General features: G+C 45.5%; 3 protein-coding genes and 1 long non-coding RNA gene across 8 annotated transcripts; 2 read left to right on the forward strand and 2 right to left on the reverse strand.

The window, feature by feature from the left end:
* The first annotated feature begins 1996 nt into the window (after positions 1-1996).
* runx1 (RUNX family transcription factor 1) lies at positions 1997-60627 on the forward strand. 3 transcript variants are annotated; one of them, XM_086007097.1, is made up of 7 exons: positions 1997-3404; positions 4058-4214; positions 5364-5468; positions 27706-27897; positions 48154-48315; positions 56321-56383; positions 57768-60627. In XM_086007097.1, the coding sequence occupies exons 1-7, from the start codon at positions 3144-3146 to the stop codon at positions 58274-58276; spliced, it is 1449 nt and encodes a 482-aa protein (XP_085863223.1). In that variant the 5' UTR covers positions 1997-3143; the 3' UTR covers positions 58277-60627. The 3 variants fall into 3 exon arrangements, with proteins under 3 accessions (XP_085863223.1, XP_085863224.1, XP_085863225.1); XM_086007098.1 differs by lacking the exon at positions 56321-56383 and having other exon boundaries at positions 1998-3404; XM_086007099.1 differs by lacking the exon at positions 27706-27897 and having other exon boundaries at positions 1999-3404.
* On the reverse strand, positions 48265-62167 carry LOC147107790 (uncharacterized). Of its 2 annotated transcripts, none has more exons than XR_015080872.1 (3): positions 61650-62167; positions 58672-58795; positions 48265-48351 (listed from the first exon to the last, which is right to left on the reverse strand). It is a non-coding gene; the product is annotated as an uncharacterized LOC147107790 (long non-coding RNA). The 2 variants fall into 2 exon arrangements; XR_015080871.1 differs by lacking the exons at positions 48265-48351; positions 61650-62167 and adding exons at positions 51664-52349; positions 59460-59535.
* A 55404-nt stretch (positions 62168-117571) lies between these two features.
* urp2 (urotensin II-related peptide) lies at positions 117572-127144 on the forward strand. Its single transcript, XM_086007100.1, has 5 exons — positions 117572-117790; positions 118034-118168; positions 120472-120506; positions 123196-123340; positions 126885-127144. The coding sequence occupies exons 1-5, from the start codon at positions 117688-117690 to the stop codon at positions 126908-126910; spliced, it is 444 nt and encodes a 147-aa protein (XP_085863226.1). The 5' UTR covers positions 117572-117687; the 3' UTR covers positions 126911-127144.
* A 12295-nt stretch (positions 127145-139439) lies between these two features.
* Positions 139440-240312, reverse strand: LOC147107792 (chloride intracellular channel protein 4). Of its 2 annotated transcripts, none has more exons than XM_086007101.1 (6): positions 240050-240312; positions 157797-157906; positions 153846-153971; positions 145521-145627; positions 143312-143493; positions 139440-140076 (listed from the first exon to the last, which is right to left on the reverse strand). In XM_086007101.1, exons 1-6 carry the CDS (start codon positions 240281-240283, stop codon positions 139915-139917), a joined length of 921 nt encoding a protein of 306 aa, XP_085863227.1. In that variant the 5' UTR covers positions 240284-240312; the 3' UTR covers positions 139440-139914. The 2 variants fall into 2 exon arrangements, with proteins under 2 accessions (XP_085863227.1, XP_085863229.1); XM_086007103.1 differs by lacking the exon at positions 240050-240312 and adding an exon at positions 160382-161254 and having other exon boundaries at positions 139442-140076.
* Between the last annotated feature and the right edge of the window lie 48046 nt (positions 240313-288358).

A 288358-nucleotide genomic window follows, 5' to 3' on the forward strand; every position in this document is an offset into this window, starting at 1 on the left:
GCATTTTGCCAAATAATAATTCAATCTTATGAACATAATTTAATTCATGTGAATCTCCGAAGTTAAATAAAATCAATAATTCTAATTGTCTTGTTATTTTTGGACGTTCAGCAATGTAGCCTTCAAAGAGTTATATTCTGTGAAATCGACTGGAAAGATCTTTTTTTTAAAAGGCTGTCGCTGCATTTTTCTTAATACTCATATCTTTATTGAGACTCTTCCTGTTTAGTTACAGAAACTAAATTGTACTGCCAAGACATGCAGACATCGCGCAGGAGGTGGCTCGCTCACATGATATGTATGACACGTGGAATACAAAATATACAGTTAATGTACAATCTGTCAGGAGATAAAGTCGCCCACGACGTGGATGGGGTTAAAGCACATTCTGTTTTTTTTTAAAAAGGTATTGCTTGCCCTGCAAAAAACAATAATTCAACAGCCAAAACCAGAACTCCAGTTATTATGGAGTTGCCAGGCCTCATTGCAGTCTAAATAGCTCCTCTTGAAGGTCCATTGCTGCCCCCTGGAGCTCATCAGTCGGCACTGCTGCTCCTGCACAGCAGCCTTTCCATGACTGTGCGCCTGACCTGAAGAAAACTGGACATGTGTATTTTTTTTCTCATCTGGTTTATTTATTAAATTCTCCTCCACGTCAGAAAAGGAGTGCGATTTCAGCCCAGTGCCCCATGAATCGGTTGTCATTCGCGTCTCACGCTGTCTTAACCTCCCACTCTTGCTACACTGTCGCTGTTCGTGGTGCAGACAGTAGTTGGATTCCTGCGGTTTCCAAAGGGTCACAAACCACTGCCTGTGTGGGATTGAAATCATACCTGTTTGATTATCAATCAGCGCCCAGACCATTAATATCACAATCAAAAATAAACAGCGACCAGGAAGTGGCTGCAACCTCAGTGGGGAATCGGTGGGAAAATGCTTTAGAGCTCTGTGTTTTGCAGACTGGGACCCCTAAAATAGTTGAAACTTTAAACTAATGTGCGAGAATTAATCACTTTTGATCTTTAAGTCACATCTGATCTATTTTAGGGCATGTGTGCTGATGCCATGCACGTCTGGGAAAATATTTTACAATATATATAAAGTTGCATTCATTCGGCGTAGATTTTATAAATGACGGTTTCTACAGCTTAAAAAAAATGATATTTATGCTAGGCACAAATTTATGTAAACTAATGCCTAGAGACTGTAGTCCAGAAGGCGCGCCCGCGCTCTGAATTGCATGTCTGTCTGTCTGTGTGTGTAAGACTGACAGTTGTGGAGTTAAAATTAAAAACCTGAAATTCCAAATAGCATAATATTTAGAAATAAAAAGAGCTAAAATCACTGATATAAACTCCTAATCGAATTAATGTGTAAATATTTAGCCGTCTGTATATAAACAGCACCGTCAGAAAAAAAGAGGTCACCAATAGGGGCTGAATAAACTAAATATGTCCCTGTTTATTGACCAAGGGTAATTGAAACATATTTCATATTTTAGAGGTGGGGGGGGGGGGAAACATGAACTGAAGGGACATTCTCACTCCTGGATTCAGTTTTTCTAGGGTTTTTTTGTCAATCAATAATGGACGAGGAAAAAGGGATATTAAATAGATTTGCTATTTTTAAGTGATTTAAAAAAAATCATAATAGCGTAAGAAGTTAAAGGCGCTTGCAACGCTTTTGCAGTGCGGGGCGCGAGGTGTAGGTGGTGGTGGCGGCGGCGGGAGCGAGCGCGGTGGAATCCCATTGACGGAAGCATGGCTCGCTCGTGCACGCGCTCTGCCGCTGCGGCTCAGGCTCGCGCCCGGCTCGTTCCAAAAGCACAAAAAGGCGCGCGCGCTGACTTTTTTATTGTCCGGCCTCTTTGATTGGCTGGCAACGGACCAAAGCTCCGCCCCCCCCCCGCTTTTCACTCCCTTCCTGCCCGGGCCCGGATTCTAGAACGCGCCGCGGATTGGTTCGGAACATGCGATATGCAAATGAGCTGGGTTCCTGCGGACAGAAAGAATCGCCGGGGCTTTTTGTGTGGCGAAATTCCGAGACATTCACCTTAAATCATAGAGGAGAGTGAGTGAGAGAGGCTCATTCATAAAGGGGCTGAAGTGCTCCTGCTTATGTCTGGGAGTGTGCTTGTCTGTTCAACTATATATATATATATACTTTTTAAAAAAAAGACAGGGCGTTAAGAGGAGGAATGCCGTTGCAGAGAAGAGAAACAAATTATTTATGAGTCAAAAAAAACATTTTAATTTCTTCTTCAGCCTGAGAGGTTTTCTGCAGCTTTTTTACTTTGCACGAAAAAAAGTTGCTCCAGGTTTTTTTTTAAAACTTGCAAGATTTTTTTTTTGGAAGTTATTTGGCACAGAGTCATCTTCAGGGCGGGTGTCTCTTGTGTGAAGTTCACGTTGAGCTCAAGTCTCTCTCTGTGCGCTTTGAATTTCGGTCAGGAGATTATATATATGTGGTGTTTGCACGTCTCCGACCACAGAAGAGCCGCAAGTCTAACCGAGCTGCGAAAACCACGCTGCAGTGCACCCAAAATAAAGATCTCGAAAGCGAAAGCTGCAAACTGTGACTGAAACCGTAAGAGAGGAGGAAAGTCTCTTGGATTTTTGAATTCTGTTTTCCAAAGTCATCTCTATCTGATCGCTGGATAAAACTACCTTGCAACTTCTTTTTTTCTAAAGTCGCCTCTTGGTTCTTTTTTTTTTCAAATCGTTCTTCCGCACGATCGCGGGGACAGTTTCAGATAACTATCTCCTGTGCAAACTGTAGGATCATGCAAAGCAGCCGGCTGTCAGAAGCGTGCTATGAGACTGAAAAGTGAAAAGGGGGTCCAACAGCAGAAACTCTACAGGTGGACAGCTCGTTATTTTAACCCGTGACTGACCCGCACCCAGCAAAAGCCCCACGGCTGGCACTTGTATTTTTGTGTGTGTGTGGGGAGGGAAGCCGCTGAAAGTCTCGAGTTAAAAGTGAATTTATCCCGATCCAAGGTGGTCTGCGCTCGATTGCAGGTGGATTGAGGGAGAGAGGGGGAAAAGAAACGATCCGACAAGACCTGAAGTTTGTTGCAGCCCGCCTGTTGTTGTTGTTGCTCTTTTTTTCTCTTTCTCTTGAGATTGTTAAGTTGTGTTGTGATGCGTATCCCTGTAGACACGAACACCAGCCGCCGGTTCACGCCGCCTTCCACCACGCTGTCCACGGGGAAGATGAGCGATTCTCTCCCGCTGGCGCCGCCGGAGAGCGCCCTCAGCAAACTCCGACCCGCCGACCGCAGCATGGTCGACGTTTTAGCCGATCATCCCGGAGAGCTGGTCCGGACGGACAGTCCCAACTTCCTCTGCTCCGTCCTCCCCACTCACTGGAGGTGCAACAAAACCCTCCCCATCGCCTTTAAGGTAAATCCCGCGTGTGTCGGCGGCTTCTCTTCATGGAACTCTCTCCTGTCCTAAAACCTGCCTTTCACTGCTTGCACTGGGAGCCTTCGGTAGTCCCACTTAAAGTGGGAGCATTTTGCATAGCTACATATTTGTTTTATTAATTATATTAGTGGAGAGACTAAAAAGGAGTCAAGTGATTAAAAGTGATGTGGCATGTGTTGGTCCAGTTTCCACAGTCATGCAGAGGTCGCTGGTGAGGCTGACCTGTAGTTGAGGGATAAACTGTTTCTGACTAATGCACATTCAGACTAGAATTAATATTTGACCTCGCAAGCCGGACTGTCCCCTCCTCGACCTGCCCCACAGTCAGGAGAACCAATAGTTTCACACAGAAAATGATATACAAAGCAGTCTTATTATCATCATATAGGTCAGTTGATTTAATAGACAGCACAGTGCCGGTGTGGGAAACAGTTAATAAAGTGGGGGGACATTGATTTCTGTAAAGGGAATGGGAGATATTTGGAAGAATCGACTTGCTGAGGGATTGGGATTGAAGTTGCTTGGAGGTTCAGAGGGGCTTCCCTATTTCTCCCGCGTCCCCTCCTCGCTCTGCTCTGCTCTTGTCTGTGTGCTGCTCTGTCTGACCTGTGTTCCTCTGCCGGGTGCAGGTGGTGGCCCTGGGGGATGTTCCTGACGGGACCCTGGTCACGGTCTTGGCCGGCAACGACGAGAACTACTCGGCCGAGCTGCGCAACGCCACCGCCGTCATGAAGAACCAAGTCGCTCGCTTCAACGACCTGCGATTCGTGGGACGGAGCGGACGAGGTACTGCACAGCACAGCACAGAAACTAATCTTTCAGAACTTTTTCTTTTTTTGCAGATTGTCTCACCGCCCCCACGCCCTGATCATGCTGGGTTTTTTAAAAACCCTCCTTCAAAGTAAATACCCGCACTGAAAGTATCAAGTTAGCAAAGCGATCTAGGCTGATAAGTACATTCACAAATATTCTTCCAAGTATAGATTACATCAGATTTTGTTGATTCTATATAGAGTCAAATGGAGCTGCCTGTTTAATATCTGGGTTGTTGACTCTCTGCTGAGGGTCCTGGTGACTGATGGTGTTATTTTGCACAAAGGTTGTTTTTGATTTTTTGTGGGGGGTGACGGGGGATCGCTCAGATCAATACAGCGATGTTTGGGAAAAAAAACAAAGTGGCGGTTTAGTCTGCGAGGTTACATCCTTTCAGCAGATCCGTTTGCCTTTTGGCTCCCTCTCCTCTTACCCGCTTGGAGGACTCACAAGTGGCTCCGACCTGCCTTGGAAACAACATACAAACTGAAGGCGGTTACTCCAAATATTTATATCATCTTTATAGGTCACACTAGGCCTGTAAGATCAAGCCCCACTATTAACAAATTCATTTCTACCAATTGCAAATCAATTTAAACCACTCAAAGTAGCCAGATATTCAGTACTACAGTTTACTATTACATTTAAATGGCATCAAAACATTTTACACACCATATGTTAAAATGTGCTTTAAAAAAAGGAGTGCAAACACTGTTTACTGTAAGATTCAAGTTATCTTTTAAAAACACATTGGCATCTCTTGAGTATAAATTCTATGAATTCTAGGCAGCCTGTGCCGTTATTGTAAATTAGAATTCAGTCTTCTAAACCCACAGAAAATATACACCGATTGGGCTCTGCTTGTACTAATAGAAAAATGTACAAATATAAAGAAACTAATCGAAAACGTGATGATAACATGCCGTAACAATCGGTCTTAACTCCGAAGTAATTCAGATACCAGTTGTAGCTGTTTAATAGTCAATAGTGACCCGTGTGGATTAATGTGTTTCCTTTCTGCCACATTTGTGAATCAATTGTAACAAAAAAAATGTTTTCATTATTTCTTATCTCCCATTCGTCTCTGGGACATGCTCATTTGTTGTTGTGCCCTGGTTGCAGGGAAAAGTTTTACGCTGACCATCACAGTGTTTACAAACCCGCCTCAAGTAGCCACTTACCACAGAGCCATCAAGATCACGGTGGACGGTCCCAGGGAGCCCCGAAGTGAGTACTCCAGTTGTCATTTCTTTAATGCGAACGGGCGGGAAGTAGTCACTCTGTCCTGCAGCACCTTTCCACCCCATCATCTTTAATATTATGAGCTGTATAATCTCATTAGCTGAACTCCTTATTTTCTATTTGTGTTTTTTTTGTCCTGGAACCGCTAATCGTTCAAATGTAGCAGCCCCACGCTTGCTGCAATTGTTCCGGCAATATAAATACACTGGAAAGCAACCGCTGCTTCGGTACAGCTGGTAAACTCTAGAAACAGGTGATTTTGGGTTTTTTTGCAGACAGATAAACGGAATGTTTTGTTAAGCCAAATAGCTTCTTGATTCACACTGGTAGTTTTGCAATGCATTGCTGGAACGCATATAGTCGTGGAAGCAAAAAATAAAATCCATACATTATACAGAAAACGTTCAAGTGAATTAGTGTTACTTTCAGCAAACAATAATCCCATTTATACTGAATAAGTAATTTCCCCATCAAAACAATAAAACCCTTTTGCTGCCGAGAGATTTGCAACATACTGACGATTGGCGCGTTCTGCATGATTCTATGGGACTGTCAGTTTAATACATAGATGTTAAAATATTTTTATTTATTATTTACTGAAAAGAAACATTAATGGCATTAGTATTTAAACCATACGTGTAGCAATACTTTAAAAAATAATTTGAAACCCGAACATTTATTAAATCAATTTCATACTTCATTTGGCATTTAAAGCAAATACACACATAGACACATATATATATATATATAAATAAAAGACAAACACATTCTTTCTATTTAAGTAATCAAATATTGATGGGGAATTATTTGTGGGTACTTAGCTATTTTAAGGAAAGATATCAGACCAGAACTCTTAATGTAAATTTGGTTACTGGAAGATTCTGTGCTACTTTATAAATGGGGTTACATTCAGGATTTGTTACTTGACTATTTCAAGTGCATTAGTAAGACAGGATCCAGTAATATAATATTAAGGTAATTAGACCTGTTAACAACAAACAGCCTAATGTCTGGTACAATCAAAACACCTCTAGCCCACTTGGCTCAATTCTGGAGTAGTTGCAGTTATTTGGGAAATGTACTGTATAGGTTAGTCACAAAGAATTAATAATATTGTGTCAAATAAACATTGCGAGGATGTAGTATTATTACACATTAATTATAGCAATTACATTTATCAATATTTTACAAAAATACCAACCATTATTGCTTGAAAAGGTAAATAAAAGTATTAAGATCAATATAAATTAATGTAGTCGGACTTATTTGCACACATATCTAATTATCCTCACAAAATACTGGTTCTAGTTAATAACAAAACATGATATATTCAGCTGTTGTGAGTCAATAGTAATATACAAAAGCAGTATATCAAAAAGACTAGTTATTTTCTTTTCCCACAGTTATCTGATAAAGAGCTAAGATCTATCGGATTCTTCCACAGTTTCCATGGAGTAGTTATTACACTACAACGTGGATATAAAAACTGAATGGCACTGAGGTGATTGTGCAGATTCAGTAAATGCATGAATGAGATTAGGTGTTGAACACCAAATTAAACGCATCTTTTCTATTTTAATCATTAAATACTGATTGGAATTATTTGTGGGTTTTTAGTTATTTTCAATGAAAGATATAACACTGTAACTTTTAATGTAGACTTAGTTACAAGTATTTCACAAAGGTGTTACATTCAAAATTCGTCACAAGTGACAATTTTGAGTGCCTTAGTAATAAAGTAGTAAAATCATAAGGAAGGTATAGTTATGAGGGACTACACAGCAACAGCCATCACTGTACTTTCATTGTTTTGTGATGATTTAATGTGATAAGTCTATTTAAAATGCAAGTGTTATTATTGATTTTGCTATGTGTCTTTATACATTCTGCTTTTAAAATGCATATCTGGCACAAATATAATTTTATATTTAGTAGTTTTGACCATTGCAATTTTTTTTTTAAACAGTCATCTGTTTTGTTCTGACTTTTAAAGCCAATCTTTGGCCATGCTTATTGTACCTAACAAAACTAATCATTACAAAACTGATGTGAGCTGGAATACTCAGGCTATTTTTGGTTTAAAAAAAAGACATACTATTCATTCCCAGTAGATCGTCCCTTTCCCCTCAACTTCATAACTTAGTTCCTCTTCTATTTGTCTCTTTACCAGCCTATTATATTTAGTTAGAAGTATTTAATCCTGCATATTGAAATGTTTTGCATTTAGTTGTGTAGGATGGAGATAAAATGGGTGGCGGTGTTGTTTTCACAATCAAAAGAATATACAAATACCTGTCTCTGGGAGTATCAAAATTAAAATTTGAAACTAATTATCATAATTTGTTATTGTAGTGTTTGATTATTAAAATAATTTAGTTGCCTTTCCAGTTACACTTGTTAGTGGTATTTGTTGAGTAAACAATCAATAATTTATTTTCTGTGCTTAGATTATTCATCTGAATTGGACTTGTAGATTCTGTTTCACAAAATATAAACTAGTCTTTAATCTGAAAATAATCTCTTTAAGAATAAAAAGCACTCCAACATTATCTGACTGTAAAGTTTTTGTATCTACAGGGAATTACAATAAATTCCGAGGCAGTGGAGGGGGGAGTGGAATTAGTCTCCTTATTTGTGAATAGCAGAAGATTATCTTTTCACCCATTCATCCAAACCACAAAATTACCTTTGATCTCGTGTTTGGTGAACATCAGAGAAACCAACAGATTTCAGATAAAGATTCAGCTCACCTCCCAGCCAAACCACAGCGCTGAGTCAAAGTAATCTCAATAAACTGCATGGGGCTGTGGCCGATTCAGCAACAAGGCAGCTTCAGCTTGTGTACCTGATTAGCTAAACTGGCTCTTATTACATGAGGAAATTATGATTTGATCGTCAATATTATAATCCACGATTTGCGCCTTTCAATTTGAAAATGTTACCCTTTACTGGATATTTTAAAGATAGAGTATATATATATATTACATCCTGTAGGAAGATACAGAATCCTTATGCATTTTCAACAATTTTGCTCACTGGGTGATTGTTTTATCTTCAAAATACTTTCATTACAATGAAAACAGAAGTAACAAAAACAGTAGTTAGAGCAAGTAACTTGTTACCATTCAAATCTGCTCAAAAACTGGCATTTTCACTGCCTCTGGGTCTTTTTATGTAAAATTGCATTACTTGGGCAGCAACCTGCAGTAGACAGGTAAGTGTAGAAATTTGCAGAATGTCATATCACACCAAATGACTTGCTCTAACAGCAGGACAAGTTGTAATTACTTGGAGCTTTTTGCTATGGCTTGCAGGATCTTACAGGGCGATTTCTTAATGCTGTGATAAAGAATAATACTGGGAATCAGGCAGTCACAGTATCGAGTGTAACTCAATGTGAAACATCGAGATATTTTAGCAGAAATTATTACTAAAACTCAGTATGAGGAAATTCATCAAAATTGACATTCAAATATTCTAAAACATAATGGAATTTTTTTTTAAAGAATAACAATAGTATTTTACTTATTTTGTAATTGCCCACCTGAAATTGCTCCTGTTGATCACAGAAGCCGATTTCGAACAGAAAATGCATATTAACTCTGGTCCCGTGAATATGGAGTGTTAATATTAAACTTTTCGGGCTGGAATATGTGAGATGCACCAGAATAACCATTCAGTTTAAAGGCATTTCAACAATTTTTTTCATTTCGGTGTTTAAATCACAACTTTTGCCACATTCAACATTAATATTAATACTTACAACTACCAGAAATGATAATATTTAGCTCTTGATTCCTGCTATTTTATTAGATTTTCAGCAGTGTGAGATGTAAGCAGTCCACTGATGTTATATTTCTGCTACACAAGCATATGTACAAATTTGAACTGATTTATGGATTAGGTCAGTGTTTGACACTTTTACACAAGACAAAATCTGTCAAACTGTTTAACTCCCATTGCCATTGGTTGATTTATGGGACTCATTAACTCAAGCTCTGTGAATTATTTAATGTTGTTCAGTCAAATTTCTATTTGCAATTTTTTAAAATAATTACACAGCTCTAGAGATACTGTACTGAGGTACTTGCAACTGCTATTTGTTTCTTTATTCTTTATTCTCCCTTCCTCCCCTGACGATATTAACTGCTCACTGGGGTGTGGTTCCATGGGTGCCATTTAGCCTCAGGTAGCTCACCCAAGTGGTAATTTTTCACATGTGAGTTTTCATAGTGAGTATTTGGCAAGGTATTTGTCTATAGCTGAGCTTAATCCTGTCCTCACCCTACACACGCACGCACGCACAAACACACACATGCATGCACATACACACAAGCACACATCCAACAGTGACCTAGCAGATTTTTCCCCCATAGTCCAAAGAACACTGAGATCACTTGTAAGGCCCAGTCAGCTCCCTGACTGAGATCAGGTAACTTGGCATGGACTGGAGATTGAACCTAGGACCTTCAGCAACTCGCTGGATAAACTTGATGCACTTTCAGGACTTTCACAAACATGCTATTTCAAGTTTCAATTTCTTCTAGCTTTATGAATGAATAGTTCATAAACATTTCAAGCAGAGGAAGATACACGGCTGTGAGGAGAGAGCAAGGCAGTGGGATTAGTTTAGGATTTCAGTAGCAAAGAGGCAGCATGGACACAGTGGGCCAAAGGGCCTCCTGTGCTTAAACGACTGTGGTTCAGTGTCTTTGCTTGGTCACTGACAACAGGCAGTGCAGTAGTTAGGTATTTTAATTGCATGAACTTTGACTTCTATGAAGTGTTAAATAAGCAAGATATAAGGAACATTTGACTCTTGTCCCTTTTCTTCCTATGAATGACATTTTTGGCGATTGAAATTTTACTTATCTCTTTACATTTCAAAAAACCTACTTTTGGCTCACAAATGTTATGCTTGCTGAGCAAACTATAATAAAGATGTGCAGCTCAAACATTTACATTAAAATGTTGATTCCAAGATGAAACGGAGAACTATCTTTAAGGGGAAGATTTCCTTTCTCCATGTGTAACAAGTCATCATCCTGTTCTTAGAAAGGGCTTTTGTGATTTAGTTGCACATGGGGTGGGGGGTGGGGGCGGAATCCACTTTCGATAATTTCTTTAAAAAGTAGACGGACGAATACACTGAGCATGTAAATTTGCCTGTAGCAGGACAATTCTTTCAAAGTAATATTAGCACCATCTATTGTGTCACATCAGTTCCTAATGTCTTGGAGCAACAGGGGTAGAAGTTCGCCGGGCGGTAGTGCAGAAACGGACGGTAACACGTCGACCGCCTGTTATATGCTCCACCCGATATTCAGTCCCATTTACTTCAATAGAATCGAATATCTGACGGAGTGTATAACAGGCGGCTGACAGGATACCGTCCATTTTTGCGCTACCGCCCAGCGAATTTCTACCCCGTAACATGTGATAGCATTTTATCTTGCATTAAAGCCCAAGGACTCGTACCTGTAAAAAAAAAAGTGCATGCTTTCATACTTTAATGGTTGCATAGAAAGATTTTAATGTATGTATTAAATAAGTTTGATAATTAAATCATGTGCAATCCAATATGTAGCATGTTACTGCTCAAGTATGCAGCAATATGAAGTGTTAAAGACATATAAGCTCATGACCAAGGCCCCCCACATGCAGACACTCATGCAATATTCCTAATTCCACAGCAGGGGCAGAGCAGAGGGTAGTGGACCCTTCCTCACCAGGGGCAGTGAGAAACTTGGAGGACAAATAAGCCTCACCAATCAAATGCACTTTGGAGGGTCAATATTAAGAGCAATTTGTGGTGGTCTGGGACATAGCACAGGCCTGTGCTCTCAGCTGTGAAACAGTGCATGTCCCAAGGTAATCTGGGGCCAAAGGGATAATAGAAAAATAATAATTTTACATTAAGAAATTAATATGAAAAATGGGTCCAAGAAAAAGTAAAAATAACCTTACACTGTAGAACTGGATTCAGGCTGTAGTGATGATTCCACTTTAACAATGGAGGTAATTTTACTCTCTGAAAATTAATAACATATATTACATATTACTATTACTTACAAAGATTTTTGTACCTTTGAACACAGCAAAATTCAAACCTTTCATAGAAACTGTAAGAGCCCCAGTAAACCTGAAGTCAGTGGCTGGAGTCATACCAGTCACAAAAGAAAATGGTTGTGGTTGTTCAAGGCCAATCATCTCAGTCCCCAGGACATTGCTGCAGAAGTTCCTGAGGGCAGCATCCTTGGCCCAACTCCCCTTGACATTCAATGGTATTACCATTGCCAAGTCCCCCACCATCAACACCCTGGGGGGTCACCATTGACCAGAACTCAACTGGACCAGACACATAAATGCTGTGGCTACTACAGCAGGTCAGAGGCTGGATTTTCTGTGGTGAGTGGTTCACCTCCTGACTCGTCAAAGCCTCGCTACCAGCTACAAAGCACAAGTTAGGAGTGTAATGAAATGCTCTCCACGTGCCTGGATGTGTGCAGCTGCAACAACACTCAACACTAAAGTGGGAAAAGCAATCCCCTTGATCTGCACTTCATCCACTAGCCTAAACATCCACCCCTATCACCACCCACATGCCGTGGCTGCAGCGTGTACTATCACAGCGGCAACTTGCCAAGGCTTCTTCAGCAGCATCTACCAAACCCTCGACCTCTACCACCTAGAAGGACAAGGGCAGCAGGCGCATGGGAACACCACCACCTCCATGTTCCCCTCTTAAGTCACACACCATCCTGACTTGGAAATATATCACCGTTCCTTCATCCTGGAACTCCTCCCCAACAGCACTGTGGGAGCGCCTTCACCACAAGGACTGCAGTGGTTCAAGAAGAAGGCCCGTAACTATCATTTTGAGGGCAACAAGGGATGGGCAATAAATGCTGGCCTTGCAGTACCATACGTTGGTGACACTTACACAATTAATCATAATAACTAGAAAATTAGAGTTATTTAACAGGAGCGTTCATTTGTTAAAAACAGTTTTTACTTAATAAGGGGCTATTAGGCAGAAAAATATTACGTCACAGATTTTTTGGCAAGTTATGTTCTGCAGAATTGCTGGGCAGTATCTTGAAAAATTGTTTTTCAGCACTGTGAAAGCACTGCTTTAAAATTGGTTGTATTCTCATGCTCACACCTGGATAGCGCAGCAACAGTCTACAGTCCACTCAGACGAGGATGTCAGAGGGGGCAGGGGTATTTTTTATCTAGAATCTTTAGCAACTATCAAAGAGGCTGAATTCAAAACAAGCTTCCAGAAGGAGAAAGGACACCTTACTAATCCACTCCCTCCATTGTCCCTCCCCACTTCCTCACCTATTGCCTCATTTTCAGAGTGAAACAGTTCTTACTTTCCTTATACGGTATGTTAGCTGAACCATCTGGAAGGATTACTTGTTCACCACATAATTCATTATAGCGCACCGCAGAGCAGGATGCTTTAATGCCCTCCAGACTAAGTGATAAACATTGATTCGTTTATAGCCCTTCTTGTACTTCTAAGCTAAGCTTGTAATTTTGCATAAAAGCATAATTGCAAACTACAATATGCGATCATTAAAGGACACCCTGACCAAAGTGAGTAATTTTACTAACTCTTAAAACAGTCAGTGTTAGCTACACTCCGTACTTACCCCTCTCTTGTATTGTATGGTTCACGTCTTTATAGCACTGATTATAAAGCCGCTCCTTTTGAACTTTACTGCTAAGCTTTCATAAACCCCAAACATTTTTTCCCGTATCTGATTTTTTTGCAATTCTTTTAGAAATGACAAATAACTTTGAAACAAATTGGATTTGGATTTAAGACCCATTCTGTGATTGTAACCACCATGAAATTGACATATTAGAGTGTGGTCCATTGCATTTTGCTTGGAGAGCACTACACTATGTGTATATCACTTGAAGGAGCCAGTCAACATTAGTTAAATGTACGAACATATTTATAGTGTCAGGGGTATTATTCATTTCTGTACAAACTGTCAGGCACATCACTGCCAAAAAAGCATCAATGAATGAGATAATATTAGGCAGCTTGTTTCAGTATGCTCTGCATGAACAATACTATTGGTTATCGTAAGTGACAGAGAATAGCTTTCTCTTTTAAATAAGGTTTGATTGATTGTGATTGCATTGAAACAAATAATCTACCAGGAGGTTTTGCCTCTACCTTTATTGAGTTGAAACTCCTAGAAGAATTTCCACACAGTATTAATGACTGACCTGGTTTACTTATGCACAGATAGATAACATAAGCCTAGAAATGACTGTTTGTGATATTGGCATACAGATACTTAACACATTCATAAGGCATTCCTCTGTCTGCTATAAAACAATTTGAAATTTAAAAAAAGGTCTCTGTTAAAATAGTAGACAAGGGAATGGCAAACATTAAACACCTTGGCCCACAATTTGCAGTTGTAACGACGGCAAAACTGTCATCATTTGCCATCATTATTGGGTAAAACTGACAGCAACTTCTGTCATCCGCACATGTGCAGTTAAACGCGGAAAGATGGAAGTTGCTGTCCGTGATACCCTGCTCCTCCACAGGGTGCGCTGTTGCAGTCTTCGCAGATACAGAATCCACGATTTGACGTGAACTTCAACTTTTTACGCACTATTCTTGCTGTAAAAAACAATGAATATGTTAAAAATAACAACAGAAAATGCTGGAAAAACTCAGCAGGCCAGGCAAAATCCGTGGAGAGAAATTAGAGTCGACGTTTCGGGTCTAACCCTTTTTCAAAACTGGAAAGGAAATGAAATAGATCGAAAGGCAGGGCTGGGAGAGAACAAAAGAAGTGAAGAGACATTAAGAGGTATTCAAAACGAGACGAGATGGTGATAGGACTAGTGGAGACAAAAGACGGCTCAGATTAGGTGTGAAATGTTCTGGCAGAATGGGAGACAGCTGCCATGTGGGAGAGAGAAAAAAAAGGAAAGGGGGGGAAGGGAAAAACCAAAACAAAGGGGTGGATAAAAAATATAAGTAAAAATGTAATAGGGGTCGAGGTTATGATCTGAAATTGTTGAACTCGATATTGAGTCCGGAAGGCTGTAAAGTGCCTAATCGGAAGATGAGGTGCTGTTCCTCGAGTTTACGTTGAGCTTCCGTGGAACAGTGCAAGAGGCCAAGGACGGTGAGGTCCAAGTGGGAATGGGGCGGTGAATTAAAATGACAGGCGACCGGAAGCTCGGGGTCACCCTTACAGACTGAACGGAGGTGTTCCGCAAAGCGGTCACCCAATCTGCATTTGGTCTCCCCAATGTAGAGGAGACCGCATCGTGAGCAGCGAATACAGTATACTAGATTGCAAGAAGTACAAGTAAATCGCTGTTTCACCTGGAAGGGGTGTTTGGGGCCCTGGACAGTGGGAAGGGGGGAGGTATAGGGGCAGGTGTTACATCTCCTACGCTTGCACGGGAAGGTGCCAGGCGAAAGGGAAGGGGTGCTGGGGGTGATAGAGGAGTGGACTAGGGTGTCTCGGAGGGAGTGGTCCCTACGGAATGCTGAAAGGGGAGGGGAGGGGAAGATGCGTTTGGTGGTGGGATCACTTTGGAGGTAGCGGAAATGGCGGAGGATAATCCGTTGAATGTGGAGGCTGGTGGGGTGAAAGGTGAGGACAAGGGGAACCCTATCGTGGTTCCGGGAGGGAGGAGCAGGGGTGAGGGCAGAAGTGCAGGAGATAGAACGGACACGGACACGGTCGAGGGCCGAATATGTTAAGCCTTGTTCGATCAGGAGTAACTTGAGTTTTTAATGGCGTACTAAGTCATAATTACTGTTGAACAACTTCACTGGCCCTGAAAAGCTAATTTTACAAGTGTGGAGTCTTATTCCTGCAGAATAACATTTAAAAATCGCATGATTTTTAAAATCATAAATAATTTTTATTTTATTTTTGGCAGTTTTTAAATTATATTTCAGCTCCTCCCTTAATCCCATGTATGTGTCCCAATCTTTATTTTGCTTTCTGTACAATGATTACATTGTGTATTATAATCCTTGCTTTTTACTTCCTGCTTTGCTTTCTGTGAGAATTCTTCAATCTGGTTATCTGCTCAGCTTGCTTGATGATTTCACTGTTCCTGGATGCCGCAGATCCCCTATAGATGGTGCCAGATTGAAACTCGCGTCGGAATAGGGGAAATCGACCCTCTAGAGCCCGCTAAATCTTTGTGGGCAGCTTTTTTCGAGGTCACCGGCGAGCGCTGTCCCTTCGCCGCTGACCGCAAAATCTTGGCCAATGGAAATACTGTATAGCCTAGAATTTACTGTTGCTGATATTGGCTAATAAAACATTCTTTTGCCATTCTGGTGGAGGCATTCAGCTATTGGAAATAGATGGGGAAATGCTTGCATTAAAATAGTGAACTGAGAAATGTTTTACAGACATTACTGCTTATATTACTGCTTGGCTGTTTGTCTGCCACTATCAGCAACAGTAAATTATAGGTTTGTAAGTATAGAGTGGAAATTACTGATTGCCATATTGCAAATATCTTAAATGTGTTAATATCACAATAATTTCTAGGGTCAAGAGGCTTGTATAGTATTTTTGGTGTGTGTTAATGTAGTTCATGGTCTGAGAAAACACTAATAGCGGCTTGTAACAATTGATACCGAGGGCAAAGTACTGTATTACTGCTTGACTGTTTGGCATTAACACATAAAACAGTCTTTATGAAAAAAAATGTTATATTTAGGGGTTGTGCATGTTACTCAGGGTTTACAGCTCATTATTAGTTAGTCTGCCTCATTTGTAGTGTCATTGTTCCCTGGCTTCACCACCCTTGTGTGAATGGGAGAGTAATTCTGTTCATATTATAATATATATTCAGATTGTCTGTTTTTATGTATGTGTGTGTATATATATGTGTGTGTGTGGGGTGTGTGCGCAGTTGTGGCTGTGTGTGTATATGTATATATGTGTGTGTGTGTGTGTGGCTTGGCTGTATGTGTGGGCAGATGTGGCCGTGTGTGTGTATGTATATGTGTGTGTGTATGTTTATGTGTGTGTGGCGTGGCTGTATGTGTGGGCAGATGTGGCTGTGTGTGTGTATGTATATATGTGTGTGTATGTGTATGTGGCGTGGCTGTATGTGTGGGCTGATGTGGCTGTGTGTGTGTATGTATATGTGTGTGTGTGTGTGTGTGGCGTGGCTGTATGTGTGGGCAGATGTGGCTGTGTGTGTGTATGTATATGTGTGTGTGGCGTGGCTGTATGTGTGGGCAGATGTGGCTGTGTGTGTGTATGTATATGTGTGTGTGTGTATGTGTGTGTGGCGTGGCTGTATGTGTGGGCAGATGTGGCTGTGTGTGTGTATGTATATGTGTGTGTGTATGTGTGTGTGGCGTGGCTGTATGTGTGGGCAGATGTGGCTGTGTGTGTGTATGTATATGTGTGTATGTATGTGTATGTGTGTGTGGCGTGGCTGTATGTGTGGGCAGATGTGGCTGTGTGTGTGTATGTATATGTGTGTGTGGCGTGGCTGTATGTGTGGGCAGATGTGGCTGTGTGTGTGTATGTATATGTGTGTATGTGTGTGTGGCGTGGCTGTATGTGTGGGCAGATGTGGCTGTGTGTGTGTATGTATATGTGTGTGTGTATGTGTGTGTGGCGTGGCTGTATGTGTGGGCAGATGCGGCTGTGTGTGTGTATGTATATGTGTGTATGTATGTGTATGTGTGTGTGGCGTGGCTGTATGTGTGGGCAGATGTGGCTGTGTGTGTATGTATATGTGTGTGTGTATGTGTATGTGTGTGTGGCGTGGCTGTATGTGTGGGCAGATGTGGCTGTGTGTGTGTGTATGTGTGTGTATGTATGTGGCGTGGCTGTATGTGTGGGCAGATGTGGCTGTGTGTGGTGTGTGGGTGTTTATGAAAGCAGAAAGGGTAAACAAACAGATGACGAGTAATGTTTGGTTCTCACAAACTTTAAAAAAAAAACTTGTTCAGTTCTCACAAGGTTAATGTTGAGATTTATACAGCAACAAAGATTCATCTGGATCTAGTTGCAAAGCCAACTGGAGCCCATCCAAGCAATATGATACATTCTTACTAAATTGATGAGCATCATTATCCTTTAGTAATTTAAACATATTTCCTTCTCTATCTTGAAAAAGATCACTACTGCAATAATGGCTAACTTTTTCTCTCAAAAGCCACCCTCTTTACTTTGGTCATATCTGCACAAATGCCTTGAATTGAGATTTTGGACAAAAAGGTCTTCATTATGTGCACAGCTTGCATGACATAACTATGTTTGTTTTTAAACTGGTTGTTGTGCTCCAAAGATCTGTTGGCATTAACTACATTTTACATACATCTGAGACTATAAGTCACACTATCCTTGCTTTGGAGTTGCCTGAGCATCTGCTTCAGGCTTATTCTGGAGTTATACCACAGGTTTAGGATTTTTTTTAAATATTCGTTCCTGGGATGTGGGCGTCACTGGCATGGCCAGCATTTATTGCCCATCCCTAATTGCCCTTGAGAAGGTGGTGGCAATTAGGGATGGGCAATAAATGCTGGCCATGCCAGTGACGCCCACATCCCAGGAACGAATAATTTAAAAAAAATTCTTAAACCTGTGGTATAACTCCAGAATAAGATTGGGCAGTACTGAGCTATACCACCAGCTCTGCACTGCTCTCCAGTCAGGGGAAAGCAGTGCTCTTTGTCTGCATCTATCAACGTGCACACAGACTGCTGCTAACCGGCTAACAGCACTGTTGAAAATTCTAACGTTAGGAAAGTGCCAACAGGACAGTTGGTTCTGTTCTAGCATCGGCAGTGTAAAGGTGGACTGCCTGGGAACTTTTGAAAGTCTAGTTTTATCCTTGAAAAGCTGGCTTTGCACCAGTTGCAGCTACGCTACAGCTGGTGTGAAGCCTATGTTGTGTGAGACTGCTTCCTCGAGGTGGTCTTAGAACTGATGTTAAATTCTGAACTGACACAAGTTTGGCTACAGCGAGTTATGCTGCTCATTGGTGTTGACACAAAGCCAACATCGCTTTGCAGCCATGCAGAACGTTCAGCAAAACCCTGCTGCCCGTATCCCAACTCGCACCAAGTCCCATTCATTCATCTCCCCCGTGCTCGCTGACCTGCATTTGCTCCCAGTCCAGCAGCGCCTCGATTTCAAAATTCTCGCCCTTGTTTTCAAATCCCTCCATGGCCTCACCCCTCCCTATCTCTGTAACCTCCTCCAGCCCCCTACAACCCACCAAGTTCTCTGTGTTCCTCCAATTCTGTCCTCTTGTACATCCTCGATTTTAATCGCACCGTCATTGCCGGCTGTACATTCAGCTACCCAGGCCCTAGGCTCTGGAATTCCCTCCTTAAGTCTCTCCGCCTCTCTGCGTCTCTCTTCTCCTTTGAGACGCTCCTTAAAACCTACCTCTTTCACCTGTCCTTATGTGGCACATTGTCAAATTTTGTTTGATAATGCTCCTGTGAAACGCCTTGGGACATTGTGCTACGTTAAAGGTGCTACATAAATACAAGTTATTGTTGATTTAGTAATCGTATTTCAGATCTCAATACTATCTAAAAATAACTCGGATAATGTTCGAGCATTGAATCTGTGCGCTGGGGGCTGAGACGTTTCAGACTTCAGGCTATTATTAATCTTTCAGTTGCAAGTATAGAAATGGTCTCAAGCTCTTTGGATTTCTTTAAGCTAATTGCTTTAGGAATTTTCAGGGATTGTCCCATTTTTTCAGCTTTTCTCCTGAAGCTGCAGAATTATTATATGGTGCAGTTCTGCTGGGGCGAACAACCCTTTGGTATCTCACCTATGTGGTCGTCCCTCTTTTGAGTATCAGCAGCCTATTTGACTGCAGGATGTATCATAGCAAAACTCAATCCTATCTTCACCCAACATGTACAAACACGCACGTTCTAGTAGAGGGCCACTGGATAGCAGTCAGGAGCAGAAACCATGGATGATTCTTGTCCTCTCCCTAATGCAGTTGTCCTGATACTTGAGCACATAATCTAGGTTGTACTGAGGGATTGCTGCATTGTCTGAGGTGCCCTGTTTCAGATGAGAGATTAAACCAGGGACTCGCCTGCCTACTCAGTAGACTCAAAAAGATGCCACGGCATTAGTCGAAGAAGATTGAGAAGTTCTCTTGGTATCTTGGCCAACGTTCCTACCTGAGCCAACACCAGCAAAAACAGATTAACTGGTCATTCTTTCATTTGCTGTTTATTATTGAGAGAAAGTTATTGGGTTAACTGAGCTGCAAATTGCTTAATGTAGAAGCAGGAACCTGTTAAGTGATATAAACGATCATCTCAGTGATGCAATGACAGGCATTAGAAAAACAAGATTATGCAAATAACTAAGATGATGAAAAACACAGGAAAGGCACCAAGTCTGAAATGAAAACAGGATATGGTGAAATCACCTGGTAGATCCACCAGTCGTGAAAAGCAAAAATAAACAGGACAACGCCCCAGGCAGAGAACCCCCTGCCGGAGCTGGGCTCTGACATCAGTTCCACACCCAACGTATCAACTTAGCTTCACTCCCCTCGGACACCAGTGCACCCATTCCATATCCACTTTGCCAAATCCCCTCTGTTCTGCCCACAAGTGTGGCCCAAACCTCCATGTTTGGTGGTTAGCACTGTTGCCTCACAGCGCCAGAGACCCGGGTTCGAATCCGGCCTCGGGTGACTGTCTGTGTGGAGTTTGCACATTCTCCCCGTGTTTGCGTGGGTTTCCTCCGGGTGCTCCGGTTTCCTCCCACAGTCCAAAGATGTGCGGGTTAGGTTGATTGGCTATGATAAATTGACCCTTAGTGTTAGGGGGATTAAATACGTGGGGTTACGGGGATAGGGTGGGATATGTGTTGGTGTAGGGGTTACGGGGATCGGGTGGGATATGTGTCGGTGCAGGCTCGATGGGCCGAAATGGCCTCTATCTGCACTGTGGGGTTTCTGTGATTCTGTGATGTGACTCACACTTTACCTTCTCTTCCCATTTCCTATTCTGACTCCTCCTATCTTTGGCCAACCAAGCTCAGTGCAAGCTTCAGGAACGATATTTTTTATTTATCATGGGCACTTTGCAAATACCTCACCTTGTGAGGAATCTGAAAATAGATAAAACCGTTGTAACTGCCCTCTGGTGACCTCTTGCATGTTAGTTTGACGTCAACAAAAATTTTTAGAAGTAGAGTTGAATTTGCAATGAGCAACATCTGTAACACATTTTTGTGTTATTTTAAGTACGTTAAAGGCCTTTGTTGAAATAGTGAACAGACAAATTTCGGACTTGATGCATAGGTGTAGGCTCAGTAAAGCGAATTACCGTTTATAATCATTGCTGCATCAATGTGAATGACCTATCGTGATACCATCGCCTTAGTAATCACACCGGCCTCACTGAAGACCATTTTAGAGGTTACATACCAAGCAACCCGTGGATAAGTAAACTACTATTTAAGGGGTAATTTTCTGTTCCTGTGCTCCCAGCATTGAGTAGCGCATGCTGAGCGTGCATATCAGAATATTAGGCACAGAGGATCGTATCTCTGTTATGCAATTTTCTGTTCATTAATTGAAATGGATGGAAGATTCAGTGGGCTGTGTAATAGGCATGCTATCTTCCATACCCAATATTCGGACACAGGCTCCTCACATGTACTGCTCTGTGCCAAGTGCGCAAAAGTGGGTAATTTGCCCTCTTGAACCAAAAGTGTCATTATATCAATTCATTCCTTTCAACAAGCACAAACGTTTATTTCTTCAGTTGATACCCAAAAGAGCTCAAAGCACAAATTAATGCAAGGCAAGCCTTGGATAGTTTAGCTAAGAAAACTGAACCTTAAACTTATTAGTATTTTAGGAAAAGCTGAACCTAGTCCCAATCTAGTTCCAGATTGCCAAATACCAATGCAGCCATTTCCTGTTGCCATGTGTGCAGATCCTTTTATAAGTCACTACATATATATCACATATAACTGGTAAGTGACTTGTTTGCATAGTGTTGAGACTTCCATGCATCACTGCTCAAATCCAGTGATGGATATGGGCCAAAGTAAAGACTGTTGCACATTGGGGAGGAAATATTCTGGGTATTTCTGTGAAAAAAACACTAACTCTATGGCATTCATAATGATCAGCTAATAAAAACTATTTGCAAAAGCAGAAGGCCTGTAAAGCGTTGTTTTATATACAGGATGTTCATTCTGAAAATGAACTGCGTTCTTATCCATGTACCATGCAGTTGTCAGTGAATACCCTGATACTCTGTTGCCTCATGGAGTTTTATGAATTACTCGCGTGTGCTGTTCTTTTCCCCTCACTGTAATGTGAGGAGAGAGTAACTTTGCACAATTTAAACTGTTTGTAAACTAATTTGAAACAGATTCAAGCTCAAAGCTAGGCTAGAATATAGAGCCAATCTGCATCCGCAGCATTTTGCTTCAGTAGAGCTGATCTGAGCCTGGTTTGCCCGATTGCACAGGCCCTGCTAGATTTCGCCCATTTTGAGCTCATGTTTGCTCTTTGATGGTGAAATTTGAACTTTGCTTTCCCTGGAAATGTGCTTTTCCCACAGAGAAAGCCCGTGAAAATGAGTAACAGAAATAGGAAGTTGGTCTAACACCAGACCACTGTGAGACTTGCTTCTATATCTCTGTCTCTCTCTGTCTCCCTCATACACGCACAAATATTTTTCTTTTATTTTCATTTCACTATTTATTCTTTTCATATATTATTTAGCTCCTTATTTCGATCTCTTTATTCTTCACTTTCTCTTTAATTTTCTTTCCGTGACCATTCCCCCCCCCCCACACCCCCACCCCCAGCCGTTACATTTTCTCGTTATTTGTCTATCTTTATTTCCCTGCTAATTTTCTTTCTCCACCATTGCTGTTTCTTTTTTATTGAACTGTTCCTGTTTTTTTCACTCCCCACACCCACTCCTGGCTGTGTCATCATTCACTATCTTTGGGCTCCACCCTTCAATCGGGTAACTCACCAACAAGGTTAGCCTTGTTACATTGAGAGCATCTGCTGGTCCCAGCACTACAACACTCCTGCGCACAGACGTTAGGCTTTGTAACTGCTTCAGAGAAGAGTGAGGCAGCCAAATTGCTATTGAAATAGTCATTTTTACCAGCAGCGATGATGTAAGATTCGAGATCAGCTATCTGCGTAACGTACAAGCCATTGGTTTAAAACTGTTACAGACTGAGTTGGGAAGAATTTCACCAGCTTGGGCCTGACTTTGGGGGAAAAAAATTACACAGATCATTTACTGTAGTAACATAAGGTTAGGGAGAGACCTGTAGAGCCTCACAGCATTGGGGGAAGAGCGAGTGACTGCAGAGTGAGCGACAACTTGCCGTAGAATATTATTTAACAACTAAAGATCTCCTAGGTTGACTGAGGAAACTGTTAAAAACAAAATTACTTTTTCAAATCTGAGGTTTATTTAGGCTGACGGAACAAACTCAGGTGATCTCACTACCCTAAGAAAAAATCAGACTGGTGCAAGGTAGTATTCTCGGAGAAGATCTCACACCACTTGGGTTTAGTGCGCTCAGGGGTCAGGTTAGAACCGATTGTACTGCCAGTTTGTACATCACGGGCGCTTAAAAAACAATCCCATCAATGCAAAAGTAACAGCATTATTAGACCCTTGGATACAAGTGACATCAAAAAAATCATTAAAAAATATACGGCACAGAAGGAGGCCATTTGGCCCATCGTGTCTGTGCCGTCATTGCGCTTTCTTTCTACTGATAGCCCATCAGATGTACATTTTGCTACAATAGGCAGCATTGATTCACCTCTGGCCTGACTGGTTCCTCAAAGTCTGCATTCTAGCTGCAAGAAAAACATGTCTGTTCAGGATTGTGAGTTGGTGGACTGAGCCACAACTTTTGGTGACTCATCATACCTCATGAAAGGGCAGGTCTTGCACAATTATCTCAGTTGGCTTTAGCAAATAGCATCTCTGTGATTGAGTAATGCAGGAAATCTGTTAGGGACTTCCAGTTTCTGGTTGTAGTTTTCTACAATCACACACACCCACACCAGCGCACCCACACACACGCACACAACAAAGCACTTTTATGGTCTAAGGTGCCACACTTCTTGCTGTTTCCACACTCCCTCCTTCATCTAGGAGAGGAGGATGAGCTCTGGGCCATGGGCTTCTCCATGGCCAACGTCATCTGCTGTTGACCAAAAAGGAGGACTTCTTTGTGGCCTGTGAATGATGTGCGTTGTCTAACTGGGCAGCACGGTGGCATAGTGGTTAGCACTGTTGCCTCACAGCGCCAGGGACCCGGGTTCGAATCCGGCCTCGGGTGACTGTCTGTGTGGAGTTTGCACATTCTCCCCGTGTTTGTGTGGGTTTCCTCCGGGTGCTCCGGTTTCCTCCCACAGTCCAAAGATGTGCGGGTCAGGTTGATTGGCTATGATAAATTGACCCTTAGTGTTAGGGGGATTAAATACGTGGGGTTACGGGGATAGGGTGGGATATGTGTTGGTGTAGGGGTTACGGGGATCGGGTGGGATATGTGTCGGTGCAGGCTCGATGGGCCGAAATGGCCTCTATCTGCACTGTGGGGTTTCTGTGATTCTGTGATTGTCTAACTGCAAAGTGAGGAAAAATACTCCTGATGAGGGTGGCTGAGTTTGAACATCAGTTGCGTTTGGAATTTCAACTTATGCGACTCTGGTGCGCAGTTCAGCACACTACATGTAGAAACATCATGGCCCGGATTTTGCAGTCAGCACCGTTCATTGCGCTTACAGCTTCCCACAGACTTTTTGTGGGCGTTTGAGTGGCAACTTACGGTATTTAGAGATCCTTTTCAGCACTGCACCCTCTACAGGGGATCTGTGGCATGTATAAGCAGGGACAGCAACAGCATGTCTCTTCAACCAATCAAATTTAAGAATCCTCATTGAGACACGCAGAATTTAAACCAGGAAGTGTAAGCTAGAATATTTAATTCAATGTAAAATCATGTACAGAAAGCAAAATAAAGCGAGGGAAAGAAAGATGTGATTAAGAGAGAGAGATAAAAGAGACAGAAAGAAAAAATAAAACAAATTTAAGTTTAATTTTTAATTTTTTTAAAATCTCCAACAATAATTAAATTCTGAAGGAATGAGACTCCACGCTTGTAAAATTAAGTTTTCTGGGCCAGAGAGGTTTTTTGGCAGTAATCAAGACTTAGCACGCTGTTAAAAATTCACTTACACCTGAATGCACCAGCCCTAACATTTTCTGGTGTGTTTAGTGGGTAATTAGTGGGTAGGTACTGCAACTTCACACCATCAGTGATGTACCGGTGTAGCAAAGCCTGTGGAGGAGCAGGGCAAATCGGAAAACAATGTTCGGATTTTCACGTTTAACTGCGCATGTGCGGACGCTGGAAGTTGTTGTCCGATTTTCTCCATAATAACGGTGAGCACTGATAGCCTCACCATTATTCCTACCACAAAATCCGGGCCATTATTTTTTCTTTTAACATTTGTCATTACTGCTGTAATAAACATGTAGAGTAAATAACACTGGGTAAAACAGGGCACATGGCAAAGGGAAACTGGAGTGAACACAGGGAGCTGCTACTTTAACAGAAGCTACGTGACAGCTAACAAATTGAGAGAAAGGCACTTAAAAAAGATATGACTAAGATATGGCCCAGTGGATAAATCCACCACCAAGTAGGGCACTGAACCTTCCAGCCAGGAAGATCTCCTGTTTGCTCACTGACTTGCTGTGGCTCATTGGGTAGCATGCTTGCCACTGAGTCAGAAGGTTGTGGGTTCAAGTCTCACTCCAAGAGACTGCAGCATAAAAATCTAGATGGACACTCCAGTACTGAGGGAGTGCTGCACTGTCGAAGGTGCTGTCTTTTAGATGAGACGGTAAACCGAGGCCCCGTCGGCTCTCTCAGGTGGATGTAAAAGATCCCCTGGCACTATTTCAAAGAGCGGGGGCGGCGTCCTTGGTGTCCTGGCCAATATTTATCCCTCAATCAACATAACAAAAACAGATTATCTTGTCATTATCACATTGCTGCTTGTGGGAGCTTGCTGTGTGCAAATTGGCTGCTGCATTTGCTACATTACAATAGTGACCACAGTTCAAAAGTACTTCATTGGCTGTAAAGTGCTTTGGGGTGTCCAGTGGTCGTGAAAGACGCTATATAAATGCAAGTCTTTCTTTATAGTGAATTAGCTGATCTAAACCAAGGCAGTGATAGCGCCACTATGGTTAGCCTCAGTGAGCTTGAGTTAGGTAAAAGAAAATAAATCAGCCAGTTTTCTCGCTCCATAATGTGGCCCAGTTAAATCCTGCAGAATACATCTGTGTGTGGAAGTCTTCTGATAACCGGCCTGGGTCAGCTGTGATGCCCTCTATGGTCAAACAGCCAGCCAATCCTCAATGCCAAAGCTCACGCAAGAAGAATGCTCACTTAAACGAGGAACTGAAGGACTGCCAAGCATATGTTATTAGTTCATGTCTTCAGGAAAGGAAAGGAGAAAATTAACGAAGAAGAAAGAAAGTATCAAATAAATAAGCAGAGAATAAGGTGCTATCATAAAAAACAGTATAAGCAACAGTATATACTTGATCATGTTCCAAGGAAGCAATAGTCTGTTTCTATAACATCACTATCATGGCTCTCCTGTGGCATTATCATAGTAAGCTGCAAGATGTGATGTTTTATAAGCAGAGGAGCATTACACCATGCAATGCACAGCATATTATTCTGCTGCAACGGTGAATCTGTGTCACTTTAACGCTACAAAGTCTAATTTACATTAGGTAAACATTGGGCGAGTTGATTGAAAGGTTAGATGCTATTCAGGCCGGTGATAAGAATCCTGGCCTTGTTTTGGGGAAGGTCAATTAAGAGGCTGCAGATATTGTGGATGTGATAGTCTCTGTTCCTGCAAAGCGTCTCTGCACCATCCAAATGACTACCTTTACTTCTTTATACTTTTTTTTTGAAGTGTAACACCGAAATTTGTGATTGACAGTGAGTGACGTCTGGAATGTGGTGGACAGGAAGTGCATGCTCGAAGTATTGGGCTAGCTTTTCCTCTCACGTTTCACTGGCCTCCTTAACATTACTTGGTGAGCAGAGGCAGAGAGTTCTTTCAAAGTCATCTTGCTATCACCCCACTACTACAGGGATTGCCCGCTATAGGGAGGGGCCTATTGGAATGCTATGCAAGCGACAGAAATAAGGCATCAGACGTTTTTTCCATCCTCCGTGCCATAGCAATGCTGGGCAAAAGGGATGCCTATTTGGCGGAAAGGCCCAAAGGTCCTTTGCAATTCATCAGTTTGTTTCCAAATTGCAACAAGCTATAGCAGCTCTGCCGTAGCCAATCTCCAACACCTTCCCACCCCAGGTGGACTCACCGGCTTCAGCTGGGCAGCCCACCTAATAAATACAAGTGACCCTAACCGCAGAAAAGTAGACCGGCAAAAGTCATTCACCACCGAGAATGCACCTGGATTCAGCAGTAGCAGAAAATCCAGTTTTTATGATATTGATACAGAAAGATAAGAATATCTGACAAACTTATACCTCGCTCTTGACTGGGAAGCTGATGTTAAGTGAGTCAGTTCTGAATCTGGACTCCGATTTGGATCAAGCCAGACTAAATACCTGAACGGAGGTTGTTTTTTTGCTCATTGCTGCTTTGGAGGTTGTCCAGAAGAACACCTGAATTCTGGCACCTGTGTAAGCTGTCTGGGCCATGAATCAGTGCACTCCCCTTTTCATCTCATGACACTATCCTGTCTCCATGGCTTTAGGCAACAAACAAAAGGAATCGGGAGCTGCAGCAAGGTGGTTTATGATCTAACTTTTACCACAAAACATCCTGATATGAAAATTAGGTTTAATGTTATCTTTTAAGTTTTAAAAGTCAGGCAGCTATTTAGTGCAATGTTCGCCAACTCAGGCAACAAAAAAGTCATAAAACAAAGGAGGCAAATTCACAGGAGGTGAAAAAAAAAATCCTTTCTTGTGAGTGTTGAGAGAATCAAAGAAAGCTACAGAGTGAAAAGAAAAATGGAACTAATTTTTCAGCAAAATCTTTGTTTGAAGTTCTAATCCTGCAGCACAAATGATCGAGACGTTATTTTCCTTTTCCTTTAAAGTAAGACCGAATGTTTTCCTGTGTCCTGCAGGACATAGACAGAAGTTGGAAGAGCAGAGTAAAAGTGCCGGCCTGGCCTTCTCAGAACGGCTCAGTGAATTAGAGCAGCTACGTCGCTCGGCCATGAGGCTCAGCCCTCATCACCCCACTACCGCTCCCAACCCGCGGCCCTCACTGAATCCCACAACCGCCTTTAACCCTCAGGCACAGAGCCAAATTCAAGGTAGGTACACGAGAGCTCCGCAGACTGAGGCACGGGAAGACTAGATTCTCTGATAAAAAATTTTGAGTACTATGTTGAACTAAATTTTTTTAAGTAGCTTTTCAATCTGTTATAATATCTGCAGCTTTTGTGATGTATCTAGTCTATTTTATCTCCCGAAAGGCAATGGGTAGAAATTACTGTCAATGATTTTATCATACAAGTACTCCTACCAAGTTCCTCTCTCCGCTATTTAAGGGCTAGCAGAGAGAGGAATTTGGTAGGAGTATGTTAAATGTTACTACAACAACATTGTCAAATGTAATTTCTATCCTCAAGTCTCAATTACTCTTCTCTATCATAACATTTCAATGTAATCTGTCACGAGATGTTTGCCCCAACGCTGTTGCTTTTGGTATCATGGTGTGCGATAAATGAGCTGTAACATTTGCACCAAATCTTGCACCAGTGTGTAATTTGCACTCTTAGATGCACAAAATTTAAAACTCTGTATAAGCTTTCAGCTTTCAAACTAGAGAGTAGAAACTAAGTGAGCTGTTATCAAATTTCTCCTCACTATTTTAATGGAGGAATGAAGCCATTAATATACCAGGGAGAAGAATTCATCACAAACATTTCTACAGTATTGATACCAACAGTTGTTTCTAGCCATAGATTTTTTTTTCTGCTGTATTTTAGAATCCACCAAGCTGAGATTATAGTTCTCGCAGTATCAGCGTCAGACTCTCAGATATGATATTGCTCAGCTAGATTCAGAGTACAGCTCCCGCTTCTTGTCCCAACAATGTGCCTCAGCTCCAACTGAGCATTCCTTACCACATCAGTGTGATATTGGCCCGGATATTCCTGTTAGCAGCAAAGGAATGGCGCTCACCGTTCACCTCATGATAGCTGCGCACAAAGTTTTGGCGGGCTTTAGAGCGCAGACATCAGGCATCATCTTCAGGGGATCTGTGGCGTCTGTGGACAGGGCAAGAAGCAGCAAGGCTCTTCAACCAATCAGATTAAAGAATCCTCACTGAGACACGCAGGGCACGATTTTCATTGGGCCATAGAGTCGGGATTGGAGGCGTGTGGGGGTTTAAAATCCCGAAATCGGGGGGTCCCGACCCCAACCCGCCAGTTTCAAAGGAGGCGGATACCCGACCTATGCTGGGACTCGCCTCCCCAAGGCGGGAAGGGGATTAGTGCCAATTAACTGCCTGTTAACAGGTAGTTAAAAGCCAGTTTTTAGCCTAATCCCTATTTTCATTGTTGAAATGTGGGATTCCCGACGGCTCCAAACCACGCCAAGTTAGCAAGGCGGTCGGGATGAAGGGCTTGGAGGGGTCGAGATGTCCGGTGTCCAGATGAATGATGGGTACATGAGTGCAGAGGTAAGTGTGTTTGGTGTGTGTAAAGTGTTTAAAGAAGTTCTATTAACCTTTATTTACCTTTACAGCCTTCCATCCTTCAGGTCTCGGGAGTCCCTCATCTCACCGGCACAGAAAGCAGAATGGCCGCCAGCTGTCGAAATCTGCAGCCTCTGCTTTCTGTTCCAGGGAGATCTCTAAATCATCCTGAGAGGAAGGAATTAACCTGGAGTACAGATTGTCAGTGTTTGACAGCTTCAAACAGCTGTGAAACACTGATATTTCATCTGTCAAAAGGTCTTGACAGATGAAATTTCAATCTGTGACGTCACCTGTTGCCGGGTGGCCCTTAATTGGCCTGCTGAGCCAGCTGGGCGGGCTCAACAAGGTCAATCAAGTCAAAATCGCGTGGGTTGGCTAGAACTCGATGGAGGCGGGACTACAACCCCAAAAGTTGTAGTCCCGCCTCCTCAATGAAAATCCAGCCCAAAGAGTCCAAACCAGGAAGTGTAAAGTAGGAAATATAAATTAGATTTAAATGATGTAGCGAAAGCAAAATAAAGATTGGGAAATACAGCTGGGATTAAGGGAGAGAGATAAAAGAGACAAACAGAAAAAGTAAAAAAATATAATATTTAAAAAAAATCTGCAACATCCATTTTCTTCTGAGGGAATGAGACTCCACACTTGTAAAATTAATTTGTTCAGCAGTATTTATCACTTATTACACCATTAAAAACTCACTTATTCCTGATTCTACAAGCCCTAACTTTTTGAGCTGACTTTAGTGGGGAACTAGTGGACAAGTACCCCAAGTTCACACCATTACAGTGATTTCAATGCTGAGTCCATTGGCGAGGACTGCAATAGCGCACCTTGTGGAGGAGTAGGGTATCTCTGACAGCAACTTCTGGATTTCCACTTTTAACTGCGCATGTGCGTACGCCGGAAGTTGCAGTCAGATTTGTCCCGTAATAACGGTGAGTGCTGATAGCCTCGCCGTTATTATTACAGCAAAATATGGACCATTTTCTATTCCTCACACCTGCCATCTTCCACATGAGTTTGATGATTATAGGGACATCTTTGTAGCAGTCTTCTGCTATGAGCACATGCCCACCAGAAGCTGGTTTGAGACTGCTCAACAAAATGTCACAGCGGGTTTGACAGTGTACAAAAACATAGCCTGGTAAATTCCTCGGAGCCACTTCCGCTCCACTGGCGTTACTCAGTCAAAAGTGCAGCGGATGTGTGTAAATGAGATTTCTGACGCACTTCCAGCAAAATGACGTCAGCAGAGCAGAGGCAGCTCTAAGGAATTTCCCAGCCATAATCTGCTGTTGACTGGCAGAAACCAGAATTAATTTAATGAAGTGACACATGGCTCAGAGTTCTGCCAAGCATTCAAACATGCTCCCTTGAATGCCATATGTGTAACTGGCTGCCAGCTAATAGGTGTAATCCCAATATCAATGTAAATCCTCACTTGTGCCTTGAGCCAGTACTAAGTAGTTTCCTGCAGCATAAAAGAGCGATTTCTTTATGTAAGTTCAATGCAAATATCAAATATATGAAGAAATAAGTTAAAAACTACAAATAAGGGTGACTGAATCACAGGTTAATGTAGTTTTGCTGCTGTATTCAAATCTCAGTGGAAAACATTCAATCCTATCTGTAGGAAATTGAATGTTCCACTTGGCTCCAGACTATCCTTCCACACTTGACTGTGGATAGACTGTGGCAAGATTGGGGGATACCCTCATGAGACAGACTTGTACTGTGCCATTACTAATCACAGATAAAACTGCTGTCGTTTTCAAATAACAATATAGGCATAGCTTCTTCAGCTTATCCATTCTTTCCATCATATCAAAGGTATGATTGAACAGTCGGAACATGATTGCACATGTCCTTGTAGTGGGAAGCTGAGGCTCAGCTGGCAGATTGATGGGTTCTGTTCCACAACCTGTACACACTTTACTATACACAGTAGTATATGGCTGCTTAACTATCAGATTCATTGTCCAACATCCAGTCTTATATATATATAAAATTCAATCTTTAATATATAAGATTATACATCTATGTGGAAGAGAGAAAAACATGGCAGTATGGATGTTAATGGTTTTGTAATCTATATTCAATACCAACATTTGTTCTCCACCCGAAAACCATTTATCAATATATAACTAAACCATTGCTTTTATTACTCTAATAAAGTGATGCGGAGTAAATGCTGGACAAAGCTTACATGCAAAGCCAAGTCTCTTTGATTGATACGTGCTCAGGCAAGTGAACCCTGCACTAAATGCCAGCCCTGTGTTTCTGTTAATCTGTTGAAGCGAAAGCACCTGTTCATTCAATAACTCAACCAAACAAGTTGTTACCTGGTTGTGGCACCGATTGTCCACCACATCACACAAGCTGGCAGATGAAAGGTCGCCTTTGTCTCAAAACTCTTTCTTTTCATCATATTTATGCAGTTTAATTTGATACCTCGTTTTGATGGATTAAATTGGGCATTTTCCTATGAAGCTTTGTGTCACACTGCAGAGGCTGAGTTCAATATTTCTTCCATTTGCCCCCATTTCCATTCAAGTGTGTCCATGACCAGGAAGACTGTTTTCTTTTCTGAATCTGACTGCTACCCCAATTCCAAAAGTGTTATATTCACTGGAATTGTACATGTTTTCAGTCATTTTTGTCTCATTTGGGCTCCAATTTTATCGCGGGGCAGGATCGGTCTGTGCGAGGACATGCTTGCATGTCGAGGCCTGGAGTGGGTGGGTAAGTCCCCCACTCCATTTTAACTGCCCTGCCCTGGTTTCCATCAGGTGGGGGTGGGGGGGGTTAAAATCAGAGCCTTGGTTTTGCTTCCACAGTTAATGTAACAGATGTCTCTCAGAGGGTCGTAAATCTGTGGAATTCTCTGCCCCAGAGCGCCGTGGAGGCTGGGTCATTAAATACATTTAAGGTGGAGATAGACAAATTTTTGCAAGATAAGGGAGTGAAGGGTTATGGGGAGCGGGCGGGGAAGTGGCTTTGAGCCCAAGATCAGCCATGATTTTATTGAATGGCGGAGCAGGCTCGAGGGGCCAAGTGGCCTATTCCTGCTCCTATTTCTTATGTTCTTATATGTATTATTATCTATCAGTGGATTTTGACTGACAGGCATTTGTTGTTCAGTTGCCTGCCTTCTGTGTGTACTAGGATGTTGGGAATTCCAGAATGTGTTCATAATTTATGATCCAGTGATTATTGTTGAGAGATCTTTCAAAGATATAAAAAAAAACAGTTGATGGCACCTCAGATTTAACTATGGGCTACAACTTGTGTGTCCATATGTGTGTAGGCACGAATCTTCAGAAAAATGCATTCTGAAAAATTGTCTTCAATACGAGAATAGTTGAAAATACAGGGGCTAGAATTTCGTCTCGGGCGGTGGCACAGAACGGGCGGTATCGGATTGGCCGCTCGTTATTCACAGCGCCTGATGTTCAGGTCCAATGGAACTGAATATCACGCGCTGCGTATAACGGACAGAGTTTTAATAGAGGTTTTTAAAGTCATGAAGGGTTTAGCTGGGTAAATAGGAAAAGATTATTTCCTCTCATTCAGAAGTCAGTAAGGAGCAGTCATCAATTTATAACTGTCACTAAGAGAGTGAGGAGCGAGGTTAGGAGAAAGTTCTTTCGGCAGCGATTTGTTGGCGTGTTGGATGCTTTGCCCCAGTTTGAAGTTAAGGCAGAAACCTTTGCATCTTTTAAGGGAAGGGTCGCTAAGCGGAAGCAGAGGAAGATACAGGACTATGGGGAGTAAACAGGACAGCGGGGTTCATTTTAGTTTGTTCTAGCAAAGAGCCGGCATTGACACAAACACAATGGGCCAAATGGTCTCCTTCTATGCTGTAAAGATCTATGGTTCTATTGATGCTGTGTTGGGGGTGAGAACGGTAGGTTTCTTTCAAGATGAATGAGCTAAGATGGGCCAAATGGACTTTCTCATCCGTATTTATCATGATCGCGTGACATATAAAGAATGGCCACTTGGGCGTGGTACCACAGGGCTGCTGGCACCCAGCGAATCATAAACCAACAAGAGTCCGCACTTTTAGGAGAGGAGGGAAAAGTTGGAAATAACATTTTTTTTTAATGTTAACAAGGAAAAGTTCACACCATTTTTTCTTTTACTTATTCAGCCTCAATATGTTTTGAGTTTTAAAAAATATTTTAAAAATGTCTTAATAAAAACACTCAGATTTTATCTGTAGGGATTTTTTTCTGCTTGAACCAGAAAAGCAGTTTTTGAAGCAAAGTTTTTCACTGTACTGACTTCAAATTGGATAATTTAAATCATATGTAAAAAGACTAAAGGAAACAGATTTATTGTCAAACTGCTATTGTCTTTTATGAATGGACTTGCAACAGCGAGCGAAACTAAAGCAAGCTACTTCTACCAGTCATGCAAATTAATTTATGGATGAAAAATAATCACATCCTAATATTGTAGCACATCGTAACTTCAGAGTTACGGGAAATTCAGCATTTTGTCTTTCAGTAAGTTTTTATAGCAATGTGCCGTATTGCACTGTATTTTAATGCTTACTGCAGTGCTGTGTATATTGTTCCTTTGATAGGTTTGGACATTTACTGTATATGAAAGCATGCTGGCTTCAGAAATAGTTTTCTTCCCAATTTTTTTCTCCCCTTATCTCCTCAAGGAGCCGACCCTTGCCGGGGTGCGGTTCCACTGGTTCTGGCAGTCCCCTGACACCACTCCCAAGTCTTCATTCCTCAGTATCAGTGAGTGTTGGCAGGCTCTCTTGACATGGAGGACACTGTAGTCGAGCCCAATCCTGTCCACACGCACACTTCCCAGCAAACATTTGGATGGTGATCAGGGCTGGGAATGCTGGCTAATTTTGTTCCCCCTTCCAACACAGGAGTGTTGAGGCTAAGTTGTAGCACGCCATAACTGTTCAGACTGTATGTAGCTAACTCAGCACAGCACCAGGAATTGAAACTGGGATCTTATGGTCTACATGACTCAGTACCAAACCATACAGTTCATTTATCCACTGAACCATGAAGGCAGCTTGGAAATCCTTTCTCTGTGCCATATATACTGACACTTCAACCTGTGTATCCGTGGTTCACTTGGTACATAAGAACTAGGAACAGGAGTAGGCCATACGGCCCCTTGTGCCTGCTCCGCCATTTAATAAGATCATGGCTGATCTTCGACCTCAACTCCACTTTCCTGCCCGATCCCCATATCCCTTAATTCCCCATGAGTCCAAAAATCTATCTATCTCAGCCTTGAATATACTCAACGACTGAGCATCCACAGCACTTTGGGGAAGAGAATTCCAAAGATTCACAACCCCGAGTGAAGAAATTCCTCCTCATCTCAGTCTTAAAAGGCCGACCCCTTATCCTGAGACTATGCCCCCTAGTTCTAGACTCTCCAGCCAGGGGAAAACAATCTCTCAGCATCTAGTTGGTAGCACTCTCGCCTCTGAGTCAGAAGGTTGTAAGTTGAAGTCCCACTCCAGAAACCTGAGCAAATAATCCATAGTGACACTTCAGCGAGGCCGGATTCGAACCCGGGTCTCTAGCACTGTTGCCTCACAGCACCAGAGACCCGGGTTCGAATCCGGCCTCGGGTGACTGTGTGGAGTTTGCACATTCTCCCCGTGTTTGCGTGGGTTTCCTCCGGGTGCTCCGGTTTCCTCCCACAGTCCAAAGATGTGCGGGTTAGGTTGATTGGCTATGATAAATTGACCCTTAGTGTTAGGGGGATTAAATACGTGGGATTACGGGGATAGGGTGGGATGTGTGTTGGTGTAGGGGTTACGGGGATCGGGTGGGATATGTGTCGGTGCAGGCTCGATGGGCCGAAATGGCCTCTATCTGCACTGTGGGGTTTCTGTGATTCTGTGACTGAGGGAGTGCGCACAGTTGGAGGTGCCGTCTTTCGGATGAGACGTTAAATATGAGGCCACGTCTGCCCTCTCAAGTGGATGTAAAAAATCTCTATGGCACTATTTTGAAGAAGAGCAGGAGAGTTCTCCCCGGTGTCCTGGCCAATATTTATCCCTCAACCAACACCTAAAAACAGATTATCTGGTCATTATCTCATTGATATTCATGGGACCTTGCTGTGGGCAGATTGGCTGCCCCATTTCCCTATATTACAACAGTGGCTACACTTCAAGAGTACTTAATTGGCTGTAAAGCGCTTTGGGACACCCTGAGATTGTGTAGTGTTTGGATAACTGAGGATCTACTGTAACCAACTTCTCCACTCCCAATAGTTTCAGGGTTCATTTTCGCTTGCAAAGTTTATATTTAAATGTGTTTGACATTTACAAATTCTGCTGTGATCATAAACCAAAGATTCAAACAAAAACAGGCCCTAAAATTACACACGCAATTCTAGTGCACAAATATTTAATATGTTCCTCTGCAATTCCTCTCCACTATTTCACCAGAGTCATTAACCAATTTATTTTAAATGGATTAACACCTCCACTAAAATAGCAGAGAGAGGAATTTCTGACAAACAAGTTAGATCATTCCATGCCGGTATCCCAGGGTGTACTTTCAGGGCCGCAATCTTTAGACTGTTTAGTTTTTAATTATGAAGACAATTTGTTTAGTTAATAATGTTTACTTATTTTAGCTTACAATCTAAGCTTTATAGAAAGATTGGGAGCAAAACGCCTATCCATGTGATTTAAAAAAAGATAATGTTTTAAATCAGAAATTTAGAAAAGCCTTATGTGTAGATGCAGTCTCTTATTACATTCAGTATAATTTACTATTAGGCCTCATTTAGGAGGGGGTTCATTTAACTTGGTAGGAGGAGTAGCCAAACAGGCATGGTCTGACTTTTACAGACAGTCTGCAGGCATTTGCCCAAGAAGCTGGCTGTTGGCTGGTACCATCTCTGTCTGATTGATGTGTGTGTGTTAAGCTTTAAATTGTTGAGTCTCTGGCTGGCTGCAGCAACAGCACCGGATGGTTGGTGCATGTTTTAGCTCAGAGATTTGGCTGAGATCTGTGTCTTGGCTCCGAATCAACTCAAACTTAACACCTGTCTGAGACAATGAGCGTCTTGTTAGCTGTCTGTGTTGTTGGGGGTCATATTTGTACCGTCCGGAAAAAGGGAAAAAAAAATAAAGGAAAAGGGGATAAAAAGAATTATAAGGTAACTGGCGCTAAATTTTGAGGTAAACTTCTTAACATGGTGTAATATCTGAAACCTGCAACAAACGGGCTGAATTAAAGTTACAGCGGGGGGGAAAAAACACCTCAATTATGAATGCAACAGGCGGTTTCCCTTTTGTGATTGTAAATGAGATGGATTTGAAAACCAATTATAAAGGTATACTGTGAATCCAAGCATTTCACCATCAAATTGTTCTTTTAGTCACTGCATTTAGTAGAAGCTGATAGCAGTGAGGTGGCGATCAGTCCTTGGCTTTCTTCACGGGCCTGTGAAAAGAGTGAGCATGAGGCAAACCATGGGCTATATTCTGCTGTCTGCCCTGGGGTGGGTAGGGGCATCACGTGCGTGAATCCTACCCCACTTTTGCATTGAGAGAGTGCTGTTGATGGCAGGTGTGTGGTACGCCTACCAGCGAAAATACTCTTTAAAGAATCCAACTTCTGCCTTCCAAAACGGCATCTGAGATACACATTTTAGTGGGCCCTGCAGGCTGCCGCTGAATTCTGTACTTCCTTTGCCTATAGGAATAAAGACGCAGAGTCTATTCCATGTCTACATGCTTCAGCATTTAAATAGCATCATGATGGGACGATTGTAAAGCCTGCCCTGAACTGGGCTCAAGTAGCAACCGAGAGCTGTGAGAACAGAGAGTGCAATTCTCATTAATTGACTTGTTTGGTAACATTGGTGCAGGTAGAGCTCTCAGAGGAGGGAGGTTTTAGAAGTTTGATGGGGTGTAGGAGATGCTGTGAGCAGACTGCTCCTCTTCCTTTTCCTAATTTTCACACTCTCTTGTACTTGAGCTTACATGAGGACTAATAATGAATGCCGCAGCCTTTAACATTTGATCCTATCTCAAAAGTGTTCACAAAACGCACAAGAGGTGAACTCGGGCTTAGGGGCTGGAGGCAGTGCCTTCTGGAGCAGGTCATCATGGTGCTTCCCAATTCATGCACGTGTTGTCACCAATATTGCAGACACGTGCAATGTCAGGTTTCTATTCAAAAACCGGCCCTCAATGAGCCTGTAACACGAACAGTGGCAGATCAGAAGGTAAATCTGGGCGACCAGCACTCAGAGGATGCAGGGCTCCTGTTGAGCACATCTTCTGGGACCAGAAAAGTTCTATAAGACCACTTTTAATTAAAAAGAAAGACATGCATTTATATAGCGCCTTTCACGACCACCGGACGTCCCAAAGCGCTTCACAGCCAATGAAGTACTTTTGAAGTGGCGTCACTGTTGTAATGTGGGAAACGCGGCAGCCAATTTGCGCACAGCAAGGTCCCACAAACAGCAATGTGATAATGACCAGATAATCTGTTTTTGTTATGTTGGTTGAGGGATAAATATGCGAAATAATTACCTTTACTGCCTTGATTTTCCACCGCCCGCCCCCCCCTCCCATTTTCTGTGGCAGTTTGTATTTTCTTCTCTCCCTTCCTGTTTCGAAGATGTTCACTCCTTGCTGGGATACAGTTTCACCGCCACCAGGCAGGCTCCAGTACTAGACCCAACTGCTCATTTCTCATGTGTGAGCCTTGACAGTAAACGTCAACAAGTTACTTCACTGCCAAGACATATCCTGTCTTCATCTAACATCCACACATGTGCACTTCCAGCAGGGTATGCAGGGGTCACTGGATAGTGAGAGCAGGCCCGACGTCCCCTCCTTAACCCAGCCATGGCACTGAGGTCAGTTAGCAAGAGACACCATATCATTTCCTCAGAATATCTCACAGAGACTTACAACCACAACCAATGAGTTCTTTTTGAAGCGCAATCACTGTTGTTATGTAAACAAGCACAGCCGCCAATTGTGTAGTCCTTTTTTTTTGGAGTGTTTGGTTACAGGGGTGGGGAATGTTGGCCAGGACATCAAGAGAACTTCCTGCTCTTCCTTGAATTGTGCCATTGAATCTTTTAAGTCCACCTTAAAAGAAAGAGGGGCACCTTGGACAATGCAGCACTTCCTCAGCCGCCTTAGATTACATGCTCAAATCCTGAAGTGGGAGTTTGAACCGAAGACCTTCTGACTCAAAGGTACGACTGCTACCAACTGAGCCAAGGTGACACTAAGAGTGCTCCAACCGCTCTCGTGGCTGGGGTCAGCTTTGCAGGGATCGAAACCAGGCTCTAGCTGATATCTATGGGTCAGCTGCCCATTAGGGTAAACAGCCATGGGGGAAGCCTCATGTTTTTTTTGCATTATGATTAGAATCTTTTCACAAGGCTGTTTTCATGTACTAAGGTAACATTTTCTGCAGTTCTTCCACAAGCAGTTGTACAGAAGAGGACCATTTGTAGAAAAATTGTGGAGAAGCTCCTGAAAAAGGAGCCTTGTGCCATGAGCCCTTAGGCCAGTGAACTCACAGCTCTAAGCAAATTTCAGTCCGTGCGTCTGGGTAAAGCGCGCTGTTATTTTCCATGAAATTCAGGGTGCCATTGCGCATGTGCCAGCCTGGTATCAAGCTACAGACAAGCAATAGTGCTGTGAAATTTGGAGGAAGCCACAAGAGCCTCATTACGAGTAGGCATGAGTAAAGTTAAGCAGTTTAATGCACCTTACTTACACCAGCACTGACATCACATCCATTACAATTGTAACAGCAGCGCCTTTACCTCCTACCTCTCGATTATATATAGAGATGATAAACTGCACGTCCCCGATAAGCTATTTTTCGATTAGAAGTAGTCGCTAATAATGAGCTATCTGAGCCATAGGGTATGTATCTAAAATGCTTGCGGAGTGATGTGTAAAGCTCCTCAGTATCATCCAATTGCTCTGGATAACAACACACCTTTTAAGAGGAGGCTTCAGGTGTTTGATCCAAACAATGAAAGCCAAGATGCAGCACATTTCCCCAGAGTTATAGGTGGTGGCAGAGGGAGGAGAGCAAAATCAGCAGTTCACACACTCAGAGGCTGTGAAAAGGGAACAGTAAAAAAGCAGCTGCCTTCCTTCAAAGCAGAAGATCAATAAGGAATGAAGAGCAGGTGAGATATATTCCTTCCCATGCCACACATCAATTCCCAGTCGAGCAAGACGATGAATGATTCACTGCCTATGGCACTGCTAACCCAGCTTCAGGACGGTAGATAAGAACCAGAGTAAGTTGGCTCACCTTCCAATTTATTCTCCCGTCCCGTGGGGAATTGCTTCAGTACTGCTCAGCACCACCCCGTGATGATGCAGCTGTGCATGGGAAGTCAGTATGTGAGGAATCCTGGACATGTACCCAACTCCTACCATCCACAGAACATGTTTCCGTACCAACATCAGCCATGTACAGATCAGCCATGATCTAACTGAATGGCGGAACAGGCTCAAGGGGCTGAATGGCCTACTGCTGTTTTTTTTTATTCGTTCATGGGATGTGGGCGTCGCTGACAAGGCCAGCATTTATTGCCCATCCCTAATTGCCCTTGAGAAGGTGGTGGTGAGCCGCCTTCTTGAACTGCTGCAGTCCATGTGGTGAAGGTACTCCCACAGTGCTGTTAGGGAGGGAGTTCCAGGATTTTGACCCAGCGACGATGGAGGAACGGCGATATATTTCCAAGTCAGGATGGTGTGTGACTGGAGGGGAACTTGGAGGTGGTGGTGTTCCCATGCACCTGCTGCCCTTGTCCTTCTAGGTGGAAGAGGTCGTGGGTTTGGGAGGTGCTGCCGAAGAAGCCTTGGCGAGTTGCTGCAGTGCATCTTGTGGATGGTACACACGGCAGCCACGGTACGCTATGTATCCTATGTAACATACTGTGCCACTCAACTGTAGAGTGAGTAAGGCTAGTGGGATGGTTCAATGCCAATCGATCTTTCAATGTTTGTTGTACAAATCGGAGAGGTTTTTTTTCAGATGTGAGAGTGTAGTTTGGAGAGTGTCTTGTATCCATAGAACTGAAAGTATGTTTGTGTGAGAGAGAGAGAGGACAGAGGGCAATTCTGTCAATCTACACCATAAACATTTTGGGTCTGAGATTGCCTTGTGGGATACTAGGGCATAAAACTTAACGCACTTGCCCAAAATTTCTGTCTCTATTTTAAGGGAGGCAGTCATCCATTAATTTTAATTGGGTTAATGACTACACTAAAATACTTAGGAGAGGAATTTCAGACAAACATATCCCACAGCATAATTTCGAGGCATTTGTCAATTGGCAGGAGATTTTTGTACATACACAGTGGACAACCTGCAGGATGGACTTAGTCTGATGTTTGTAGTGTGTTGGGCTCCTAGTAAAGGTTTAAATTCCAATTCACGGTCACTGTTGTGACTAACATAAGAAAGAAAGAACTTGCTTTAATATAGCCCCTCTCACATCATCAGGATGTACTAAAGGCCTCTCAGGTAATGAAATAGTCCTGAAATGTAGTCACTGTTGTAATGTAGGTAAATGCAGCAGCCAATTTGCACACAGCAAGCTCCCCCAAACAACAATGAGATAAATGAGCAGTTAATCTGTTCTGGTGATGATGGTTGAGAGACAAATGTTTGGCCAAGACACTGGGAGAACTCCCCTGTTCTTTTTCAAATAGTGGCATGGGATCTTTTACGTCTACCTGAGCAGATAGACAGGGTCTTACTTTAACGTCTCATCTGAAAGATGGGCGAGATCACTGTAGTGAAGTGATCTATCCATTGAGGAGTCCTGAACATTGGTTCTGCTGTATTTGTTTGCAACTATGGTGTTTTTCTCATGGCGCCATTAATCGCTAACTATGGCATTTATAAATGTCCTGATTCCTTTTCATTATTCTGGCCAACATTCTTTCTTGCCCCAGAAATAGATGAGTTGCTCATTCATTACTGCTGCCTGTGGACTCCTGCGCATAAAGTGTCTGCAACGGTCACTGTACTTCAAAGTCATTCATTGTACATGAAGCACTTTGAGATGTTTCTGAGATAAGGCACTATATAAATGCAAGATTTTCTTTTACCCCGACTACAAAGCTTCCAGGTTGTATACAGCTAAATCCAGGTTGTTTCCAATAGGCTTTCCCCTAAAATTGAAGACACAAATATGACTTGTTCTTCCAATATCATCAATGAGTCAGTCATAATCTTGTCTGTACCTGAAGCAATAGTTTGGTGATTTCTCTGCTGTTACCAAATGATCCTTTGAGATTACTACATTCTCTCATTAAAACTGTGGGTGCTGTCAAAAGAATTTTAACCACAAATGATGATCAAATATTTTTCATATTTCTTGGCGATTGCATCCTTGAGAATTGATGGCGCCACGAGGACATCAGTCTGCAGTGATATCACCCACACAGTGTCTGCAACCCACACAGTCTTGCTTAAAAAGAAAACATGTTCATTTTGATCTTAAAATTTTCAATATTTATCTAATATGTGCACAGATTCTCCTGTTTCTCACCCACCCTACCACTGGATAGAAGCGGCAGAGTTTCTTGTCCTGGACCATTGGTATGCCTGGGGCCTCCCTGGCAGGGCCTAGAGCCAGTTGTAAGGGCAGAAGAATGAGACACAGCTGCAGGCCACTCAGGCTGACATGTTGGCCCAAGCTGTGTGTCGGGGCCTCGGAGATCAGGACTTTCAAGGTGCCAATCTCCATCAGCACGCAAAGGTCCCAATAATACTTCAACATACGAACATATGTACGAACGAACAATGACGGACAGGTAAAGACCCTCTGGCCCATCCAGCCTGTCCCCAACCGAAACCATGTGATCTCCTGGGAGAGGTGAAAAACCAAATAAAAACCCGGGCCAATTTGGGGGGAAAAATCTGGGAAATTCCTCTCCGACCCATCTAGGTGATCGAAACTAGTCCAGGAGATCTCTCTGGCCCTGAATTCCCTGAAGTGCCTACTGACGTAAGAAAACTACTAGGCACTTGGTCTAAGCGTTAAACAAAGCTTTAATCAACTGTTTTACAACATGGAGGTCTAGTTGTGTCCTTCACTAGTTCCTGTTAAGAATGTCCTGCGCAAGCTGGGCCCGTGCCCGAGTATTTATACTCTCCCTGGACAGTGCCACCCGCAGGCCGCTCAGTATTATTTCATGTAAGTCTTTCTTTCATGAATGACTGATTCATGTCACCTACCTTTTGTTAAGAGGTGATGTCCGCCCCAACCAGAAACAGGTCCAGCTCTCGCTTGAAGGAACTCAGAGAATCAGCTTCCACCGCACGAGATGGCAGCCTGTTCCAGAGGTCCACTATTCTCTGGGAAAAGAACCACCTCCTGACATCTAACCGAGATCTGGCCTTACACAACTTAAAACGGTGACCCCCCTGGTCCTCCCTAACCTATTTATTTGGAACAAACTGTCAACTGGAACACATTCTGGGTTATGAAGGAGGAACTAACAAAATTACACACCCCTTAAGGTTTTTGGCCTGCCCCAGGATCCCCGGAGACACTGCAGTCGGTGGGGGTCTGGAGCAGGCCGCAGCGCCATGTTCCTTGCGTGTCCCTGCCATGGGGTGCTCAGCAAGCAGTCACACAGGGAAGGGAGGTGGGAGGCTGGAAACACTCCTACAGCCTCATTCACGTAGCTCTGTTGGGCCTGTGTCTGTTGCAAGTGCAGGCCAAGCTCGGCCCCTACAGGAAAGCCCCAGAAATCCTAGGGCAGTTTAAAAAGGGTGGCGATTTAGGCTTCCGTCCCTTGCAGTTGAGTTTTTCACCTGGGGAACTGGACATTTCCTAGGACAGAGGTCAGGAAAATCAGCACTACGTGCTTTAAACAGAACACCTGGCAAATGGTTCAGCAAGGATCTATATCCCGCTCCTAACAACGAACATAGCTCATAAATTCATTGGTTGTGAGTCATCAGATCGGTCCACTTGTGGGATCTAAATCATGTCCCTAAATCAGCCTGGATTTTCCAAGTGGTGTTATTTAAACGCCAGCTTTAGCCCTTTTATTTTAATCCATGACATTAAAATAATGGCAATCAGAAAATCTAGGCACGCTGCCTTCATTGTTAGCCTCAATTTATGCATCGACTCGAGGGATTGAGGAGGGAATCGAAGAAGAAACAACAAGCACTCGGAGAAATAGAGTACCGAGGTTAGGGCTAAACAAAAAAAATCCTGGGGGGTAATTTTGACTTTGGGCGATAGTGTAAAATGGGTGCTATGAACTCAGCCGTCCGTTAAACATCTCCCCCGAGTTTCATTTCCATTATCGTCCGTTTTACACTCAAATTCAAAATAACGCCCCACCCCATCCCACCCTCCCCCCTGTGTTTGTAAAGACATGCTTCCTTACAGCTGTGACTATCAAGTGACAAAGCCTGCGTAATTTCACCAGAGACAAATTTGAACAGAATCTGTTTTCTGATAAGCGGTTCTCTGACTTTTATTCTGTGCCCCGCATCAAAGACATATCTGAGAACTTTTCACACGGTATAACTGGTAATCTATCGAAAAAAAATCAGCGAAAACAATTAGCGCGAGACGGCTAGTCTTCATATTATTCCGCACTTAAAAAATAAAGTTTTTAATCCATATTTACTTTCCAAACACAGACAATAGACTCTGTTCACACTGCATTGAAAGAAAGAGACTTGCATTTATATAGCACCCTTCACAACCACCAGATGTCCCAAAGCGCTTTACAGCCAATGTAGTACTTTTTGAAGTGTAGGCAACGTGGCAGCCAATGTGCGCACAGCAAGCTCCCACAAACAGCAATGTGGTAATGACCAGATAATCTGTTATTTTTTGTATGTTGATTGAGGGATACATATTGGCCAGGACACCCAGGATAACTCCTCTCCTCTTATTCGAAGTAGTGGCCATGGGATCTTTTACATCCACCTGAGAGAGCAGACGGGGCCTTGGTTTAACGTCTCATCCGAAAGACGGCACCCCCGACAGTGCAGCACCCCCTCCCTGGAATGTCAGCCTAGATTTTTGTGCTCAAGTCTCTGGAGTGGGACTTGAACCCACAACCTTCAGGCTTCAGAGGCGAGGGTGCGACCCACTGAACCACCGCTGACAGCTTTATCACTAAAAGTATACGTATACCAGCTTAGGCACTTGTCGCCACTCCTTCTGATGAATCTGTTTGGCTGCAGCATTCAGGTGGCACGGTTTACTGTATCTGATCTCCTTCCTGTTCCACTTACTGATAAACCTGCTTAGACTCTCACTCTTTGAATGGCCATGTCTGGCAGATTGTAGGAGACGTTCCTTTTGTTAACACTGTCGACTCAGACACGGCTTCTGTTATTTGAGAGCAGTAAACCGCACTTTTGATTGGCCAAGAGTAGAATAAAAATACATACGTTCATTAAATAAAAACAAGCCTGCTGTCCTTACTTCTGAAAAACACATGTCTGGAAAAACAAAGCACCGAGAGATTTTTTTTTAGTGCTCTGTGAAATGGTTAAAGAACATCAGAACACACGCAGCCTACAAGTTGGGAAGGCTCAGGGCACCAGGCACTCCTGATTTTCTTTTTTTTAGCTCATTCTCTTAACGCTTCGAGAACTGAGCCCCTTTGATGCAAAATTGTACAAATTCTGAGTCTCGGCTGCTTAGCTTCAGGGTAAACTGTTAAAATATTCCCTGTGACTCCTGTATGCCTTTGGCGGGACGCTTGAGAATTTAGGTCAAGAGTCAAAATCCTGGACTTCTTTTGGCAACCAGAAGGTCTGATTGATGTATTTTGGTGCACACTCTGTACATTTGGCACAAGATTAATTCACCGTGCCAATGTATTTGAACAGAGCTCTGATAAGAGGCAATATTAGGAGGGATCATATATAGATAAATAGATATTCTCACACAGCTCATGAGAATGCTTTTTTTGGGCCAGTTCAGCCATTCTCTATGCCAGAATCTAGGTGTGGTACTTTACTGGATTACAAGCATTAAATTGTTTGCCCCGAGCAGATTTATGTATCCATTTTGGCAACAAGTGGTGTTTTTTAAAAAAATGTCAGTATTCTTTGCTTGGACGAGTATAGTGTCGTCATATAAAGTGACAGGATTCAGCGTATACTGGAAATGTGAATTGTAGTAAGGGATCCTGTACTTCATTCTGCATTTAGGTGTGAACCAAAGGGCGAGAGCAACCAGCCCGAAACTGTTCACTCAGCTAGAGACTCTGGCCTAGAAATCCGAAGGCGCCGCACCTGTATTTTGTGCGCTAAACAGGTGCCTAGGCCTCCAATATGGCGGGCAGGGAGCACAAGCTCCTTACAAGCCGGAAGTGCACACCCGCCGTATTAGTACAGGCAAAAAAATAGGTGTCTAGTTCCCGCACCTGAAACAGGTGTTAGACCCTTTGCATATGCAAATAAGGGGCCTATCGCCTGTTGGAGGCCCCCTTCTGCAATATTGGTTTGCCCTGAGGCAGACGGTGCCAAAATCAGCTGCATTTTCCCTTAAAGGGACCACTGCAGTCACCAAAAAGGTAAGTTTGTTAAAAATACTTAGCTGAATGTGGAACCGCCTGCCAGCCCCCCCCCCCCGATTATGATCTCGACCCTGCCCCACCATGATCGCCGCCATCGCCACCCTCCCCGATCCCAGCCACCACTACCCTCCCTCCCGATCATCCCCCTCCCAGTCACACCCCTCTCCTGGTTCTCTTTAAGGATTTAACTGGGGGGGGCCGCTGCCGGCAACGCAGCGGCGTGATTTTCCAGGCCTCTTCTCCGACGAGCTACCTGAGGATGCCCATTAGGTGTCCGCAGCTCACCAGTTCGATGATAATGAGGCCCCAAGGCCCGGTATTCAGTGCGCCTCCGGCCTATCCAGTCAGGCACAGGGACCGTTCCCTGCGTCCCCCTTGGTGCCCGTTTATGGCGCACACAAATCCCCCCCCCCGCCGTCTCCATTAACAAGAACTAGTAAGGTTTCATTACTATTTTTATAAATAGTGCAGGGCAATTTGCCCTCAAATTGGATGAGCGGCCCATTCAAATTTTGCACGTGTAGTTTTTACATTGCGAAAGCTGGTGAGCGTCCTGTGCTGGGACCTCATAGACACCGCGCGGCCGCACAGCTTTGAGGGAACACTGGCGCAGGGTGATAGAAGTATAATTAAATTGGACTTTTTACAATTGTCTTGATTTTTGTTCTTTCCCGATTTCATTGAAATCCGATAGACTATGTCAAACATGTATTGAACACGCAGGGTAACATCAGATCATCAAAAGAGGCGTTTCCTCTGAGGTGGCATAAGCTCAGTACAAGAACGCTGCGGTGCGATGGGCCGCCCCTGAGTGTCAGTTCGTTTCTGAAATAAACTCACTGTTGGATTGCACAGTGAGTTGGGGCATTGTCCTTTCAGCTCTGAATTTGAATCCAGTGGAAATCATTTTTCTCTGCTGGATATAAAGATCCTACATGAAATGTGCATTGGAGAAACCAAACGTATATCCTAGTGGGCAAAAAAAAAAACACCCACAGTACAAAAATGGCCCACAGCTTGGCACAAGAATGGTTGGTGTGGAAGGTAAATAAAGAGCAGTAGGGCATGTTCTTCTGGAGTTGGGATGAAGGCACATTTCTGGGGTGGAGTAGAGGAGCTATACCGCATATAATCATGATATACTTCATCTGAAAATGCCTACTGATGACACTGGTTTCCCACCACTGACAGCCCTTACCTGGACAAGCAGAAAACTTCATTAAAAGAGACATTTAGATATATATTTATATAAAAAAGAAAACTTCAATTCTTTCGGCTTAGGACAGGATGGGATAGTTTTTAACATAAAGCCTCACGTAGACTTTGTCAAAGTTTGGGAGTGAGGGGGTGGATGGGTGACTGCACCCCTTTCTCAAATGGGCCCAGCTTGTCTGCTCAGCCATTAGTTCCTTACCCCCACAGGCGGCAAAAGTACCATTACTGCAGGTGCTCGAGCAAATCAGACGTCTGTACCAACACGTGGGATTCTGTAACATGACATTTACTAGTTTAAGCTGGAAAACTGGCGACTTGTGCGTCCTCTTAAAAAGCAAAGTGCACATTTCCTGGTGTGCGTGAATAACTTTCCGCTAAGCCCACATCTGATTCATCTCTCCCTCTCTTTGTTAAGTACAAAGCACCCTTGGTCGCTTTCAGCTGGGTTATGTTAACAGCCAGTCGTGCTGCTGGCTGGGATAAATAGATCTAATCAGTGCCTTTTGGAATTTGTGAGGCTTTTGCAGTGGAATTGATGCAGTTTTGCTCATGCAGGTGCTCTTTTGCTGTGAAATGCATCGACCAGAACACCATGGGGGGAAAATTGGCTCGCGCCCCCTTTGGGGCGATGACTTTGCCGGGGCGCTACTTTTACCGCCCTGCTACTGGAAGCGCTCCCCCTCCCTCTTGGGGTGCTCCCGCTGAATATCGCAGTGCTACGTGCAACAGCGCCACGCGCGCCGGCACATAACGCCGCAGTACTGCAGGCCTTCCCCTGATTAAAGGGGAGGGGCCTAGCGCCCCGACACTAACAGGAATCACAAAGCAACCAAATTTCATGAAAGATGTACTTTACGTAACTTCTAAAAAATAACAAGGGCAGTACCTTTTCCGGCGTATCAAATGTCACACAAAACCTTTGATGTTTTCTCTGATGGTTGCTGCCATTCCTATGTTATAATTAAAGTGTTTTTTGTCCCTTGATTTTCTTTCTGCAAAGTTTCTGCTGCGGTCTCAGTTGTAAAGCAAGCCAACACTTTTGTTCTCCCCCTTTCTCCGCAGATACCAGGCACATACAGCCTTCTCCGCCCTGGACCTATGACCAGTCGTACCCCTATCTTGGGCAGATCTCAACACCCTCTGTTCATCCTGCGACACCCATCTCCCCCGGCCGAGCAAGTGGGATGCCGACAATCACAGCAGAAATTTCCAGCAGGCTTTCAGGTGAGCAGCAGGTCCTCGGAGATCAAACCAGGTCCGCTGGAATAAAAACCACAGAAGTTGCAAAATGTTCTGGGCAAGGTTGCCCCCATGAGCTTACTGCAGGTAGTGCAGGTTGCAGATTAAATTGGAGTGATGGCTAGCTAATGTACACCAGTTTAAATGTGTATACTTATTTAGAAAAATACAGAGGTACCATACTCATTCGTGCTAGCCTAATGAGCTGTGATCGTCGTGACACATTTCAGTATGTACCTGTTATAATATTTATGCTGCAGTTCCATTAAAAACAAATTAGTACCTTAATGATAAACTAAATTTAAAAGGCCTCGGAGTAGTCATTAAGTCTGAAACAGACTTTGACAAATAAATAATTAAAGAGGGTGAAATTCATCTTAATGAGGAACAGGAGAAAGCCTCTTTTTCCTCCTTAGTTGACAATCTACTAACAAAATGATAGGGCCGCGCAAATTCGAACTGTGTGACCTCTGAGAATGCTATATCTTTAGCAGCTTATTAATAATGGAGGAAAACAGGCATTTTATTGGCAGAAGAATTTCATCCATTACTAGATCAGTAACCGCAAAGAGCTGCCGTGATTTGGATCCTTCTTGTCTTAGTTTGTAAAGAGTCCTAAACAGGATTTATCACATGCAGAGTGTTGGATAGATACGCCAGTGAGGTGTGGGGCAGATGCTGCAAAAATCAAGTGTGTTTGAAGGCAGGTCGAGGCTGTGAAGTCGATTTCTGCACTGGAAGTTCTGTGCACTCTCAGGATTGCTGTCATTGAATATTCAGCCTTTAATGGAACTATTCTGGGGCAATGTGAATTTAAAAAATAATAAGCTATTTTAGGTACCAGGGGACAGTAGGATGTGGGTTTGTATCTGTAATTTCAGTGAAGTTAATAAAATGCAAGGAGAGAAAGCCAGCCAAGGAGAACAACAACAACAACTTGCATTTGTATTGCATCTTTAATGTAGGAAAATGTCCCATGGTGCTTTGCAGCAGCCTAGTCAGACAAAAATGGACGCCAAGCCAAAGAAGGAGATATTAGAAGGTGTGACCAAAAGCTTGGTCCAAGAGATGGGCCTTAAGGAGGGCTTAAAGGAGGTGGAGAGATGGAGGGGTTTAAGGAAGAAATTCCAGAGTGTACGGTTTAGACCACTGAAGGCACGGCGGCCAATGGTGAGGCACATGAGGCCAGAGTCGCAGGAACGGAGAGTCTGAGGAGGGTGGTTGTAGGTCTGAAGGAAGTTACAGAGATAGGAAGGGACAAAGCCATGATGGGATTTAAACACGAGGACAAGATTTTTAAATTGTAGGCCTTGAGGAACCGGAAGCCAATGTAGGTTAGCAAAGGCTGGAGTGATGGGTGAGCGGGAATTGTTGCGGGATAGGATACAGGCAGCAAAGTGAAGTTTACAGAGCGTGTTGAGGATAGACGGGCAGCCAAGAGAGCATTGGAATAGTTGACTCTGGAGGTGACAAAGGCATGGATGAGAGTTTCAGCAGCAGATAGGTTGAGCAGGGGCAGTGAAAGTAGGTGGTTCTTGTGATGGGGTACATGGGGTCGGAAGCTCAGCTTGAGGTCAAATAGGATGCCGTGGTTGTGAAGAGTCTGTTTCAACCTGAGACAGTGGCCAGGGAGGAGGATGGAAGCGGTGGCTAGGATATGGAATTTGTGATGGGATATGAAAGGCAATGAGGGAGAAATTGGGGAGCTACAGGAAACTCTCGATTTACCGGCACCCAAACAACCGGAAATCTCGGTTAACCGGCAAAATTCAGGAGTAGGTTCAGTTAAGTTTTTCTTCATATTAGTGGCCGTTTCTTGATTCTTGGCTGTGTAATCGGGGGTTTCTGCACTTGTTGCTAAGCAACAGGGACGCTTGGTCTGTGGCCGGGGTTTTTGCAGCTGTTGCTAAGCAACAGGGAAGCCTGGATCTGTTGCTGTGTACGGAGCTCTCGTACCTTTTAACTATAACTCTCTGTAATCCGGACTTTTTGATAAACCGGCACCACGCCGGTCCCGTCGGTGCCGGATAAAAAAGAGTTTCCTGTAATTTTTAAAAGTTTGAAAAGTTAGCACCAGGTGCTAACGATTTCAAACTTTTGAAAAATTCGCCGTTTCTGCTCCAGGAATGAAGTGGAGCATTAAATCAAGCGTTCCACTTCCTTCTTGGAGCACAGGCGGGGTGGAGACTTCAGCAGCGCTGCACACTGGACCGTGCCGCGCTGCCGCGCTCAAAGGCTCCTTCCCTCCCTTAAAGGGAAGGGCCATCACTGCAGGCTCTGCAATTTAAAAAGTACCTACCTGGACTACCAAGGCAGCCGCAATACCGCGCGATCAGCTGGCACTCAAGCAGTGTGCCAGGCTGATCGATCGCGGGCAGGAACCTGCAAAAACTGCAACAAGAAAGATAAGTTTTTTTTACTTACTCGGCCACCTCGCCTTTAATCATCGCCCCCGAAGCGGCCGGCCGCCCGATGCACGCCTCCTGCAGCTGTCGGTGTTTTCGACCAGCGCTACTGCAGGGGGCGGAAGCCAATTTCGAGTCCGGGGCGTTACCGGGGCGATGCACACGGCGATGACATCACGATCTCCGGGCGAACAACATCGGGCACAATGCCGTAGCGCCGTCACAAAACTCCCACCAAATATAGCGGGAGTCGATGTCAGTGCCGCGCCCGGTCGCAAAGCCATTTGCGCCGCATTAGCGCCCCCCCCGGGAGCACTAACTGGAGACACAAAGGCATCCAATTTCGCCCCCAATGACTTCAGTCTTCCCAGTGGTTAACTGGAGGAATGGCAGCTCATACAAGACCAAAGGTCAGATAAGTAGTCTGACAGCACAGAGACAGTAGAGGGGCCGAGAGAGGTGGTGGAGTGGTAGAACTGGTTGTCGTCCATATACATGTGGAAGCTGACCCTATGTCTTTGGATGATGTTGCCAAGGGGCAGCATGTAGATGAGGAAGAGGAGGGGGTCAAGAGGAGGGGTTCCTTGTGGGAACCCCAGTTAGGTAATGCTGCAGGGGAAGGAAGAGAAGCCATTGCTGGAGATGCTCTGGCTACAATTGGATAGCTAAGAGTCGAACCAAGGGAGGGCAGTCCCACTGAGCTGGACAACATAGGAGAGGTGTTGGAGAAGGATAATGTGGTTGACCACAGGCAGCAGTGCTCCAAATCCAGGCACTAAGAGATGTACAAGAGCAACTTGTAGTGACTCATTCTCCCATGTTTCTCCCTCTATACCTTTGCCACCTCCATACTCAACTATCCAAACAGTTCATCACTGCTTTGGGGACTCTTCCCCTACATAATGTGGGCAATCTCAAGAATTTATCGAGCCAAGAATTGTAAGATCATTTCCAAAGTTAGTCATTGGGAGGAAACTAACAACTTTAGAGGAATGGAGCACCTACAGGTTAGAGGAGGCAACAGGTTTGCCCCGTGAAATATGAGACATGAAAAACAAAAATAGGGTCTTTCCCAAGGGAGAAAAGAATTCTCATTGATAGCTGAGACTTGACGCAGGCCCAGAGGAGACGCTTATATTTAAGACAATCTTCACTTTTATTTCCAATTGTCATTAAAAGATAAAGCCTAGATTCATTAAAGTCCACAACTGTCTGCTAGACGTTGTTGAGGAAGTCATAACTTGGCTCGTTTCACCGTGTCTGTTTGAACAGTCTGGTTGCTTTCACAAAGCCGCCACACCTTGTCTGACAGACATCTCCAGGATTTGTCACCTGTGAAAAAAACATTTTCATCTTCCTGCCAAATCATAGTTACGGTGGATCACATTAATCTGAGTCATACTGGAGATTCTGTCCAACTGGCTGCTAAAAAAAAGTCTCTAGTTCCTTAAAAGGCATTCAATCCTTTGAGTGCAGGTAAACCAGTGCGAGTCATGTAGAGATGTGCAAGTTGATCTCTGTCAAACGTTGAGAGAATTCCTCATCGAAAGGTGCAGAGATCACCGAGGATCCAGCTGGAGTGAGCTCTGTCTACGCCACAGCTCTAAACAAGTGCTGTAATGGGATGGAGAATGTGGAGAATGACAAACCTTAAGTATGAACAACATGTATTTTAGATTCATTTACACTGCAATGTAGGTTATAACAGCTCTTCATTTGTTAGTTGCCAAGCCTGGCTGGAAGTTTTTATTTGGAATTTAGCATCAGATTTTCACATGGATACACACAGACCTCTCACCTGATTGCTCAGTTTCATAGTGCAGTCAATTGTCTCAAGATTGCATTGTCAGCATGGAAATATAAACTTCGAAAACATTGCAAATATACAAAGCGGCTCAGCCAGTTTAGTCACTTTGTACTTCAGTGCATTGTATAAAAAGAACTAAACTGAATGTTACCTGATTTAACTCTTTGCCGACTGGAGTAGCATTCCCGAAGCAAAATTTAAACTGTACCTAGATCGCAGTAGCATTTTTTAATGGGGAGGCGGATAAAGGTAATCGGTTGCTTGTAAAACACTGTGGCCTAGAAATTCGGTGGGCTGCGCCACCAGTTAGCGCCTAAAGAGGGCACTCAGTGGCTTTAGCGCCACTGGCCACGCCTCCCGCGATATTTAGCGGGGCGCTAATGGCGGCGTTAGCCTGTAGCGTTGCGCCGCCACCGATGACGTCATCGGTGTGCGCAGCGCCCCGCTCTCGCCCCGATCGCAATATTTGATCGTGCCCCCCGCTGTAACGTTGGTCGCAAATCGCGACCGGTTCATGGGGCCTACCTGTGGCGGTAGTGGCACAAATTAAGGTGGAGGTGCGGGGCAGCCATTTTTTTCGGTGGCCGCCTGCCAGCACCTCCTCGCGCCGCCATCCCCAGCCTCCTGATCCCCCGGGCAGTGCCGGCTGTGTCCCGAGGGCCCGGCACTTCTCCTCGGTGCCGGGCTCTTTTGCCGGCACTCACGATTGGTCATCGCGCTGGTGCAGGCACCTCCCCCTTAAGAAGGGGAGGAAGGCCTGCAGTACTGCAGTGCGCCGTGCCGCAGCGTGTGGTGCTGCGGCACTTTGCGCTGCGATATTCAGTTGGAGCGCCCCAAGAGGGACGCGGGGCGCCTCGAGCAGCGCCCCGCGTCCCTCTTGGGGCGCGCCAACTGAATTTCCGGTGGGCGCAAGCGGCTCCGTTCACAGCGTTAATTCCGGCGCCCAGGCGAGCCTGGCGCCCTGCCGAATTTCTAAGCCTGTGACTTTAGCAAGGTCTGCATTAGAATGTAGTTTGAGACCTACATTTGTCCTTCTACATAGTGCACGGTAGTCTAGTGCCTATTAGATATGGTCACATAGTGACTATTGGATATGGTCAATTAGTGACTATTGGATATGGTCACACAGTGACTATTGGATATGGTCACACAGTGACTATTGGATATGGTCACATAGTGACTATTGGATATGGTCACATAGTGACTATTGGATATGGTCACATAGTGACTATTGGATATGGTCACAGTGACGATTGGATATGGTCACATAGTGACTGTTGGATATGGTCACATAGTGACTATTGGATATGGTCACAGTGACGATTGGATATGGTCACATAGTGACTGTTGGATATGGTCACATAGTGACTATTGGATATGGTCACATAGTGACTATTGGATATGGTCACATAGTGACTATTGAATATGGTCACATAGTGACTATTGAATATGGTCACATAGTGACTATTGGATATGGTCACATAGTAACTATTGGATATGGTCACATAGTGACTATTGGATATGGTCACATAGTAACTATTGGATATGGTCACATAGTGACTGTTGAATATGGTCACATAGTGACTATTGAATATGGTCACATAGTGCCTATTGGATATGGTCACATAGTGACTATTGGATATAGTCACATAGTGACTATTGTTATATGGTCACATAGTGACTATTGTTATATGGTCACATAGTGACTATTGGATATGGTCACATAGTGACTATTGGATATGGTCACATAGTGACTATTGGATATGGTCACATAGTGACTATTGGATATGGTCACATAGTGACTATTGGATATGGTCACATAGTGACTATTGGATATGGTCACATAGTGACTATTGGATATGGTCACATAGTGACTATTGGATATGGTCACATAGTGACTATTGGATATGGTCACATAGTGACTATTGGATATGGTCACATAGTGACTATTGGATATGGTCACATAGTGACTATTGAATATGGTCACATAGTGACTATTGGATATGGTCACACAGTGACTATTGGATATGGTCACACAGTGACTATTGAATATGGTCACACAGTGACTATTGAATATGGTCACATAGTGACTATTGGATATGGTCACATAGTGACTATTGGATATGGTCACATAGTGACTATTGGATATGGTCACATAGTGACTATTGGATATGGTCACATAGTGACTATTGGATATGGTCACATAGTGACTATTGGATATGGTCACATAGTGACTATTGGATATGGTCACATAGTGACTATTGGATATGGTCACATAGTGCCTATTGGATATGGTCACATAGTAACTATTGGATATGGTCACATAGTAACTATTGGATATGGTCACATAGTAACTATTGGATATGGTCACATAGTGACTGTTGAATATGGTCACATAGTGACTATTGGATATGGTCACATAGTGAATATTGAATATGGTCACATAGTGACTATTGAATATGGTCACATAGTGCCTATTGGATATGGTCACATAGTGACTATTGTTATATGGTCACATAGTAACTATTGGATATGGTCACATAGTGACTATTGGATATAGTCACATAGTGACTATTGTTATATGGTCACATAGTGACTATTGTTATATGGTCACATAGTGACTATTGGATATGGTCACATAGTGACTATTGTTATATGGTCACATAGTGATTTGGATATGGTCACATAGTGACTATTGGATATGGTCACAGTGACTATTGGATATGGTCACACAGTGACTATTGGATATGGTCACACAGTGACTATTGGATATGGTCACACAGTGACTATTGGATATGGTCACACAGTGACTATTGGATATGGTCACACAGTGACTATTGAATATGGTCACACAGTGACTATTGAATATGGTCACATAGTGACTATTGGATATGGTCACATAGTGTCTATTGTATATGGTCACATAGTAACTATTGGATATGGTCACATAGTGACTGTTGAATATGGTCACATAGTGACTATTGGATATGGTCACATAGTGACTATTGGATATGGTCACATAGTGACTATTGGATATGGTCACATAGTAACTATTGGATATGGTCACATAGTGACTGTTGAATATGGTCACATAGTGACTATTGAATATGGTCACATAGTGCCTATTGTATCTGGTCACATAGTGTCTATTGTATATGGTCACATAGTGACTATTGATATATGGTAGTATATTGTTACTGTAGTGGACGAGCAACCCAGAAATGCTTCCTTTCTAACCCCACCATAAATTTAATAAATTCTAGACATTTGTGGGCTGGCGCCAGAAAAAATGACCTTGGAAACTGCCAGATTTTTGTAAAATTCCAACATTTTCACTAATCCCTACCTAGGGATGGCTAATAAATACTAGCTTGTCAGTGCTGCCCATGCCCCTAGAACAATTAAAAAATAGTCGCAGCCTCAGTAAGGCTGAGGGTCATGAAGTGTGAATCCACAACATTCACCAGCAGTCAGCAGGAGAGCTAAAAGTTTGTCACTTAGACTGGGAACTGTGCGCGGCATGCGGTGCACTGAGGGAGGATTCTTTTTTAAATTACTACCTTTAAATCACGCTGTGCAATATTAGTAAAGAATGCATTTGAATTAAACTCCTTTGTCCAGTAATTTTAACAAAACCCATAACATTCTTAAGATAACAGACGGGGGGATGGAGAGGGCGGGGATGATTTTTTTTCCAAATGTGTTAACATGCTTGTTACTAATATCACACATTTCAATATCAACCTCTGTGTTTTTCCTCACTTCTACTTAATAATAGAAATGCAGAGAAAATCCTTAATGCTGTGTTGCATGAGAGAAAACGTTTGCAAACTGAAAAAAGGTATTTGAGACTCGAGAGAGTTAAGCAGCCTTAACATTTCTTGCGCAAGTTCTTTGTTGTACCTCAGCTGATTCTGAGAGAAAGCAAACTGAATAGCTGATCTTTCTGCTTTATGCTGCTATAACAGGTTTGGATTTGTTTAAGAGAAGTAAACAGCACTATTAGAATCTTGCAGGCCTTTGCTCTTGCCTGTCCTTATTTCAAAGAATTTCTGGGATGAGTGCGGCACATTGAGAAAATAAATCAAAGGGCTTTTTGGTTTGATTTCTTCTATTTTTTTTAATGTGTTCTACTGTAGTTATTCAGTGTTTGTTTTTTTCCAAATCTGGGCAACCTTAAACATAAGATTGAACTCTCAAAGCCTTTAAGAACAACTCATCTCAGACACAGGTTGTAGGTTAAATGTTACTCAGTGTTATGGGATCCGAAATAAAATACTGTCTAGCAACCCAGAGAGTTCTTTTCCTTAGTCACACCTGTGCGGTCAGGGGGCGGGGAGATCTGTGTGTGCGGGTTTGTCTGATTGAGCATATGATTTAAATTCTGCCCTTGCGCATCTTATCCACTGTTGCTGAGGTGATTTCCACATTCAAATCGCTCCCATGCATGGTTTGGCTCTCTATATTCACAAATAATTCACTCTCCCCCCACCACCACCCCCTCCCCCGCCCCCGAGACAGCTGTAAAATGTTCAAACTTGATGGTAGGTTTGGTCAAGGAGGAAAAAAATCTCCTCCATGGTGTTTCTTAGCAACGTTTCAACCCGCTCTTCTTTTAAAGTAATTCCCCTTGGTCTCCTGGCACCACATGCCGTGTCCATGAGTGGATCACCTCCCCATGGGACTCTGCCCTTAACACTAAACTATACTAACCGAAGTCCAGGATTGTCTCTCCCCCCCCTTTGATTTTCCCTTGTCATACAATAGGGAAACACTTGGCCTCTATTGCCTTTTACTCTGGCAGTGATGTGGCTGAGATAGGGGCCATCGGTAGTGTAATCACAAGCTACCCTGGTGCACTGCGATGCTGTGCTGTCCTGGCCATTGCACATTTTCAGTGCAATAATCAGAATCCATAAGAGAGCATGAGCACAGTGGAGCCAACATTTAGTTGTGGATCAGACCCGCGTGTCAGCATTTCTTGGTCACATATCCACTGCTAATCCCTGTGCTGAGTGGTTAGTTGCAATATTTGTTCATTCTTGCACCTTATGAAAAAGTTTTGAGTCCTTAGAAGGTTAATCCGTGTATGTTGATGCCTGCTGTAAGAAGATATTTACACCAAATACAGTAGCAGGAAGACTCCCACAGTTAGGTCTCAGACACAGTGAATGTATGTAACTGATTGTTAGCAGTGAACTAACTGGGTCTATATTTCCTTGCAGGTGCCTCTGATCTAACAGCATTTGGCGACCCAAGAATGGGCATCGACCGTCAATTCTCAGCCCTTCCTTCTCTCTCTGATGGTCGCTTCCCAGATCCTCGAATGCACTACCCAGGAGCCTTTGCATACACGCCCACTCCAGTTACTACTGGCATAGGAATTGGCATGTCTGCCATGACAACAGCAGCGCGCTACCACACCTACCTGCCTCCCCCTTACCCGGGCTCTGCCCAAGGTCAAGCTGGACCCTTCCAGACCAGCTCCTCTCCTTACCATCTATACTATGGTGCCTCAGCTGGGTCCTACCAGTTTTCTATGATGACGGGGGGTGACCGGTCACCACCCCGGATTCTACCACCCTGCACTAATGCATCAACAGGATCCAGCCTGCTCAACCCAAACCTTCCCAATCAAAGCGATGTGGTGGACGCAGATGGGAGCCATAGCAACTCGCCAACAAATATGAGCACCACAGGAAGACTGGAGGAAGCTGTGTGGCGGCCATATTGACTATGAAGCATCTTCAACACAATCAGAAAGCCTAGAGACCCCTTCATCAATGACAAAGCAAGTGCAAAATTCCCATTAGATTTGAGAACATTGGGGACACTGCGAAAGCCTTGATCAGGATCATTCAGTGTAAAAGGAAAGTACTGCATTTCTTTGGTTACCCTTTGCCAAGTTTGCGTAGTCAAACAAAGTTTTTGTCGTCCTTTAAGGTTCATCTGAGTTGTTTTGCATCTACTGGCAAAAAATCTTTTTGTCTTGCACCTTACCTTGTATGAAGCAAAACAGTTTTTATTTTATTTTTTTTTTGCCTGATTTGTATTTTCCGTCCTGCTGTCGGCACTGAGAAAATACACTGATGTCGTTGCCTTCAGATCGAGAGAAAACAGCCAGCTTACCTTTTTGCTTGTCATCGTTTTCCTTTCTCATAAAGTTACAGCTCCAGTTTTCAGTCGAATTGATGACTGTGCAGCTAGTAATGCAGGCAGGGCAGATATTTTCTTTTTTTTTACATTGATTTGCCTTTTTGAAAAAAAAAAGCCAAAAAAAGAGACAGAAAACACTTTTGTGAATGAAATGGGGGCAAATTTACATTACAGCAAATATATGCAGCAAAGCTTGACATTATTTTGTGTTACATTTCGACATTGGTGTTAGTTACTTAACTTTCCTACTAGCACATTGCATCCAGACAGGCAGCGATTGCTTGAAAAGCGCCAGGAGCACTAACATTAAAAGTGTATTTTTGTATGTTTTCCAAACGTCTTTTTTTATAGTGAAATTATGGCTGCCTCCCACTGGGAGAGCATGGACAGATAGGACAACCAGCCTTCACTGCGTCTTTAGTAGCTCATTGGTTTTGGGCGAGGGTGGGATTCGTGCTTGATGCAGAATGAGACGCACCAATGCGTTTCCATCCTCGAGGCAAGCTGATGCACTCCTCGCCCAGGCATATTGTAGAATACAACGAAAATCACAAGCAAATTTTACCTATTTTCTGTGAACGGCTGTTCTTTGGTACAGAGCAAATTATCACAGTGACATCTACAGTGGAGGAAAATACATTGGTGGACCCGAGAGCCTTAAATCTTGCACGTGCATTTACAGGTTTTGGGTGGAGTTGACAGCTTGGACCTGAAAGGGTGTTGATGCAGAATGAAGAGACGGTGAAGTTGTCACATCTTACCTTATGTCAGTTGGTTTTCTTCCTTCTTCCAGAGTCAGACGTTTGTCCCCCCCAAGGAGGCATCTCACGTTATTAAGCTTGGTTTGCCCCAGCAGCCTGTTAGTAGTGCTAGTAGAAACGAGTAAGTAGCATTTCCAAGATGGTCGCCGGTTGGCACTTTAAACCGCAGTGGACCCGTTAAGCTTTGCGAACATATATTTGAACGAAGAAAGATGGTCAGCCAACACTGCAAAATCAAATGGCTCCAGGCGTGTCAGGCACCAGAGGAAGACAGGCACGGAGCGGGGTGGGTGGGGGTGGCAGTAGATCTCGGATCCATCTGCGTTCTGCTCTGGTTACTGGACCCAATTGCCAAACAAATCATGGGGTTTATAATAATTGGTTGAATGTTATTTAATTTACATTGTGAGTGTATTATTTCATTTGCTGGTCAACACAAAAGATCATGGGAAAGCAGGACTTTAAATCAACGTTCCAAAGACTGGAACATGATTCAACTGAGGAAGGTCTAGGGCTGCAGGCAGCAAAACAGCTGGATTTGTTATTTAAAGCTTTGGTTTCCAAGAGTTCCTTATTGATTCTTTAAAATATATAAGGGGCATATATGTCTATTTGCTACCTTACAATATTAAGATATGTCAGCTGTCTTAAATATGTATGCAGTGTGTTGACAAAAGACTGGATAATTTACATAATTCTGATGAGCTAAAAATGTTATCGGTTTCTTGAGTCAAGCTCATTATTGTATCTATATTTGTAAATAAGCAAGAGTTTTTTTTCTCAAATGAAATCTTCCAGCTAGTCGTTGCTAGTAAATGTACAGACACCACTCCGCTTCAGACTTTTTTTTCAGACTTTTTTTTGTCAAACAACTTCTCAATTGCATTCGCAAAAATCCTGTAGTTTTTGTTGCTGTTTTTCGAACCTAGATGTTGTAGGTGTAAAGTTACACGCATTAAGAAAGCACTTCCTGTTTACTGCAACCCAGCTATTAGACGCCTTCTTTCCAGCACAGCAGATAACTCCCGCGGTGAATGGTATCCAGAGCGGCTGGACTGCTGCAGGTTTTCTGATGAACATATTGACATTCATACTCTTTGTACCAAAGTTTGTTGAACAATTTCATAGTTATATTGTGGCTGGCTAATAAATTAGTTTGTTGGACAAGTATTGACTTGCATCCGTTTATTTTTCTGCTCCTTGATTTCCACCTCCCTCCTCTCTGCCTCCTCCTCACTCTCCGTCTCTTCCCCTCTTCCCTTTCTCCTCCCTCCCTCCCTTGCCCCTTACCCCTCCTCTCTCTCCCCATCTCCCTCTCTTCCCTTTCTCCTCTCTCTTTCCTCCCCTTTCCCCTCTCTCCTTCCCTCTCTAACACCTCCTCCCTCTACCCCCTCCTCCCTCTACCCCCTCCCCTCTTCCCTCTCCTCTTCCCTCTCCCCTTCCTTTTCTCCTCTCCCCCTCTTCTCCCCTCACTCCTCCCCACTCCTCCAAACATTCACCCTTCCCCTCCTAAGGGCGCTGGCTCACGTTGGAATGTGGATTCTCTCTGGCGCCTTGGCCATGGAGGTGACAGAGCTGAGCCCAATCCTCTTCTTACCCAATGCCCATACATATGCCCTTCCCAGCAGCGACCACGCGGCACTGTGAGATTTACAGTAAGCATTTACAATCTAACAAGAGTCCTACATGTGCTGCAAGTAACACTTTAAATGTGTCCATTCTACAAAAAAAATGTCACGTTTTTCTGGTTGGCTCAAATTTCAAACACACTCATTTCTCAGCACAGCTCTTACAAAATTATTTTCAAATCCCAGGTCTCCTTTCCATCACCGATCATTCTCTGAACTTACACAGGTATCCTGCAACTTATGTGCGCCTCACCATGGCCTAAATGTGATATTTTTCAAAGCATCCTGTCACTCAGGTAACAGTTATCAACTAACTGAACTGCAGTCTCATGGTTTAAGAATATCTGATAGAATTTCCATGTCTGCCGTAACTTCGGCGGAAGATCGACGCAGACCCCAGAGAAATGGCAGAAGCAACCTTTGATACCGTGTCGCTGGGGTTACTGCAGATCTTCCACCATGGTTACGGCAGAGGTGGAAATACTATCTGTGTCACTCCGCTTCCAATCAACCTTTCAGTACAACAATTTCTCTTTCATCTTCCTTCTGGCCAGGAGCTTACCAAATAAATAACAGCATTACTTCCAGAACAAGGCTCCCTCTCCTGGATACTTTCATACTAATGCAACATAAGGGCCGACTTTAATTCCCGGCGGGTACCTCACGTGGGAGTCGGTGGGCCGGCAGGTTTTAATTACTGGGCCGCATTTGAATGCCGCCGGTCAGCTGCTCGGCCATTTCTGGCGGAAAGCCAGAGCTGGCCGTTGGGGAAGGATGAAAATCGGGCAGCCCCGAGACCACCTACTGGTGTCAGTATTAGGCAACAAGGTAAGTCTGGGGATGGGGGTAAGCCTGCTGCTCTCCCCATATTATGAAACACCAGTTGCGAGCATGACGGCTTCGAGGCCAGCGAAAATCGTCTAGAAACTCCCTTAGTCCTCAGAGAAAAAGAAACATGAACTGGGGGAAGGAGAGAGTGAGAAACACAAAGTGGGGGAGCGAGAGAAAAACACAAACTGGGAAGGGAGAGAGAGAGAGAGAAACACAAACTGGGAAGGGAGAGAGAGAGAGAAACACAAACTGGAGAGAGAGAAAACACAATCTGGAGGGAGGGGGAGTTCATGTCAGTCTGTGATGTGCGCTATTGTATAATGTGTTTTGTTCTGGGAGTCAGGCAGCTTTGGTGCTTATCATTGAGGACTGAACCTCAACTCCCTGAAGCTGGGCTTCAGTGGTGGGATGTGGGAGTCAGTGAATTGAATTAGGGTTGGTTTTGGTTTTATTTATTGTTTTTATAACTTGCTGTGAATTATAAAAAGTCATGAAATTGTATGAAAACTTTAGTTAGAGATTACTTATATCGATGATGCTTTTGTTGGATCAGTGGTATTTGGTGTTTCTCATTGTGGTCAATACCGTAGAAACACCACAGAATTAGATTTTATTTAAACATTGATATCTTTCTGTTCTTTTGTGTTCTTTCTTTGATTTATAAATTATGTTATTCATCTCACTAAAATAAAAGGTCAAATATTTTATTCGGGGCTTGGTGATACAGAGACACTCAAACACAGGGGGGAAAGTCACGTGATCGAATGCCATGTGATCAAAAGTCAAATCTCCAGGAATACGTCACAGCAGAGTTGGTAACCCTATTCACATAACTTTCATATAGTGTTTCCTTTCATTTTGTTATCGTTAATTGTGGCTGTGACAGAACTCATGCAGAATATTGTGCAGCTGATGGCCGTAATATGCAATTTGGAGTTTGAAAAACCCCAAAATATTCATTAACAGGAGTTCACAGTGTACATTATGGTGTAAATAGAAATAGAAATCAAAACAATTCTTTACTGATCAGGCAATCCACTAAGTGGAATAAATGGCGATACAGGTAAACCTATCCATAATATTTAGTCATTTTTAAGAAGGACTCTATGCTAAGATAAACTAGTATGAAAAAGATGGATCCAAGCATCTTTTCGTGCCATGACTCGCAGATTAAATCACAGGCAAGCTGCCACCCTGCTTATACACCTAGCATAATATCTCTAAAATTGAACATATCCCCTCTTATCATACTAACCAACATACCTTAAAACAGAATATCTGGTCATTATCTCATTGCTATTTGTGGGAGCTTGCTGTACGCAAATTGGCTGCTACATTTTTTACATTACAACAGTGACTACACTTCGAAAGTACTTCATTGGCTGAAAAGGGGCTTGGGACGTCTTGAGGTCATGAATGGCGCTATATAAATGCAAGCTCTTTCTGTTCAGCCAACATCTACTCTGCATATTTTACAGCATTTACCCTTATATTCCATGAATGGGCTGCCTTTATAGCATTGCATGTGAGAGCTAGTCAGCACCACCTCTCCATCCAGTATTCCATCCATAGCCCATGATAGCATGCCAGTCTTAGCTCAGTTGTAGGGTGTCTTGCCTCTTAAGTTAAGAAGGTTGTGGGTTCAAGTCCCACTCCAGATATTTGACCACATAACCTAGACTGACACTTCAGTGCAGCACCAAGGGAGTGCTGGAGTGTCAAGCACAGTCTGTCCTTCAAATGAGAGATTGAACCAGGTCTCTGTCTATCCTCTCAGCTGGACGTAAAGGATCCCATAGCACCTTTTTTATGAAGAGCAGGGGAGTTGTCCTGGCCAATATTTATCCCCCAACCAACATCACTAAAACAGACAATCTGGTCATAGAGTCATATGGGCTCGATTTTGCCAATGGGGAGCTTTTGGAGGCGGGACTCCCATTTGTCAGGTTTTAGTCCCGCCTCCATTGACTTCTGGCCAACCCACGCTATTTTCCCTTGATTGACCTTGTTAAACCCGCTCAGCGGGCTTAGCAGGCCAATTAAGGGGAAGCCGGTTACAGAGAACGTCAGCGCATGACGTTTCATCTGTCACAGATGAATTGTCATCGTTTGACAGCTCTGTGAAGTGGTCAAGCACTGACATTCTCTGTAATTTAATGAGTTCTTGTATTCAAGACTCATCAAACCTCTTTAGCAGAAATTAGATAGTTGTTGTATTGGAGAATGCAGCGGCCATCTGTCATCTCTGCCGCGGAGATGCGAGAGTCTCCGCATCCCCAACGATTGAAGCCTGCAGGAAGAAACAAAGGTAAGTAAACTTTTTCTAACACTTTCCACTTAACTCACATACTTACCTCTCCACACTTGCACCCATCACTTACCTCCACAGCACACCTAAGCACCCCTCCGACCCCCGCAGACACACTGCTCGCCTCAGTGACCCTGGCCGGTTTTGCAGCCTTCGGGAAGCCCGCACTTGTGTGGGCAAAATGGGGATAATCCTCTTATCTGCCTGTTAACTACCTGTTAACAGGCAGTTAAGTGGCACTAATCCCCTTCCTGCCTCCAGGAGACGGGACCCAACGCTGGTCGGCTACCCACCTCCCGGAAAGATGGCACGCAGGCGGGTTGGGCTTGGGATGGGCACCCGCCCCCAGATTCTGCCATTTTCCCGGCAGTCCCGCCTCCCCAGGGCTGGCAAAATCATGCCCCTAGAGTCTTAACGGCACAGAAGGAGGCCATTCGGCCCATTGAGTCCGTGCCAGCTCTCTGTAGAGCAATCCAGTCAGTCCCATTCCCCCGCTCTAATAGACCATTATCTCAGTGCTGCTTGTGGGAGCTTGCTGTGCATAGAAACATAGAAGATAGGAGCAGGAGTAGGCCATTCGGCCCTTTGAGCCTGCTCCGCCATTCAATGAGATCATGGCTGATCATCCAAATTCAGTACCCTGCCCCTGCCTTCTCCCCATATCCCTTGATCCCTTTAGCCTCAAGAAATATATCCAACTCTTTCTTGAATATATTTAATGAACTGGCCTCCACCGCCCTCTGTGGCAGAGAATTCCACAGGTTCATCACTCTCTGGGTGAAGAAGTTCCTCCTCATTTCAGTCCTAAATGGCTTACCCCTTATCCTTAGACTATGACCACTGGTTCTGGACTCCCCAGCCATCCGAAACATCCTTCCTGCATCTTGTCTGTCCAGACCTGACAGAATTTTACAGGTTTCGATGAGATCCCCTCTCATTCTTCTAAACTCCAGTGAGTATAAGCCCAATCGACACAATCTCTCCTCATACGTCATTCCTGCCATCCCAGGTATCAGCCTGGTGAATCTTCGCTGTACTCCTTCCATGGCAAGAACATCCTTCCTCAGGTAAGGTGACCAAAACTGCCCACAATACTCAAGGTGCGGTCTCACCAAGGCCCTGTACAACTGTAGCAAGACATCCTTGTTCCTGTACTCGAACCCTCTTGCTACGAAGGCCAACATACCATTTGCCTTCTTAATCGCCTGCTGCACCTGCATGCTTACCTTCAGCGACTGGTGCACAATAACACCCAGGTCTCTCTGCACCTCCCCTTCTCCCAATCTATTACCATTCAAATAATAATCTGCCTTCCTGTTTTTGCCACCAAAGTGGATAACCTCACATTTATCCACATTATAGTGCATCTGCCATGTTTCTGCCCAATCACCCAACCTGTCCAAATCGTACTGGAGTTTCACGACATCCTCCTCACAGCTTACCCTCCCACCCAGCTTTGTGTCGTCTGCAAATTTGGAGATATTACATCCAATTCCCTCGTCCAGATCATTAATATATATTGTGTTGCAGAAATTGGCTGTTGCATTTTCCTACATTACAACAGTGGCTACACTTCTAAACATACGTCATTAGCTGTGGTCTGGAAGCCAGTATGCAGGGTGCTATCGATTCTCAGATTTTCCAGCACTTGTGACATTTTTCTAGCGTGAAGCACATACATTAGCTATAAAGTTGCTAATACTGAAAAACAACCCATTACATCTTAACATATATATACTTGAAAAGGAATCATTTGCAGGGCTATGGAGGAAAGAGCAGGGGAGTGGGACTAATTGGATCGCTCTTTCAAAGAGCCGGCACAGACACGATGGGCCGAATGGCCTCCTTCTGTGCTGTATCATTCTATGATTCAATGATATGGCCAGTGAGAAGATAAAACATGAAATTAGGTGGTAGTTGAAAGGTATGACTATCACGGAACTAATCTCTCCCTCCACTTGGTTATTAGTAATTAGGACACACTGCCTACCTGTCTCCCTTTCAATTACTTTGGCTGCAGTCTCACAAACTAGGGAGTCACTTCCTATCATTATAGCAGGAATATTTACAGAGATATTAGCAAATAGGCAACACTGGTGCTCATTTGATGCCCCTCATACGTCTGCTGCAGTTGTGTAAGGGGGCAAGTTACGTTAAGCGCAATATGGTCCAAAGTGGGGGAGAAAAATCAGGCTTTTGCAGAGAAATTTAATTAAATATTAGCTGAGGCATAGAATATAAGAGCAGGGAGGTTATACTTGAACTGTATGAAACACTAGTTAGACCACAGCTAGAGTACTGCATACAGTTCTGGTCACCACATTACAGGAAAGATGTGATTGCATTAGGGAGGGTACAGAGGAGATTTACAAGGGTGTTGCCAGGACTGGGGAATTTTAGCTATGAGGATAGATTGGATAGGCTGGGGTTGTTTTTCTTTGGAATACAAGAGGCTGGGGGGAAACTTGATTGAGATGTATAAAATTATGAGGGGCCTAGATAGAATGGATGGGAAGCAGAGAGGTCAATAACCAGGGGGCACAGATTTAAAGTAATTGGTGGAAGGACTAGAGGGGAGTCGAGAAGAACATTTTTCACCCAGAGGGTGGTGGAGGTCTGGAACTCACTGCCTGAAAGGGTGGTAGAGGCAGAAACCCTCATCACATTTAAAAAGTACTTGGATATGCACTTGAAGTGCTGTGAACTGCAAGGCTACGGACCAAGAGCTGGAAAGTGGGATGAGGCTGGCTTTTGCAGCCGGCACAGACACATTAGGCTGAATCGTCTCCTTCTGTGCCGTAAAATTTTATGATTCTATAAATGGAAATAAGACCAACTTGGAGCACTTCAGGGTTATGGCTCAGTTCAATAACGTGTATTTCTCCGATTGTTGATGTGTTACATTTGCTGCCTGAGGAACTATTTCTTATTAGTTTACAATGTTTTACTCTCCAATCCAATTTCTGGCAAAGTGCTGGAAGGTGTCATCGACAGTGCTATCAAGCGGCACTTACTCACCAATAACCTGCTCACTGATGCTCAGTTTGGGTTCTGCCAGGACCACTCAGCACCCGACCTCATTACAGCCTTGGTCCAAACATGGACAAAAGAGCTGAATTCCAGAGGTGAGGTCTGAGTGACTGCCCTTGACATCAAGGCAGCATTTGACCGAGTGCGGCATCAAGGAGCCCTAGTAAAACTGAAGTCAATGAGAATCAGGAGGGAACTCTTCACTGGCTGGAGACATACCTAGCACAAAGGAAAATGGTTGTAGTTGTTGGAGGTCAATCATCACAGCCCCAGGACATCGCTGCAGGGGTTCCTCAGGGCAGTGTCCTAGGCCCAACCATCTTCAGCTGCTTCATCAATGACCTTCACTCCATCATAAGGTCAGAAGTGGGGATGTTCGCTGATGACTGCACATTATTCAGCGCCATTCACAACTCCTCAGATAATGAAGCAGTCCATGCCCGCATGCAGCAAGACCTGGACAACATTCAGGCTTCGGCTGATAAGTGACAAGTAACATTTGCACCACAGAAGTGCCAGGCAATGACTATCCCCAACAAGCGAGAGTCTAACCACCTCCCCTTGACATTCAACGGCATTAGCATCGCCGAATCCCACACCAGCAACATCCTGGGGGTCACCATTCACTAGAAACTTCACTGGACCAGCCACATAAATACTGTAACAACAAGAGCGGGTCAGAGGCTGGGTATTCTGCAGCAAGTGTCTCACCTCCTGACTCCCCAAAGCCTTTCCACCATCTACAAGGCACAAGTCAGGAGTGTGATGGAATACTCTCCGCTTGTCTGGATGAGTGCAACTCCAACAACACTCAAGAAGCTCGACACCACCGCTTGATTGGCACCCCATCCACCACCTTAAACATTCACTCCCTCCGCCACCGGCGCACCGTAGCTTACAGTGTGTACCATCTACAAAATGCACTGCAGCAACTCGCCAAGGCTTCTTCGGCAGCACATCCCAAACCCACGGCCTCTTCCACCTAGAAGGACAAGGGCAGCAGGCGCATGGGAACACCACCACCTCCAAGTTACCCTCCAAGTCACACACCATCCTGACTTGGAAATATATTGCCGCTCCTTCATCGTCGATGGATTGTCCTGGAAGTCCCTCCCTAACAGCAGTGTGGGAGTACATAAGAACATAAGAAATAGGAGCAGGAGTAGGCCATTCAGCCCTTCAAGCCTGCTCCACCATTCAATGAGATCATGGCTGATCTTCTGCCTCAACTCCATTCACCGGCCCTATCGCCATATCCCTTGAAGCCTTTACTAGTCAGAAATCTATCGACTTCTGTTTTGAATATACCCAATGACTGAGCCTCCACAGCCCTCTGGGGTAAAGAATTCCAAAGATTCACCACCCTCTGTGTAAAGAAATTTCTTCTCATCTCAGTCCTGAATGGCCTTCCCTTTATCCTGAGACTGTGGCCCCTGGTTCTAGACTCCCCAGCCAAGGGAAACATTCTCCCAGCATCCACCCTATCAAGCCCTGTAATAATTTTGTATGCTTCAATGAGATCCCCTCTCATTCTTCTGAATTCAAGAGAATACAGGCCTAGTTTACTCAATCTCTTCTCATACGACAGTCCCGCCATCCCAGGAATCAATTTCGTGAACCTTCGTTGCACTCCCTCTATGGCAAGTATATCCTTCCTTAGGTAAGGAGCCCAAAAGTGTACACAGTACTCCAGGTGTGGTCTCACCAAGGCCCTATATAATTGGAGTAAGACTTCTTTACTCCTGTACTCAAATCCTCTTGTAATGAAGGCCAGCATACCATTTGCCTTCCTAATGGCTTGCTGCACCTGCACATTCACTTTCAGTGACTCATGTACAAGGACACCCAGGTCCCTTTGAGCATCTGCATTCCCCAATCTTTAGGAAATACTCTGCCTTTCTGTTTTTTCTACCAAAGTGGATAACTTCACATTTATCCACATTATATTCCACCTGCCATGTTCTCGCCCACTCACTGAGCCTGTCGAGATCCCCTTGAAGCCTGTTCACATCCTCTTCACAACTGACACTGCCACCTAGCTATGTATCATCAGCAAATTTGGAAATGTTACATTTAGTCCCCTCATCCAAATCATTGATATAGATTGTGAATAGCTGGGGCCTAAGCACCAATCCTTGCGGTACCCCACTCGTCACAGCCTGCCATCCTAAAAAAGACCCGTTTATCCCTACTCTTTGTTTTCTGTCTGTTAACCAATTCTCAATCCATGCTAGTATATTACTCCCAATTCCAGGTGCCCTAATTTTGTTCACCAACCTCTTGTGTGGGACCTTATCGAAGGCCTTCTGAAAATCCAGATACACCACATCTACTGGTTCCCCTTTGTCTACTCCACTAGTTACATCCTCAAAGAACGCCAATAGGTTTGTCAAACAGGATTCCCCTTTCATAAATCCATGGTGAGTCTGCCCAATCTTACTATTAGTTTCTAAGTGCCCAGTTATTGCATCCTTTATAATAGATTCCAGCATTTTCCCTTCACCACACAGACTGCAGCGGTTCAAGAAGTTGGCTCACCACCACCTTCTCAAGGGCAATTAGGGATGGGCAATAAATGCTGGCCCTGCCAGCGATGCCCAGATCCCATGGACGAATAAAAAAAAGATACAGTGTAATCCCCTTTAAAGGGCCACTACCTCTAAGAAAAAGGGTTTGCAAAAGACTTTTCTAAGAAAAAACTTTGCACTATTTTCATCACCTTATCACAACCAAATGGCACCATGTTGCATTTCAACACAATTTATTGATGTCTCACATGGTTGTAAGCCAAATAGCATCTGCCAAAAAAGCCGTTCATTAGGATAGTGTCGCTTTAATATTTCACCTGGCCTTAAAGTTCTACAGTCCGTAGGTGGCAGCAACATCCCAAAATACAGCATACGAACGTGCAAATAAAGGACAAGTAAGGGCCGGCTGGTCCATCGAACTGTCCTATCCAGGCATGGTGCAACCTCTGCACACCATCACCCCCATTGCCCCCTCCCCTCCCCCCACCCCCCACACACACGCAGCCTAACAATCTACTGGAAGAGAAAAAAAAACAAACCGGGGCCAAATTTAAGTCACCTCGTCCGGTGGGAATGAGACAGAGGGCGTTAAAATCGATCGATTTGGTTTACCACCCCACGCTGTAATCGCGCTGGCCGCCATTTTAACTGCTCACTTCGCTACCGTGGCTGAAATGGCCGCCTGAAGCAGGCAGAAGCCTCCTGAATGCAGGCAAAGCAGGCTTCCATGATGTAATTAGGACCCCGACGCAATTCTAACTGGGCGGATCTTCAGCCAAACCCCTGAGTAAAACCTTGCGGGGTTGGCTTCAGGCACTGACTGACTCACTGGAAGTACTATTTAAAGGGGCACTCAGATCATTGAGATTCGTGGATCTCCAAGGGATCTTTGAGCTTGGAGATTGCTTGTTTCGGTCTTTTACTGCCTAGTTTAAGCTCTCACACACTGGGCTAAGTAACAATGCTTCTTGATGCTAGATAACACCAGTAAACCACGCTCATATCCGTATCTCCCTGAAACCCTTTCACATTGATGCATAACTGAAAGTATAACTGGAGTCTAAAAGTACTCTAACCAGCTAAAGTACAACACACTGTTCAGGGATCATTGAGGGTAACGAACAGTCTCCTGCTGGGAAACTTATGCAGTATTTAATTATAATCCATTAAATGACATCGTACTGTCCAATGAACAGCTCAGAATATTTTTATTCAGAATGCTTCTTCTGAACAGTAAAAAAAAAAGTTGCTTCAGTTCTTGGAATGTAAATTTTTTAAATTGCAGTAATAATAAAAAGATCAAATGGTCGTTGTACGTCTTGGATTTAAATTCCAAATCAGTGTGGCACTTGTAGATTAGAGTCAGGCTGAATGTTGCAAGAGGGCCCTCATCTGGCTCAAAGTGGAATGATGTGCTGCCAAGATAAATAAACCATCAGAAAATGAAAGGGACGTTTATGTTTATTATTCTTTCTGTTTTTTAACCTGTTACTTTTCCTTTTGCCTACTTTATTGATTTTCCTTCTCCATTTTTTTGAAGTCCTCCGTGGCACATACTATACCCAGGAACCACTTCTCCACACAAAGGGTAGTGGAAATCTGGAACTCTCTTTCTCCAAAAAGCTTTTGAGGCAAGGGAATCAACTGAAAATGTCTAAATTGAGATTGATAGATTTTTGTTAGTCAAGAGTATTAAGGGATTATGGAACCAAGGCGGGTAGATGGAGTTAAGATACAGATCAGCCATGATCTCATTGAACGGCAGAACAGGCTCGAGGGGCTGAATGGCCTGCTCTTGTTCCTCCTGTAAAAAAGCTGAGAGGTTGAGCTGTTCTGTTAATGCCACTGTTCACTCTGGTGGTTAACCTGACTAGAGAGACTGAGCCTCTTGTTTTCCCTTTCTCTCTGCTTGGCTTCTGCTCAGTGCCTCCCCCAGCACCATGGCTGTGATCAGGGCATGTTGTGAACCCATGTCAGACTCAACCCATGGCACAGCACTCTGACACATCGACAGGCTACACCACCACCACCCTTACGCTCGACTGTATTGATTTGGTTAAATAAGCGTCAATGGCGCAGTGTGCCTGGAGAACGCAGTCTTTGTTAACTCTTCAACAACAGCATTGGTTTCTTCTGATATTTGTAGGTCGGAGCTAACAAAGACTCCCTAGTGCTGCCCATTGTGAACACCCTCAATTTTCACTACGGAGACCTGGCCTCAGGATCGCCCATTTTGTCAGCTCGCCCACTGACTTCTGGTCTCTCACCCACTTTTGAGATTAGCTGGGCTAAAGAGCAAAGGCAGCCATGTTGGTATATTGGAGCGGCCTACCTGGATGTCAGCTCTGCACTACAACTGGACTTAACATCTCTGTGCTAAGGTTCCATCTCCTGATGGCTACCTTGCGCGTGTGTGGACATCAGTTGAGGTCAGACTCGTGCAGAGCTAGGATACCCTCAGCCAAGTATCATGCTAGCGCCCACTCTTAAACACGAAGAATAGGCCACTTGGGCTAGGTTCTGGAGATCTGCCAATAACCATGGAACCACACAGCAGCAAGAGTCGGTGTCGATAGGAGAGGAAGAAAGAATATTGGGGGGAAAGTTAAACTGCTTCATACAGATGGTTTTGGAAGAAACTATTTTAGTGAGTTGGCCTTTCAGATCATATCTGTATACAAAGAATAAGCTGCTTTTGCCCTAAATGTTGGACGCTAAATCCAATCTTTCAAAAGCAGAATTCCAAAAAGGTGCTTCCAGCTACTGAATGTTTTACAGTTGTAACAATTAGAAAACATCCCTTTTATGTGGCATTCACCGTTTTTCAAATGTTTATTACTTTGATTTATTTAAAAATGCTATTAAACCACAGTTAAAATACAGCCATTTATGTACGTCATTCATCAAAGTGAACAGTAAACGATTTTATCAGTAAAAAGAAAATACTGTAGCCGCGGGAAACTGAAATAAAAGGAAAAAAATGCTAGAACCACTTAGCAGGTCAGTCCGCATTGCGCAGAGAACAGATGATTCCACGTTTTGGCTGCAGAACCTTGTTCAGAACTGAAAAATAAGAGGACAGGCAGATTAATACAGTCAGAAAAAAGAGAGGGGGAGACAAATAAATATCTCATTGAAAAAATCCAGCGAGAAACCATGAGTGGGATGATAGAACAGGTCACCTCAGGTAAGAAATGGATGGAAGTGTTAAGACATTAAAGAAACAAGGGAATTTGTAATAAGCTAAAGGAATGGAAGATCTGAGGAAATGGGAGAAAATGGGAGAGATGGAAAACATGGGAGGAGGGGGCAGGTATAAAATTGAAACAGGTTTGAAAATAAGGATATAGCTAAAGTTACTGAAGTCAGTATTCAGATCAGAGGGTTCCCATGTGCCTAAGAGAAAGATGCAATATTGTTCTTGATTCTCGTGTGTTGGAAGAGTTTATGAGGTCTATAACAGAGATGTGGGAGTGGGAATTGGGGGGCGAGTTAAGGTAGTGAGCCACAGGAAGCTCGGGGTCACACCTATGGACAGAACAGTGGTGTTCAGCATTTGGTTTCCGCGGTGTAGAGGAGACCGCACCATGAGCAGCAGATACATTACACTAGATTGGAGGAAGTGCACATAAATTGCTGTCTCACACAGAAGGAGTGTTTGGGGCTCATCTGTTTTCTAAATGAAAAAAAACAGCCTAATTTTCCTGAGTCCTATTATCTAAATCCAAAGCAAAAAAAGAGGTAACCAAGTTGTCGCTGGGCTAACCACCACAGGTCCAAGGCACAGAGATCATAATAAGAGCAATTGGGACAAGTGTTCTCAGCTGTCAGTGAAAGAGTAAACCACCCCTAGGCGGGACAAGCGCTGGAGTGGAGGGACCAGACTCTGATGTCCCAGATGGCCATAAGGTTGCCCTCTTTAGTGTTGCAGCCTCCCATAACTCCTCCAATTATGCATTCAAAGTTGGAACTGCAGGGGACACCCACCTATTAAGAATGGATCCTCCAGTCTATTGCCAAACCATACCGGAACAATCTAGCCCTGCTCTTTTTAATATGTTGTCCATGGTATCCCTCTCTTTCAGACACAGCGATTGTAGAGAACAGGTTGTTCATGGAAAAGGCAGAATCTAGGGCTCAGGAGGATGAGCATGCCAAATGTGTCTTAGCCACTCATATAAGGGCAAGCAGCATAAGCAGAGACCTGGGACCAATGGAACTGAGCGCCTGGGAGAGAAAAAAGGCAAAAGGAAAGATGTCACACTGTGCAATAAAACATGAGCAAGATCAATATTTCTTACATCACGTTAATGGCGTATTACAGGGCAGTATAATTGCAAACTAATGGTGATGCTTCATGTCCTCTCTAAGAGAAACATTAAACCAATCTAGGAGCATACTGAGGAGTGATTGAATGATAATGGCCAACGCTGCCATATTTGACATTTCCACCTTGTTTTTATGTCACTTAAATAGACCACAAATCTAATGAATTTTATTTGTTTTCTCAACCAATCCAAATGTCAGGTTTTGCAGGTTTATTGATTTCTCCTGTTAAGTGATTCTTTGATACTGAGTCTGTGGCTTTCCATCTTTGACAGAACAGCAATGTTGGCCAAGCAGAGAGAGAGAAAAACAGTTGTTGTCCTCAACACGTGCCAGCTTCCTTCCATGAAGTAACTCCTATAATCCCCTGTCTGGCAACGAATAATAGTCAGTGCATGTTGCTGACTATTGTGGATCAACGTCCAAATGGAAATGAACACTTTTAATCAGTGGATGCTGCACCATCTTAACAGCCAGTTTCAAAAAATATCAATCAGAACTAAAACATAACACATTCTGGCATTTCAATCTGCTTTGATATTCCAGTACAATTTTTTAATGCACTTAAAGCAACCTGGATCCTGACATTCGCCCTTACGCAGTGCACAGTGCGAAAGGTTGAGGTACGCCGCCTGCCTTTAGACTAGGTTTTGGACTGAATTCCTAAAGACGATGCGTGTAGGAAATTCGAATTGAAAAGGGCCAACCCTCAACAAATCAGGTTGATGCACATCCATGGTTATGTGTTCCTTTAGGGAATATGCTTCCAGAGAGTTAAAGTAATATAGGATTAGCTCAGGAATGTCCATTGCTCCCAGTCTGACATCAAAAAATGTGCGTTGACCATTCATACACATGCACAACTAATCCCAACATATTTTTTTCAATGTTATAATCCTGTTCGCCAGACCTGGCAAGAAAATAGTTTTTGCAGGTTATGGATAAATATTACTGGAAAAATGGAAAATACATGTCCTCTATAGACACGCACACTATGGTTTGCAATGGCTCAGTTCATCATGTGTTTTAGGAATGTTGATGAACATTCCCAGAACTGAGTGTTTGATCTATTTAGTCACATGTACCACACACATTAATGTGATTACAGGCCAGTAACTAACCAGAATACCAAGAAAAATGTGAATGGCTTTTTATAGTTATTGTCCATGTTGAAGTGCAAAAAGGCAGATTGTCTGTCGGTGCTTAATCTTCATATCCAGCCCTCTCCTTCGAAAGATGTCCAAAGAATTTCCATTTAATGCCAAAGTGAATTTCATTTCCTGAGTTTTCAGATGAGAGGCGGATGGAAGTTATAAAACAGCATTCAAGCACATCTGCAAACAATGAAAGCGCATCGTAATGTGCACTTGGACACAGCTAAGAAGGCTTGTCTAGTGCAACAGGAGTCAAGACTGAAGAATTCCCCTACAGGCACAGCAAAAGGTGCAAATTTAAGAAAAGTAAAATGATATAGCTGTGTCCTGATTTGTAGCCTCGTAAACCACGAAGAAATGTTGTCAAATTATTAATTAAGCAAAAAGATAGAATTAGCATCAATAAAACATACTGATCTTGAAGTGTATAACATTATTATGCCAATACATGCACACATGCTAAAAGACTCAATGCATCTGTGCAAAAATGGGCAATAACCAAAATGTAAACTAATGCAAAACTCTGATTATTTTTTAAAGTAGCACTGAATATAATTCATCAGACAATTCATCCCTCAACCAACATCTTTAAAACAGATTATCTGGTCATTATCACATTGCTGTTTGTGGGAGCTTGCTGTGCGCAAATTGGCTGCCGTGTTTCCCACATTACAACAGTGACTACACTTCAAAAAGTACTTCATTGGCTGTAAAGCGCTTTGGGACGTTCAGTGGTCGAGAAAGGCGCTATAGAAATGCAAGTCTTACTTTTTTCTTTTCCCTTCAAGCAGTTGGTTTTTATATACTAACAGTTCTTCTATGGTGTTGTTCACATTGCATCAGTGCTTTTAGAAAGCAGGGGCTGGAAAGGTTGCCACGGAATGGCTGTTCTCGGCTAGCAAGGCTGCATTTATTGCCCCATCTTTAGTTGCCCTCAGAAGGAGATGACGAGACTTCTCCTTGAACCGTTGCTGTCCTTGTGGTGATGATTCTTCCACAGTGGTGTTAGGTAGGGAATTCGAGGATATTGGCTCAGCAACAATGAAGGAACATCAATATATGTGCCAGGCAATGAAAATCTCCAACAAGAGAGAGACGAAGCACCTCCCTTTGACATTTAATTGCATTACCATCACCGAATCCCTCACCATCAACAACCTGTGGGCCACCATTGACCAGAAACTCAACTGGGCCAGCCACAAAAATGCAGTGGCTACAAGAGCAGGTCAGAGGCTGGATATTCAATGGCAAGTGGCTCACCTCCTGACTCCGCAAAGCATCTCACCACCTACAAGTCATCAGGAGTGTGATGGAATACACTCCTAGCTTAAGCCTTGTAGATGGTTAGAGGTCTTTGCGGGGTTAGGAGGTGAGCCACTCATCGCAGGTTAAAGTAAATCTTCCGTGGCAATGCTCACGGTGATTTAAAAGAAAATGGGGGACAAATTCCATGACTGTCCCCTTTTTTATAAAAAGCTGCAACTGAGTGACTTCAATTATTACTATATGTTTCCTTACCTATGTATTTAAATTTTAGTTCATTTTTAGAGTGGGGGAGGCTTGCGTAGAATAATAATACTGGAATAAACCATAGATTCTATGTAATTCTATGTAATAGATGGAGTAACAGCAACAATCAGTCCAACAAAGATCTGCTGTAGCACTTACTGCATCTGTCACAGTGCATATTTGCCACTGCTTGCCCACCTACATTGGCTCCTGGTCCACAAACATTTTGATTTGAAAATTCTCATCATTGTGTTCAAATTCCTCCATGGCATCGCCCCTCCCCATCTCTGTAGCCTCCTCCAGCCCTGCGACCCTCCAGGAACTCTATGTTCCTCCAACTCTGCGTGCCTCCAACTCTGGACTCTTGTGCATCCCCCACTTCCTTCACTCCACCTTTGGCACCCGTGCCTTCAGCCATCTAGGCCCTAAGCGCTGGAATTCCCTCCCTCTTTGCCTCTTCACCTTTCTCACTTCCATTAAGACCTCTTTGACCATGCATTTGGTCACCTGTCCTAAAGTTTCTTTGGCTCGGTGTTGAATCTTTGTTTGATTACGCTCCTGTAGGGCGTTTTACTACATTAAAGGAGCTATATAAATGCAAGTTGGTTATTGTTGTTGTTTTAGTGTCCAACGTGTTGGTGGCAGAGTTTAGGGAGCCTGTCATTCCAACTATTGAAGCTACCCCAACACAACCTAGCAAAAAGTTGCTGCCACTTTAACCAACATCATTAGTTAAATTCTCCTAAAATAGCCATGAAACATTTGCAGTGTTCCTCCGCAGCAGTTCTCTGTTTATATTCTCCCAAACAGACATTCTCGCTATAAGCTCTTAGGCCTGCCAGACACATCACAGCAATAATCTAGAATGTATTTCCTGTTTAAAAAAAACATTCCCTTTGGCTCTGATCCACAACATGCAATGAGGTCGTAATGGACAGACTGGATGGTGGAGCATCACAGAAGTAAAAAGAAACAGCGTGCAACTCAATATAGAAAACTTTCCATTTCAATATTTCAAACACTAAACAGATTTAGGCTGTGGTTTCTAGACGAGTGATGGATGAGTGGTGCCCTGTTGATTTGAACAAAAGTAATTGTAAGGGAACTGCAGTTATGAAGTTGTAGAAATGTGATAGCTGATTTGGTATCTTTATTTTTTTTTAAATTAAAAATGAAAATGCCATTAACCTGATCACAATGGAAATTAATGCAATTTGTTAGGCACACTTTAAAGCCTAGACACGTGAGATACTATCACCATCATTATATCTTTCTTGGTGTTGTTGAGAATGAATCAAATTATCTTTCTTTGCCCCCAATTTTCTCTGCTCACTAGATTGATGAGAGGGTTGTCCTATGAGGAGAGATTGAGTAGATTGTGCCAATACTCTCTGGAGTTTAGAAGAATGAGAGGTGATCTCATTGAAACATACAAGATTCTGAAGGGGATTGACAGGGTAGATGCTGAGAGGTTGTTTCCCCTGTCTGGAGAGTCTAGACTAGGGGGCATAGTCTCAGGATAAGGGGTCAGCCAATTAAAACTGAGATGAGGAGGAATTTCTTCACTCAGAGGGTTGTGAATCTTTGGAATTCTCTACCCCAAAGGGCTGTGGATGCTGAGTCATTGAGTATATTCAAGGCTGAGATAGATAGATTTTTGGACTCTAGGGGAATCAAGGGATATGGAGATCAGGCAGGAAAGTGAAGTTGAGGTCGATGATCAGCCACGATCTTATTGAATCGTGGAGCAGGCTCGAGGGGACGTATGGCCTGCTCCTGCTCCTAATTCTTATGTTCTTATGTCCACTGTCTTGTTCTGAATGTGGTGACTTGTGCTGGGGTACAGGTCCACAGGTGCTGGGGTACAGGTCCACAGGTGCTGGGGTACATGTCCACAGGTGCTGGGGTACGTGTCCACGGGTGTTGGGGTACAGGTCCACAGGTGCTGGGGTACAGGTCCACAGGTGCTGAGGTACAGGTCCACAGGTGCTGAGGTACAGGCCCAAAGGTGCTGGGGTACAGGTCAACAGGTGCTGGGGTACAGGTCCACAGGTGTTGGGGTACAGGTCCACAGGTACTGGGCTACAGGTCCACAGGTGTTGGGGTACAGGTCCACAGGTGTTGGGGTACAGGTCCACAGGTGCTGGGGTACAGGTCCACAGGTGCTGGGGTACAGGTCCACAGGTGCTGGGGTACAGGTCCACAGGTGCTGGGGTACAGGTCCACAGGGGCTGGGGTACATGTCCACAGGTGCTGGGGTACAGGTCCACAGGTGCTGGGGTACAGGTACACAGGAGCTGGGGTACAGGTCCACAGGTGCTGGGGTATTACTTGACAAATTCCTTCAAGAGCTTTGCAGGCTCAGCAAAGATGCTAACCTTAAAGCTGTCTCAGCTGAGCAGTACTGGGAGGAATTAATTTGTGACTCTTTTATTAACGGAATTGCTTCTCCCCTCATACGCCAGCGTCTCATAGAGTCATAGAGTCATAGAGTTTTACAGCACAGAAAGAGGCCCTTCGGCCCATCGTGTCTGCGCCGCCCATCCATCCCTGTCCAGTCTAATCCCATTTTCCAGCATTTGGTCCATAGCCTTGTATGCAATGGCATTTCAAGTGCTCATCCAAATGCTTCTTGAATGTTGTGAGGGTTCCTGCCTCTACCACCCTTTCAGGCATTGAGTTCCACATTCCAACCACCCTCTGGGTGAAAAAGTTCCTCCTCAAATCCCCTCTAAATCTCCTGCCCCTTACCCTGAATCTATGCCCCCTTGTTATTGACCCCCCTACTAAGGGGAAAAGTTCCTCTTTATCTACCCTATCTATGCCCCTCATCATTTTGTACACCTCAATCAGGTCCCCCCTCAGCCTTCTTTGCTCCAAGGAAAACAACCCCAGCCTGTCCAGCCTCTCTTCATAGCTGAGGCGCTCCATCCCAGGTAACATCCTGGTGAATCTTCTCTGCACCCTCTCCAAAGCAATCACATCCTTCCTATAGTGAGGCGACCAGAACTGCACACAGTACTCCAGCTGTGGCCTCACCAGCGTTTTGTACAGCTCCATCATAACCCCCCTGCTCTTATATTCTATGCCTCGGCTAATGAAGGCAAGTATCCCATATGCCTTTTTAACCACCTTATCTACCTGTTCCGCTGCCTTCAGGGATCTATGTACATGTACACCAAGGTCCCTCTGACCCTCTGTACTTCCTAGGGTCCTACCACTCATTGTGTATTCCCTTGCCTTATTTGTCCGTCCAAAATGCATCACCTCGCACTTTTCAGGGTTAAATTCCATTTGCCACTTTTCCGCCCATCTGACCAACCCGTTTATATCGTCCTGTAGCCTGAGGCTTTCCTCCTCACAATTTACCACCCCACCAATTTTCGTGTCATCTGCGAACTTACTGATCATACCTTTTACATTCTCATCCAAATCATTTATGTAGATCACAAACAACAAGGGACCCAGCACCGATCCCTGAGGTACCCCACTGGACACAGGCTTCCAGTCACAAAAGCAACCTTCGACCATCACCCTCTGCCTCCTGCCACTCAGCCAGTTTAGGATCCAACGCGCCAAGGCACCCTGGATCCCATGGGCTCTTACCTTCTTGACCAGTCTCCTATGCGGGACTTTGTCAAAAGCTTTACTGAAGTCCATGTAAACCACATCCACAGCATTTCCCTCATCCACCCCCCTAGTCACCCCCTCGAAAAATTCAATCAGATTTGTCAGACATGATTTACCCTTGACAAAGCCATGCTGACTATCCCCGATTAATCCTTGCCTCTCCAAGTGGAGACTAATTTTGTCCCTCAGAATTTTTTCCAATAATTTCCCTACCACAGATGTTAGGCTCACTGGCCTGTAATTCCCTGGTTTATCCCTGCTACCCTTTTTGAATAATGGTACTACGTTAGCTGTTCTCCAGTCCTCTGGTACATCCCCTGTGGCCAGAGAGGTTCTGAAAATTTGTGTCAGAGCCCCTGCAATCTCCTCCTTTGCCTCCCACAGCAGCCTGGGATACATCTCGTCCGGGCCTGGGGATTTATCCACTTTTTGGCCTGCTAAAACCGCTAGCACCTCCTCCCTCTCGATGCTAATATGTTCAAGTATGTCACAGCCCCCTTGCCAGATTTCTATGTCTGCATCGCCTTTCTCCATAGTGAACACAGATGCAAAAAATTCATTTAAAACCCCGCCTACATCATCTGGCTCTACACACAGATTGCCACTTTGGTCCCTAATGGGCCCTACCCTTTCCCTGGTTATCCTCTTGCCCTTAATATACTTATAAAACATCTTAGGATTTTCCTTTATTTTGCTCGCCAGTGTTATTTCATGGCCCCTCCTCGCCCTCCTAATTTCTTTTTTAAGTATGCCCCTGCATTTTTTATACTCCTCTAGGGCTTCTTCCGTCTTTAGTCTTTTGTAACTGCCAAAAGCCCCCCTTTTATTTCTAATGCATTTTTGTATATCCCTTGTCATCCAAGGTTCCCTTTGCTTGTTGGTCCCACCCTTGACCTTTACAGGAACATGTTGGCGTTGTACTCTCTCTATTTCCCTTCTGAAAGTCTCCCACTGTTTTGATGCGGATTTTCCTATAAGTAGCTGCTCCCAGTCCAATTTGGCCAGATCCTGCCTTATCATATTAAAATTGGCCTTCCCCCAATTTAGAACCCTTATTTCCGGGCCGTCTTTGTCTTTTTCCATGACCACCTTAAATCTCACCGAATTGTGGTCACTGTCGCCAAAATGCTCTCCTACTGACACTTCCACCACTTGCCCGGCTACATTCCCCAGAATTAGGTCCAGTACCGCCCCCTCTCTTGTAGGACTTTCTACATGTTGGCTCAAAAAGCTCTCCTGGATGCACTTTAAGAATTCTGCACCCTCTAACCCTTTCACACTCTGACTATCCCAATTTATATTGGGGAAGTTGAAATCCCCCACTATTATTACCCTATTATTTTCGCACTTTTCTGAGATTTGCCTACATATCTGTTCCTCTATCTCCCCCTGACTGTTTGGGGGCCTATAGTACACTCCCAGCAAAGTGCTTGCCCCCTTTTTGTTTTTAAGTTCTACCCATATGGCCTCATTAGAGGAACCCGCTAATATATCATCCCTCCTTACAGCAGTAATTGACTCCTTAATTAATATTGCAACACCCCCTCCCCTTTTACACCCCCCTCTGTCTCGCCTGAAGATTCTATACCCCGGAATATTGAGCTGCCAGTCCTGACCCTCCCTCAACCATGTCTCCGTGATAGCAACAATATCGTACTCCCATGTGTTCAACAACAACTTCAGTTCATCCACCTTATTTGCAAGACTCCTTGCATTAAAATAAATGCCTTCCAGCCCTGCCATATTCTCTTTTGCCTTCACATATTTGCTTTGCCTTCCCAGCTGACTTGTTTTTCCCTCTGTATTTGGCTGTAAATCACCCCCTACTATAGCTTCACTCTGTACCCCATCCCCCTGCCAAGTTAGTTTAAACCCCCCCCAGCAGTGCTAGCAAACCTCCCCGCAAGGATATTGGAGAATAAAACCCTCGGGTTACAAGCTGCCTATAACCAGGCATATTCTCTGGATTTCGCTCAAAAAAATTCAGATACCTATTTTTTACCATATGCACGGACTGCTGCTACCACCTTTAGTGACTCACCTGGTAAGCCTCAGGCAGAAGCCCTCACTGATGATGAACCTGCCCTAGCGGTTTCTTGGCAATCTAAAAAGAAGTGTTTCTTCTGTGGAGGTGCATTCCATTATAGGAAATTTTGTCCTGATCGTAATGCAACCTGCAATCATTGCAGTAAGAAAGGTCACTTTTCTAAAGTATGCCGGCCAAGAGCCTCTACTAGTGTTGCAGCTGCTATCTATAAAACTGCTCCTCCCCCAAGAGCCACTACTAATGTTACAGCTGTTTTTTCCCCAAAGCCTGTCCCATGCAGCCACGAGGGTTTCGGTAAATGGACACATTTTGAGTGCATTAATCGACTCATGTAGCTCTGACAGCTTCATCAGTGAGCGGGCTGTCAGTAAGTTAAAACTGTGTATTTAACCTTCAGACAGGGAAATTGCAATGGCTCTGACGACACTGACCACCAAATCTTCCGGCTTTTGTCTTGTCGCCCTTATTCTCAATGGCCGCACTTATTTTTCCACCCGGTTTGGGGTGCTCAAAAACCTATGCAGTGATGTGCTCCTGGGACAGGATTTCCAGAAACAACACAAAAGACTCACTTTTGAGTTTGGAGGGTCAAAGCTGGAGCTTACTATTTCCAAAGTACTGTTTTATGCACTTTTGGCAGCTTCACTCGACGAGCCCTCCTTGTTTACCAATCTTTCCCCCCCTGCACACCTCTGAGGATGACGCCCTACCCGGGACGTCAAGGGATCTGCCAGCTATTCCGCCAGATCAACCTGGGGAACAGAGCGCTCCCCGTAGGATGGCCACCCGAAGCCAGGACGCCGGTCAGTTACCGACTACTGAGCAGGGTGAAGCCAGCTCTGCACCTGTGGGTGCCCGCACCCGGAGCCATGATCTCCCCAGTCCTCCTCAGGTCGATCAAGGCAACACGGACTCTGCCAGCCCACCGGTACAAACCAAGCGACTCAGGAACCAAAACACGGTCCGAGGAGACATGCTTTCCGGCCTCCAACTGAGATCCAAACGACTGCATCTATTCTTAGTCTGATTAATTCGGTAGAAGGAAGCCGCCGGACTTCCAATCTTTCAGGCGGGAAGAATGACATGAATCTTGTCATTCGTGTGGAAATGACTTATGAAATAATACTGGGCGGCCTGCTGGTGGTGCTGTCCTGGGAGAGTATAAATACTCGGGCATGGGCCCAGTTTGCTCAGGACATTCTTTAACAGGAACTAGTGAAGGACACAACTAGATCTCCATGTTGAAAAACAGTTGATTAAAGCCTTGTTTAATACTCAGACCAAGTGCCTTGTAGTTTTCTTACGTCAGTTTAATCAACTGCAACCCGCTCCATGCTCTGAGTGATTCGGGAACAGACAGCTACGATTCAAACTGTAGAAGGGAACTCGGACGTAGTAATCAATCCATCATGGAGAATCTACTCAGACCCGCCCATCTCAACATGGACCCGAATTCACTTACAGCTGCTAAGGTATGGAAACACTGGTATCATACCTTCAGCCACTTCCTCGAGGAGTGTGGTGAGAATGTTCCTAATAAGTTACGAATGCTTGCCAATTATGTATCCCCTCATGTGTTTGACTTTATCGAAGACTGTGTAGACTATGACTCCGCTATCCAAACACTACAGCAACTATATGTTAAGGCCCCCCAAAAAATTTTTGCTCGGCACCTACTGGCCACAACTCAACAACAACCCGGGGTATCACTTGATGAATTCCTTCAAGAGCTTCGCAGGCTCAGCAAAGATTGTAACCTTAAATCTGTCTCAGCTGAGCAGTACCGGGAGGAATTAATTTGTGACTCTTTTATTAATGGTATTGCTTCTCCCCTCATATGCCAGCATCTGTTGGAGAATAAAACCCTTGGGTTACAAGCTGCCTATAACCAGGCATATTCTCTGGACTTAGCTCAAAAAAATTCAGATGCCTATTTTTTACCATATGCACAGACTGCTGCTACCACTTTTAGTGACTCACCCGGTAAGCCTCAGGCAGAAGCCCTCACTGATGACGACCCTACCCTAGCGGCATCTTGGCAATCTAAACAGAAGTGTTTCTTCTGTGGAGGTGCATTCCATTATAGGAAATTTTGTCCTGCTCGTAATGCAACCTGCAATCATTGCAGTAAGAAAGGTCACTTTTCTAAAGTATGCTGGTCAAGAGCCTCTACTATCTATAAAACTGCTCCTCCCCCAAGAGCCACTACTAGTGTTACAGCTGCTATTTATAAAACTGCTCCTCCCCCAAGAGCCACTACTAATGTTACAGCTGTTTTTCCCCAAAGCCTGTCCCATGCAGCCACGAGGGTTTCGGTAAATGGACACATTTTGATTGCATTAATCGACTCATGTAGCTCTGACAGCTTCATCAGTGAGCAGGCTGTCAGTAAGTTAAAGCTGCGTATTACCCCTCGGACAGAGAAATTGCAATGGCTCTGACGACACTGACCACCGACTCTTCCGGCTTTTGTCTTGTCGACCTTATTTGCAATGGCTGCACTTATTTTTCCACCCGGCTCCGGGTGCACAAAAACCTATGCAGTGATATGCTCCTGGGACAGGATTTCCAGAAACAACACAAAAGACTCACTTTCCAGTTTGGAGGGTCAAAGCCGGAGCTTACTATTTCCAAAGTACTGTTTTGTGTGCTTTCGGCAGCTTCGCTCGACGAGCCCTCCTTGTTTGCCAATCTTTCCCCTCCTGCGCTCCTCTGAGGATGACGCCCTACCCGGGACGTCAAGGGATCTGCCAGCTATTCCACCGGATCAACCCGGGGAACAGAGTGCTCCCCGCAGGATGGCCACCCGATGCCAGACGCCGGTCAGTCACCGACTACTGAGCAGGGTAAAGCCAGCTCTGCGCCTGTGGGGGCCCGCACCCGGAGCCACGATCAAGGCGACATGGACTCTGCCAGTCCGCCGGTACGAACCAAGCGATCCAGGGACCAAAACACGGCCTGAGGAGACGTGCTTTCTGACCTCCAACGGAGATCCAAATGACTGCGTCTATTCTTAGTCCAATTAATTCGGTAGAAGGAAGCCGCCGGACTTCCAATCTTTCAGGCGGGAAGAATGACATGAATCTTGTCATTCATGTGGAAATGACTTATGAAATAATACTGGGCGGCCTGCTGGTGGCGCTGTCCAGGGAGAGTATAAATACTCGGGCATGGGCCCAGCTTGCTCAGGACATTCTTTAACAGGAACTAGTGAAGGACACAACTAGATCTCCATGTTGAAAAACAGTTGATTAAAGCCTTGTTTAATACTCAGACCAAGTGCCTAGTAGTTTTCTTACGTCACTGGGCATCCATGAGGCACTCTGGGCCATCAGCAGCAGCAGAATTGTATTCCACCACAATCTGTAACCTCATGACCCGGCATATCCCTCACTCTACCATTGCCACCAAGCCAGGGGACCAACCCTGGTTCAATAAGGAGTGTAGAAGAACATGCCAGGAGCAGCACCAGGCATACCTAAAAATGCGGTGCCAGCCTGGGGAAGCTGCAACACAGAACTACATGCATGCTAAAAAGCGGAAGCAGCATGCAATAGACAGGGCTAAGCGATCCCACAATCAACGGATCAGATCAAAGCTCTGCAGTCCTGCCACATCCAGTCGTGAATGGCCGTGGACCATTAAACAACTAATGGGAGAAGGAGGCTCCATGAATATCCCCATCCGCAATGATGGTGGAGCCCAGCATGTGAGTGCAAAAGACAAGGCTGAAGCGTTTGCAACCATCTTCAGCCAGAAGTGCCGAGTGGATGATCCATATCGGCCTCCTCTTAGGCATTCCCTCAGAACCGAGGAAGACTTGCTTCCACATTAAAAATGAGTTCTCAGGTGACTGATGAGTCCAATGCGGGACCTACAGTCTCTGTCACAGGTGGGGCAGACGGTGGTTGAAGGGACGGGTGGGTGGGGTGCTTGGGTTGACGTGCGCTCCTTGCGCTTCCTGCACTTGGTTTCCACTTGCTCCCGGCGAAGAGACTCGAGGTGTTCGGCACCTTCCCGGATGCTTCTCCTCCACTTTGTGCGGTCTTGGGCCAGGGATTCCCAGGTGTTGGTGGGGATGTTACACTTTTTCAAGGAGGCTTTGAGGGTGTCCTTGAAGCATTTCCTCTGCCCACCTGGGGCTCTCTTGCTGTGCCGGAGCTCTGAGTAGAGTGCTTGTTTTGGGAGTCTTGTATCGGGCTTGCGGACAATGTGCCCGTCCATCAGAGCTGATCGAGCGTGGTCAAAGCTTCGATGCTGGGGATGTTGGCCTGAGCAAGAACACTGACGTTGGTGTGCCTATCCTGCCAATGGATTTGCAGGATCTTGCAGAGGCAGCGTTGGTGGTACCTCTCCAGTGCTTTGAGGTGCCTGCTGTACATGGTCCCTGTCTCTGAGGCATACAGCAGGGCGGGTATCACTGCTGCTATGTAGACTATGAGCTTAGTGCCGGGTTTGAGGTCCTGGTCTTCAAACACTCTCTTCCTCAGGCGACCGAAGGCTGCTCTGGCACACTGAAGGCGGTGTTGGACTTCGTCATCGACGTCTGCCCTTGTTGACAGTAGGCTCCCGAGGTATGGAAAGTGGTCCACGTTGTCAAAGGCCTTGTCGTGGATTTTGATAATCGGGGGCAGTATTGTGTGGCGGGGGCAGGTTGGTAGAGGACCTTTGTTTTACGGATGTTTGGTGTAAGGGCCATGCTCTCGTATGCTTCGGTGAAGGTGCTGACGATGGTTTGGAGTTTGACCTCCGAGTGAGCGCAAACGCAAGCGTCGTCTGCATGCTGTAATTCGGCGACAGAGGATGGGATGACCTTGGATCTAGACTGGAGGTGACGGAGGTTGAACAGTTTCCCGTTTGTTCTGTAAATTAGCTCCACTCCAGTGGGGAGCTTACTGAGGGTGAGATGGAGCATTGCAGCAAGGAAGATTGAGAAGAGCGCTCCTGAGGTCCCCACCATCACAGAAGCCAGTCTTCAGCCAATTCGATTCACTCCATACGATATCAAGAAATGGCTGAGCGCACTGGATACAGCAAAGGCTATGGGCCTGTTAGGGAACTACAGGGCCCCAACAACATCCCGGCTATCGTGCTGAAGACCTGTGCTCCAGAACTAGCCGTGCCTCTAGCCAAGATGTTCCAGTACAGCTACAACACTGGCATCTATCCGACAATGTGAAAAACTGCCCAGGTATGTCCTGTCCACAAAAAGGAGGACAAATCCAACCTGGCCAATTACTGCCCCATCAGTCTACTCTCAATCATCAGCAAAGTGATGGAAGGTGTCATCGAATGTGCCATCAAGCAGCACTTACTCACCAATAACCTGCTCACGGATGCCCAGTTTGGGTTCCGCCAAGACCACTCGGCTCCCGACCTCATTACAGCCTTGGCTAAACATGGACAAAGGAGCTGAATTCCAAAGGTGAGGTGAAAGTGACTGCCCTTGACATCAAGGCAGCATTTGACCGAGTGTGGCATTAAGGAGCCCTAGTAAAACTGAAATCAATGGGAATCAGGGGAAAAGTGCTCCACTGGCTGGAGTCATACCTAACACAAAGGAAGATGGTTGTGGTGGTTGAAGATCAATCATCACAGCCCCAGGACATCACTGCAGGAGTTCCTCAGGGCAGTGTCCTAGGCCCAACCATCTTCAGCTGCTTCATCAATGAACTTCCCTCCAACATAAGGTCAAAAATGGGGATGTTCGCTGATGACTGCACAGTGTTCAGTGCCATTCACAACTCCTCAGATAATGAAGCAGTCCATGCCCGCATGCAACAAGACCTGGACGATGTTCAGGCTTGGGCTGATAAGTGGCAGTTAATAATCGCGCCACAGAAGTGCCAGGCAATGACTATCTCCAACAAGCGAGAGTCTAACCACCTCCCCTTGACATTCAACGGTATTAGCATCGCCGAATCCACCACCATCAACATCCTGGGGGTCACCTTTAACCAGAAACTTAACTGGACCAGCCACATAAATACTGTGGCAACAGAGACTAGGTATTCTGCGGCGAGTGTCTCACCTCCTGACTCCCCAAAGCCTTTCTACTGGTAGAAAGGCACCAGTAAGGAGTGTGATGGAATACTCTCCATTTGCCTGGATGAGTGCAGCTCCAACAACACTCAAGAAGCTCAACGCCATCCAGGACAAAGCAACCCGCTTGATTGGCACCCCATCCACCACCTTAAACATTCGCTCCCTCCACCACCGGCGTACCGTGGCTGCAGTGTGTACTATCTGTAACCGGTTTTTGCGGTGGCCAATTTCCTATAGGCCCTGCTGCAATCGCCAATTACTGTAAGTGGTTTCGCCCCGCCCATAGCGAGTACGCAAACCCCCTTACTACAAGTTCTGGACGATAGGGATCACTGAGGACAGATTGAAACATGGACAATGTTTTCGGGCTCACCGGTACAGTGTTTATTAAGGTTGACAAAACCACTCCACTCACATACAGTACGAGCGGTGTGAACACGACAGTACAGTTTAAAACAGTACAACCCTGACTTGTCCAACAAGCCCTTGCCGTGCTGACTTACCATGGCCTAAAAATACCCTCCCGTGAACTAAACTATCACAGGACCCTTCCAACGCTAAACCCCCTCTGGTTTGGTAGGAACATACAGGCACCCCCTCACACAGCTAAGTGATCTTGTGGGTGTGCAGGCTTGGCAATGCTCGCCTAGATTGCCCTTGATCTTGCTTGCAGCTTCTTCCTGTATGTCTCGGCTACCTGGTTCCATACCGGCCTTGCGGCATGTGAGTCCCAGTCTGAGTCGAAGTCTGTCTCGGTTGGAAGAGCAGGGCTCAGCTCCTCTTGATGTTCCATTGTGGGGAGGGCAGGAGAGAGAGAGAGAACTATCTAAAACGGCTCTCTGATATACCCCTCCAATACACAGACTGCTGTCTGTGGTTTTAATGGACACATGGCCTCAGGGAAATGGTTTCCAGGCCTCCTCCCAGGTTTGGATGGTTTAGATCTCGTTTTGATCTCCCAGCCGATTTAACTTAACGAGCTCATCTTCTTCAGAAACAATGAGTCGCCAGCCTCGTTATTCATGACTTGGGAGTGGGCCTCTCAGGCCGTTGTTCCCAAGGACAGTCCGTTACCATACGAATGCAACCTGGTTACATCAGTCACCTTCAGCTTGAGTGGTTTTTGCACAGCTTCCCCCCCAAACTGCCTGTCTAGTTTTTAATAAGGGTATATGTTCATAACCTAAAAATCCATGGCGTCTGCGCCGACTGCTACATATCTACAAGATGCACTGCAGCAACTCACCAAGGCTTCTTCGGCAGCACCTCCCAAACCCGCGACCTCTTCCACCTAGAAGAACAAGGGCAGCAGGCACATGGGAGCACCACCACCTGCAAGTTCCCCTCCAAGTCACACACCATCCTGACTTGGAAATATATCGCTGTTCCTTCATCGTCACTGGGTCAAAATCTGACTTGGAAATATATCGCTGTTCCTTCATCGTCACTGGGTCAAAATCCTGGAACTCCCTCCCTAACAGCACTGTGGAAGTACCATCACCACACAGACTGCAGCGGTTCAAGAAGGCGGCTCACCACCACCTTCTCAAGGGCAATTAGGGATGGCCAATAAATGCTGGCCTTGCCAGCGATGCACACATCCCATAAACAAATAAGAAAAAAATTACTCTCTTTCCTAAACCAGGGATGATGAGGCCCATTGTAACATGCCCGAGGCCCCATCTGCCCTCTCAAGTGGACATAATCCCATGGCATTATTTCGAAGAAGCATAGGGGAGTTAACTCCGGTGTCCAGGCCAATATTTATCCCTCAATCAAGATCACTAAAACAGATTACCTGGCCATTATCGCATTACTGTTTGTGGGACCTTGCTGTGCGCAAATTGCCTGCTGCGTTTCCTACATTACAACAATGACTACACTTCAAATAAAAAAAGTTCTTCATTAGCTGTAAAACATTTTGGGACATCCTGAGGTCATGAAAGGCGTGATATAAATTCAAGCCTTTCTTTTTTCTTTCAATACTACCCTGAGGAACTAGTGTATATTCCCTTTTCAAAATGTATTTTTTTAATCCTTTGACTTTCAGCTGCCTGCTCTCCCTCTTCTGGGTGCCCATATGTCTCCATGTAAGCCGCTCACTCCCAGGCTTCTTCCAATGCTGTTTGATAACTAACTGCTGGTAGGTGCTCAAGAACATTCTGGGATGAGACACTTCCTCTCAGTCCCTCTGAGGAGGAGCCCAGCTTCTGCCTGTCGATGTTCCAATCGGAGCAGGAGAAAGCGGCACGGGGACAACAGAACAATGTACCTCATCTTGCTAGTCCATGGCACAAGTGTCCCTACACCAGGCCACTGTGACAACTTCACTGCATTTGCACACAAAGCAACAACCGCTCAATATTAAAACCTTATTAGGATCCGGATGCAGTAACACACAGCTATCCACATGAGGGCAGCAGAGAAACAGCACATCAGGAAAATAAGGCCTTCACTCTCTTATCTAATAATTAAAATAAAGAATGGGCTCCCATGCGAAAGGATTTACTCTGCACAGGAATCCAAGAGCTAAGCTATTTCAATCCAAAAATAAATCTTTTTTTTCTTAAAAAGAAACAGAAAATGCTGGAAACACTCAGCAGGTCAGGCAGCATCTGTGCGGCGAGAAACAGAGTTAACGTTTCAGGTCGATGACCTTTCATCAGAACTCTGGGGAAAGATCATCAAGCTGAATCATTAACCTTCTATTTCTCTCCCTACCGATGCTGCCTGACCTGTTGAGTGTATCCAGCATTTCCAGATTTCCAGCATCTGCAGTATTTTGCTTTTCATTTTCTTTTCTTAATAAACAAGTAAAACATTTCTTCTCCCATACAGACTTAAGGTGATTGGCAGAAGATCCAAAGGCAACATGGGGAAAACCTTTTTTACGCAGCGAGTGGTTATGTTCTGGAATGCACTGCCTGAAAGGGCGGTGGAGGCAGACTCAATCGTGGCTTTCAAAAGGGAATTGGATAAGTGCCTGAAGGGAAAAAAACTGCAGAGCTATGGGGAAAGGGCGGGGAGTGGGACTAGCTGAAGTGCTCTTGCAGAGAGCCGGCACGGGCTCGACGGGCCGAATGGCCTCCTTCTGTGCTGTAACCATTCTATGATTCTATTCTATGATAAGACTAGATCTTGTTAATGGTCACTATTCAATTAGCTTTGAGGTACTAAAGTTCTTGGGAGAATTTATTCCTGCTGGTTTATGCATGATTTTGTCTGAGGGCTAAAATATTTCCAATACGGCAGGCCAGTACACAATACTCAAGGTGCAGCTCTACCAGAGATTTCTCTCTACTGACTTGGTAACATAGGTCAGCATTCTGGTAGCTTTGTTGTATACTGTTCTGCAATGATCAGACACGGCCAGTTTTGCACCTCCTATCATTTCCAAATCTCTTTGAGCCTCTTCTAGCTAGTTCAACACCATCTTCATTGAAGAAGTATTGGGTAAGTTGAAACCCACCCGCACCCCACCCCACACCCCCCTCCCCCCAACCCCAACCCCCACCCCCACCCCCAATTAGCCTTTCTGGTTGTGCATACCTTCTTTATCTCTTCATAGGGTAACTTGCCCCCTTTACTTTAACATGGTGCTTTATAGAAAACCTCTTTGCATGACATTATTCTAGCTTATAAATGAAAAGGAAGAAGCAATCCTCATAGTTAGCTGTAAGCTGCAATTAGTTATTAAAATCAATCCAAAAGCCCAGGTACTGTCAGCACCACTACAAGAAAACATCAAGTGGAGGCACACACTTTATGGAATGGTGGTCACGTCCTGTACAATAATGTGAAGTAATACATTTTAGACGTAGAATTACAGAAAGAAAATACACTTTAAGTGGTAACCTTCAGAGGAGCAGAGGGACCTTGGTGTGCCGAAACACAGGTCTTTAAAAGTGGCAGCGCACATAGTTAAGGCCATAAAGAAAGGCAAATGGAATTCTTGGTTGCGTATCCAGAAGCATAAAATACGAAAGCGAGGAGATGATGTTGAACTTGGTTAGAGTCCAGTTGGAGTATTGTGTGCAGTTCTTGGGAACTACATGAAAGTAAGGATACAAATGCATTGGAAAGGGTGCAGTACAGTTTCACTAGGATGCTACCAAGAGTGAAAAGTTACAGTTATAAAATAGGACATGTGATGTTAAAGCTTTTTATCATTAGGCTGAGAAAATTAAGAGGTGACCTGATAAAGGTCTTTGTGATTATTTCGCTGCTCCAAGTTTTAGCCCTATGTTTATTTGGGTGGAAAGTGTAGTGTATGTACCTTTAAGGGGAGAACTACTTTTTACAGCTCCTGTATACTGTAGTACCGGCAGTGACCACACCTGTATATAAACCCTGACTAGGGATCTGTACAGTTAGTTTTAGAGTAACCCTCATCCAGTAAACACCTATTGATTGTTCCCTGCAGTCTCTTGTCTAATTATTGAAGGACACACAACATCAAGATACACGGATCTAACATTGGCGACGAGAAGATTCAAACCTACATGCAACTCTGCATCACCTCCCAGGGATTCGCTCCTGGAGAACAGTGAAAGAAGAAGGCCGAGTCCAGAAGCACGGGCTTCGACCATCCAGGGGAGACTTGAGCATCGCAGGGGAGGCTGTTGAGAGCTGGGCTTGGTTCTCCAGTCACGGTGGTCCAGCGAAACGGGCTGGCAACAGGTACAGCACAGACACTTCCCGGACAGCGGTGGCTAGAGCCGACCGACGGCACAGAAAAAGGCCGAGCAGCGTCGAAGGGAGAAGAGAGAGGGTAGAGCGCACAGGGCGCAGCCGGTGTTCAGGACCGAGCGGCGTTGACGGGAGAAGAGAGAGGGTAGAGCGCACAGGGCACAGCCGGTGTTCAGGACTGAGCGGCGTCAACGAGAGAGAGCAGAGCATAGCCGGTGTTCAAGGGCCGAGCAGCGTCAACGAGAGAAAGAGGCGCGCAGGAAAACGCGCAGAGCGCAGCCGGTGTTCAAGGGCTGAGCAGCGTCAGCGGGGAAGAAAGGAAAGCGCGGGAGACGCCATTTTGAGCCGCAGCGGAGAAGAAGGGAGAGCGCGGGAGACGCCATTTTGAGCCAGTCTAACCACACCCAGGGATGCCGAAGAGTGGCAGTATCACAGCGTTCGACAATGAAGTCGAAGATTGGACGACATATGTCGAACACATAGAAGTGTACTGCAAGGCGAATGAAGTGCCAGATGACAGGAAAGCGCTGGTATTGTTGAATTCAATGGGTGCAAAAACGTATGGCTTACTGCAAAACCTAGTAACCCCAGAGAAGCCAGTGGAAAAGGATTTTGAAAACATAGTGTCAATCCTACAGGACCACTTAGACCCCACACTGCTGCTGATAGCGGAAAGATTTAAATTTCACAAAAGGAACCAGCATAAAGATGAAAGTAATGCTGAGTTTTTAACGGAACTGCGCAAGCTATCGAAACACTGCCAGTTTGGAACGGGACTAGCAGATACTTTAAGGGTCAAGTTTGTGTGTGGGCTTCAAAGTGAAGGAACCCAGAAACGGCTTCTATCAGAAAAGGATCTTACGCTGGACAAGGCTTTCAGCATGGCAGTATCACATGAAGCAGCAGCACGGGGCGCGGCAGAGATACAACGGAGACCGCAAGAATATGGCACAAATGAAATGTCATACGGAACAGTGAAGTGCTATCGCTGCGGCAGAACAACACACGACCATAAGGATTGCTGGTTCAAGGACCAAGTGTGCAGACAGTGTGGAAAAGTAGGACACATAGCAAGAGTCTGCAGGTCGGAAAAGAAAACCAGCAGCAAGAAATCCCCACAGGAGAAGTACAAGAAGGTACATAAGGTGACGGAGTGTAGTGCAGACGAACAGAAAAGTGATACAGACTCTGGAAGCAAGGAGCTGGGTTGTCTGAAACTACATAATGTGATCAAAACGGAGGATCACCAAACTATCTGGGTCACGCTCAAGATAGCCGGAGTCCAAGTGAAAATGGAATTGGACACAGGAACAGCCCTAACAGTCATAAACCAAAGGGACTACAAGCGGCTATTCTCACATATACCCTTGAGAGATACAGAGATTGTCTTGAAGACGTACACGGGGCAAAAAGCCTACCCCAAAGGAAAAATAAGGGTGAACGTTATATATAACGGCAATGAAACACCAAAAATGGACCTATATGTATTGCCAGATGGAGGACCACCACTACTAGGACGTGAATGGATCCGGAAGATACAGCTAGATTGGCATTCCATACAAGCACTGACTGTAGATGCCAAAAAGGATGACGACGTCACACCTGGACGACTGTCAAAAATGCTAGCTGATGCACAAGAAGTGTTCCAGGAGGGACTCGGAACACTAAAAGGCATAACAGCGATGATCAAAATAGAGGAAAATGCAAGCCCAAAGTTTTTAAGGCCAGACCAGTACCTTATGCGATCCGCCCAGCCGTCAAAGCAGAGCTGCAAGGTTTGGAATGTTCAGGAGTACTGTCCAAAGTGGACTGGAGCGAGTGGGCTACACCCATCATTCCTGTAATGAAGAGGTCGTTGAGTAATACGCCTGGGGAACCAAAGAAGGTTCGCATCTGTGGGGACTTTAAGGTGACAGTGAACCCAGTCCTTCACACTGTACAATATCCGCTTCCGCGGATTGAAGATATTTTCGCCTCGCTATCTGGAGGGAAACGCTTCACTAAGATTGATCTGGCCCAGGCGTACCTGCAAATGGAGGTAGAAGAAGCCTCGAAACAGTACCTCACAACCAACACTCATAAAGGTCTCTACCAATACAACCGACTGGTGTTCGGGGTAGCATCAGCTCCGGCTATTTGGCAAAGGGCAATGGATCAAGTCCTGCAAGGGATTCCAGGGACCCAGTGTTATTTGGACGACATCCTGGTCACGGGCGAAAATGACAGTGATCACCTCGCCAACCTGGAGCAGGTGCTCACTAGATTGAAGGAATATGGGCTCCGAGCTAATCGCCACAAATGCGAGTTTTTCCAGAAGCAGATCTCGTATTGTGGCCACGTTATTGATGAAGAGGGGTTACATAAGTCCCCTGAAAAGATTGAGGCAGTAGTCAAGGCTCCAGCACCGGAAAATGTGTCACAACTGAGGTCGTTCCTTGGGCTGGTGAACTACTACCATAAGTTCTTGCCGAATTTGTCTACAGTACTACACCCACTGAACACCCTACTGCAAACGGGGGTACCATGGGAGTGGAATGACGAATGTAAACGAGCTTTCCAGAAGTGCAAAGAATTGATCACATCAAAAGAGGTGTTGGCTCACTTCAACCCAGCACTACCAATTCGGTTGGCCTGTGATGCATCACCCTATGGCATTGGAGCGGTGCTGTCGCACAAATTCCCAGACGGCTCAGAGAGGCCAGTAGCCTTTGCGTCTGGGTCACTAACCTCAGCCGAGCGTAACTATGCCCAGATTGACAGGGAGGCCCTCAGCCTAGTGTGGGGAGTGAAAAAGTTCAACCACTATCTGCACGGGCAGAAGTTCACCTTGCTGACTGACCACCAACCACTTGTCTCCATCTTTAATCCAAAGAAGGGCGTTCCGGTGATGACTGCGCAACGGCTACAAAGATGGTCCCTTTTTCTAGGGGCGAACCAATATGAAATCGAGTATAAGGGCACGAAACAGCATGGAAACGCTGATGGGCTATCACGTCTGCCACTGCCTACTGCAGAGGAAGCACCAGCAGTGGACCCTGTCGAAATATTTTATTCGACTATAATTGAACGCTTGCCAGTAACTAACGCTGATATAGAGAAAGAGGCCCGAAATGACCTGACACTGTCTCGGGTATATGACTTGACGGTGAAGGGATGGCCAACACATGGCGACTCACTGTTGCCAGCATTCTCATCCAGAAGAGAACAGCTGTCAGTATGCCAGGGGACCTTGATGTGTGGATCCCGAGTGGTAATTCCACCCAAGTTAAGGGAGAGAGTGCTCAATGAGCTTCACGAAGGCCACCTGGGAGGGGTGAAAATGAAAAGCCTTGCTAGGGCTTATGTGTGGTGGCCGCGGATTGATCAGCAAATCGAGGACCTGACAAAGAGCTGCTCAGGATGCCAGGAGGTCCAAAATGCACCACCACATGCCCGTCTACACCCATGGGAGTGGCCCTCATCTCCATGGCAACGGGTGCATATTGATTTTGCTGGTCCATTCATGGACTCAATGTTTTTAATAGCCGTGGATGCGCACTCGAAATGGCCTGATGTCATCAAAATGTCCTCCACCACCACGGAGAAAACTATTGCAGTCCTACGGACCATATTTGCCAGGAACGGCTTGCCAGAGCAGATTTGCTCTGATAACGGACCACAGTTTGTGTCCGAAGAGTTTCGAAGATTTATGAAAAGGAATGGGGTAAGGCATTACACATCCGCCCCGTATCATCCAGCCACAAATGGATTGGCTGAGAGGTTCGTACAAACCTTTAAAAAAGCAGTAAAGGCCATGTGCGATGATGACATTCTACTGCAGCATAAGGTGGACAATTTCCTGTTAGCCTACAGAAATGCGACAAATGCAGTCACCAACCAGACTCCGGCCATGATGTTCTTTAACCAAAGGTTGAGATCTCGTCTGGATTTGCTCAGACCAAATGTACGAAGAGATGTTGAGAATAAGCAATTCCAGCACATCAATGAGAAGCCGACAAGGAGCTTCAATGTAGGGCAACCAGTCTTGGCCCGCGACTACCGAACAGAGAAATGGCAACCAGGAACGATATGTACACGGCAGGGGCCACTAATGTACACAGTGGATGTTGGGGAGAACATTGTGAGACGCCATGTTGACCAGATCCTAGAGTCACAGGAACGAGTCAACCCCATGTCTCGCGTACCTGGTGATGAACCTGACATACAGGTAGCATCTACCCCAGAAACAGAAGCTGATGAACCAACCGACGACAGGGGGCCAGAATCACCTCCGCACCAAGAGCAAGACACTCAATAAAGGCGCTATCCAGAAAGGATCAGGAAGCCTCCCCAAAGACTGAATTTATAAATAGACTATTTTCAGTTAATGTTGCATGTTAAAAGTGTTAATTGTAATGAGTTGATATTTAATTGTTAAATGAATGTTATGGTACTGTTAGTCTAAAAGGGGAGGAATTGTAATGTATGTACCTTTAAGGGGAGAACTACTTTTTACAGCTCCTGTATACTGTAGTACCGGCAGTGACCACACCTGTATATAAACCCTGAGTAGGGATCTGTACAGTTAGTTTTAGAGTAACCCTCATCCAGTAAACACCTGTTGATTGTTCCCTGCAGTCTCTTGTCTAATTATTGAAGGACACACAACATCAAGATACACGGATCTAACAGAAAGGCTTTATGAACCATGCCTAAACTGCTAACTTCGCCATTTGTTAGGTGGCCGTGCCAGTCAAGTGTAGGCTGGAGGCAATTTTCTAATATAAATTAAACCTTCTGATGAGAGTGGAATTAAAAGCTACACAGTCTGTAAGACACAAGGAAAAGAAATTCTTTGACGTTTAGTTTAATATAATGCATTTCTCGTGTTATCTTTCCATTACAAATAATCATAGAGATAAACCAATAATAGAATGGTAGACAAATTATTATGGTGGAGAGAGACAAACTCAAGGTTCTTGTGACAGTTGGGAACCTTAATGTATTAGTAATCTCACAATCATGGTTAGCCCTCCAGTGATGGATGCTAGTACAGCCTACAAACAACGGAAGCAACATGCGATAGACAGAGCTAAGCGATCTCACAACCATCAGATCAAATCAAAGCTCTGCAGTCCTGCCACATCCAGTCGTGAGTGGTGGTGGACAATTAAACAGTTAACAGGAGGAGGAGGCTCCAAAAATATCCCCATCCTCAATGATGGTGGAGCCCAGCACGTGAGTGCAAAAGATAAGGCTGAAGCATTTGCAACTATCTTCAGCCAGAAGTGCCGAGTGGATGATCCATCTCGGCCTCCTCCTGAGGTCCCCAGCATCACAGATGCCAGCCTTCAGCCCATTCAATTCACTCCACGTGATGTCAAGAAACGGCTGAAGACACTGGATACTGCAAAGGCTATGGGCCCTGGCAACATTCCGGCAATAGTACTGAAGGCTTGTGCTCCAGAACTAGCTGCGCCCCTAGCCAAGCTGTTCCAGTACAGCTACAACACTGGCATCTACCCGGCAACGTGGAAAATTGCCCAAGTATGTCCTGTCTACAAAAAGCAGGACAAATCCGACCCGGCCAATTACCGTCCCATCAGTCTACTCTCAATCATCAGCAAAGTGATGGAAGGTGTCGTCGACAGTGCTATCAAGCGGCACTTACTCAGCAATAACCTGCTAACTGACACCCAGTTTGGGTTCCGCCAGGGCCACTCAGCTCCTGACCTCATTACAGCCTTGGTCGAAACATGGACAAAAGAGCTGAACTCAAGAGGTGAGGTGAGAGTGACTGCCCTTGACATCAAGGCAGCATTTGATCGAGTGTGGCATCAAGGAGCCCTAGCAAAACTGAAGTCAATGGGAATCAAGGGGAAAACTCTCCATTGGTTGGAATCATACCTAGCACAAAGGAAGTTGGCTGTGGTTGTTGGAGGTCATTCATCTCAATCACATGACATCACTGCAGGAGTTCCTCAGGGCAGTGTCCTAGGCCCAACCATCTTCAGCTGTTTCATCAATGAACTTCCCTCCATCATAAGGTCAGAAGTGGGGATGTTCGCTGATGATTGCACACTGTTCAGCACCATTCGATACTCGTCAGATACTGATGCAGTCCGTGTCCATATGCAGCAAGACCTGGACAACACTCAGACTTGGGCTGACAAGTGGCAAGTAACATTCGCACCACACAAGTGCCAGGCAATGACCATCTCCAACAAGCGAGACTCTAACCATCTCCCCTTGACATTCAATGGCATTACCATCACTGAATCCCCCACTATCAATATCCTGGGGGTTACCATTGATCAGAAACTGAACTGGACCAGCCATATAAATACTGTGGCTACAAGAGCAAGCCAGAGGCTGGGAATTCTGTGGCGAGTGTCTCACCTCCTGACTCCCCAAAGCCTTTCCACCATCTACAAGGCACAAGTCAGGAGTGTGATGGAATACTCTCCACTTGCCTGGATGAGTGCAGCTCCAACAATACTCAAGAAGCTCGACACCATTCAGGATAAAGCAGCCCGCTTGATTGGCACTCCATCCACCACCTTCAACATTCACTCCCTCCACCACCGGCGCACTGTGGCTGCAGTGTGTACCATCTACAAGATGCACTGCAGCAACTCGCCAAAGCTCCTTCAACAGCACCTTCCAAACCCGCGACCTCTACCACTTAGAAGGACAAGGGCAGCAGACGCATGGGAACATCACCACCTACAAGCTCCCCTCCAAGTCACACACCATCCTGACTTGGACCTGTATCGCCGTTCCTTCACTGTCGCTGGGCCAAAATCCTGGAATTCCCTTCCTAACAGCATTGTGGGTGTACCTACACCATATGGACTGCAGCGGTACAAGAAGGCGGCTCACCACCATCTTCGCAAGGGCAATTAGAGATGGGCACTAAACGCAGGCCTAGCCAGCGACGCCCACATCCCATCAATGAATTTTTAAAAAAGGGTTTAGAGCGTTCAGGAAGGACAATGAGACAGGAAGAAAGGCAGAATAACTGTGCAGGTAAAGAAAGTAGTCATTGATACAAGATAAGCTTTCCAACAAGCTGGAAGAATGTAGTGCAAAGAGGTTTGCTATAAAGTACCATGTTAAAACAAAGAGGGCAAGTTACTCTATGAAGAGATAAAGAAGGTATGTACAACCAGAAAGGTTAATAAGGGGTGGGTTTCAACTTACCCAATACTTACTCAATGAAGATGGTGTTGAACTAGATAGAAGAGGCTGAAAGTGATCTAGAAATGATAGGAGATACAAAACTGGCCATGTCCGGACATTGCAGAACAGTGAACAACAAAGCTACCAGAATGCTGACCTATGTTACCAAGTCAGTAGAGAAAAATCTCTGGTTGAGCTGCAACTTGAGTACTGTGTTCAGTTCTAGTGACAGAAGCACAAAAGAGACACCTAAGCCTGGAAGTGGTGTTAGGGGACTGAAATATGAGGAAGGGCTAGAAAAAATCAGTTCCTTCACTCTTGCAAGGAGCTAATGAAAGGAAACCTTATAGAGGTATATAAGATACTGCACAATGGTAGGACAAGAACCATAAGTACAAACTGGTAAAAAACAATTTCAGGACTGATGTCAGGAACACGTTCTTCACACGAAGAGTGTTTAATATCTCAAATGATCTTCTGGGTAGGGAAGTGGAGGTAAAACTTTGGAATCATTAGAGACAGTTAGATGCTGTGACAGGAGGATCATAGATTTTTAAGAACGGATAAGCTAGATGATCCCCCTCCCATCTATCTCTATTTCTTTTTGTGGTACCAGCTAACTACAGAAGGCATTTGATATGGTTCCGCACAAGAGATTATTAGCAAAAATTAAAGTGCATTGGAGGCAACCTTGTAACATGGGTTGGAAATTGGTTAGGAGGGAGGAGACAGAGAGTAGGGATGAAAGGAGCATAATCTGATTGGTGGGATGTGACAAGTGGTGTTCCCCAGGGATCTGTTCTGGGGCCTCAGCCTTTCACCATATTGGATGAAGGAATAGAGAGCTGTATATCCAAGTTTGCAGATGACACTAAGTTAGGAAGCACAGTAAGTTGTGCAGATGGGAGCAGGAATTTACAAAGAGGCATAGACAGATTAAGTGAGTGGGCAAAACTGTGACAGATGGGAGTTCAATGTGAGGTTTGTTTCTCATCAGCACAAACAGTGTAATGTCTCGCATCAATTTGGTTTCATACTTTTTGCGGTAATAACTGCAGCTACTGCACAGTTGAGAATGTTTTAAATTTCACTTTAAATCTTTTTAATGTTAGCAAAGAAGCAAAGAGCCTGTAAATGCAAAGTGCTGTTTGTGGGCCCTTGATGCATGTAAAATGGCTGCTGTGTTTGCCTATATAAAAACTACACTTTGAAGTAAACATGCTACTTTAGGTCGTTTCTGAGTGTTGCAAAGAGGTGCTGTATAAATGCAAGTTTTCTATATATTCAAGATAAATTTCAGTACTTTGGACACTAGAAAAGAAGTAGTACTGTTTATGTTAACATTTTGTTCTATTGAGAAGCCCCCTAGATACAGGATGTCACCAGGTTCAAGAGAAGACAGAGTAAATCATGAAGTAGAAAGAAAGACTTGCATTTATATAGCACCTCTCACATCTACGGGACATCCCACATTGCTTTACAGCCAATGATGTACTTTTGAAGTGTAGTCACTGCTGTAATGTAGGAAACGTGGCAGCCAATTTGCGCACAGCAAGCTCCCACAAACAGCAATGTGATAATGACCAGAAAACCTGTTTTAATGATGTTGGTTGAGGGATGAATTGTCTGATGAATTATATTCAGTGCTTCTTTAAAAAATTATCGGAGTTTTGTAATGGTTTATATTTTGGTGCAATTATTGCTCATTTCTGCACAGATGCATTGAGTCTTTTAGCATATGTGTATGTATTGCCATAATAATAACATAAGAACATAAGAAATAGGAGCAGGAGTAGGCCATTCGGCCCTTCGAGCCTGCTCCGCCATTCAATGAGTTCACGGCTGATCTTCTGCCTCAACTCCATTCACCGGCCCTATCGCCATATCCTTACTAATCAGAAATCTATCGACTTCTGTTTTGAATATACCCAATGACTGAGCCTCCACAGCCCTCTGGGGTAGAGAATTCCAAAGATTCACCACCCTCTGAGTGAAGAAATTTCTTCTCATCTCAGTCCTGAATGGCCTACCCTTTACCTTGAGGCTGTGGCCCCTGGTTCCAGACTCCCCAGATAAGGGAAACATTCTCCCAGCATCCATCCTCTCAAGCCCTGTAATAATTTTGTATGCTTCAATGAGATCCCCTCTCATTCTTCTGAATTCAAGAGAATACAGGCCTAGTTTACTCAATCTCTTCTCATACGGCAGTCCCGCCATCCCAGGAATCAATCTCGTGGACCTTTGTTACACTCCCTCTATGGCAAGTATATCCTTCCTTAGGTAAGGAGACCAAAATTGTACACAGTACTCCAGGTGTGGTCTCACCAAGGCCCTATATAATTGGAGTAAGACTTCTCTACTCCTGTACTCAAATCCTCTTGTAATGAAGGCCAGCATACCATTTGCCTTCCTAATGGCTTACTGCACCTGCACATTCACTTTCAGTGACTCATGTACAAGAACACCCAGGTCTCTTTGAGCATCTGCATTCCCCAATCTTTCACCATTTAGGATATACTCTGCTTTTCTGTTTTTTCTACCAAAGTGGATAACTTCACATTTATCCACATTATATTCCATCTGCCATGTTCTCACCCACTCACTGAGCCTGTCGAGATCCCCTTGAAGCCTGTTCACATCCTCTTCACAACTGACACTGCCACCTAGCTTTGTATCATCAGCAAATTTGGAAATGTTACATTTAGTCCCCTCATCCAAATCATTGATATAGATTGTGAATAGCTGGGGCCCAAGCACCGATCCTTGCGGTACCCCACTAGTCACAGCCTGCCATCCTAAAAAAGACCCGTTTATCCCTACTCTTTGTTTTCTGTCTGTTAACCAATTCTCAATCCATGCTAGTATATTACCCCCAATTCCATGTGCCCTAATTTTGTTCACCAACCTCTTATGTGGGACCTTATTGAAGGCCTTCTTAAAATCCAGATACACCACATCTACCGGTTCCCCTTTGTCTACTCCACTAGTTACATCCTCAAAGAACTCCATAGAAACATAGAAGATAGGAGCAGGAGTAGGCCATTCGGCCCCTCGAGCCTGCTCCACCATTCAATGAGTTCATGGCTGATCATCCAAACTCAGTACCCTGTCCCTGCCTTCTCCCCATATCCCTTGATCCCTTTAGCCTTAAGAAATATATCTAACTCCTTCTTGAATATATTTAATTAATTGGCCTCAACTGCCTTCTGTGGTAGAGAATTCCACAGGTTCACCACTCTCTGGGTGAAGAAATTCCTCCTCATCTCTGTCCTAAATGGCTTACCCCTTATCCTTAGACTGTGACCCCTGGTTCTGGACTCCCCCGCCATCGGGAACATCCTTCCTGCATCTAGTCTGTCTAGTCCTGTTAGAATTTTAGAAGTTTCAATGAGATCCCCTCTCATTCTTCTAAACTCCAGCGAGTATAAGCCCAATCGACCCAATCTCTCCTCATACGTCAATTCTTGCCATCCCAGGTATCAGTCTGGTGAATCTTTGCTGCACTCCCTCCATGGCAAGAACATCCTTCCTCAGATAAGGCGACCAAAACTGCACACAATACTCAAGGTGTGGTCTCACCAAGACCCTGTACAACTGCAGCAAGGCATCCTTGTTCCTGTACTCGAACCCTCTCGCTACGAAGGCCAACATACTATTTGCCTTCTTAACCGCCTGCTGCACCTGCATGCTTACCTTCAGCGACTGGTGCACAAGCCTTCTGAAAGTCCAAATATACCACATCCACTGGTTCTCCCTTATCTATTCTACCAGTTACATCCTCAAAAAATTCCAGTAGATTAGTCAAGCATGATTTACCTTTTGTAAATCCATGTTGACTTTGTCCGATCCTGTCACTGTTTTCCAAGTGCTCTGCTATTACATCTTTTATAATGGACTCTAGCATTTTCCCCACTACCGATGTCAGGCTTACCGGTCTGTAATTCCCTGTTTTCTCTCTAACACCTTTTTTGAATAGTGGGGTAACATTAGCTACCCTCCAATCCATGGGAACTGTTCCAGAATCTATAAAATTTTGGAAGATGACCAGCAATGCATCTACTATTTCTAGGGCCACTTCCTTAAGTACCCTAGGATGTAGATTATCAGGCCCTGGGGATTTATTGGCCTTCAATCCCGTCAATTTCCCTAACACCATTTCCCTACAAATACTGATTTCATTCAGTTCCTCCCTCTCATTAGACCCTATGTTCCCCGACATCTCTGGGAGGTTATTTGTGTCCTCATTTGTGAAGACAGAACCAAAGCATGTATTTAATTGGTCAGCCATTTCTTTGTTCCCCATTATAAATTCCCCTGATTCTGACTGCAAGGGACCAATAGGATTGTCAAGCAGGATTTCCCTTTCATAAATCCATGTTGATTCTGCCCAATCTTACTATTAGTTTCTAAGTGCCCAGTTACTGAATCCTTTATAATAGATTCCAGCATTTTCCCAACTCTCGTCACAACCTTGGTTTTCTTGTATTTCTGGGAGTTTTTTGTGTCTTCCTCCGTGAAGACAGAAACAAAGTATTTATTTAATTTCTCTGCCATTTCCTCATCCCCCATTATAAATTCTCCCGTCTCTGACTGTAAAGGACCTACATTTACCTTCGCCAGTCTTTTCCTTTTCATGTACCTATAGGAGCTTTTGCAATCTGTTTTTATATTTTTCTCTAGTTTGTGCTCATATTCCATTTTCCCTTTCTTTATCAATTTCTTGGTCCCCCTTTGCTGATTTCTAAAAAGATCCCAATCCTCAGGCTGACCGCTTTTTCTGGCAACTTTATAAGCTTCCTCCTTTGACTTAATACTAGCTTTAATTTCTTTTGTTAGCCATGGTTGGATCACTTTTCCTTTTGGGTTTTTATGCCCTAGAGGAAATAATGTTCTACACTTCAAGATCAGTATGTTTTATTGATGGTAATTCTATCTTTTTGCTTAATTAATAATTTGATAACATTTCTTCATGGTTTATGAGGCTACAAATAAGGACACAGCTATATGTTTTAGTGATTTTGGATGAGGGATAAACATTGGCCAGGTAACCAGGGATAACTCCCCTGCTCTTCTATGAAATAGTGCCAACTGAGAGAGCAGACAGGAGCCTTGGTTTAACATTTCATCTGAAAGATGACACCTCCCAACAGTGCAGCACTCCCTCAGTATGGCACTGGTGTGTCAACCTAGATGTTTGTGCTCAAGTCTCTGGAGTGGGACTTGAACCCACAACCTTCATGACCTAGTGGCAAGTGTGCTACCAACTGAGCCATGGCTGACATTAGATACCTGTAGTAGCAAACTTTAATTTAAAAAACTTACAGGCACTAATGGGACAAGTGCAACAATTAGGGAAATTACTTTTTTTATTTTATAAAATGTTGACATAGTTGAGTTTGACTGGAAGCTAGTCATCAAAGAGTGCTGTGAGTTTGGGTAAGTGTGAGAGTTCTTTAATTGTTATTTCTCTTTAAATCATTCTTGATAAGATTACTTAAGCAGTTTAAGTAAAGGGGAAATGTTAAATATTTGGGATTCTGTTGGTTTAAGAAGAGTAAAACAAGGTTACACTGCAGTAGGAGTAAATTGGCACAGCAGGCAGTGGAAACCAGTTTTCTAACCAATCAGCAGGGGTGCCTCATTTGGCTGTAAACAAACAAACAGTATAAAAAGACCAGTCCTAGTGCGAGTCATCAAAGAGTGCTGTGAGTTTGGGTAAGTGTGCGTTAGGGTAAGTGGGGTGTTAGATGCTCTTTTCAAACTTTAACTCTGTGGGTTGTAGTTAATAAGGCCTTTCTGGTGCAGAGTGACTGTTGGTAAACCATTTAACTGGTGTAACTAGAGGGATTGATTTAATTTAAATCCAATTAATTAAAGGGGATACAAGCATCTAAAATCGGGCAAAGGGTGTCCATAACTAACAATAAAAAATTTAATTAATTACATAGAATGGAGCAGGTGATATGTTACTGTTGCGAGATGTGGGAGCCGGTGAACCCCATTGAGGCTCACAGTGATTACGTCTGTGACAAGTGTCTGCTGCTACAGGAACTCCAGCTCCGTGTTGATGAGCTGGAGTCTGAGCTTCAGACACTGCGACACATCAGGGAGGGGGAGAAGTACCTGGACTCTGTGTATCAGGAGGTGGTCACACCTATGAAGTTAATTAATTCAGATGCAGCCCATGGTCAGGGACAGGACGGTGTGACTATGAGTGAGGCAGGTACGGGGATCCAGGAGGTAGAGCTGGAGGAGCCGCAGCCCTTGCTCTTGTCCAACAGGTTCGAGGTTCTTACTCCCTGTGGGGACAGGAGCAGGGACTGCAGGGAGGATGAGCAACCTGGCCACAGCACCATGGAACGGGGGCCATTTAAGAGGGGGGAGTAAATAGAAATGTTGTAGTGGTAGGGGATAGTATTATTAGGGGGATAGATAGAGTTCTCTGCAGCCGAGAGCGAGAGTCCCGAAGGCTGTGTTGCCTACCCGGTGCCAGGGTTAAGGACATCTCCTCTGGGCTGGAAAGAAACTTGCAGTGGGAGGGGGTGGATCCAGTTGTCGTGGTCCATGTTGGTACAAATGACGTAGATAGGACTAGGAAGCCGGTTCTGTTAAAGGAGTATGAGCAGCTAGGGGTCAAATTTAAAAACAGAACCTCAAGGGTAATAATCGGATTATTACCTGAGCCCTGAGCGAATTTGGCTAGTACAAATAAAATTAGAGAGTTAAATGCGTGACTCAAAGACTGGTGTGGGAGAAATGGGTTTTGCTTCCTGGGACACTGGCACCAGTACTGGGGCAGGAGGGAGCTGTTCTGTTGGGATGGGCTTCACTTGGCCAGTGCTGGGACTAGAGTCCTGGCGGATCATATAACTAGGGCTGTAGAGAGGGCTTTAAACTAACTAGTGGGGGGGAGGTTCCTGGAGAGCAAATAATAAAAATGACAACAGAGAAGGTCATAGACTTAGGTAGCAGTGGGGAAATTAAAAACCAGAGCATGTCGGGAAGGGGCAGAAGGTATGGAGTAAAAGGTAAAGTAATAAAAAGGGCAAAAGCAGGAACTAAGTGTCACAAAACATATTTGAAAGTTCTCTATCTGAATGCACGTAGCATTCGTAACAAAATAGACGAGTTAATGGCACAAATAACTACATATGGGTATGATCTTGTGGCCATTACAGAAACATGGCTGCAGGGTGACAATGCCTGGGAATTAAACATACCAGGTTATTTAACGATCAGGAAGGACAGGCAGGAAGGAAGGGGAGGTGGGGTGGCTATGTTAATAAAGGAAGGAATCACTGTAATACAGAGAAATTATATTGGGTCAAAAGATCAGGATAATGAAACAGTTTGGGTGGATGTAAGGAATAATAAGGGGGAAAAAACACTAGTGGGCGTAGTCTATAGGCCTCCGAACAGTTGCAACTCTGTTGGATGGAGTATCAATCAGGAAATAGTTGAGGCTTGTAATAAGGGAACATCTATAATTATGGGGGATTTTAACTATCATATTAATTGGACAAATCAAATTGGGCAGAGCTGCCTTGAGGATGAGTTCATTGAGTGTATTAGGGATGGGTTTCTTGAGCAGTATGTAACTGAACCAACCAGGGGGCAAGCAACCTTAGATCTGGTCCTGTGTAACGAGACAGGATTAATTAAAAATGTCCTAGTAAAGGATCCCCTTGGAATGAGTGACCATAACATGGTTGAATTCCATATTCAATTAGAGGGTTAGAAGGTTGGATCTCAAACAAGCATGCTAAGCTTGAATAAAGGAGACTATGAAGGTATGAGAGCAGAATTGAGTAGAGTGGATTGGGAAAATAGATTAAAGGGTAAGACGATACATGATCAGTGGTGTACATTTAAGGAGTTATTTTACAACTTCCAAAAAATATATATTCCACTGAGAAGAAAAGGGTGTAAAAGAAAAGACAGCCATCCATGGCTAAGTAAAGAAATTAAGGATAGTATTCAACTAAAAACAAGGGCATATAAGGTAGCTGATATACCTATCAATTCGTCCAATAAAAGGCGACGAGTTAGGAACGTAACTAAAGGTTTTTATTGACTAAATAACAGAGCCCACCCTCGTGGGTGATCGGGTCCAACAAGGAGGAATACCAGCCAGTCGACTACCTTTATACCTGGGCAGGTAGGTGGAGCCATGGGCGGAGTCAGAGGTGGTCAGCCCAGGTATAACAGCGCGACAAGAGGCGACCTCGTATCGTGATACAACAGTGATAACGGTGATAACAATACAACAGTGATAACTATAGTGTAACGATAAAAGTGGTTTACCACATTCACCCCTTGTTTAGATTTGAGTCCGGCGGGGTGAAGTGTACTACCAGTTCTGGTATGTCAGTCTGTCCGGAGGCCTCGTAAGCCTCTCCGATCGTCGCAGCGGCGGTGCTGCATTATCCGGTGTTAGTGCTGGTGTCTGCGTGGTCGGCGAAGGCTCGTGGGGTTCCGGCATGCCGTCTACCTGGGCTGGAATTGGGGGGGTGGTGGGGGGGGGTAAAGGTGGTGTCTCCGGAGTGCCCGAGGGTGCGAGGTCTCGTAAGGAGACAGTGTCCTCCCGCCCGTCTGGGTAAGCCACGTAGGCGTACTGGGGGTTGGCGTGCAGGAGGTTCACCCTTTCGACCAGGGGGTCTGTTTTATGGGCCCTCACGTGCTTTCGCAGCAAGACGGGCCCCGGAGAGGTCAGCCAGGTTGGTAGAGTGGTTCCCGTAGTCGACTTCCTGGGGAAAACAAACATTCGTTCATGGGGGGTGGCGTTAACGGCAGTGCAAAGTAGTGACCGGATGGAGTGCAGCGCTGTCGGGAGGACTTCCTGCCAGCGGGAGGTTGGGAGGCCCTTAGACTTTAAGGCTAAGAGGACGGCCTTCCATACCGTCGCGTTCTCTCTTTCCACCTGGCCGTTCCCTTGGGGGTTGTAGCTGGTGGTCCTACTTGCTGCAATACCTCTCGCTAGTAGGAACTGACGGAGTTCCTCGCTCATGAAAGAGGAGCCCCGGTCACTATGTATATAGTTTGGGAACCCGAACAAGGCGAAGAGGTCGTTCAGGCATTTAATGACCGTGGTACTGGTCATGTCTGGGCAGGGGAAGGCAAAGGGGAAACGGGAGTACTCATCAACAATGTTGAGGAAGTACACATTACGGTCAGAGGACGGGAGGGGCCCCTTAAAGTCGATGCTCAGGCGCTCGAAGGGGCGGGTGGCCTTGATCAGGCTTGCTCTGTCCGGCCTAAAGAAGTGCGGTTTGCACTCGGCGCAGGTCTGGCAGTTCCTGGTTATGGTCCTGACCTCCTCGATGGAGTAGGGCAGGTTGCGGGCCTTAATGAAGTGGTAAAGTCTGGTGACCCCGGGGTGGCAGAGGTCGTTGTGGAGGGTCTGAAGTCTATCACTTTGCGCGCTGGCGCATGTAATTCGTGACAGAGCATCGGGGGGTTCGTTCAGCTTACCTGGCCGGTACAAGATATCATAATCGTAGGTGGAGAGCTCGATTCTCCACCTCAAGATCTTGTCATTCTTGATTTTGCCCCTCAGCTTGTTATTAAACATAAAGGCGACCGAACGTTGGTCGGTAAGGAGGGTAAATCGTTTGCCTGCCAGGTAGTGCCTCCAGCGTCGTACCGCCTCCACAATCGCCTGGGCCTCCTTCTCGACCGACGAGTGTCGGATCTCGGCCCTGTAGGGTCCTTGAGAAGAAGGCCACCGGTCTCCCCTCCTGGTTAAGGGTGGCGGCTAGGGCGAAGTCGGATGCATCGCTCTCGACTTGGAAGGGGATGGACTCATCCACTGCGTGCATAGTGGCCTTGGCAATGTCTCCCTTAATGAGGGAGAAGGCTGCGCACGCTTCCTCCGTAAGGGGGAAGGATGTGGACTTCATGAGGGGTCTGGCTTTGTCCGCATAATTGGGCACCCATTGGGCATAGTAGGCGAAGAGCCCCAGGGTTCTCTTAAGTGCCTTAGGGCAGTGGGGGAGGGGTAGCTCCATGAGGGGGCGCATTCTTTCGGGGTCGGGGCCGATGAGTCCGTTCTCTACTACACAGCCAAGGATGGCAAGGCGCGAGGTGTTAAACACACATTTCTCCTTATTGTAGGTGAGGTTCAGCCGTTGGGCTGTACGGAGGAATTTCTCCAGATTCACGTCGTGGTCCTGCCGGTCGCGGCCGCAGATGGTGACGTTATCTAGGTAGGGGAATGTGGCCTGCAGTCCGTTCTGGTCAACCATCCGGTCCATCTCCCTTTGGAAGACCGAGACCCCGTTGGTGACACCGAAGGGGACCCTAAGGAAGTGGTATAGGCGCCCATTCGCCTCGAAGGCGGTGTACTGGCGGTCCTCGGGGTGGATAGGGAGTTGGTGGTAGGCCGACTTAAGGTCGATGGTCGAGAATACGCGGTATTGTGCAATCTGATTGACCATGTCAGATATGCGGGGAAGGGGGTATGCGTCCAGCTGGGTGTATCTGTTTATGGTCTGGCTGTAGTCGATGACCAGGCGATTTTTATCGCCGGTCTTAACGACCACGACCTGGGCACGCCAGGGGCTGTTGCTCCCCTCGATGATGCCCTCCTTCAGGAGACGCTGCACCTCCGAGCTAATGAAAGCTCTGTCCCCAGCGCTGTACCGCCTGCTCTTGGTAGCGACGGGTTTGCAGTCGGGGGTGAGGTTAGCGAACAGGGAAGGTGGCGGCACCTTGAGGGTGGATAGGCTGCAGGTGTTACGCGGTGGGCGGTTTAACCTTCGCTGGTTGTCGACTGTGAGTGGGGGGAGGGGTCCACCGTATGCTAGGGTTACACTTTGGAGGTGGGATTGGAAGTCCAGCCCTAGTAGGACGGCAGCGCAGAGCTGGGGGAGGACGAGGAGTTTAAAGTTTTTATACTCTGTACCCTTAACCGACAAGGTCACAGCACAGTAGCCGCTAATGTCCGTGGCGTGGGACCTCGATGCCATCGAGATTCGGTTGCGCGTTGGCAGGACAGGGAGGGAGTAGTGGCTCACCGTGTCTGGGTGGATGAAGCTCTCCGTGCTTCCGCTGTCGAACAGGCAGGTCGTGGCGTGGCCGTTTACTTTGATGTCCATCATCGACTTGGACAGGTGGTGTGGGCGGGCTTGATCCAGAGTGACGGAGGCTAGCGTGTAGGTAAGCGAGTCGTTGTCGTCTGCGGGCGAGGCGGTCGTCGGGTCCGGGGGCCCGGTGGCAGTCGGGCGTGGTGTGTAAAATGGCATCTCCCACGAGGTAGGACAAAATGGCGGAGAAGATGGCTGCCCCCATAACTCACATGAGGCACTATTGGGGTCGGTTGCCTTGATCAAAGATGGCCGCCCCCATGACTCACGTGTGGGGATACTGGCCTCAGTTGCCGTGAAAGAAGATGGCCGCCCCCACAGTTCGCATGAGGCACTGCTGGCCTCTGAAGATCCGCTCCTGCAGGCCTTAGAGAAGTGGCCTTTCTTCCTGCAGGTTGTGCAGGTAGAGTTCCTGGCTGGGCAGCGCGACCTCGGGTGCTTCTCCTGGCCGCAAAAGAAGCAGCCGGCGGCCCGATCGCGGGTGCCCGATGTCGGAGCCGGTACCGGGGGTGGCGGGCCCGGTCGGGTCCGGGACGCCAACGCTGAGGTAGGTCCCGGGGGCGGCGCTGCGAAGGGTATTGCGGTAGGGGTCGGGCCCGAGTCCCAGGGTCGCGAGCAGTACCTGGAAAACGCCTCCTGGTCCTGATGGGCCACCTCCAGGGAGAGAGCGAGGGCTTCAGCTTTGTCCAGGTCGAGGTCTTTAGCTTCAAGCAGTCTTTGCCGTGAGTAGTCGGACCGTAGGCCTTTCACAAAGGCATCGCGGATATTATCTTCCGTATTTTCAACAGCCGTCACCGCTTTAAAGTCACAGTTCCTGCCGAGTGCTCTTAGCGCCCGTAAAAATTCAGCTACAGACTCTCCTGGCTGTTGCGGGCGGGATCTTAGGAGGTGCCTGGTGTACATGTAATTTACCGGGCTGCGGTACTGCTGTTTCAGTAGGTTGATAGCGGCCTCGTACGTAGTCGTGTCCTGTATGAGTGCGTATACTCTCGGGCTCGCTTGGGCGTTCAGAAGTCTTAGTTTGGATCTCTGCGGGGCGCCGGATTCTTCCAGGTAGGATTCGAAGCAGTCCAGCCAGTGTTTGAAGTTGAGGGCTGTGTTTGCTGCCTGTGGGTTTAGATCCAGGTACGGTGGTTTGAGGGCTTGCAGCCAAGCCGGCTGGTGTGGCTGTGCTTCTGGGAGGGCTTCTGGCTGGCCAGTAGTAGACATCTTTAAAATTTAGTCAATAAAATTGATATACCTATCAATTCGTCCAATAAAAGGCGACGAGTTAGGAACGTAACTAAAGGTTTTTATTGACTAAATAACAGAGCCCACCCTCGTGGGTGATCGGGTCCAACAAGGAGGAATACCAGCCAGTCGACTACCTTTATACCTGGGCAGGTAGGTGGAGCCATGGGCGGAGTCAGAGGTGGTCAGCCCAGGTATAACAGCGCGACAAGAGGCGACCTCGTATCGTGATACAACAGTGATAACGGTGATAACAATACAACAGTGATAACTATAGTGTAACGATAAAAGTGGTTTACCACAGTAGCCAAATCTAGTGGGAGGATAGAGGATTGGGAAAACTTTAAAAGACAGCAAAAAATAACAAAAAGATTGATTAAGAAAGGGAAGATAGATTATGAAAGTAAATTAGCAAAAAATATAAAAACAGATAGTAAGAGTTTTTATAGTTATATAAAAGGAAAAAGGGTGGCTAAAGTAAATGTTGGTCCCTTAGAGGATGAGACTGGGAAATTAATGGTGGGAAATATGGAGATGGCAAAAACACTGAATGAATATTTTGTATCAGTCTTTACAGTAGAGGACATTAAGAATATCCCAACACTGGACAAACAGGGTGCTATGGGGGGGGGGGGGGGAGGAGCTAAACACGATCAAAATCACTAAGGAAGTGGTACTCGGTAAAATAATGGGACTCAAAGCGGATAAATCACCTGGACCTGATGGCTTACATCCTAGGGTCTTGAGGGAAGTAGCGGTAGGGATTGTGGATGCATTGGTAATAATTTTCCAAAACTCCCTGGGCTCAGCAAAGGTCCCAGCAGACTGGAAAACTGCTAATGTAACACCCTTATTTAAAAAGGGCAGTAGACAGAAGGCTGGAAACTATAGACCGGTTAGCCTAACATCTGTGGTAGGTAAAATTTTGGAGTCCATTATTAAGGAGACAGTAACAGGACATTTGGATAATCATAATTTAATAGGACAAAGTCAGCATGGTTTTATGAAGGGGAAGTCATGTTTGACAAATTTGCTGGAGTTCTTTGAGGAAGTAACATATAGGGTGGATAAAGGGGAACCAGTGGACATAGTGTATTTAGACTTCCAAAAGGCATTTGACAAGGTGCCACACAAAAGGTTATTGCTTAGGATAAAAAATCACGGGATTGGGGGTAATATTCTGGCATGGATAGAGGATTGGCTATCTAACAGAAGGCAGAGAGTTGGCATAAATGGTTCATTCTCAGACTGGCAATCAGTAACTAGTGGTGTTCCGCAGGGGTCAGTGCTGGGTCCCCAACTCTTTACAATCTATATTAACGATTTGGAGGAGGGGACCGAGTGTAACATATCAAAGTTTGCAGATGATACTAAGATGGGAGGGAAAGTAGTGAGTGAGGAGGACATAAAAAACCTGCAAGGGGACATAGACAGGCTAAGTAAGTGGGCAGAGATTTGGCAGATGGAATACAATACTGGAAAGTGTGAGGTTATGCACTTTGGCAGCAATAATCGTAGAGCAAGTTATTATCTTAATGGCAGGAAACTGGAAAGTACTGAAGTACAAAGGGATCTGGGGGTCCTGGTGCACGAAACTCAAAAGGTTAGTATGCAGGTGCAGCAAGTGATTAAGAAGGCCAATGGAATGTTGGCTTTCATTGCTAGGGGTATAGAATATAAAAATAGGGAGGTATTGCTTCAGTTGTACAAGGTATTGGTGAGACCGCACCTGGAATACTGCATACAGTTTTGGTGTCCATACTTAAGAAAAGACATACTTGCTCTCGAGTCAGTACAAAGAAGGTTCACTCAGTTAATCCCGGGGATGAGGGGATGGACATATGAGGAGAGGTTGAGTAGATTGGGACTCTACTCATTGGAGTTCAGAAGAATGAGAGGCAATCTTATTGAAACATATAAGATTGTGAAGGGGTTGGATCGGGTGGATGCGGGGAGGATGTTCCCGATGATGGGTGAAACTAGAACTAGGGGGCATAGTCTTAGAATAAGGGGCTGCTCTTTCAAAACTGAGATGAGGAGGAACTACTTCACTCAGAGGGTGGTAGGTCTATGGAATATGCTGCCCCAAAAAGCTGTAGAAGCTACATCATTACATAAATTTAAAACAGAAATAGACAGTTTCCTAGAAGTAAAGGGAATTAAGGGTTACGGGGAACGGGCAGGAATTTGGACATGAGTCTAGGTTCGGATCGGACATGGCCCTGTGGGTAGCAGAGCGGGCCCAGTGGCCGTGTAGCCTGCTCCTGCTCCTATTTCGTGTGTCTAATTCTGTTAGATTCAGGAGATGGTTCTGTGATAGTAGATTGGCGGTTAGGATCAGATCAGCCATGATCTTATTGAATGGCGGAGCAGGCTTGAGGGGCCGATTGGCCTACTCCTGCTCCTATTTCTTATGTTCTTATCTTTCCTCACCATGTTTCAAAATGATGGATAGGAGTCTGATTGTCTACGGAACCAGGCAAGGTTAAAGGCTCTTAGTTCTAGGTGCATTGTTAGGGCCTGAACAGATATTTGGGGCTCATTAACATTTCATGAAAAAATGCTCCTATTATTGTGTCATTTGATTGTGACTTAATAGGCTCTTCATGGACAAGAACTGGGGGTTTCTCCTGCAGTCTTTAGTTCTGGCATGAGTTTCAAACTCCATGGGTGAACTGGAATTCATGTCAAGTGCACACACCACTGCATCTTAAAAGGTTGTCTGTTTTGAAAAGGGCTCTGCCCAGATTGTTGGTCTGTCTAGTCGCCCCACAAATTCTGACTGACCTGCTATGTGTTTTCAGTATTTTCTATTTCCTTCATTGCATCTTGGTAATCTAAAAGTAGACAAAGCTGACTGTTTCATCCAAAAGTACAGCTACTTATCAAAATCTCTAATAAACCCATTCTGAAAATGACCTAATAATTCTTGTGGATAGATTCTATTTTTATTGGGACAAAAGCAAAATACTGCGGATGCTGGAAATCTGAATTAAAAACAGAAAATGCTGTAAATACTCAGCAGGTCAGGCAGCATCCGTGGAGAGAGAAACAGAGTTAACGTTTCAGGTCAATGACCCTTCGTTTCTATTTTTATTGGTGTTTTTTTTAAGTATTGTGCTGTTTCATTATCTTGCTATGTCTTACTGATCCTATATATTATTTAACCTTTTAAGAAATCTATCCGCATTGGTCTGACAGGATTTTTTTCCTACTTTGTGGAAGAGACAGGAGACCGTGGCGAGCACCCATTATTCTCCAGTGACCACAACCTCAAGACCTTTCAAAGCACTTCACAGTCAATGAAGCACTTTTGAAATGTGGCCATTGTTGTGAAGTAGGGAAACATGACCGCCAATTTACACACAGCAAGCTCCCACACACAGCAATGTGACAATGACCAGATAAAACTGCAACTGTCTCAAATTCGGTCCTTTTAGAACACAATCAGGAAAACGTCGGCTTCATCGGGGCAATAGGCTTTCCAAGACATTCACCACCAGTTAAGTCGCAACTTTTCATCCTTTGCCTGTGGTTCAATATAACCGCAACCAGCCAGAGCCTGTTGGGTTTAGTATCTGTCGCCTACAATGTTCAATGCAAAGCTTGTCCAACATGGTTCAACACATATAGTGCTCTATTCAGAAACCCGGCTTCTCTCATAAACACCCGTGTCCTTTCCCCCATGCCCATTCCCTATTCGTGTCTATCCACGTCCGCTTCAACTGTTTGCAAACCGGTATCTTTATTGTAATCCATTGATGACTTCTCGTACTCTTCGATCTCCCTTTTGGATGTTTGCCATCTCTTAAGTTAAGGATGAATCGACGGGGGTGGCGGTGACATATTCACGTCATTGCAAGCCAGCTGCTCCATGTTACACTGCAATCCCTATTTCCATGCAGATGTTGAAGGGCTTCTCACGTCCTTCTCTCTGACTGATCGAAGGGTTGACCTGAAACGAGCAGGTCCAGGCATAAGGAGTGTCTGACTTGAGAAACAAGCCATTCGTTCTGAGAAACAATCTCGCCCCAAAACACAACTAATGTCACAGGTTTGGGCATCAGAAGGTGGGCTCGTCCTTTACAACCATTACCAGAAATGGCAAACTTAAACTCACAATCCCATGGTTGCTAATGAATTAAGATCTCAATTCGTTATTCCGTTCACCTTTTCCCTTCTTATATCGAATTAATTCAGTCTTTCATGATTTTAAAATTCCCTTTCCCACCTTCTCCTCCCCCCCCAAAAAAAAACCTCTCCTCGTGTTTTATCACGAATTGCAGCAAAATTAATTTGAAAAGGACCACTTAGGGATGGAGTTTCAAATCCCATCACTCAAACATCATTCTTCACAATGGTGTGTCGCAGTGACGGGTTACTTTGGGTGACACACCTTTGATGATTCGTATCCCTTGTCTAGCCACTCGGTTCTCATCGTCAGTTCCAGTTTAATTGAGATTAGATGGGTAAACGGCTCCCATTCAGGCTTGCTATTTATTCTGCCGCCTTCCGCATTTGCTATGCCAACCGCTAACGTCACCCAAAAGTTGGAAGACAACTTTGTAATTAACATCATCATTAGCATGCAGGATGGAGACAATCCTCGCAGATAGCTCTGTAATTCTGAATGTGGATAAGGCTGATCTTCTTCCTTCAGTGTGTGAGTGAGAGTTTACCTAAATATTTGTAAGTTTGCCCTGTTCAAGCAGCGATAACGCACATTTAATGTGTTTGCTCTCGACTAGACAAGAGGTGTGACGCGGGAGTTACATCTCCAACCTGTTACAAAGCCAACCACAGAATTAGAAAAGACACGTCGCCAAATGTCAAGGTACAGATTTGTAGAGTGCGATTTGATTGAGTTTTTTTCTCTCTCTCTCTGTGAATGATGATCCACAGGGTTTAAATATGGGGACCTCGGTAAGTTAAAGGAGACGGAGACTAGACCAGAATCACTGACAAGTCTTGTTGAAAGGCGCGCACAGAGCTAGAGATTAAGCAAGTGGGAAAAAAGAGTTTGGTAGAATGAGTCCCAATGTCTTATTGAGTCTTCTCATCATTGCTGTTGCTGCAGCTCACCGCATTCAATCGATCCCCGTGCCTTCTGACCAAGTGCAGCGCCACCAGGGTAAGTTGGGTGTGGGAACATTCGGACTACCTGGTTCTGTTTTCATTCGAATTAGAAGTGATTTCAAATTCCTCAGTCTTAAAACGAAGGAGTCTCTGAGTGAACGAATTAGGTAGAAACACAAACACTGAGCAATATAATTATTCTCAAGGGATGCTGATTATTTACAAATATACAAATTGAATACTGTGTATCAGAGTTTAAATGTGTAACTTTTATTATATATATATTTGTGTCTGGAAGAGATTGCGAGGCCCGCGGCTGTTGGAGAACTAACTTCGGAAGGACGCGAGAACATTATGAGGTTCCTGACTATTTTTGACCAAGCGCGAAAAGATGGCATTGGTAGAATCCGAACTCAAATCACAAGAAGCAGAGGTAGGTATGGTGGAGCTGTGTGTGTGGGAGGGGGCAGGGAGGGAGAGAGGGAGTGTGAGGGAGGGAGAGAGGGAAGGAGGGAGGGAGTGTGAGGGAGGGAAGGAGGGAGGGAGGGTGGGAGTGTGAGGGAGGGAGGGAGAGGGAGTGGGAGTGTGAGGGAGGGAGTGGGAGTGTGAGAGCGGGAGGGAGTGGGAGTGTGAACGCGGGAGGGAGTGGGAGTGTGAGGGAGGGAGTGAGTGTGAGGGAGGGAGGGAGTGGGAGTGTGAGGGAGTGGGAGTGTGAGAGAGGGAGGGAGGGAGTGTGAGGGAGGGAAGGAGGGAGCGAGCGTGAGGGAGTGGGAGTGTGAGGGAGGGAGGGAGTGGGAGTGTGAGGGAGTGGGAGTGTGAGGGAGGGAGGGAGTGGGAGTGGGAGTGTGAGGGAGTGGGAGTGTGAGGGAGTGGGAGTGTGAGGGAGGGAGGGAGTGGGAGTGTGAGGGAGTGGGAGTGTGAGGGAGGGAGTGGGAGTGGGAGTGTGAGAGCGGGAGGGAGTGGGAGTGTGAGGGAGGGAGGGAGTGTGAGGGAGGGAGGGAGTGGGAGTGGGAGTGTGAGAGAGGGAGGGAGTAGGAGTGGGAGGGAGTGGGAGTGTGAGGGAGGGAGGGAGAGTGAGGGAGTGTGAGTGAGGGAGTGGGAGTGAGGGAGTGTGAGGGAGGGAGGGAGTGAGTGTGAAGGAGAGAGGGAGGTAGGGAGTGTGAGGGAGGGAGTGTGAGTGAGGGAGTGTGAGGAGGGAGGGAGTGAGTGTGAGGGAGAGAGGGAGGGAGTGTGAGTGAGGGAGTGTGAGGGAGGGAGTGGGAGTGAGAGAGTGTGAGGGAGGGAGGGAGTGAGTGTGAAGGAGAGAGGGAGGTAGGGAGTGTGAGGGAGGGAGTGTGAGTGAGGGAGTGTGAGGAGAGAGGGAGTGAGTGGGAGGGAGTGTGAGGGAGGGAGTGTGAGGGAGGGAGTGGGAGTGAGGGAGTGAGTGTGAGGGAGAGAAGGAGGTAGGGAGTGTGAGGGAGGGAGTGTGAGTGAGGGAGTGTGAGGAGGGAGTGAGTGTGAGGGAGAGAGGGAGGGAGTGTGAGGGAGGGAGTGTGAGTGAGGGAGTGTGAGGGAGAGAGGGAGTGAGTGTGAGGGAGTGAGTGTGAGGGAGAGAGGGAGGTAGGGAGTGTGAGGGAGGGAGTGTGAGGGAGGGAGTGTGAGGGAGGGAGGGAGTGAGTGTGAGGGAGTGAGTTTGAGGGAGAGAGGGAGGTAGGGAGTGTGAGGGAGGGAGTGTGAGGAGGGAGGGATGGGACAGCAAATGGAATCTTGACTGTGGTATTTATTGATTGGACATGAAGTTTAAGGTTAATTCGTTTTGTTTTTATTATTAAATAGCAACCATTTTCAGTTTGGAAGTAAACAAAAGTGATCTTACAATTGTGGGCACAAATGTATCTTGCTGGTGACAAAAAATAGCAATAAGGGAGAATTGACCTTCAAAGACATTCAAAATAAATAATTTTGGAAGGTTAAAAAGTCGAGTTGAAGAGGGGAAAGATGAAGGGATGTAAAAGGTTTCGAACCATCAGACTGGGAAAGGGGCAATCGATGCGATCGATCAAAAATCTAAGGCAGGGACCGAGTGAAAGATCGGGTGGAAGCCGCCCTAACTTCATTTGTCCCGAGATTTAGGAATAAGTAAACACTCGTGAAATAATGTTTTTGGTTTGAGTGTTTGAAATAACTCTACTGCTGCGATACAAGACCAAGTAAAAGAAGGAATGTGAAAACATACACAATAGACCCGAGACTGAATGGGGAGACACTGGCCGGCTCCTCTGCACCATTTCGCAAGGGATTCGATTTAGGGGCAAAGAAACGCTGGCCATTCTGAACCGCATGCCATTATTGTATTATTTTACTGTAATCCAGTGTGCTCCCACCGCACAAACACCATAGAATCACAACATTGTTAGTAGTTAGGTGCACGTACCCACCACCACTCTCCAAAGAAATGCGTTTGGATGTGAGGCGCTTTATGATGTTTCGGAGACACCTGTTAAGGCGCCACAGAAATCTTTCACACCGCTTGAGAGAAGTCCAACTTTAGAATTGAAATAAAACAAAAAGTTGCAGAAAGAGACGTGCCCAACGTGTTTGATGATATTAAAAATAAATCCAACATGAATAAGGTTGAAAGGAGGTCTCATGGGCGGACAGAGGTGATGACACTTTAGGCAATGGAGGCGTTTAAAATATATTTTATGCCCACAATGTTACTCAGTGAGATTTTATGTGTTTCTAACTTTATTTCAGCCGGCGGGAAGAGGGCTGAAAGAAGAGGTAACACGGTAAGAAATTTAACCCTGATCTGAATGGATGTGAGATCTGAAACTTACCCAGTATTAGCACAGTGAGTGCCGAGTTCTGGTTCACGTATGGCTCCAAAACAAACTCGGGCACCATCCAAATTTGGGGAACATTATGCATAAACGATTCGTAATATACACGTGTTAATATGTAATGTACTGTGTAGAATAGATAATGAACGATACAGAGAATGCGTAATATATAATGCCGAGTTTCTGAGTTTTCCGGTAAAACGCCATCCCTTATTCTTATTGCCACCTCTCACAGCCACTACAATGATTACAACAGAAACTATTTTGAACGAAAATGGACCAGGGTGTAGTGTTTCCCTGTATTGGTGGCGGTGAGGATGGCAACATTACATGAGTGATGAGACTTTGCCTTTGAGAGGCATTAAGAAACAAACAGTATTAGATTCTTTTATTTTTTGAATTTTTATTAATATCCAAAGTCCATGAAATATAGATACGCAGAGCAATGCCGACCATCGCTCTTTTCATTCTGTAAGAAGTTCGCAGGGAACCAGACAGCATTTGTCAATAATGTTAAAAAAACAGTGGGAAATAAAACTTGATGCAAGTGTAAAGTAACGATGGTGAAATGGGCTCCATGAATGGTGTGGTGATAGCCAAAGGCGGAGCTAAAAGAGATCGGAGGGTATTAGATGGATGCTCAATATATCCAATTACTGTAGAGCAGCGATCAACAAAGCAAGTAGAACGATAAATTATATGGCCAAAAGTAGAGTATGCACTGGAAGAAGTGTAAGTATGCCCTGGTGAAATCATAGCTTGAATGCTACGTCCAGCTCTGGTCACCAGACAAAAATCAGACAATAAAGCCCCGAATGTCATTTTATTCATTCTTGGATGGACCTCCTCAATTGTTGGTCCAGATGTCGCACCTGCACCAAGGCAGGAGCACTGCCAGCACAAGGAAAGCCACCTCGTGGTGACATACCGCCGACCCAAGCTTTGTGATGGGCTTGGAGATGTTCTCCAGGTCTTTCTGCTGATGCCCCCATTCATCTTTCCCAGCTGTCTGGTTCTTCTCTAGCGAGCTCATTGTAACTGTCCGAAAGTTTCTACTTGTCGCCGTCGTCAATGTTGGCCTTCCATTTCACCTTGCTGGTCCTTCTCAGATTCTCAGTTCTCTGTACCAAAGAGTCATGAAACTGATCCCTAGGGTCAGAACTGAAGTATTAGGTGACTGTAGACACCAGATGTTTCAGCCGTGAATGAAAGTAGCTGCAAAGTTACCTTACAGTATAAGAGAGATCCGGGTAGCATAGTGGAAACAAAAACCCTGGAATAATTTAAGAAGCAGTTGGATACCATGACACGTGGGACTGTCTAAGATCTTTCTAAATGGATGTGCTAAGAGGGACCAAATGACCTTCCTCATCTGTATCCTGTTAATATGTAATTATAATTGCCCCTTCCTATCTCTGTTATCTCCTCCAGCCCTACAATCCTCCCCTCAAACTCTCAGTTGCTCTGACTTTGGCCTCGTGTACCCACTCCCCCAAACCCCACCCAGCCCCCACCCTGCCCCCCTTCCCTCAGCATTGGCTCTCATGCCTTCAGCTGTCTATGCCCCACGCTCTGAAATTCCTTCCCTAAATTCCTATGCCTCGCCACCCCCTTTTTTCTTTCAAGGCTTTTATTATAACCCACCTCTTTGACCAAGCTTTTGGTCACCCTATCTAATAGCTCCTCCTTTGTCACAGTATCCAATTTTTATTGATTACAATTCTGTGAAGCGCCATGGACATTGGTCTACATTGAAGACACTATATAAATGCAAGTTGATGTTGTTGATATTCTGTGGTGTTGTTTATGGACAAATATAGGAATACAAGCTTACTCTCTTCCTATAACTGTTCCCGTTTGTATCCCACTCTCTAAGTCTGTCTGCCTTTTTGTTTGACAACCTCTCATTGTATGGATGTAACACAACTTCTGACTTTGTCATCTGTGCACTTCTATGTTTGCCTGATTCATTTTGTCACTTTTCTTCCTTCTTTCTATTAATCTCTCTTTTAAGCAGTGGGTTTGTGTCAGGAGGGAGCATGGGTTAGGAGGAAGCAGGGAGACTGTGACATCTTGAGGCTGAGCATGAGAAGCAGCAAGAGCTGGCCTTGGAGACAGCCAGCATGAGGCTGGGAGAGGCTTTCATGAACAATATTATAAATGATGTGGAGATGCCAGTGTTGGACTGGGGTGGACAATTGTGAGAAGTCACACAACACCAGGTTATAGTCCAACAGCTTTATCACAAGCTTTCCGAGCGCTGCTCCTTCATCAGGTGAAGTGAAGAGATGCATATAGGCACAGCATATATAGTCAGAGAACACTGCCAGATGACTTAATAGAGAGAGAGAGATTGCACTGCCCACTAATTTTAATTACAGCCTTATCACTTAAAAGGCTAAAGTTTAGTTTGCAAAGTTTCTTTGTGTCCTTTAAATATGGTCCCATAATTTGTATCAAATGCAAAATTGTGGCACTTGGATGTGATATCATTGATAAGTCAGGTTCATCACAGCTCTCCTTCCAAAAAACAGTGAGGATCCCCTTTGACGGAGCCTCTTCCCCCTCTTAAAATTGAATACTGAAGCCTAAGCATTTCTTACATTTCCAAACTTTGCTTGGCTTGATCATTCTGTAGGAATTTGAAGAAGGAATTCAAGATGGATCTCTGCTTCCTGACAAAGAAGGGGAAATGAAAGATGAACCATTTGCTGCAAATCCTTTGAAGGAGAAAGACCCCAAAAAAACAAAGAAGCAAGGCGGGAAGAAATCCAACAAGCGAGGTACGTGAGACAGGCAGTCGCTGCTAGATTTTATGGCAACTTTTATTTTCTCACAAATTGCTCCCCTCGCTCGACAGCAGTGACTTCTTGCTGGGATATGGTTCCATGGGCGCCCTATAGTATCTTGATCATTATTTCTTAATCATGCCTGTCCAGGCTATTTGACTGCAGGGAACATCACAGCAGAGCCATCATCAACGCATGTGCACTTCTAGCAGGGGGTCAATGGATAGAGTTCAGCAGGGAAACCTCGGCCAGTTTTTCCCTTCCCTGTTCCAGGGTGCCAAAGCCAAATTTTAGCAAATGCCAAGTCCTTTGCTATCCTGAGTAACCTCAAACCATGTTTCAGTCTCCTTACCTGTATCCCTAGTCATCCAGGTAATTTAGCTAATCTCATAGACCTCATCCTCAACTCTAACCCTTACATGTGTCTCGGCACCATTGGGTTCTTCTGGGCATATCTACTCAATATCTCATTTTAAACCAGCCCATGTCTTATTTGGCAACTATAAGTCAGTCAACAAGGCAGACATTGAAAATTCTTCACTACCTTTCCCTGGTCCAATTGCTGCTTTCTCCCTTTTCCCAATCAAAAATCTAGGCTGACACTCCAGTGCAGTACTGAGGGAGTGCTACACTGTTGGATGTGCCGTCTTTTGGATGGGACATTAAACCGAGGCCCCGTCTGCTCTCTCAGGTGGATGTAAAAGATCCCCTGGCACTATTTCAAAGTAGAGCAGGGGAGTTATCCCCGGTGTCCTGGTTAATATTTATCCCTCAATCAACATCACGGAAACAGATTATCTGATCATTATCATATTACTGTTTGTGGGAGCTTGCTGTGTGCAAATTGGCTGCTGCGTTTTCTACATTACAACAGTGACTACACTTCAAAAGCACTTCATCGGCTGTAAAGCGCTTTGAGATGTCCGGTGGCCGTGAAAGGCGCTATATAAATGCAAGTCTTTCTTTCTTTCTGACCTATCTGTGGCCACTGAAATAACTGATATTCTAGCTGGTATGGAGAGTTCTGTAACTCACTCTTTGCCTGCTGGATTGTAAAAATTCTGGCTCTCACTCGCGGTAGATTGATCTTTGGAGATTTGCTTGCGTTTCCCTTTCCTTTAGAATGATGTATTGTTACCCACCAAACTATCACTTTAACACCTTTGAATGGGTACTTTCTAAAGTTACAGAAGCCTTTGTTATCTTTCAAATTATTTGTCAGGTGCCTTTAGGCTTCAAGGTAAATGTGAAAAACTGTTTGTGTTCCATGTCTTTTGATCAAGGTTCTGGTACCAGTTGGAACACTTGAACATGAATTAGCTTGACTGAATACTTTGATAAGAATATAAGAAATAAGAGCAGGAGTCAGCCATATGGCCCCTCGAGCCTGCTCCGCCATTCACTAACATCATGGCTGATCATCAGCCACAACTCCACTTTCCCACCCGATCCCATATCCCTCGATTCCCCTAGAGTCCAAAAATCTATCTATCTCAGCCTTGAATATACTCAAAGACTCAGCATCCCCAGCCCTTTGGGGTAGAGAATTCCAAAGATTCACAACCCTCGGAGTGAAGAAATTCCTCCTCATCTCAGGCTTAAATGGCCGACCCCTTATCCTAAGACTGTGGCCCCTAGTTCTAGACTCTCCAGCCAGGGGAAACAACCTCTCAGCATCTACCCTGTCAATCCCCCTCAGAATCTTATACGTTTCAATGAGATCACCTCTCATTCTTCTAAACTCCAGAAAGTATAGAAACATAGAAGATAGGAGCAGGAGTAGGCCATTCGGCCCCTCGAGCCTGCTCCGCCATTCAATGAGATCATGGCTGATCATCCAAACTCAGTACCCTGTCCCTGCCTTCTCTCCATATCCTTTGATCCCTTTAGCCTTAAGAAATATATCCAACTCCTTCTTGAATATATTTAATGAATTGGCCTCAACTGCCTTCTGTGGTAGAGAATTCCACAGGTTCACCACTCTCTGGGTGAAGAAATCCCTCCTCATCTCTGTCCTAAATGGCTTGCCCCTTATCTTTAGACTATGACCCCTGCTTCTGGACTCCCCCGCCATCGGGAACATCCTTCCTGCATCTAGTCTGTCTAGTCTTGTTAGAATTTTATAAGTTTCAATGAGATCCCCTCTCATTCTTCTAAACTCCAGCAAGTATAAGCCCAATCAACCCAATCTCTCCTCATACATCATTCCTGCCATCCCAGGTATCAGCCTGGTGAATCTTCGCTGCACTCCCTCCATGGCAAGAACATCCTTCCTCAAATAGGGCGACCAAAACTGCACACAATACTCAAGGTGTGGTCTCACCAAGGCCCTGTACAACTGCAGCAAGACAACTGCAGTATAGGCCCAATCATCTACTGTAGGCTATACAGTTGGATAAATATGACATTATAAATAATGGGCAGAAACTATGCAGAATTTTCCCTTAAGAGATTAAATTAATTAAAAATCCATGGTAAGGCAAATTGTACATGTGTGAAAGGAGCAGGCTAGACAGGCTGAATGGCATTTCTTCATTCCATGATTTAGTATGTCTGTGCTACTGCTGGGCGAGACTATTTGCTGTTGTAAGATGGGGTTTCCTGTCAGCCAAAGTACATTCAATTTTCATTCACCAATACCAAATTGTTTGAGTCAAATTATTTTTTCTTTGTTTTTGTCAATTAATATTAAGCTTGACCCAAAGGTGTCTGTTTTAGACTAGCTCATTCCAGGGGTTGAATATCAGATATTGATATGGAGTTCAGTTTTATGGGGCCATCCTACATGCCATTTAGTCTCTTGAATAAAAAGTATATAAATCATATTGATGCTAGATGTAGTATACTTTTTGTAACCAATGTCCCCTGGAATTTCAACGTGATAGCATTTCCTTTGGCACATATGGAGAATAAGTTACTTTTTAGATAGATTGCAGTATCCTTTCATATTTCACATCCAATGTGGTTGCAGTGCATTCGAAGAAAATGGTAACTCGTTAAACTAGCCAGATAAGTTCATACAGATGAATGATTCGTATGTTCCCACTGCACTTCCAATATAGGCCCAATCTACTGTCGGCTATACAGTCTCTTTGTAAATTTGTAATTCAGATATCTGCTAAGAAAAGGTATCATTCTAAATTGTTCAGTTTTTTTTATTGTACATATAATCCACTGTCTTTGAACTTGGACTCTGTTATCACAGTAAACAAAGCTGTCCCTGTTGAGTTTATGATTTGGACTGAACATTTTCATCAACATTTTTGTTCCCATTCAAGTAAAGTAAAACCCTCCCTGTCAAAAGTCTACCTTCTACTATTTTCCCTCAGTCAACAAAACCCATGGGATATCTGGAGTTATGTTCCACAAATGTACACATATTTAATGTTAAAACACTTATGAAAAAACCATGAGGAACAAATGAGGACCTTTATTTTATTAATAATTTTTACATTTAGCTTTAAGAGTTTAAGCAATGAGTTTCTTACAACTTAATACGATGCTCAAACTATTCAAAAACTTTATCCTTATTTTTCAGCTTGTTTTTGGAAATACTGCATCTAGAAGACACCAGGTTAACTGCATTTTGGACGGACCAAATCGGCGACCAAGGAAATTAAAACATTTGACAATGGAAGTTTTACCTTTAAAACTTTCAACATTATCCTTTAAATAACAGAATAAAAATCTAATCAGAATACCTTTTTTGCCTTGTGTAAAAATTATATCGGAAGAATATAGTTAACGATGTGTATTTAAATTACCCTATTGAAATAAAAGTTTACTTTTTTTTACCAAGTTAGCTTAAGCACTTGGTTTTCAAAGCACTCTATACACTACATATAAACCTATATTAACATTTGGATTCCATTGTGGTTTCCTAGGTACAAAATCCTGACATTTACCTTTCAAACTAAAAGGACTCCCTTGTGAATACTTCCTGTAACACTTGAATTTACTTAGGCACAGAAATTTCAGTTTTTATATCGAAACTGAGCCAGATAGCGTGTGAAGGCAATTCTTCCATACAAGGGGATACAAGCTTCCAGGAACTATAAAACTGCTTTTTAAAAAAAAGCAAAGTATCGAGAGCCGGCTGAGTAAAACATCACTTCTTTATCCATTCGTTGCTATAGAAACCTGTTGCTGATGTGGCAAATTACAGCTGCACCTCCACATCTTTCTTCTGTCGATGTTATTTGGAGTTGCTATCGTTCCTTTCTTCCCCTTTTCAGATTTCCCTGATAAAACACCACTCTAGCTGACAGGAAGGGCAAGCAACCAGTTCCCTAGATTCTGCTCACAGGCGTGGCTTGAGGTAACCGGACCTCCCGTTCTCCCTCCTTCTGAGGAAAGCACATCAACTCCACGCACTGCCTCTCTCAACAGCAACTCAACATACCAGTCAACCCAGATAGCGTTCTGTGGCGCACATCTGTGCAGTTCTCACACAAAAGAAAAAGTAAAGCACAGGCAAATAGCTTTGTGAAATATAAAGCACTTCATGAAAGATTATGTAAACTTGACATATTGGTTTATTTGGGGCAATACGTTACAACAGTGATCACACTTCACAAAAAAAAGTACTTCGTTGGTTGTAAAGTGCTTTGGGACGTCCGGTGGTCGTGAAAGGCGCTATATAAATGCATGCCTTTCTTTCTTACTACTGAAGCAGTTATACAACTGTAATAATAAATATAATGTAGTAAATTATATGTTTAAAATGACATCATTGTCCAATTTCAGCATGAGAATGACTCAAAAGAATTCAATCTTAAATGATCATTGGTAGAAGCGCTACTGATGTATGTTCCACATTCAGAGAGTAAAATATACTGCAAGAGCCTCATGTATTATTAAAAACAAATCCAAAAGCTTTTTCTTTCCCCAAAGAAAAACTATACCAAAATGTGAAAAGTATGGACAACATTTCTGGTAAAATGCTCATTATAGATCAAGTAGCATCGTTCAGAAGATAAGATAAAAGCTATCAAATACCATATTTACTCACATATAAAGACCTCAAATCATGAAAAAGTAAGGGTTCTGCCCTTTTTCTAATCAAGAGCCACAGTTCCAGCCAATCATCGGCTACGTCTTCATTTTCCCCACTCTTGGCTTCAAACGTGGAGGGGGGGAGTGGGGAGGTATTAGTGCAGGCCCCATGGGAAAGGAAGGAGGAACTGTAGGGCCGAGAGTACCAATACAGTTCTATTTTAATAGCTATTTCACTGCATGGCAGCTCATGGGCATGAACTTGCATCCAACCAAACGGGAGAGGACCAAAGTGACAGAGCAAGAAAGGAAAGTGACATGTATACACCAAGGGTCAGGAGTTCGGTTGAATGAAGTCAAGGGAGTTGGTGGTAAACTTCATGGAGGAAGAGAGTATGAAGGCGACATGTGGAAGTGACAGCGGTGAAGCGCAAAATGGGGTAGGAATATGGGTGCTGTAATGGGAGGCTGCCTAAGAGGGGGAAAAAGGCAGGAGCAGCTTAGCAAACTCCCCAATTTTGGAGACAGAATTTATGATCTCCTCATATCTAATAGTGTGGGGGAAGGAGGTCGCAGGAGCTGGATACGGATGGAGAACTGGAGTTTGGGGTTAGTGCATTATTTCTCCTCAACTTTTCAGCAGCATTCAATACGATTAACCACACCATCCTCCTCCAATGCCTCTTTGTCACCAGGTTTGTGGGACTGCCGTTGCATGGTTTCAGCACTTCCTATTCAAATACAACCAAGAGTAGGTCATACGGCCCCTCGAGCCTGCTCCGCCATTCAATAAAATCTTGGCTGATCTTCGACCTCAACTCCACTTTCTCATCCGATCCCCATATCCCTTGATTCCCCTAGAGTCCAAAAATCTATTTATCTCAGCCTTGAATATACTCAATGACTGAGCATCCACAGCCCTTTGAAGTAGAGAATTCCAAAGATTCACAACCCTCTGAGTGAAGAAATTCCTCCTCATCTCAGTCTTAAATGGCCAACCTCTTATCCTGAGACTATGCCCCGAGTTCTAGATTCGCCAGCCAGGGGAAACAACCTCTCAGCATCTACCCTGTCAATCCCCCTCAGAATTGTATACGTTTCAATGAAATCACCTCTCATTCTTCTAAACTCTAGAGTATAGGCCCATTTTACTCAATCTCTCATTAAAGGACAACCCTCTTATCCCAGAAATCAATCTAGCGAACCTTTGTTGCATCGCCTCCAAGGCAAGTATATCCTTCCTTAGATAAGGAGACCAAAACTGTGCACAGTACTCCAGGTGTAGTCTCATCAAAGCCCTGTACAATTGTAGAAAGACTTCCTTACTCTTGTACTGCAACCCCCTTGTAATAAAGGCCAACATGCCATTTTTGCCTTCTTAATTGCTTGCTGTACCTGCATGCTAACTTTGTGTTTCTTGTACAAAGACACCCAAATCTCTCTGAACACCAGCATTTAAAAGTTTCTCACCATTTAAAATATATTCTGCTTTTCTATTCTTCCTACCAAAGTGAATAACGTCACATTTCCCCACATTATACTGCCACCTTATCGACCACTCACTTAACCTGTCTACATCCCTTTGCAGACTCTTTGGCCGCGATTATATCGGCACTGAGAGGGCGAGTTTGGAGGCGGGTCAAGGGTTAAAATCATTTTGATTGACGGCGGGTTGTGATCCCACCATCAACCCGCCTCCACGCCACTTTGCCAAATGCCAGCTCTGGGATTCCTGATTGGTCCCGCCACCAAGCAGCGGGAGAGGCCCTTAGGGCCTGGATAAGCCGATTTTAACAGCATTTTTCAATTTTTGCACATTTTCTGCATGTTCCATGCCGTTCCCAAACCACACCAGTTGATTGTGCCAGGTTCATCAAGTGCCTGACTTCTTGACAGCTGCAGCTCCAGCATAAAAACGGAGCTCTAACATGGCTGACTTACAGATGACAGAACTTTGTTTTTTCAGGTGTTGGAACACTTTTTGCAGGTCTACTGAGCTTGTAAGTGGTGAAGCTGAGATCCTTCTCCACTGTGACCTCTTGGGAAAACCCTCTCCCCACATTGACTGAGCGCGTATAACTTCTAGTCCTCAACGGAGATATCTACCAGCAGCATGGGAACCATTTATATCCTCTCATCCTGGTCCTCAGAATTGGAGGAAGAGCAGCCGCGGCAGCAGCAGAACCAGGCACAGCAGCAGCAGCAACAACAGGAGCGCCAACCTCCTCCTCACCCACCTGATGCTGCACAGGGCAGAGGGCATCAGCGCAGGCCTGCACCTAGCCACAGGAGATACCCCCAACACAGGGTTTACAGGCAGAGGATGAGCTTGCTCAACATGACTGAGCAGCAGTGCCAAAGGAGGCTGAGACTTTTGCGAGAGGTAGTCGCTGACACTGCTGCACCAATACCTGGAGCCCAGAGGAGCAGGTGGACACTCCTTACCAGTGGCTGTCAAAGTCATCACCGCCCTCAATTTTTTTGCTTCACGATGCTTCCAGGGATCAGCAGCAGACATCAGCAGCATCTCCCAGTCATCTGCACACACTTGCATCACGCAGGTTACCGATGCCCTCTTTGCAAAGGCGCACAATTACATCAACTTCTCCACGGATGAAGCAAGTGTAACCGCACGTGCGGTTGGCTTAGCAAAGCTGGCAGGTTTGCCAAGGGTGCAGGATGTCAAAGACTACATGCATGTGGCCATTAGGGCACCCCATCACAACCCAGCTGTATTTGTGAACCGCAAGGGCTTCCACTCCCTTAACGTCCAGCTGGTGTGTAACCACAGGAAGAACATTATGCATGCTTGTGCAAAGTACCCTGGCAGTTGCCATGACTCGTTCATCCTGTGGCAGTCTACTGTGCCTCAGCTCTTCAATCCACCAACCCAACTTTCCAGATGGCTCTTTGGAGACAAGGGCTATCCCCTGAAGACGTGGCTAATGACACCATTGAGGAGGCCATCAAACGAAGCTGAGGAGCACTACAATGCCAGCCACATTTCCACCAGAGCCATCATCGAACAAACCATCGGCTTGCTCAAAATGTGATTCAGATGCCTTGACAGATCAGGTGGAAACCTACAGTACTCAGCAGCCAGGGTCTCCAGAATCATCGTGGTCTGCTGTGCACTGCACAACATCGCACAGCATCGTGGCTTGCAGCTGCCTGAGGACCAAGTGGCTCAGCGCAGAGGAGGAGGAGAAGACCTTGTGGAGGCAGATGCGCCAGCTCCAGCAGCACGCGGGCACACTGCTGCCCGTAATGCAAGGGATGCACTAATCTTTGCCAGATTCGCTTAGGTAGTTGAATCAAACACATGTGGCTGGCACCTTCTTATCACACCACACAATGTACAAGAACCTGTGGGTTCCTACCACTCTCTCCACCATCATGACAAATGCAAGTCACCCTGAGCCCTCAATGTGCAACTTCCATTTCCAAGAATACATAGGCCAGAACTTCAACTGTTTGCCATCATTTTTGTTTAATACATGCACAAAAGGATGACAATGGCAAATATTAAACAGAACAAAAAAACAACAGAACACCCAAGTGACTACCCTTGTGACTAATTGTGCTTTATTTTCCTCTTACGCATGCTTCTATGTGATGCTTCCCCTATGGCTTCAGCAGATGTGGAGGCACCTTGCTCACTTTCATGCTGCTCCTGCTTCGACACCTTTGGCGGGAGTCCTCTGGGTTTGCGAGCCTGTGAGGGCTCGGCAACAGTCTGCTCCTCCTGTGGCTGTGCAGGGGCTGAGACGTCCATCTCAGTTGGGTGAGGACTCTGGTGGGGCTATGACCGAGGGCTCCGCAGTGGCATGGGAGTGTGAGCACTTGGAGAGGAGCCCCCACTTCCTTGTTGCCTGCCACCAACATCCCTCTCATGGGTCAGCCGCACTTCAGTGCTAGCAAGTGGTTGGACAGCACCTTCCTGCACATCAGTGGGGCCTTGAGGACCCGTATCTGCACTGGCAGTCCTCCTCAAAAGGACTTCCATGAGCTCTGGTTTCTCTGCTCAATAGCTGCCCATCACTCCTCCAGAGATGTCAATCTATTCTGAACATTCACCATGTTTTCCTAACTCGGGCGACTTATTTCCTCCATGACCATAGCCATCCTTTCCTTTGACGTAGCCATCCTTTCCATGGAGGTTGCCACCCTATCCATGGTGGTGCGTTCATGCACTATTGCCGCCACAAAGGCACTGCTCATGTTAGACATGGACTCCTCCATCCTCTCCACACTCGCAGTAACCCTGGATGGAAAACCTGCCAGAGACTCCTGCACCTGTTCCTGGAGTTCCAGCACCGCTCTCTTTCTGGATGGCCCCAGAGACACAGGGTCCACATGCAGCTGAGCAGAGCTGGGAGCGCCCTGTGGCCTCCGACGAGGGCTCTCCACTGCTGTCCCTGTCTCTGCCATCTGCTGATGCTCACTTGTGAGATGTAATACACCAGGTGACAACACTACTCTATCTCACGTAGGTCCCACCGAGGTGTGCCTATCTGCACAGGTGCAAGGTGCGCTTAATTCTGCTGACGCTGCACCCTCAGAGGTTGCAGCTTCCTCTGAGGAGTCTTCAGGCTCTTCCTCCTGGACAGTGGGGAGGGGAGCTCCCGATGGTCCTGTGGGGGAGTAAAGGCATGAGTTAGACATGTGATATTAACGTAGCATGCACATCGAATTGTGCAGATGATCAGAACTCAATCTGTAATGTAAATGAGAGAGGTGCAAATCTATTCTGTCACCAGCTTGCTCTGCTGTGCCCGTCTGACCGTCTCCCACTTCCAGATCCTTATCACCTCCGATGATTTCAAGTGCAGCCTCCTCAGCGGTGGTCATATGGGCAATGGAAGGTGGCCCGCCTCCTGTCCTGGCCCTCTCCCTCTTATTGTGGACTCTCTTTTCCTGCAATGAGGGACACAAATGGAGTTAGAGCGAGAATGATGGAGTGAGTGTAGAGAATCCATAGCATAGATGCTTAGAAGGAGACAAAGATGGAGTGAGGTGCCAATACCAAGGGCCCTCCCTGTGCGTTGTTAATTGTTGGCATTGCATAACAGTGAGAGTGAGTGTGAGGGATGCATAGTAGAATGGTGAAGTGATTCTGTACATAGAGAGGGATGGTTAAGGGTGCAAGGATAAAGTGAGATGTGCAGGAGTAGGTTGACAATGCAGAGTGTTGGTGATGAGAAGAGATGGGGAGCAGGTTGAGGGTAAGTGCGATGTTATACTCACTTTTCCTGAGCGTACCAGGTCATTAAACCATTTCCTGCACAGGACCCAGGAGCGAGCACACAACAATCTGGAGCTGACCTCCTCAGTAATTTGCAGCCAGGCTGCTTTGATTTGCTGAGGAGGCTTCCTCCATCCAGAGGATGGGAAGAGTACCTCCTTGCGTCCTCTCACTCCATCCACAAGAGCATGGAGGGAGTCATCATCAAAGCGCGGGGAGGTCTTGGCTTTTGCAGCAGTTATGGGTATAGTTGCCAACATGAAAACTAGCAGAAAAGGATGAGAATGAAACAAGGCTGCATGGGCCCGTTAAATGCAGCTGGCTAACAGACGTCAGCAGAAGTGAGCAGCAGACCCGAAACCACTAATTGGGCCAGGTAGCACGCACGCAGAGATTCAATAGGCCAATTAAGGTAACATTTCAATTTCGGACCAGCTGAAAGCGGAGGCAGAACCCACGACCACCTGATCCGCACCCAACCCGCCACCAATGATAAAATCGTGGCCCTTGCGTACTCCTCACAGCTTACTGTTCCACCTAGCTTTGTATTGTCTGCAAACCTGGATACATAACACTCAGTCCCTTCATCTAAGTCATTAATATAGATAGTAAATAGCTGAGGCCGCAGCACTGATCCTTGCAGCACCCCACTAGTAACAGCCTGCCAACCTGAAAATAACCCGTTTATCCCTAATCTCTTATTTCTGTCCGTTAATCAATCCTCAATCCATGCTAATATATTACCCCCAAGCCCATGAGCCCTTATCTTGCGTAACAACCTTTTATGTGACACCTTATCAAATGCCTTTTGGAAATCCAAATATACTACATCCACTGGTTCCCCTTTATCTACCCTGCTAGCTACATCCTCAAAAAACTCAAATAAATTTGTCAAACATGATTTTCCTTTCATACAACCATGTTGACTCTGCCTAACCATATTATGATTTTCTAAGTGCCCTGTTACCACTTCCTTAATAATAGATTCCAGCATTTTTCTGATGACTGATGTCAGGCTTTTGTTTTATGTCCAGCATTTTATGCTTTTATTTCAGATTTCCAGCATCCGCAGTATTTTACTTTTGTATTAGTCAAAGAATGGGGTATGGTCACTTCAAAATGAAAGGGCCAATTGAGAATGAGGGAATGGTAGAGATGCTTAATATATTGCCTCAGATTTTACAGAGAAATTTGGAAGTAGAACCATAGGACAATCTGAGGGGGGATGTGCAGATCCACTGCAGGAGATAAAGTTACTTAATTGGACTAAAAGTAGAAAGGCCACCAGGCCCAGATACTATGCATCCTTGAATACTGAAGAATACCAGGGAGGGGATAGGGAAGGGACTAATTCCAATTTTCCAAAAAAGTAGGAATTCTGCCAAAGGACTAGAGGGTGCCAATGTTACAGCCCTGTTCAAGAGCAGGTCAAGGGATCAGCCAGAAAATTATAGGCCAATTAGTATTAACTTAGTTGTAGGTAAGGTTCTAGAATCTTTAATACAAGATGAAATTAGGGAACACAGAGAGTCATGAACAAATCAGGAACAGTCAGCATGGATTGTGAAGGACAGGATGTACTCAATTAATTTAATTCACTTTATAAAGGAAACCTGTGTGCATGAAGTGAACACAGTGGGTATTGTATATAATGGATTTTCTGAAGATATTTGGACAGGGCTCCACAAAACTGATCACAATTAAGGCACATAGGCCTAGAAATTCAGTGGGCTTTGCGCCCAGTTACCGCCCAAAGAGGGCTTCTGCGCCAGTCTGCAAACTTCGGGTGAACTTCATTGACGCGCTAATTGCGGCGGTAGCCGTTAGCGCTGCGCCGCCACCGATGATGTCATCGGTGTGCGCAGCACCCCGGTACCGCCCCGACACCGGCCCGACCCCCATCTTCAGTAGCGGCCGCCTCTTCCGTGGCGGCCGCTAATAACATTCGGAGACCGGGTCCGTACAGCAGCCTTAGTGGGGCGCTTTAAGGTGGAGGTGCGGCCGGCCGCTTTTTCGGCGGCCGCCTGCCCGCACCTCCTTCCCGGCCTCCTCCACCCCCCCCCCCCCGCGGCATTGCCGGCTGGCTTCCGGGAGCCTGGCACTTCTCCGTTGTGCCGGGCTCTTTTGCTGGCACTCGCGATCGGGGCTCCGGCTGCTGCAGGCACCTCTCCCTTAAGAGAGGGAGGAAGGCCTGCAGTACCACAGCCTGCCGCTCCGCTGCGGGTGGTGCTGCGGCCACTAGCGCGCCGATATTCAGTTTCAGCGCCCCAAGCGGGGGCGGCCACACCCTTGAACAGCGGCCGTCCTCGACTTTGGGCGCTGAAACTGAATATCGGCTGGGCGCGAGTGGCTCCGCGCCCAACGGTAAATTCTGGCCGCCAGCGAGCTGGCGGGGCTATAGCTAATTTCTAGGCCATAGTATTTAAGCAAATGTAGCCACATGGATAGAGATGGCTAAGGACAAACAACAAAGAGTAGGAATAAATGGGTGTTCATCAGATTGGCAGGATAGGTTTAGGGATGTGCCCAGGGACATCTTCTGTTTTGTGTTTGTATAAAATCAATTGGACATGGTGACGTTAAGAAAACTACTAGTCACTTGGTCTGAGTATTAAACAAGGCTTTAATCAACTGTTTTTCAACATGGAGATCTAGCTGTGTCCTTCACTAGTTCCTGTTAAAGAATGTCCTGAGCAAGCTGGGCCCATGCCCGAGTATTTATACTCTCCCTGGACAACACCACCAGCAGGCTGCCCAGTATCATTATGTCATTTTCACATGAATGACAAGATTCATGTCACATGGCATAATAGGAATTATATTTAATTTACTGATGATACCAAATGAGGGGCCATGGCAAAGTGTGAGGAAGATTGCAAGAGGTCATAGACAATTAGCAAAGCGCGCAGATAAGAGGGAGATGCAGTTCAGTGCAGAGAAATGTATATAAAAGTAGGGAAGCAATATTGAATTTGCAAAAGATATTTTTTAGACCCCAGTTGAAGTACTGGGTGCAGTTCTAGACACTACTCAATAATAGGAAGGATATCAAAGTCATGGGAAAAGCACGTTGAAGATTCACTAGAATGATACCAATTGAAGTCAATGGAGAGTAAAACCCAGGGGCAGTACTGAACAGGTGGCTGATCCAAATCAGTCAGTTTCCCACCGGCCAGGTTAGGTTACACTTACCCCCCTCATTGATGTATATTATTCCCTGTTCTCACAGAACAGTAGGCTGTGCAAGGAAATGCCTCCCAAAAAAGAGCATGCATGGACTATCAAAGGAGCTGCCAGTTACTGCTTAAGTCGGCAACACTTCTGCGCCATCACAGATCTCCGTACAAGTGACATTAGATGCTGCATCAAAGCCAACAGCCCAAAGCAACTGCAACAAAGCAGACCATGGCGTTGTTGCAGGTACATCAGGCCGCTAGTTGGCTATGCAGTCATCCACCAGTAGTACTCGCTCAGCTTGGTGAGAACATCGAAGAAGTTGGGAAGATTACAGAAGTGGCGGGCGGGGTGGGGGGGATGGGGGGGATCAAAAACAAACGTGTGCTGTGAACTTCAGCAAGGAGAAGGTACAATTAAACACAAATACCAAAGTACTAAAAGCAAAATAAAATTTATTCACGTTCACGTCTGTCATGTTTTCATTGCACAGGGAATGAAAAGCAACAGTTGCTTAAAGTAAACCAAGCCAAGCATAGAAAAATAGGAGCAGGAGTAGGCCATTCGGCCCTTCGAGCCTGCTCCGCCATTCAATATCATGGCTGATCCTCTATCTCAATACCATATTCCTGCTCTCTCCCCATGCCCCTTGACGCCTTTTGTGTCGAGAAATCTATCTACTTCTTAAATATATTCAGTGACTTGGCCTCCACAGTCTTTTGTGGTAGAGAATTCCACAGGTTCACCACCCTCCGAGTGAAGAAATTTCTCCTCATCTCAGTCCTAAATGTCCTACCCCGTATCCTGAGACTGTGACCCCTCATTCTAGACCCCTCAGCCAGGGGAAACATCCTCCCTGCATCCAGTCTGTCTAGCCTCGTCAGAATTTTATACGTTTCAATGAGTCATGCAGTTCTCTACAACAGATGTACAGCTAAAGCGAATAGCATTTCCATCATTCTAAATATGTCCAATAGAAAGCATGATGTCCAACTGCATAGCTCACTGAATGACCTGCGCAACATGCTCCTCACACACCTAACTCCCAGCCTTCATTGATCTGCTGCTGGGAGGAGCTGCACCTCCTCCCACTCTTCCACAGCTTGCAGCTGCTCATCGTCCAAGTCCATGACGCTACCTCTGTCCATCGCAATGTTATGCAACATGCTGCTATCATTCTGCAGACTTTCTCTGGGGCATAATGTAAAGACCCCTGAGCTGCTTGCTCATGTGTTTGTTGTAGCTGCTGAGATAGGGGAGGGGTGGCTGGGGTTCAGAGCTATCAGCAGCCATAATCTAGTATCTCCAAGGATCCAGCTGCCTATAAGAACATAAGAAGTAGGAGCAGGAGTAGGCCATACGGCCCCTCGGGCCTGCTCCGCCATTCAATAGGATCATGGCTGATCCGAATCTAGACTCACGTCCACTTCCCTGCCCTCTCCCCGTAACCCCTAATTCCCTTATCAGCTAGGAAACTGTCTATCTCCGATTTAAATTTATTTAATGTTGCAGCTTCCACAGCTCTTTGGGGTAGCAAATTCCATAGATTTACTACCCTCCGAGTGAAGAAGTGTCTCCTCATCTCAGTTTTGAAAGGGCAGCCCCTTATTCTAAGATTATGCCCCCTAGTTCTAGTCTCACCCATCAGTGGAAACATCCTCACCGCATCCATCCGATCAAGCCCCCTCACAATCTTATATGTTTCGATAAGATCACCTCTCATTCTTCTGAACTCCAATGAGTAGAGGCCCAACCTACTCAACCTTTCCTCATACGCCAACCCCCTCATCTCTGGAATCAACCGAGTGAACCTTCTCTGAACCGCCTCGAGAGCAAGTATATCTTTTCTTAAATATGGAAACCAAAACTTCTTTTTGCAAAGAGCTGCAACACCTTTGATTGCCTCAGAATGAAAACATGTGCATCTCCTGGGATTTGAGCATCGACGTGCAGTATTCTTTTTGCGCCCTGGCCGCACACAATTTGCATATTTATGAAATAATAGCCCTTTTTATTTAATATGTAATAGATTTAACGGAGGGTGCATAAATGGCATACAGTCAGTGATACACTGTATCTTGGAGAACCCATCAATTTGGTAATGTTCGAGCTGCCTCTGCTGGTCAACACTGAAGACTATGTGGCTGGATGCTGGGTGGCTGGTGATCCAGGGCTTCAGTTCGTCCTTCAAACATGGCACCACAAAGCAACTGATGCCTAAGGTTCCCTATGAGCAACTAGAAGGACTTTGTTGCATAAATATTGAGGGTAATGGTAGGTTTCACTGCCGGCGTGTGTAGTAAAAGCAGGGACAAGTCTTCAATCAGATGGCATACCTCAATCAATCACAGACTCTCTGCTGATCTAGAGTCTACTCATGGACTGCTCCCTCATCATGCCCAAGTAGGTCACTCTATTGTGATAAACGGCTTCTGGCATAGTGCACACTCATGTTTTTGTTGCCACTTTCACTCTTTGCACTCCCAAGACAACAACTCCTCCTGCTGCAAGGTACACAGCAGTGGCTGCTATGCTCATGTTCTGGGGCAGAAAGCTTCTCTGTGCAATTCAATTCTATCACTGCTGTGGTGATACTTCAAGTTCATACTCCAAGGTCACCAACTACATGTAGAGTCTGGTGCTAAATACAGCGTATTCACTTTTAACTTATCGTTTTTCACGATTGGCTTTTAACAAGGCCTTAAGTAAAAATGTGCTTTTTAATCTCACTTTTCACAAACCCATTTTTGGATAGGAACAATCAGGGCAGTGCTACACATTCTGAATTACCTGTTTGCATTTCTGCCAATATTACACCTCTTCGGGATGGGCAATAAATGCCGGCCTTGCCAGCGACGCCCACATCCCATAAACGAATGAAAAAAAACGACTCCACATTTTCACTAAAATTAGAGAACAGAGGAAATATGGCCCCTCGAAACTAAAATGATCAACCACACGTTATTATAAACCAATATCGTTGCATTATGGTCATCTTTAATTATATTCCAAGTACAAAGAGTGAAAAATCTGCAGCATTGTTAAACATTTTGGAAACCGATGGATTTTGATTCATTATTTAGCAATAAGCCGCACTCTTACTCACTTTAACACGCGAGACTTCATATGTACATTCTGAGCTGTATACATGGGCTTATTTCATTCTCTTTGCAACATCTAAGTATGCGACCTGAATCTCACGATTAGCAGGGCACGTGTTTACAAATTCCTCCCTTTCATAAGCATTGTTCAGGTATCTCCAAATTCCAGTCATTTCCACTGGGATCTCAAAATTTCGGTATTTCATTGCTACGATCTAAATGAAGGAAAAGAGGTGAAACATTTATTTGATTGATATACTTGAACAGATGTGCATGCAGTGCAGCTTAACGTAACAAAAAACAACTTTTCTGTTAAAATGTAAATGACGTGAGGAGGATTGGATTGTACACACTGACCTTTCAAGTCAGTTCCAGCCCAAACTGATGGGATAACTCTCTTCAGACTGCAAAGGTACAACATGAAATGTCTTTGGATACATCTCAAAGCAGTTCCTCAATACATCTGGACCCACAGCATGAGATGTCCCCCTATTTAACAATTTCAGAAAGTCTGCAGGTATAACTGGTGTAGGAAATTAAGGTAGTCACGTTGGAGTATTGCATAGGAACAAGAGTGGGCCATTCAGCCCCTCAAGCCTGTTCCACCATTCAATTGGATCATGGCTGATCTGTATCTTAACTCCACTTCTTGCCTTGGTTCCGTAACCCTTCACACCCTTGGTTAACAAGAATCTATCAATCGCAGTTTTGAAATTTTCAATTGGCCTAGCCTCAATGTCTTTTTGAGGGTGAGTTCCAGCCTTCCACTACCCTTTGTGTGAAGAAGTGCTTCCTGACATCACCCCTGAACAATGTAGCTCTAATTTTAAGGTTATGCCCCTTTGTTCTGGACTCCCCCCACCAGAGGAAATAATTTCTTTCTCTTCATCCTATCAAATCCTTTAATTGAGGTATGGGGTGATCCTCTGATGTCAGAGTTGTTGGACATGGAGTGGAAGCAGTTATGTTTTGCTACTATGCTCTACCTGACCTGGGGTGTTGATGCCAATTGCTGGAGACCTTAAATAGAAAAAAACAGGGGCCTAGAAATTGAGTTTGCCTCCGCCAGGGCTGTAGCGCCCGAAATTTAGCGCCAGCGTTAATTGCCGCTGCGCCCGCCAAAAATTCAGCTGCGCCGCGCCCAGACGGCTGCGGGCGCTAATGGAGGGTGTCAGCGCCTCGCAATGGGCGCTGAATGCAGGATTGCGGCGCTAATCCCCCGCTGCGGCACCCGATGCAGTGCGGCAGGCTGGGGTACTGCAGGCCTCCTCCTTCTGCTAAGGAGGAGCTGCCTGCAGCCGACCGCTGGCCGGTGGAATTGCACGAAAAATGAGCCCGGCACCTCGGAGAAGTGCCGGGCTCGAGGCCCACACACGATGGGCCGAAGGGCCTCTTTCTGTGCTGTAAAACTCTATGACTCTATGACTCTATGACACATCTGTGCCGCGGTGGGGTGGTGGAGGAGTCCGGGGAGGGAGGTGCAGGCAGGCGGCCGCCGGGAAAGCGGCCGGCCGCCGCGCCACCTTAATGCGCCAGCGCTAAGTCCAGCAAGAAACTTTTGAAAAATCGTTGGTTGCGGCTGCCACGGGCGAGGCGGCCGCAACTGAATTTCGGCGTCCGGCCGCGTTACCACGGCAACCAGGACGCTGCGCACACCGATGACGTCATCGGTGCCGGCGCAGCACTACCGGCTAACGCCGATGGTAGGGCCCAAATCAATTTCCGAAGCGGCTATAATTCCGGTGCAAGGCCCTCTAGCACCTCTAATTGGGCGCTAACCCCACAATTTCTAGGCCAGGGTCTCATTCCCCATGTATGGAAACCTGGGGTGTGAATATGGGTAGAGAATAAGAATATTTCTTTACAAAAGCAAAATACTGCGGATGCTGGAAATCTGAAATAAAAACAGAAAATGCTGGAAGTACTCAGCAGGTCAGGCAGCATCTGTGGAGAGAGAAACAGAGTTAACGTTTCAGGTTGATGACCCTTCGTCAGGTTAAAAAAGCAGCACTGAAGGCTGATTGAGATTGACCATGGGTTGGTTGGCCTTAGCCTCTCCAAGTGATAATGTGGAGAATGTTGGGGAGGAAAAAAAACTGGGGCATAAGAGAGTCCAACAGTTTGAGTGTTTTTTGATGCTCATCAATGAAATATCTGAGACTGTGTTAGATCTTTTGTGCTTCTGAATTTCTAGCTCTTAATTGTTTGATATACAGTTAAATGAAATTGCCTTCACTTCAAAGATTCAACTTAGCCTATTTCAATCTCACACATAAATTGAAAAAACTCAGAGGTTACAGAAGAGATTTATTAGAATGGTTCCAGGAATGAGGGATTACAGTTATGTTGATAGAGTGGAGAAGCTGGGGTTGTTTTCCTTAGAGCAGAGAAGGCTAAGAGGAGATGTGATAGAGTTTAAAATCATGAAGGGTTTAGATAGGGTAAATAAAGAGAAACTGTTTCCAATAGCTGAAGGGTCAATAACCAAAGGGCACAGATTTAAGGTGATTGGTAAAATAACCAGAGGCGACATGAGGAAAAACTTTTTTACGCAATGAGTGGTTAGGGTTTGGAATGCACGGCTTGATAGGGTGGTGGATACAGATTCAATAGTAGCCTTCAAAAGGGAATTGGATAAATACTTGAAGGAGAAAAAAATGCAACGATAAGGGAAATGAGCGGGGGTGTGGAACTAACTGGATTGCTCTTCGAAACAGCTGGCGCAGACTCGATGGGCCAAATGGCCTCCTTCTGCACTGTACTATTCTACGATTCTATGTTCATAATTTATTTCTACAAAAATAAATCAGTGCCTTTGGTATAAGACACTATTATGTGTGCCTATGCACTTCTGTCTTTTTACTACCTATGAATGTCAATACAATAGCCCAACATTGAGAATGACTCTCTTTGCCCAAGTCCAATAAATGCTGGTAAATATATGAAGCGCTAGTGTTATAGAGTTTACTGAACACAGCAGACGGGACAGCCTGTGTGGATTAGAATGGTGGGAAAGTTTTAGATCAGAAGATATAAAAGCCACAAAAACATGGGGGTGCAAAATTTGACCTTGTGTCGCCCATGTTTTGGGCGTGAAACCAGGGCAAAGAGCACCAATTTCATGGGGCTATATTACATGCCTTAATGAATTTCTGCCCCATGATTCATGGCACAGTATACCCTGTCTCACTTTGTTCATAGTGACTGATATGACAGGGTGAGGCAGGCATTGATAATGGAAAAATGAAAGTGATGTGATGTTTAAGGTGCACCATTCATAAGAAATGTCAGACATCGGGTGAAAATTTGCACAGATGTCTGAATGTTCCAAAGTAGGATATCATTTGTTTGAGAAAATATGGCAATGCACACATTATACAAGACAATCTTAGGATCATAATTAAATATGAACTTAATCTCCATCCAGTGCTAATAGGAAACAAAACAAACCTTGATAATGTGAAGCTTTGGCAGGAGATTGCAATCCGCCAGAGTCAAGTCATCTCCATCTAGGTACTTTCTGTTAGAACAGATATCTTCCTCTGCGCTATTAGCGTCGATCTCTTCGGGTAAAGGTGTGTTTAAATAATCATCTAATTTCTTCAGAGCTTTCAATAAAGCCTTTTCCAAACCTGAAGAAGTGAGAGAAGTGATTGTAGGCATCAGAAAGAAAGAAATAGCAGTAAGTGGGAAACCTTGCTCATTTTTCAGCTACCTGACTCTGTGAAAAGGAGGCAAATTAATTCCTTTCCTCCTAATTTCAGATTTTACACTCCTTTCATCTTTCCTTTATTTTTCTCTGAAGTTCTGCCCACCTCTTTCGTTACCCCTTCTGGTTCTATTTGCTTATTCCCCCACCCACCACCCCCCCCCCCCACCCCAGCCTGACCTCCTCTTCACAATAATGCTCCTCCTAAACCAGCCAATAAAATCCTACTACACACACGGGTTGAAAGCTCCATTGGTCCAAGACCTGACTTTTTCCCCCCCACGATCGAGGAGCAACAGAAGATTCTACAGGACAGTAAACTTCCTCAAACTTAGTGAATTGGAAACACATTTCTGCAATATACTGAAATGTGGTTGTACAGTTCAGCCACTTGGTGGCACTATCCAAAACTCCGACATACTCTGAAGTCGTTCGGTGGAGCCATGCAGAAACAATCAAATTTTATGTACATCAGTCGACAGAGTTTTCTAAGGAAGTAGCGAAGAAGGGTAGAGCCATCATGTAATACTAGAGAAAAGCTTAATCAATAATCATCTCAACCCCGAGACATTCTGATGCCTTGTACTGTTACTCTGCAAAATAGGGATAAAATCAAGATTACTCATCATTGTTGTTCATCATCCAGGCTGGGCACCTCCAGGTAGAAAATACATTGCCGGATGCTAGATTATAGGATCAATAAAACATTCATCATAAGCAGGAGAGACTGAAAGATCAGATATTCGCTCACCCACCTTTTGCTTCTGCTTACCAACATTTGCCCCCTTTATCGACTATATAATAATAATAATAAAGTACAGTATCAGGGAGACCATGAGGATCGCAGGTGAGAGAAATAGGAAATAAGGGCAGTAGCAGTGCTTTGCTGAGGTTGGTGTTAAGGTACATTGATGGGGCAAAGCACAGGGTGCTTTCTTTTACATCTAATCCTCTTCTCTCCCTCTTATCTTAGGCAGTTCTCGGAACCGAGGATGACTTGCTTCCACATTAAAAATTAGTTCTCAGGTGACTGATGAGTCCAATGCGGGACCTACAGTCTCTGTCACAGGTGGGGCAGACGGTGGTTGAAGGGGCGGGTGGGTGGGGTGCTTGGGTTGACGTGTGCTCCTTGCGCTGCCTGCGCTTGGCTTCCGCTTGCTCCCGGCGAAGAGACTCGAGGTGTTCGGCGCCTTCCCGGATGCTTCTCCTCCACTTTGTGTGGTCTTGGGCCAGGGATTCCCAGGTGGTCGGTGGGGATGTTGCACTTTTTCAAGGAGGCTTTGAGGGTGTCCTTGAAGCGTTTCCTCTGCCCACCTGGGGCTCTCTTGCCGTGCCAGAGCTCCGAGTAGAGCGCTTGTTTTGGGAGTCTCGTATCGGGCATGCGGACAATGTGACCCATCCATCGGAGCTGATTGAGTGTGGTCAGAGCTTCGATGCTGGGGATGTTGGCCTGAGCAAGAACACTGACGTTGGTGCGCCTATCCTGCCAATGGATTTGCAGGATCTTGCATCTAATCCAAGCCATGTCTGACCTGCAAGCATGTCTCTCCCCCAAAAGGCTGTGGATGTTGGGACAATTGGAGCCTTCAAGGCGGAGGTCGATAGATTTTTGTTGGGTAAGGGTATCAAGGAATATGGAGCAAAGGTGGGTAAATGGAGTTGAGGTACAGATCAGCCATGATCTAATTGAATGGCAGAACAGGTTTGAGAGGTTGAATGGCCTCCTCCTGTTCCTATGATACTGATGGGCGTCGGAGGGCAGGGGGCGGGTAGTACCCCAAATTGGAAATGTGCTGCTGTAGTAAATTAAAAGCAAAATAACTCATGAAGGAGTACACACACCCAAAATATCGTACCCTGTTTTTCTCTTTACAGGTGCTGACTGACCTGCTTGCATATTTCCAGCACTTTGTTTTATTATTTCCCCAGAGTTGTAGTCACCTTACTTACTTTCATTTGTGTCTTTCCTGACGTTCTTAATGAAAGCTGAGAACTTGGCAAACAGGTCATTTCCTGCGGAGTTAGATTCTGGATGTCTGGCAGAAAGCTTTGGATACCTGGGAAATACAGTGTTGTTGTTACTACATGTCCTTCAGAACAAACAACTTTACGCAACATTTTTATTTACTGGTGGGATACTGCACCACGCTGGCTGAGAACTCACTTCACACAAGATCCGTAACAACTCAGCAGCCATCAGCAGCAGCAGAATTGTATTCCATCACAATCTGTAACTTCATGGCCCAGTGTATCCCTCACACTACCATTACCAGGGGACCAACCCTGGTTCAATGAGGAGTGTAGAAGAGCATGCCAGGAGCAGCACCAGGTGTACCTAAAAATGAGGTACCAACCTGGGGAAGCTGCAACACAGGACTGCATGCATGCTAAACAGCGGAAGCAGCATGTAATAGACAGGGCTAAGCGATCCCACAATCAATGGATCAGATCAAAGCTCTGCAGTCCTGCCACATCCAGTCGTGAATGGTGGTGGACCATTAAACAACTAACAGGAGGAGGAGGCTCCATGAATATCCCCATCCTCAATGATGGTGGAGCCCAGCATACGAGTGCAAAAGACAAGGCTGAAGCGTTTGCAACCATCTTCAGCCAGAAGTGCCGAGTGGATGATTCATAGCGGCCTCCTCCCGAGGTCCCCACCATCACAGAAGTCAGTCTTCAGCTAATTCGATTCACTCCACGTGATATCAAGAAATGACTGAGCGCACTGGATACAGCAAAGGCTATGGACCCCGACAACATCCCGACTGTCATGCTGAAGACTGGTGCCCCAGAACTAGCCGCGCCTCTAGCCAAGCTGTTCCAGTACAGCTAAAACACTGGCATCTATCCGACAATGTTGAAGACTGCCCAGGTATGTCCTGTCCACAAAAAGCAGGACAAATCCAATCTGGCCAATTACCGCCCCATCAATCTACTCTCAATCATCAGCAAAGTGATGGAAGGTGTCGTCGACAGTGCTATAAAGCGGCACTTACTCACCAATAACCTACTCACTGATGCCCAGTTTGGGTTCCGCCAGGACCACACGGCTCTAGACCTCATTACAGCCTTGGTCCAAACATGGACAAAGGAGCTGAATTCAAGATGAGGCGAGAGTGACTGCCCTTGACATCAAGGCAGCATTTGACCGAGTGTGGCATCAAGGAGCCCTAGTAAAACTGAAGTCAATGGGAATCGGGGGAAAAACTCTCCACTGGCTGGAGTCATACCTAGCACTAAGGAAGATGGTTGTGCTTGGAGGTCAATTATCACAGCCCCAGGATCGCTGCAGGAGTTTCTCAGGGCAGTGTCCTAGGCCCAACCATCTTCAGCTGCTTCATCAATAACCTTCCCTCCAACATAAGGTCTGAAATGGGAATGTTCGCTGATGACTGCACAGTGTTCAGTACCATTCGCAACTCTTCAGATAATAAAGCAGTCCATGCCCACATGCAACAAGACCTGGACGACATTTAGGCTTGGGCTGAAAAGTGGCAGGTAACATTCGCGCCACACAAGTGCCAGGCAATGTCTATCTCCAACAAGCGAGAGTCTAGCCACCACCCCTTGACATTCAACGGCATTACCATTGCCGAATCCCCCACCTTCAACATCCTGGTGGGGGGTCACCATTGACCAGAAACTTAACTGGACCAGCCACATAAATACTGCGGCAACAAGAGCAGGTTGGGTATTCTGCGGTGAATGTCTCATTTTCTGACGCCCCAAAACCTTTCCACCATCTACAAGGCACAAGTAAGGAGTGTGATGGAATACTCTCAACTTGCCTGGATGAGTGCAGCTCCAACAACACAAGAAGCTCGACACCATCCAGGACAAAGCAGCCCACTTGATTGGCACCCCATCCACCACCTTAAACATTCACTCCCTCCACTACCGGTGTACCGTGGCTGCAGTGTGCACCATCTACAAGATACACTGCAGCAACTCGCCAAGGCTTCTTCGGCAGCACCTCCCAAACCCGAGACCTCTACCACCTAGAAGAACAAGGGCAGTAGGTGTTGTGTCCATGTGTTAATGGAGACACGGAAGGCAGGAGTTGGTTTACAGGTGTTTACTGGACAAAGTCTGGAGGTGAACTAACAGATACAAGGCACTATACAGGCTTATATAGCCCGAGTGGCCACTACCGGCATTACAGTACACAGGGGCTCTTAAAGGCACATACACCACAATCCCTCCCCTTTTAGACAACCAGTACATAACATTTTAAGTAATTGTTATTAACATGTGTACAAGAACAATAATCTACACATTTGCTGCAGTTAATCAATTATAAGTCAGTCTCTCTGGAGGCTTCCTGACTCGGTCCGGATAACGCCTCGGTGGTGTAGTAGTTTTTGGTGGTGTAGTAGGTTCTTTTGGTAAGGTCGATTCGGCTTGAATGCCAGTGTCGGGTTCATCTGGTTCCAGTATCACCGGATCGGAGGTAGATACTATGGTATCTCTGCTTCATCATTAGGCATATAGAGTGGTGGTGTAGGTTGTCCCTTTTTGGATGACTCTATGATCTGGTCAGCATGGCACCTTATTATGCTTTCTTCAATGTCCACGGTATACATCAGCGGCCCTAGTCATGTGCAAATAGTTCCAGGCTGCCATTTCTCAGTACGGTAGTCCCGGGCCAAAACTTGTTGACCTATCTGGAAGGTTCTAGTTGGCCTTGCATTCATGCCTTGAAATTGCTGGTTCTCTACGTCCCTTCTGATGTTTGGCTTGATCAAATCCAGCCGGCATCTTAGTCTTCTATTGAAAAACATCATGGCGGGAGTTTGGTTTGTAACCACATGTGTTGCATTCCTGTAGGCAAACAAGAAGTTATCTACCTTATGCTGTAGATTAATGTCTTCATTACCCATAGCATTTATGGCCTTCTTGAAGGTCTGGACAAACCTTTCAGCCAATCCATTGGTGGCGGGATGGTATGGGGCGGACGTGTAGTGCTTAACCCCATTGTTTTTTAAGAACTTCCTGAATTCTTCGGACACAAATTGTGGTCCATTATCAAAACTGATCTGTTCAGGCAGCCCATTCCTGGCAAATATGGTCCTTAATACTGTGATGGTTTTTTCCGTGGTGGTGGAGGACATCTTTATTACCTCCGGCCACTTGGAGTGTGCATCAACCGCGATTAAGAACATTGAGTCCATAAATGGACCAGTAAAGTCGATGTGTACCCTTTGCCATGGAGTTGAGGGCCATTCCCATGGATGTAGAGGGGCTTGTGGTGGGGCGTTTTGGACCTTCTGGCATCCTAGACAGCCCTTGGTCATTTCTTCGATGTCTCCATCGATACCTGGCCACCACACAAACGCTCTGGCTAGGTTCTTCATTTTCACTCCACCCAGATGCCCCTCGTGAAGCTCCTTTAGCACTTTATCCTGGAGTTTGGGTGGAATCACCACTCTGGATCCACACATCAAGGTTCCTCAGCACACTGACAGCTGTTCTCTTCTTTGCGAGAATGCTGGCAACAGTGGTTCGCCATGTGCTGGCCATCCCTTCGCCGTTAAATCGTAGACTCGTGAGAGAGTCGGGTCATTTCTCGTTTCTTTTTCAATGGTAGAATTTGTTACTGGTAGACATTCCACTATGGTTGAGTGGAACATTTCCACTGGGTCCACTGTAGGTGCCTCTTCTACCGTTGGCAACGGTAGACGCGATAAACCGTCAGCATTTCCATGCTGTTTTGATCCTTTGTATTCTATGTCATATTGGTGTGCCCCTAGGAAAAGGGACCACCTCTGTAGCCTTTGCGCTGTCATAATGGGAACGCCCTTTTTAGGGTTGAATATGGAGACGAGGGGTTGATGGTCAGTCAACAAGGTAAATTTTTGTCCGTGTAGGTAATGGTTGAATTTCTTCACTCCCCATACCAGGCTGAGTGCTTCCCTGTCGATCTGGGCATAGTTACGCTCAGCTGAGTTCAATGAGCGTGATGCAAAAGCTATCGGCCGCTCTGAGCCATCAGGGAATCTATGCGATAATACCGCTCCTACGCCATAAGGGGATGCATCGCACGCCAGACTGATTGGCAGTGATGGGTTGTAATGAGCCAAAACTTCCTTGGACGTGATCAAGCCTTTACATTTATGGAAGGCATGTTTACAGTCTTCGCTCCATTTCCAAATTACTCCCGTTTGTAGCAGTTCGTTAAGAGGGTGCAGAATAATTGACAAGTTCGGTAAAAATTTATGATAGTAATTTATCAATCCCAGGAACGGCCTTAATTGTGAGACATTTTCAGGTGCTGGGGCTTTTATGACCGCTTCAATTTTTTCAGGTGACTTATGCAACCCTTCTTCGTTAATTATGTGGCCACAATATGATATTTGTTTCTGAAAAAAATCGCACTTGGGGCGATTTGCTCGTAGGCCCCGTTCTCTCAGCCTAGTGAGCACCTGCTCCAAATTGGCAAGGTGCTCGTTGTCGTTTTCTCCTGTTACAAGGATGTCGTCTAGGTAGCATTGAGTCCCCGGAATCCCTTGCAGGACTTGCTCCATAGCTCTTTGCCAGATAGCTGGAGCTGATGCTATTCCGAAAACCTGTCGATTGTACTGGTACAGGCCTTTGTGTGTGTTTATCGTGAGATACTTTTTAGAGGCCTCCTCAACCTCCATCTGTAGATATGCCTGTGCCAAGTCAATTTTGGTGAAACGTTTCCCTCCGGATAGTGAGGCGAAAATATCTTCTATCCTCGGAAGAGGATACTGTACTGTGTGAAGGACCGGGTTTACAGTCACCTTGAAGTCCCCAGAGATGCGAATTTTTCTCTGTTCTACAGATTTATCATTATTCAACGTTTTCTTCATGACCGGGACGATGGGTGTTGCCCACTCGCTCCAATCTATCTTGGATAACACGCCTGTCTTTTCTAAATTCTCCAGCTCTGCCTCGACTGCTGGACGAATTGCGTATGGCACCGGCCTTGCCTTAAAAAACTTGGGAATTGCCGCATCTTCCACTTTTATTGAGGCGGTGACGCCTTTCAAGGTTCCTAGTTCCTGTTGGAACACTTCTTTGGCGTTGGCCAAGGTGTCTTTTAATCGTTCAGGTATGACGTCATCATCATTTTTTTTCTTACTGGTCACCGTCAGTGCCTGAATGGAGTGCCAGTCTAAACGTATCTTCCTGATCCATTCATGTCCCAACAGCGGTGGACCACCATCTTGCAGAACGTATAAATACAACTTCTGTATTTCCTTGCCGTTGTATACAACAGGCACCCTTATTTTCCCTCTGGGGTATACTTTCTGCCCCGTATATGTTTTCAAGGTAATGGATGTGTCTTTCCAAGGTATATGCGGAAATAGCCGTTCGTAATCCCGTCGATTTATGACGGTCAGAGCTGATCCTGTATCTAGCTCCATTTTAACTGGGGACCCCGCTATCGTGAGGGTAACCCAAATGGTCTGGTAATCTTCTTTGGCAATTACATTATGTAATTTGAGACAGCTTAGTCTTTTGTTTCCGGAGTCGCTATCGCTCTTCTGGTCTTCGGAGCTACTGTCCGTCATCATTGGTACCTTTCTGTATTTTTCCTTATTGATTTTTTTTCTGTCAGTGGATTTTTTGTTTCCAGATCGGCATACACGTGCAATATGTGTCCCATCTTTCCGCATTGCCTGCATGCTTTGTCCTTGAACCAGCAGTCCCTCTGGTCATGGGTGGATCTGCCGCAGCGATAGCATCTCTCGAAACCCTGTGTAATTTCATGGCTTTTGCTGTATCTCTGCAGCTCCTCTTGCTGCTGCTTCGTATGATACAGCCACACTGAAAGCCTTGTCCAGTGTTAAATCTTTCTCAGAAAGTAGCCTTTTCTGTGTTCCATCACTTAGGAGACCGCAGATGAATTTGTCTCGAAGAGAATCTGACAGTCCTGCTCCGAATTGGCAGTGCTTTGACAGCTTCCTTAATTCAGTGAGGTAATCAGCGTTACTTTCATTCTTGTGCTGATTCCTCCTGAAGAATTTGAATCGTTCCGCTATCAGCAGCGGTGTTGGGTTTAAGTGCTCCTGTAGGGTATCAACAATCTCCTTAAAATTCTTGTCCATCGGTTTGGCTGGAGTGATTAAGTTTCGTAACAGCCCGTATGTCTTTGCGCCCATTAGATTTAGAAGTATCGATGCCTTTTTATCATCCTCTATTTCATTCGCTGTGCAATATACCTCCACTCTTTCCACATTTGTGGTCCAATCCTTTACATCATTATCGAAAGCAGTAATATTGCCAGTCTTAGGCATCCTGAAAAAAAAATGGCGCCTCCCGCACTTTCCTTTCTTCCCTGCCGAGAAAAAAATGGCGCCTCCTGCACTTTCCCGCCGCTGTCGCTGCTGACAATGCTGTTCTCCATGCTTTTTATTTATACAGATACTTTTACTAGTCGGAGACTCGTTCCCGCCGGACTCTCTGGGACTTTTCCCTCCCTCTGCTTGGTCCGAACGCCGACCTGTTTTGCAGAGCTGGCCATCTCCTGAGTGCTCGACCCCTCGTCTCTGTTTGCCTCCGCCTTCACTGCTCAGCCCCGCTGCAGAGCCAGCCAATCGAGCCCCAGCCCGCTGCCCAGGAAGGATTATTGCAGTACCTGCCACCAGCCTGGCTAGCTGGTGAAACCACAGTTTTTTCTTTTTTTTTCTTCTCTTCGACGTTCGTCTGAGGAATCAATCTCCTTGAGGTGCTGCCGAATTGCAGGTAAGTCCGTTTCCAATTCGTCGCCACTGTTGTGTCCATGTGTTAATGGAGACACGGAAGGCAGGAGTTGGTTTACAGGTGTTTACTGGACAAAGTCTGGAGGTGAACTAACAGATACAAGACAGTATACAGGCTTATATAGCCCGAGTGGCCACTACTGGCATTACAGTACACAGGGGCTCTTAAAGGCACATACACCACAGTAGGCACATGGGAACACCATCACCTCCAAATTCCCCTCCAAGTCACACACCATCCTGACTTGGAAGTATATCGCCGATCCTTCATCGTCGCTGGGTCAAAATCCTGGAACTCCCTCCCTAACAGCACTGTGGGAGCACCTTCACCACACGGACTGCAGCGGTTCAAGAGGTGGCTCACCACCACCTTCTCAAGGGCAATTAGGGATGGACAATAAATGCTGGCCTTGCCAGCGATGCCCACGTCCCATGAACGAATTTAAAAAAAACACTCGATGTCTTCATGTGAACTTCAAGTAAAGGGGTCACTGGACAGCAATCAGGACCAGATTGCTGGCTAATTCCTCTTAGCTCTGGGACTCTGAAGCCAATGGTAGCATCTCCAATATAAGCTCGACTAACAAGAGATTGACGCTGGGACATTGGCTGTGTGTGCGGATCAGTTCTGCACTAAGGAACTGCTTGGATGTCATTGGACCAAATCTTCCTGGAAAAATAATGGTGAGTTTACAATGCACGCCACTATTAATGTAAAAATCGGCTAGCAAGTTCAAGGGATGAAGAGATACACCGTGAGTTGCGAATCTCCATAACTTGTTGATTTACGCCACTCCACCGTTTGCTTCGCATAAGCGGCATCTCGTCCTTAGCCTCCCCGTTATTTTTAAGAGCTTGTTGGATTTGCACAATTGTCCATTAAACTTGCCACAGAAAGTTAAGGCTCATAGTTAATAGCACAAGTACCCTTTTAATGATGTGATAATTGTTAATGCAATGCAAATCAACCTCTCCGGCCCAGAAAGGGAACAATTTAAACTGCTGAGTCTCATTCCTGCATGTAGTAAATTCTTCTTGGAAATTTTAAAAAATGTCAAATTTTGCATTTTTAAATTATTTTCTTACTTTTCCTTTCTGTCTCTTTTTTCTCTCTCTTCATCCAATCTTTATTTCGCTCTTTCTCTTTCTGTACCTGATTTAACTCTAATTCACCCTCCTTCACTGTCGTTCCTCTGTTTCTTTCTCAATCCTTAAATCTCATTGGTTAAGGAGATAGGCAGCTGGTCCTCGCTGCCTTCACTGTGTCATTATCAGCTCACACTTCCAGCAACTCGCAGGGCAAAACATTTTGAGTTGGAGGGTGGGGGAAAGTCTAACTAATGGTGCACGCCTCTAGATGCCCTGTTCCAGCAAAACTTTGCCCCCTTATCTTTTTCTAATAAGGATTTTGCTTCATACAGCTCATCCTTAAATGTGCTGAGGGACCTTCCTTGAATTATTCAGTTGTATATTGAAAGGTTTTTCGCCACCGAGCCCTGCTAAAAGTTCAAATTGATTTTATGCACAATATGCAGAGACAGACCTTGGTGGTACCAACTTGTCTTCTAGGAATTCTTCTATCTTGTTAACATCTGTCCTGACCTCTCCATTGAAGGTCAAAAATGGAGGATTGGTGCCAGGGGCCAGATTTTGCAAGTCGGCAGGCTTCCTATAGGGATACAGTCGGATGCAAGATTTTTACTGTTGAAATAGCTTTATACTTACACAAAATATCAAACAACTACTGCTAGGACTGCTGTCATTAGGGTCAATGAAACTTGAGAAAAAGACCTTCCAAACATAATTGTCAATTTACAACAACAACACTCCTTTTACATAGAAAATTATCCCACAATGCTTCACAGAGGCATAATGAAAATTGATGCTGAGCGAAAGGAGGAGAAATTAGGACAGATGACGAGAAACTCGGTCAAAGTGGTGAGTTTTAAGGAGGGGGCACATGAGGACAGAGTTGGATGAATGGAAAGTTCGGGGGGGAAGAATAGATTGTGGGACTGCTGCACAGCTATCAGGATCCCAGTCGCAAAATAATTTCATTAAAATAAACCCCCATTTACTATTAGATGTCACTATTATCCTTTGTAAGCAGGCTACAGCAGAATGAGGTACTGCAAAGGCATGCTAGCGACATCTTACTTCTTTTTAGGTCACACATGTTTTGAGAACAACTGCCCTCAAGCTCTAATACGATAGCAAAATACTGCGGATGCTGGAAATCCGAAATAACAACAGCAAACGCTGGAAAAACTCAGCAGGCCAGGGCAGCATCCGTGGAGAGAGAAACAGAGTTAACGTTTCAGGTCGAAGACCTTTTGTCAGAACTGGAAAAAAGCAGGAAATGGAAAGCAAGTTTAGGGGCTGGGAAAAGGGGGAGGGGATGAAAGAACAAAAGGGAAGGTCAGTGATAGGATAGAAAGCAGGAGAGAGTAAGAGACATTAAGAGATATTCAAGGCAAGAGGAGGTGGTAATGGGACAGGTTAAGGAATAAAGGATGGCTCTAGATGAAGTGTGAATTGCGCTGGCAGAATGAAGGACAGCTGCCATGTGGGAGGGGGAAAAAAAGGCCAAACAAAAAGTGTGGATAAAAAAAAGGAAAATATATATATGTGATAGGGGCAGTGATTATGATCTGAAATTGTTGAACTCTATGTTGAGTCCAGAAGGCTGTAAAGTGCCGAATCGAAAGATGAGGTGCTGTTCCTCGAGCTTACGCTGAGCTTCCGTGGAACAATGCAAGAGGCCGAGGACGGTGAGGTCTGAGTGGGAATGGGGCGGTGAATTAAAGTGACAGGCCACCGGAAGCTCGGGGTCACCCTTACGAACTGAACAGAGGTGTTCCACAAAGCGGTCACCCAATCTGTGTTTGGTCTCCCCAATGTAGAGGAGGCCACATTGTGAGCAGCGAATACAGTATACTAGATTGCAAGAAGTACAAGTAAATCGCTGTTTCACCTGGATGGGGTGTTTGGGGCCCTGGACAGTGGGAAGGGGGGAGGTATAAGGGCATGTGTTGCATCTCCTGCGCTTGCACAGGAAGGTGGCGGGCGAAGGGGAAGGGGTGCTGGGGGTGGTAGAGGAGTGGACTAGGGTGTCGCGGAGGTTGCGGTCCCTATGGAATGCTGAAGGGGAGGGGAGGGGAAGATGCGTTTGGTGGTGGGATCACGCTGGAGGTGGCAGAAATGGCGGAGGATGATCCGTTGAATGTGGAGGCTGGTGGGGTGAAAGGTGAGGACAAGGGGAACTCTATCATGGTTCCGGGAGAGAGGGGCAGGGGTGAGGGCAGAAGTGCGGGAGATAGAACGGACATGGTTGACCGCTTTGCGGAACACCTCCGTTCAGTCCGTAAGGGGGACCCCGAGCTCCCGGTGGCCTGTCACTTTAATTCACCGCTCCATTCCCACTCAGACCTCACTGTCCTCGGCCTCTTGCATTGTTCCATGGAAGGTCAGCGTAAGCTCGAGGAACAGCACCTTATCTTTCGATTAGGCACTCTACAGCCCTCTGGACTCAACATAGAGTTCAACAATTTCAGATCATAACCTCGGCCCCTATCACATATATATATTTTCTTTTTTTTTATCCACACTTTTTGTTTGGCCTTTTTCTCTTCCCTCCCATATGGCAGCTGTCCTTCATTCTGCCAGCGCAATTTACACTTCATCTAGAGCCATCCTTTATTCCTTAACCTGTCCCATTACCACCTCCTCTTGCCTTGAATATCTCTTAATGTCTCTCAATGTCTCTTAATCTCTCCTGCTTTCTATCCTATCACTGACCTTCCCTTTTGTTCTTTCATCCCCTCCCCCTTTTCCCAGCCCCTAAACTTGCTTTAAAATCTGTTCCATTTCCTGCTTTTTTCCAGTTCTGACGAAAGGTCTTCGACTTGAAACATTAACTCTGTTTCTCCCTCCACAGATGCTGCCTGGCCTGCTGGGTATTTCCAGCATTTTCTGTTGCCCTTAAGCTCTGTTGACCTGCAACGGAAACTGTTAGAAGCGAGATTCAAGATCAAAAAGGCAAGACAGATTGTGAAACTATATAAACATACGGAGCTTTTTTAAAAAAAAGAATAAGGTACAGTCTACTCCTGATAAGTCAAAATCATTTCTGCCCTAAAAAAAATTCAAATGATCGAATAACTCAAAGTAAGCAACTTCAAATAACCTGGAGTAGACTGTACATCAGAACCGGTTTCACTTTAAAACCAGAATCAGTGAGACTTGACAAGCCTGGTTTGTCCGTGATTAAACTGGCTCAAGCTTCTATTTCAATAATGCAAATAGTGAAACATTCTGTGCCCAACAAGAAGCAACATATTTCCTGTAAACAATTTTGCAGAAAACGGGTAAAATGTAACTGCGGTTGTCTGAAAACATTAACAGAAATTGATGCCCCGCTCCCCAAGTGATATCAGCCAGCAGCACAGAGCGAGGATCAAACCTGGGACTTCCTTGGTCTATATGGTTCCATTCCACCACTGGGCAATGCACTTACCGCATGCATCATCTGGGGAGTTAGCTCCGCATCTTACCGCATTTTTACTTTGCACTTATGAACTGTGCCTTTGTGTGCTGCTCTCCTGCTTTTGCAATTGGGAGTTGGGAGCTGGTCCCTTGAGACACACTGGGCTCCACTGTTAATACCGAGACACATTGGACAGCAGATCAATGGGACCGGCTCTGGGTTTACAGACCAATCTTGTATCAAAAGGCAGACTCCTCATGGAACTACTTTGGAATTCTCTACCCCAAAGGGCTGCGGGGATGCTAAATTGTTGAGTATATTCAAGGCTGAGATAGATAGATTTTTGGACTCTAGGAGAATCAAGGGATATGGAGGTCGGGCGGGAAAGTGCAGTTGAGGTCGAAGGTCAGCCATGATCTTATTGAATGGCGGAGCAGGCTCGAGGGGCCGTATGGCCTACTCCTGCTCTTAATTCTTATGTTCTTATGATGACATCAGTTAGGAACATAGGAATTGCTAGACGAAAGAGAGACCATGGTCCATCTAGTTCGCCTTCTGCTATTCTGGTAGTCGCATGATACAATGATAATGGCGTTGTTGACTAATCATAGCAATCAATCTTTATCCATTAGTCTGCAACAGACCCAGAAACGACACGAAGAAAACCCCAGTGGTGGAAAGCTTTGGGAGCCAATTTTTCTTCCCAAGCATGCTTACACTTATCAATGTGCTTGAATTTGGGCTCGGTTACACTGCGAGTACAGCTGATGGAGCAAGACCCACACCATGCGGTCGGCTGCACACCTGTTGTGCAAGAGTGTCTTCAAACAGAGATTACATTAACCTCACAATACATAATTTTAGGAGCACCATTTCCAAGGTGGGAAAATTTAATACATCTCCACAAAGAACAATTTTTAATTTTAAACTAATTTCTAAAATCATGCTGTTAGTATTTAATTTCCATTCTAATAGGCAGAATAAAAGCAAAGGTCAGTCTAGGTTTACCTCTTTAGGTCAACGGTTGTGACATTAAATATCACGCCTTTTAGCCAAAGGATCATAAAGAGCCGCTGGGAAAATGGGCAGTTTCCAATGCTTTCCCCGTCACTACCAGCCTGTGCAACACAATATAAAGAAAGGTCATAAACTGGCCGCCATTTTGCTTTTCTGAACAGTTGTTAGTTGGGTGATTGACTGCAACATATTCAAGCCCTCGCAGAAAGCAACAAACAGTGCTTGAAATTTCTTACTACCCAGGAACCTTTTGGGCAGCACATATCTCTTCCAAAATAGGCACCTGTAGCGCTGTAAAGAAACTTTCTATAAATTCCTAATGGTTGAATATTGTGCAGCTGAATTAGAGAAACATATGGAAGAGGAAATGGTCACTTGTCAAATGAGTCACAGGGGCATTCTCAAATCAGCTCCAACTCCTGGCCGGCCTCTCATCTTTCACCCTCCGTAAACTTCAGCTCATGTCCTGGCCAACATTTATCCCTCAACCAGTATCACTAAAACAGTTTATCTGGTCATTATCTCATTGCTGTTTGTGGGAGCTTGCTGTACACAAATTGGCTGCCGCATTTCCCTACATTACAACAGCGACTACATGTCAAAAATACCGGATTGGCTGTAAAGCACTTCACATCCCAAGGTCATGAAAGGCGCTAAATAAATATGTGTTTTCCTTTTTCTTTCATCCAAAACTCTGCTGCCTAACTTGCACCAAGTCCTGTTCTCGCTGACCTACATTGAAATTCTCATCCTTATGTTGAAATCCCTCCATGGCCTTGCCCCTCCCCATCTCTGTAACCTCCTGCAATCCTACAACCCTCCGAGACCTCTGTGCGCCTCCAATTCTGGTCTCTTTCGCATCCCCGATTTTCATCGCTCCACCATTGGTGGCCGTGCCTTCAGCTGCCTGGGCCCTAAGCTCTGGAATTCCCTCCCTAAACCTCTCCGCCTCTCTACCTCTTTCCTCCTTTTAAGACGCTCCTTAAAACCTACCTCTTTGACCAAGCTTTTGGTCACCTGCCCCAATATCTCCTTTTGTGGCTTGGTGTCAAATTTTGTCTGATAATGCTCCTGTGACACGCCGCTAAAGGCACTTTACAAATGCAAGTTGTTGTTGTTGTAGTAATCAGGATGCAGCATTTCGAAGTAATTGAATGAATTTCACGCAATTGACGGATACAAAGTTTTAAAATAATTCTGATAAGCAGCAAGCCTCGTCAACGAAAATGGCGACACTACTTTAAAATAAAAGTTTGAAGGATTCAGTTGAACTTTTTTCCCCACAAGAAAAGTTTCATCAAATCATCATACATGAAGGTTTGTCCTTTCATAAAAAATGGAAAAATTTTGCAGGGGAGAAAAAAAAACAGTAACCGTTGGTTCAGCAAACTTTGGAAGTATTTCCACAGATAGAATTTACAGGCAATATTTGTACACTGATTGTGCCCGTGTTAACTGTGAACCCGTGTAACTAACCCTTTACCAGACACCTCTGCACACGTATTCCTGCTGTAGGCGAGAAGCACACCTGCAGCTAACAGGTCTCTCTGGGAAACTTCACCAACCACAATTCCGCACCAGTATGCTGCAAAATACAGGTCTGTGGAACATGAGATCCGTTTGCCAAATCCCTGCTTTCAAAGTTAGGCTGTCCTTATTCTGCAACAAATGCTGTCTTTACACAATCCAATGGTATTTCTAAAGAAAAATGGCACATCATTCCAGGAAATAATTTCATATTGTACCTTACTATACCATTACATCGGACTATTTCCTTTCTTTTTAAAAATGATTGCTGATTTATTGCAGTGTAGCCAAGGGAGACAAAAGTTTGTTTAACTAACTAACCAGCAAATGAGAATCTATTAGTGAACCTTCAATGATAATGTCATTATCCAGAGTCTTACCACTGGGAGCAGACTGTTTTAATAAAAGCAACAATTTGGCCAGATTATTTACATACATAACTGTAGGGCTCTTTCAAAATGCGAGGACCATTGTCAGTAAGTAGCATCATAATGCATGAACTTCAATATATGCCATGTACTGGCACCACTTTAGAACTCTTTGAAACTCATGTATAGACCTTGAAAAAGTCAGTGTTTCATCTGAGATGAAAAATCATGTTACAACAAAAGATTAACATAACTGCAAATTAAAAGGACTCCCGGTCAGATACTGCACAACAAACTGATTGGAGATCAAACAGAAGAGACAATTAACAGAAAAAGTACACGCAGTCACGTTTTCTATATGTAAACAGCACAAAGCTGATACTTCAGAATTTTAATATTAAACTGTTGCCCAACAACCAAGCAATGCTTTTCCTTTCTAGAAAGTCACTTGCTTCAGCAACTTAAGACCTGATGAACATTTCGAAGAGCAACTGTTTCATTTGCAAGTAAAGAATCACACAACTAATCTGGCGTGTACTTAAAGACAGACATTGTTCACATTTAAACAGAGCTCGACATTTAATGCACCCAAAGTGATGTCGGCGAGACATGCTTAAAATGCTGAAATAGTCTATGAATAAAAATGTCAATTTAAGTCTGCTTTTATTCATAAAATCTTACCTTGACAAACAATTCAATCTCTGGATACATGTGTTCACTTTCTGTTGAGTTAGTTGCAGCCATACTGGTGGCAAAGCACAGTTAGGTAAGCCAATTGCCAGGCTTCTCAAAGGTACAACAGCCCTTTTAGTTCAAATAGTGAGCACCATTACTCAAACTTCTTTCAACTTCCCCAACCGCCACCCCCACCCCTCGATGGAAGAATATGGAACTTGCTGTGTCTTTGTGTTTTCATTGTACCCGGAGACACACACACTTGTTGAAAGTACTGGCAGCGTTCACTGGATGTGACATGGAGCAAAGCCGCCAATAAATGCACAGCTGCTGTGAGTAGGCGTAAGTTCATAACTTAAAGCGGAGTACAAAGGGAGGAGGGTGACGTCAATAACTAATCTTTGGTCAAATTGATGCGATTTAATTTACAACTGTCTACATCTATAAGTTTCATAATGCTCAACGGGAGATTAAATACTTACTTAAACTCAGCGCACCAGGTAGTGAGTGGTCTAGGAGCTGTGTCGGTTGCTGCCCAACACCATGAGTTGGCCCAACATTCCATAACCCGATACATGCTAAAAAGATGTACCATCCATAAAGGATGTTCTTTGTACCGACCTATGCAAGCCCAACTCCTTAGGCTAACAGGTAGTATAGGGTGTGCAAAATAAGACATGTACCAGCCAGGTCATGCATGCAGGATACTCCAGTTTCTTCTGAAAAAGAGTACCACTGCTTATGTCCAAGCATATACTGGTGTCCATAGATACAAGGGCATGTACTGGTGCCCATAGATACAAGGGCATGTACTGGTGCCCATAGATACAAGGGCATGTACTGGTGCCCATAGATACAAGGGCATGTACTGGTGCCCATAGATACAAGGGCATGTACTGGTGCCCATAGATACAAGGGCATGTACTGGTGCCCATAGATACAAGGGCATGTACTGGTGCCCATAGATACAAGGGCATGTACTGGTGCCCATAGATACAAGGGCATGTACTGGTGCCCATAGATACAAGGGCATGTACTGGTGTCCATAGATACAAGGGCATGTACTGGTGCCCATAGATACAAGGGCATGTACTGGTGTCCATAGATACAAGGTGATGCTCCATAATTCAAAAGAAAGCTCAGGTGCTCAGTCCACACAAAAAGATATATTCTGGACAGCACAAAGAGGCCATTTTATTCAGCATGCCTCAGAAATTGGAACTCAATGCCTTATGAACATTAACTTATGCCCTTCACGCTGTCAGGCTTTGTAACTCTGTTTCCCCCTCCAGTTCCAACAACATTACCAGCAGTCAATAGTTAAAACAAACACCTAGGCTCCGATTTTACCTCCCCCCTCCCTGATGGAAACCGGGTGGGGTGGGCCGTTAAAATGAGGGTAGTGACTTAACACCCCCCCCCACTGCCTTCACGTCATGCCTCCCGATGTTAACCTGCTCTTTTGAGCAGGCAAGCGGGACACCCACAGGAAGGCAACAGGTCCTTCTTTAAATATCGAGACCCAATCTGCAATTATAATCGGAGGCCTGAGCAGAGGGGGTGCAGTGACGGGAGTGAGAAGTGCAGCAAGGAGTGATGTGGCATTGACTGCCGGCTCCCCTAATGAGGTCTGCTGATCTAGAAGGGAGATCCTATAAGCCAGATACGTACCTTGACCCAAATTCTCAAGGATAGAGCAAAAATAATCTTGGAACACAACGTTTACTGAAGGGAATGGGTAGAGTTCTACAGCATAGAGCTGAATGATGTCTCCACCCACCCCAGTGGTGCAGCAAGTTGAATTTAGTGAGTATACAATGCTACACAGAGCAGGAAGATCCCAGTTACCAAGCAGTCTGTGTGGAGTTAGCTGACCTCAGCTGGGGTGTTGGTGGAAGCGGAAGAGAGGGTTGAGGAGGGGAGGGGAGAAGACAATATAATTGGCACCACTGATTACTAATCACTAACCACTGTTAGAAAAGCACGAATGTGAAATTCTGGCGAAGCGAGGATCAGACTTGGCTTCGATTGTTGAGCTGCTCATCGACACTCACTGTTTAGGCTCGCACAGGCTATGACTAATGCCCATTTGGGTAAGAGCGAAGAGAGTGAAGGGCAACCACTGAACCGTACCTCAACAAGGAGTGAATGCCTTCAGGGCATGAGGAGAATGGAGAAAACTGGTGAGTAGAGAAAGAGAGTCAGTCCTTGGATGGTCTCCAGTAGCAACATTAAAAATATGAGCAGATAGAATACAAAAAAATCAAGAACTTCAAACTCTTGAGATCTGAGTTAGTAGAAATTCTTCAGGACAATTTGCTTTTTGACCTCCATCGTGCTGGATGTTCTTTTTCCAATTAAACATTTAACATGCACTCATACCTTAAATTAAAACAGAATCCATTCTCAATTATTCAGTTAATCTATATAAAAAAAAACACGCCGGAGTGGTAAATGCAATTGGTTGGCCAGCCTTTCCAAGCACTGCCCGAACAAATACATAAAGAATTCAAAAGGTCAAACAGAACAGCTCAAAGAACATATACGAGTTGTTAATAGGATTTGCAAAACTGTATGAGGAATAAGGGCAGGTTCAAGAATATTACAGTATGAATACATTCATGCAATGCTTTCCAGAAATATCTTTTGTAGAACAGCAGATGACTTATCACCGATGCTACATGTCTCCATTAAAGTGCTTCATATATTTATTAGTCCGAGACTAAATCTACATCAGGCCCTCTGCCCACGCACACAAAAACAGAACACCCATTATTTATGACTTCAGGCCTCACAACGTATGCTAATAACTTCAAGAAACAACTCTTTTGTTTACCTCATATTCAGCAGTTAAGAACCCTCCTGCCAACATAACTAGCTAATGGAATAATGCTATTTTGAACAATGCTATTCTTGCACATTCAGCAGTTGCACGCAGTTCTTTTTCAGCAAACATTAAACTACCCACCGATGCTGTGTGTACAATGCAGTCCTTCAGCCCAGTATGAAGAGAACATTAAAAACTGATGCTGTGACAGAATATTTTCAGATTAAAAAGTTAACAGGATTCCCTTTTTCATTAATATCTTGTTCAATTTCTGTTATTCCCTTCTCTCCTGAAGGTACAACCCTAGCTAGAGTATCGTTTCATGGGCTCTCCAGTGGCCTAGGAGCCATTCTTCACATGTGATGTAGATAGTGGGTGACAGCAGGCCATTCAACCATGGAAGTCAATACAACTGATCTGATCCTGTTCTAACCCAAGACCATACTCCCACGCCTTGCGGCAGAAGTTTACTGGATAGTGGGAACTCTGGTTGATTTATTCCCCTTCTCATACTAGGAATTCCAAGGTCAGTCATAGCATCGCTCAACTGTAGTCATCTAATTTGACACAGGGCAGTGATCAAACCAGGGAGTGTCTGAACTGTATGGCTTACTACAACAGTGGGCAGTGCCATTACCAACCGGAGCATCAAGGGAGCCGTCACGATATAGTCCTTTCAGACTAACACACTAATCTTTGGTTTGAAGAGAAGGCCTGAAAGAACAGATTACTCCGATAATGTTGATGCTTTAATTTCTGTCAAATAAATCCACAAATTCAAATACTAAGTTGCCTGCTTTTATTTTGGGCATCGCCGCAGGACATTCTCATCTACCCCTTGGCACTAATTACAGAGTGACATTGGTAGATGCTTCAGAACAGGGTCACGTGCTTGTTCTCCAAACCAAGAGGAGATGGTGGCACAAAAAAATAAAGTAACGCTACAGCCCTTGTTATGTATTATGTGTTCTCCTCCCACCTGCGGTGGCGCTGTCACAGCAGATGAATGGTTGGGTTTGTTCTCTTTTGTTCTGTACTTTTCTCCAGAACTTTCCTTTTGAATAAAGAAGCAGCATGTTTGCAATCTCGGGGTTCTGAGCACTAATTGTGTTTAGGTATAACGGCACAGGTACAGACACAACAAAGTGGCGACGAGGATGGGATGAATCTGCGTTGTGGGAACTTTCTTGTTTTCGACTACAAAACACTCGGAACAGAGATTGCAGCATTACATTAACGTTACGGGTGCAGTGAGTAAACAGAAATTAAAATTTGAAACGTGAGATGGCTGCTATATTCGGAAACATCGGTGATTTTGATGAAAATGTTGAGCAATGGAGCGCTTATACGGAACGTTTTTGACTATTTTGTTTTGGCGAATGCGGTGGCAAATGATAAGGTCGTGCCTACCTTTTTGAGTATAATGGGAGCAGAGACTGTTAAGTCTGTGTGTTCCAGTTATGGCTAATATGAATCACTGCACACAGACCACAAGAATAACTTTAACAGGTCTTTACTAGTCGAAGGTCAGAGCTGAACTGCCCAATAAATCATTACACAGCACTTATATACCGGTGTGGTCACCACCGGTATTACAGTATACAGCAGCCAAGATAAAGTAGTGCATCTCTTAAAATAGTTCTCTTAAAGGTGGAACGGTTACATACACCACAATCCTCCCTTTTTAGCTTAACAGTATATATTCCCCATTAACATAACATAATAACATATATACACAACTTCATGTAAAAACAGTTCACAGATTCAGTCTCTGAGGAGGCCTCCTGACTCGGTCCGGATAACGCCTCGGTGGTGTAGTAGTTTTCGGTGGTGTAGTAGGTTCTTTTGGCAAGGTCGATTCGGCTTGAATGCCAGTGTCGGGTTCATCTGGTTCCAGTATCACCGGATCGGAGGTAGATACTATGGGTATCTCTGCTTCATCATTAGGCGTATAGAGTTGTGGTGTAGGTTGTCCCTTTTCGGATGACTCTATGATCTGGTCAGCATGGCGCCTTATTATGCTTTCACCAATGTCCACGGTATACATCAGCGGTCCTAGTCGTGTGCAAATAGTTCCAGGCTGCCATTTCTCGGTACGGTAGTCCCGGGCCAAAACTTGTTGACCTATCTGGAAGGTTCTAGTTGGCCTTTCATTCATGCCTTGAAATTGCCGGTTCTCTACGTCCCTTCTGATGTTTGGCTTGATCAAATCCAGCCGGCATCTTAGTCTTCTATTGAAAAACATCATGGCGGGAGCTTGGTTTGTAACCACATGTGTTGCATTCCTGTACGCAAACAAGAAGTTATCTACCTTATGTTGTAGATTTATGTCTTCATTACCCATGGCCTTTATGGCCATCTTGAAGGTCTGGACAAACCTTTCAGCTAATCCATTGGTGGCGGGATGGTATGGGGCGGACGTGTAGTGCTTAACCCCATTGTTTTTTAAGAACTTCCTGAATTCTTCGGACACAAATTGCGGTCCATTATCAGAACAGATCTGTTCCGGCAGCCCATTCCTGGCAAATATGGTCCTTAATACTGTGATGGTTTTTTCCGTGGTGGTGGAGGACATCTTAATTACCTCCGGCCACTTGGAGTGTGCATCCACCGCGATTAAGAACATTGAGTCCATAAATGGACCAGCAAAGTCGATATGTACCCTTTGCCATGGAGATGAGGGCCACTCCCATGGATGTAGAGGGGCTTGTGGTGGGGCGTTTTGGACCTTCTGGCATCCTAGACAGCTCTTGGTCATTTCTTCGATGTCTCCATCGATACCTGGCCACCACACAAACGCTCTGGCTAGGTTCTTCATTTTCACTCCACCCAGATGCCCCTCGTGAAGCTCCTTTAGCACTTTATACTGGAGTTTGGGTGGAATCACCACTCTGGATCCACACATCAAGGTTCCTCGGCACACTGACAGCTGTTCTCTTCTTTGCGAGAATGCTGGCAACAGTGGTTCGCCATGTGCTGGCCATCCCTTCACCGTTAAATCGTAGACTCGTGAGAGAGTTGGGTCATTTCTCGTTTCCTTTTCAATGGTAGAATTTGTTACTGGTAGACATTCCACTATGGTTGAGTGGAACATCTCCACTGGGTCCACTGTAGGCGCCTCTTCTACCGTTGGCAACGGTAGGCGCGATAAACCGTCAGCATTCCCATGCTGTTTTGATCCTTTGTATTCTATGTCATATTGGTGTGCCCCTAGGAAAAGGGACCACCTCTGTAGCCTTTGCGCTGTCATAATGGGAACGCCCTTTTTAGGGTTGAATATGGATACCAACGGCTGGTGGTCTGTCAGCAGTGTAAACTTCTGGCCCTGCAGGTAATGATTAAACTTCTTAACTCCCCACACAAGGCTGAGAGCCTCCCTATCTATCTGAGCATAGTTGCGCTCAGCGGAGGTCAATGATCTAGATGCAAATGCGACTGGCCTTTCCAAGCCATTTGGCAACTTGTGTGAGAGTACTGCTCCAATACCATAAGGAGAAGCATCACAAGCTAAACGAATAGGTAGCGTTGGGTTGAAGTGAGCCAACACTTCCTCTGAGGTGATCAATGCCTTGCTTTTGCGAAAGGCCTTCTTACAGTCCTCGCTCCACTTCCATGGTACTTCTTTCTGCAAAAGAGCATTCAGCGGGTGCAGAACCGTGGATAGATTTGGCAGAAACTTATGGTAATAGTTAATCAACCCTAGGAACGACCTCAACTGGGATACATTTTCCGGAGCGGGAGCCTTCACAACAGCTTCGATCTTGTCAGGTGACTTGTGCAGCCCCTCCTGGTCAATGACATGACCACAGTACGAGATCCGTTTCTGAAAGAACTCACATTTCTGGCGATTAACTCGAAGTCCATATTCCTTCAATCTGGTGAGCACCAGTTTCAAATTTGCAAGGTGTTCCTCATCGTCATCTCCTGTAATCAGGATATCGTCCAAGTAACATTGAGTGCTTGGAATTCCCTGTAATACCTGCTCCATGGCCCTCTGCCAAATTGCTGGAGCCGAAGCCACTCCAAAAACCAGTCTATTATATCGATACAAGCCTCTGTGCGTGTTGATTGTGAGATACTGGCGCGACTCTTCCTCAACTTCCATCTGTAAGTACGCTTGCGCCAGGTCTATCTTGGTGAAGTGTTTCCCGCCAGACAATGAAGCAAAGATATCCTCAATCCGCGGAAGCGGATATTGCACCGTGTGAAGCACCAGATTAACTGTGATCTTGAAGTCTCCACAGATGCGGACCTTCCCCGGTTCCCCTGGCTTGTTACTCGATGAACGCTTCATGACGGGAACAATGGGCACGGCCCACTCACTCCAGTCCACCTTAGACAGTACTCCTGAACGTTCTAGCTCTTCCAGCTCAGCTTCCACAGCAGGTCGTATCGCATAAGGTACCGGTCTGGCTTTGAAAAATTTTGGGTTTGCATGTTCTGCAATCTTGATTTTTGCCTTAATTCCTCTCAGTGTTCCCAGTCCCTGTTGGAACACCTCTTTAGCCTCATCCAATATTCTGGACAATCGTTCAGGTTTGACATCTTTTTTTCCGGAATCTACCGTTATTGCTTTTAGGGAGTGCCAGTCCATATTTATTTTCCTGATCCACTCCCGTCCCAGAAGTGGTGGACCTCCCTCAGGTAGTACATATAAGTCCATTCCTTGGTGTTCTTTGCCCTTGTGTATCACCTTGACTTTTATCTTTCCGATGGGGTATACTCTTTGCCCCGTGTATGTCTGTAATACTATCTCCGTATCCTATAGGGGAATATGTGTGAATAACCTTTTGTAATCTTGCTTATTCATGACCATCAACGCCGATCCGGTGTCCAATTCCATCTTCACTTGGACTCCTGCTATCTGCAGTGTGACCCAGATAGTTTGTAGGTCAGCTTCCTTACTCACATTGTGAATTCTCAGACTACCCAGTTCCTTGCTGTTGGAGTCTGAATCCGAATTCTGTTCATCCGAACTCTTCTCAGCCACCTTATGTACCTTTCTGCACTTTTCCTGCGGTGACTTTTTGTTGCTGGTCTTCTTTCCTGACTGGCATACTTTAGCTATGTGCCCAAGCTTGCCACATTTTCTACATTCCTGGTTTTTAAACCAGCATTGGTTCTGATCGTATGTTGTCTTTCCACGACGATAACATTTCGCTGTACCCAAAGCCATTTGATCTACGCGGAGTACCGCTGCCTTCTGCTGCATTTCCGCAGTGCCTCTCGCTGCGGCTTCGTGCGATGCTGCAATAGTGACAGCCTTATCAAGTGTAAGATCATTCTCTTCAAGCAGCCGCTTTTGTGTTCCTTCTTTCGACAATCCACACACGAATTTGTCTCTCAGTGCCTCTGTCAGTCTTTCCCCAAACTGACAGTATTTCGCTAGCTTACGCAGTTCAATTAAATACTCCGCGTTGCTTTCCTCTTTCAGTTGCGTTCTCGCATAAAATTTAAATCGTTCTGCTAACATCAGCGGTGTAGGGTTCAAATGATTTCTCAGGACAGCAACAATATTAGCGAAAGCCTGATCCACCGGTTTAGCTGGTGATAGAAGATGCTTCAATAGCCCGTATGTCTTCGCACCCATTGAGTTTAGTAAGGTTAGTGCTTTATCTTCATCTGATATTTTATTTGCCTTACAATAAATCTCTATGCGTTCTACATACGTGGCCCAATCTTCAACATCGGGATCGAAATCGTTGATGTTACCACGCTTAGGCATCCTCGCAATCTTCTTGAGAAACAAAAAAGAATTTTTTTTTTTTTTTTTTTCAAAATGGCGGTTTCCCACGCTTGTCTTCTTCCCCCGCCTATGAAAATGGCGGCTTCTCGCGTTTGCCTTTCTCCCCCGCTGGCTGTAATGGTGATTGCCGTATTGCTGCGTTCGCCCTCCCCAGCGGTTCTCAAATCGTGCCTCCCAGCCCCTCTTGCAGTCCGGTCCTTTCCCCCGGCTGCGGCTGAGTTCTCCGCGTTTTTTTTATTTTTTTATTTTATCCCGCGCCTCGCGGCCTCGGTAGCTGCCCGGCCTTTTTCCCCGGTCGCGGTCGAGCTCTCTCTCGACGCTGTTGCGTCTCCCAGCCCGCTTGCAGCCCGGTCTTTTACACCGGCTGCGTTTGCATTCACCGCGGCTCCCATGCCTTACGCTGCCCCAGTCTCAGCGCCTCTGGCCCCGACTTCTGTCCGGCTCTTTTCCCTGGCCGTGGTCGAGTTCTCCGCCCTTATATCCTCCGTTTTTCCCTCCCCTACTTCACAGCCAACGTGGCCGACTTGCTGCTCGTCGCTGATCGGCTTACCCGCCACCATGATAGAAGGGATGATCACTGCCTGTTGCTGATGGAAGGCTTCGTGTCAGGATTCTTCTTTGCTCTTCAGACCCGAGTCTTTTCTCAGCAGGATGATGAGGGCGGATGCCTCTTCTCGACGCCCGTAAAACTGCCTTGGATATGTCTCTGCCGCAGGGTAAGATCGTCATCGTCGCCACTGTTAAGTCTGTGTGTTCCAGTTATGGTTAATATGAATCACTGCACACAGACCACAAGAATAACTTTAACAGGTCTTTACTAGTCGAAGGTCAGAGCTGAACTGCCCAATAAATCATTACACAGCACTTATATACCGGTGTGGTCACCACCGGTATTACAGTATACAGCAGCCAAGATAAAGTAGTGCATCTCTTAAAATAGTTCTCTTAAAGGTGGAAAGGTTACATACACCACAGAGACATTCAATTTACTGCGCAGCCTTGTACAGCCAGTTAAGCCAGGAACTAAAACATATAAACAACTAGTGGAAATTCTTGGAGCACATTTTTCACCGAAACCTCTGGTTATTGCTGAGAGATTTAGATTTCACAAACGGAATCAAGAGGGGGAAACAGTGACTATGTTTATTGCTGCTTTGAAAAGGTTGTCAGAACATTGTGAGTTCAAGGAGGTGCTGAATGACACCATTAGAGACAGACTTGTGTGTGGTCTGCAAAGTGCAGCCACACAGAAGCGCCTTCTTACTGAGGACAACCTTACTCTTGAAAAGGCCACTGAAGTTAGTGTCTCCACGGAGATGGCGGAAAAGGAGGCTCACCAGTTTAGTTCAACAGGGAGAGTTCACAAGGTGTCGTCTGAGCCTAAAGGTGCGCGGAACGGCACTTTACCATTGTGGAAAAACGGGCCATCATGCTAATGACTGCTGGTGTACGGAGCTGGAATGCCGAAACTGTGGCAAAAAGGGTCACATTGAACGTGCCTGTAGAGGTAAAAAAAGAACAGACAGAGCTGAGAAGCATGAAAACAAAATGTCTGTATTTGGACAAGAGAAGAAAAAGAGTGTTCATTCAGTGCAGTATGATGGAACAAGCAAAACAGAGGGGAGCGACACCTCTGAGGAGGAAGAGGTGCACATACTGACGGTTGCAGGTGATCCAAATGGCTACTGGGTGTCACCACTGGTGGAGGGACAATCAGTGCGGATGGAGGCGGACACAGGCGCGGCTGTATCCCTTGTTTCAGACACTGTCTACAACAAAATGCTAAAGCACCTTACCCTTCAGCCAACAAACATTGTGCTAAAGACGTATACCGGTGAACCTGTGGCCATGAGAGGCGCCATTGAGGTGACAGTTAAATTGAACGGACAGACTGCGAAACTGCCACTATATGTGGTAAAGGGAAATTACCCATCTCTACTGGGACGTGTGTGGCTAGAGAAAATCACGCTGAATTGGCCTGCAGTCTGCATGATGTCAAAAGGGGAGTCAAGTCACACTGCAGTTTTAAACAAACATGCAGAACTCTTCAATGGTGAACTTGGGAGCATGAAAAAGATCAGCGTGAGACTGGACATTAAACCTGACAGCAAGCCGAAGTTTCACAAAGCCCGACCTGTACCCTATGCAATTAGGCCAAAAGTTGAGGCTAACTTGGAGGCCTTAGTCGAGAATGGAGTCCTGGAGCCTGTGAGCGTGAGCAAATGGGCCACGCCCATTGTTCCTGTCCTGAAAAAGGATGGATCTGTTCGAATCTGCGGGGATTTTAAAATGACTATTAACCCGGTGCTGTCTGCAGAACAGTACCCTCTTCCCCTCATTGGTGATCTGTTTACGGGCCTGGCCAGAGGGCAAAAGTTCAGCAAAATCGACTTATGCCAGGCTTATCTACAAATGCATGTCGATGACAAATCAAAGGAGCTGCTGACAATTGTGACACACAAGGGGCTATACAGGTACTGCCGCCTTCTGTTTGGAATTACGTCGGCCCCTGCTCTATTCCAAAGGGCAATGGATCAGATTTTGAGTGGACTGCCAGGAGTCCAGTGCTACCTGGACAACATCCTTGTCACTGGGACAAATGAGGATCATCTTCTGAACTTGGATGTGACACTACAGCGACTGAAAAAGTACAGACTCAGAGTTCGTAAGGACAAATGTGAATTCTTTCAGTCTTCAGTTGAGTACCTGGGGCATGTGATTGACGCTACCGGCCTGCACAAGGCGCCGTCAAAGGTCAAGGCGATCGTGGAGGCCCCAGCACCCCAGAATGTGAGCCAGTTACGTTCATTCCTGAGGCTACTTAACTATGGAAAGTTTATTCCAGACTTAGCAACATTGCTGAAGCCGCTACATCAGTTGCTATGTCAAGGCAAAACATGGAAATGGACTGAACTGTGCAACGAAGCTTTCGCCCAAGCAAAGAAAGCATTGCTGAAGTCGGAGGTCCTGACACACTTCGACCCAAAGCTACCCATGCAGCTAGCATGTGATGCATCACCATATGGTGTGGGAGCAGTCATATCCCACATCATGCTTTCTGGTGAAGAGAAACCTATCGCCTTCGCATCACGCACCTTGAACAAGGCCAAGAGTAACTATGCACAGATTGAGCACGAGGCCTTGGGAATCGTTTTTGGAATTCGAAAATTTCATCAGTACCTGTTTGGGAGAAGGTTCACACTCCTGATGGACCACCGTCCATTGACTTCAATCTTCAGGCCCCACACAGGAATTCCGTCTCTTGCTGCAAGCAGGATGCAAAGGTGGGCTTTACTGTTGTCGGGACACATATACGACATCAAATATCGCAAATCAGACTTGCACGGCAATGCAGACCGTCTCTCGAGGCTACCCTTGCCTGTTACTCCCCCAGAGCCTCATCAGATAGACATCTTCTACTTCAGACAAGTGGAGGGAGCACCTGTCACTGCAGCTCAGGTGCGAAGTCACACCCGCAACGATCCAGTCCTGTCTGAGGTAATGGACAATGTCATTCGAGGGAGAGCTACAGGAGATTCTCCTAGTTTGAAACCTTACGTTTCAAAAAGAAATGAGCTCTCCGTCCAGGCAGGTTGTCTTCTCTGGGGACGCCGTGTCATCATTCTGCCACCTCTGAGGGAACCTGTACTGCAACAACTTCATACAGGCCACAGTGGGATGGTTCGGATGAAGGAAATGGCAAGAAGCTACTTCTGGTGGCCAGATTTCGATGGGAATATTGAGGAGAAAGCCAAAACATGTTCCCCGTGTCAATAGGTCCGGAATGTTCCACAGCTGGCAACCCTACACCCCTGGGATTGGCCTGAAGAAGTGTGGCAGTGCGTACATGTGGACTTCGCCGGTCCTTTCGAAGAGAAGATGTTTATGGTGGTTGTGGACGCTCGTAGCAAGTGGCCGGAGGTCGCTGTGATGAGGTCTACCATGGCAGAGAAAACAATTGAGAAAGTTGGTGAGATGTTCAGACGTTATGGCTCACCGGAACAACTCGTAAGTGACAACGGTCCACAATTTGTGTCACAGGAGTTTGCAACCTTCCTGCAAGTGAATGGTGTCCAACACATCAGGTCTGCGCCCTACCATCCCTCTACTAACGGCCTGGCAGAAAGGTTCATGCAAACTTTGAAGCACGCCTTGAAGGCATCGCAAGGTCAGGGCTCAATCCACCAACGTCTGAACAGCTTCCTGTTGTCCTACAGGAACGAGCCGCATGCCACAACCAAAACTTCCCCCGCTTCGCTCATGATGAAGAGGCAGTTGCGGACAAGTTTTGACTTACTCAAACCTCCAAGGGCAGAGCAGGTTGTCCAACGTCAACAACAAGCTCAAATTGAAAGAAGAGAGAAAAGAGCCAAGGAGAGATGGTTTCATCCTGGAGAGCACGTCCTAGCTCGAAACTACAACACTGGACCGAAATGGGTTCCTGCTACGGTGATCGCGCAGACGGGCCCTGTGTCTTACACAGTTGAGATTGCTGAGGACGTCATCTGGAGAAGACACACTGATCAACTGTTGCTAGGTGCAGAGACAGCCACAGAGGTTCCAATGGCTGGTTGGCCTGAACTGTTTCCGGATGATACCGCAAACCAGCATCCTTCGCTACAGTGCTCTTCTCCAACACAGGAAGTCAAAGAGACTGTTCCACCTGTGCAAACTCCTGACTTTTGACTGACACAGGCACCTTCTCCATCCAGGCCTGTGTCAATGCCTACTGCTGTGGAAGCCAGCGATGACTGCCGGTATCCTGTCAGAGAGCGGCGGCCTCCAAGACGCTTGGATCTGTAGGCTTAGCGACTTACCCACAAGACTGGGGCAGAATAAACCCCAAGGTAAAGTCAGGGTTTGATGCAGTCTACCTCTACCCTTGGTTAGTTGAGTGCATTGAAAGTAACTTACCTGTTGAGGAATAATGTGGACATTTCATTTAAGAGGGGAGGAATATGTTATGTATTATGTGTTCTCCTCCCACCTGCGGTGACGCTGTCACAGCAGATGAATGGTTGGGTTTGTTCTCTTTTGTTCTGTACTTTTCTCCAGAACTTTCCTTTTGAATAAAGAAGCAGCATGTTTGCAATCTCGGGGTTCTGAGCACTAATTGTGTTTAGGTATAACGGCACAGGTACAGACACAACAGCCCTTAGCCAAAGTGTCTGAGAATAAACCTGATCGTCATTTATTGATCGCCCGAGGGAGAGGAATTTTCCAGATTTTTTTTTGGCCTCTTTTTTTACCTCCCGCAAGAGATTACATGACTGCGGAGGATGGGGTGGGGGGGTGGTAGGAAGTGTCTAGTCATGATGCTCCAAGCACCATGAGTGTGGGGCAGGCTTGATGGGCCAGCTGGCTGTTTCTTCACCTTAAGTTTGGTTTGTTGAGCTGAGCTGGTGGCTCATCCAATGGTTCAGTTCCTAACTGAACCCGACAGACCAAGGAAGGCCCAGGTTTGATTCTTCAGTCAGTGCTGACTTGGCTGTTCTCAGCCTGGATTGTGACAGGGTTGCTGCAATTGAGCTGAACTAGGTAGGGGAGGGAAAATAAATGTTAGCCCAGGTTTGAATGATCTGCTAATTAGACTGTGGTTCGCAGTCTGCCATTGTACAAAAAGGAATTGGAATTTAAAAATTCAAACATCTCTAAACTTTGCTTTCCCTCCCCCTCCCTCTACTGTTATAGTGTTGTCTGAGCGAAGGAGTCCTTTCCTTATTCTCGGAGTTTGCTTAAAAGTCATCTAAACTACACATGGTTGGGTCAAGGGCTGTCTTCATTCGCATAAAAAGAACTGCTTCCCTGGAGCAGGGTTGGCGAGTCTTACAATGATGCAGCATATCACAGTCACGCTCCAGAAATACATGACCAGATAATTCGGACATTTCCTGTTTATCCGCCGTTGCCATGACAACAGCAAATTTCACGAGCCAGAACTACCAGCGCCGTAGAGTTCCACTGTGTAACTTTCCATCACATGGGTCATGAATAGAGATGAAGACAGACATGTTACCATGGTAGGACTAAACGAATAGCAGACAATGAGTCCATCAAAATCTTATTAAACCAGGATGACAAATTGGGCACTGCCGCCTCAGAAACCCTGCACATTGTGATGATTGTCTTCCCCTCTCCTTGGCACAGATTAAAAGTGCTGCTTAGGTATTATTTCTTGCTTGTACTAATAAGGGGCGATTTTCTGACTTTGTACTCCCAGTGAGGAGCAGTGGCCAGCCAAAATCGTATCGCAAATTCCTTAAACAAAGCTGCACACAATTTTGCTGCTATCATTTTAAACATAGGCAAGTTCAGATATGTTTTCCCAGTGGGCTGAAAACACATCGAAAAATTAGCCCCTTAGCAACACACTTTTAATCCAAAAATCAGCCACAAAATAAATTCATTGTGAAAATCAAAAACTTATTTTTTTTTTATTTGAACGTTCAACTACAAGGTTGTTGTGTCTTTCAACTTATGTCAAATCCTGGATCATTGAAATTTATTTCAGCTCAATGCTGGTAAAACTGGAGGCATCGGCTTCAGCACTGACCTCAACGTCATCAGTGAATTTCAACTTATCCAGGATTTGATATTGGAAAATATAGCAACAGCCTTCCAATTGATAGGGGTATGCAACTTAGGTATTCCATCTATTCCTCAAAATCAATAATCAGGTTCTTGAATGTTGATGTCACGCGTTCATAGATTTATTAACAATATATAGTACGTGCAATCATACTTGAAACCACACATACCAGGGATGGAGGCTGGGGACTCAGTGCATTACAGTTCGGAGCTCCGTATTCAGGTTGACCGAATGCTTTGAATCCAAATTCCCATTGCAATTTGCCACATCCTTTTACAGTATATCCTTACTTTTCAAATACTTATCCAATTCCATTTTAAATTAGGCTCTGCCTCAATAGGCATTCAATGTCCTAATAATGCTGTGTGGAACAAAAAGTCTGACTTCCTCCTCTGTTGCTCGAGTGATAACCCGGAGGTTATTGTTGTGTATGTACCTTTAAGGGAATAACTGGTCTCAGACTGAAGTACCGGCAGTGACCACCCCTGTATAAAAGGCCCTAGCAGGCTTCTGTAGTTTCAGTTTCCAGGTTGTCTCCATTCAGTAAAGACTTGTTATAATCAACTCCTGCAGTCCGTGTCTCAATTATACACGGACATAATAGTTATGCCCTCTTACTGATTCGCTAGAGACAATATTTCATGCTCCCATGTGGGATTAGGCTCAAGCACTCCAGGGATGAGATAATATAGTTAGAGAGAGAGACTGGTTTTCAAGTGCTTTGATTTAACTGCATCACAAAAGAATCTCAAGAAGATTTTGCCATATATGTGTGGTGCAACATTGCTACTTACTAGATTTCTCATCAATGAACATACAAAATGGTACCTCCACCACATTCTGGCCTAGAAATTGGATCACGCTGCGCTTGTTTTGCAGGCATAAAACGGGCGCCTAAGGTTCCAATATTCCATGCCAGATGTGGGCCGCCTGCCATATTGGTTAGGGCTCCTCCGTAGGTGTCTAGGACGCACACCTGAAACAGATGATAGGCCGAATGCATGCGCCTTGGATGCTGTGGTTATTTTCTTTAGGTGCTTAACAACCAAACCAGAGGTCCTTAAAGGGAGTGCCGGAGGCTAGAGCCCGAAAGGTGAGTTAAAAAAAAAAAGTACCTTGTTGTGGAGCACTCGCACCGCACCGCACCCCCACCCCCACATTCTCCTAAGGACCTCGGCCGGCGTCTGAGCTTGCCAATCTTGCTGCCCCTCACAACTGGCGAGCTGCCTCTGGGGCCACGAACGACGCCTGCAGCTCGCTGGTACTGTCCTAATGAGGCCAGCAAACCAATCTGCCGTGGTCTTGCCGCCAGCATCATTAAACGTGTGCAGGGTGCGCTGCAGCGAGATTGCGCCCCTGTTTGGGGGCAATCCTATTTCTAGGCCTCTTTCCTCCTGTCTCCCATCTTCCAGTTTATTCCCCATTTCCGGAAACTCCGGCTTACCATCCTAGCTTTGCACTTCACTGCAACTTCCCGTTTTTTAAAAAAAACAGGAAGCTCCTGTCCCTCCACTTGAAGCGAACCATGTAAAAGCACAGAGATCTCCTCCGTCACAACATCCCACAGACCTCACTCAGACAGATGCGTTGCCATCACTAACGTATTAAACAAGTCATTGCACGTCTACACAAATCAAGTTCTGTAAACACCCCATCATTCTAAATGAAAAGAAATCATTGTATTGTTTCAGAAACAAAAGGAATATTCACGTCATATGAATAAAGCACATGCTAGAACAGTAATGATCGACAGAAAACAAACTGTGACGTGACTGGCAATTCACTCAAGCCTGAGCTGCTTGTATTTTACACAGTCCTAGGTGCCCAAAAATTTTCACCACCCAAAGCTTTTTCTTCTTATCATGTCCACGGACAGTCTATACATAGCCCAGCCAGAACTGGACACATTTTTGCGCCTTGTTGTTGAATTCGGCAAGATCTGCAACAGTGCAGGGTTCCTCTAACGATGGGCATTGCAGGAGATGTTGCATAGTCTGTGCCTCAGTTCCACATTCACAAGTTGTCGGGCTGGTTGAATATCCCCATTTGCTTAGTGACACCTTTGAGCAACCTACACCGGTCCTAAGTCTGTTAAGGCACTTCCAGGTTGCCCAGTTGCAATTAGCTCCTGGGGGAAGGCTTTCATCAAGTAAAATTTCCATCGCTGGGGGTTGTTCAAGACTGGCGAGCCGGTCTTTCCACAAGGCGATGCGGGCTTCAGATGAGGTTGATTGTAATGGAACAACACTGTTCATGAAGCTCTTTCTTGACTTTAGGCGGCTGGGTGTAGGTGTATGACAATGCAGAGGTGTCTCTCATCTGATGTTTGACCGAGTCGCTCTTTCTCGCTGGCTATCTCCTATTTCTGATAGGTATCTGTTATTCAACAGTATAATGTCATTGTAGTTCTTCAGATAATATTCTTGTCAGAAATACATTCTTAAATCATATTTAATTGAAAAGTAAATTTCAATACAGTGCTGCTTGCCTAATAGGTGGTGTAAATTATAGTCAAGCATCTTGTTCTCTCTCTCTCTCTCTCCCTCTCTCTCCACTTTAGTCTACTGTCAGGTGAACAAGATGTAACAGGGATCATTTAAATCTGTTCTGTGCAGCATCAACATTTGTTAAAATGCAGGATCGGCATTGCGATTTAATTGGGAAGCAATTCATTTCAAAAGTATAATTAACATTTTACGGGAAATCCACTGATCCCAACCAACAGGACCATTAGTTTGTCAAAAGAAAAAAAGACTTGCATTTATATATCGCCTTTCACGGCCTCGAGACGTTCCAAAGCACTTTACTGCCAATGAAGTACTTTTGATGTGTAGTCACTGTTGTAATGTAAGAAATGCGGCAGTCAATTGCACACAGCAAGCTCCCATGAACAGCAATGACAATGACCAGATAATCTGTTTTGTTATGTTAATTGAGGGATAAATATTAGCCAGGACACCGGGGCCAACTCCCCTGCTCTTCGTCAAAGTAGCATCATGGGATCTTTAACTTCCACCTGAGAGAGCAGACAGGGCCTCAGTTTAACGTCTCATCCGAAAGACAGCACCTCTGACAGTGGCGCACTCCCTCAGCACTGTACTGGAGTGTTAGACTGGGTTGTGTGCTCAACTCTCTGGAGTGGGACTTGAACCCATAACCTTCTGACTCAGAGGCGAGAGTGCTACCGACTGAGCCACGGCTGACCTCTTATTTCTCCTCCCCATCCCCCAAACCTACTAAACCCTAGGGACAAAAACTGAAACAAATTGCGTCAGTCCTTGTATACATGGCATGTGCATTACCAGGCCAAGAAATCCAATACATTCTTCCTGGAAGCACTGTGTGAACAACATGTATAAAGGTATTAGGAATGCAATCCCCTGAAAATTCAATTAAAACAAAAGGCAATTCAGAGGAGAGCAAATTATCATTTTGCTTTTGTGGAGAAAACCAGGTGAAAAAAAATTGCCCAATGCTTATGGGTCCCACATTATCCCAACTAAACTTCCACCCTTCGTGTTTCGGATCCACCCAGGATTACAAATATCTCCAAGATATTCATCGTTCCTCGAACTACTGCTCTCGCCGCATCTTGAGATCCACGCTCAACGCCATGCGGCGCCACATGAACACTCTCGACCTCTCTCTTCAGCAACACCGGTGCACTCTATCTCAAAGCTGTCCGGGTCCACAGTTCCATTTCATCCTTCGACTCATCCGACGCTTCAACAAAAAACTTTTTTTCTTCCTTTCCGATGTCAAGGATCGCAAGCTTCATCAACTCTTAAACACCGACGCCCCTCCGGAACCTTCTTCCCTTTCACTTTCCTCTGACACCACTTCTCCCAATCTCACCCCCTGCTGCGTTTTCACTATCCCCTCTGACATTCCCCTCTCTGACCCTGAACGATCAGTCCTCAGCAAAGGCCTGAGCTTCATCCCCTTACGCCCCTACTTCAATGAATTTCGAGCTCGGCACGATGTTGAGCTCTTTTTCCGCCGCCTTCATCTCCGTGCCCACTTCTCTGGCCAGGAGTCTTCCCCCCGCACAACTGACCCTTTCTCCCGCTTTCAGAATTCTCGTTCTACCTGGACCCCTCCCCCGGCCTCTTACCCTCTCTAGATCTTTTCATTGCTAACTGCCGCCGTGACATCGGCCGTCTCCATTTCTCTGCTCCCCTCACTCCTCCAACCTACCTCCCTCTGAACTTGCAGCACTCCATTCTCTCAGATCCAACCCCGACATTGTCATTAAACCTGCTGACAAGGGTGGTGCTGTTGTTGTTTGGCGAACCGACCTCTACCTAGCGGAAGCTGAACGTCAACTCTCTGACACCTCCTCCTACCTCCACCTGGACCATGACCCCACTACCGAACATCAAACCACCGTTTCCAAGACTGTCACTGACCTCATCTCCTCTGGGGATCTTCCCCCCACGGCCACCAACCTCATAGTTCCCCAACCCCGCACAGCCCGCTTCTACCTCATTCCCAAGATCCACAAACAGGACTGCCCTGGTAGACCCATCGTTTCAGCCTCTTCTTGCCCCACGGAACTTATCTCTTCCTGGCCTAGAAATTCAGTCGCGTTTGCGCCCACTTATTGGCTATAAAGTGGTTTGCGCCTGAAGTTTTTTATCGCCCGAAATTCAGATGGACCCTAACATCGGCATTAGCCGGTAGCGCCGCGCCGGCACCGATGACGTCATCGGTGTGCGCAGCGCCCCGGTTGCAATGCTATTCCGGCCCGATGGCCAAATTCAGTTGCGGCCGCCTCGCCCGTGGCAGCCGCAAACAGCGTTTGTAAAACGGGGTCTTGCAGCTCTGAAAGGCTGGCGCATAAAGGTGGAGCGGCGGCCGGCCGCTTTCCCGGCGGCCGCCTGCCCGCACCTCCCTCCCCGGACTCCTGCACCACCCCCCCGCGGCATTGATGTCTGAGTCCCGCGAGCCCAGCACTTCTCCGTGGTGCCGGGCTCATTTGCCGGGGGAATCCACCGGTGATCTGACGGCTGCAGGCAGCTCCTCCTTAAGAGAAGGAGAAGGCCTGCAGTACCCCAGCCTGCCGCACCGCATCGGGTGCCGCAGCGGGAGCTGGACGCCTGAAAGTGACATTCATCGCCCCTAGCGAGGCGGCCAAACCCTGCAATAGCGCCCGCCACCGTCTTGGCCCGTCGCAACTGAATTTTAGGCGGGCGCTACGGGAATCCTGGCGGGCACAAAATTTCGGGCGCAAAAGACCTGGCGGGGCCATACCGAATTTCTAGGCCCCTATCTTTTCTCCCCTTGTCCAGTCTCTTCCCACCTACATCCACGGCTCTTCTGACGCCCTCCGCCACTTTAACAATTTCCAGTTTCCTGGCCCCAACCGCCTCCTTTTCACCATGGACATACAATCCCTCTACACCTCCACACCCCACCAGGATGGCCTGAGGGTGTTCTGCTTCTTCCTTGAACAGAGGCCCAACCAGTCCCCATCCACCACTACCCTCCTCCGCCTGGCTGAACTTGTTCTCACATTGAACAACTTCCCCTTTGACTCCACTCATTTCCTCCAAATTAAAGGTGTTGCTATGGGTACCCGCATGGGTCCTAGCTATGCCTGCCTTTTCGTGGGATATGTGGAACACTCTTTGTTCCAGTCCTACTCGGGTCCTCTCCCTCACCTCTTTTTCTGGTGCATTGATGACTGTATCGGTGCCGTTTCCTGCTCTCGCCCCGAATTAGACAATTTCATTCACTTTGCCTCCAATTTCCACCCTTCCCTCATCTTCACATGAGCCATCTCCGACTCTTCCCTTCCCTTCCTCGACTTCTCCGTCTCCATCTCTGGGGATAGGTTATTGACCAACATTCACTACAAGCCCACTGACTCCCACAGCTACCTGGACTACACTTCCTCCCACCCCGCCTCCTGTAAGGACTCTATTCCATTCTCCCAGTTTCTCCGTCTCCGCCGCATCTGCTCTGACGATGCCACCTTCCACACCAGTGCTTCCAACATGTCTTCCTTTTTCCTCAACCGAGGATTCCCCTCTGCCGTGGTTGACATGGCCCTCAACTGTGTCCGTTCTATCTCCTGCACTTCTGCCCTCACCCCTGCCCCTCCCTCCCGGAACCACGATAGGGTTGCCCTTGTCCTCACCTTTCACCCCACCAGCCTCCACATTCAACGGATCATCCTCCGCCATTTCCGCCACCTCCAACGTGATCCCACCACCAAACCCATCTTTGCCACCCCTTTCAGCATTCCGTAGGGACCGCTCCCTCCGAGACACCCTAGTCCACTCCTCTATCACCCCCAGCACCCCTTCCCCTTCGCCCGGCACCTTCCCGTGCAAGCGCAGGAGATGTAACACCTGCCCCTATACCTCCCCCCTTCCCACTGTCCAGGGCCCCAAACACCCCTTCCAGGTGAAACAGCGATTTACTTGTACTTCTTGCAATCTAGTATACTGTATTCACTGCTCACGATGTGGTCTCCTCCACATTGGGGAGACCAAACACAGATTGGGTGACCGCTTTGCAGAACACCTCCGTTCAGTCCGCAAGGGTGACCCTGAGCTTCTGGTCGCCTGTCATTTTAATTCACCGCCCCATTCCCACTCACACCTCACCGTCCTTGGGCTCTTGCATTGTTCCACAGAAGCTCAGCGTAAGCTCGAGGAACAGCACCTCATCTTCTGATTAGGCACTTAACAGCCTTCCGGACTCAATATCGAGTTCAACAATTTCAGATCATAACCTCGGCCCCTATTACATTTTTATATATATTTTTTATCCACACCTTTGTTTTGTGCCCTTCCCCCTTTTTTTCTCTCCCACATGGCAGCTGTCTCTCATTCTGCCAGCGCATTTCACACCTAATCTAGAGCCGTCTTTTGTCTCTTTACTGGTCCTATCACCATCTCGTCTCGTTTTGAATACCTCTTAATGTCTCTTCACTTCTCTTTCGTTCTTTCAACCCCATTTCCCAGCCCCCAAACTGCCTTTTAATGTTTCATTTCCTGTGTTTTCTCAGTCCTGACGAAGGGTTTCGACCTGAAACGTTGACTCTATTTCTCTCTCCACGGATGTTGCCTGGCCTGCTGAGTTTTTCCAGCATTTTCTGTTGTTATTTTACACAAAATAACTTCTCCACTCCTTCCCCTCAACACACGCTATTCCAGGATTCCTGATCCCACACAAATCAATGTTTCCTTCACTAAGAGGGAAACAATTCCAAGACTTTGGGGTAGATTTTCTGCGGGGGTTTCATGTCCCGTTGTAACTTTGGCAAGAACGCCAGGGAAATGACATCATCAGCCGTTTCTCCGGGGATTCCGCCGATCTTTCGCCCAAGTTACAGCGGGAGATCAGGAGGACTCCCGCAGAAATTACTAGCGTCTTTCTCCCAAACATCCTTGCAGTTTTTGCATGACCCCCACTGACAGTAAGGAAGGTCCTTTTTAAATAATTGCAATCAGAATTTATTCTTCTACTTCATTCCTATAAAGCCCTTTGATATTCAATTCAATCTGAATGTTTTGTCATTCAATTCAATTACAACTGTACAGATAGAATAACAGGAGGGGCCTATAGGATTAGTATTGATCAAGGATAAACCATGTGCAATTTATGCTGCAGGAAACTAGACCTTTACTACTTTTTCTGCTTTGAAGTGATTTATTCTTTGACATTAAATTGCTCAAAGTCAGCTGAAAAGGTAGCAGGTTCTTTTTCAAGCGCAAAACACAGATTTTCCTTCAGTCATGTTCGTGCAAGGAAATTAAACAGAGGGGCTAGAAATACATTGCCCTAGAAAGAATGGCAGACAAAAAAAAACGTAAAAACTGCCTCCCCTCAGAGAGAACGGATCTTCAAAGAAAACGAGTTTAGCTTTGAGAGATGCAGCCTCAAAAACAAAGCTGTGCTCTTTGGTTCTCCGCATCATGTTGCAGGAATGGAGACAGAGAGAACTGAAATTGGATATTATTCCTAGCCCTCCCCATCTCCAAGAGCCTGCTTAAAACCCACTTCGTTAACCAAGCTTTTAATCACCTCTTAATAGGGGATGGAGTATAAAAGGGAAGTCTTGCTACAACTGTACAGGGCGTTGGTGAGACCACACCTGGAGTACTGCGTACAGTTTTGGTCTCCTTATTTAAGGAAGGATATACTTGCATTTGGAGGCAGTTCAGAGAAGGGTTTCTAGGTTGATTCCTGGGATGGAAGACTAGTCTTATGTGGAAAAGTTGAGCTGGTTGGACCTATACACATTGGCGTTTAGAAGAATGAGAGGTGATCTTATTGAAACATATAATATTCTGAGGGGGCTTGACAGGGTAGATGCCGAGAGGATGTTTCCCCTCGTGGGGGTATCTAGAACTAGGGGGCATAGTTTCAGAATAAGGGGGTCACCCATTTAAGGCGGAGATAAGGAGGAATTTCTTCTCTCAGAGGGTCGTGAATCTTTGGAATTCTCTACCCCAGAGAGCTGTGGAGGCGGAGTCATTGAATATATTCAAGGTGGAGATAGACAGATTTTTGAAATATAGTGGACTCAAGGGATATGGGGACAGTGCAGGAAAGTGGAGTTGAGGCCAAGATCAGATCAGCCATGATCTTATTGAATGGCGGAGCAGGCTCGAAGGGCCGAATGGCCTACTCCTGCTCCCATTTCTTATGTTCTCCAGCTGAGCGTCCATTTTTGTCTGATCCTCCCATGAAGTGCACTGGGATGTTTTCCCACATTACAACCACTATATAAATGCAGTTTATTGTTGTTACAGATTAAAGAACATTTTTAATTTCCCCTCCCTCAAACCTTACAATCCACCAGGGAATCAATTTTGTCACCTCAGGGACAAGAGATATCCACCGCAAAATGTCGTAGCCACTGACATCAATCCCACTCCTTAATAAAACAATAAAAGCACCCACGTGCAGTGAAACAGGCTCCCATCCTAGGGATCGGCCTCCAATAGGCCCACAGGAAGAGTGGGATCAGAATGGGCTAGGGTATAAATCTAGGGAAGTGGTGGCGGCACGCAGAAGTAGTTTAAGCTTCACACCCTGAAAGAAATAAAGAAAGAAAGACTTGCATTTATATAGCGCCTTTCACAACCACTGGGCATCCCAAAGCGCTTTACAGCCAATTAAGTACTTTTGAAGTGTAGTCACTGTTGTCATGTGGGAAACACCTCAACCAATTTGCGCACAGCAAGCTCCCACAAACAGCAATGCGATAATGACCAGATAATGTTTTAGTGATGTTGGTTGAGGGATAAATATTGGCCAGGACACTGGGGATAATGTTAAATCCGTGAATCTTGATGTATGGTGTCCTTCAAGAAATAGACAGAGACTGCAGAGGAACAATCAACAGGTGTTTACTGGATGAGGGTTACTCTAAAACTAACAGTACAGATCCCTACTCAGGGTTTATATACAGGTGTGGTCACTGCCGGTACAACAGTATACAGGAGCTGTAAAAAGTAGTTCTCCCCTTAAAGGTACAGACACTACAATTCCTCCCCTTTTAGATTAACAGTACCATAACATTCATTTAACAATTAACACTTTTAACATGCAACATTAACTGAAAATAGTCCATTTATAAATTCAGTCTTTGGGGCGGCTTCCTGATCCTTTCTGGATAGCGCCTTTCCTGAGTGTCTTGCTCTTGGTGCGGAGGCGATTCTGGCCCCCTGTCGTCGGTTGGTTCACCAGCTTCCGATGCTACTGTTTCTGGGGTAGATGCTACCTGTATATCGGGTTCATCACCAGGTACGCGACACATGGGGTTGACTCGTTCCTGTGACTCTAGGATCTGGTCGACATGGTGTCTCACAATGTTCTCCCCAACATCCACTGTGTACATTAGTGGCCCCCGCCGTGTGCATATCGTTCCTGGTTGCCATTTCTCTGTTCGGTAGTCGCGGGCCAAGACTGGTTGCCCTACATTGAAGCTCCTTGTCGGCTTCTCATTGATGTGCTGGAATTGCTTATTCTCAACATCTCTTCGTACATTTGGTCTGAGCAAATCCAGATGAGATCTCAACCTTCGGTTAAAGAACATCATGGCCGGGGTCTGGCTGGTGACTGCATGTGTCGCATTTCTGTAGGCTAACAGGAAATTGTCCACCTTATGCTGCAGTGGAATGTCGTCATCGCATATGGCCCTTACTGCCTTTTTAAAGGTTTGTACGAACCTCTCAGCCAATCCATTTGTGGCTGGATGATACGGGACGGGTGTGTAATGCCTTACCCCATTCCTTTTCATAAATTTCCGAAACTCTTCGGACACAAACTGTGGTCCGTTATCAGAGCAAATCTGCTCTGGCAAGCCGTTCCTGGCAAATATGGTCCGTAGGACTGCAATCGTTTTCTCCGTGGTGGTGGAGGACATTTTGATCACCTCAGGCCATTTCGAGTGCGCATCCACGGCTATTAAAAACATTGAGTCCATGAATGGACCAGCAAAATCAATATGCACCCGTTGCCATGGAGAGGAGGGCCACTCCCATGGATGTAGAGGGGCATGTGGTGGTGCATTTTGGACCTTCTGGCATCCTGAGCAGCTCTTTGTCAGGTCCTCGATTTGCTTATCGATCCCCGGCCACCACACATAAGCCCTAGCAAGACTTTTCATTTTCACCCCTCCCAGATGGCCTTCGTGAAGCTCATTGAGCACTCTCTCCCTTAACTTGGGTGGAATTACCACTCGGGATCCATACATCAAGGTCCCCTGGCATACTGAAAGCTGTTCTCTTCTGGATGAGAATGCTGGCAACAGTGAGTCGCCATGTGTTGGCCATCCCTTCACCGTCAAGTCATATACCCGAGACAGTGTCGGGTCATTTCGGGTCTCCTTCTCCATATCCGCGTTAGTTACTGGCAAGCGTTCAATTACAGTCGAATAAAATATTTCGACAGGGTCCACTGCTGGAGCTTCCTCCGCCGTAGGCAGTGGCAGGCGTGATAGCCCATCAGCGTTTCCATGCTGTTTCGTGCCCTTATACTCTATTTCATATTGGTTCGCCCCTAGAAAAAGGGACCATCTTTGTAGCCGTTGCGCAGTCATCACCGGAACGCCCTTCTTTGGATTAAAGATGGAGACAAGTGGTTGGTGGTCAGTCAGCAAGGTGAACTTCTGCCCGTGCAGATAGTGGTTGAACTTTTTCACTCCCCACTCTAGGCTGAGGGCCTCCCTGTCAATCTGGACGTAGTTACGCTCGGCTGAGGTTAGTGACCGAGACTCAAAGGCTACTGACCTCTCCGAGCCGTCCGGGAATTTGTGCAACAGCACCGCTCCAATACCATAGGGTGATGCATCACACGCCAACCAAATTGGTAGTGCTGGGTTGAAATGAGCCAACACCTCTTTTGATGTGATCAATTCTTTGCACTTCTGGAAAGCTCGTTTACATTCGTCATTCCACTTCCATGGTACCCCCGTTTGCAGTAGGGTGTTCAGTGGGTGTAGTACTGTAGGCAAATTCAGCAAGAGCTTATGGTAGTAGTTCACCAGCCCGAGGAACGACCTCAGTTGTGACACATTTTCCGGTGCTGGAGCCTTGACTACTGCCTCAATCTTTTCAGGGGACTTATGTAACCCCTCTTTATCAATAACGTGCCCACAATACGAGATCTGCTTCTGGAAAAACTCGTATTTGTGGCGATTAGCTCGGAGCCCATATTCCTTTAATCTAGTGAGCACCTGCTCCAGGTTGGCGAAGTGATCACTGTCATTTTCGCCCGTGACCAGGATGTCGTCCAAATAACACTGGGTCCCTGGAATCCCTTGCAGGACTTGATCCATTGCCCTTTGCCAAATAGCCGGAGCTGATGCTACCCCGAACATCAGCCGGTTGTATTGGTAGAGACCATTATGAGTGTTGATCATGAGGTACTGTTTCGAGGCTTCTTCTACCTCCATTTGTAGGTACGCCTGGGCCAGATCAATCTTAGTGAAGCGTTTTCCTCCAGATAGCGAGGCGAAAATATCTTCAATCTGCGGAAGCAGATATTGTACCGTGTGAAGGACTGGGTTCACTGTCACCTTAAAGTCCCCACAGATGCGAACCTTCTTTGGTTCCCCAGGCGTATTACTCAACGACCTCTTCATTACAGGAATGATGGGTGTAGCCCACTCACTCCAGTCCACTTTGGACAGTACTCCAGAACATTCCAAACCTTGCAGCTCTGCTTCGACGGCTGGGCGGATCGCATAAGGCACCGGTCTGGCCTTAAAAAACTTTGGGCTTGCATTTTCCTCTATTTAGATCTTCGCTGTTTATGCCTTTTAGTGTTCCGAGTCCCTGCTGGAACACTTCTTGTGCATCAGTTAGCATTTTTGACAGTCGTCCAGGTGTGACGTCGTCATCCTTTTTGGCATCTACAGTCAGTGCTTGTATGGAATGCCAATCTAGCTGTATCTTCCGGATCCATTCACATCCTAGTAGTGGTGGTCCTCCATCTGGCAATACATATAGGTCCATTTTTGGTGTTTCCTTGCCGTTATATATAACGTTCACCCTTATTTTTCCTTTGGGGTAGACTTTTTGCCCCGTGTACGTCTTCAAGACAACCTCTGTATCTTTCAAGGGTATATATGAGAATAGCCGCTTGTAGTCCCTTTGGTTTATGACTGTTAGGGCTGATCCTGTGTCCAATTCCATTTTCACTGGGACTCCGTCTATCTTGAGCATGACCCAGATAGTTTGGTGATCCTCCATTTTGATTACATTATGTAGTTTCGACAACCCAGCTCCTTGCTTCCGGAGTCTGTATCACTTTTCTGTTCGTCTGAACTACTCTCCGTCACCTTATGTACCTTTTTGTACTTCTCCTGTGGAGATTTCTTGCTGCTGGTTTCCTTTCCCGACCTGCAGACACTTGCTATGTGTCCTACTTTTCCACACTGTCTACACACTTGGTCCTTGAACCAACAATCCTTATGGTCGTGTGTTGTTCTGCCGCAGCGATAACACTTCACTGCTCCATATGACATTTCATTTGTGCCATATTCTTGCGGTCTCCATTGTATCTCTGCAGCGCCCCGTGCGGCTGCTTCGTGTGATACTGCCATGCTGAAAGCCTTGTCCAGCGTAAGATCCTTTTCTGATAGAAGCCATTTCTGGGTTCCTTCACTTTGAAGCCCACACACAAACTTGTCCCTTAAGGTATCTGCTAGTCCCGTTCCAAACTGGCAGTGTTTCGATAGCTTGCGCAGTTCCGTTAAATACTCAGCATTACTTTCATCTTTATGCTGGTTCCTTTTGTGAAACTTAAATCTTTCTGCTATCAGCAGCGGTGTGGGGTTTAAGTGGTCCTGTAGGATTGCCACTATGCTTTCAAAATCCTTTTCCACTGGCTTCTCTGGGGTTACTAGGTTTCGCAGTAAGCCATACGTTTTTGCACCCATGGAATTCAACAATACCAGAGCTTTCCTAGCATCTGGCACTTCATTCGCCTTGCAGTACACTTCTATGCGTTCTACATATGTCGCCCAATCTTCGACTTCATTGTCGAACGCTGTGACACTGCCACTCTTCGGCATCCCTGGGTGTCGTTAGACTGGCTAAAAATGGCGTCTCCCGCGCTCTCCCTTCTTCTCCGCTGTGGCTAAAAATGGCGTCTCCCGCGCTCTCCCTTCTCCGCTGCGGCTCAAAAATGGCGTCTCCCGCGCTCTCCCTTCTTCTCCGCTGCGGCTCAAATGGCGTCTCCCGTGCTTTCCTTTCTTCCCCCGCGGACGCTGCTCAGCCCTTGAACACCGGCCGCGCTCTGCGCGTTTTCCTGCGCACCTCTCTCGTTGACGGCGCTCGGTCCTGAACCCCGGCTGCGCCCTGTGCGCTTTACCCTCTCTCTCTTACCCCGTCGACGCTGCTTGGCCTTTTCCTGTGCCGTCGGTCGGCTCTAGCCGCTGCTGTGCGGGAAGGGTCTGCGCCGTACCTGTTGCCAGCCCGCCTCGCTGGAGTCTCCGCCGGATGGTCGATGCCCGTGTCTCTGGAATCGGCCTTCCTCTGCAGAGTTGCAGGTAGGTTCAAATCGCCTCGTCGCCAATGTTAAATCCGTGAATCTTGATGTATGGTGTCCTTCAAGAAATAGACAGAGACTGCAGAGGAACAATCAACAGGTGTTTACTGGATGAGGGTTACTCTAAAACTAGCAGTACAGATCCCTACTCAGGGTTTATATACAGGTATGGTCACTGCCGGTACTATACAGTATACAGGAGCTGTAAAAAGTAGTTCTCCCCTTAAAGGTACATACACTACAGATAACTCCCCTGCTCTTCTTCAAAATAGTGCCATAGGATCTTTTACCTCCACCTGAAAGAGCAGACGGGGGCTTCGGTTTTAGCGTCTCATCCGAAAGATGGCACCTCCGGCAGTGCAGCACTCCCTCAGTACTTGCACTGGAGTGTCAGCCTAGATTTTTGTGCTCAAGTCTCTGGAGTGGGATTTGAACCCACAACCTTCATGACTCAGAAGGAGAGAGTGCTACCCACTGAGCCACAGCTGACAAATATAAGTACTGAGAGAAAAAGAGTGATGCACAATCCTAGAGATGTGGTGCTGTAATCAAGGATCAGTATATCAAAACTAGCAAAGGTGGATTAGCAGAGCTTTCAAAGTTGTACTGACTATTTCATTAAATGTGCTCTACTATAAAGGAAGGTTTCTTTATTCCAGACACAGGCAGTGCAGTTATATAGCGCATTTCAAGATCTCCGGGTGACCCAAACTGCTTTAGAGTCAATGAAGTACCTTTGAAGCACAGTCACTGTTGTAATGTAGGAAATGCGGCAGCCAATTTGCGCACAGCAAGCTCCCACAAACAGCAATGAGATAATGACCAGATAACCTGTTTTTTAGTGATGTTGGTTGAGGGATAAATATCGGCCAGGACACCGGGGAGAACTCCCATGCTCAAAAGAGTGCCACGGGACCTTTTACAACCGCCTGAGAGAGCAGACGGAGCCTCAGTTTAACGTCGCATCCAAAAGACGGCAGAGTTACACTCGACAACAGGCAAAGCATAGGACACAACGCAGGAAGTAACATGTGGGTACAAAGGCGCTCATTTTGCATGAAATGAGGTGTATTGATGGCATTTTACTCTTGCTTCTTTATGAGAAAGGGAATCATAAGCAAAATGCATTCAACCATATTTCAAATTTGTTATAGGGAAGATCTGTGTATATTCATAAATGGTGATGCAGTCCATCAATGGAAGCTGCTGCACTTCTGCCCTCTAGTGGCACCGAATGTGCACGTAGTCACTTAAATTCACAAAGACAAAACACCTCAATGGGCCAGAATTTGCAGTGGGTATGACAGTGTGCTCTCTGAGCATGCACTAAATCCTGAACTTGTGATCTGTAAAGTTGAAACGTGACAGATCATCCGCACCAACATTGAAAACCTAATTGCTGGCACAGAACTGGGCTACTTACCCACCAACTGCCCAGCAATTACGTAGGAAAATTTGACGTAAGGGGTATATAAAATCTTCGTCTGACGCTTTATTACTGTATTGGATGCTTTCTTTTCAAATTAGGTGACGTTGTAGAACCTGAGTATCTCATTTGGGATAGCACCCGGAGGAAATGTGGAATAGCACAAAATGACAGACACACACACAAAATCAAGTATTCAACTACACATTAACAATGAAAACTGCACTTCATATTTTGATAAACAAATATTTGGTCTTATCCCGGTATCACTCTCGCACCATCAATTATACAAGGAAAGGCAATGTTACAGGATTAGTAATCCAGAGGCAAGAGTTGAAATCCAACCACGGCAGCTGGGAAATTTAAATTCAGTTAATTAAATAAATCAGTAATGGTGAACATGAATCTATCGGATTGTCGTAAAAACCCATTTAGGGAAGGAACTCTGTCGTCCTTACCCGGTCTGGCCTATAATTGACTCCAGACCCACAGCAATGTGGTTGACTTTTAACAGCCCTCTGAAATGGTCCAGCAAACCACTCAAGGGCAATTAGCGAAGGGCAATAAATCTGGCCTTGGCAGCGGCGCCCACATCCCAGGAATGAATTTTTAAAAATTAATCAGACAAGAGGCATAATGCAAAACACACTTCGGACAAAGGCTTAAAAATCGGAATATCCTGGTTTAATTGAAAGTAAAATCGGAGCTATGTGTATCCGAAGTTTATTGCAATGTTTATTCTCCAAATATAAATGCTTCAAAGGTCAATTCTCAATGAGAGACCTTCTGCTTCCTGATTGGAGCACCAGGCCCACGTGATCTCAGGTACAATCCCGCGCACAATCCTGCGATCCGTGGGCCATTACGCTGCCCTCCAGTACGCAGCGTCAAACAGCAAGTTTGCGAAGGAGGGTCCCCATCAGGTAAGTGCGCATTCCATTCAGATGCCGGCGGCGCACTCCGGAGATACGCCGCCAACCGCAAAATCCAGGCCAATGTTTTTAAATAGAGATTCCCAAGAGAAATGTAATTTAGGGATCGTGGGCATTTCTGCAAAACGTGCAAGGTACCAAGACTTGGGCAGAGGTGATTGTGGATGTTTTACACAGTTGAGTGGTTTGTGAATTAATTCTGTTTGGTTGCATTTCTGGGACAAGAACCCTTGTTCATCTCGCTATTCAATTATGGAGGAGGCTCACACTGGTGCTTTCCTTATCCATTGCAAAGTAGTCTGACTGCGTGTACAAAACCTATTCTGCACAAGATAGTTAGCATTTCTCTAACACATCTACCATGCATATCCTATCACAGACCTTTCCTTTTGTTCTTTCATCCCCTCCCCCATTTCCCAGCCCCTAAACTTGCTTAAAAATCTGTTCCATTTCCTGCTTTTTTCCAGTTCTGATGAAAGGTCATCGACCTGAAACATTAACTCTGTTCCTCTTCACAGATGCTGCCTGACCTGCTGAGTTTCTCCAGCATTTTCTGTTTTTATTTCAGTTTCCAGCATCTGCAGTATTTTCTTTTTGTACCTTGCATATCTGGTTGATTTACACAGCAAAGCTCGTTTTGGAAGTGTTTTAGTTGATGAATTACAGCTCAGATTCAGCACATCATCCAATCATGTCCCCCTCAGTGCAAACTTGTGAAATAGCCTGGTCTTTCGCAATTTCCAAATTTCTATGTTTGAGCCAACTTGTCTCGGTTGGTGGTACTCTTACTGCTGGGTCATGTGATTGTGAAGTAGGAGTGTCTCTCTATAGAGGAAGGGCTGGCAGGGCAAGTTGGAGCAGACAGATGTGCAGGGGCAGTCCCTGCCAGCCAGAAACAGGAAGCTGGAAGGGACAGAAGCAGTTGAACTACTTTAGCCAGTCGCTTCATTCAGAGAACAGTATTCGGGGACAGAGGGGAGGTTGGGTGTGATGACCTCACCCATTATGCTGCTGGCACTCATTCTCCATCAAGCACTTCGAATCATAGAATGGTTACAGCACAGAAGGAGGCCATTCGGCCCATCGAGCACGTGCCGGCTCTCTGCAAGAGCACTTCAGCTAGTCCTACTCCCCCGCCCAATCCCCGTAGCCCTGCAAATCTTTTTCTTTCAGGTACTTATCCAATTCCCTTTTGAAAGCCACGATTGAGTCTGCCTCCACCACCCTTTCAGGCAGTGAATTCCAGATCCTAACCACTTGCTGCGTAAAAAAGTTTTTCCTCATGTCGCCTTTGGTCCTTTTGCCAATCACCTTAAATCTGTGTCCTCTGGTTCTCGACCCTTCCACCAATGGGAACAGTTCCTCTCTATCTACTCTGTCTAGACCCCTCATGATTTTGAAATCTCCTCTCAACCTTCTCTGCTCTAAGGAGAACAACCCCAGTATCTAGTCTATCCACGTAACTGAAGTCCCTCATCCCTGGAATCATTCTCGTAAATCTTTTCTGCACCCTCGCTAAGGCCTTCACATCCTTCCTAAAGTGTGGTGCCCAGAATTGGACCCAATACTCCAGTTGAAGCCGAACCAGTGTTTTATAAAGAGTCATCATAACTTCCTTGCTTTTGTACTCTATGCCTCTATTTATGAAGCCCAGGATCCTGTATACTTTTTTAACCGCTTTCTCAACCTGCCCTGCCACCTTCAACGATTTGTGCACATATACCCCCAGCTCTCTCTGTTCATTCATCCCCTTTAGAATTGTACCCTTTAGTTAATATTGCCTCTCCTCGTTCTTCCTACCAAAATGTATCACTTGCGAATAGTCAGTTCCTTTTCTATCGGTTGATAAAGTAGTCTCATAAATTTACCAGGAAGGTAATGAATACAACGGGGAGGGGGGCGCGGGGAGGAGAGAGGGGGGTCATTGCGACTCACTGGGTGCTGCATACACCAACAACAGGGCAGGCATTCCTAGTATAGGGAAAAAGGGGGTTGCTCATAATTCCACGACACAGTTGTAGGGTCTGCTCGAAGGTAAACGCCATGAACCAACACAAAAGACAACGGCAGATTAAGATCTTCCAGCTGCGCTTTACGATACTGAATTTGCTTGTTGCTTCCTCTTCCATCCTGATGCTTGCCATTTATTTCTCTCTACCCGCAGGTTTTTTGTTGCGAGGATGGCGGGGGGGGGGGGGGGAGAAGAGAGAAGAACAGCTCCTCCCCTCTCCCAGCGTGACAATTTGCATAAGCAGCTTCCATTATCTATATGGACAGAGGAATTTATAAAGGGAAAAAAACTGATAGAAAGTGCGTGCAGGCACAAGAGTTTTAATTTTGTACAGAATTATAGATTACCAATTGTGCTTTTCGGTTATGAACTGCTCACAGACAGACAACGCCCGTGGCCTCTCATTATGGCTCCTTTGTTAACAGTTAGAAAACAGAAATTGTTCTGAGAACGGAAGCCAGAAATTCCCAGGGAACTTCTCAAAGTGGATCTGGGACAGGGCGGCGCTTCTGCCCAGCCCATGGATGTGCCCAGAATCCCAGCCCAAAACCCAGGATCAGGCGCATTAGTATATAGTGGTCATGCGGTTGGAGCCATTTTCAGTGAATGGTGAGGGGAGATTATTGCTTTGAACTTGCCACTTTCCCAACTGCTAAAAAAAAGGATCGATCACTTTAGCCGTTTTCGCAAATGTGAGTACCTCTATGATCAGGTCCTGACAGGTTAGTACACCGGCTTCATGAAAGTGTACCTTGTTTGGGGGGGTGTTGACATGAGGCATAACTGACAGGAATCACCCTTCCAGTCATGCCTCTTAGTGACGTCCACACAGAAGGGGGTGGACACGAGTAGTACCTGACCCCTGGTCCAGCAGAATTTTAACACACTAGGAAAGAAAACCCACAGACACCCAGCAGTCCCATCCCAGATTCTGCCTCCACTCACCCAGGTAATAACATCTGTACATTCCAGGGACACGGAATTTCAGCCCATTTAGCCACCTACCTCTTTACTTTTATAGAAAATTCAGTTTAAAAAAAAAAAAATTCTGAACCACTTTTGAGGCTTAAGGATTTTTTTTTTTAAGACGAAAACTGTTGTGAACAATGAACCTTTTAGTATTTGAGACCATTTGTTTACAGAATTTCATGCTTAATGACTGCTTAAGTTGGCAAACCCACTAATAGTGCAATAAAGGGCAAGTCAATTTTAATGAAGGTATGTGGTTTCCCGTGGCGATATGGTGTTGGCATGAGCCACAAGCACAGACACAGAAATTCACTCTTAAACGCTTTCAAGCGCAAACGTTAAATCAGGAATCGTTGATGGTACCCGAGGACACAGAAGGGGCTGTGGAGGAGACTGATGAATGGTAACATAGTGGGGAGGTGGTGCCCAATGATCCAAAAGGGGCCAAAGGCTGACAGATTTTGCTTACTCCACCTCCACCATACTGCCAGACTCGATTCTGCCCCTCCCTAGCTCGCAACACCCCTCCCGACTGGACTACCAGACCTCAAACTAATGCTCCTGACTTCCAAATCCCAAGATCTCCTCCCCCCCACCCCTTCCTCCTCCATGCTCACAAAACTCTAGATCACATTCCCAGTGCTCCCTGACCCCAGGACCATCCCAATGGTCCCAGATGCTCAGGCCTCCCTCCGCAATTCTCCCAAATACCAGGACCCAGGCCTACCTCTCCAGGGCTCCCAGTCTCTATTCAACATATTGCTAGGCTTTCACATCACAGCCCGGTAATATAGAAACATAGAAGATAGGAGCAGGAGTAGGCCATTCAGCCCCTCGAGCCTGCGCCACCATTTAATGAGATCATGTGTAAGGAGTCACACAACACCAGGTTATAGTCCAACAGCTTTATTTGAAATCACAAGCTTTCAGAGCGCTGCTCCTTCATCAGGTGAAGTGGAGAAATGCATAAAGACACAGCTTATATAGTCAGAGAATCATATCAGATGTTTACAGGTAATGTTTCCAACTGCCATTTATCACACCTCGGCAGAGAGATAATCACAGCAATCAAAGGTGTGAATGGTGTCCAAACAGGTCAGTCAGGAAAACATTACATCAAAGAACAATGAGGTGGGGTCACAAGGGATCAAATATTGCAGATGCTGGGGTCTGTATGAAAAACAAAAAAAGACAAAAAACATTTTTTTTGCTGGAAATCACAGCAGGTCCAGCCACATCTGTGTAGAGAGAACAAGCCAATGTCGACACGAGTCTGGATGACCCTGCGTCAGGTGGGGTTACATGTAGCGTGACATGAACCCAAGATCTCGGTTGAGGCCGTCCTCATGGGTGCGGAACTTGGCTATCAGTTTCTGCTCGACGATTTTGCGTTGTCGTGTGTCTCGAAGGCCGCCTTGGAGAATGCTTACCCGAAGATTGGAGGCTGAATGTCCTTGACTGCTGAAGCGTTCCCCGACTGGGAGGGAACACTCCTGCCTGGTGATTGTTGCGCGGTGTCCGTTCATCCGTTGTCGCAGTGTCTGCATGGTCTCGCCGATGTACCATGCTCCAGGGCATCCTTTCCTGCAACGTATGAGGTAGACAACGTTGGCCGAGTCACATGAGTATGTACCATGTACCTGGTGGGTGGTGTCCTCACGTGTGATGATGGTATCTGTGTTGATGATCTGGCATGTCTTGCAGAGGTTGCTCTGGCAGGGTTGTGTGGTGTTGTGGTCGCTGTTCTCCTGAAAGCTGGGTAATTTGCTGCGAACAGTGGTCTGTTTGAGGTTAGGCGGCTGTTTGAAAGCGAGTAGTGGAGGCGTGGGGATGGCCTTAGCGAGGTGTTCGTCGTCATCAATGACATGTTGAAGGCTGCGAAGAACATGACATAGTTTCTCCGCTCCGGGGAAGTACTGGATGACGAAGGGTACTCTGTTTGTTGTGTCCCGTGTTTGTCTTCTGAGGAGGTCTATGCGATTTTTCGCTGTGGCCCATCGGAACTGTCGATCGACGAGTCGAGCGTCATATCCCGTTCTTACAAGGGCATCTTTCAGTGTCTGTAGGTGTCCATCGCGTTCCTCCTCGTCTGAGCAGATCCTGTGTATTCGCAGGGCTTGTCCATAGGGGATGGCTTCTTTAACGTGGTTGGGGTGGAAGCTGGAGAAGTGAAGCATCGTGAGGTTGTCCGTGGGCTTGCGGTAGAGTGGAGTGCTGAGGTGTCCGTCTTTGATGGAGATTCGTGTGTCCAGGAATGAAACCGATTCTGAGGAATAGTCCATGGTGAGTTTGATGGTGGGATGGAACTTGTTGATGTTATCGTGTAGTCTTTTCAGTGATTCTTCACCGTGGGTCCATAGGAAGAAAATGTCGTCGATGTATCTGGTGTACAGTGTTGGTTGGAGATCCTGTGCAGCGAAGAAGTCTTCCTCGAACTTGTGCATGAAGATGTTTGCGTATTGGGGTGCGAATTTGGTCCCCATGGCTGTTCCGTGTGTTTGGGTAAAGAACTGGTTGTCGAAGGTGAAGACATTGTGGTCAAGCATGAAGCGGATGAGTTGTAGGGTGGCGTCTGGAGATTGGCTGTTGTTGGTGTTGAGTACTGAGGCTGTCGCAGCGATGCCGTCATCGTGGGGGATACTGGTGTAGAGTGCCGAGACGTCCATCATGGCGAGGAGTGTTCCTGGTTCAACTGGTCCGTGGGTGCTGAGTTTCTGTAAGAAGTCTGTAGTGCCGCGACAGAAGCTGGGGTTTCCCTGTACAATGGGTTTCAGGATGCCCTCGACATATCCAGAGAGGTTCTCACACAGGGTTCCATTGCCTGATGCGATAGGACGTCCGGGTGTGTTGGCTTTGTGTATCTTTGGGAGGCAGTAGCAGTCTCCCACGCGGGGAGTACGTGGGATGAGAGCATGTAGGATGCTTTGAAGGTCTGGATCGAAGGTCTTGATCAGTCTGTTGAGTTGGCGGGTGTGTTCTTTGGTCGGATCTGCAGGTAACTGTCTGTAGTGTTCCTGGTTGTCCAGTTGTCGGTATACTTCTTTGCAATAGTCCGTTCTGTTCTGTATGACGATGGCGCCTCCTTTGTCTGCTGGTTTGATGACGATGTTGCGGTTAGTCTTGAGAGCGTGGATGGCGTTGCGTTGTTCTCGGGTGACATTCTGGACTGTCTTGTGAGTGCGGCTGATGAATCTGGCATTGATGCATCTCCTGACAGCTTGAGCATACATGTCAAGCTTAGGGCAGCGACCCTCCGGAGTGGTCCAATTTGACTCTTTCTTCTTCGGTTGCTGCACTGCAGATCCCTCTGTCTGCTGTTCCGGATCATTGATTGTCTCATTGGGTTCGCTGCTGACATCTTGGGATTTGTGGAAGAATTCCCGGAGCCTCATTCTCCTGATGAATTCCTCTGTGTCTGCCGCGAGACCGATGGGGTCCATTTTGGTGGTGGGGCAGAAATTGAGCCCTCGGCTGAGAACTTCAATTTCGTCTGGTTGAAGGGTGTGGTCGGACAGGTTGACGATGGATTTCCCTGTGGTTTCAACCGTGGTACTGGGGGAGGCTTGGTTGCTGCTGCTGGTGATGCCGAGTTTCTCAAGCTTCCTGTTCTTGGTGTGCATGTAGGTAGCGTAGTTCCGTTGCCTTGTTTGTTTGGCGGTGTCTCATAGCTGGTCTGCTGTGTCCTGAGCACAGGCTGAGAACATGGACTCCATCTCGGTATCGAGGTTGCGGCGTCTGCTGTAGAGCTGGTGTACGAGATGGTTGAGGAGTGTGCGAGAGGTACGACGGCAGAGTCTCCCTTATGACCCCACCTCATTGTTCTTTGATGTAATGTTTTCCTGACTGACCTGTTTGGACACCATTCACACCTTTGATTGCTGTGATTATCTCTCTGCCGAGGTGTGATAAATGGCAGTTGGAAACATTACCTGTAAACATCTGACATGATTCTCTGACTATATAAGTTGTGTCTTTATGCATTTCTCCACTTCACCTGATGAAGGAGCAGCGCTCCGAAAGCTTGTGATTTCAAATAAAGTTGTTGGACTATAACCTGGTGTTGTGTGACTTCTTACATTTGTCCACCCCAGTCCAACTCCGGCATCTCCACATAATGAGATCATGGCTGATCATCCAAATTCAGTACCCTGTCCCTGCTTTCTCCCCATACCCCTTGATCCCTTTAGCCTTAAGAAATATGTGATAAAAATAATAACTTCCGGGAAGTTATGTCATCACTTCCTGTGAACTGTGAACTGTGTACATACCTCACTTCCTGTCATGTGTCACTTCCTGTTGGACTGGTATAAATACTGGTCTGTTCAGTATTGTAAGAGGCTTCTACCAGAGGCATGGTAAAGACCTCTCTTGTATATAGTGTGTTTATAAGTTACTTAAAGCTTACTTTAAAGTTACTTGATGGTAAGCCTCCTTTTTCTTACATCAAAATATATCTAACTCCTTCTTGAATATATTTAATGAATTGGTCTCAACTGCCTTCTGTGGTAGAGAATTCCACAGGTTCACCACTCTCTGGGTGAAGAAATGCCTCCTCATCTCTGTCCTAAATGGCTTACCCCTTATCCATAGACTGTGACCCCTGGTTCTGGACTGAATCGCCATCGGGAACATCCTTCCTGCATTTAGTCTGTCTAGTCCTGTTAGAATTTTATAAGTTTCAATGAGATCCCCTCTCATTCTTCTAAACTCTAGCAAATACAAGCCCAATCAACCCAATCTCTCTTCATACGTCATTCCTGCCATCCCAGGTATCAGTCTGGTGAATCTTCGCTGCACTCCCTCCATGGCAAGAACATCCTTCCTCAGATAAGGTGACCAAAACTGCACACAATACTCCAGATGTGGTCTCATCAAGGCCCTGTACAACTGCAGCAAGACATCCTTGCTCCTGTACTCAAATCCTCTTGCTATGAAGGCCAACATACCATTTTCCTTCTTAACCACCTGCTGCACCTGCATGCTTACCTTCAGCGACTGGTGCACAAGGACACTCAGGTCTCGTTGCTCTTCCCCTTTTCCTAATCTATTGCCGTTCAGATAATAATCTGCCTTCCTGTTTTTGCCACCAAAGTGGATAACCTCGCATTTATCCACATTATACTGCATCTGCCATATCACCCAACCTGTCCAAATCATACTGGAGTTTCTCTGCATCCTCCTCACAGCATAAACACCCACCCAGCTTTGTGTCATCTGCAAACTTGGAGATATTACATCTAGTTCCCTCGTCTAGATCATTAATATATATTGTGAATAACTGGGGTCCTAGCACCGATCCCTGCGGTACCCACTAGTCACTGTCTGCCACTCGGAAAAAGACCCATTTATTCCAACTGTTTGCTTCCTGTCTGCCAACCAGTTCGCTATCCAAGTCAGTACCTTACCCCCAATCCCATGTGCTTTAACTTTGCACGCTAATCTCTTATGCGGGCCCTTATCGAAAGCCTTCTGAAAGTCCAAATACACCACATCCACTGGTTCTCCCTCATCTATTCTACCAGTTACATCCTCAAAAAATTCCAGTAGATTAGTCAAGCATGATTTACCTTTTGTAAATCCATGTTGACTTTGTCCGATCCTGTCACTGTTTTCCAAGTGCTCTGCTATTACATCTTTTATAGTGGACTCTAGCATTTTCCCCACTACCGATGTCAGGCTTGCCGGTCTATAATTCCCCGTTTTCTCTCTACCACCTTTTTTAAATAGTCGGGTTACATTAGCTACCCTCCAATCCATGGGAACTGTTCCAGAGTCTATAGAATTTTGGAAGATGACCAGCAATGCATCTATTATTTCTAGGGCCAGTTCCTTAAGTACCCTAGGATGTAGATTATCAGGCCCTGGGGATTTATCGGCCTTCAATCCCGTCAATTTCCCTAACACCATTTCCCTACAAATACTGATTTAATTCAGTTCCTCCCTCTCATTAGACCCTATGTTCCCCGACATCTCTGGGAGGTTATTTGTGAAGACAGAACCAAAGTATGTATTTAATTGGTCTGCCATTTCTTTGTTCCCCATTATAAATTCCCCTGATTCTGACTTCACCAATCTTTCTCTCTTCACATATCTATAGAAGCTTTTACAGTCAGTTTTTATGTTCCCTGCAAGCTTACTCTCATATTCTATTTTCCCCCTCTTAATTAATCCCTTTGCTCTCCTTTGCTGAATTCTAAACTGCTCCCAATCCTCAGGTTTGCTGCTTTTTCTGGCCAATTTATATGTCCTCTCCTTGGGTCTTATGCTATCCCTAATTTCCCTTGTTAGCTATGGTTGAGTCACCTTTTTGTTTTATTTTTATATCAAACAGGGATGAACAAATTCTGTAGTTAATCCATGCGATCTTTAAATGTTTGCCATTGCCTATCCACCGTCAACCCTTTAAGTAATGTTCCCCAATGCATCCTAGCCAACTCGCGCCTCATACCATCATAGTTTCCTTTATTTAAATTCAGGACCCTAGTCTCTGAGTCAAATACTTCACTCTCCATCTTAATTAAGAATTCTACCATATTATGATCGCTCCTCTCCAAGGGCCTTGCACAACAAGATTGCTAATTAATCCTTTCTCATTACATAATACCCAGTCTAACATGGCCTGATCTCTAGTTGGTTCCTCGACATATCGGTTCAGGAAACCATCCCGTATACACTCTAGGAATTCCTCCTCCACAGTATTGTTACTAATTTGGTTAGCCCAATCTATATGTAGATAAAGTACCCATGATAACTGCTGTGCCCTTATTGCACGCATCTCTAATTTCCCGTTTAATGCCATCCTCAACCTCAGCATTACTGTTTGGGGGTCTGTATACAACTCCCACTAACGTTTTCTGCCCCTTGGTATTTCTCAGCTCTACCCATACAGATTCCACATCATCAGAGCTAATATCCTTCATTACTATTGTGTTAATCTCCTCTTTAACCAGCAATGCTACCCCACCTCCTTTTCCTTTTTGCCTGTCTTTCCTGAATATTGAATACCCCTGGATGTTGAATTCCCAGCCTTGGTCGCCCTGGAGCCATGTCTCCATAATCCCAATTATATCATATCCGTTTACATCTATTTGCGCAGCTAATTCATCCACCTTATTACGAATGCTCCTCGCATTAAGACACAAAGCCTTCAGGCTTGTTTTTTTTTAACACTTAGACCTTTTAGAATTATTATTTACTGTGGCCATGTTTGATTTACACCCTTGATTTCTCTGACTGCTACTTTTGCTTTTCTCCTTCCTGTCTTTTGCTTCTATCCTTGCTACCCTTTCCTCTGTCTCCCTGCACAGGTTCCCAACCCCCTGCCATTCTAGTTTAAACCCTCCCCAACAGCACTAGCAAACACTCCCCCCCCCCAGGACATTGGTCCCAGCCCTGCCCAGGTGCAAACCATCCAGTTTGTACTGGTCCCAACTCCCCCAGAACCGATTCCAATGTCCCAGGAATTTGAATCCCTCCCCCTTGCACCATTCCTCTAGCCACGTATTCATCTGAAATATCCTTCTATTTCTACTCTGACTAGCACATGGCACTGGTAGCAATCCTGAGATTACTACCTTTGAGGTCCTATTTTTAAATTTACCTCCTAACTCCCTATATTCAGCTTTTAGGACCTCATCCCGGTTTTTACCTATATCGTTGGTACCTATATACACGACAACCAGCTGTTCACCCTTCCCCTCCAGAATGCCCTGCAGCCGCTCTGAGACATCCTTGACCCTTGCACCAGGGAGGCAACATACCATCCTGGAGTCTCGTTTGCGGCCGCAGAAATGCCTATCTATTCCCCTTACAATAGAATCCCCTATCACTATAGCTCTCCTGCTCGTTTTCCTCCCGTCCTGTGCAGCAGAACCACCCATGGTGCCAGGAAGTTGGCTACTGCTGCCTTCCCCCAATAAGCCATCTCCCTCAACAATATCCAAAGTGGTATATCTGCCAGACTGCAGTATTCCCAGATCCCAAGGCTTCCCCAGTGGCGAATGCCCTGGGAACACTACATGACAAAAGCACCCCTATTCTTATAAAACTTCCAATTCACCCAGACCAAAGCCACAGGAGATCTGCTAGTATCTATAAAAAATCATTAACCTCTCAGAATGCCAGCACTGGCTGAACTACCTGTACAAATACAAAACTTTTCCACGATCTTTATGCAGCTCACTAAACCTGGGATTTAGTTGTCAAATATTGAACATTGCCATAGGGGAGTTTTCAGATCAATTGTTTGGGTTACATTAACCTAGCAAATCTACCTCAGGACTATCATTCACCCACTAGCTCAAGAGAACATCCTCTCTGCCTGTGAATAGTCACCATTAGAAGTTCTGACAATGCAAACCCTCAAAGGTTTAAGTAATCTCTTTGTAACCTGCACTGAGAGGCCTATGAGTAGATTACAGGCCACGTGCTAGCATGCTTGCCGGAATAGGGATTAGAAGCAGCTGCAGGGAGTTTGTTTCGGAATTCAGACAGAATTAAATACTCAGATTAATTCAGTGATTAGTTTATACTTTGAGTTCGAAGTCAGTATCTTAGCCTAAATTCAAGTTTGTTCATGGCACAAATATAAATCCGCTGATTTCATAACTTTCTGCACCCCATGCTAGGAAGGGGAATAAAGTGATCTGGATCTAGTTATACGGAACACTTTTGCTGTCTCTCCTTCCCTTTACCCCCCACTCCAGTCAAGTTAATTTAACCAAAATGGAATGCGGATTTGAATCCTGTTCACACAGTATTGAGTATTTCATTCTGGTTTAATTGATGTAGATGTGGAGATAGTACGGCGCTCACATCTTCAATTTTTCTGACACAGGGGCAGGAAAATATTGAGCCCTGGTTGTTAATGATGCATGAAATTAAAATACAAGAAAAGAGACTTGTTAAAACGTCATTCACATTGGTCTCAGTTGACACTGCGCTGCACTGGGCATTAAACTGGATAACCGACTGGGCACTCAAAAAAAAAACCTAGAGCGGTTGAACTTGAAACTGCTTAGATACAGCTCTCTGGCCATCACCATACTTATGGTGGAGGAAAAACACAAGCTACACTTTATCTGAAGTGCAAACGGGAGCCAGTGTGCCTTCCAGTGAGACAGAACAAGGTCTCTGTCCCACAGTAGTGACAACAGCCAATGTTAGCCATGTGCGCTCCTCTGTTGAGATACCACAGAAGCACAAGCTTGGGGGTTTAATTGCAAACTCCGGCATGATGAGCTGCCCGAAAGCACTGCTCATCAGCACAACCTCCCCATCTCACTTACTGGTAAGGAATTCTTCTTCACCCCTCACCCAGGAAAAACAAGGAATTGAGAAAAGTAACAACTGATGAATGAAGCAGAAATGGATGCCTTCAGATTCAGGAGCACTGCTGTTACACAAGGAGAGAGAGTGGCTACAGTCCAGAGCTCTGGCTCAGAGGCACACAGCTTGGCACAGCCCTTGCACTCGCTGTCTCCCAACACTGGGCACAAATCCAGGTTTGAATGTTGCACACCCCTAACACCCATGCAACAGGGAGTCATTTTCTATCCGATGCTCCTGTATTAACACAGGCTCGTCAACTGCTTTAGACTTGGATTTTATCATTTGCTTTCCATCAGAGGAGAAGTTACTTTCCCAGTTTTATTCTGGCCAATTTAGCATGAACTCGGTGAGCACACGGCATCGGCAAACTGTTTGATGGTAGGGCAACTATTACCAGAATATAGTCCAAAAATCGAGACATCCAATCTAGAGCACGGACCTGGGCGGGAACGGCAGCAGCATAAAGGGAGCTGAGCGGCGAATCAAAAAACCCACAAGGGGTGACGTCACAGGATAAGCTGCTAACTGAAAGGTCACACCATTTTTTTCTCTTCAAGTTAGGGGCCGGGGTTAAATAGCTGGTTAGGGATAAAGCAGGAGCTTGCAGATTAGTAACTGTTAATACTATATTAAATTAGCAACTGTTAATACTATATTATATTAATAACTTGAATTAGATACATCTTTTTTTAAGTTTCTGTAAAGTTAGTTAATAGTCGAATAAATAAAGGCATGGCAGGGCACCTCAGTCCCGTGGAATACACATCCTGTGCCATGTGGGAACTCCAGGACGCTTCCAGTGTCCTGGACAGCCATGTGTGCAGGAGGTGTCGTCAGCTGGAGGAGCTCGAGCTCTGGGTTTTGGAGCTTCAACAGCAGCTGGCATCACTGCGGTGCACCCGCAAGGCTGAGAGCTACGTGGATAGCACGTATCAGGAGGTGGTCACCCCGCAGCTAAGGAGTGTGCAGGCAGAGAGTGAATGGGTGACCGCCAGACAGAAGAGGAGGGCCAGGCAGGTAGTGCAGGAGACCCCCGAGTACATCTCGCTTTCCAACCAGTATTCTGTTTTGAGTACTGGTGAGAGCGATGGTTCCTCTGGGGAGTACAGCCAGATCCAAGTCCACAGCACCACAGGTGGCTCAGCTGTACAGGGGAGAGAAGGAGGAAGATAGGGAAAGCAATAGTGCTAGCAGATTCGATAGTTAGCAGAGCACAGGCGTTTCTGCGACCGCAGATGTGACTCCAGGATGGTACATTGCCTCCCTGGTGCCAGGGCTAAGGATGTCACTGAGCAGCTGCAGAACATACTGAGGGTGGAGAGTGAACAGCCAGAGGTCGTGGTCCATATTGGTACCAACGGCATAGGTAGGGATGAGGTCCTGCAAACAGATTTCAGGGAGCTAGGAAAGAGATTAAAAAGCAGTAAAGGTAGTAATCTCTGGATTACTCCCAGTGCCACGTGCAAGTGAGTGAGTATAGAAATAGGAGGATAGAGCAGATGAATGTGTGGGTGGAGAGATGGTGCAGGAGGGAGGATTTCAGATTCCTCACAGAGCCGGTACCAATATCCTCGTGGGGAGGTTTGCTAGTGCTGTTGGGGAGGGTTTAAACTAAGTTGGCAAGGGGATGGGCACCAGGATGTAGCATTAGAAAGGAGAAACAAAGGGCACAAAGGATTGGGAGAGATGGATAGCACTAAAGTAAGAAATAGTAAGGTATTAGGTGAGATCAGACTAAGAGAGAACACAGGATGGACTTAGATAGGTTTACAGTGTATATGTATATAAACGCACAAAGCATAGTAAACAAGGTTGGTGAGTTGCAGGCACAAATAGCCACATGGGAATATGATGTTGTGGCAATAACGGAGACCTGGCTCAAAAAAGGGCAGGATTGGGTATTAAATATTCCTGGATATAGGTGTTCAGGAAAGATAGGGAAGGAAAGATAGGAGGTGGGGTGGCAGTATTGATTAAGGAGAATGTTACAGTGCTGGAGAGAGATGATGTCCTGGAGGGACCAAGGACAGCATCTATATGGCTAGAGTTAAGAAATAATAGAGGTGCCATTACACTACTAGGTTTATTCTATAGGCCATCAATTAGTGGGAGAAATATGGAGAAGCAAATTTGCAGAGAAATTACAGAGAGATGCAAGAACTATAGAGTAGTGATAATGAGAGACTTCAACTATCCTAATATAGACTGGGGTAGCAATAGTGTAAAGGGCAGAGAGGGGGCAGAATTTCTGAAGTGTGTTCAGGAGAACTTTCTTGATCAGTATGTTTCCGGCCCAATGAGGAAGGAGGCATTGCTGGATCTGGTTCTGGGGAATGAGGTGGGTCAGGTGGAGCAAGTGTCAGTAGGTGAACATTTAGGGAACAGTGATCATAGTATCATAAGGTTTAGATTAGCTATGGAAAAGGACAGGGAGCAATCTAGAGTAAAAATGTTTAACTGGGGGAAAGCCAATTTCAGTGGGATGAGAATGAATCTGGCCCGGGTAAACTGGAATCAAAGATTGGCAGGCAAAACTGTAACTGAACAATGGGCTGCCTTTAAAGAGGAAATAGTTTGGGTACAGTCGAGGTACATTCCCACGAGTGGGAAAGGTAGGGGAACTAAAGTCAGAGCTCCCTGGATGACGAAAGAGATAGAAAGTAAGATGAAGCAGAAAAAGAGCACGTATGACAGATGCCAGGTCGAGAATACATCTGAGAATCAGGCCAAATATAGAAAGTTCAGAGGAGAAGTGAAAAAGAAACTTCACTATGTCTATGGAGCAATGAGAGAGTATGAGAATAGATTGGCAGCTAACATAAAAGGTAATCTAAAAGTCATCTATAGGCATATAAATAGTAAATGGATAGTAAGAGGAGGGGTGGGGCTGATTAGGGACTATAAAGGAGACCTACGTATGGTGGCAGAGGGTATGGCTGAGGTGCTAAATGAGTACTTTGCATCTGTCTTCACCACGGAAGAAGATGCTGCCATAGACATAGTGAAGGAGGAGGTAGAGGATATACTGGATAGGCTAAAACTTGATAACGAGGAGGTATTAGAAAGGCTGGCTGTACTTAAAGTAGATAAGTCACCAGGACCAGATGGGATGCATCCTAGGACGCGGAGGGAAGTTAAGGAGGAAATCGCGGAGGTACTGGCCATAATCTTCCAATCCTCCTTAGAAAAGGGGATGGTGCCAGAGGACTGGAAAATTGCAAATGTTACACCCTTGTTCAAAAAAGGGTGTAAAGATAAACCCAGCAACTACAGACCAGTCAGTTTAACCTCGGTAGTGGGGGAGCTTTTAGAAACAATAATCAGGGACAAAATTAACAGTCACTTGGACTGCCATTAATTAAGGAAAGCCAGCATGGATTTGTTAAAGGCAAATGGTGTTTAACCAACTTGATCGAGTTTTTTGATGAGGTAACAGAAAGGGTTGATGAGGGCAATGCAGTTGACGTGGTATACGTGGATTTCCAAAAGGCGTTCGACAAAGTGCCACATAATAGGCTTACCAGCAAAGTTGAAGCCCATGGAATAAAAGGGACAGTGGCAGCATTGGTATGAAATTGGCTAAGTGACAGGAAACAGAGAGTAGTGATGAATGGTTGTTTTTCGGACTGGAGGAAGGTACACAGTGGTGTTCCCCAGGGGCCGGTACTAGGAACACTGCTTTTCTTGATATATATGAATGACTTGGATGTGGGTGTACAGGGCACAATTTCAACATTTGAAGATGGCACAAAACTTGGAAGTACAGGTAGACTATCCTTTATCTGAACTTCCGAAAACCGAAAACCTCTAAAAACCGAATGTTTTTTCGTTCAGCACAAGTCGTGCGCACGACATGACCAGAGTGGCGCACGACTTATGCTGAGCAGGGCAGAGGGTCACAGAGTTCCCTCCTGGGTAGGAGATTGCAGGCCGAGCCGGGCAGTGTGAAGGAGATACTGGGAGAGTGAACCCAACAATACAGCGGCCCGTCCGATATTCTTTTCTCCACCCCCGACCCGACCCGACCCGTCCGATATTCTTTTCTCCCCCCTCCCACCCGACCCAACACCCCCCGACCCGAACCGCGGCCCGTCAGATATTCTTTTCTCCCCCCCGACCCCCGACCGACCCCCACCCCCCGCCGACCCCCCGCCGACCCCCACCCCCAACCCCCCCCGCCGACCCCCACCCCCGACCCCCCCCGACCCCCCGCCGACCTCCACCCCCGACAAATTTCCCAGTCTTATAAAATACCTTCTGAAATCCGAAAAATTCCGAAAACCGAAACTCAGCTGGTCCCAAGGCTTTCGGATAAGGGATAGTGTACCTGTATAGTGATAGGGCTCAATTTTGCCAGTGTGGGCGGACTGGGGCATGTCAGGTGGGATTCATATCAGGACCCCAACTCCGAAGTGAAGTGTTGAAAAATTGCGATTTTCCCCTAATTAGGCAATTGATTTCCAGCGTGTGGGAACCCCTGGCCCAATTAGTCTTTCCATCCAGAAAGTGACCTCCGATGACGTCACCAGTGCTGCTGGATTTAAGGCCTGCAAGCAGCCTTGCTTCTTCTGGAGACTGGAATCACTTTGGACATTGTATGAAGGACTTCATTTACCGACCATGTCCACCAGCAAGCAAAAGTGTGCACCTCGCTTTGATGAGCACTCCCTCCAAGCTCTGATGCAGGGAGCAAGATCTAATAAGGAGGTGCTGTTCCCTTCATCAGGGAGAAAAAAGCCACCCTAGCAGGCTAAAGCTGTGTGGCTGCAAGTGGCCCAGGAAGTCAACTCTATATCAATGAGCCGCAGAACCTGGCTGCAGTGCAGGAAGAGGTTTCATGACCTTCTCCGCACAGGAAAAGTGAGTATGACTTTCCCATCACCCTCAATCTGATCCCCATTGCCTCTCCTCACCAGCACTCTGCTTTGCCAACCTCTTCCTCCACATCCCACTTGACACTTACATCCCTGCACCCTTACCCATTCCCTCTCTCTGTATGGTCACATTCATTTAACTATTCGACCATGCAGCCCTCACACTCTCTATCACTGTGATGCAATGACAACTTACAACACACAGGGAGGGCCCTTTGTCTCCTTCTAAGCATCTATGCTATGGATTCTCTGCACTCACTCCTTCATTCTCACTCAAACTCTACTTGTCTCTCTCACTGCAGGAAAAGAGAGCCCACAATAAGAGGGAAAGAGCGAGGACAGGAGGAGGGCCACCCTCAGTAGCCCAGCTCACCACCTCGGAGGAGGTGGCCCTGGAAATTGGCGGGACCGAGGAGGATTCCCAAGTGGGGGAAGGACAGGCGGGCGCATCACAGCAAGCTGGTGACAGAATAGTTTGGCATCTCTCTCATTGACATTGCATGAGTCACTGATAATGATTCTAATGCTCTAACAGATTGACTTTTGATCATCTGCACAATTCAATGTGCATGCAACCTTTACCTCACATCACTAACTCTTTCCTTTACTCCCCCACAGGACCATCGAAAGCCCCCGTCCCCACTGTCCAGGAGGAAGTGGGGGCTCCTCTCTAAGCGCTCACACAACCATGCCACTGCAGAGCCCTCAGTTAGAGCCCCACCAGAGTCCCCACCCAACTGAGTTCGGCGTCTCAATCCCTGCACAGCCGCAGTAGCAGCAGACTGTTGCCGAGCCCTCACAGGTTCGCAACCCCAGAGGACGCCCACCAAAGGTGTCGAGACAGGAGCAGCAAGAAAGTGAGCAAGGGGCCTCCACATCTGCTGAAGCCACAGGGGAAGCACCACGTAGGAGCACATGTAAGAGAAAGATAATGCACAAGTAGTCACAAGGGTAGTCACTTGGGTGTAATGTTGTGTTTAATTTTGAAAAGCCATCAGTTGATTTTTGTCATAAAAAATTCTGATGGCAAACTGTTGCAGTTGTGGCGTGTGTCATTTCGCTAATGGGACTCCCACACTGAGGGCTTAGGGCAACTTGCAATTGTCAGTATGGTGGTCAGAGTGATAGGAATCCGCAGGTTCTTGGCCATTGTTGATCATCTGATAAGCAGGTGCAAGGCCAAAGTGTAGGCTAAGCAAATCTGGCCAAGATGAGTGCGTTCCTTGCATCCCGGGCAGCAATGTGGTTGCGCGCTGGCGCCTTCTGGCCTGTGCAGTTTCAGGTGGGTGAGCAGCAGCTTGGCGCTCCTGTTGTTGGTGCTGTTCTTCATGGTTCTGCTGCTGCCACGGCTGGTCTTCGTCTGAATCTGATGTCCAGGAGGAAAGGAAATAAATCATTCCCATGCTTCTGGTATATGCCTCAGTTGAGGAAGCGCTCAGTCAAGGTGGCGAGAGGGGTTTCCCAGGAGGTCACACTGGAGATGGGTGTCAGGCTCCAAACTTCCACAACAATAGGTATGCCTTCTAAAAGCTCCCCCAGACCTGAGACAACAAAGTTCTGCCACCTGCAAATGATCATTGGTGAAAACTCCTTTTTAATGGTGGAGCTGCAGCTGTTAGTAAGCAATCCACTTGTGAGGCCGCCAGGATTCACTGGAGTGTTCCAGAGGAGACGTGCAGGCCTCTCAAAATGGGATTATAGAGGCAATTAAGTGGTTGTTAAGAGCCTTAAGGGCCTAGAAACATAGAAACATAGAAACTAGGAGCAGGAGTAGGCCATTCAGCCCTTCGAGCCTGCTCCGCCATTCAACGAGATCATGGCTGATCATCCAAACCCTAGCACCCGGTCCCTACACCGACAGCCATCCCACCCAAGCCCTATCCCCGTAACCCCGTAACCCCACGTATTTAATCCCCCCTAACACTAAGGGCCAATTTTTTTATTTTTTTTATCATGGCCAATCAACCTAACCCGCACATCTTTGGACTGTGGGAGGAAACCGGAGCACCCGGAGGAAACCCACGCAAACACAGGGAGAATGTGCAAACTCCACACAGACAGTCACCCGAGGCCGGATTTGAACCCGGGTCCCTGGCGCTGTGAGGCAACAGTGCTAACCACTATGCCACCGTGCTGCCCCTATTGGAGGCAGGATGGAAACGGGGTCAGAAAACACGCATTTGGGAAAATTGCTCGGAGGTGGGATGGAGGCGGGATCGAGCCCCCCCGCCATTTTTTGCGATTTTACCACTTCACACGCCTCCAATCCTGCCTCCTCTGGCCTGGCAAAATCGAGCCCATACTCTTCAAGAGGACATAGACAGGCTGGTGGAATGAGCGGACACATGGCAGATTAAATTTAATGCAGAAAAGTGTGAAGTGATACATTTTGGTAGAAAGAATGAAGAGAGGCAATATAAACTAAAGGGGACAATTCTAAAGGGGATGCATAAACAGAGAGAGCTGGGGGTATATGTGCATAAATCGCTAAAGGTGGCAGGGCAGGTTGAAAAAACAGTTAAAAAAATACAGGATACTGGGCTTCATAAATAGAGGCATAGAGTACAAAAGTGTGGAAGTTATGATGAACCTTTATAAAACATTGGTTTGGCCTCAACTGGTGTATTGTGGGCATTACTCCTTAGAAAGGATGTGAAGGCCTTAGAGAGGGCGCAGAAAAGATTTACGAGAATGATTCCAGGGATGAGCGACTTCAGTTACGTGGATAGACTGGAGAAGCTGGACTGTTCTCCTTAGAGCAGAGAAGGTTGAGAGGAGATTTGATAGAGGTATTCAAAATCATGAGGGGTCTAGACAGAGTAGATAGAGCGAAACTGTTCCCATTGGCAGAAGGGTCAAGAACCAGAGGACACAGATTCAAGGTGATTGGTTAAAGAATCAAAGGTGACAAGGCTTTCAAAAGAGAATTGGGGAAGTACCCGAGGGGAAAAAATTTGCAGGGCTACGGGGAAAGGGCGAGGAGTGGGACGAGCTGAAGTGCTCTTGCAGAGAGCCGGCACGGGCTGGACGGATCGAATGGCCACCTTCTATTTTTTACCCCTCTATGATTCTATTGTGTCTCTGCTGACCGAAAAAGAGCTATCTAGCCTAATCCCACTTTTCAGCTCTTGGTCCATAGCCTTGTAGTTTACAGTACTTCGCGTGCATATCCAACTATTTAAATGCGATGAGTGTTTCTGCCTCTACCATCCTTTTACCAATTACTTTAAATCTATGCCCCCTGGTTATTGACCACTCTGCTAAGAGAAATAGGTCCTTCCTATCCACTCTATCTAGGCCCCTCATAATTTTATACACCTCAAATCAAGTCTCCCCCCAGCCTCCTCTGTTCCAAAAGAAAACAACCCCAGCCTATCCAATATTTCCGCATAGCTAAAATTCTCCAGTCCTGGCAACATCTTCATAAATCTCCTCTGTACCCTCTCTAGTGCAATCACATCTTTCCTGTAATGTGGTGACCAGAACTGTATGCAGTATTCTAGCTGTGGCCTAACTAATGTTTTATACAGTTCAAGCATAACCTCCCTGCTCTTATATTCTATGCCTCGGCTAATAAAGGAAAGTATCCCGTATGCCTTCTTAACCACCAATGTCTTGCTACCTTCAGGGATCTGTGGACATGCACCCCAAAGTCCCTGTTCCTCTACACTTCTCAGTACCCTACCATTTATTGGCCCGTATTTTCCAATGCCTATGGGTGTGTACGAGCTATGTACACACCTGTAGGGACATCGGAAATGCCGATTTCAGGCATGCCAAGCGCATGCGCCGAAAACCAGCATTTCCGATCTGTCAAGAATGCTCTTGACAGATCGGACGTCTGCCCTGGAGAAGGGCCTCTGTGGGGGGAGAGTTCTGCCTTCTGGAGAACCTCCGCCTGCAGAAAACACTTAGAAATCTTACACCTGGTAAAAGCAGCGTAAGGCCTGCTTTTACCAGCATAAGAGTTGAAAAAAGAAAACAAAATAATTTTCACTCATTTAAAATTTAATAAAAATATTTTTTAAAAAGCTACGTTTATTTTTAGCCCCGTAAAAAAACTTTAATTATATTTTTCAATAAATTAAATTTGTTTAAAATATTATTTATTGTAATTTTAACTCATTTTAAAAATGTGATTTTTCCTTTAAAATGTATTTAATGTTTTACTGTGTTTTTGGGGTGATCTGCATTCATATATTTGACAGGTCTATCTATCAAAAGTCTGAAGGAAGATTCCCTTCTCCTATTGGCTGGCCTGGCCCACGTGATCCCAGGGACGCTTGCGAACCGCCTGCGCCCCAGGGATACGTGGGCCCTGCGCATTTCGACTGTGGCGAGGCCCAGGATCAGAAGTGTCCTGACCTCAGGAGCCCTCAGGTAAGTTCGTAGATTTTTTTCCCCCAATAGGAGGTAGCCGCACACAGGAAGCCTCCGATCGGAAATTACAGGCCATTGTGTATTCCCTTGCCTTGTTACCCATCCCCAAATACATTAGCTCACACTTCTCCAGATTGAATTCCATTTGCCACTTTTCTGCCTACCTGCCCAGTCCATTGATATCTTGCTGCAGTCTACAGCTTTCTTCCTCACCATCAACCACAGGGCCAATTTTTGTATCAACTGCAAACTTCTTAATCATGCCCCCTACATTGAAGTCTAAACCACTGATTGCCTCTGAATTATTCAACCACTGAGAAAAGAAGAAAAAAAACACAAGACGTCTACATTGTTCCTAAAACTTTTACTGCTTGCCAGCTCATCCAAACAGGAAGTTGCACAGCCAGCTCAAGGAGCACTGTATATACTGGAGTAAAGAACTAGAAACATCGTCACTGTACTGGAGTTGAAGTTAAGGAGGTGTCACCTTATAGCCAGGATATTGTGGTGAATGTTACTGGGTCTCACTTAGGGAAGCGCAATGTTCTATTCTTGGCCAGGTCCTGCTCTCCTGCCTATTCTAGAGATTCCAGCACTGCTCTGTGCTTACCAGCTTCCCCAACCTCTCCCTCCCCAACTCCTGGACTCCTACTCTGTGTGCACCAGCAATAGTGTGCAGAACAGTTATTCACATTAGAATCAATTTTCCTGGTCTCGAAAGAGCTGGGTGACTGATGGGTCACAGATTTATTTTCAGATGTCGCGCCTGGAAGGTGGCCTCATCTGAGGGGCGGATTACGTGAGAAAATATGGTACGCAAGAAGGTGAATTTTAAGGCAGAATAATTGAAAGAGAATTTTTAAAACAAAACTATACATATTAGCACCATTATTAGTTAATGCAGAGTAGGGTTCTCTGCAGTATTTGGGGGGTGGGGGGGGGGGCGATTTTCAGCTGCCGCCCACCCGTTTCTTGCCTGAACAAAGGCTGCTGTCAGAGGAAAATTGGGGGGGGGGGTGTTGGTAGGGGTGCATCCTTGGACTCCTTCGGTCAAGTTACGGCAACGGAGAGGGAGCTGCATTGAGGAAATTTCCATCTTAGATTATACCGCTAACAATCGGAAAATAGATTTCAATAAAAGTTCATGAAAAGCAAGAAGTGTGCTGTTCTATTTTGTACTGATCAAAGTAAAGGATATCAGTGATGGTAAATAGGATCTTCCAATTTAGGTTATGCACTGTCAGCGCTGGATGTTCTTGGGTCAGATACAGCATGGGTGGATAAAACTCCTTCTATGTCACCCCAAAAATCTGCCTCATTCCCAGCCTCTGAACAGCAGCCCCTACTGCACCAGTGTGGACTTTCCCATTTTTTACCATGAGTCATCCTTTTGGCCTGTGAGTGGGTTACATTTGTGCCAAATCAGGGACAGTTTTGTACCTAGATTAGTGCTCACAAGACTCCACAAATTCATTTCATATTGGATCCTTGCAGCAGCAGAGACAAGAGGTTTTCAGCTCATCAGCTGAGGGGATGGACTCAAACCCATGTTCAAGGGAATGCAGAGTGTACTAACCTGTCACACCACCATGTGCCCCATAGGGCTACTGTTTTCAATCTAAAATTTGAAATAATGGCCGAGCTTCGATTTCAACTCCACTTTCCTGCCCTATCCCCATATCCCTTAATTCCTCTGGAGTCCAAAAATCTATCTCTTAGCCTTGAATATACTCAACGACTAAGTATCCACAGCACTTTGGGGCAGAGAATTCCAAAGATTCACAACCCTCTGAGTGAAGAAATTCCTCCTCATCTCAGTCTTAAAAGGCCGACCCCTTATCCTGAGTCTATGACCCCTAGTTCTACACTCTCCAGCCAGGGAAAACAATCTTCCAGCATCTACCCTGACAATTCCCCTCAGAATCGTGTATATGTTTCAATGAGATCACCTCTCATTCTTCAAACTCCAGAGAGTATAGGCTCAATCTCTCCTCATAGGACAGCCCTCTCATCCCGGGAATCAATCTAGTGAGCCTTCGTTGTACCGCCTACAAAGCGAGTATAACCTTCCTTAAATACGGAGACCAAAGCTCTGCACAGTACTCCAGGTGTGGTCTCACCAAAGCCCTGTACAATTGTAGCAAGACTTCCTTACTCTTGTACTCCACCCCTCCAGCAATAAAGGCCAACATGCCATTTGCCTTTCTAATTGCTTGCTGTACCTGCATGCCTAACTCTCTGCGTTTCTTGCACGAGGACACCCAAATCTCTCTGAACACCAACATTTAATAGTTTCTCACCATTTAAAAAATATTTTGTTTTTCTATTCTTCCTACTAAAGTGAATAACCTCACATTTCCCCACATTATACTCCATCTGCCACCTTATTACCCACTCGCTTAACCTGTCTATATCCCTTTGCAGGCTCTTTACGTCCTCCTCACATCTTACTTTTCCACCTAGCTTTGTATCGTCAGTAAACTTCATCTAAATCATTAATATAGATTGTAAATAGCCGAGGCCCAAGTACTGATCCTTGTGGCACCGCACTAGTTACAGCGAGGCTAAGGAATTATTCTCGCCTTCTTTTAATTTTAGAGATGGTAAGTAGTAGAATTGAGTTGTTGAGCCATTCGATATAAATCTTCCCTACATAACATTGCTCCTTTGAATTTGAGATTAACAGGTTTTTCACTGTAACCCAATTAGGTTAGATACGGAAAGACACTTTATTTACATATTCATATAGTTGATACGTTATCATAACAAACCCTCTTATTTGCATATTTCTGAAAGGCAAATTTCTTCTTGTTCTGATGACAAGCCAAACAATATTCAGGATTTAGGTGGGGGTGAAATCAGTCTCGGGCCCTGGTTTCTTACAATGGTAGAAGCAAAATGGCTTCTCACTTATCCACATGTAGATGCTGGAGTTGTGATAGGGTACTGCTTACAATTAAAACAATGCTGCATCTGACGTTTGCCAGATTTCTTGATTAAAAGAACATGAAGTTGAGCTAAACTTTTACAAATCTTGTTATTTTTTTTTCTCTATTAAACCAGTAGACTAGAAGCAGGCTAATGTGATGCCAACATTCATGAAGGATGGGCAAAACTGACACAGGCAACTACAAACCCAGGTTAAAATGGAATTGATTATCAAGAGTAAACTCAACTATCTGTACAATAACAACCTGGGTTAACACTGAGTTAGAAAGGAAAAGACCCTGTCTGACCAACCTGCTCAACATTTTTGAGGAAACCACAACACAAGTGGACTGTAGGAAGCCCCACAATGCGGTGTATCTGGACTTGCAAAAGACATGTGAAAAAATTCCGCACAAAATGCTATTAGTTAAACTCAATGACGTAGAGATTTAGGGTAAAACCAGGGATTGGAGAAGAAGTTAGCTTGAAGGGTAGAAAACAACAAGTACTCATTAGAGGAGTATGTTGGGGTGCAGGGGGAAGAAGTGCTAAATCGGGTGCCCCCGCGGCTTGGTGTTGAGACTACTACTGTTTCCAATTTACTAAGTGACTTGGATTCAAAAACTCAATGCAAAATGGTCAAATTTGCACATGGTGTCAAACTAGGAGTGGCAGTGGATTCAGAAGGAACTCAGAAATTACAAAATGAGTTTAATAAAATATGTAAGTGAAACACTAATGGCATGGAGGATGACAAGAAGAGCACTGAAAGCAGTCCCCATAACTTACAAGAGTTTGGCAGAAAAAACTAAAACAAAGTACAGCTTTAAGCGATCAGTTCCCGACATGCAACAACCTTTCTTTCCCATTTGAGATGGGTGCGATTACGTCATAATGCACATTTACAGGGCCCATCAGCAAGCAGTATTTAGAAGGAGATTTACAGAGAAGAATTTCACGTGTAGCTTCGAGTGAGCAGGAAGCGAGGTTTTTCCCAATCTATGCCAAAAGGAATTTCCAGACTCGGAACTTAATCAATGTATGGCAATCAGTTGAGAAATCGGGAATTACTCCCACTTGTTTAACTAGACTCAAAACTCTTCGGCTAAAAAAGAAGCCAATGAGTGCCTGTGTAAATCTGGCTGATCATATGCTATTTTTCCCAGTCGCAGTGCTGAAGTGGCATCACTTGAGTATGGATAGCTTTTCACTCATGGGTCTGGAACTCTGCTGCATATTCTCGGATCAGCCCTCGTTTGAGAATGCAAGACCAGTTTTCAGAATGTATTGGGATGGGGAGCACAAAATTACATACATCACCTGCTTTTAATTGGCCACGGGCCAGAATTAAAGGGAAGTCGATCCATGTGATGCATGAGCAAAAACCATTTTCTTTTTATTGCTGGGGAATCTGGCATTTATTGCCCATCCATAATTGCCCTCGAGAAGGTGATGATGCCTTCTTGACAACTGGCTTGCTCGGCCATTTCAGAGAGCAGTTACGAGTCCACCACATTGCTGTGGGTCTGGAGTCACATATAGGCCAGACCGGGTAAGGACAGCAGATTTCCTTCCCTAAAGGACATTATTGAACCAGATGGGTTTATTACAACAATCCGGTAGTTTCATGGTCACCATTACTGATACAGGAAACTTTGTGATATCCGGCACCGACAGGACCGGCATGTTGCTGAACTATCAAAATTGCCGGACAAACCAGCGTTAATGTTGAAACATACGGAACTGAGAAGCTCCATGTGAATCAACAAACCCTGTTGCTTAGCAAGCGTCTGTGTTGCTTAGCAACAGCTTCTACGAGACCTTGCAGAACTTGACTGTTGAGAAAAAAGCAACGAAAACAAAAAAAAACTAACGAAACAGCTCCTGATTTTTGCCGTTAGAGCGAGCATTCCGGACAGTTGACCTCCGGATAAACCAAAGTTTCCTGTACTAGCTTTTTATTGTTTAAGGTGATTGGCAAAAGAACCAAAGGCGACATGAGGAAAAACTTTTTTACACAGCGAGTCACCATTACAAATACTAGCTTTTTTTAAATTCCAGATTTATTTAATTAACTGAATTTAAATTCTGCAGCTGCCATGGTGGGATTTGAACTCATGTCTCTGGATTACTCCATAACCACTATGTTACCATCCCCAGTCGCATTTAGAGTAGGAAACTGACATGTGAATCAAGTAGGGATCCCACAAAAGCGATTCTCTGCCCAGTTTCCTGCTCCCTGCTTACACATTCCACAGTCAGTGGGACCAAACCCACTGGCTGGAAAATAAGCCCTTATGTTTTATCCCGAATAGTCAGGCTCAATTCCTTTGTAGACTGGTGGGCTTTTTTTCTTCTTTAAATATAGTTGACTTAATACAAAAAAAAGTAGAGCATGGTAAGATTAGCACAACATTTAGATTAAATGTAAAATTCCATTCATCACTTTAATTCCAGTAGAGTTCTACTTTCAAACAAGCACCTGCACATAGAGCACCAGAATGCGGGGAGCCATTGTGCTTTTTACAGGAATTATATTCTGAAGGGGAAAAACGTGCAGTCCTTGTTTAATTACATGGCAAAGAGCCAATACAGGATTTTATAGAGAAATAGCCTGATTTAATAACTGTTTGAGTGTGACTTGGAACAATTATAACTCCTGTATTAAACTGAATGTGGAAAAAATTGTATTTTTAATTGATGTAAAAAAAAGTCACCTTTACACTAATAAGATTTTAAAAAATAATAGCCATTACAAAGTATTCACTCTTGCCCATGATTTAATGGTGAAGAAATATTTTTATTTTTGGACAGCCAGGTGTCCAACACCTCATGGGAGGCCATCATAGTCAAGTTTCCAAACCAAACTGAGAAATCCACGGAAACTGAGTTTCCAATTGCCTGACATGGAATGAACACCATCTCCCTGTAGGAACAAAGTCCATGGACCAAAGCCCAAACAAAATTTACAGCACAGAAATAGGTCATTTGGCCAAACTGGCTGAGCAGCAGGAGACAGAGAGTAGGGTTAATGGGCAGGTACTCAAATTGGCAGGAGGTGACTCGTGGTGTCCCATAGGGATGTGTTGGGGCTTCAACTATTCACAATATTTATTAATGACTTAGATGATGGCATAGAAATTCATATATCCAAATTTGCCAATGACACAAAGATAGTAGGCAGTGTAGATGAAAGCATAACATTACAAAGGGATATTGATAAAGTGAATGGGCAAAACTGTGGCAAATGGATTTCCAATGTTAGCAAATATGAGGTCATCCACTTTGGACCTAAAAATGATAGAACAGGGTACTTTCTAAATGGTGAAAAACTAAAAACAGTGGATGTCCAAAGAGATTTGGGGGTTCAGGTACAGAGACCATTAAAATATCAAGAACAGGTACAGAAAATAATCAAAAAGGCTAATGGAATGCTGGCCTTTATATCTAGAGGACTAGAGTACAAGGGGGTAGAAGTTATGCTGCAGCTATACAAAACCCTGGTTAGACCACACCTGGAGCACTGTGAGCAGTTCTGGGCACCACACCTTAGGAAGGATATATTGGCCTTGGAGGGCGTGCAGCGTAGGTTTACCAGAATGATACCTGGACTCCAAGGGTTAAGTTACGAGGAGAGATTACACAAATTAGGGTTGTATTCCCTAGAATTTAGAAGGTTATGGGGTGATCTGATCGAAGTTTTCAAGATATTAAGGGGAACAGATAAGGCAGATAGAGAGAAACTATTTCCACTGGTTGGAGATTCTAGGACTAGGGGGCATCGTCTAAAAATTAGAGCCAGACCTTTCAGGAGTGAAATTAGGAAACACTTCTACACACAAAGGGTGGTAGGAGTTTGGAACTCTCTTCCACAAACAGCAATTGATGCTGGATCAATTGTTAATTTTAAATCGGAGATTGATAGCTTGTATTAAGGGATATGGGCCAAAGGCAGATATATGGAGTAAGATCGCAGATCAGCTATGATCTCACAGGCTCAAGGGGCTGAATGGCCTACTCCCATTCCTATGTTCCTATGGTCCATGCTCCACAGGAACCTCCTTCCACCCTACTTCATCTAACCCTATCAGCATATCCTTCTACAACTACTGTTACCCTATGTAAACTTGAAGTCATCCAAAACTCAGCTGTCCGTGTCCTAACTCACACCAAGTCCCGCTCACCCATCACCCCTGTGCGCGCTGACCTACAAGGTTCCCGGTTAAGCAATGCCTCGATTTCAAAATTCTCATCCTTGTTTTCAAATCCCTCCATGGCCTCGCCCTTCCCTATCGCTGTAATCTCCTCCAGCCCCACAACCCCCACCCCACCCCTCGAGATATCTGTGCTCCTCTAATTCTGCCCTCTTGAGCATCCCTGATTATAATCACGCAACCATTGGTGGCCGTGCCTTCTGTTGCCTCGGCCCTAAGCTCTGGAATTCCCTGCCTAAACCTCTCCGTCTCTCTACCTGTCTTTCCTCCTTTAAGACACTCCTTAAAACCTACCTCTTTGACCAAGCACCTGCCCTAATTTCTCTTTATATGGCTCGGTGTCAATAGCCATCTTACTCTATGATATAAAAAGACTACTGAGCACTTGGTTTGAGTATAAAACAAGGCTTTAATCAACTGTTTCAAAACCATGAGATTTCTAGTTACATCACTAGTTCCTGGTTACAGAAACATCCTGAGCAAGCTGGGCCCACACCCGAGTATTTATACTCCTCGGACGGTGCCACCAGCTGGCCGCCCAGTGTTACTTCATGAGTCATGATAAGATTCATGACATCCTTCCCACCTGAAAGTTTTGGAAGTCCGACGACTTCCTTCTAGTGGATTAGGCGGACCACAAATAAGCGCAGTCTTTTAGATCTTCGCTTGTGGCTGGAAGATACGTCTCCTCGGATTGTGTCTTGGTCCCTGGGTCGCTTGGTACTGGTAGATCAACGGGGCCCGTGTCGCCTTGATCGACCTGCAGAAGACTGGGGAGATTGTGACTCCAGGTGCGGGTCCTCACGGGCGCAGAGCTGGCATCATCTTGGTTGGTCGCCGGGGATTGACCGGCATCCTGGCTTCAGGTAGCCATCCCATGGGAAGCGCTCGGCTCCCAGAGTTGATCCGGTGGAGTAACCGGCAGATCCCTTGATGTCCCAGGGAGGGCGTCATCCTCAAAGGAGCGCAGAGCGTTGGTATCATTACCATGGGTTCCTCTACCAGTTGAGTCCGTGGGACTGGTTGGACAGGGAGCCAGATCTCGGAGTGAAACGGTGGACTCCCGGCCATCAGGGTACCGCACGTGCGCGTAAGTGGGATTAACGTCCGTTAGTTCCACCTCGTCGACGCGTGGATCGTTTTTGGAAGATCGGACGAATCTTCGGAGCAGCACGGGGCCGGGAGCTGCCAACCATGATTGTAGGGACGTCCCATGAGTGGAGCAACGCTGGAACCTGAAGAATCACTCGTGAGGAGTGACATTGGTGGACGTAGAAAGAAGAGACCTGATGGAATGCAACATGTTAAGGAACATAGGGCTAGAAATTCAGTGGGCTTTGCGCCCAGTTTCCACCCAAATAGGGTTTCTGCGCCAGTGTAAGAGGGTGCGCTGATATTCAGCGCTGCGGTAATGGCGGCGGTAGCCAGTAGCGCTGCGCCGACACCGATGACGTCATCGGTGTGCGCAGTGCCCCGGTTCCGCCCCGCTTCCGGCCCAAACCCCATATTTAGTTGCGGCCACCTCTTCTGCAGCGGCTGCAAACAGCGATTGGAAAACGGGGCCGTACTGCTGCGCTACTGGGGCGTTTTAAGGTGGAGGTGCGGCCGGCCGCCTGCCCGCACCTCCTTCCCCGGCCTCCTCCACCCCCCCCCCCCCGCGGCATTGCCGGCTGCTTTCCGCGAGCCCGGCACTTCTCCGTGGTGCCGGGCTCATTTGCCGGCACAATCCAGCGGCGATCTCGCTGTTGCAGGCACCTCCCCCTTAAGAGAAGGAGGAGGCCTGCAGTACCGCAGCCTGCCGCTCCGCAGCGGGTGGCGCAGCGGGGCCTACAGCGCAGAAATTCAGTTTCAGCGCCCCAAGCGGGGGCGGGCACACCCTGGAATAGTGCCCGGTTCCGACTTGGGGCGCAAAAGCCGAATATCTGACAGGCGCACCTGGCTCCGCGCGCAGCGCTAACTTTTGGGCGTTAGCCTGCTGGCGGGCCTTAACTGAATTTCTAGGCCATAGTTTCCCACTGCTGGTCTGGTAGGTTGCGTGACCTCAGTGCAAGATGAACAGCGTTCCAAATGATAGCGTTATATCTCTCAACCTGTCCGTTACTGATGGGATGATACGGTGTCGTTTTGCTTGTGGCAATTCCCCGTTGGGAAAGATAACTTATGAGTTCGCTTGACATGAAGGAGGCACCCCGATCAGAGTGGATGAAATTGGCTGTACCGCAAAGGGAAAAGACCTGATCGAGGCATTTGATCACTGTGGAAGTAAGCATATTGGGACAGGGGAAAGCAAAGGGAAAGCATGAATATTCATCCAACATAGTAAGTAAGTAGGTGTTTTGTGTTGAGGGAGGCAATGGCCCTTTAAAGTCAATGCGGAGTCGCTGCATAGCGTGTATGAGTGAGCCATCCGATGGACGGAAGAATTGCGGTTTTAATTCCGCACAGATTCTACAGGTGGAGCAAGTTCTTTTCACATCTTCCGTAGAAAATGGGAGATTTTTAAGATCGCACAAAGTGCAACATACGGGTAACGCCAGGATGGCATAAGTCAGTATGAAGATCCGCAAGAGTCGAAGTTGACATAGAAGAGCAGAATGCATGCGTGAGGGTATCCGGGGCCACATTCTCTCTGCCGGGTCGATAATGTATGGTGTATCCAAAGGCGGCCAATTCCATCCTCCAGAGTTGTATTTTGTTATTCTTGATCTTAGTGCGTTTCCGGTTATCCAGCATAAAGGCCACGGAGCGCTGATCAGTTATAAGCGTGAAATGGCGACGAGCGAGAAAATTACTCCATTTACGTACTGCTTCGATGATGGCCGTAGCCTCCTTCTCGACAGGAGGATAATGGAGCTCACTACCCTGCAATGTTCTGGACAGAAATGCAATGGGTCGACCACCTTGATTCAAGGTAGCCGAGATCGCCACATCCGATGCATCGCACTCGACCAGAAAAGGGAGATTTTCATCGATGGAATGAAGTGTGGCTTTTTCCAGTTGTTGCTTGAGGAGGTTGAAAGCTGAAATAGCTGTTGCCTCCAACGGAAATAACTTTGCATGAAGCAGGGGCTGGATCTTGTCGGAGAAGTGGGGTATCCACTTCGCATAATAGGCGAACATGCCGAGTGCCCGACGAAGAGAGCCGAGATTCTGAAGCGGACGAAGTCGCTCCGGATACAGTTTGATGACACCGTTGCCCACCCAGTAGCCAAGGATGTTGACTGATGGTACTGATTAAGTTGTGACGACGGAGAACGTCAAGTCAAAAAATTTCTGGAGGTTGGCATCATGCTCCTTCTGGTCATGACCAGCAATGGTGATATTATCCAGATATGGAAAAGTGTCCGTTAAGTTCTCCTGTTTGACTAGGCTATCCATTGCCCGTTGAAAGACAGCCACCCCATTGGTGACCCCAAATGGAAGGCGACAAAACTGATAAAGCCGACCATTGGCCTCAAAGGCCATATACTTTTTGTCAGAGTTCTTTAATGGTACTTGATGGTATGCGCTCTTTAAATCAAAAGTTGAAAATACCTTGTAATTGGCAAGGTGATTGACCATGTCATCGATGTGTGGTAGTGGGTAGGCATCCAGGTCGGTATACTGGTTAATAGTTTGTGAGTAATCGATGCAAAGACATTTCTTGTGTTGCTTCAGAGGATTTTTAACAACAACGACTTGAGCCTGCCGGGAAGATGAACATGGCTCAATGATACCGTTAGCTAGAAGGCGAGAGATTTCCACCTCGATAAAGGATCGATCATCTTGGCTGAAACATCGTGATTTAGTGACTATGGGCTTACATCAGGGGGAAAGATTGGCAAACAAGGAGGGCTCATCGAGCGAAGCTGCCGAAAGCACACAAAACAGTACTTTGGAAATAGTAAGCTCTGGCTTTGACCCTCCAAACTCGAAAGTGAGTCTTTTGTGTTGTTTCTGGAAATCCTGTCCCAGGAGCACATCACTGCATAGGTTTTTGAGCACCCCGAGCCGGGTGGAGAAATAAGTGCGGCCATTGAGAATAAGATTGACAAGACAAAAGCCGGAAGAGTTGGTGGTCAGTGTCATCAGAGCCATTGCAATTTCCCTGTCCGAGGGGTAAATACACAGTTTTAACTTACTGACAGCCCGCTCACTAATGAAGCTGTCAGAGCTGCATGAGTTGATTAGTGCACTCAAAATGTGTCCATTTACCAAAACCTTCATGGCTGCATGGGACAGACTTTGGGGAAAAACAGCTGTGATGGGAGGAGGGGCAGTTTTACTCTTGACAGCTGTAACCTTAGTAGTGGTTCTTGGGGGAGGAGCAGTTTTATAGATTGCAGCTGTAACCTTAGTAGTGGCACTTGGGGGAGGAGCAGTTTTATAGATAGTAGCTGCAAAACTAACAGGGGCTCTTGACTGGCATACCTTAGAAAAGCGACCGTTCTTACTGCAATGATTGCAGGTTGCGTTACAAGCAAGACAAAATTTCCTATAGTGGAATGCACCTCCACAGAAGAAACACTCCCTTCCAGATTGCCAAGATGCCGCTAGGGCAGTGTCATCATCAGTGAAGGCTTCTAGGGTAGGGTTGTCATCCGCTAGTTTAGAGTCATCATCAGTGAGGGCTTCCGCCTGAGACCTATCGAAGGAGTCATTAAAAGTGATAGCAGCAGCCCATGCACGTGGTAAAAGATAGGTATCTGCATTCCTCTTTGCTAAGTCCAGGAAACATGCCTGGTCATAGGCAGCCTGTAACTCGAGGGTTTTATTCTCCAACAGATGCTGACGTATGAAGGGAGACGTCATTCCGTTAATAAAAGAATCACGAATTAGCTCCTTCTGGTACTGCTCAGCTGTGACAGCTTTAAGATTACAATCCTTGCTGAGCCTACAATCCTTGCTGAGCCTGCAAAGCTTTTGAAAGAATTCGTCAAGTGATTCCCCGGGTTGTTGTCGAGTAGTGGCCAGTAGATGCCGAGCAAAAATTTTGTTTGGGGCCTTAACATATAGTCGCTGTAATATTAGGATAACGGAGTCATAGTCTACACAGTCTTCGATATAGTCAAACACTTGAAGAGATACATAATTGGCAAGTATCTCTAATTTATCAGGAACATTCTCACCACACACCCTGAGGAAGTTGCTGAAGGTACGATATCAGTGTTTCCATACTTTAGCAGTTGTAGGTGAATTTGGGTCCAGGTCAAGACGGGCGGGTCTGAGTAGTTTGTCCATGATGGATTGATTACTACGCCGGAGTTCCCTTCTGCAGTTGAAGTCGTAGCTGTCTGTTCCCGAAATTACTCAGAGCGTGGAGCCGATACACAGTTGATTAAATTGATGTAAAAAGACTACTGAGCACTTGGTTTGAGTATAAAACAAAGCTTTAATCAACTGTTTCACAACCATGAGATTCTAGTTACATCACTAGTTCCTGGTTACAGAAACATCCTGAGCAAGCTGGGCCCACGCCCGAGTATTTATACTCCTTGGACGGCGCCACCAGCTGGCCGCCCAATGTTACTTCATGAGTCATGATAAGATTCATGGCACTCTAATTATTATTTTGCTATTTAAAAGCAGAAAAGGCAATTTGGCTCAACAACCCTACCCCTACTTAACTGATCTAAACCCCACTTTCCTGCCTTGTACTAAACTCTTCAATCCCCTCCGTCTCCACAACCATAACCAATTGTTTTATAAACTCATCTATTTATAATGTTAATATTCCTCTTTTTCATGGCTGGAAACTGTATTTCTTACTGTCATAATTTTTGATCAAGCTTTTTTTTGTCAATATTTCACATAAGCACAGGTTGGCAAGATTTAAGGCTGAGAGAGCTACAAACATATAGGGCTCGATTTTAATAGCCCTGAGGAGGCGGGTTGGGGGGCGGGTCAGCAGCAAAAATTGGGAAAAAATGGCTTCAGACACCCAACCCGCCTCCATCCTACCCCCACGCGATTTTCATGAGTGTCGGGTCAGCCGCTCCCAAACTGACCCGACTCCAACCAGTGGGACAGGTAGTTAGGAGCCTGTTAACTGCCTTGCTAATCCTATTTTGATATTGGGTTTCCCATTTTCATGCTTCTGGCTCCTGTTTCCCATCTTGCCAGAAACAGGCCAGCTGCAAGGAGACGAGTTGCTGGAGCACATGATCTGTAGTCATTGTTGCAGCACTTTAAAAGCGCCTCTGTAACATGGCTGACATTCAAATGCAACAATTTTGTTATTGGAGGTTTGGGATAAGATTTTGCAACTCTACTGACCTTGTGACTGGTCAAGCTGACACCCATCTGCAGAGTTACCTGACTGGAATATTCAGGCCACTTTGAGTGTGCGCTTGCAAGCTTCTCCTCTCAGCTGAAATCTATAGCAACGGGATGGGAACCATTTACATCCTCGCATCCTGGTCGTCAGATTCAGAGGAAGAGCAGCCACGGCAGTGCCACAACCAGCCACAACAGCAGCACCAACACTAGGAGCGCCAACCTCCTCCTCACCCACCTGATGCTGCACTGGACACAGGGCATCAGCCCCTGACAAACATTGCTGGCCAGGAGGCATCACCATGGCCAGATTTTCTTCACTTGATGCTGTAAACCCTGGCTGGCACATGAAGCGCTCAGTTGACACCATCCCACACCAGCACCTTGAAGCATCCCTTTAATGTCCAAGCCATTCTGTGCACACACATCGCTATAGCAGGGGGGTGGGGGTGGGGAGTTATGACTGAACAATCACTGGAACTCAGTAAGACACTTCTCAATGTGTGCTCAGATCTGTCCAATAAGGGGCACTTTTGGAAAAAGATATTTCACTGTATGACAACACATTACCAGAAACTTCACATGGACATTGGCTAAACCTCTCAAGTGCCCACACTTGTGTGTTAGTTGGTATGCTTGCAGTAGGATGAGAGTGAGTGTGAGGGGTTGCTAGTGAGATGGGGAAGTGATAAAATAGATAGAGAGGGTTGGGTGGAGGTTGGTGTCCTGGGGAGGTCTCTTCTGCCCTTGGAAGGGAAGAGAACCTCCCTGCGTGCTGTGACTCCCTCCATAAGGATATGGAGGGAGTCACTGGAGAGCCTGGGTGCAAGCGTTCACCTTTGTGCAGTGATTGTTAGTGTTTGCAGCACCTCAATGCTGTCAAACACCGACAGGTCAACTGTCAAAATAAAATAAAATTGAGAGTGGTGAACCTCTGGAATTCTCTACCACAGAAGGCCATTGAGGCCAATTCATTAAATATATTCAAGAAGGAGTTAGATATATTTCTTAAGGCTAAAGGGATCAAGGGATATGGGGAGAAAGCAGGGACAGGGTACTGAATTTGGATGATCAGCCATGATCTCATTGAATGGCGGAGCAGGCTCGAGGGGCCGAATGGCCTACTCCTGCTCCTATCTTCTATGTTTCTATGTCCCTTTAAGGAAACTGGCTGATGATGCGTCATCAAATTATGTCATCAGACCCACTTCCTGTTAATTGGCCAGTAGGTGGGCTTAACAAGGCCAATCAAGGGAAAATCACATCTGCAGAGCGGAGGCAGCTGGGGGCGGGACCGGAACCCGGAAACCAGCTGACCCGCCCCCATCCTGCCTCCAGAATTAAATTCGCAGCCTCAGTCACTTCTAGAGTTTAATTGATTAAAACCAGCACAGGGGCCTCTCAAGCTTCCTGCTACCTGTCCAGCTGGGCCGACCATGCCCATTAAGGACTTTGGGAATAATCCCAGTCCCCAGTGACTGATGGACTCCACCAGTCATGTTCAATAATCAACAGTACCTTGGAGTACGACAAGGCTGACGACCAGTCTGCAGTTTCTAACAAAAATAAACTTCAAATACAGCATTAGTAGTGCTCCACAAATCAGCTGATTCCAGACCCAACACTATATAATCTGAACAGCAACTTAAAACTCCCACTCCCTGAAACTAGCAGATCTGTTATTGCATTAAAAAAAAAGATATTTAGTCTTGGATATTAACCCTCCCATGACGTGCAGGACGAGGTTAAACCCTAAAACGCAAACCGGGACTGCCAACCCGACGCGTACAAGCCTGCCGCCATTTTAACTCCGATAGGTAGCAAGGCGTGTGTGTATCCCATCTCCAATGCAGTACTGAGGGAGTGCTGCACTGTTGGTGGTGCGGTCCTTCAGATGAGACGTTAAACCGAGGCATCATCTGCCCGTTTGTAGCTGTGCACTTTGGAGAGGAGATTTTCACGGGTCAGCACCAAGGATTTCCTGAGCACAGCGAATATCAGAGGAGAAAAGACAATTGAGTGGTAAGAGTGCGCATCTGTAAAGAAGCCCACCCAATTTTCCTTTCCTTTCCAGGCGTGCACTCCAAGTGCACTTGGGTACAGACCCACAGAAATCTCCACTTGAACTTTTCTGGGAACTTTTGGTGTGGTCTGGGAGCAGCACCATACCAGATTTACTCAAGGGCTGACGCTGCAAGTGATGTTAATTGCCTACTGGTCCAAATCCTCTTGCATAAGAACATAATAGGAGCAGGAGTAGGCCATTTAGCCCTTCAAACCTGCTCCACCATTCAATAAGATCATAGCTAATCTTCTACCTCATGTCCACTTTCCTGAACTATCCCCATAGAATCATACGGCACAGAAGGAGGCCATTCGGCCCATCGAGTCCATGCTGGCTCTCTGTAGAGCAATCCAGTCGGTACCATTCCCCCGCTCCATCCCCGTGGCCCAGCAAGTTTATTTCCCTCAAGTGCCTATCCAGTCTCCCCTTGAAAATATTGAGTGTCTCTGCTTCCACCACTTCCATCGGCAGCGAATTCCAGGTCATCACCACTCGCTGCGTAAAAAAGTTTTTCCTCACATCCCCCCTGTATCTCTTGCCCAAAACCTTAAATCTGTGTCCCCTGGTTCTTATTCCATCAACTAGTGGGAATAACCTTTCCCCGTCCAGCCTATCCAAACCCGCCATAATCTTGTACACCTCTATCAAATCACCCCTTAACCTCCTTTGCTCTAATGAAAACAAATCCAGCTTCTCCAACCTGTCCTTATAGCTAAGATCCCCCATCCCGGAACCATTCTAATAAATATCCCTTGATTCCCTTAATGTTCAAAATCTATCGATCTCTGTCTTGAATATACTCAACGACTGAGCCTCCACAGTCCTCTGGGGTAGAGAATTCCAAAGATTCACCACCTTCTGAGTGAAGAAATTTCTCCTCATCTCAGCCCTAAATGGCCGACCCCTTATTCGGAGAATGTGACCCCTGGTTCTAGACTTCCCCAGCCAGGGGAAACATCCTCCCTGCATCTACAGTTATCAAATTTAGAAGATACTTTGATGATTTGTTTTAAGTACTTTGTCCTCGGAATTGTCCAACATGCTTTTTTTTTTAAACTTTACAACAGCATTTGTTTTCCTTAAAATATGGAGTAACAGAAAGAAAAAAAAGATTGCGACAAGGATATAACCCAGCCAAGGATTCAGATTACACAATAAAACACAAGAGTGAAGCCCAAGTAATTCAGCGACTAATCTCAAAGATGCTAATATACCCTCGGGCATCTGTCTCACTCAAAGAGGAGCACAAGAAGAGATGGACATTCTCTGAAAAGCTTACTATCAAGTGACCATAAAACGGAGTGGCATGATGGTGCAAGAGCAGGAGATTAAGATTGAAGTACAAAAGTGGCAGATTACTTTTGTGGGTAATTTGCATAGATTCCTCTCAGGCCACAAGGTCCATATTAGTATGCATCACATAGTAAAATGAGGTGTGTTGGAATTGGGATCGGGAGGAAAGGCACATTTGATTGGAACCTCTGAATTGCTTTGTGCACAGACTACTTGTGCCATATACAAAGTCATTGATTTTGTTCCAGTTCATACATGTGTTTTTTTCCCATTCATTCTTGGAATGTGGGCATCATTGGCAAGACAAGCATTAATTCCCCATTGCTAGTTGCCGAGAAGGTGGTGATGGGCTTTCTAAACTCTGGAGGACAGTTAAGAGTCAAGTGGGACTGGAGTATACACACACACACACACTCCGACAGCAGGTTTCCTTCTATAAGGTACATTAGTGAACCAGTTAGGAGTTTACGACAATCCAACAGCTTCACGGTCACTTTTACTGCTACCAGATTTTTATTTCCAGATGTTATTTTTTTTTAAACTGAATTAAAATTCTCAAACTGCCATGGTGGGATTCAAACTTGCATTCTCTAGATTATTAGTCCAGGCCTCTGGATTATTTCTGATCAGTTTAATCTGCCTGAAAATGTCGTTGTACAACATATCTTAATTAGTGAAAGGGATACTATTGGGTAAAATCAGCTTTTGGAACAAACAGGAGAAGTAAACATAGAAAAATAGAAAAATAGGAGCAGGAGTAGGCCCTTCAGCCCCTCCTCGAGCCTGCTCCGCCATTCAATATGATCATGGCTGATCCTCTATCTCAATACCATATTCCTGCTCTCTCCCCATACCCCTTGATGCCTTTTGTGTCTAGAAATCTATCTATCTCCTTCTTAAATATATTCAGTGACTTGGCCTCCACAGCCTTCTGTGGTAGAGAATTCCACAGGTTCATCACCCTCTTGAGTGAAGAAATTTCTCCTCATCTCAGTCCTAAATGTCCTACCCCGTATCCTGAGACTGTGACACCTCGTTCTAGACCCCCCAGCCAGGGGAAACATCCTCCCTGCATCTAGTCTGTCTAGCACTGTCAGAGTTTTATACGTTTCAATGAGATCCCCTCTAAATGATGTCAGATGGCCATATCGGCAGCTGTGGAAAGTTTGCACCACAGACAACGAGACAGATCCTCAACTTGCCGCCCAGGTGTAAAACTGACGTTGCCATCCGTTAGATAAACTGCTCGCTTTTCATTCCCATCGATTTCAAATTTCTATAATGGCGGCTGATCTGCAATGGTAGGTTTACACACAGGCAACCTGAAGGTCTGTCCCACTGTATCTGTTTCTTTGAAGTTATTACAAGCCTCCAATGACTAAACCACAAAAAATCACCTTCTCGATCTGAAGCAGTCAGCAACGAAACGGCATTTTTACCATGCATTTCATAGGCTCTTGATATATTTTCAATTTGCACCATAGATATCAAAAAGAGCACCTTTAGACATGAGTTTTAACAAAATCAATAGAACTGAAAGCTGGTTTTTCCATGGATGCAGGTGATGCGCGGTCTTAATTGCCATCATTACAAAAATTGTATCATGGAATCAGAATCTACCAGATTGGCAGTGCAGGATTATTCTTCATTGTTATTGCCGCTGCGATTCCACATAATGCGTGAAAGCGGTTAGTTTTTGGTCTTCTGTCTTTACTGCTATCAGTGGCAGTGCAGTCACTGAAAATAAAACATTTTTAATTGTACGATTCTTTTTAATGTGTGGATTGAAGACAAATGGCCCATTTCAGTTTAATGGGCTGCCTAATTCTTTTGTGCCCAGCTGAAGAACAAAACTAATTCCAGAAAAAATCCTTCATGATGGGTGTTATCTCAGGGGGTTGTAGAATGCAGCCTCTGCTACAGAACGCAAGCAATGAAGATTATATTTGTAGTTAACGATCACATTTGTGCATACAAGTACACCCATCACTGTATTTGTCTTTTGCAAATGCAGAAATAATAGATCACGGAAAGTTGCAACCTTGAGGAATGAATGAATAGGCTTTTGAATTATTAATTTAGCTGTTCAATACGCATGGAATCCATTGCCCCGACTACATGAAGAAAGCACCGTGCCTCACAGTCGCAAGGCATATGTCCATCGCCAAGGTCCCAATCTTGACCTGCCCATCAGGCGAGCACAGAACGGAGGCTCAGCTAAGCGCCTCCCCAAAAGTGGTGAGAAAATATTAAGAGTGCAAGGCACTCAAGGCATCCCTTGTGCACCTCCTAAGAGTTGATCGCAGAGTGGTATTGGCAAAGGCATGGAAACAGGCTGCCCACCTGCTATCTCTAACCTGCAATGATGTCTGGTGCACCGAGGGAACTAAAGGAGTACTGAAATTAACTAAAGGAGTACTGAAATTAACTAAAGGAGTACTGAAATTAACTAAAGGAGTACTGAAATTAACTAAAGGAGTACTGAAATGAACTAAAGGAGTACTGAAATTAACTAAAGAGGGGGCAGGGGAGTAAATGCCAAGGGTCATAATTAAAAGGAAGACTGCAGTAACCTGATTGACCACCCCCGCTTCTTTAAGGTCAACAAGTAAATCGTGGCAAGACTTAAATGTGTGGACAGAATAGTGTGATTTGCAAAAGGTCTAAGAGTATCGATATACTGTAAAATGTTCTGGAGAGGAAATAAAGTACAGAATTTACTTTGGAGAAAGTACACACCATTGTCTCTATTTACCCCTATACTAAAGATCCCCTTTTAACAATTGCTCCTAATGTTTTTGAGAAACAAGTGAGATCAAAATATCCTTGGATTCCCTGCTTATTTTATTTTGCTTTTTTTAAAAAACTGCAGAAAATATTCCATTGGTATTAAGCTATTTCAAAACAACTAATTTTATATATTCAGGTTACAATTCAGTGAAATCAAAGTTTAAAAAAAATGGAAGCAGCAAGAAAGTTCTTAAATATTTACACACGTACGGTGAATTTGTGGCTGCTGTTTCATTCTCGACATGGAAACAGTGGCCCCGATTTTGCTGGAGTGGGGCATCTCGCATTGTGCCCCGATAGCTGTTTGTGCAAGTTTTGGTTATTTTGCCCACAAAGTTGAAGGAAGTGTGAGTTGATAACAGCGCAGCGAGGGCAACAGGGCATCTGGGACCTTGGCGAACAACAGGACTAACCCCAGTGTATCTCCTTAACCAATGGGATTAAAGGAGTGAAAAATAAACAGAGGAAGGACTGAGAAAGAGGGTGAATTAGACTCAGTGAATTCAATGTCAAATCAAGTACAGAAAGGGGAAGAGAGAGGGAAAGAAAGGTTGGATTGAGAAAGAGAGGGAGAGAGAGAGAAAAAAAGAGACAGAAAGGAAATTTGACATTTTTAAAAATCAGCGATTCACAACCTGAAGGAATGAGAGTCCACACTTTTGTGTGTTCACTTTCTAGGCAAAAGAGGTTAATTGGCAGGCATTAACAATTATCACATCGTTAAAAGGGTACTTATGCTGCGCAAATCATCCAGTAACTTGTGGCGATTCGCAATTTATGGGGTTTCTCTTCCTTGCCGTAAGTTTCTGGCTGATTTCAACATTAATAACGGCGTGTGTCATTCACATTCCGTTATTTTTTTCTGGGCCATTATTTCACAAATAATATAATAAGTCCGCTGCATCTTTTCTTCTGCACGTTGAACCTTTTCAAGAGTCATATATCTGTTGACTATAACAGTTAAATGATTGAAGTGCTGTACTAGTTTTGGAACAGAATTTATCATGCTATCTCTTGCATTTTAAGTTTTTTTTTTAAAAATTCGTTCACAGAATGTGTGCATCACTGGCAAGGCCAGTATTTATTGCCCACCCCTAATTGCCTCGAGAAGGTGGTGGTGAGCCACCTTCTTGAACCACTGCAGTCCGTGTGGTGAAGGTACTCACACAGTGCTGTTAGGGAGCGAGTTCAAAAGGAACGCAAAATAGTAATGCCACTAATTATAGTAAATGGTCTGTGCCTGCTAGAGTAAGGCCTTTAACTTTTAAAATACATTTATTTCTACTGCAGTTTTGGCTTCAATGTAATTAGGATCCATATCAACTGTATTTATCCTCTTAACATTTATCCTTGTTAAAGTGCAACAGGAAGCAATTCTAACAAGGATAAATGCCTCAGGAATTGACTAGAGTGGGAAGGCCAGAAAGGGACTGCTGACAGCAGAGAGGCCTGTTGGGTATGTACTCAGGTGACGGGCAAGCCAGCACTTTCCCATGGTTCAAACTTCAACTTTAAGAATACAGGTTTTTGAAGTATTCATACAATGCTATGACAAACCTCCACTCTGCTGTAGACAGATTTAGACTGTGTGGATGCCAAACTGTTTTGGTTGCACACAGGTGTGCAAAATAGTAATGCCACTAGTTATAGTAAATGGTCTGTGCCTGCTAGAGTAATGCCTTTAACTTTTAAAATACAATGGGCCAGTAATTCCGGTCCCAACGCGTGAGTACGGACGGGGTACTCGCGTGGGCCCGTTGGAAGTGCCGGATTTCAGCATGCACAGCACATGCGCAGGAAACCGGCATTTCCTCCAAGGGTTTCAGAGGTCCAACGCGTGCAGGACTCTGCGCGCGCACGCGTTGAACTTCCTTCTTTTGACAGGTTTGCCCGTGTGCAAGAGCCTGAACTTTTTACACATATAAAAAGGAGGCGTAAGGACTGGATTCTTGAAGGTAAGTGGTCTATTATTTAAAATTATTACATTTTTTCCACAGCTTCATTGTTTTTAAGGACTTTACAGTAAGGTAAGTTTATTTTTAGACCCGATTTCTTAAAAAATTATTTTTTTCAAAAATTTTATTAATTGTTTAAAATAGTTTTTAAAAGTTATTTATAGTTTATTTAACTATTGGGATGTTTTTTTAAATTTTATTTAAAGTTAAACTAATCTTTTGGGCGCCCGTACTTTTCATGAGTTTGACAGTTCTTACTGTCAAACTCATGAATGAAGTTTCCCCTCCCCTGATTGGCTGCACAGTGCTCACCTGATCCCAGCCGGCACATTGCACTAACTACGCCGCTGGATCAGGCAAGCACATCGCGCCGACATCTGAACCGGGCCAGTGACAGGAATTCCAAGCAGGCCCAGGCTTCGGATGTCGGCGCGCCGGGTGAGTGTACATCGGGGGCTTGCACGCGCGGCAAGCCCCCGAACCTAATTTCTGGCCCATTTATTTCTACTGCAGTTTTGGCTTCAATGTAATTAGGACCCATATCAACTGTATTTACTAAAGGAGTTAGGTCTTGATGCCACTCTCAAGTGTAAACTTGAAGCCAGCTTATTGATTAAATTAACTTTAAATGCATTAGAGTGGTTAGAATGTGGAACTCGCTACCACAAGGAGTAGCTGAGGTGAATAGCATAGATGCATTTGAGGGGAAGCTAGATAAACACACGAGGGAGAAAGGAATAGAAGGTTATGCTGATATGGTTCGATGAAGAGGGGTAGGAGGAGGCTTGTGTGGAGCATGAACACCAGCATGGACCAGTTGGGCCAAATGCCTGCTTCAGTGCTGTACATTCTATGTAAGGAGCGAGAGCGCCCTTCTGTTGAGGGTCAGTAAAACTCCAGCACTCACTAGAAGGAGACACCGTGGGACAGTAGGAGTATGTTTGATATATGAAATTAACTTCGTTTGGTGTAACATTTTGGAGAGCTGTAGTTTACATATAATAAAACATCAACTGCATTGCTTGTGTGCCACAGGCTGTATTCTATTCCCAAAGCAGATAATCAGATTTTCAAAAAAATGGTTCAATTACCTTCATTAACAAAAATTCCACCATTTTGGACAAACCTACTAACATGTGCTTAGCTGTAACAATCACTTCAATGGTTATTTAGACCTTGTGCTTATGGGATGCAATCCATGACTTGCCTCCAGTGAGAGACGACAGGACGACACCCCATATGGACTGATAAACAACCCAGAATAAGCAAAAAGGGGAAAATATTTGAAACAAAACATTTACAAACGCAAACATATTTTAAAAAGCCCATGCCAGGAGTAGCTGCATCAACTACAATACTTAAAATGATTCTAGTTCCAAAACCCCAATAGTTTCCTTTGGTGACTCAGTCTACAAATCTACACCAGATACACATCGAAAGTGTAAACAAATCAAGTCATGAGAAAAATGCAGATATTTCTGTTGTAAAGGAATGGTCAGCTCATTCCCAAATATTACTGGTCCTTTATACATTCCAGCATGAACTTCGTGGACAATTATGACCCTGTTAAAAGAGTCTTGCAGTTAACTAGATTTTCAAAACAGATTTTTTTTTTTTAATTCTCTTTTGCAAATTTTATTTTGGAATTGAAAAATGATACTTTCCAATCTCTTCCAGTGGGCGCCACAGGACATTTGATCCAAATTGTCAGACACACCTTTAATTTGGTAGGGCCATTTGACTGATGTGTGGTGCCTTCCTCGTAGGGACTTGTCCTGGAGGCATTTCAAACCCGAGGAAAAACAGGGGACTTTGCAACTTCCAAGGAGGGCAACAAAAAATACTCAACCTAATGACCGGGTACACAAACTGAAGTTAGAATGGGAGCATCCTATGGTCCTTTATAAATTGGAATATGTAACAATGCACACTGGGTATGTGGTGTACGGGTGCACACACACACTAACTGGGGGTTTCGTGTACTCTTTTGATTGGGTGCACTAAAACAAATAAACTGTAACTAATAAAACATTAAAGGAAACTTAACAACTTAAATTAAAATTGTGTTGGCCGGGGTGATGATGCACTCCAGTCCCTCCGATACCCACCAGTCGCGGAAGGCCTCAAGCGTGCCGGCGGACACCACGTACTCCATCTCCAGGGCCACCTGGGTGCGAACATGGCCACGGAAAAGAGGCAGGCAATCGGGCCGAACGACCCCCATGACCGCCCGCTGCCTGGACCAGTTAATGGCCACTTTGGCCAGGCCCAGGAGCAGTCCGACCAAGAGGTCCTCCGATCTGCCCGCTCCCCTCCGCACTGGGTGACCAAAGATCAGGAGCGTGGGACTGAAGTGCAGCCAAACTATCAAGGAGCAGCCCCTTCAAATAATGGAAAAGGGGCTGCAACCTCTTGGGTATTTGGTGTAAGGGTGCACACACATAAACACACACACTAACTGAGGGTTTGGGGTAAGGGAGCGCACACACACTAACTGGGACTTTGGGGTAAGGGTGCACACACACACTAACTGGGGGTTTGGGGTAAGGGAGCACACACACACTAACTGGGACTTTGGGGTAAGGGAGCACACACACACACTAACTGGGAGTTTGGGGTAAGGGTGAACACACACACTAACTGGGGGTTTGGGGTAAGGGTGAACATACACACTAACTGGGGGTTTGGGGTAAGGGTGAACACACACACTAACTGGAGGTTTGGGGTAAGGGTGAACACACACACTAACTGGGAGTTTGGGGTAAGGGTGCACACACACACTAACTGGGGTTTGGGGTAAGGGTGAACACACACACTAACTGGGGGTTTGGGGTAAGGGAGCGCACACACACTAACTGGGGGTTTGGGGTAAGGGTGAACACACACACTAACTGGGGGTTTGGGGTAAGGGTGAACATACACACTAACTGGGGGTTTGGGGTAAGGGTGAACACACACACTAACTGGGGGTTTGGGGTAAGGCTGAACACACACACTAACTGGGAGTTTGGGGTAAGGGAGCACACACACACTAACTGGAGGTTTGGGGTAAGGGTGAACACACACACTAACTGGGGGTTTGGGGTAAGGGAGCACACACACACTAACTGGAGGTTTGGGGTAAGGGTGAACACACACACTAACTGGGGGTTTGGGGTAAGGGAGCACACACACACTAACTGGAGGTTTGGGGTAAGGGAGCACACACACACTAACTGGGGTTTGGGGTAAGGGTGAACACACACACTAACTGGAGGTTTGGGGTAAGGGTGAACACACACACTAACTGGGGGTTTGGGGTAAGGGTGAACACACACACTAACTGGGGGTTTGGGGTAAGGGTGAACACACACGCTAACTGGGGGTTTGGGGTAAGGGTGAACACACACACTAACTGGGGGTTTGGGGTAAGGGTGAACACACACACTAACTGGGGGTTTGGGGTAAGGGAGCACACACACACTAACTGGGGGTTTGGGGTAAGGGAGCACACACACACTAACTGGGGGTTTGGGGTAAGGGTGAACATACACACTAACTGGGGGTTTGGGGTAAGGGTGAACACACACACTAACTGGAGGTTTGGGGTAAGGGTGAACACACACACTAACTGGGGGTTTGGGGTAAGGGTGAACACACACTAACTGGGGGTTTGGGGTAAGGGAGCACACACACTAACTGGGGGTTTGGGGTAAGGGTGAACACACACACTAACTGGGAGTTTGGGGTAAGGGAGCACACACACACTAACTGGGGGTTTGGGGTAAGGGTGAACACACACACTAACTGGGGGTTTGGGGTAAGGGAGCACACACACACTAACTGGGAGTTTGGGGTAAGGGTGAACACACACACTAACTGGGGGTTTGGGGTAAGGGTGAACACATACACTAACTGGGGGTTTGGGGTAAGGGTGAACACACACGCTAACTGGGGGTTTGGGGTAAGGGTGGACACACACGCTAACTGGGGGTTTGGGGTAAGGGTGAACACACACACTAACTGGGGGTTTGGGGTAAGGGTGAACACACACACTAACTGGGACTTTGGGGTAAGGGAGCGCACACACTCTAACTGGGGGTTTGGGGTAAGGGTGCACACACACACTAACTGGGGTTTGGGGTAAGGGTGCACACACACACTAACTGGGGTTTGGGGTAAGGGTGAACACACACACTAACTGGGGGTTTGGGGTAAGGGTGCACACACACACTAACTGGGGGTTTGGGGTAAGGGTGAACACACACACTAACTGGGGTTTGGGGTAAGGGAGCACACACACACTAACTGGGGGTTTGGGGTAAGGGTGAACACACACACTAACTGGGGGTTTGGGGTAAGGGTGAACACACACACACACTAACTGGGGGTTTGGGGTAAGGGTGAACACACACACTAACTGGGGGTTTGGGGTAAGGGTGCACACACACACTAACTGGGGGTTTGGTGTAAGGGTGAACACACACACTAACTGGAGGTTTGGGGTAAGGGTGAACATACACACTAACTGGGGGTTTGGGGTAAGGGTGAACATACACACTAACTGGGGGTTTGGGGTAAGGGTGAACATACACACTAACTGGGGGTTTGGGGTAAGGGTGAACACACACTAACTGGGGGTTTGGGGTAAGGGTGAACACACACACTAACTGGGGGTTTGGGGTAAGGGTGAACACACACACGAACTGGGGGTTTGGGGTAAGGGTGAACACACACACTAACTGGGGGTTTGGGGTAAGGGTGAACACACACACTAACTGGGGGTTTGGGGTAAGGGTGTACACACACACTAACTGGGGGTTTGATGGTGTTCTACAACCCGCGTTCAGATTGCAAAATAAATTTTCATTTAATCAGAATCTCACGAGTGGCTTCAAATCCAGAGTGAATAGATTTAAGCGCCACTGACCCTTTAATCCGTACAGTGTATATAAGGCTGCCTTCAGGGTAGAACATACATCAAGAGATTCTGTTTGTTCTATTTAAGGGAGGGGGAAATTAAATATTAGGACGCATATTTTAAAAAGTAGCAAGTTAAGTAGCTTTCTCTGCAGAAGAGCAGATGGAAATGTACCTTCACAAACAGGGAGACCTCATGCTCCGTTTCCTCGGAAGTGTTGCGGTAGATATTGAACAGCCCGTTGCCCCTTGCGTTCTCCTGATCCCTCTCTCCCTCCTCGATTTCGGGGGTGCAGTCCTGGTTTTCGCCCGTATGCTGGGAGTTATTTTCCTCCCTCTCCCCCCAGCAGTTTGGGGCAATCCCCAACTCTCCATCCGCCCCTGCACCGTCCCCCACCCGTCCCGCCATCCTCTTTTGCTCAAAGTGCAGGAGGAGGAGAGAATCCAACCGGTGGCTCGCAGCTCACTGAACCAGACACGGGCGGATTAGCAGCTCATAAACCACACTGCGTATGCTTCCCAAATCCTTTCCCGAAGGTTTAAAAGCAATGAGACAAGGGAGGATTACAAGTGGCAAGAGAGAAATTCTAGCAAATAGAGATAGGCATGCAAGGCAAATAAAAGAGAGCTTCATTTGGATCTTACAAAGTAGTGAGGATTACTAAAATACCATTAACACCATAAAAATTCAAACTGGGCCCCCCGATCCTAGAAGGCCCATGAGGAGATCCTATTGGGTCCCCAAGATCATCCAATTTTTGTCCATCTGGCATCAAGACTTCAAGGGGAAAAATTTGGTTGCTTTGTGCGAAGTAACTAGCGCCGGGGCGCGGCAATGTTTGCGCTGCTCGTGAAATTGACCAGACATTTTGCGGCGGTGCTAAACACTACCGCCATGATCTCCTGCGCCCGCAGATCGTGACGTCAGTCAAGCGTGTAACGCCCTGGACCAGATATTGAGTGGCTCCGCCTGCCGCTAGCAATGACAGGTTAAGGGGAGCGTTTTGCTGTCAGGAAGGGACTGGGGAGCGCTATTTAAAGGCGGCCGCTTACTGCCTTTTTTGTCGGCGACATTTTTGCACCACACATTCTGAGAGGGAGAGAGACTTCTGGAGAGATTCAACGCTGTGTGAAGGAATTTTGGGTACTGAGCAGCGCTTTGCAGATTCATTTTGATTTGACCTTCCTTGCATCAATTTAGAAGCGACTATAGGGGCTGCACTCTGAGCTCTTTCCCTGGGCCTCTCCATTGCTCTTTCCAGGAGATTTGATGTACAGGCCTCTCCAGGCCGAGATTCAAGGCTGCAATGAGCAGGGTGTGGATGGAGAGCAAGATTGACCCTCCCCTTTAAGAACTGGCCGGCACCAGTGTGTCTGTGTTCCATTGCTGACTGACATCACATGAGCTTCGCCAGCACTCTGAGGTAGCGCTTCGCTCCTCGGCATTAGCGCCTTAAGAGAGGTGTGTAGCGCCTGATTTAGCGCTCCAATCACCTCCAGGGGTGATAGAAGCCAAGTTCACAGTCAGAGGCGATAATTAGCGCCAGGCGCTAAACTTTGTGCCCGGCCAATAATTGCGCCCCAAACGGGGCGATACCGAATTTCTCCCCCCAACTGTTTCTGGGTATGTTGATGCACTGACGGTTGGTGCACAGCCAGAAAGCAGATTTACTTTTGTGCCTTTCAGAAGTTAAGGCAGAGGATGGTTAGGAGTGTGTTAATATTTGCAGAGGGGTCCCAACACACAAACTTGATGTCACAGTTACATTTACAGCGACACAAGTAGGGTTTGAGCCCTTTTGTCTGACATAAAACTAGTGGGTGTGTGGGGTGGTGATAGGGATACAAGGTAGGAGCTAAGCGAGAGGTGTCTTTATGGCCAGAGTTCCGATGTTTGCTCTGTTCATGAAAATTTGTTAAAAATCTTAATGTGTTTATTTTGAAATGTCCCAACTCAGACAGTCTAACCAGGCAGGTGAGTGCAGACTGTAGAATGTTTTATATTTATTTACCAATGGTTTGTCTGTCACTGTGCAGTACCATAACATCCATTTCTTTTACCTCCATTATTCTTTATTTTCTCTCTTTGCAAGGATATTGGTACAGGTCCCATCATAAAACTACACCTTACTGTTGTGTATGTACCTTTAAGGGAATAACTGGTCTCAGACTGCAGTACCGGCAGTGACCACCCCTGTATAAAAGGCCCTAGCAGGCTTCTGTAGTTTCAGTTTCCAGGTTGTCTCCATTCAGTAAAGACTTGTTATAATCAACTCCTGCAGTCCGTGTCTCAATTATACACGGACATAATACTGGCGACGAGTAAGAAACAAACTTACCTGCAACTCGGCAGCACCTCAGACGACGTTATTGAAGGCCGAAGACAGAAGAAAGAAAAAAAAAAATCCAAAGAAACTCGAGAAACGGGCGTCGACCGTGGGCAACTGCCCTCCAAATCATCGAATTGAAAAGTGCAGGAGAGACTGTCGAGAGCCAGGCTTGGTTCTCCAGTCTGTGGTTTCCCAGCTAATCGGGCTGGTGGCAGGTAGTGCACTGTTCCTTCCTGGGCTGCGGCGGGCTAGAGCTCGATCGGGTGGCTCTGCAACGGGGCCGGGCAGCGAGTCGGGAAGCAAAGAGAGAGAGAGAGGGTGGAGCACACAGGGCGCGGCCGGTGCTTCGATGCCGGGCAGCGTTCGGACCGAAGAAGAGGGAGGGAAGTGTCTCAGCGGGTCCGCTCCATGACGGGAACGGTTCTTCGATTAACAGAGCAAATATTGAAGCGCGATAGAAAAATAAAAATACCGCGGAGAGCGGCGTTGGCAGCAGCGATCGGGGAGGTGCGAAGACCATAGGGCGTCGCCATTACAGGATAGTAAAATAAATATAATCGGCAGCAACAGCGTTGGCAGCAGCGGCAGCGGTGGGAAAGCGCGGGAGGTGCCATCTTAACTTGGCGGGGAAGAAGGAAAAGCGCGGGAGGCGCCATTTTGATCCATCAGGGACGAAGGCAAAGCGCGGGAGGCGCCATCTTTGATTTTCAAGATGCCAAAGACTGGCAATATCACTGCCTTCGATAATGCAATAGAAGACTGGACCACGTATGTGGAAAGAGTCGAGGTATATTGCGAGGCAAACGAAATAGCCAATGAGAAAAAGGCATCGGTATTGCTAAATTTAACGGGCGCAAGAACGTACAGACTATTGCGGGACCTGATTACTCCAGCCAAACCGAAGGCGAAGAGTTTTAACGAAATTGTTGCTATCCTACAGGAACACCTAAATCCTACACCGCTGCTGATAGCAGAAAAATTTAAATTCCACAGGAGAAATCAGCATAAAAATGAGAGCAATGCTGATTACCTTACGGAACTACGCAAGCTATCAAAGCACTGCCAGTTCGGAGCAGGACTGGCAGATACCCTACCGGACAAATTTGTCTGTGGACTCCTGAGTGAAGGAACCCAGAAGAGGTTACTCTCAGAGAAAGAGCTGACGCTAGATAAGGCTTTCAGCATGGCAGTATCGTATGAAGCAGCAGCAAGGGGAGCTGCGGAAATACAACAAAAGCCACAGGAATACGGCACCCACGAAATGACACGGGGATTTGCAAAATGTTATCGCTGCGGCAGAACAAACCATGACCAGAAGGACTGCTGGTCCAAGGACAAAATATGCAGGCAATGCGGAAAGATGGGACACATTGCACGAGTTTGCAGGTCTGGGAAGAAGACCAACAACAACAAAAAGGCTACTAAGGAACCGTACAGGAAAGTACAAAAGATGACGGACAGTAGTTCCGAAGACCAGATGAGCGATAGTGAATCCGGGAACAAGAGACTAAGCTGTCTCAAACTTCACAACGTAATCGCAAAAGAGGATCACCGAACCATTTGGGTCACCCTCACGATAGCAGGGTCCCAAGTCAAAATGGAATTGGATACAGGATCAGCTCTAACCGTCATGAATCGACGAGACTATGAGCGGTTATTCTCACACATACCCTTGAGAGAGACATCCATTGTCTTGAGGACATATACGGGGCAAAAAGTATACCCCAGAGGAAAAATAAGGGTGCCTGTCGAATACAACGGCAAGAAAATACGGAAATTGTATCTCTACATTCTGCAAGATGGTGGACCACCGTTATTGGGACGTGAATGGATCAGAAAGATAAGTTTAGACTGGCACTCCATTCAGGCACCGACGGTGGCTGGTAAAAAGGATGACGACGTCACTCCTGGACGATTGTCAACAATCTTAGCTGACGCCAAAGAGGTATTTCAACAAGAACTGGGTACTCTTAAAGGCGTAACCGCCTCGATAAAAATAGAGGAGAATGCAATTCCCAAGTTTTTCAAAGCAAGACCGGTACCATATGCAATTCGCCCAGCCGTCGAGGCAGAGCTGGAGAATCTGGAGAATGCAGGCGTGTTATCTAAGGTAGACTGGAGCGAGTGGGCGACACCCATCGTTCCTGTCATGAAGAAAACGTTAAACAATAAGTCTGAGGAGCCAAGGAAGGTTCGCATCTGTGGGGACTTCAAGGTGACGGTGAACCCAGTCCTTCACACAGTACAATATCCCCTTCCAAGGATAGAAGATATCTTTGCCTCACTATCTGGAGGGAAGCGTTTTACAAAAATTGACCTAGCACAAGCATATTTGCAGATGGAGGTCGAAGAATCCTCCAGGAAGTATCTCACGATAAACACTCACAAAGGTCTTTACCAGTATAATCGACTGGTATTCGGAGTAGCATCAGCTCCGGCAATATGGCAAAGAGCGATGGAACAAGTCCTGCAAGGGATTCCGGGGACTCAGTGTTACTTGGACGACATCCTAGTGACAGGTGAAGATGACAGTGAACACCTTGCCAACCTAGGGCAGGTGCTCACTAGACTACGTGAGCATGGGCTATGAGCCAATCGCCCCAAGTGCGAGTTTTTTAAGAAACAGATATCGTATTGTGGCCACATGATTGATGAAGAGGGGTTGCATAAGTCCCCTGACAAAATTGAAGTGGTAGTTAAGGCTCCAGCGCCTGAAAATGTGTCGCAACTGAGGTCATTCCTCGGATTGGTGAATTACTACCATAAGTTTTTGCCGAATTTGTCCACAATTCTGCATCCACTGAACGCCCTACTACGAACGGGAGTAGCATGGAAATGGAGCGATGAATGTCAGCGGGCCTTTCAGAAGAGTAAGGACCTAATCACTTCAAGAGAAGTATTGGCTCACTACAACCCATAACTACCGATAAGACTGGCGTGTGATGCGTCTCCCTACGGCATTGGGGCGGTACTGTCACATAAATTCCTTGATGGTTGAGAGAGGCCGGTAGCTTTTGCATCACGCTTGTTAACTGCAGCCGAGCGTAAATACGCCCAGATTGACAGAGAGGCCCTCAGCCTGGTGTGGGGGGTGAAGAAGTTCAATCACTACCTGCACGGTCAGAAATTTACTCTACTAACCGCTCATCAACCTCTCGTCTCCATTTTCAACCCTCAGAAGGGCGTACCGATAATAACGGCACAACGGCTACAGAGGTGGTCCCTTTTCCTAGGGGCACACCAATATGACATCGAGTACAAAGGAACTAAACAGCATGGGAATGCTGATGGATTGTCGCGCCTACCGTTGCCGACGGTGGAAGAAGAACTGGCAGTGGATCCAGTGGAGTTATTCCACTCGACTATAGTCGAATGTCTCCCTGTGACGAATGCAAACATAGAAAAGGAAACACGAAATGACCCGACACTCTCCTGGGTCTATGATTTAACGGTGAAGGGATGGCCAGCACATGGCAAACCACTGCTGCCAGCATTCTCGCCGAGAAGAGAACAGCTGTCAGTGTGCAGAGGAACCTTGATGTGTGGATCCAGAGTAGTAATTCCACCCAAATTGAAGGATAGAGTGCTCAATGAGCTTCATGAGGGTCATCTGGGAGGGGTAAAAATGAAGAACTTAGCCAGAACGTTTGTGTGGTGGCCGGGAATCGATAGAGAGATCGAAGAGATGACCAAGAGCTGTACAGGATGCCAGAAGGTCCAAAATGCCCCACCACAAGACCCTCTACATCCATGGGAGTGGCCCTCATCTCCATGGCAAAGGGTGCACATTGATTTTGCTGGTCCCTTTATGGACTCGATGTTTTTAATTGCGGTGGATGCACATTCAAAGTGGCCAGAGGTAATAAAAATGTCCTCAACAACCACAGAAAAAACTATCACAGTCTTACGAACCATATTCGCCAGGGATGGGCTGCCTGAACAGATTTGCTCTGACAATGGACCACAGTTTGTGTCTGAAGAGTTCCGGAGGTTCTTAAAGAACAATGGTGTTAAGCATTACACATCCACCCCATATCATCCAGCCACTAATGGATTGGCCGAGAGGTTTGTTCAAACATTCAAGAAGGCTATCAAGGCAATGTGTAATGAAGATATACCCCTACAACACAAGGTGGATAACTTCTTGTTTGCCTACCAGAATGCGACACATGCGGTTACCAACCAAACTCCAGACATGATGTTCTTCAATCGAAGACTACGATGCCGCTTGTGTTGTATCCGTGTGTTAATAGAGACACTGAAGACAGGAGTTGGTTTCACAGGTGTTTACTGAACACAGTCTGGAGGGGAACTAACTGATACAACACAATACACAGGCTTATATAGCCCGAGTGGCCATTACCGGCATTACAGTACACAGGGGGCTCTTAAAGGCACATACACTATAATTCTTCCCCTTTTAGCCAACCAGTACATAATATTTTAAGTAATCATTAACTACATGTTACAAGAAAAATAATCTACACATTGCTGCAGTTAATTAATTATAAGTCAGTCTCTCTGGAGGCTTCCTGACTCGGTCCGGATAACGCCTCGGTGGGGTAGTAGTTTCTGCTGGTGCAGTAGGTTCTTTTGGCAAGGCTGATTCGGCTTGAATGTCAGTGTCGGGTTCATCGGGTTCCAGTATCACCGGATCGGAGGTAGATATGGTTATCTCTACTTCATCATTAGGCGTATAGAGTTGTGGTGTAGGTTGTCCCTTTTCGGATGACTCTATGATTTGGTCAGCATGGCGCCTTATTATGCTTTCTCCGATGTCCACGGTATACATCAGCGGTCCTAGTCATGTGCAGATAGTTCCAGGCTGCCATTTCTCGGTACGGTAGTCCCGGGCCAAAACTTGTTGACCTATCTGGAAGGTTCTAGTTGGCCTTTCATTCATGCCTTGAAATTGCCGGTTCTCCACGTCCCTTCTGATGTTTGGCTTGATCAAATCCAGTCGGCATCTTAGGCTTCTATTGAAGAACATCATGGCGGGAGTTTGGTTTGTAACCATTTGTGTTGCATTCCTGTATGCAAACAAGAAGTTATCCACCTTGTGCTGAAGTTTTATGTCTTCATTACCCATGGCCTTTATGGCCTTCTTGAAGGTCTGTACAAACCTTTCAGCCAATCCATTGGTGGCGGGATGGTATGGGGCGGACGTGTAGTGCTTAACCCCATTGTTTTTTAAGAACTTCCTGAATTCTTCGGACACAAATTGTGGTCCATTATCAGAATAGATCTGTTCAGGCAGCCCATTCCTGGCAAATATGGTCCTTAATACTGTGATGGTTTTTTCCGTGGCGGTGGAGGACATCTTTATTACCTCCGGCCACTTGGAGTGTGCATCAACCACAATTAAGAACATTGAGTCCATAACTGGACCAGCAAAGTCGATGTGTACCCTTTGCCAGGGAGATGAGGGCCACTCCCATGGCTGTAGAGGGGCTTGTGGTGGAGCGTTTTGGACCTTCTGGCATCCTAGGCAGCTCTTGGTCATTTCTTCGATGTCTCCATCGATACCTGGCCACCATACAAATGCCCTGGCTAGGTTCTTCATTTTCACTCCACCCAGATGCCCCTCGTGAAGCTCCTTTAGAACTTTATCCTGGAGTTTGGGTGGAATCACCACTCTGGATCCACACATCAAGGTTCCTCTGCACACTGACAGCTGTTCTCTTCTTTGCGAGAATGCTGGCAACAGTGGTTCGCCATGTGCTGGCCATCCCTTCACTGTTAAATCGTAGACTCGTGAGAGAGTCGGGTCATTTCTAGTTTCCCTTTCAATGGCAGAATTTGTTACTGGTAGACATTCGACTATGGTAGAGTGGAAAATCTCCACTGGGTCTACGGTAGGTGCTTCTTCTACCATTGGCAACGGTAGGCGCGATAAACCGTCAGCATTTCCATGCTGTTTTGATCCTTTGTATTCTATGTTATATTGGTGTGCCCCTAGAAAAAGGGACCACCTCTGTAGCCTTTGCGCTGTCATAATGGGAACACCCTTTTCAGGGTTGAATATGGAGATGAGGGGTTGATGGTCAGTCAACAAGGTAAATTTTTGTCCGTGTAGGTAATGGTTGAATTTCTTCACTCCCCATACCAGGCTGAGTGCTTCCCTGTCGATTTGGGCATAGTTACGCTCAGCTGAGTTCAATGAGCGTGACGCAAACGCTATCGGCCGTTCCGAGCCATCAGGGAATTTATGCGATAATACTGCTCCTACGCCGTAAGGGGATGCATCGCACGCCAGTCTGATTGGCAGTGATGGGTTGTAATGAGCCAAAACTTCTTTGGACGTGATTAAGTCTTTGCATTTATGGAAGGCACGTTTACAGTCTTCGCTCCATTTCCAAATTACTCCTGTTTGTAGCAGTTCATTAAGAGGGTGCAGAAGAGTTGATAAGTTCGGTAAAAATTTATGATAGTAATTTATTAATCCCAGGAACGACCTTAATTGTGAAACATTTTCAGGTGCTGGGGCTTTTATGACCGCTTCAATTTTTTCAGGTGACTTATGCAACCCTTCCTTATTAATTATGTGGCCACAATATGATATTTGATTCTGGAAAAATTCGCACTTGGGGCGATTTGCTCGCAGGACCCGTTCTCTCAGCCTAGTGAGCACCTGCTCCAAATTGGCAAGGTGCTCGTTGTCGTTTTCTCCTGTTACAAGGATGTCGTCTAGGTAGCATTGAGTCCCCGGAATCCCTTGGAGGACTTGCTCCATAGCTCTTTGCCAGATAGCTGGAGCGGATGCTACTCCGAAAACCAGTCGATTGTACTGGTACAGACCTTTGTGTGTATTTATCGTGAGATACTTTTTAGAGGCCTCTTCAACCTCCATCTGTAGATATGCCTGTGCCAAGTCAATTTTGGTGAAACGTTTCCCTCTGGATAGTGAGGCGAAAATATCTTCTATCCTCAGAAGAGGATACTGTACCGTGTGAAGGACCGGGTTTACAGTCACCTTGAAGTCTCCACAGATGCGAATTTTTCTCTGTTCTTCAGATTTATCATTATTCAATGCTTTCTTCATGACTGGGACGATGGGTGTTGCCCACTCGCTCCAATCTATTTTGGATAATACGCCTGCCTTTTCCAAATTCTCCAGCTCTGCCTCGACTGCTGGACGAATTGCGTATGGCACCGGTCTTGCCTTAAAAAACTTGGGAATTGCCGCATCTTCCACTTTTATTGAGGCGGCGATGCCTTTCAAGGTTCCTAATTTCTCTTGAAACACTTCTTTGGCGTTGGCCAAGATGTCTTTTAATTGTTCAGGTAAGACGTCATCATCGTTTTTTTTCTTACTGGCCACTGTCAGTGCCTGAATGGAGTGCCAGTTTAAACGTATTTTCCTGATCCATTCATGTCCCAACAGCGGTGGACCACCATCTTGTAGAACGTATAAATACAACTTTTGTATTTCCTTGCCGTTGTATACAACAGGCACCCTTATTTTTCCTTTGGGGTATACTTTCTGCCCCGTATATGTTTTCAAGATAATGGATGTGTCTTTTAAAGGTATATGCGGAAATAGCCGCTCGTAATCCCGTCGATTTATGACGGTCAGAGCCGATCCTGTATCTAGCTCCATTTTAACTGGGGACCCTGCTATCGTGAGGGTAACCCAAATGGTCTGGTAATCTTCTTTGGCAATTACATTATGTAATTTGAGACAGCTTAATCTCTTGTTTTCGGAGTCACTATAGCTCTTCTGGTCTTCGGAGCTACTGTCCGTCATCATTGGTACCTTTCTGTACTTTTCTTTATTGATTTTTTTTTTCCTGTCCGTGGATTTTTTTTGTCCAGATCGGCATACCCATGCAATGTGTCCAATCTTTCCGCATTGCCTGCATGCTTTGTCCTTGAACCAGCAGTCCCTCTGGTCATGGGTGGATCTGCCGCAGCGATAACATCTCTCGAAACCCTGTGTCATTTCATGGGTGCCAAAGTCCTGTGTCTTTTGTTGTATCTCTGCAGCTCCTCTTGCGGCTGCTTCGTATGATACAGCCATACTGAAAGCCTTGTCCAGTGTTAAATCTTTTTTAGAAAGCAGCCTTTTCTGTGTTCCTTCACTTAGGAGACAGCAGACGAATTTGTCTCGAAGATAATCTGCTAGTCCTGCCCCGGATTGGCAGTGCTTTGATAGCTTTCTTAATTCGGTGAGGTAATCAGCGTTACTTTCATTCTTGTGTTGATTCCTCTTGAAGAATTTGAATCATTCCACTATCAGCAGCGGTGTTGGGTTTAAGTGCTCCTGTAGGGTATCAACAATTTCTTTAAAATTCTTGTCCTTTGGTTTGGCTGGAGTGATTAAATTTCGTAACAGCCCGTATGTCTTTGCGGCCATTAGATTTAGAAGTACTGACGCTTTTTTTTCATTTTATATTTGCGGTGCAATATACCTCCACTCTTTCCACATATGTGGTCCAATCCTCTATCTCGTTATCAAAAGCATCAATATTGCCAGACTTAGGCATCCTAGAAAAAAAATGGTGCTTCCCGTGCTTTTCTTTCTTTTCTGCAGAAAAGATATGGCGCTTCCCGCGCTTCCCCGCCGCTGCTGCCGATGACAACGCTGCTTGCAGCGCCGGCCGTCTCCCGAGTGCTCCCTCCCCGTCTGTTACTGCTTGCCTCTGCCTTCGCTGCTTGGCCTAGCTGCAGAGCCAGCCGCTGGAGCCCCAGCCCGACGCCCAGGAAGGATTATTGCAGTACCTGCCACCAGCTCGGCTAGCTGGTGAAACCACAGCTTTTTCTTTTTCTTGATTTTCTTCGACTTTGGACGCCAGAGGAATCGATGTCCTTGAGGTGCTGCCGAATTGCAGGTAAGTCCGTTTCCAATTCATCGCCACTGTTGTATCCGTGTGTTAATAGAGACACTGAAGACAGGAGTTGGTTTCACAGGTGTTTACTGAACACAGTCTGGAGGGGAACTAACTGATACAACACAATATACAGGCTTATATAGCCCGAGTGGCCATTACCGGCATTACAGTACACAGGCGGCTCTTAAAGGCACATACACTACAGCTTGGATTTGGTTAAGCCAAACGTCAGAAGAGATGTGGAGAACAGGCAGTTTCAGAATATGAATGAAAGGCCGACCAGGAGTTTTAAGATAGGTCAACCAGTTTTGGCCCGGGACTACCGCACAGAGAAATGGCAGCCAGGAACGATCTTTACACGGCAAGGACCTCTAATGTATACCATGGACATTGGGGAGAGCATTGTAAGACGCCATGCTGACCAGATTCTAGAGTCACTGGAAAACGTCAACTCCACACCACGATCTGATACACCTGATGATGAAACCGAAGTACCAATTGCATCTACCGCAGAATCGGTGATATTGGAAGCAGACGAACCAAACAACGACATTGATCCCGACTCAACCTTGCCAGAAGAACCTGATATCCCAAAGAGGCGTTATCCAGACAGAATCAGGAAGCCTCCTCAAAGACTGAACTTATAATTGCTTAACTTCAACCAATGTATCTAGCAACTGTAATTGTAATTGTAATTAGTTATTATTTAGTTGTTAAATGAATGTTATGTACTGTTTATCTAAAAGGGGAGGAATTGTTGTGTATGTACCTTTAAGGGAATAACTGGTCTCAGACTGCAGTACCGGCAGTGACCACCCCTGTATAAAAGGCCCTAGCAGGCTTCTGTAGTTTCAGTTTCCAGGTTGTCTCTATTCAGTAAAGACTTGTTATAATCAACTCCTGCAGTCCGTGTCTCAATTATACACGGACATAATACCTACCACATAACTCATTCAAGAGCCCTAGGAATCTGAAATCATCACTCTACATTATTTTTCTAGATTGACATGTATAGTCTGCTTCTCCCTAATTTGTTCAGCATGTTTCACAGGATATAATCCTGAGATTACTGCTCTTGAGGTCTTGAATTTTAGTCTAGAACCTAAGGCCTCCAGCTCTCTACAAAACTTCCATCGCAGGCTTGGTTCCTATACAAACCACAACATCTGGCTGCTTTCCTTCCCTTTTCAGATTTCTTTTTCCACCTGCTCCATTATATCTCTTTCCTTGGCACATGGAAGGCAATACACTATTCAGGACTCCCAGTCACAGCTGGAAAACAGAGTGTCTATCCCCTAATTATAAAATCCCTCACAATTACCACTCTCTTATTCTCATGGAGAGTGCTTGGGGGAGAAATTCGGTATTGCCCCGTTTGGGGCGCAATTATCAGCCGGGCGCAAAGTTTAGCGCCTGGCGCTAATTGTCGCCTCCGACTTCAAACTTAGCTTCCATCACCCCTGGAGGTGTTTGGAGCGCTAAATCAGGCACTACACACCTCTCTTAAGGCGCCAACGCCGATGAACGAGAGGCTACCTCAGAGCGCTGGCGAAGCTCATGTGATGTCAGTCAGCAATGGAACACAGACACACTGGCGCCGGCCAGTTCTTAAAGGGGAGGGTCTATCTTGCTCTCCATCCACACCCTCTCATTGCAGCCTTGAATCTTGGCCTGAAGAGACCTGTACATCAAATCTGCTGGAAAGAACAATGGAGAGGCCATGGGAAAGAGCTCAGAGTGCAGCCCCCATAGTCTCTTCTAAATCGATGCAAGGAAGGTCAAATCAAAATGAACCTGCAAAGTTCCGCTCAGTACCCAAAACTCCTTCACACAGGGTTGAATCTCTCCAGAAGTCTCTCTCTCTCAGAATGCATGGTGCAAAAATGTCGCCGACAAAAAAGGCAGGAAGCGGTCACCTTTAAATAGCGCTCCCGCAGTCCCTTCCCGACTGCAAAACGCGCCCCTCAACCTGTCATTGCTAGCGGCAGGCGGTAAGGCAGGGGACGCCACTCAATATCCAGTCCAGGACGCTACCGGGGCATTGCACGCTCGACTGACGTCACGATCTGCCGGCGCAGGAGATTGCGGTGGTAGTGTTTAGCACCGCTGCAAAATGTCCGGTCAATTTCACGAGCGGTGCAAACATCGCCGCGCCCGGGCGCTAGTTGCTTTGCGCCCCATTAGCGCTCTTAATGGGAGGCACAAAGCAACCGAATATTTCCCCCCTTCTCTTCCCCAGATAGGTAATCCCTTGCTCCACTGTGATTTGATGTTGCTCTTGCTTACCCTGCCCTGTACCTCCATCATTGTCCTCATCTTGAAAACTGTATACCTGTTGGACAAGCCCAGGGCTGTGTTTTACTTGTTCATCTCATCTTCTCCTCCCTCCTCTTTCAGGCAGTCACCCACTTCCTTCCTTCATTACTTTGCTCTATTAGGCATGATTGAGACATTCAGTACCCACTTACAGAAGTCTGTTGCTGCCACAATAAATCTTCATGAAACTTTTCCTCCCCATGTATAATTCTGAGCAGGACTGGTCCTCAAGTTCAGCACTGAGCAATGCAGCTCTGACACTTCATCTATGCAAACCAATCACCCATGACATTGCACACTGGAGTCAAATCCAAGTGCAGACTTCAGGTGAAGGGTGTAAAGGCTGAGGCCGGCGGGGGGTGGGGAAGTGTAGTTCAGTCTCCGTTTCATAATCACACTTTCGGTCCATTTTAAATGCCTATGTAAACTATCATATCGTAATTACACACTCCCACCAGTGGTGGCATTGCATTATCTCCACTGGGGGAGGGGAGGGTGCAATTATAGTACGATATGTTTATATAGAACATAGGCAGTTTCCATTATAAATGAGGATATAGGAATTTATAATGGAAATAGCTGACAGAAAGTGCATAGACACAAGACTTTTTAAATATATTGGCCCAGATTTTCCATTCCATGATGGCATATACACAGTGTACGCCGTTGTAAGCCTTGTAAAAAGGCCCCGCAAGTTCCGGGTTTCCGCATGCGTGAAAATCCAGAACTTGCGATCGGTCAAGGTTCGTCTTGACAGATCATCCACACCAACCCAAAAATTACTTCGCTGGTGCAGAGTTGGGCTATTTGCCAAACTACTGCCCAGCAAATGCCCACGAAACCCTTATGCCTGGTAAAAGCAGGAGTAGGGCCTAATATAAATGTTAAATTAAATTTTTTTTAAATAAATCATACACAAAACATTTAAAATTAGTTTATGTAAATTTTGGCCCAAATTAAAATGTTTAAAATTATTTTTATTGTAAATGCTTCATTAAAGGGAATTTCAATTAAATTTGAAAATGGGAACATGGGAACATTTACTTTTATTCCATTTGTGTAAATTATTTAATTAATTTGGGGATTGGGTTCATGCTTATGAGGATTCTGTTTGTAAATGGAATCCCCATAAGCATATTAGGAATCCTCCTTTCTGATTGGAGGGCCTGGCCCACATGCTCCCAGGGATGCTTCCAAACCATCTGCGTCCCCTGGGATCAGTGGGCCTTGATGCAGGCGTACATCTGCAGGCCCAGGACCCGAAGTCTCCCAAGCCCGGAGCCAGAAGGTAGGCGTGGATTTTTTAAAATATCAAAAATCAGGTCAGAGGCGTACCCCGGAGGTACGCCTCCAACCGCAAATTCCGGCCCAATACGAGTCAGTCAATCTCCTGTAGGATTGTGCACAGGAAGTTGCAGAATACATCGATTGATAAAACTAGGAAGGTTATAGTGTAATGTTAGAGTCAAAAAAAATAATAAACTGAATGTAAGCAATTGAAAATTGGGATAAAATATTTTAGATGATTTTACACAATTGTAAGAGTTTGGAAAAGATGGTCAAAATGAATTGTACAGAAAGTGTATTTACAGATGGAATGTGTATGTTTGAAAATGTACAAGCACAATTTCTATGTGTATATTGAAGATAATTTGAATGCAGTATATTTTGTATATAAATCATGCAATAAAAGTATTTTGATGTGGTGTGCGTCAATTTATGCACTGATTGAAATGGATGTGAAGTATATATATTCCCCACCCCACCTGAAAGCCATGTTCTCTCCTGGGAGAGGCAACAAACAAAATTTGATTAAAATTCCTAATTAGGGAATAAAAATCTGCAAAATTCCTCGCCAACCCCCTTAGGTGATCGAAACTAGTCCGGAAGACCACTCTGGCCATGATTAATGTTATGCAGTATCTACTTTTTGTTCGAGATGACGTCCACCCCAGCCAGAAACAGGTCCAGCTCTCACTTGGAGGAATTTAACGAATCAGTGTTCACTGCACGAGCAGGCAACCTGTTACACAGGTCCACTATTCTCTGGGAAAAGAACCACCTCCTGACATCTAACCTAGTTCTGTCTTTACATACTAGATTAATTCCCAGTTTGAAGCATCTTGGTTATCAAGATAGGCTAAAAGAGCCTCATCCTCCTGAACCTATTCGTTGAAACAAATGACCAACACAAAAACAATTTATTCCCTTTATCATCTCATAAACTCCAGCAAATCACCATTATGTCTACGCTTCTCGAAAGTGTAGAGTCGCATCTCTTTTAGCCAACCTGGATAACCAAGATGATTCAAACTGGGAATTAGTTTAGTGGCCCTCCACTGCACCCTTTCCAAAGTCTCAATATCACCCCGCAGGTGAGTAGACCAAACCTGGACACAGTGTTCTCACTGAGGTCTGACCAAGGACCTGAACAATAATACGTTTCTAAGAATTAGGAAGGGGAGTCTTGCAAGGTTCCAGAGCATGTGGACTTTTAGTTATAAAAGCAGAAAACCAGGAGCAGGACTAAAAAAAGAGAAGGATAGTAATTAAAAAAAACACTTTAATTGCACTGGAAAATACAGTAGGAGTCAAAAAAATACCAGAGCAAGAGCATGACTAAAAGAGAGAAATTCTGCGAGCAGTACTTAAAAGGAAACAGTAGAACTCGTTAAAACTATAAACACTGCATAACAGTAAATAACACAAGTCATGGGAGCAACACCAATAAAAAAAAACACAAATACCTGGATTAACACTACAAAATCAGATTTTGCCAGCCCTGGGGAGGCGGGTCTGCAGGGAAAATGGCAGAAACTGGGAGCGGGTACTGAACCCACCTCAGTGCCATCTTCCCATAACACAATTTAACTCCAGAATACCATCTCAGGTAGTTAACAGGCAGTTAAGAGACTTATCCCCATTTAACCAACACAAGTGTGGGCTTCCTGACATCGGGAAACCCCGCCAGGGTCAGCGAGACGAGCAGTGGGTCTGCGGGGCTGAGAAGGATCCAAAAGTCCTCTGTGGAGGTGAGTGATGGGTGCAAGTGTGGAGATATAAGTATGGGAGGTGAGTGAAAAGTGTTAAAAAAAGTTTACTTACCTTTGTTTCTTCCTGTAGGCTTCAATCGTTGGGGATCCGGAGACTCTGGAATCTCCGCGGTAGAGATGACAGAATGGTTGCTGCATTCTTCGATGCAACAGCCATCTGATTTCTGCTCAGGAAATAGGTTTGGTGAGTCTGGAGTACAAGGACTCACCAAACAACAGAGATTGTCAGTGTTTGACAGCTTCTCAAAGCTGTCAAACGATGACAATTCATGAAACATCATATGCTGACGTTCTCCGTCACCAGCTTTCCCTTAATTGGCCTGCTAAACCCGCAGGGTAGGCTTAACAAGGTCAATCAAGGGAAAATAGCGTGGGTTGGCCAGACGTCAATGGAGGCGGGACTAAAACCCAACAAGCAGCAGTCCCACCTCCATCCTGTCCCCATTGATAAAATCACCCTGAGAGTGGGACTGAAAATAAACAGCAAAGCCATACTGAAGAGGGGAAACAAGAGATAGAGGAAAACAACAACTTGCATTTATGTAGTGCCTTTAACATAGGGAAACATCCCAAGGCACTTCACACAACAGGAGAGTAATCAGACAGAAGTTTTGACACCGAGTTATACTTTGAAGCAGTGGGCGTAACATTAAAAATAGTACAGACATACCGGGTGAGACTAAAAAAAAACAAGAAGATTAGGAGCAAGATTCAAAAATACAAACACCAGGAGTAAGACTGGAAAATAAAAGACATAAATGGGTGAAGCATCACCACAAAAAACACACCACTGGGACTTAAAGATAAAGTAAAATAATATATTATGTAATTGCATACCCAGGATGTCCCATATACTTGCCACACATTCACTGATCCTACCATTACTGAACACCTAACTTCTATACTTCTCCAGACTTAATGAATTAGAAATAATTCTCATTGGCTTGGCTACTCTTACAGATTCAGACCCACTTTGTTTCAATACCAAACTCACTTCTCACAACACAAGTTAACTCCAGAATACCATCTCACTCAGTCAAACTCATTATATATTTACAAGAATCTATCTACTGACTCACACAGGAATTCACTCTTTTAGCCACTCCCTCAATTCAAGTTGCACAATCAATTAATCAATCAATCAATCAATGCAATCCAGTTAACTTAATTAAGAACAACAATTTGATTTATATAGCACCTTTCACATAGAAAAACATGCCAGGGCACTCCACAAAGGTGTAATCAGACAAAAATGGACATCAAGCCAAAGAAGAAGCTATTAAGAGGGGTGACCAAAAGATTGGTCAAAGTGATAGGTTTTAAAAACCGTTTTAGAAACCTGAGAGGGAGATGATGAGCCAGAGGGGTTTAAGGATGGAATTCCAGAGTGTAGGGCCTAGGTGGCTGCAGCGGGGAAAGAGTTAAACTGACATCGCTGGCAGTTTCACTGAATAGTGTAAGGAAGACAGGGACTACCATGAAAGACCACATCCATAAAGATGCGGTCAAAGATAGCTGACCTTTGGAGAGATATAAAACAATTAAATGGAGACAGGATGTCCAGCATTTCAACTGCCCGTAAGAACTTTATTACCTAGGTTACATTCCAAGGTATCTTTTAATTAGCATTCAGCAGTTTGAGTGATTGATTGAAGAGGCACCTTATACATGTTTATATTAAGATTCGTAACCAATCCGTGAAGGTGCATGCAGGCCAAGATCCAATCAAGTGGCAGGAATTAATTTAGCATGAGGTGACCACGCTTATTAATGTATAAAAATGTAGTGTTTTCTGTAACAATTTGGAAAGGTCTGGCTAAGACAGAGCAGACTGTATCCCCACCGGTGCAATAAAGACAACTTGACTATCAATGTAAAACCTTGTATCGTGTGTTGGTTTAAAATACTCCACAACAGTGGCTGAAGGCACGGCTGCCAATGATGGGACAAAGGGAGGGGAAAAGACCAGGGTTGAAGGAGTGGAGAGATCTAGGGAGTTGTAGAGCTGGAGGAGTTTACTGAGACAGTGAGGGGGGCGAGGGCATTTTAACAAGGATGAGAATTTTAAAGCAAGGTGTTGCAGGACTAGGAACCAATGGAGGTCAGCAAGGGCAGGAGTGATGGGTGAGCAGGACTTGGTGTGAGATAGGACATGAACACCAGAGCTTTGTATGAACTGAAGTTTACTGAGCATGGAGGATGAAAAACCAGCCAGTGGAGATAATGCAGCGCCACCACTAGTGACAGGGTGTAATTACAATATGACAAGTTTACATAGGTAGTCCTTCTGATGGAGAGGATATGGGTTCGGAAACTCAGCTTGGGTCAAATAAGTTGCAAACAGGCTGGTTCAACCTGAAACAGTGGCCGGAGAAGGGGATGTAATTAGTAACAAGGGTATGGTCCATTTCAGGGGCTTCAGTCATGCCAATGTTTAACTGGTGGAAATATTGGCTCATCCAAGACTGGATGTCGGCCAAGCAGTATGATAGCACAAAGGGTGAACAGGATGAGAGAAGTCGTGTAGAAGTAGAGCTTGTTGTTGTCATTGCATGTAGCCGTAGCTCAGAGGACTTTGGAAAGAAAAAGTTATCCTGTACAAGAATTTTGTCAGTCCTCAGTTAGAATATTATGTCCAATTTTGATCTCCTCACATGGTGGGTGATATTAAGGCTTTGGAAAGCATACAGAGCGGAGCCACAGAGTAATTCACAATTTAAAATGGCTTAGTTATGCCTCGTGTGGAATATAAACACTGGCATAGACATATTGGGCTGAATGGCCTGTGTCTGTGCTGTAAAAAAAAAAATTATGTAAGATCAGCTGAAAGAGCGGGGACTCTACACTATAGAGAAGCGTAGACTTGAGGGTGATTTGATCGAGATTTATAAGATATGGGGATTAGATTGTTTTTGTGTAGACCGTTTGTTTCAACTTGATAGCTTAAGGAGGACTGGGGTCACAATCTCGTTCTGTTAAGGCAGAACTAGGTTTGATGTTAGGAGGTGGTTCTTTTCTCCGAGAATAGTGAACTTGTGGAACAGACTGCCAGCTCATGCAGTGAATGCTGATTCGCGGAATTCCTTCAAGGAAGAGTGGAATCTGTTTCTGGTCGGGGCAGAGATCATCTCATACAAAAGATAGGGACTGTATGACATTAATCATGGTCTTCCTTTGCCGGTCTCCTGGACTAGTTTCGATCGCCTAAGGGCATCAGAGAGGAATTTTGTTCCTTAATTGGCATGGGTTTTTGCTTCTTCCAGGAGATAGTCATGGCTTTCAGGTGGGGTGGGGAGTATATATATTGCGATGCACAAGGCATCACCGCTGTGTGGGACAGGCTGGATGAACCAGTGGGTCTTTTCCTCCCTGTCATTGTTTGCGTGTTTGTGCATTCATCTAAAAAGAGGCTGGAGATGGGACAATAGTTTGCAAGGGTAGAGGCTGAATCATAAAGTGTTATTTGGTTAACGCCATGCTTTGGATGCAACGTCACTGAGGGTGAACAGCTGCTGAATATTTGCATTTGTTCCATGCCTTCTATAGCTAATATCAAGGTTTGGGATTCTCTGGCCATTTCCCCACAGAAAAGACGTAAGCAAAAATAAGAAAATGCATGGTCTTTCTTTGCCTGTCTTATGACCCTTATTAAAAGGGTCATAAGACAGGCAAAGAGCGAGCTGGAAAAGGGCATAGCAGCTGAGACTAAGCATAACCGTGAAACATTCTTTCAGTACCACAACAAAAGAGCAGCCAGAGAAGAGGTATCAACAATAAAAGATGCAAATGAACTTGAAATTGATGATGAGCATAAAAAAGACAATATTCTGAATGGATACTTCCTCCAACATATGCTCTTCAATTAAAGTGACCCCAAGCAGAATCAACAACTTCACTATAAATGTGATGCAATTCCTAGACAGACAAAATGCGCTCAAAACAAGTTAACCCGCAGGGACAAATGGTATTTATCCCAGAGTGGCGAGAGAGACTAGGGAGATCTGTGAGGCACTGACAATCATTTTGAGAGAGCCAATGGACACTGGGATGGTACCAGTAGACTGGAAACCGGCCCATGTGGTGCACATATTGCAAAAGAGGGGGGACGAAACAGACACAAGCAATGGCAGTCTTACTCCATCTACAGTATGTAAAATAATAGAATTGATTAACCTTGTGAATCATCTGAACAACAGTAACCTAGTAAACAGTGAAGAAGGTGAATTCAAATGGGGAAATGAGTTGAGGGATATTGAATCTGGGCAATGGAACACTTTTCCATTTTGGGCACGTGGTATCAGCATTGTGTTATTAGGCTAGCTAAAGCAAAGGTTAGGTTCAGGTCAAAAATCCTATTCATCCCAAACACTCTTGTCTGTATTCTATCCTGCACCAAGTCTCACCAAGTGCCTTGGGACGTTTTACTATGTAAAAGACGCTATATAAATGCAAGTTGTTGTTGTTATTGCTCATCACCTTTGTCCTTGCTGACCTAAATTAGCTCCCAGAGCCCACCACCTCCAATTTAAAATTCTCATCTTTGTGTTTAAGCCCCTGCATGGCCTCACCCCTCTCTATCTCTTCCAGTTCAACAAGCACCCCATCTCCCCCCCACCCCACTCTCCAAAAAAACTTTCAATTTTTCTGACTCTGGCCTCTGGTGTATTCCCTCCCTTCACCCCATCATTAGGGCTGTGCCTTCTGCTGCCTAGGCTCCACACTCTGGAAATGCCTCGCTAAACCCCTCCACTCCTCCACCTCTCTCCCCTTTTTTAAGACTCTCCTTAAAACCCATCAACCTTCCTAATATCTCTTTCTTTGGCTTGGCATCCATTTTTTGATGCTGCGTAGCACATAGGAACATTTTCTACGTTAAGGGCATTACAGTATATATGTTAATACTTTAATCCCTACTTCAACTAGCACCATCATATGCATCGGGTTGAAATGTTCTGTTTTTCATATTTGTGGGCTCTCAATGAAATTGACAACTGTACAAGACTAATTGTCAGTTTTGTGTTGTGGACTGATTCCCTCCCCCGCCCCCAAAAGTTCTCCATGAGGTGACACAAGTTCATTTCACGTAGGACAGTAACAGCCAGCAAACGGAGACATTCATCCCGTCAGTCTGAGCTGAGGTCAAGTTGAACAGCCTGTCTAAACTGTCTAAGATCACACATGAAGAATGACTGAGAGTCAGATATTACAGGGCTGCTGATATGCAGCATAAGTCAGTACCTTCCAGAGAAGAGCAGAGAACAGTAGGTGGGGGGAAAGAAAAGAAATTCGTTTGGGTTATGAATATATTTTAAAATTGATCATATATTACATTCTTGCACGTTTTGCTTTTGCCTGATATGCTGTGTATAATAATACTACAGGAAACTCTCGATTTATCTCTGTTAACCGGCAAAATTCAGGAGTAGGTTCAGGTAAGTTTTACTTCATATTAGTGGCCGTTCCTGGATCTGTGGCCTGGTTCCTGCACCTGTTGCTAAGCAACAGGGAAGCCTGGATTTGTTGCTGTGTACGGAGCTCTCGTACCTTTTACTATACCTCTCTGTAATCCGGACTTTTTGATAAACCGGCACCACGCTGGTCCCGTTGGTGCCGGATAAAAAAAAGTTTCCTGTATTTAGGTCTCTTTAACTAGTTGGATGCATAACAAGACCTTGTACAACTATGACCGGATATGCTCCCAGGATGCATCTTCTCATGTATCCCTAATCTCTCTACACTACAGCAGTTTCCCAACACTACAACAGTGACTACATTGCAAAAGTACTTCATTGGCTGTGAAGCACTTTGGGATGTCCTGAGATCATGAAAGGCGCTATATAAATGAAAATTCCTTCCTTCCTCCTCTCTCTTAAATGCATCTCAGTGCCTTGGAATTCCATTACTATAATATTCAATTAAAAAATAAACGTGGAAGTCAATTTAGTAGTACTCTTATTTTTACAAAGACTTTCCTCTGATATTTCTATTGATTGATATATTGACATTGATTGATGTAACTTTGTGAGATTTGCTTCTTCATGATTACTTTCACTTCTGTAACTATTTCTGCTTCGAATTGATTTTACTATCCAAAGCATGCTCCACATCTTATGGTTGAAAATATTTTACAGGCCATATCCCATGTAATTATGGTCGGAGTTATTTTTTCGAAATTAGAATTTTCCTTCCCATTGACCTCAACATGCAGCCGATCCGCATCACCAAGGTTACAGTGGTTAAAGTTAAAATCTATCCCGATGGTTCTGAAATTCCTGGGGGTCCACTCCGCTGGTGCAAGGGCAGCCTAGCCCAACACGGAAGACTCTGAGATGCAGGCAAATGTGACATTTTACTTTCTTTCTTTAATTGCATCTTTAATCTCACATAACTTCTTATGATTTACCTGGTATGATATCAGAAGGACATGATGAATGTCCATGGAATATCACTTATATCCCACAAATAGTCTGATCTCCTAACTGACAGATGAAGAATGGTTGAATGGTACAGCAGGTGTCCTTTCACCTCTGGGACCTGGATTCAAATTCCTACCAGAATGATGGAACAGAAGTCCCTTATCTCTACCAATTGTAAAAGCCCTGTATTAAATTAGTTTGGATACAGTCAAAGCCAGTTTCTATCGAAGAAATCCATGGGGGAAAAATGCCCACAAACTGAGTGAGACAAAGAATATTTTATGGAAAGGGTAGTATATGATATAACTTTTACCAAAACCCAGCTCTGTCTATTTAGAAGACCATGTATTTCTCCAGAATCATCTGTAATTGTTTTTGTTCAATTTAATTTGGGCAAATATACTCAATCTGACTGAGCCTATTGGTGATACTTTTCTCCATCATCCATGAGGTTTTCTCATTTCATTGCTGTTTTACTTTACCAGAGCATTTTGGGAAACTGGTGAACCCAATCCTTCTTCCCCAAGAAACATGCATCTCTGTGTTCTAGATAGTGTGACTTGGCAGAATGACTCATTCTCCATTATTGCTTCATTGACTTCCTGGTATATCCAGATCTTTACTTTGCAAAGCTGTTTCATTGATAACCTATTGTCATGAAAAATACGTTAACCATTAGATATTAAATATATTGGATGTATAATAACATTACATATTATAAGCCTGAAGTTCTCTTTTAAATGTTTCAACATATTTAAGAGAAATAAATCTGTTTACACTTAGTCTATATCATTAAATGTATGTCTATGGTACAAACAAATTTAATTTCTATTCAACACTTTGCTGAAGATTTAGGCTATATTTACACTATAAATGTAGTTTTATTCTTTATTTTCTCTTGGGATGTGGGCATCACTGAAGAGACAGTAATTAATGCCCATGTCCTGAGGGCAGCAAGGCAACCATATTATGTCGAGTTAAAGTCATGTATAGGCCAAAACAGGTAGGGGTGGCAGGTTCCCCTTCCCTGAAGGACATTAGTGAACCAGTTGCGCTTTTTTAATGAAATTATGATCATTTTCTGGTGCCACTCCACGAATTTAATTAACTTAATTTCACAAATTGCCAAGTACAAAGTTGTTTAGCTTCTCCCTGATGCTAAGAAATTGTAGTGTAAATCCATCAGGGCCATATCGACTTTAGATTTACACAACCTTAGCATCAGTGCAGAGCAAAACCACTTCATACCGAGATTAGAGTTGTAGTGTAAATGCTGCAACAGAAATTGCTACTGATCGATCAAGAAGGCACCCTTATCGGTAAACTGGGTTTGTGATTTACTCCGCATTCCAGACTTATTAGATCGGTGTTTCCTTATCTCACACAACGATTACAAGTTCAGGAATTCCTGCCCACAGCATGCAGCAGAGTTCGAACCCCACGCAAAGCAACAGGTTGGAAATGGGACAGATGATGAAAGACGATTCGAGGAAGGGGGGGGGGGGGGAGAGCAGAGGAGAGTAGGCCCATTGCAATTGAGCCACAGTTGGTCATTCTGTAATCTCAATGGAGCATGGGAAGTTTGAACCCGCTGATTTTTATCTGCAAGTGCAGACAAGTGGATACTGCGTCTGAAATGTTGGCTGTCACATAAAATGCAGACAGCTGGCATGTATGGAGAGCCTTGAATAAAAATGGAGGTAGTGGAAAAATTCAAATCCCTTCAAGCTCTCTGCAAATAAATTAGATTAACACCTGGTCCTCAGACCTGTCAAGCATCACTCATGTTGTCTTAAAATACTCTACTTTGATCGACGTCCCTTTTAAAAATAAAAACACCCCATTTTTGTTCAAAATGGTGTGTAATCTGTTTTGTTCTTTGTGATCGTAAGTTGCACATCCCTACCAACTACCTGGACATATCTGAATGCTATAACGCAACTCCATGCATCCAAACATGAATTAATTATTGATTAATCATTATCCCTTGTCAGACTTTCCCCTTTAAAGCAGCTGTCTCCTGACGCACTTGTTTCCAAATACCATCCCCAATTTAGGAATACCACTCCTGACAAAGTGTTAAACAATTCTAGAGGTCAGATGTTGCCCTCTGCTGTTCTCAACCAATTTCCTACTCACTAGCGTCTCACTGCTTCTGCGCTCGCCCTTTCCACAGTCTCTTTGTCTCCACCCCATGGGCACAAGGGGCATTTTCCCACTTGCAGACAGAGAGGAGGGAAAGCTGTGTTACGGTTTCCTGTCCTATTTTTAATTCAATGCTGGTAAAGTTTGATGCCTTCAATACCGCAACCATATTGGCTGCAAGTGTTGGCCAGTGGTCATTTGTGGCCATCCATTTGTGACCAGTGTCAGCTGTGTCTCAGTTAGCACTCTCGCCTCTGAGTCAGAAGGTTCTGGGTACAAGCCCCACTCCAGAGTCTTGAGCACAAAAATCTAGGCTGATACTCCAGTGCAGTACTGAGGGAGCGCTGCACTGTCAGAGGTGCCGTCTTTCGGATGAGACGTTAAACCGAGGCCCCGTCTGCTTTCTCAGGTGAACGCAAAAGATCCTATGGTACTATTTTGAAGAAGAGCAGGGGAGTTATCTGTCCCTGGTGTCCTGGCCAATATTTATCCTTCAATCAACATCTAAAACAGATTATCTGGTCATTATCACATTGCTGTTTGCGGGACCTTGCTGTGTGCAAATTAGCTGCTGCGTTTCCTACATTACAACAGTGACTACACCTCAAAAAGTACTTAATTGGCTGTGAAGCACTTTGGGACATCCAGTGGTCATGAAAGGCGCTATATAAATGCAAGTCTTTCTTTTTTCCTTCCTCAAAAGATCTCTTATACAGGCTACCATCACTGAGCTACTAACGGCCATTGTTGCTGTTCAGCCTCGCATTTCCACTATATCAGTTTCTTCTTTCAAGCACAAATTACTTTTGAAGATAAAATTTCAACAGATTTCAAATAAATTAATTTAAAGCATTACTTTTCATTGAATTTTACAATTTTTTCTCAGAAAATAACTTTCATAGTTAACGTTCATTGTGTTAACTCCTCTGACTTGATCCATTGGAAGTTTCTCTCTAAAACATATCTCCGCTGATAAAGTAGGTCGGGAAACTGTTCCAATGTGGTGGAGCCACTAAAGGACTCAGACCGTTTGTATATAATTCCCTTTAACAACATGTTAGCTACAGCCTGAGTCTGTATCTTTATTTATACTGTTTACTTGTACAGAGCGTGATTACTTTAACAGCGCGGGTAAACGCGATGACGTCACGCCGTACATCACGTGATCCCCCACTGGCGGGAAGAACATGATGATGTCATGACGTACCACGGGACCAGCCAGCAGACCTCGTGGAGCCTCCGAACTGAATAGACCTACACTCGATGTTCTCCTGCAGTTACTTGTTTAAACCTGTTAGTTTCATAGAAACATAGAAACATAGAAGATAGGAGCAGGAGTAGGCCCTTCGAGCCTGCTCCGCCATTCAATGTGATCATGGCTGATCATCCAAACTCAGTACCCTGTCCCCGCCTTTTCCCCATATCCCTTGATCCCTTCAGCCTCAAGAAACATATCCAACTCTTTCTTGAATATATTTAATGAACTGGCCTCCACCGCCCTCTGTGGCAGAGAATTCCACAGGTTCACCACTCTCTGGGTGAAGAAATTCCTCCTCATTTCAATCCTAAATGGCTTACCCCTTATCCTTAGACTATGACCCCTGGTTCTGGACTCCCCGGCCATCAGAAACATCCTTCCTGCATCTAGTCTGTCCAGACCTGACAGAATTTTATACGTTTCGATGAGATCCCCTCTCAATCTTCTAAACTCCAGTGAGTATAAGCCCAATTGACACAATCTCTCCTCATACGTCATTCCTGCCACCCCAGGTATCAGCCTGGTGAATCTTCGCTGCACTCCCTCCATGGCAAGAACATCCTTCCTCAGGTATGGTGTCCAAAACTGCACACAATACTCAAGGTGCGGTCTCACCAAGGCCCTGTACAACTGTAGCAAGACATCCTTGTTCTTGTACTCGAACCCTCTTGCTACGAAGGCCAACATACCATTTGCCTTCTTAACCGCCTGCTGCACCTGCATGCTTACCTTCAGCGACTGGTGCACAAGGACACCCAGGTCTCTTTGCACTTCCCCTTCTCCCAATCTATTGCCATTCAAATAATAATCTGCCTTCCTGTTTTTGCCACCAAAGTGGATAACCTCACATTTATCCACATTATAGTGCATTTGCCATGTTTCTGCCCAATCACCCAACCTGTCCAAATCGTACTGGAGTTTCCCGACATCCTCCTCGCAGCTTACCCTCCCACCCAGCTTTGTGTCGTCTGCAAATTTGGAGATATTACATCCAATTCCCTCGTCCAGATCATTAATATATATTGTGAACAGCTGGGGTCCTAGGACTGATCCTTGCGGTACCCCACTAGTCACTGCCTGCCACTCAGAAAACGACCCGTTTATTCCAACTCTTTGCTTTCTGTCCGCCAACCAGTTCTCTATCCAAGTCAATACCTTGCCCCCAATCCCATGTGCCTTAATTTTGCACACTAATCTCTTGTGTGGGACCTTATCGAAAGCCTTCTGAAAGTCCAAATACACCACATCCACTGGTTCTCCCTTATCTATTTTACCAGTTACATCCTCAAAAAATTCCAGTAGATTAGTCAAGCATGATTTACCTTTTGTAAATCCATGTTGACTTTGTCCGATCCTGTCACTGCTTTCCAAGTGCTCTGCTATTACATCTTTTATAATAGACTCTAGCATTTTCCCCACTACCGATGTCAGGCTTACCGGTCTATAATTCCCCGCTTTTTCTCTACCACCTTTTTTGAATAGTGGGGTAACATTAGCTACCCTCCAATCCATGGGTACTGTTCCAGAGTCTATCGAGTTCTGGAAGATGATCAGTAGTGCATCTACTATCTCTAGGGCCACTTCCTTAAGTACCCTGGGATGTAGACCATCAGGCCCTGGGGATTTATCGGCCTTCAGTCCCATCAATTTTCCTAACACCATTTTCCTACAAATACTGATTTCTTTCAGTTCCTCGCTTTCATCAGACCCTATGTTCCCCGGCATCTCTGGGAGGTTATTTGTGTCCTCCTTTGTGAAGACAGAACCAAAGTATGCATTTAGTTGGTCTGCCATTTCCTTGTTTCCCATTATAAATTCCCCCGATTCTGACTGTAAGGGACCTACGCTTGACTTCACTAATCTTTTTCTCTTCACATATCTATAAAAGCTTTTACAGTCAGTTTTTATGTTCCCTGCAAGATTACTCTCATATTCTATTTTCCCTTTCTTAATTAATCCCTTTGTCCTCCTTTGTTGACTCCTAAACTGCTCCCAATCCTCAGGATTATTGCTTTTTCTAGCCAATTTATATGTCCTCTCCTTGGATCTTATGCTATCCCTAATTTCCCTTGTTAGCCACGGTTGAGTCACCTTTTTTGTTTTATTTTTACGCCAAACTGGGATGAACAAATTCTGTAGCTCATCCATTCGGTCTTTGAATGTTTGCCATTGCCTATCCACCGTCAACCCTTTGAGCGCCATTCCCCACTCAATCCTACCCAACTCGCTCCTCAGACCATCGTAGTTTCCTTTATTTAAATTAAGGACCCTTGTCTCTGAGTCAACTACTTCATTCTCCATCTTAATGAAGAATACGATCATATTATGATCGCTCTGACCCAAGGGGCCTCGTACAACAAGATTGCTAATTAATCCTTTCTCGTTGCATAATACCCAGTCTAAGATGGCCTGATCTCTGGTTGGTTCCTCGACATATTGGTCCAGGAAACCATCCCGTAAACACTCCAGGAATTCCTCCTCCACAGTATTGTTACTAATTTGGTTGGCCCAATCTATATGTAGGTTAAAGTCACCCATGATGACTGCTGTGCCCTTATTGCACGCTTCTTTAATTTCCCTTTTAATGCCATCCCCAACCTCCACCTTACTGTTTGGAGGTCTATATACCACTCCCACTAATGTTTTTTTCCCCTTAGTATTTCTCAATTCTACCCATACAGATTCCACATCATCAGAGCTAATATCCTTCATTACAATTGTATTAATCCCTTCTTTAACCAGTAATGCTACCCCACCTCCCTTTCCTTTTTGCCTATCTTTCCTGAATATCGAATACCCCCGGATGTTGAGTTCCCAGTCTTGGCCATCCTTGAGCCACGTTTCTGTAATCCCAACCAAATCGTATTCGTTTACCTCTATTTGCACAGCCAATTCATCCACCTTATTACAAATGCTCCTCGCATTAAGACACAAAGCCTTCAGGCTTGTTTTTTTAACGCTCTTAGCCCTATTAGAATTATTATTTACTGTGGCCACGTTTGATTTAAACCGTTGATTTCTCTGATTGCCACTTTTGTTTTTCTCCTTCCTATCTTTTGCTTTTATCCCTGTTTCCCTTTCCTCTGTCTCCCTGCTCAGGTTCCCAACCCCCTGCCATTTTAGTTTAAACCCCCCCGAACAGTGCTAGCAAACCTCCCCGCAAGGATATTTATCCCGCTCTGGTTCAGGTGCAACCCGTCCGACTTGTACAAGTCCCACCTTTCCCAGAAGCAGGCCCAGTGAGCCAGGAAACGAAAGCCCTCCCTCCTGCACCAACTCTTTAGCCACGCATTCATCTGCTCTATCCTCCTATTCCTATACTCACTAGCACGTGGCACCGGGAGTAACCCAGAGATTACAACCTTTGAGGTCCATTAAACTTCGTTTTGTTTAAGCGCCTGAGTGGGCCTCAGTCTTTGGATAGGAACTAGACATTTCTACATTGGTGACCCCGACTTTTGTGAATGGTTTTCGCAAAAGATAATCAACATGGAAACGAACGCCGTTACCTTGAAGCTGCCGCAGTTCTGGGAGCAACAACCAGCCGCGTGGTTCATCCAAGCTGAAGCCCAGTTCGCCATCAGGGACATCGTTGTGGATCAGACCCGTTATTATTACGTGGTCTCCGCCCTCGACAGCGCCACAGCCTCGCGGATTGTCAGCCTACTCGGTAGTGCGCCTACTGATCGCAAGTATGACACCTTAAAGGCACGGTTGCTGCAGGTTTTCGGGCTCACGAAGTCGGAGCGCGCTCGCCGGCTGCTCACTATGCCCGGCCTCGGGGACTCCAAGCCGTCCGAGCTCATGAGCCAGATGCTCACGCTCCTCGGGTCTGAGCCGGAATGCTTCCTCTTCAGGGAGCTATTCCTCAGCCTACTCCCGGAGCAAGTTCAGGCTGCCCTAGCCAGGTCCGAAGTCACAGACTGCGCGGAGCTTGCTGCCGAAGCGGACAAGATCTTCGCGGTGACACAACAGCACTGTGCGGCCACGAGGCGCCCCTCCCCCACAGACGCTGCTCCAGCTCCTCAATCAGCAGGGTTGTGCTTTTACCACGCCCGTTTTGGCGCGAAAGCAAGATGCTGCCGCCCTCCCTGCAGTTTTTTGCACAAAAAAAAACATCTACAGACACCGTGGCGAAAGAGGACCGGGTCTAACGAGCGCCCCACAGCTGCAATGGCCATCGGAGACTCAGGGAAGCTTCTCTTCATCACTGACTCCCTTTCTGGTCGACGTTTCCTTTGCGACACCGGGGCGCAGTGTAGCATCCTACCTGCGTCAAATCTCGATATACTAGCTGGGGGCCACGGCCCCGCCCTCGCGGCGGTTAATGGCGCGGCTGTTCGGACCTTCGGAAGGCGGCGGGTCCAGGTGTGTTTCGGCGGCCAGCGTTTCCATTGGGAATTCATCACGGCCAAAGTCACGCAGGCATCCTTGGGGCGGATTTTTTGTGCGCCAACAGCCTCCTGGTCGATGTCAGGCACCGCCGGTTGATCAATGCGGCCACGTTCCACTCCATCCCATGCCACCGCGGTAACGCCATGCCACGCACTGTCTTCTGTGCGGTCCCACCTCCGGATGACTTCACTCGGCTCCTCGGAGAGTTCCCGGATCTGACCAGGCCCACTTTCTCCTCCTCAGCTACTAAACATGGTGTGGAACATCACATCACCACCACCGGCCCCCCGGTCTACGCACGGGCCCGACGACTCGAACCCGGCAATCTCGCGGCTGCGAAAGCGGAGTTCGACACGATGGAGCGGCTGGGGATTATTCGCCGGTCGAATAGTCGCTGGTCTTTGCCTCTCCACATTGTTCCGAAACCCGGCGGCGGATGGCGGCCATGCGGCGACTACCGACGCCTGAATGACGCCACTACTCCTGATCGGTACCCGATCCTGCATATCCAAGATTTCTCGGCCCATTTGGCGGGAAATACCTTTTTTTCCAAATTCGACCTCGTCCGCGGTTACCACCAGGTCCCCGTGCACCTGCAAGACATCCCGAAAACCGCAGTCATTACTCCATTCGGCCTGTTCGAATTTCTGCGGATGCCGTTTGGCTTAAAGAACGCTACACAGGCTTTCCAGCGCTTAATGGACTCCATGCTTCGGGACCTAAAATTCCTCTTCATCTACCTCGACGACATCCTCATCGCCAGCCCTAGCAAAGAGGAGCACTTCTGCCATTTGCGTACCCTCTTCACATGCCTCAGTCAACACGGTTTGATTATCAACCCAGCCAAGTGCCAGTTCGGCCTGCAGCGGATTGATTTCTTGGGCCACCGCATTACATCAGATGGCGCAATTCCCTTACAGACGAAGGTCGAGGTGGTTACATCTTTCCCGCGCCCGCAGACCGTCAAGGCGCTACAGGAGTTCCTCGGGATGGTAAATTTTTATCATCGGTTCGTCCCTAAAGCGGCTCTGCTTATGCAGCCCTTGTACGAGGCCCTCAAGGCCAAGTCTGGTAAGGACCCGATCAGCTGGACGGCCGAAATGGACCGGGTGTTTGTCGACACCAAAGGCGCTTTGGCCAACGCAACCATGCTGGCGCACCCGCTTCCAGGTGCCACCATTGCCCTTACCACCGATGCGTCGGACTACGCAATCGGCGCAGTGCAGGAACAGTGGGTGAATGGGACGTGGCAACCGCTTGCGTTTTTCAGCTGTCAACTATGGAGAAACGAAAGAAAGTACAGCACTTTCGACCGGGAGTTGCTGGCCCTTTTTCTAGCCATCCACCATTTCCGGTTCTTACTAGAGGGATGTCCGTTCACGGCTTACGTGGACCACAAGCCACTAACGTACGCTATGGCCAAGACCGCCGAACCGTGGTCAGCTCGGCAACAACGTCACGTGACGTTCATTTCAGAATTCACCACGGACATTCAGCATGTGTCCGGCAAAGTCAACCTGGTGGCGGATTGTCTCTCCCGCGCGACTGTGCACGCAGTCCAACTCAGAATCGACTATGCCCTCATGGCTGCAGATCAAGCCTCGGACCCGGAGGTCCAAGCATACAGGACCAGCCCCTCTAGCTTCCAAGCGGCCGACGTCAAGTTTCATGCCGCAGGCACCACGCTACTTTGTGACGTCTCCATGGGAGTTCCCCGCTCTATAGTTCCAGTCGCCTGGCGCCGAAAAGTGTTCGACGCCATACACGGTTTGTCATACCCTGGCATGAGGGCCTCGCAAAGGCTGATGTCGTCAAAATTCGTCTGGAGGGATATGCACCTGGATGTCCGCGACTGGGCCAACACCTGCGTGGTCTGCCAAAAGGCCAAGGTGCAGCGTCATGTAAAAGCTCCATTGGCCACTTTCGCTGTTCCGGAGCGTCGATTCAACCACGTGAATGTGGACCTCGTGGGGCTGCTTCCACCTTCTCAAGATTTTACACACATCCTCACAATGGTAGACCACACCACCAGATGGCCAGAGGCAGTTCCTTTGGTTTCCACCACTTCAGCAGACGTGGCCAGAGCTTTCATCTCCTCTTGGGTTGCTCATTTCGGCATACCGGCAGACATCTCTTCCGATCGTGGGCCGCAGTTTTCCTCTGAGCTCTGGAACGCTGTGGCTCAGGGGCTCGGCACCAAACTCCATCGCACCACCGCCTATCATCCACAGGCGAACGGCCTGTGCGAGCGATTCCACAGGTCGCTCAAAGCCACTCTGCGGGCCAGTCTTCAAGGCGCGGGATGGGTGGACAGACTTCCCTGGGTCCTTTTGGGTCTTCGTACGGCGCCCAAAGAAGATTTACAATCCTCCTCGGCGGAACTCGTATATGGCCAACCACTACGAGTACCAGGGGATTTCCTCCCGTCTCCAACAGAGCCATGGTCCGCATCCCAGCAACTCGTCAGCCACCAGGAAGCGGCCAGATGTTTCGCTCCAGAACCTACGTCGCATCACGGCTTACAGAGCTCCCACGTCCCAACTGAGCTGAAAAGCGCCGAGTACGTGTTTATCCGCCACGACGCTCACCGGGACCCGCTCAAGCCTCCTTACACTGGTCCCTTCCGCGTCATAGAGCCGGGAGACAAATCCTTTTCGGTCGATATCGGAGGTAAACCGGACCACATATCGGTTGACCGGCTGAAGCCGGCGCACTTAGACCTGAACAGCCCAGTCGAAATCGCTCAACCGCCAAAACGGGGCTGACCGCCCACAGTCGCCGTGCCAGCTCCACCACAACCGCCCGACAGCTCGACATCCGGCCATCAGCTTTCACTTCAGGGTTACAGAATTCGCTCGGACAGGCTTGTCAGGCCTCCTCGCCGTCTCACTTTTGCTGTTAAAGACAATTCTGTGGGGGCACATGTGGCGGAGCCACTAAAGGACTCAGACTGTTTGTATATAATTCCCTTTAACAACATATTAGCTACAGCCTGAGTCTGTATCTTTATTTGTACTGTTTACTTGTATAGAGTATGATTACTTTAACAGCGCGGGTAAACGCGATGACGTCACGCCGTACATCACGTGATCCCCCACTGGTGGGAAGAACGTGATGACGTCATGACGTCAACCACGGGATGAGCCAGCAGTCCTCGTGGAGCCTCCGAACTGAATAGACCTACACTCGATGTTCTCCTGCAGTTACTTGTTTAAACCTGTTAGTTTCCATTAAACTTCGTTTTGTTTAAGCGCCTGAGTGGACCTCAGTCTTTGGATAGGAACTAGGCATTCCTACACCAACATCTTTATCGATGTTACAGTGTAACCAGCCATTAATGGGTTTGAATGGCAGCCCCGATTTCCCTCCCTTCTCTGAGAGTTATTGATCCACCCTCCACAACTTGCAGCCTATGAAATAGTTTCTTTCTCAATATGCCTTTATAAAAGACAAGCAAATTAAAGCATCCCTATATTCTGCCACAGCATTAGCTCACCAACCCTCACTAAACCAATGACAGGCCTAACTCTCCTGAGTTAATTTAAAATTAACCCCCACCCCCGAACAAGCACAGTTGGAGGAAACTCACATAAGAATATAAGAAATAGGAGCAGGAGTAGGCCATTTGGCCCTTCGAGCCTGCTCTGCCATTCAATAAGATCATGGCTGCACTTCCTCTAAGGCAAGTATGTCTTTCCTTAGGTAATGAGGCCAGCACTGTACACAGTACTCCAGGTGTGGCCTCACCAATGCCCTGTATAATTGTAGTAAGACTTCTTTACATTTATACTCTAATCCCTTTGTAACAAAAGCTAACATACCATTTGCTTTACTAATTGCTTGCTGTACCTGCATGTTAACTGTCTGTGATTCATGTATAAGGACACCCAGGTCCCTCTGAATGCAAACATTTCCCAGTCTTTCACCATTCAAAAAATATTCTGCTTTTTTGTTTTTCCTACCAAAGTGGATAACTTCACACTTCCCCACATTGTATTCCATTTGCCATGTTCTTGCCCACTCAGTCAATCTGTCTATATCTCTCTGCAGCCTCTTTGCATCCTCCTCACAGCTTACTTTCCCATCTAACATTGTATCATCAGCAAACTTGGATACGTTACACTCAGTCCCTTCATCTGTCATTAATATAGATTGTAAATAGCTGAGGCCCAAGCACTGATCCTTGCGGTACCCTGCTAGTTACAGCCTGCCAACCCGAAAAAGTCCCGTTTATTCCTACTCTCTGTTTTCTGTCCATTAACCAATCCTCAATCAATGCTAATATATTACCCCCAATCCCATGAGTCCTAATTTTGTGTAGTAACCTCTTGTGTGGCACCTTATCGAATGCTTTTTGAAAATTCAAATACATCCACTGGTTCCCCCTTATCCATCCTAATAGTTACATCTTCAAAAAACTCTAACAGATCTGTCAAACCCGATTTCCCTTTCATAAAACCATGTTGACTCTGCCTAATCATATTACAATTTTCTAAGTGCCCTGTTACCATGTCCCTAATAATAGATTCTATCATTTTACCTACTACTGATGTCCATTTTTTCTTTTCCTCCTTTCTTAAATAGCGGGGTTATGTTTGCTACCTTCCAATCCTTGGGGACTGTTCTAGAATCTAGGGAATTCTGGAAGATTAATACCAGTGCATCCATTATCTCTGCAGCTACCTCTTTGAAAACCCTAGGATGCAGGTCATCAGGTCCAGAGGATTTGTCGCCACTTAGTCCCATTAATTTCTCCAGTATTATGTCTTTACTTATACTGATTTCTTTAAGTTCCTCATTCTCTCTAGACCCTTGGTTCCCCATTAATTCCAGAATGTTTTTTGTGTCTTCTACCGTGAAGACAGATACAAAGGGCTGGATTTTGATTGAGGAGGCGTGTAGGAGGCAGGACTACAACTTTCGGGGTTGTAGTCCCGCCTCCATCGAGTTGTGGCCAATCCACACGATTTTCACTTGATTGACCTTGTTGAGCTCACCTAGCGGGCTCAGCAGGCCAATTAAGGGCCACCCGGCAACAGGTGACGTCACAGATTGACATTTCATCTGTCAAGACCTTTTGACAGATGAAATATCAGCGTTTGACAGCTGTTTGAAGCTGTCAAACACTGACAATCTGTACTCCAAGTTAATTCCTTCCTCTCGGGCTGATTTAGAGATCTCTCCAGAACAGAAAGCTGAATGCTGCAACTTTTGACAGCTCGCGGCCATTCTGCTTTCTGTGCCGGTGAGATGAGGGACTCCCGAGACCTGAAGGAAGGAAGGCTGTAAAGGTAAGTAAATGTAAGTAAAACTTCTTTAAACACTTTACACACACCAAACACACTTACCTCTTCACTCATGCACCCATCACTCACCTGAACACCGGACATCTCGAACCCTCCAAGCCCTTCAGCCCGACGGCCCGCCTCGCTAACTTGGCGTGGTTTGGAGCAATCGGGAATCCCACATTTCAGCAATAAAAATAGGGATTAGGCTAAAAACTGCCTGTTAACTACCTGTTAACAGGCAGTTAATTGGCACTAATCCCCTTCCCGCCTCGGGGAGGCGGGTCCCAGCACAGGTCAGGTATCCGCCTCCTTTGAAACTGGCATGGAGGTGGGTTGGGGGCGGGATTGGTTCGTGGCCCCCGATTTTGAGATTTTAACCCCCCACACGCCTCCAATCCCACCTCCATGGCCCAATGAAAATCCTGCCCACAGTATTTGTTTAATGTCTCTGCCATTTCCTTATTGCCCATTAAAATTTCTCCTGATGGGCCCACATTTACTTTCATTAATCTCTTCCTATTTACATACCTAAAGAAGTGTTTACAATCTGTTTTCATGTCTCTTGCTATTTTACTCTCATTCTTTTTTCTCTTTCCTTATCAATTTATTGGCCCTCCCTTGCTGAATTCTAAAATCCTCCCAGTCCTCAGGCTTACTATTCTTTTTGGCAACATTATAAGCCTCTTCCTTTGATCTAATACTATCTTTAACTTCTCGTGTTAGCCATGGTTGGACCAATTTAACTGTGGGATTTTTGTGCCTTAAAGAAATGTATATTTGTGGTAAATTATGTATTAATTCTTTAAATGCTAGCCATTGCTTGTCTACCATCATATCTTTTAATGTAGTTTCCCAATCTAACTTAGCCAACTCGCCCCTCATACCTACGTAGTTTGCTTTGTTTAGATTTAAGACCCTAGTTTCGGACTTAACTAAATCACTTTCAAACTCAATTAAAATTCTATCATATTATGGTCACTCTTCCCTAAAGGCCCCTTTACTAAAAGGTTGTTAATTAACCCTTTCTCATTGCACAATACTAGATCTAAAATAGCCTGTTCCCTAGTTGGTTCCTCAACATACTGATCCAGAGAACTATCTTGTATACATTCCATGAACTTGTCCTCCACACTATTACTGCAAATTTGGTTTGCCCAGTCTATATGTAGATTAAAGTTCCCCGTGATTACTGTATTACCCTTGTTACATGCGCCTCTAATTTCTTGATTTACACTCTGCCCTACATTACAACTACTGTTACCCTACGTAAACTTGAGGTCATCCAAAACTCGGCTGCCCGTGTCCTAACTCGCACCAAGTCCCATTCACCCATCACCCCTGTGCTCACTGACCTACATTGGCTCCTGGTTAAGCAATGCCTCCATTTCAAAATTCTCATCCTTGTTTTCAAATCCCTCCATGGCCTCGCCCCTCTCTATCTCTGTAATCTCCTTCAGCCCCACAACACCCAAGATATCTGCGCTCCTCTAATTCTGCCCTCTTGAGCATCCCTGATTATAATTGCTCAACCATTGGTGGCTGTGCCTCCTGTTGCCTAGGCCCTAAGCATGGAATTCCCTACCTATACCTCTCTGCCTCTCTTTCTTCCTTTAAGACGCTCCTTAGAACCTACCTCTTTGACCAAGCTTTTGGTCACCTGCCCTAATTTCTCCTTATGTGGCTCGGTGTCAACTTTTTTGTCTTTTAATACTCCTACGAAGCGCCTTGGGACGTTTTACTACATTAAAGGCGCTATATAAATGCAAGTTGTTGTTGTTGTTTGGGGGCCTATAAACAATTCCCACTAATGTTTTCTGCTCCTTGCTGTTTCTTAGCTCCACCCAAACTGATGCTACTTCCTGATTTTCCCAGCCAAGATCCTTTCTCTCTACCGTCTTTATCCTATCCTTTATTATCAGGGCTACCCCTCCTCCTTTTCCATTTTGCTTCTAAAAGTTAAGTATCCTGAAATATTTAGTTCCCAACCTTGGTCACTTTGCAACCACATCTCCGTAATGGCTATTAGATCAAACCTATTCATTTCTATCTGCGCTATTAATTCATCTATTTTGTTGCAAATGCAACAATTTGGCTTGGGGCGTGGCCAGTTTTGTGGATGGGGACACGTTCGGGTGCAGGGTTCAATGGACGCACTTAAAAGATGACGGATATTTGGGCATATTGTAGTTAGGAGTGTAACTCATTTACGTCTAAATTTCCGCGATCTTTTAAGCTGTTTAACTTGCTTGTACCCAGATTACATGCGCATCTGGCCGCAAATCAGCAGGAAACTCCAAGCTTTGAATTGCATGGTTGTAATCTATTGCATTTTGACCTGGACATTCTGGGTTTTGAGTGGTTGCCTGTGAATTTCTAAAATGTAAACCAAGAACCAAATTTTTTTTTAAACTCGAATTTCTCCATTATTTTTGAGTTTGATATTGCAGAGTCTTTAGTTAATAAATCAATCTGCATCAAATCAAACATCAGGGCCAATAACCACCCTGCCCCTCTTCTGTCCCTGTCTGGTTTTGGACTTGCTAAAAAGTGGCCACATATTCAAGGGGAAAATAAGGTTGTAATATGTGCACTGAGTCACTGTGCAGCAGCATGCAGTACCTCCTTCAGCTGCAATTGCTGACTTTCACATTCTGTCAGAAAGGATGTACCAACCGCAGAAGGTCATGTACCTCGGTCTGCTTAGAAGCCTTGAGATCCCACCCCTTTTAAACTTAAGCTGTTGATTGGGTTGGCAGAACATCAATCAAAAGTAACTAGTCTTCCCACGCACAGTCATTAAGGTCACTGTGCAGTATTAGTCAGAAAGCTTTTTCTAAGTATGACAGTATCGGCTTGATAGGAAACCAAGTTTGCTGCCTGCTAAACCTTAAAAACTTTAATCTCCTTCAGAAGATGAATTAGAAACCTAGTTTAAGGTTCCACTATCGTTTATACAGGGTAAAAGAAATTGTGAAATAAAGTACAGGTTACTTCCCAGTAAAGTAAAGGAACCTTAGACACTGGCCGGAATTCTAATCGGGAGCTGGGGGTGGCTCGGGAGAACGGGTTTCCTGCAGGCCCTGACGAATTTAATGGCAGGGCCTGTTTTGCATTTGAAAGTGCTGCTTCCCACCCACAGCCAGCCAGAAGGAGAGGCTGGATGGCTGCGGCACTAGGCCGGAGAGAGGAGGCAGGGAGGGATTGAGTGGGTACCAGCATCAAGGGATCGGGGGAAGGGAGGGAGAGGGAGGGAAAGAACATCAGGGGGCCTGGAGAACAATTGGGCGAGGGGGGAGGGAGAGAACATCGAGTTGGGGAACAGTGATCACAATATCATTAGGTTTAGAGTCGTTATGGAAAAGGACAAGGAAATATCAACTGTGAAAAATATTCAACTGGAGGAGAGCTAATTTCAGTGAGCTGAAAAGTGATCTGGCCCAGGTGGATTGGAATCACCGATTGCCGGGTAAAACAGTAAATGAGCAATGGGAGGCCTTCAAAGAGGAGATAGTTCGGGTACAGACTCGACGCATTCCCATGAGGGGGAAAGGAACAGCATCCAAAGCTAGAGCTCCCTGGATGACTAAAGATACAGTGAATAAAATGAAACAGAAAAAGGAGGCTTATGATAAATGTCAGGTTCATAATTCAGTAGAGAACCAAGCTGAATACAAAAAGTGCAGAGGTGAACTGAAAAAGGAAATAAGAGGGGCAAGAGAGAGTGCATGAGAATGGGTTAGTGGATAACATAAAAGGGAACCCAAAGGTCTTCTATAAACATATACAGTAAATAGTAAAAGGGTAGTCAAAGGAGGGGTGGGGCCAATTAGGGACTAAAAAGGAGTTCTACTTGTGGAGGCGGAGGGCATGACTGAGGTACTCAGACAAGTGCCTTGCAGCTGTCTTCACTAAAGAAAAGGAAGCTGCCAATATCACAGTAAAGGAGAACAGAGCAGATGAAATGAATGAAATCCATTGTACTGAATAAGTACAAAGCCCTATATGGGTGAAGGTGCATTTGGCCACTTCATTGTGCACATATGGAGATGACTATTCACATATTGGGCAGATGGGGTACTTTGATGAAGGTGTTATCAATGACAGCCTACCGTAAGGACCTAGCTGTCTGCAAAGGAGGTTCAGCAGGACTCTCTTCCTGCTCTTCAAATTTTTCTTACTCTGCTCTTGGTTGAGGGTAAATGTCCTTCTTGAGCACCTGATCTATGTTTATGCTTCTTTGGATGAAAAGGTTGTGGATAATGCAGCACATTTGAATGATAATGTCAGTCATATATTGTAAGGTGCCCTCGGATCTGTTCAGGCATCTGAAGTACTGAACCAAGGTGTTTGATAATGATCCTCGTGGATGCATGAGCCTTGTTGTATCTGTGCTTTGCTGCTGTTCATAGTTGTTATTATGTCCGTGTATAATTGAGACACGGACTGCAGGAGTTGATTATAACAAGTCTTTACTGAATGGAGACAACCTGGAAACTGAAACTACAGAAGTCTGCTAGGGCCTTTTATACAGGGGTGGTCACTGCCGGTACTGCAGTCTGAGACCAGTTATTCCCTTAAAGGTACATACACAACAATTCCTCCCCTTTTAGATAAACAGTACATAACATTCATTTAACAACTAAATAATAACTAATTACAATTACAATTACGGTTGCTAGATACATTGGTTGAAGTTAAGCAATTATAAGTTCAGTCTTTGAGGAGGCTTCCTGATTCTGTTTGGATAATGCCTCCTTGGGATATCAGGTTCTTCTGGCAAGGTTGAGTCGGGATCAGTGTCGTTGTTTGGTTCGTCTGCTTCCAATATCACCGATTCTGCGGTAGATGCAATTGGTACTTCGGTTTCATCGCCAGGTGTATCAGATCGTGGTGTGGAGTTGACGTTTTCCAGTGACTCTAGAATCTGGTCAGCATGGCGTCTTACAATGCTCTCTCCAGCGTCCACGGTATACATTAGAGGTCCTTGCCGTGTACAGATCGTTCCTGGCTGCCATTTCTCTGTGTGATAGTCCCGGGCCAAAACTGGTTGGCCTTTCATTCATATTCTGAAACTGCCTGTTCTCCACATCTCTTCTGACGTTTGGCTTAACCAAATCCAAGCAGCATCGTAGTCTTCGATTGAAGAACATCATGTCTGGAGTTTGGTTGGTAACCGCATGTGTCGCATTCCGGTAGGCAAACAAGAAGTTATCCACCTTGCGTTGTAGGGGTATATCTTCATTACACATTGCCTTGATAGCCTTCTTGAATGTTTGAACAAACCTCTCGGCCAATCCATTAGTGGCTGGATGATATGGGGCGGATGTGTAATGCTTAACACCATTGTTCTTTAAGAACCTCCGGAACTCTTCAGACACAAACTGTGGTCCATTGTCAGAGCAAATCTGTTCAGGCAGCCCATTCCTGGCGAATATGGTTCGTAAGACTGTGATAGTTTTTTCTGTGGTGGTTGAGGACATTTTTATTACCTCTGGCCACTTTGAATGTGCATCCACCGCAATTAAAAACATCGAGTCCATAAAGGGACCAGCAAAATCAATGTGCACCCTTTGCCATGGAGATGAGGGCCACTCCCATGGATGTAGAGGGGCTTGTGGTGGGGCGTTTTGGACCTTCTGGCATCCTGTACAGCTCTTGGTCATCTCTTCGATTTCTCTATCGATTCCCGGCCACCACACAAACGCTCTGGCTAAGTTCTTCATTTTTACCCCTCCCAGATGACCCTCATGATGCTCATTGAGCACTCTATCCTTCAATTTGGGTGGAATTACTACTCTGGATCCACACATCAAGGTTCCTCTGCACACTGACAGCTGTTCTCTTCTCGGCGAGAATGCTGGCAGCAGTGGTTCGCCATGTGCTGGCCATCCCTTCACCGTTAAATCATAGACCCAGGAGAGTGTCGGGTCATTTCGTGTTTCCTTTTCTATGTTTGCATTCGTCACAGGGAGACATTCGACTATAGTCGAGTGGAATAACTCCACTGGATCCACTGCCAGTTCTTTTTCCACCGTCGGCAACGGTAGGCACGACAATCCATCAGCATTCCCATGCTGTTTAGTTCCTTTGTACTTGATGTCATATTGGTGTGCCCTTAGGAAAAGGGACCACCTCTGTAGCCGTTGTGCCGTCATTATCGGTACGCCCTTCTGAGGGTTGAAAATGGAGACGAGAGGTTGATGATCAGTTAGTAGAGTAAATTTCTGACCGTGCAGGTAGTGATTGAACTTCTTCACCCCCCACACCAGGCTGAGGGCCTCTCTGTCAATCTGGGCGTAGTTACGCTCGGCTGAAGTTAACGAGCGTGATGCAAAAGCTATCGGCCTCTCTGAACCATCAAGGAATTTATGTGACAGTACCGCCCCAATGCCGTAGGGAGACGCATCACACGCCAGTCTTATCGGTAGTGATGGGTTGTAGTGAGCCAATACTTCTCTTGAAGTGATTAGGTCCTTACTCTTCTGAAAGGCCCGCTTACATTCATCGCTCCATTTCCATGCTACTCCTGTTCGTAGTAGGGCATTCAGTGGATGCAGAATTGTGGCCAAATTCGGCAAAAACTTATGGTAGTAATTCACCAATCCGAGGAATTACCTCAGTTGCGACACATTTTCAGGCGCTGGAGCCTTAACTACTGCTTCAATTTTGTCAGGGGACTTATGCAACCCCTCTTCATCAATCACGTGGCCACAATACGATATCTGTTTCTTAAAAAACTCGCACTTGGGGCGATTGGCTCGTAGCCCATGTTCACGTAGTCTAGTGAGCACCTGCTCTAGGTTGGCAAGGTGTTCACTGTCATCTTCACCTGTCACTAGGATGTCGTCCAAGTAACACTGAGTCCCCGGAATCCCTTGCAGGACTTGTTCCATCGCTCTTTGCCATATCGCCGGAGCTGATGCTACTCCGAATACCAGTCGATTATACTGGTAAAGACCTTTGTGAGTGTTTATCGTGAGATACTTCCTAGAGGATTCTTCAACCTCCATCTGCAAATATGCTTGTGCTAGGTCAATTTTTGTAAAACGCTTCCCTCCAGATAGTGAGGCGAAGATATCTTCTATCTTTGGAAGAGGATATTGTACTGTGTGAAGGACTGGGTTCACTGTCACCTTGAAGTCCCCACAGATGCGAACCTTCCTTGGCTCCTCAGACTTATTGTTTAACATTTTCTTCATGACAGGAACGATGGGTGTCGCCCACTCGCTCCAGTCTACCTTAGATAACACGCCTGCATTCTCCAGATTCTCCAGCTCTGCCTCGACAGCTGGGCGAATTGCATATGGTACCGGTCTTGCTTTGAAAAACTTGGGAATTGCATTCTCCTCTATTTTTATCGAGGCGGTTACGCCTTTAAGAGTGCCCAGTTCTTGTTGAAATACCTCTTTGGCGTCAGCTAAGATTGTTGACAATCATCCAGGAGTGACGTCGTCATCCTTTTTACCAGCCACCGTCAGTGCCTGAATGGAGTGCCAGTCTAAACTTATCTTTCTGATCCATTCACGTCCCAATAATGGTGGTCCACCGTCTTGCAGAATGTAGAGATACAATTTCCGTATTTTCTTGCCGTTGTATTCGACAGGCACCCTTATTTTTCCTCTGGGGTATACTTTTTGCCCCGTATACATCCTCAAGACAATGGATGTCTCTCTCAAGGGTATGTGTGAGAATAGCCGCTCGTAGTCGCATCGATTCATGACGGTTAGAGCTGATCCTGTATCCAATTCCATTTTGACTTGGGACCCTGCTATCGTGAGGGTGACCCAAATGGTTCAGTGATCCTCTTTTGCGATTACGTTGTGAAGTTTGAGACAGCTTAGTCTCTTGTTCCCGGATTCACTATCGCTCATCTGGCCTTCGGAACTACTGTCCGTCATCTTTTGTACTTTCCTGTACGGTTCCTTAGTAGCCTTTTTGTTGTCGTTGGTCTTCTTCCCAGACCTGCAAACTCGTGCAATGTGTCCCATCTTTCCGCATTGCCTGCATATTTTGTCCTTGGACCAGCAGTCCTTCTGGTCATGGTTTGTTCTGCCGCAGCGATAACATTTTGCAAATCCCCGTGTCATTTCGTGGGTGCCGTATTCCTGTGGCTTTTGTTGTATTTCCACAGCTCCCCTTGCTGCTGCTTCGTACGATACTGCCACGCTGAAAGCCTTATCTAGCATCAGCTCTTTCTCTGAGAGTAACCTCTTCTGGGTTCCTTCACTCAGGAGTCCACAGACAAATTTGTCCCGTAAGGTATCTGCCAGTCCTGCTCCGAACTGGCAGTGCTTTGATAGCTTGCGTAGTTCCGTAAGGTAATCAGCATTGCTCTCATTTTTATGCTGATTTCTCCTGTGGAATTTAAATCTTTCTGCTATCAGCAGCGGTGTAGGATTTAGGTGTTCCTTAGGATAGCAACAATTTCGTTAAAACTCTTCGCCTTCGGTTTGGCTGGAGTAATCAGGTCCCGCAATAGGCCGTACGTTCTTGCGCCCATTAAATTTAGCAATACTGATGCCTTTTTCTCATCGGCTATTTCGTTTGCCTCGCAATATACCTAGACTCTTTCCACATACGTGGTCCAGTCTTCTATTGCATTATCGAAGGCAGTGATATTGCCAGTCTTTGGCATCTTGAAAATCTAAGATGGCGCCTCCCGCGCTTTGCCTTCATTCCCGATGAATCAAAATGGCGCCTCCCGCGCTTTTCCTTCTTCCCCGCCGAGTTAAGATGGCGCCTCCCGCGCTTTCCCGCCGCTGCCGCTGCTGCTGGCGATTATATTTATTTTACTATTCTGTAATGGCGACGCCCTATGGTCTTTGCGCCTCCCCGATCGCTGCTGCCAACGCCGCTCTCCGCGGTATTTTTATTTTTCTATCGCGCTTCAATATTTGCTCCGTTAATTGAAGAACCGTTCCCGTCATGGAGCGGACCCTCTGGGACACTTCCCTCCCTCTTCTTAGGTCCGAACGCTGCCCGGCTTCGAAGCACCGGCCGCGCCCTGTGTGCTCCACCCTCTCTCTCTCTCTTTGCTTCCCGACTCGCTGCCCGGCCCCGTTGCAGAGCCACCCGATTGAGCTCTAGCCTGCCGCATCCCAGGAAGGATCAGTGCACTACCTGCCACCAGCCCGATTAGCTGGGAAACCACAGACTGGAGAATCAAGCCTGGCTCTCGACAGTCTCTCCTGCACTTTTCAATTCGATGATTTGGAGGGCGGTTGCCCACGGTCGACGCCCGTTTCTCGAGTTTCTTTGGATTATTTTTATTTTTTTTCCTTTCTTCTGGCTTCAACCTTCAATAACGTCATCTGAGGTGCTGCCGAGTTGCAGGTAAGTTCGTTTCTTACTCGTCGCCAGTATTATGTCCGTGTATAATTGAGACACGGACTGCAGGAGTTGATTATAACAAGTCTTTACTGAATGGAGACAACCTGGAAACTGAAACTACAGAAGCCTGCTAGGGCCTTTTATACAGGGGTGGTCACTGCCGGTACTGCAGTCTGAGGCCAGTTATTCCCTTAAAGGTACATACACAACAGTTGTCTCACAGAGGCAGCATTCAAGAGCATCTCCTAGGAGCCACCCTTGCAGATTTTGTTATCCATCAAATAATCCTGGCACAGTGGATTGCCTTAAAACAAATTCCCAGTCATGACTTCTGCCTTGGAAGCAGGCATTCATTTACATGATTCTGTTTAGGTAGTCACAAAGGATCTGCACGTTGATTGAGCGGAAGTTCTTGCGGTTCATAAAGGTCGTGAGATTATGTGCAGGGACCCATGGCACCACATGCATGCCATCAATGATACCTTGGACTTAGGGAACACCGTTATGTGAAAATAATTGCACAGCCCCCTAATTTTGCTGCTGGGTGCCCATGGAAAAAGTCACAAAATCTGCTTGCTCTGCCAAATAATACATCTGTCACTTGTTTGATACATCTGTGAACTGCAAATTGATTGATATCACCAATGTCCCTTGTAGCAGTTGGAGTGAGTCAGATACATAAAGGTTCAGGGTTGTAATAACTGTGACTACCACTGGTCAGATTCTAGGATATGTTCCAACTCTGTCACTGTCTCCCTGGAGCAGTGGTGTGGAGATGCCGGAGTTGGACTGGGGTGGACAAATGTAAGAAGTCACACAACACCAGGTTATAGTCCAACAGCTTTATTTGAAATGAACAGACTGCAAAGGCAGTTTTTCGCCGACATTCCAAGGTAGGCCTACCTCTGACTGAAGCCGTGTAAATTGTCAGAGTAGAACAAGGGCACAAAGGTTCCAACTAGCCTAAGGCCATTTTAGGAATTATAGTAGGAAGTTCTTCATCACACAAAGTGATCAGCACAGAATGGACTCCCCAGTCAATTGGTGGAAGTGTAAACCCTGAATGCATTTAAGAAACAATTGGATGCTGAAAAGCAGAGACTATAAGGTGCTTCTGGATGAATGAACTAATTTGAGCGGAATGGTCTCCTCATCCTTAATTATTTTGTGACCTTATGACCTGAAGAAATACCACTCTTGTTTGGAATGAGAATGTAAAATCTTCTGTGATTTTTAATTACTTGTTGTATCTTGTCACCACATGTTAACTGTTAGAAAGTTACAATATTTAATTAAATGGCAAACTTACAAGAAACATGAGAATGAGGAAGAAAACAAAAGCAATAGCAACTGAGAGTAACAGCACCAAGAAACAAAGAAGGTACAGTAATTATATAATGCCTTTCACAGCCTTATGATATCCCAAAGTGCTTCACATGAATGAATTATTTTGAAGTGTAGTCATTGTTGTTATGTAGGCAAATGTAGTTGCCAATTTGTGCACAGCAAGCTCCCGCAAAGAGCAATGAGATAAAGAGCCAGTTAATCTATTTTGGTGGTGTTCAGTGAGGGATAAATGTTGGCCAGGACACCGAGACAACTGCACTGAATAATGCCATGGGATCTCTTACATCTACCTGGGTGGGTAGATGGGGCCTCAGTTTAACATCTCATTTGAAAGACAGCACCTCTGGCAACGCAGCAGAACCTCAGTGCTGCACTGAAATGTCAGCCTAGATTACGTGCTCAACTCCCTGGTCGTAATAACCACATAATGTTCTTGATAGTGCTGGTTCAGGGATAAATATTGGCCAGGACATCGGGAGAGCTCTCCTGCTCATCAAATAGTACAATGAGATATTTTACATCCACCTGAGAGGGCTTTGGTTCGACATTTTATCCAAAAGATGGGATGTGACTAAATGGGACATTATGGGAGAGAAATTGATGTCCTTACCGCCACCTGGTAGGGCCAGCGATGTGTGAAAAAATGGTGGTCATCGCTCTTGCGCCCACTGGAGGCGGTCCTGGCAGGGCCTGTCATATTGGTCGCCCCTTTACCGGCAGCGCCCTGAAAGAAATGGCGGCGTGGTGACATCAGTCAGCGTGCAACGCCGACTTAACGTCACCTACGTGAATTCAGCCCTAGCGCTCAATTCAGCACTGGGTCCTAAGTACGCCAGGTTAACCTGGCATGCAAGCAGGCGGACAGACGCTGACAGGGCGATATATGCAGCTGTTAAAGGGACACACACATCAATCAGATAAGTCTGAATGGAAGGTTTTGGACTGTTTTTAAAAAAAAATTATTGAAGTGGTGGCTTGCTGCAATAGATGTGAAAAGTTTTAAGAGTGTTTTAAGAGTGCTTCTGGATGCTTGCAAGGGCTCGGATGGTAAGTGAACGTCTTTGAGAAGACAGAACATGCTGCAAATACTTGGCAGGTCACGCAACAACCGTGGAGTTCACTCCTCAGGTCGACATGCTGCCTGACCAACTGAGTATTTGTAGTATTTTATGTTGTCCTTTCACATTTACAGCGTCCGCTTGCAGAGGGAAGAGGAAGACGCAGAAGAGGAGGAAGCCGAAGAGGAGCAATCAGACAGAAGGATGCATCCCAGACAGCCCCTTTGTGGCCGGCATATCCGGGATGGAATCGTCCGCCTGTGGTCCCACTGGCTGGGCAGGCTGCATTTCTTGGGTGTATGAAATGAGGAAGGCATAAGGGTGGAGTTGTGCTTACGGGAGGGCAAGAAGCCTAGAGGTGCATGCCAGAAGAAGCATCATGTACGAGGATACCCGCGTCTTGTATCCTTTCAGCCTCGCCGATGACCAAGGCCTCAGCCATGTCCCTGCCAAGAATGGCCTGCACCGTCTCCTCCAAGGGGCTGAGGTGATGCTAGGAATGGGAGATGTGCCTCGTCATTGGTGCAGGTTGTTGGTCGGTGAGTGATTGGGGGTTGTGCATTGAGCAGTGTGTGCGGCTAGTGGTGCAGTTGGTAGGAGACAGCTTTTGAAGATGCATTCACTGACCTGGACCAGTGGTCTGAGGTCATGAAGTTTCTTTGGGCACTGGAGCCAGGTGGTGGGGGGCAACACTGCTGGCAGTGACAGCCTTGGTAA

This window comes from Somniosus microcephalus, chromosome 14 (genome assembly GCF_052327205.1).
Source record: "Somniosus microcephalus isolate GS21.2 chromosome 14, FLI_Smic_1.0, whole genome shotgun sequence".
NCBI classification, from domain to species: domain Eukaryota; kingdom Metazoa; phylum Chordata; class Chondrichthyes; order Squaliformes; family Somniosidae; genus Somniosus; species Somniosus microcephalus.

Coding starts and splice junctions, on each gene's coding strand:
- LOC147107792 (XM_086007101.1), bottom strand. CDS start 240,283: ATGGCGGGACGGGTGGGGGACGGTGCAGGGGCGGATGGAGAGTTGGGG. Junction 145,628..153,845: donor GACAAGTTGGTACCACCAAG/GTCTGTCTCTGC, acceptor TGTATTTCCCAG/GTATCCAAAGCTTTCTGCCA. Junction 143,494..145,520: donor CAGGAAAGACACAAATGAAA/GTAAGTAAGGTG, acceptor TCACTTCTTCAG/GTTTGGAAAAGGCTTTATTG.
- urp2 (XM_086007100.1), top strand. CDS start 117,688: ATGAGTCCCAATGTCTTATTGAGTCTTCTCATCATTGCTGTTGCTGCA. Junction 117,791..118,033: donor CCAAGTGCAGCGCCACCAGG/GTAAGTTGGGTG, acceptor TGTGTCTGGAAG/AGATTGCGAGGCCCGCGGCT. Junction 123,341..126,884: donor GAAGAAATCCAACAAGCGAG/GTACGTGAGACA, acceptor CTTATTTTTCAG/CTTGTTTTTGGAAATACTGC.
- runx1 (XM_086007097.1), top strand. CDS start 3,144: ATGCGTATCCCTGTAGACACGAACACCAGCCGCCGGTTCACGCCGCCT. Junction 5,469..27,705: donor CGGTCCCAGGGAGCCCCGAA/GTGAGTACTCCA, acceptor TGTGTCCTGCAG/GACATAGACAGAAGTTGGAA. Junction 48,316..56,320: donor AATTTCCAGCAGGCTTTCAG/GTGAGCAGCAGG, acceptor ACTTAATAATAG/AAATGCAGAGAAAATCCTTA.